This window comes from Halichoerus grypus, chromosome 6 (genome assembly GCF_964656455.1).
Source record: "Halichoerus grypus chromosome 6, mHalGry1.hap1.1, whole genome shotgun sequence".
NCBI classification, from domain to species: domain Eukaryota; kingdom Metazoa; phylum Chordata; class Mammalia; order Carnivora; family Phocidae; genus Halichoerus; species Halichoerus grypus.
Window position 1 is genome coordinate 132,411,412 of NC_135717.1, and position 267,535 is coordinate 132,678,946.

The following is a 267,535-nucleotide window of genomic DNA, read 5'->3' on the forward strand; positions in this document are numbered from 1 at the left end:
AAAGAAAGAAAGAAATCTTACCAGCTACTGCCTGCAAGGTAATTTTGACAGCTGGAAATCAAGGAGCTTAGTAGGAGCAGGTTGAGAGCTAGGAGACTGGCTTACTGCAAATTACTGCTCCAGACTTTTACTCAGTTTCCCTCTTTTCATTATGACATTGTACCCCTGCCTTTAGCTGTGTCTTGAGTCTTAAGTCTAGGGTCTCTCTAGCTCATCCTCCAAAAGAGAGTCCTCCCATTCTCTTTTTGGAATTCTAAAAGGACAGTGATCTGATATCCTGGCTTGGGGGAGATCAGGGTGTTTAACACCTCTCTGTATAGACTTCCAACCAGTCTTCCTGTTGATAGCAATGCCTTGCAGTCCTGCCTTCACAGTTACCTAGTCTTTTCCAGGTTCTAGGGCAAGAACCAACTTGCTTTTAAAAAAAAATTTTTTTTTATTTATTTGAGAGAGCAAGAAAGAGAGCACAAGTGGGGTGAGGGTCAGAGGGAGAAGCAAACTCCCTGCTGAGCAAGGAGCCTGCTATGGGATCCTGGGACTCCGGGATCAGGACCTGAGCCAAAGGCAGACACTTAACGACTGAGCCACCCAGGAACTCCCAACTTGCTTTTTATTGATTTCCCCTTCTGCAGGTATTTAGGTGTTAGCTTTTTTCATCATGCTAAATTACTTACCGCTCACCTACTCCCTTCCTGTATTACAAAATTTTGATATTTTCACCTATTGTTATCTAATTTTCTTTTACTTTGCCCTTGTTGGCTTATTTTAAAACTCGTATTGTTGATATTTTAATGGGACTTGGGAAGGGAGCAAAGATCAACGTGTGTGCCCACCCCACCACTTTTAACGGAGGTTGTCTTAAACCCCAGCAAATCTTTTTCTTTTAAGGATAATTTTGGTTTTGGGAAATAATCAAAAAAGTCTGAGATCAAACTGTCAGACACATCATAATTAATTATTTCTTCTTTGTCATGGGAAACAACTGGGAAGAATAAATTATGATTATTGTCCATTATAATCCAACAAAATAATCTGGGATGCATAATACCTTTCCCAAAATGATAAAATGCATATATTGCATCAAACATAACATGTGGTACATACAGAATTTCTGGGGGGAAAATCTCTGCCTCCAAATCATGCTTACTTGCTGTTTTACTTTTAAATAACTTGCTCATTAAACCTACTTCAAATGATATAATAGGATTATGATTAGATGTTATCACTGCCCATAATATCTGCTCCAGGGGAGATCATTAAGGGGATCAAAACACCTCTTTCTTTTTTTTTTTTTTTAAGATTTTATTTATTTATTTGACCGAGAGAGAGAGCGGCAGGCAGAGGGAGAGTGAGAAGCAGGCTCCCCACTGAGCAGGAAGCCCGACATGGGGCTCGATCCCAGGACCCTGAGATCAGGACCTAAGCCGAAGGCAGACGCTTAACGACTGAGCCACCCAGGTGCCCCAAAACACCTCTTTCCTGTGAAGTGGTCACACAATATCATGCTGTTTGGTTCAGGGTGTGGTATAAGCAAATATTTCCATATACAACCCAACCAAATTATAACTGTTCAGATGTGTGAAAAGATAAATTAATCTCATGAGTGGCAGGGTGAAACTAGCATGGCTAATAACTAGATGTTCTTTAGCATTGACTTGGAAAGAATATAAAGAGAACCAAAGATTACCTCTTTTAACTGGTTTCTCTCTCTTTGGGTCCTGAAAATTTGTCTATTTATTATTCGAGAATTAAAATTAGGTTTAGCCTAAAGAAAGGAGGTATTGTTTATTGTTGAACAAATAACAGGAATCAAGTAGTCACTCAGAGTCAAACTAGTTAATAATCTTAGAGGCCAGCAGACAGGAACCACCACTGATGAAAAACAAGGGTAAGTGCAAAATGATGACATTTCGTGTGGCTCAGAACTAGTCTTCATAAGCACATACAGAGAAGCACAATTCCTTCTGAGCTCTGCCAGCATAGTTTTTTCAAATGTGCAGAGCCTCCCAAGATAACTATTTTTAAAGGTAGCACATAGTTGGATATATGTGTTTGGGCAATGTAGGGAAGGAAAAATTATTTTGTTGTTTTTTTTTTTAAATCTTTTGGTTGTTGGTTTTTTTTAATCTTTTGTTTTTGTAAAACATTTCAGTAATGTATTAAACAAAAAGCCATTAGAAAGTTATAAATAACCTCATCAGTTCATTTAGTCCCTAATTCTTGCTCTGCTTGATCTTAGGTTAGCAGTTTCAAAAGTTTTCACAGAAGAATCAGAGTATAGTAATAACTATCTGTGGCTGACAAAGACTTAAAATAGTGTGGTTGGGGGCGTCTGGGTTGCTCAGTCGGTTGAGCATCTGACTCGGTTTCAGCTCAGGTCATGATCTCAGGGTTGTGAGATGGAGACCCGTGTAGGGCTCAGCAGGGAATCTGCTTGAGATTCTCTCTCCCTCTGCCCCTCCCCTGCTCACGCATTCTCTCTCTCTCACTCTCACTCTCTCTAAAAATAAATATATAGATCTTTAAGAAATTTTTTAAAAAAATAGTGTGGCTAAAGATCTGATGAGAGCTCATTTAAATGCGATTAACAAAGATTTGGGGATTTATGTGACATACTACATTTTAATATGATAACTGGAATTCTGACAGATAACATAATACCAGTACATATCAGATTTCTAGGAATTTCTTATAATTTCTGGAAAACTTATATTAATAACATATACTCATACAAATATAACCCAAGGAAAGTTAAACATGCCTTTCATTTGACAATATTTCTCATGTAATTTAACATAGCAGATAAACCTAATTGGTTTAACATTTCTCTATTTATAAGGACAGAGAACAAATCTTTGAGATTTTCCAGGGACCCCTGGGCAAATCTCAGTTAGTTTAAGGTCAAAAAGACTTTATTTAAAATTTGATTTGGGGAAGTTGTAAAAAATGTCAAAAGGTTTGAACACTGATTAAATAAGATGACAGATTACTTGAAATAATATTTAGTCACTTATTTAACCAAACTGACCGTAAAAGATTTCAGAGGCAAATACACCTGAAGGAACAAACCCTTCTCTCTTTTAATATTGAGATGACTCAGTCTTTTTAAGTAATCAAAGACCTGATAAAGAACATGAAGCACAAGCAGTTATCTTAATAAGACACAAAATCCAAAAAAAAAAAAAAAAAAAGTAATAATAATAAGACACAGAATCCTTGTTTTCCAGTCAAGTTATTTATCTGGTAAAGAAAAATCTTTTACAATAATCCAAGAAAACTTTGTTCTTTTAACAGAGAGAGAAAATTAAATTCCAGTTTTGTATAGGCACCCTGATGCTATTAAAGCTCACTTTTAAAATCCTTATAATAAATTCATTCAATTTTCACCAGGTTGACCACACAAGATAACAATCCCTCCCTCCCCCCCCCCCCCCGCTTCCTAGTGCCTCTCTCACTCTCTTTTCCTAACTTTCTATGTACATTTAGGTTTTGTCCTTTCTTTTCTTTCTTTCCTAATCTAAAATAACCTTTAAATAACCTCTAAATTAGGACAAATTACTTCTTTCCCCTTAACCAAAAATGCATTCTCATACCTCATACCTTTCCCTATCAAAAATTTACATTTTACTATCCTTGTATGCTTTGCCTAAAGTTTTTTTTCTTTACCCTTATTATTTCTATATGTAGGTTTCACTTATATTCATTGGAATTCTTAACCTTTAGTAAACTCAATTTCCAATAAAAGCTAAGAAGTAAGCAGTTGTGAACTGTCTGCTACATCCTAACATTGTAAGTAGGTTAGCATATTTATGAATACGCCATTTTGTAATTTCTACACATGCATTTTCATAGCTCAGTTTTTGATGTGGCAAAAAGAACATGTTATTAACAGACCCAAATATCTTTAGTCTCTCAAAGAACCTAAACAGTTACAAAAATTTCACATATGGCTTGTTCTGCCATGTTGACATATATTAAACAAATCATTTTTTTAAAAAAGAATTTATTTATTTATTTGTCAGAGAGGGAGGGAGAGAGCACAAGCAGGGGGAGCGGCAGGCAGAGGGAGAAGCAGGCTCCCCACTGAGCAAGGAGCCCGATGTGGGACGCGATTCCAGGACCCTGGGGTCATGACCTGAGCCAAAGGCAGACGCTTAACCGAGCCACCCAGGCATCCCAGCAAATCATTTTTATTGTACGTTTTGCTCTTAGGTTGAATTTCCAACTTTATAATCTCAAATATCTAGTAGAGATGACGTAAGCTAATTTCACTAGCCTTAATTTATGTAAGTACATATATATATATATTTTTTAGTACTCATATTTTCTTTAAGCCAATTAACAGAACTCTTCCACAAGTTAGTTTTTAGGACTACCATCCAGAGGGAGAAAAATACCGCATATTATGTAACATACATCCATTGCCACACATAAACATCCAGACAGAAGCAAGCAGAGATCTTGTAGCTTTCATTTAAAAATTTTAGCCACGTATCAAGTACAATAATACAAAACTCACTACCTTATAAAAGAATAGTTAGATCTAAATGGTGTTTCTGTAAGGTGGAACAAGTTAAGTTTACCCACTTAGATAGCTAAAGATTTTACCAATATTTGTGGAGAAAGTTTTTAAGATTTTTGTTTGTCTTTTGTAGATAATCTTATGGAGGCTGTGGACTAAATTTCAGGCAAGGAGCCTATAGCAATATCAAGTAGCAGTTTGTTTTTTAAAAACCTATTTTTTTCCAGTCTCAGGAGTTGTCTTAGCCAATTTTCTCCTTGGATACTTACATTTCAAAGACATGGTAAGATTAATATTTCCAAGGGAATGAGAAAGGATATAGGGTTTATCTAAGAAGGAACTCAGGGGCATATTTGCCTACTATCAAAAACCAAAGATCATTACTATGAAATTTTTCTTTTTTTATTAAGGGTAGGACAGTCTGATGAATTTTCTTTTTCCTGCAGTGGAGGCCAGAACTATGGGAAAGGCTAGACCTCGTGGGATCTGCTTACAGAATAAGGGACAATAAATCAAGGCTTGTGCATTTTCTGTGCTTTTGTCAAGGCTATTTCCTGGCTATCAGTATTTTCATGTTTCATATCTGCTTGAGTGCCATTTGGAGTTCTTTGTTCTGAGTCTGGTCTCTACTTCTTAATCTAGTTAAGGAAGTATGTGGGGTTTTCCCCCATCATACTAGCCAAGACTTTCCTCTGTATCTATTTCTTTCTTTCCTTTTCCTTCTTTCCTTCCCTCCTCTTTCTCTCTTCTTTCCTTCCTCTCTTTCTTTCTTTCTCTCTCTCTTTCTTTCTTTCTTTCTTTCATCTCATCTTCCTATAGTTACCAATAGGACCTTTTGTTTGTTTAGGATGAGAGCTCTCTTAAAAATCCTTTTAGATATAAAGTCCAAATCTTCAAAGGTATATCTACTTCAATTGTGACTCCAAACCAATAAGCCTTTTCATGGTTTAAATCGGTAAGCCTTTTATGGCTTAACCCTGGACACAGAGAGAGTGCAAACGGTATAGCCCTCTTGAGATGCAGAGCCACTCCAAAGATAGCTTAAGAAAGCAAAGACCTTCACTCTCACAGGTGGTAAAGAAAGTTCTATGTCCCACAAAGGAGACACTTTAGTTCACAGATCCACTAACCTGTGTTACCAGAAAGTGATACTGGAATAGGAATTTTCCCAGCACAAATGAGGAAAGGAAAATAGAGACAGCAACAGCCCCCTAGCCTGCTGGCCCGCTGCCCCATGCAAGCCTGACAAGGTGCACTCTCCCCACCACGGCCCTACGCAAGCGGCAGAGACCAGAGAGAATATTCTCACTAGTTACAAAGCCAGGTTCTCAGTATCTGAAACAAGACAAATGAAGAGTCTCATCTTATGATTTTCATCCTTATGACAAACAATACAGAAGTCAAACAAAGGAAAACATGACTATTTCTGGGAAGCGAAGAATCAATAATCTGTAGGTACCCAAAACTAAATTCACAAGAGTCATGATTCGAGATCGTTTTTTCAGATGTTATTCTCCTGCCATTATGAATTTGGAAAGGAAGGGAAAGGAAAAGAAAAGTTTTATACTCCTCTCTTGACTGGGCGCTATAGTCAGAGATCTGGGAGACTGACATGGTAAGAACTTTTACCTCTGCTGGTCTGTTGTCAGTTTCCACATACATCAGCTGCAGTCTCTAGGGAGAGAAGAGTTTTCCAGACTTCTACTCTCCCATCCTCATCACCAGAAACTACAGGAGGAGAAAATTCGATTTCCTTCTACTCTTTTAGGGTTTCAGCTGGGGCTCTGTAACAAGAGACAGATGAGCAAGACAAAAATAAGTTTATTAACATGGGTATCTCATATATATTTGAGAGAAATGCAGGGATGAGTAACTCAAAGAGGTGGCCAGAATTTGGGCTTACATACATACCATCTTAACCGAAGAACAGTACATTTTTAGAAGAACAACAAGACAGAGGAAAAGAGTTTTAGGCTTCTAAGGGCAGCAAACTGTGGGAAGATAAATATGTAGTGGCCACTGGAAGATAATAGCTAGTCAGTAAAATTTGTTATGTGAGGTCCTGTGAGGTCTTGGGGCTGATGAGCATGTAGAATTGTTAGTGATTAAGTCCTGTACAAACCTAGGTGGTTCTGTTTTCAGGTATATAGAGGGAGGGCAGAGTGTTTTCTTGGATCTGCTTCTTCTCAGTTGCCTTCAGTTCAAAATAATCCTTATGCCAAAAGGGAAGATCTTCAGGTGGTATATGCTGCTACTCTTCTTTAGGTTTGATTATAAAATTCCCTTGTTTTAAAATGACCCCTTATATTCTAAGATCAAAATGTGAGATAACGCATTGTCAAAAAGTTACAAACATTGTTCACGTGAGGCTTATTTATAATAGTAAAACACTGATTTATAAGCAAAAAATTATAACAGCAACAAAAAATTTAGAGTGGGAATATGGCTGAGCAATATGGTATCATGCTATATACCCATTAAAATGATAAGTAACATGTTATGTGCTTTTGGGGAAAGAGTATAGAAAATAATTTTAAGTGAAAAAGATGAAGACAACATAGTGAATGCAAAATCAAAAATTGGAGCTCTTTTTCTGTTGTGTAAAATGTTCATTCAGGGTGTTTTTTTTTTTTTTCTTTACAGTTGCTCAAATTCATAATAAAATAGGAGACAGTTCCTAGTTTGGAAACAGTCTTACTTCCCAATTCTTCCTGAGCCAGGTCTTTAAACAATGCCATTTCATCATTTTCCTGTAGGTTAATTCTTAGGACATCATAATAGCTCTTTTCAAATATAAAAAAAAAAGAGCTTTCAAAGTTAGTAAACCAATAAAGAGTTCCTGTTTTTCACATCTCTCAAAGGGTGGAACCCGCAGCCACTAGGAGAAGAAGGAAGTGAAAAGATGTTAAATACTGAGCACAGCCCTCCCCGGTCAGCCTAGAGGTCTGGCTTCCCGGTCAACATGAAGGCTCTCCTTCTTCTGGGGCTTCTCCTGCTTTCCGTCACCGTCCAGGGCAAGATCTTTGAAAGGTGTGACCTGGCCAGAACTCTGAAAAGACTTGGGCTGGCTGGCTTTAAAGGTGTCAGCCTGGCAAACTGTAAGTTAACTCTTCTTCATCCTTCCAAATAGTTAGCCTGGTGTGGGACAGATAGAGGATGAATAGTAATAAAGAGGCTTTGAATGAATGGACTTCTTTTATTTCTTTTGAGGGTCAATGGTTCAAAATATCAGCTTGTTTCTTTAGAATCAGATATGCCAGATGAAGGAATGAGGGCATGGGAGGGCAAAATTCTCTGCCATTCTAGGGATACCAGGACCCATTGTGCTCTTCTGGAGCTGCTAAATTTGTTTGTTGCCTCAGACTCGGTGGCACGTGTAGGCTGACTGAAAGGTCTATCTGAGCACCCGGACTATCTGTCAAGTCCTGGGTCTTTGACGCCAGGCATTTTCTGTTTGGAACTTGGTTCCAATGGTAATGAGCCTAGAGCAATGAGGATTTTTCTCTGCCATGACATGGGATTTTTAACAGCAAAGTTTTAAAACCCTATGTTGAACTCTCAGTGCAGGGGCAGTAGGAACCTATTTCCCCTTGATTACTGTTTATATAAGGATCCCTGAAATGCAGCTTGTAATAGTGTTTTATTATTCTTTTTTTTTTTTTTAAGATTTTATTTATTTGTCAGAGAGAGAAAGAGAGAGAGGGCGCACACGCAGGGAGGGAGGCAGGCTCCTCGCTGAGCAGGGAACCCCATGCAGGACTCAATCCCAGGACCCTGGGATCATGACCTGAGCCCCAGGCAGACGCTTAACCTACTGAGCCATTCAGGCGTCCCTATTCTTACTCAGTATAGTTTATTAACTATTTTTCACTTTCTTCCACTTAATTCAAGATATGTCTGAGTAAAAGTTACTTTATATTTTAGTTCACATTTATCAATGTGATCACTGTATTTTTGAGGTTGAATTCAAACATTTCCTCTTGGTAACTGCTTTTGAATGAACGAGTGGATAGATGGATGAAATAGTCTTTCCTGTTTATATCTCTTGTTTTTCAGATTCTGATTTGATAAGTAAATTCACCTTTAGGTATCTTAAGAAAATTTATTTCTCCCAGAAAATTCTTATTTTTCCTAATAAAAAGCATTTTTTCCATCAGCGTATGTATGTATCTGCTATTAATTATAAGATCCACTCAACAACTCTGTTGATTTTTCCATTCTAGGATAAATCTTGCCTGAGGATGGGAGCAGGGGAAGGGTAATGACAATGGAAGAAACAGCTATTTTAGTATTTTAAAAATACGTTATCTAGTTCATTAGTATTACAAAATGATTTGCAAACAAAAGGATTCTCACTAAAGTGTTAAAATATATTTGGGGGCCCCTGGCTGGCTCAGCCAGTGGAGCATGCAACTCTTGATCTCAGGGTTGTAAGTTCAAGCCCCATGTTGGGTGTAGAGATTACTTAAAAAAATAAAATCTTAAATATATATATATATTTATATTTATAAGGAAAAGACACTTTTACACTTATAAAGTAAGTCATTAATAAAATAGAATAGCAAAATAGAACTGATTATGGTATGTGAAATACATCATGTGGTGTTGATGTTTCTTACTAAAAATAAGTTTTTTTCAGGGATGTGTTTGGCCAAATGGGAAAGTAATTATAACACAAAGGCTACAAACTACAATCCCGGAAGCAGAAGCACCGATTATGGGATATTTCAGATCAATAGCCGCTACTGGTGTAATGATGGCAAAACGCCCAGAGCCGTGAACGCCTGTCACATACCGTGCAGCGGTAAGAAAGACGATGTTTAAGCGGCGGCACAGGACTCATCTAGTCATACTTACGAGAGCAGGGGTTCCGTACAAATTAAAGAGTCTTGAAAGGTTCATCAGGGACCTAGAAAAACTCTATTTCAGTGCCTAGAAACTCTTTATGATCATCCTCATAATTCCCTAAGAAATTAAAGAGCTGATGATGACATCATAAAAAGTTCAAGTTTTCTAATGTAATCTAAAATGATCTATTAATTTATCATAAATGAACATATTGATGCTTTGTCGAAAACCATGCCATTTCTCCCACTTTCTTTGGGGAGGCTTAGGGATAATTTGGTTGTGGGGCCCTTTTCTAAAAATTGTTTTTACTTTTTATTTTGAAATGTCCTAAATATATAGAAATTTCGAGACTAAACAGCCATATGCTCATCACATACTTTAATAGTTGTTAACACTTTGTCAGTTTTACTTTTTTTACGTGTATTTTTTTCTTTTTGCTGAGTGATTTTAAAGTGAATTAGAAACATGATGACTTTTCATTTCTCAACTCTTTAGTTTGCCTCCTCAGAAAATACAGTTCTTATATAATTATTGTTATACCTAACAAGTTATTTTATGGATTTGTTTAATTGGGGTGAAACAAATATTCTATTGAACTCATATAAAAGATAGAAATAACATGTGGAATATTCAGTGTATAAAATACTGGAGAAGTATTGTAAAATTGATATTGTTAAATCTTTTAATGTTAAACTTACTAATAGACAAGATTAGTCTTAGAATACATTTTGCATCCAGCTAATTTATTTTTAATTTATTTTTTTAATCTTTTATTATATAATAAAATGTGGCCATTGAATAAAAATCCTTACTCCCCAGAGATTTATGACCACTGGTAACTTTTGGTGTATATTCTTCCACAATATGTATCAATCATGTATATGAATGTAAAGCCATATCATGCACAAATGTACCTACATACAAACATGTAAGCAATGTGCATTAAGAAAAATGATATTGTACTATTTTTACTGCTTTACAGCTTGCTCTTTATCACACAAAATTATTTCTATGTCAACAAATACAGATCTGTATTATTTTTAAAGGATGGAAAGAATTCCACATATAAATGTTCTATAACTTACTAGTCCAACTCTTATTGGTAAGCACTTAGGTTATTCTGCTTTTCCCCCTTTGTGAAATGCTATGAAATATCTTGTGCATATATCTTTAGGTACATTTTTATTATTTCTTTAGGATAGATTTCTGGTGGCAGAACTGCTGATTAAAAAATTGCTAATCTGTGTTTGGTTTTTTTTGTTTGTTTATTTGTTTGTTTTTTACAGTGCCTAGAAAAAAGAGAACCTTCTGTCACATTAGTTAACAATTCCAGAGCTTTCCATGACTTTGGTAAATGAGAAACAGAATGCTTTATCTCATGCCAAATGGGATAGAATGAAGAAAAATTTTCCCCCAACATTCACAGATAAACGGACTCTTAGAAAATAATTTTATGTTCTTTCATCCTCCTAAGAGAATAAAGCTGACTAAATCTAAACTTAAAATGAAATTTCTATGGAAGCTGTTTTCATTCCTCACCACCTCTTTTTCAGATTTGCTGAAAGATGACATCACTCAAGCTGTAGCATGTGCAAAGAGGGTCGTCAGTGATCCAAATGGCATTCGCGCATGGTATGTTTAAGCATTAAGGTGGGGTAGGGGGCGCCTGGGTGGCTCAGTTTGAGCGTCCGACTCTTGATTTCACTCAGGTCATGATCTCGGGGTCCTGGGATGGTGCCCCACGTTGGGCTCTGCACTGGGCATGGAGCCTACTGAAGATTCTCTCTCTCCCTCTGCCCTTCCCCCCAGCCCCCCCCTCCTTCAAAAGATTTAAAAAATAATAATAAATTGAACATAATAATAAAAAAATTAATTTAAAAAAGAATAAATAAATAAAAGGGGACAGCTATTTTGCCCTAGTGTTAAGAGAGAAGTGAAAGAAGATTTTCAAAGACCAAAGTATGCTACTGAGAACTGAATGTTGCAGCTTTAGCCTTACCCTAAACAATGAGTTACATAGAAACAACCTGTTTCATCTGATTTAGAATCTTACTCTTTTCCCCTTCAATTTATTTTAGAGGATTTCTAGAGTTTTTAAGATTCTCAACATTCTACCAGTTCCTTGTCTTATCTTGAAATTGCTTTTGGAGTTAAGTAAATGTGGAAAGCACTTTGCAATTACTATTGTAGAATGCATAGATCAACGTTCACGTTCCTGGGCTTTGGGGGGATCCTGGGCTTTGGGGGGAAGTGACATACTTGGTGTACATATCTCCATTTAATAAATAGCAAATACCTCAATCTATCTGCAGCCTGTCGTCCATTTACCGGTAAAACATTCTGTTCTCCCAGAGGATTTGAAGTGTGTCTATTACAATGAAGCTATATTTTGACCTTATCAGTGTTTGTTTCGCTTTTCTCTACAGGGTGGCATGGAGAGCACACTGTGAAAACCAAGACGTCTCTCAGTATGTTCGGAATTGTGGAGTGTAACTGTGGAGTTTTCCTTCTGCAGCTCATTCTATCTCTTTTTCATATTAAGGGAGTACTGGTTGCGTGAAAGGTCACATTACCATTCTTTCAAATAACACTTTTACACAAGCAGGAACAGAATATGGTCTTTCTTCTAAAAGTCTTCATGTTTACAAAATGTGTTTGATAGCCTGTAACATTTTTCAGTTTGCTAATAGAATAATGCTGGTGAAAACTTATCTAAAGTCTTGCCTATCAAATACATCTCCAATATAGTCAGTTCTTAAAGAAATAACCCCAACTTAATCTTTAGTACTCCCCAATATTTTATAAAAATGTAACAAAATATCTTAAAAACAAACTGATCTTAGGCAAAATCCTAGCTGAATAGGCATCTGTTCAGTCCTCTCCAAAAACAGTAAAAAAAAAAATTAAAAAAAAACACAAACAAAAAAACCCCTACAAAACAAACAAAAAAACCACTCTCTGTTGGGCAATATAAAGTTTAAAAAGTTTAAAAAGGAGCAGAATGCCAAATGGCTAAAAATGACGACAGCCTGAATTAAGAATTTTGCTTTTCTAAACTATGACCTTGGTTTAAATATTTTCTCAGAAATGTTGCTTTCATACTGCTTTAAAAATAAATTGACAGTTTATATGTCAATCTATTTTGGCCCTTTAAAGAACTCTTCTATGCATCTTTCTGATCATGAAGGAATATAAAGAAGGATTGGATGAGCTGTTGTTGTTCTTTGATCTTATTAACTTAGATTCATGCATTATGACTAAATCTTGAGGCAAATGACTTTGCAAGTATTGAAATAATTGCTGATTAACCAAAGGTGTGAAATTATGCATGTTATAAAAATAATACAAACATTATCATTAAAGGCTTTGCAACTCATAACTTGTCTTTCTTTGTTTAGACCCAACTAGTGTCTATGAAGAAAAAAATATGTATATTCAAAAAAGAATTATTTGGGGGCTCAGTCGTTAGGCGTCTGCCTTCGGCTCGGTCCTAATCCCAGGGTCCTGGGATCGGGCCCCACATTGGGCTCCCTGCTCCGCAGGAAGCCTGCTTCTCCCTCTCCCACTCCCCCTGCTTGTGTTCCCTCTCTTGCTGTGTCTCTCTCTGTCAAATAAATAAATAAATAATCTTTAAAAAAATAATTATTTGGTATTCTTAATATATTCTATATCTTTACCTGTACCCAAACAGCTGGATATTGCTGGAGAAAAATCCACAAGCATTCTGACAGATCTCACTTTGATAACCACAGATCTTACATGGGCCCTCAGTCTGCATGGCCATCCGAGTCACTTCTCTGCACTCCTTCTGTGTTAGTGTCCCCACTCTCCAAAATGACTATTACTATTTTAGTTCTCTTCCTCTCTTCAAGGACACACATCCAGCCATGTGTGTGCCCCAGCACACACATCCAACCATTCACTTTTCACCCTCTCTGTTCTCAGTAGATGACCTGACCTCACATTACATTGAGAAAATAGAAGCAAGCTCATACGAAATTCTCCCCTCCTTGCCACTATAACAGCGATCACACCTTCCCCTGGGCCCATCCTCTCTTCCTCCGCTCCTGCCAATGGCAGGGTCTCCACATGCAATCTCGGATTGCATCCGTCTCATGACTCCAAGTTAGCAGAGTGTTTCCTGCATCCTGAGTTACTCTCTCTTTGCTGGATATCCCCTGGCATTGTACAAAATGTCCTGGTAACCTTGCAAAGATTCTTGCAATTCAAAGACTTTGCAATTCGAGTGATCTCTGTTTATCTCACTGGATCTTTCAGTAGCACTTGACCAAGTGAACCACTTCATACTTCTGGAAAGCTTTTTCCCCCTCAGCTTCTCCTCCTTCTCCTCGTTCACATCCCTCCTCATGGATTGCCCCTTCTCAGGCCTTGACCGGCCTTTCCTCTGTTATGTAGTTCCTAACTGAGGGAATGCTCCAGCACTCAAGCCTACAGCCATTTGATAGACTACATATTTTACTTACTTCTTTATTTGTCTCTCCTTGCTGAAATATAACTTCTAAAAATAATAGATTTTTCCCACTTTTTAAAGACATTTAAATAGCTCAATTTTCCCCAGAATTTACATGTACAGTACAAAGGCCTTAATTTTTCTGAACAGTTTGAGAGTAAATTGGTGCCCATGTGGCCCTGAATCCTTCAGTGTGTGATTCCCACATAACCTCAAAACATCACCCAGATCCGGAAGCTAACACTGATACATTATTACCACCTACTCTTTAGAGCCCATTCAATTTCATCAATTGTCCCCGTAAATTCTTCACAATAGAAAGATCTAATTCAGAATTATGTGCTGTATTTTGTTGCCATTTTTTTTTTTTTTTTTTAGTTTTCTTCAATCTGGATCATTTCTTCAGTTTTTTCCTTTGATTTTCACAACTTAACAATTTTGAAGACCACAGACCAGTTATGTTGCAAAATGTCTTAAAGTTGTTTTGCTGTTCTCTTGATTAGATTAGGTTGTGCATCTTTGGCAAAAATACCACAGAAGTGATGCTGTGCTGTTCCCATTGTACCCTCTCGGGTGGCACACAGTTTTGAAATGTTCTGTTACTGATGATGTTTACTTTGGTCATTTGATCAAGTGACCTCTACTGTGAAGTATTTGGGAAGGGATAAGGTGCTTTAAGACTGTTCCTTAGCAAGTTTTCAATTCATGCATTTATTTATTATATCAATATGGACCCATGACTTCCTATTTTATTCAAATTACAATCCATTACTACCATTTATTTTTATGTTCACATTGTCCGTAATTTGGCTAGTAGAGCTTCTCTGTAAGCTAGCTTCTGCATCATTTTGACATGTCCTCATATTTCTTGAGCACTTTTTTGTTTTCTGGCACAGGATGGTCTAAGACTCACCTTGTTCTTCCCCTGCCCCAGCCCTGGAATCAGCCAGTTCTCCAAAGAGCACTGATTCGGCAGAGTGGACAATGGTACATATGCACGTATGTATGTATGTATTTATTTAGATCTATTTATTTTAGAGAGAGAGAGAGAGTGTGCATGGAGGGGCAGAGGGAGAGGGAGAAGAATCTCCAGCAGACTCCCCGCTGAGTGTGGAGCCCAATGCAGGGCTCAATCTCATGACCCTGAGATCATGACCTGAGCTGAAATCAAGAGTCCGATGCTCAACCGACTGAGCCACCCAGGCGCCCCTGGACAATGGTATTTGAAAAACAAGATCTAGGCACTAGAGTGTCACTGATTCCAGGCCCCACCAGTGGACAGAATTAAAGGTTATATGTATTTACACAGTATTTGTCACTGTATCTATTTATATTGAATTCATATCAGTATCTCCAATTCCAATCCCACACCACAGGGTTCATTCTATTTTTCTCTTTTTCCACATTGTTAACTCTCTTCTCTGATAGTGAGAAACTTGGCTTCCATTGTCCTTAATAGCTTTGAAATGTATCCTTAGTGCATGTATGTATTTGATCAATTTGTCTGTATGTAACAAATCTCCCAACACTGCCACACCATGGAATAGACCCTCTCCATTCAGGCTCTAATATCCTTCATTGGCTACCCCTTCCTCCACATCTGCACGCCCTCTTACCTGTGTTACATCTCTGACACCGTACTGGGTCACTGTCCTGATAGGAAGGAGGGCAGAGTTTTTTACACCCATATTCCAAACACCTGGAACATGATACGCACTCAATGAACAGTTGATCGAATGAATCTCTTCCTGATTATTTAGTATATTCCTCCATGTTGACCATTCTAGGATTTTTCTTACTCTTCAGGCCCACGTGATTCCAGTACAACAGCTTCTGGGATTCCAAGGGTCAAGTCTCGACTATGTGACTGTAATGCATAGACCAGCCATGGGAGGGCAGCAGAGGTCCCCAACACGGGTGCAGTCTCAGGCTTCAAGATTCTGGAGCCATTCTAATACGATTAAACCCCCCAAAATATGGGTTTATTCATATCAGGTCACCCAGAGGTGTATAAAGAATGAGTCAAGGTAGGGGATAGAGACTTGAAGAGTGACAGCTCCGATGGAGAAATGAGATATATCCAGAAAGCTCCAGGATAGCTCAACAACACAGGCTGACTGAAGAAACAACCAGAGATTAGCAAAAGTTGGCTGAAGAGGGAAAGCGATGTTTCCTGGAGATTTTGCTTAATGTTTTTGGTAACTGTCATTTCTTATTTATAGCTTTTATTATCATACAATCAAGCTCCCAAACTGAATTTCTATTCTTATTTGGGAATGAAATAAAAATCAATATCAGTGTTTGATCGTTTTTAAGAGAAACTCAATTTGTATGTTGCTTACTTTTACCCCAGGGTATTATTTGAAATGCAGAGTAATATTCCAGATGATAACTTAGCTCTTTATGTGGCACTAATTATAACTAAGCCCTGAACACATCTTTTGCACTTCTATTTAGTGGACTCATTTACCTTTTTTTAAAGATTTATTTATTTATTTTAGAAAGAGAGAGCAGGAGGGGCAGAGGGAGAGGGAGAGAGATTCTCAAGCAGACTCCCCGCTGAATGCAGAGCCTGACTTGGAGCTCAATATGGGGCGCGATCTCACAACCCTGAGATCACGACACCAGCCAAAACCAAGGGTCAGGTGCCCAACTGACTGTGCCACCCAGGCGCCCATAGTGGACTCATTGAAAAAATATTTACTTAGAAGTTGTGAAAGGAGATTAATAAAAATTACGAGGAGTGACTAATGTCATTCATAGATACAATGTTTTCCAATTAAATGCATATCTATTATGCAATTATATTTTTAAATCATTTTTAATTTAATTTAATTTAATTTTTTTAAGATTTTATTTATTTATTTGACAGAGAGAGAAAACACAAGTAGGCAGAGCGGCAGGCAGAGGGAGAGGGAGAAGCAGGCTCCCTGCCGAGCAGGGAGCCTGATGCGGGGCTCCATCAAAGGACCCTGGGATCACGACCTGAGCCGAAGGCAGACGCCCAACCGACTGAGCCACCCGGGCACCCCAATCATTTTTAATTTTAATAAGGTTATAAATTCTCAGTGTTTACAGAGTCAGATAGTTCCACAAAATTTATGAAAGATGTACCTCCTCATTTCTCCACCTTTACATGCAACTGCTTTCTACTCTTTAATGTTTTTTATATTTACCTCCATGCTTTTAAATGTTAGGCTTATATTGCATTTTCTTGATTTTTCCATCATCCTAGGCTATTAGGATATTGACTTTCCACTATGGAAGTTAAGGATTAGGCTCTATTTCCTCCTCCTCAATCTCCATCGCAGATGGCACCCTTCCCCAGTGCCTATCCTTCCAATGTAATTATACATTTTTGTTAGACCAATACTCAGTATTTACATAGCCACAAATACAATTATTTTCTTCTCTAATGGAAGATTGTATTTTCCCTAGAGCTAATAACTGCATGACTCTTAAATTTGCTTAGTTTTCTGTGTATCTTTTGTTTTTACCTCCCAAACTCTAGGTCTAATATTTAAACATTAAATATTAAATATTTAAATAATCTCTCAAGGCTTCAGACGCAGCTAGAATTCTTCAATTTCACCCTTTTTTTTAAGTTTATTTATTTATTTAAGTAATCTCTACACCCAATGTGGCCTTGAACTCATGACCCCAAGATCAAGAGTCACATACTCTTCTGACTGAGCCACCACCAAAGCCTGAGGCTTAACCAACTGTGCCACCCAGGAAACAGACTCTCAACCTGTTTTGTTAGCTTCTCTCTTCCATCTCCCTCCCCTTACGTCCAGAGATTCCCCACAAATACAAATTCTTGAGACTTGGCTGGGGGGGGAGGTGGTGAGGGCGGGATGTGTATTAGTTCTGACTGCTCAGCTCTCAGGACTGCCCTATACCACGATTCCTATTCCAGATTTCAAGGTTCTGGTTTGCCTTCCCTCCCATTCTTCTTATTTTTTTCTCCCCCCCCAACCATTCTTCTTATCCTTATAGGTTTATGCCTTTTTGAAAATCTCTTTACTTGCTTTAAAGGAGTTATGGGAGGAGACAAAAGATGTGTATTCGATCCATTACCTTTCCACAAAAGTTCCCAATATGTTTTATGTATTTGCTTAATTTTATTTTATTAAATGTTATTTTACTTAAAAAATACTTAGGGTAAGATTTTAAACAAAGAATAAAAAATCCTCTGAGAAACAGGAGAAAAGCAGAAAGAGGAAAGCTGAAGAAATAATTATAAAGAGCAAATTTGGGTTCCAGAGGTCACGTTCTGAAAGCTGTAATTTGAAAAAGGTGAAATTTGGGCGAGGGTACAGGGGACAAAAAAAATCCCGTATTGTGATGTGAAGGATTTTGTAGGACAGTGTGCTTTAACAGGTCTCACTGGTCTCATCTACCTTTGGAAAATAGCCTCAAGTCTTCTTGACTTCTCCATTTTTCATTTATTTACTATTCAACAAACATTGATTATTGGGCACAAGAAATGTTGTGGGCCTAAGAATACTAAGGTGAATAAGATACAGTTATTGCCCTCATGGAGTTCACAAATAATTAATATAGAACATGATAAGTGTTACAATCCTTTAGGCACTATGGGAATATAGAGAAGAGAGTGACTAACCACCTGGAAATCAGCTGCCCAAGAATTAACAGAAAAACCAAGAGAATGGGCATCACAAAAGGAGGAAGTCGTTAGCATCGTCAAATCCTGCCAGGAAGTCAAATGAGTTAAGGGAAAGTGGTTAACATATTTACTAATAGAAAAGTCAGTAACTCTGGTCAGAGAGGTTTCAGTGAGGATGAAATTCAGAAGGTGATGGACTGAGGAGCATATGGAAACAAATAGGAAATATTGAGAGCCTTTTTAGGGTCAACTTTTAAGGATAATGCAAAAATAGAGATATGCAGGATTAAAAATGGATGGTTTTTTTTTTTTTTTTAAAGATTTTATTTATTTATTTGACAGAGACACAGCGAGAGGGGGAACACAAGCAGGGGGAGTGGAAGAGGGAGAAGCAGGCCTCCCGCCGAGCAGGGAGCCCGATGCGGGGCTCGATCCCAGGACCCTGGGATCATGACCTGAGCCGAAGGCAGACGCTTAACGACTGAGCCACCCAGGCGCCCCAAAAATGGATGGTTTTTAATAAGAAAGTTTTTTTTCAAGTTTTTATTTAAATTCCAGTTAGTTAATATTAGTGTAATATTAGTTTCAGGTGTAAAATTTAGTGATTCATCATACATACATATATCATACAAACATATATCATACATATAATACCCAGTGTTCATCACAAGTGCCCTCCTTAATACCCATCACCTATTTAACCCATTCCCTGCCCACCTCCCCACCAATAACCTTCAGTTTGTTCTCTAGTTAAGACTCTGTTTCCTGGTTTGCCTCTTTCCCCCCATGCTCATCTGTTTTGTTTCTTATATTTCACCTGAGTGAAATCATATGGTATTTGTCTTTCTCTGACTGACTTATTTCACTTAGCATAATACTCTCTAGCTCCATCGAAGTCATGGCAAACGGCAAGATTTCATTCTTTTTATGGCTAATATTCCATTGTGTGTGTGTGTGTGTGTGTGTGTGTGTACATATACCACATTTTTTAAAAGATTTATTTATTTGAGAGACAGAGAGTGAGTGTGTGTGCACAAGTGGAAGGAAGAGCACAGGGAGAGGGAAAGGGAGAATCCTGAAGCACACTCCCTGCAGAGCGTGGAGCCCAATGAGGGGCTTGATCCCAGGACCCTGAGATCATGACCTGAGCTGAAATCAAGAGTTGGAGGCTTAAAGGACTGAGCCACCCAGGCACCCCTACACCACATCTTCTTTATCCATGTATCAGTTGATGGACATTTGGGCTCTTTCCATAATTTGGCTATTGTTGATAATGCTGCTATACACATCAGGGTGCATGTATCCCTTCACATCCATATTTTTGTATCCTTTGGGTAATACCTAGCAGTGCAATTGCTAGATCTAGAGTATTTCTATTTTTAACTTTTAGAGGAACCTCCACAGTTTTGTTTTGTTTTTTTTAAGATTTATTTATTTTAGAGTGGGGAGGAGAAGGGGAGAGAGAGAATCTTAGTCAGACTCCCAGCTGAGCATGGAGCCCAAGACCGGGCTGGATCCCACAACCCTGAGATCATGACCTGCGTGGAAACCAAGAGCCGCATGCTTAACGACTGAGCCACCCAGCCACCCCCTCCATACTGTTTTTAATGAGAAATATTTAAACTTAACTCTTCTTATGGGAAAAAGCCAAAGTAGAGGAAAAGCTGAAGATACACCATGGAGTGGGTATGATTGATGGCGCAAAATCCTTGAAGAAGCAAAAAAACCTGAAGAACTGATTTTAAACTGGGAGATTCTCTCTTAACAGAAGGGATGGACGATATTGGGCAAACCAAAGCTTGTGTGGGACAGCGAGTAGATTTGATTAACTTGATTAAAAATCGTAACTCTTTAGCGATGACAAGGTATTGGCTCCAAACGCCAACTTCTCGTTTATTCCGTATCCAGGTGATGGGGGTGGGGGGCGTCAGGAAAACCGGACCACCGGGCCTCCAGCGGTTTCCCACCACCAAGGCCCGCCCCGCCGCAGGGGGTCGGCCCGGCGCCTGCGCACTTTGCGCCCCAGCTCCTCGCGCCTGCGCACGGCGCCGCCACCGCTCCTTCCACTGGGCTCTCCACGGCGCGGGACTAAACGCGCTTCCGGGACTCGCCCGCCGCAGGAGTTGGCTGTTGTCAGCGCCGCGAGCTCCGGAGACTCGCCCTCGCTCAGCCAGAAACCATCCGCCTGGGCCCGCGCGGGAGGAGCGGGGCCTCTGAGGGGAGCGGCGACCCCGCCGGCCCCGGTCTCTTTCCCTGGCGGCGGCGGCTTCTTCCGTAGGACAATATGTTCAAGAGAATGGCCGAATTTGGGCCTGACTCCGGCGGGAGAGTGAAGGTCAGTGCCCAGCACGCGCCTCCCCTCCGGGCGTGGCTCTCACGTCCTGGCTCCTCCCTGCGCCACGCTGGGGAGGGCCCGGTTGTTTTCCCTCTCGCGCCTTCTCAGCTCAGGCTTGGGCAGTGGTTTCTAGACGGAGAGCGAGTCAAAGCCGCTGCGGGAAAATCAGTGTTTCTTTTCTTTTGGCCACGATTTGACCGCCTCTCCACCCCCTTCCGTCCCCGCCAAAAAACAACCAGTGGTGGCTTGAGGGAGAACTGGACGTTGTTGCCGAGGAAAATAGCTGCTTTGAGGGCTTGGTGCTCATCTGCCAGCCCGGGTCACCGGTAAACTGGGGGTGCCATCCACCTGATTGTGAGGATAATAAGAGCAGCAGATACTGGGTTCTGCGCTTACCGTGCCAAGCAGAGTAGCTGACCGCTTTACCCGATTCTCTGATTCAGTCCCTACAGCAGCCTTTCAAAGGCTTACCCGCACAGCATGTGCAGGTGCGAGAACTGAAGAGCTTGGGGGGATAGAAAAGTTCGGAAAACTTGCCCGAGTTCATGATGTCCACAAAGCCCCAAAGCTTCGGCCAAGATATTAATCAAGGCATGCAGAGAAGATAACACTGGCCCGCACACAGAGAACGTTCCGTAAATGTTAGTTTTCTTTTGTTTTTAAAGTTGCTGGCGTGGAGCCTAACATAATGTTTGACACTGACCCATTTCCCTCCCACTTTCCTACATCCCCTCGCACATTAGTTTTTAAGGCAGGGCTTTCTGGTTCTTGATATATAACACACAATTTTACCCCTTCTGATTTTAGATTTATTGCAGAAAGGAAATTTTTCTTTAAAAAGAAATCACCCACGGGGCGCCTGGGTGGCTCAGTCGATTAGACAGCTGCCTTCGGCTCAGGTCATGGTCTCAGCGTCCTGGGATCGAGCCCCACCTCGGGCTCCCTGCTCAGCGGGAAGCCTGCTTCTCCCTCCCTCTGCTGCTCCCCCTGCTTGTGCTTGCGCGCTCTCTGTCAAATAAGTAAATAAAATCTTTTTAAAAAAAGAAATATCACCCACGTTAGCACCAGTCTAGTTAGTCTAGCTTTTCATCAAGTCCTGATCCGTGTCATCCATAATTTTTACATAATTTTGACTGTACGTGTATACAACTATTATGCACAGTGCTTTAATATCACGTGCAAAGTAGGAGTTCTTGGAAAATTTCAGAAACTACCAAAATTTAATGGAAAGATGTCAGGTAGAATTCATAGTACCAGAAACTTCATCATAAATATATATTTTGCCCAACCTTTGGGCAAGGTTTGGAACTGATAGGAAAGTACTACCAAAGGGTTAAAACGTTAGCTTTTGGAGAACTTACAGAACTTTCTCTACTTGTAATCATGTAAGGTTCAAAACGTTTTAAGTCCAAAGTGATTTGAGGAGATTAGGCTTGTAGTCCTCAAATGCTTTTCCACCAAACATGCCTGTGAGTTAGTCATGTAAAGCTTTAAAATTAAGGATTTTTTTTTTTTTTTTAAAGATTTTATTTATTTATTTGACAGAGAGAGACACAGCGAGAGAGGGAACACAAGCAGGGGGAGTGGGAGAGGGAGAAGCAGGCTGCCCGCAGAGCAGAGAGCCCGATATGGGACTCGATCCCAGGACCCTGGGACCATGACCCGAGCCGAAGGCAGTTGCTTAACAACTGAGCCACCCAGGCGCCCTAAAATTAAGGATTTATTTCTCATTCCTGATGATTGTTATGTCGTTTTGTAGGCATCTTTTTCCAATTTAGATAAATTTCCTTCAGTTAGAAAGTGTGTTGACAGATGAACCCGCTTTGCATCACCGAGGAAATCTGCAAGTTCTAGCAACACAGTAGTAGCTGCAGGATGTATTACCCATGCCCGGCGCCAGTGCTCCTTCTGCTCATTCATTCAGGCCTTGAGCCTGATGCCTCATCTGCTGTTGCCACAAGTGTCAAATAGCACTTGCTGTGATTATTTAAATTCTCATACAAACTGCTTGCCTTCTTTTAACTAACTTGAGGCTAATAGGGATTGGATTTGTTAATTTTCCAGCCAAAATGAAAAGTTTTTCCATTTGTTCACGGCTTTTCCTTCTTATGAATTGAGTACATTGGCAGAGCACTTTTAATATGTGGTATATCTTGCTTTTTGACCTTCAGATACATTCTTACTGTTGAACAGTTAGTCTCAAATTTCATGTATAACATTCAGCGTTTTCTCCTCCCTTGAAACTTTTTGTCTCTCCTTTTCATGAGAATCCGGCAACAGTCACCACCTCTACACATACCAGATATGATGAGAAACATGTACTTCCATCTCAGAACTTAACACATAAGTAATGAATTGAAAAATGTTTGCCTTAATTCTACCTAAAATCCTCTCCCAGACTGTCTTTAGTGTTTGTACTGTGCTTTGGAAAACACTGCTGTAAACTGATAAATCAAGACATTATTACCCTCAGGTGATGGCAGTCAAAATTGGTGGTATTAATTCCTGAGGCTCGCTTTAAGGTTTGTAAATAAAGAGCCTTTGCCTTTCTTAAAAAAAAATCTCTCAAAGTATTTTACATGATTTAAATAGACATTTTCAAAGTGGGAACATTGTAATTAATCTGGTGTTTAGTTACTTGTGTTAATATGAAGATAATTGTCTGATATTGATTTGATTGAGAGAAATCCAGTTTATAAGCAAACTCTAGGTATTTAGCTTGCCTGCCATTCCTTAAAACAAGTTTTCAGGGCGCCTGGGTGGCTCAGTTGGTTAAGTGACTGCCTTCGGCTCAGGTCATGATCCTGGAGTCCCAGGATTGAGTCCTGCATTGGGCTCCCTGCTCAGCAGGGAGTCTGCTTCTCCCTCTGACCCTTCCCCCTCTCACGCTCTCTCTCTCTCAAATAAATAAATAAAATAAAATAAAAAAACAAACCCAAGTTTTCAGAGCTCTTATTCTGTATATTTGGGTAAATGATGCAATATTAATTGGTGTTGAAATTATTTTTCCTTTAGGGGGTTACTATCGTCAAACCAATAGTTTATGGTAATGTTGCTCGATATTTTGGAAAGAAAAGAGAAGAGGATGGGCACACCCATCAGTGGACAGTGTATGTAAAACCATATAGAAATGAGGTAGGCACTTGTTTCTCCTATAACTTTTTGAAGCCACAGTTTGTTTTTGATTGAAGATAAATTGTAATATAGTAACTTTCTGATTATAAAATTGGCCCATTGTAGAAATGTCACCCCCAAAAAGTTGAAAGAAAAAAGCGAGCGTTGTCATCTCATAACAGTTAGTAGAAATCCAATTTTCCAATAATGGATTTTCCAATAATGTTTTCCATCTAAAGTTATGATAACAAGAACCATGCTATAAACACAGCACATCTTCCAATCATTACGTCTTAAGTTAGCTTCGTATTTAATCAGGTGTTTCAGGAAGAGTAGTTCATACTTTTTAGGAACAATTTGGTAATAAGACCATCAGAGGAGATGAAAGACAAAAAACTACTCTATAGTCTGGATGCTGATAATTTTGTTTTGTTGCTAAATTTCTAATGCCTGGAATACAGTCAGTGCATAGTAGGTATTCAGCAGATACTCAGTGAATGAATATTTGTTGATTTAAAACCCTTTAAAGTTCACAAAAAAACTTGTATATGAATGTTTGTAACAGCATTATTCATAATAGCCAAAGAAATGGAAACAACCTAAGTATCTTTCAGCTGATGAATGGATAAATAAAATGTGGTATATCCATACAATAGAACATTATTAGGCAGTAAAAAGAAATAAAGTACTGATACATGCTACTACCACATGGAATGTTTAGAAACATTATGGTAAGTGAAAGAAGCCAAACCAAAAGCCATATATTGGATGATTCCATTTTTATAACATGTCCAGAATAGGCAAATCCATAGACACAGAAGATAGATTAGTGATTGCCAGTGGATGGGTGGAAGAGGGATTTAGGGGTGAGTGCTAATGGGTATGGGGTTTCTTTGTGTGTGATGAAAATATTTTAGATTTGATTGTGGGAATGGTTGTACAACTCTGTACTAAAAACCATTGAATAGTTACTACAAATGGGTGAATCGTGTGGTATGTGAAAATCTTGATAAAGCTGTTATTTAGAAAAAACAAGAAACCTTCAATGACTGACCTGTTGCCCTCAGGATAAAGTTAAAATTACCATGTTTTAGGGGCGCCTCGGTGGCTCAGTTGGTAGAGCTTGTGACTCGATCTGGGGTTGTGAGTTCGAGCCCCATGTTGGGGATAGAGATTACTTAAAAATAAAATCTTAAAAAAAAAAAACATACACACACAAAAAACGGTTTTAGAAGGCCTGCCATGGTCTTTCCCAATTCTGCCTCTGCAGCTTATCCCGTGCTGTGTTTGCCTCTTCATTTCCTTCTACCCTCCATTCCATCAATACTAGAGTACTCTCAGTTTCCCAAAGGGACACTCTTAAATGTCTTCATTCCTTACTTCTTACCTACTCCATTCTTATTGTTCCCGTAGGTATTAGTTTAAATGTATTTTCTTTCAAACTACTCTCTTAATCTCCAAAAATTAAATTAGGTGCCATTCCTAAAATTTGTACCTGTTGCCCTCCTAACAGATTACATTGAAATGCTGATTTTCTTGTCTCTCCCTGCCATGAGGACAAGAGTTCATTATTTACCATGGTGGCATCTGGTATCCAGTATTGGTCATTTGTAGAAAAAAATGAATGAAAGTATTCCCAAAGAGTCTTCAAATATGCTTATGAAAAGCTGCCTCAAAAAATGTTGACAATATAATGTTAAGTGATGAAAGCAGATGTTAGTATATTGTTATGACCCCGATTAAAAATGTAGATAATCACATAAAAAGATTTCCCGAAAGCAAATAAAAAGATTAACGAATACTACTGTCGAGTGTGACTGATTCAGTTTTACATTTTTCTACAGTGAATTCTTTTTTGAAAAAGCCACTTTCCCTAGGAGAATCCCTTTTATGTGCCAGAACTAATGAATATGCTCCTGTGCTTCAAAATAAGATTAGGAAAAGGAGTTTTGTATCTGATGGTTTTAGGTTGCTTAGTTTAGTTAAACTTAGCTTTATGTAATATAATTTTGTTCTTTAAAGTTCCTTAGTTCTTAGATGTGCTTTAGTTTATGTGCTTATTTCTGTAAAATATATGGGAAATGTACTATTGTTTTTATAGAAAATCAAAATTGATTTAGAGCATTGCCTATAGAGATATATAAAAATAGGATTCGCAAAACAAGTGAATTAGGGACATGTATATTCCTGTATGTTACGAGTTGTGAAAGAATTCAACTCAGGCCTCCTTTGTTTAAAATAAAAACCAAACCTGGGTATAATTCATGTTTTTTAGAAAGTTATAGATTCCACTGGAGATTAAGGAGTACACTTGTCATGATAAGCACTGTGTGATCTGTGGAATTATTGAATCACTATATTGTACACCTGAAACTGTTAACTTGTGTGTTAACTATACTGGAATTAAAATAAAAGAAAATAAAATTAGATTCCATAAAATTTGAGGGAAAGTGTATTTTATAAAATTAGGTACAATGCTCAGTGTATTTTCCTCATAGTTTTTAAATATAGATGGCAGAACTAATTCCTCTGTATTTTAGGATATGTCAGCATACGTGAAGAAAATCCAATTTAAATTACATGAAAGCTATGGCAATCCGTTAAGAGGTAGAGTACAGTTTTTTGATTCATAATATAAAATTTAACATTTAAAAAGATGTAGGAGACTGTATCAGTATTTTTTGTAATTTATAATTGTTTTATTTTTTTCTCTTCAGTTGTTACTAAGCCTCCATATGAAATTACTGAGACAGGATGGGGTGAATTTGAAATAATCATCAAAATATTTTTCATTGATCCTAATGAGAGACCTGTGAGTAATGGTAATCTTTGCAAACATAAAACAGATTTTTGTAATTGTGAAAATGTAATCTACTTAATGAATAGTTTGTTATATGTTGACATTTTTATTCAGATACACTTTATGTAAGCTTATGGCATGGTGTATCTTGCCATGAGTTAAGGTTTTTCATTTTTATGGGAAATGCCTTTCAAAACTTATTTTTCAAGTATAGAAAGAAGCGATATAATGTGAACATTTCTCAGAAAGAAACCATGGAATCATGTGATTACTACAGCAAAAAAAGTTTAAAATTCATTAATATTATTTGGTTATTAGTAATAAACGAGATGAGTCCATCTGCTGTCTAGAATGAGAGTATCCGGTTTTTTATAGTTAGCAACAGTCTTTTTGCTTTTTCAAGTTTGTTTTTTCAAGTTGCTATCAGTACTAGCAGCTTTATTTTATTCCTGAATTTTTATTTATAACCATGGATTTTTTCATCTTTTGTTCTCTTATCAGATTGTTGCTTGATAATGCAAAAAGTCCCTCAAAACTTTCACTTTGATCCCTCAGCAGTTTGGTGAGGTTGATGATACCGTCACGAGATGAGGATACTAAGGTTCAGAGATCAAGTCATATGCTCAAAAACACAGTTAACTGGGGCAGAGCTAGTTTTTGAACCCAGGTTATTTGCATTCAGACCTCACATTCTTTCCATTATCCTTTCTTTTGACTAAAACTACTCAGCTTGTTTTGTTTGTAAACCCATAGAGTTACAACTCAGTTATGGCTCTCTCATTCCACATGTGTGGTTGGTGTTTAACTCGTTTCAGGTCATCACCATTAATTTTCATCTTGAGAGATTCAGTGCATTTCTTTAGCACCAAACATTTACACTTTAATAATCAGATTACATTTTTTAAATTGTATGTGCTTCTAAAGGAGCTGACTATGACCTGGGCCTGTAGTTCAGAGAATTAGTTCCTAGTGGACTGCACCAGAGATATCTGAGTTGTTTTTTACAAATTCAAACTCCTAGGCCCCATGCCCCGGAGAGTCTGATTTAGTAGGTTTGGAGAGGAGCCAGCACCCCTCAGAATCACCCAGGTGATTTTGGTGCTCAGTAAGATTTAGGACCCATAGGGATGAGCCATACTCTTCCTTCGTAGGAATTCCTTTAGGCAGTCTTTTAAATGAGAGCCTTGTTTGGGCTTACTGTCTCCAGTAGAAAGACTATTGACTTTTGTCATTAAGTGAAACTGGGGTTGTTCTAGTGCTAAGAAAGCTCTAGTTTGTGTTAAGCTTCCTTGAACTTTTTACTGATAACTGTTCATACATTCGTTTTCTTTTCTCCTGAATGACATCTATAGCTCATTTAAATGTTTTCCATGTGATAAGGTTTTCAGATCTCCTATTATTCTTTTGTCCTTCTGGAATACTCTCAACAGACAGTATATTCTATCTGGCAAGAAATTATTAAATATCCATTATTTGCCAAGATACTGTTCAAGGGGTAGGATACAAAGATGAGATACTGCTCCAGATGAGATACTGCTCCTGTCCTTAATGGAAATAGTCTATTAGGGAGAATAGAATACAGAAATACAGCAGATGTTGAGAGAGAAGGAAAAGAAATCAGTAATGCTAGTAGGGCAGAAACTCTTTTTAACTTTGTAAGATTGCTTGGAATTCATTTTTACTTTGAGAATGTGCTGCCTTACCTATCTATTCTTCATCTGTCCTGTCCACCACTCCCGGTTGGAAAATAAATCTCTGAGAGAAATTATATCATATAACCTTGTGTGAGACAACTCTCAAAGTCCACTCTTGGAAAGAGTGCTTATTGTACTTCTGCAGTGATTAATTTATTGAATAGGTTTCCGTATAGGTCTACACAGGCCTGGATTTTATTACCCAAAAACTGTTGTCATATTCTTTTAGTATAATGAAACCATTATACTTTTTTAATTGTTGACTCTTTAAAATAAGTCATGAAGTTTTATTTAAAATATAAAAGACACAGGTAATATGTGATTTATTTCTGTTTCCTGGTTATAGATTAAAAATCTATAGATCAAACCATTATAGATTATAGATCAAACCATTATAAAAGGAATGATTGTTCCTAAAAGCAAAATGCTAAAATTGGGTTTTTATTCCTAGAAATATCTTCGTGGCTAGTTAAGGCATTTTCATTGCTCTAAGAATCTTCAAACACCCCTCAAAATTAGGGACATCTGTCTTGACGTTTTTCATTGTCTATATCTGCATGAATGCCTCTGAGTGTCTGAATAGTAAATTCAAGGAAGGACGGTTTTATGATGCAGTTTTAAATTGTTCTTGAATTATAAAAGTAAGGTATGCACATGGTTTAAAAAAAGATTTTAAAAGTAAAAAATATAGGTCTCCCGTATCAGTTTCTTAGGGCTGCCATAACAAAGCACCACAAACTGAGTAGCTAAAAACAACATATTTATTCTCATGGTTCTGGAGGCAAGGTATTGGCCATGCTTTCTCCAAAACCTCTAGGGAAGGATCCTTTCTTGTGTCTTCTGGTTCCTGGTAGCCCCAGGTGTTTCTTGGCTTTGGTGGCATAACTAAAATCTTTGCCTCCATTGTCACCTGGCTCCTCTCCCTCCTTGTCTCTGTGTCTCTTATGAGGACACCAGTCGTATTGGGTTAGGGCCTTACCTAATAACTCCCATCTTAACTTTATTACACCTGCAAAAACTCTATTTCCAAATAAGGGTCACATTTACTAGTACTGAGGGTTAGGACTTTGGCATATCTTTTGGGGGGACACAGTTCAACCCATAACATCTTCTTTCCCCTACCTCTGGCCCTTTCCCTAGGAAAACCACAATGATTCTTTTCTGTTTTTCTAAAATTACTCCCATGCATCTCTGTAGCTGTGTTTTATGTAATTTTTCTACATTGTCACTCTGTAGAGATGTTTTCTAACATCCATACCTACCCTCTTTAAAACATGCATGGTGTTAGTAGATGTGGATAGATAATAATACCTAATAGGAAAATAAAAGTACAGAATTTGAGTGATTTGCCACACAATAACTTGTAGTTGAGATAAGATCCTGAATTTGACATGTTAAGTAATTCTACTTTCTAATTCAGTTACAGAAATCATGATGTCTCACGATGATGAAAACCATTGCACAGATGTGACATCTATTTTTATTTCACAGGTAACCCTCTATCATTTATTAAAGCTGTTTCAGTCAGACACCAATGCAATGCTGGGAAAAAAGACAGTGGTTTCAGAGTTCTATGATGAAATGGTAAGAAGATTTTATAATGAGAATTTTAAAAGCATTTTAAGTTGTAGAACTTTGAAGTTACTGAGCTTTTTTCCATTCTATCCCATTAGATATTTCAAGACCCAACAGCAATGATGCAACAATTATTAACAACATCTCGCCAGCTAACATTAGGAGCCTATAAGCATGAAACAGAATGTAAGTGCCATGAGTTCATAATTAATTCTGAAAAATAATGTATTCTATAATGGTGAAAGGATTATGATTAGTGACTATTAAATTTTTTTCTAAGGATATATAAAGGTAAATTTTTTAAGAGTTAAAAAAAAATATGTATTACTATAGAACCTCTAAGAAGGATGTTTTAAAGATTTTATTTATTTATTTGAGAGAGAGAATGAGATAGAGCATGAGAGTGGGGAGGGTCAGAGGGAGAAGCAGACTCCCCGATGAGCAGGGAGCCTGATGTGGGACTCGATTCCGGGACTCCAGGATCATGACCTGAGCCGAAGGCAGTCACTTAACCAACTGAGCCACCCAGGCGCCCCTAAGAAGGATGTTTTAAATTGTTCACAAAGTAGCCTTTCACATTCTCTGAAATATTGTCTTTTATTCCCTAATTACATTTAAGCATAGCTTTTCACTAATCTTGCTTAACCTGTCACTCAACCATTTTCTGTTTACTAGTCTTTGCTAATAAAATCTGGGAAGAACCTTGCAGAACATAATTACAGTTGACCCTTGAACAACGCTGACCACTGTCCTCTACCCAACCCGCCAACAGTCAGAAATCTGTGTAACTCTTCACTTCCCAAACACTGAATTACTAATAGCCTACTGTTGACTGGAAGCCTTATTCATAAATAGTCAATTAACACATATTTTGTATATTATATATATTTTAGTCTGTAATAAAGTAAGCTAGAGAAAAAATGTTAGTCATAAGGAAGAGAAAATACATTTACAGTACTGCACTGTATTTACTGGGGGAAAAAAAAATCCGTGTATAAGTGGACCCATGCAGTTCAAACCCATGTTGTTCAAGGGTCAACTGTATACTTTTGTACATAGTAGTCCCCCCTTATCCATGATTTCACTTTTCAAGGTTTCAGTTACTTAGGGTCGACAGTGGTCCAGAAGCAGGTGATCCTCTTCCTGGCACATTGTCAGAAGGTCAGTGGTAGCCTAATGCTGTGTCACAGGGCTTGCATCATTCACCTCACTTCATCTCACCACTTAGGCATTTTATTATCTCATATCATCACAAGAAGGGTGAGTACAATACAATCAGATATTTTGAGAGAGAGAGAGAGACCACATTTACATAACTTTTATGACAGTATATTGTTATAATTATTATATTTTACTAGTTATTGTTAATTTCTTACTGTGCCTAATTTATAAATTAGACTTTATCGTAGGTCTGTATGCATAGGAAAACGCATAGTTTGTATGGAGTTCAGTATTATCTGTGGTTTCAGGCATCTACTGGGGGTCTTGGAATGTATCCCCCATGGATAAGGGGGGACTACTGTACTGTGAACTAGCTTATCTCTTTTTGTTTAACCTGTGTCATTTTACATAGTTTCAGATTAATGCTGGGGTGGTGAATACTAGAATGACACACTGATAATCAGTCACATTATATTTTCCCTCTAAGCTAACGTGGCGTCAGAATCCCATACACATCACTCCGTGCAGCTACTGCCAGTCATTTGCAGTTGGTACTCAAGATGATACCTATTTGCCATCCTTGTGTTAACATTTATGTCAGCATTCATTAAGTTGTTCTTTGATCTTCCATTCATTTTCTTATAGTATATATTGAGCACCAGTTATATACCAGGCATTATTCTAGGTTCAGAAGGTAGAGCCGTGTCCAAACCAGACAAAAATCCCTCCTTCATGAAGCTTACACTCTATTGAGAGAAAGGCAGATATTAAATAAATAGAACAGTAAAGTGTAAGTTAGTAATTAGGTGATATGGAGAAAAACAGCAGGGAAGGGAACACCTTTGGTGGGAGGAGATGGTTGGAGTTTTAAATATCAGGTCAGAGAATACATTTGTGAAGCATATTAAAAGTTCATAAAACTATACTAATAATAGTAAATTTGTAGAGATTTGCCCAAGCACAATGATCTAGCTATTAATAATAATAGTTGCTTCTACAAGGAATAATTAAAACAATAGTACACACTTAATGAGAGCTTACTGTGTACTAGATAAGTGCTTTACATTTCTGAACTTACTGAATTATGGGTATAACAACCCTAGGAGGAAGATGCTACTATTAGCCCCATTTTGTGGATAAAGGCCCTAGTGCATAGAGAGATTTGATGACTTGTCTCAAATCACCCAGTAGAGCCAGGATTTAACCTGAATCTGTGCTGTTCTATCTGTTCTATCGATAAGCTGTTTTATCTCTGTAAAAGCCTTATAGTCTGTGCTTCTAACCAGTAAGTTATATTGGCTTGCAAAAATAATAATTTCTCTTTGGATTGATTTACTCTAAATTGAGGCTTAATTTAGAAATTTAAAACAAATTTTTCTTCCTTATATAAGCACTTAATATATAGGAAGCAGAAAACTGAAACAAGCTAAAAGAAATTTTTAAATGTTTTCCCTTATGATTTCATTGCTAATTAGGTCTTCTTCTAAGTACATCATGCCCTTTGCAGTCTTACGATTGGTCAGAAAATAAAGTGTAATGACCAAACCAAACAACAAGAATCTATATCTATAGTGTGTGTTGTCCTTTTGACAAATAAGTTGGATCAGGTCTTCCCGACTCGATTTAAAACTACCTGTTAACCATTGTACCTGACTCCTTGTTGTTTCCCAAATTTGTATGTGCTGTTTCCAGGGCCTGTGATGTCCACTTCATCCATCTAATTCCTTTCTCATTGTTTAAAACTCACCTCAGATTTTATTGCTGCCAAGAAGCCTTCCTTGATACACACACCCTTTCACACTGGTATGAATCCAGTCTGCTCTCATAGCTCCCTATGACACTGTACTGCATTTTTCTTTCTTGTCTATCATCTACCTCACCCCAGCATCTAACAAAGTGCCTTTCACTCAGTATATGTTTTTTCATTGATGTGGAGAGAGAGAGGGAGAAAGGGAATAAAAATTGTTGCATAGTAAAAAAAAAAAAAAAAAAGCACTCTAAACGAAGTCTAAAGACAGACAAGCCATGAAAAAATATTGTACTCCTATCACAAATGACTAGTTTCTTTAAAATATAAAGAGCTCCTGCACATCAGTAAGAAAGGCCAATAACTAAAAAGCTTCTGCACAACTAAGGAAAGTACCAACAAAATGAAAAGACAACATACTGAATGGGAGAAGATATTTACAAATTATATATCTGATAAAGGGTTAATATTCAAAACGTATAAAAGAACTCCTACAACTCAATAGCAAAAAAAAGCAAACAATCCAGTTTAAAAATGAGCAAGATTTGGATATTTTTCCAAAGAAGACATACAGATGGCCAACAGGTACATAAAAATGTGGTCAGTATCACTAATCTTCAGGGAAATGCAACTTAAAAATTACAATGAGATACGACCTCACACCTGTTAGAATGGCTGTTTTCTAAAGGACAAGAAATACAAGTGTTGGCAAGGATGTGAAGAAAAGGGAACCCTGATGCACTGTTGGTGGGCATGTAAATTGGAGGTTCCTCAAAAAATTAAAAATAGAACTACCATATGATCCAGCATTTCCACTTCTGGATATTTATATGAAGAAAATAGAATCACTAGCACTAACTTGAAAATTGAGAAGAGATATACACCTCTGTGTTCATTACAGCATTATTTACAATAGCCAAGATATGAAAACAACCTAAGTGTCTGTTGATGAATGAATAAAGAAAATGTGGTATATATACACAATGGAATATTATTCAGCCATAAAAAAAAAGAAGGAAATCTTGCCATTTATGACAACATGGATGGGCCTTGAGGGTATTATGCTAAGTGAAATAAGTCAGAGAAAGACAAATGCCAAATGATCTTACTTACATATGGAATCCTAAAAAAGAAACAAAAACAAAAAACTGGGGTGCCTGGGTGGCTCAGTCGGTTAAGCGTCTGACTTGGTTTTGGCTCAGGTCATGATCTCAGAGTCTTGAGATTGAGCGCCACATCGAGCTTTGCACTCAGCAGGGAGTCTACTTCTCTCCTTCTCCCTCTCCTCCTGCTCACACACACACATGCTCTCTAAAATAAATAAATCTTAAAAAAAAACAAACTCATAGAACAGATTGGTGGTTGTCCGAGATGAGGGTGGGCGGTTGGTGAAATGGCTGAAAGGGGTCAAAAGGCACAAACTTCCAGTTACAAAATAAATAAGTCATGGGGATGTAATGTACAGCATGGAGACTATAGTTAGCAATACTGTATTGCATATTTGAAAGTTGCTAAGAGATCTTAAAAGTTCTCATCACAGGAAAAAAAATTTGTAACTATGGTGACAGATGTTAGACTTACTATGATGATCATTTTGCAGTGTATACAAATGTGGAATCATCATGTTGTACACCTGAAACTAATATGTCACTTATACCTCAGTTTATTAAAAAGGCCAATAATGCGATAGGAAAATTAGCGAAGGTGGGCACCTGGGTGGCTCAGTTGTTAAGCGTCTGCCTTCGGCTCAGGTCATGATCTCAGGGTCCTGGGATCGAGCCCTACATCGGGCTCCCTGCTCAGTGGTTGGTGTGCTTCTCCCTCTCCCTCTGCCCCTGCTCATGTGCTCTCTCTCTCGCTCATTCTCTCTCTCAAATAAAGTAAATCTTTAAAAAAAAAAAAAAAAGGAAAGACAATCCATAAAAAGGAAGGGAGAAATGTCTCTCCTAAACATAAAAAGATTGGTCAGCCTTAGTAGTAAAAAGAGAAAGGCAAATTAAATTTAGCCTGAAATACCATTTTTAACCTTTCCGGGTAACAGATCAAGAAGTTGATACAGTAGGAAAACAGACATACAATGCTAGTGGGACTGTAAAGTAATAGAACCTTTAAGGGTTACTTGGCATTCCTTCAAAGTTACAAGTACATATATCCCAACAATTGTACTTACAGGAATTTATCCTACAAGTGTACTGATTATCCTACAAATATAGTGAAATAATTACTCACAGCATACACATTATTGCATTGTGTGTAAAAGAAAAAATGGAAATACTCTATATCAGAGGGGACAGATTAATGAGTTATGTATGTCCGTTAGGTGAAGTCATCTGCAGCCATTAAAAGAATGAGACAGCTGTAGGACACAGAATGGGCTTTCAGATGATACTAAGTGAAGCAGCAAGATGCAGAGCAATGTGTAGATAGTATGATACCACTTGTTTTGGGGGTGAGAAGAAATCACACTTAGATGTGTGCTTGTCTATGAACAAAATATTTCTGAAAGATACCAAAGAAACCTAAAACTGATTATCTCTGGGAAGAAACACTGGTTGGTTGGGGGGACAGAGGTGGAAGGAGACATTTTTACATTATCTACATTTTTCAGCCTTTTAGTTTTGTATCATATGTAGGTACTTATATTGTCAAAAATGATTTTCAAAGTTAAAATTAAGCAGTGAAAGAAACTACAAAGAAAAATAAGGATTGTTTTGGCAATATAAAATTTTACATGTATTATAAAATGTATCATAAAAAGAAAGTCACCAGCCATAAAGAAAATAAAGAAATATTATTGCATGTTTTTAATTTGCTAGATGCTTTACATTTATTACTTAATCCTCAGATATTCTCTGAGAAATAACAGTTTTAACTGTACCAAATAGAAACCAGATTGGGGGAGACTTAGGAGATAATCAGCATTTAGCTAATAAGGGGCCAAGGTTGTATTTGAACTGAAGTCTTTCTGATTTCAAAGGGTTCCCCCCCCCACCACACCAAACCATGCTGCTTACAGTTAGTGATCATCTTATCAACAGTAAAGTACAACTGTGCTTTATAGTCATCAGCAGCAATTACCTGAAATGTCCACAAGATGGAACTGCTGGACAAAAGTAGGCATTTTTCTTTGTAAAACAATACTACACTATCCAAGTGGGATATTTAAATAGGTGTGTTCTATTTTGCAGTAATGATACTTTCTTTAGTAATTTGTTATGTAACCGGCTAGAATGTTTTAAATATTTAGTGTTCCTCTGTCATAATGGTAGTTAGGATGGCTTTTTATGTACCTGACAGTATTCTCTTAGATACTTTATGTACATTAATTCATTTAAAATTTTTGAGTAAAGTTTTAGATACGAACTAAAAATAAAAGTTTACAGATCTACTTACTAAGATGCTAGGTCCTCTTTAGTAGCTGGTCATTAATACCAGTAAAAGTCATTCCACGAATACCAAGAAAATAGAAAAGCTCAACTAAGAGCACATTATCTCCCAGAACTTTTGTAAAACCATTAAGACTAGTTTGGGGGAAAGAAATAGGTCACAAAATATGCTAAATGAGACAATTAAAACTAGAAGTTAAAAAAATTAAAAATTTTTTTCAAATATGAGGTGTTCGTTATAGTCTCATTATAATACACATCATTATAATGAGAAATTAGCATAGAAATAATAAATAACTTAGAGTGTCACAGCTAGTAAATGGTACAGCTGGAATTTAGACCTAGGTGGTTATTGCTATCTTTTTTTTTAAAAGATAGGGGTTTGTTTTACCAGCGTGATTTTGTTTATGTAAAATTTTACTTGTACATATGTTTAAGAACACTGTATTTAGTTAGCTCTTCGTATTATCTGGGTGTCTCTTGGATTGTATTCCACCTTATTTCCAAATTAATATGTATGTGGAGAGAAAAACAAGGACATTACGTCTTTTTTTTTTATTTTAAGATTTTATTTATTTATTTGACAGAGACAAAGCGAGAGAGGGAACACAAGCAGGGGGAGTGGGAGAGGGAGAAGGCAGGAAGCCCGATGCAGGACTCGATCCCAGGACCCTGGGACCATGACCTGAGCTGAAAGCAGACACTTAATGACTGAGCCACCCAGGCGCCGCAAGGACATTATGTCTTAACATCTTAATTGTGAATGGCCAGAATTTCATTCTTAGTTGCAGAAAGCATCTTAGATTCTCTTGTGAGAGTTTAGACTTTCTACCCACCTCCGTATGTTTAATGTATCTTTTTTTTTTTTTTTTTTTTTTTTTTTTTTTTTTTTTAAAGATTTTATTTATTTATTTGACAGAGAGAGACACAGTGAGAGCAGGAACACAAGCAGGGGGAGTGGGAGAAGGAGAAGCAGGCTTCCCGCCGAGCAGGGAGCCCGATGTGGGACTCGATCCCAGGACCCTGGGATCATGACCTGAGCCGAAGGCAGACGCTTAACGACTGAGCCACCCAGGCGCCCTGTTTAATGTATCTTAAGTTGTTTACATTTCATCGTGGAAACTGACCTAAGGAAATGCCATATTTATTCCTCTCTGACATACCTTAGACATGGGAGAAAAATGAAATAGTTCAATAAAAATATGTTTTCCTTAGTTGCAGAACTTGAAGTGAAAACCAGAGAAAAATTAGAAGCTGCGAAAAAAAAAACAAGCTTTGAAATTGCAGAGCTTAAGGAGAGATTAAAGGCAAGTCGTGAAACTATAAATTGTTTAAAAAATGAAATCAGGAAACTTGAAGAAGATGATCAGACAAAAGACATATAAACAGTTCTAAGAGAGCTTGTTACTAAGCTAGCTGAAAATAAGGTGGACTTTAAGGGAGAAATGGACCGCAAATGCCATGGTGTTTCTTAGAGAAACGACACGTGTAGGTGTTGACCACAGATTTCCAGCAATGGGGTCAAAGGATTTGTACTTTTCAAGCAATCTTTAAAGTGAATATATGTGTGTAATAAGAATGAATGCTGTATAGGCATTTTATCAACCCATTTTGGGGTAATTCTAATGATGTTAAGCACAATTTAAAAAAATTTTTGGCATTGTATGTATAGCTTATCCTTTTGACAGGCATCACAATTTCATAATAAAGTAAAAGTTGTACAAATTTTGTACTTTCCTGGTAGAATTAGATGGTAAATTAACATGTGTATTTAATTTTTTAAGTTCTTACTGTCCCCATCCTAACTCTTTTGTATCTGTTGTGCCCACTGCCCAGTAAGTACTCAATAAATGTAGTTTACAGATCTTGTGTCTGCCTCTTGATGTGTTTCTTCCTCTTTGATGAAGCACCTTAGCTCTCTCATTACAATTAATGTATCTCCATTGTATTGTGATCACACGTCTCTTATTGGCACTCATTGTGGCAAAAATCGTATTTTAAGTGTTGTTCTGCCTTACTACCACAGTGTCATTCATTTTCACGTAGAAAAATACTTAATCCCTCATACATTTTCCAAAGATACATAGGAAGCTGCTGTGTATCAGCTTCACATATGACCCCTACTTTCTCCACTTTCTCCTTAGCCTCCTGTTCAGATCCACATAGTGAGCCCTATACTTTTGGACTCATCTAATTGGAACATGTAGTAGTACTTAAGGCCACATGGGCTTATCTGTCTGGGCAACCTAGGGACAACAATAGGTAGGAAAGTATTTTGGAAAACATGTAACAATATTAGTTAATGGCAACCATGCCTATACCTAATGTAAGGATTCTGTATTCTCTGTAGTAGAGTATTTAACTATATACTCTAGCACTTGATTCTTTTTATCTGCCCTGTAGGTTAGTTATTTTGAGTAATTGTTGCTTTATTTTTTTAAGTTGTGGCACTTACAAGCATTATGAGGTTGTGCAAAGGTCTCCATAGTCTTAAAATTTCTGCCAGGCCCTATGGGATTGGAAGTAGCACTTCTGATTGTGCCAGGCATCATTCATCTTTCCCCTACCTCCTATCCAATGCCCAGTATAGGGTGGGGACTGGGGATTGACCAGAAAAACTAATGGGGAAAAGTCCCATTCTCCTTGAGGGACCCTGACATGGGAGATTATCCCTCCATTATTCTAGTCAGATTAGCCTCCAAGAATGTGTTGGTTCATGGAGGTAGGTCTGACTTTAGGCATGCAAGAGTACAAGAGTCCAAAATAGGTCATTATGGCTCAATTTTGCCCTCTATCTTTGTTTTGGCTTTAATCTAAGTAGGATCTCTTCAGAGTATGCAGACAGCTCTTATAACTCAAGACCACCCAATTTTAAAATGGACAAAGGATTGGGTAGACATTTCTCCAAGGAGATACAAATAGCCACCAAGCACATGAGGAGATGTGCAAATCAGAACCACAATGACATGCCACTTTTATACCAACCAAGCATCTATAATTGTAAACAAAACAAGACAAAAAAGTTGGTGATGATGTGGAGAAATTGGAACTCTCATATATTGCTGGTGGGAATGCAAAAAAGTGTAGCCACTTAGGAAAATAGTTTGGCAATTCCTCAAAAAGTTAAGCTTGGGGGCGCCTGGGTGGCTCAGTCATTAAGCATCTGCCTTCAGCTCAGGTCATGATCTCAGGGTCCAGGGATCGAGCCCCGCATCGGGCTCCCTGCTCCGCGGGAAGCCTGCTTCTCCCTCTCCACTCCCCCTGCTTGTGTTCCCTCTCTTGCTGTCTCTCTCTTTCAAATAAATAAAATCTTAAAAAAAAAAAAAGTTAAGCTTGATTATGCTAATGATCCAGTAATTCTGCTAGTGTGTACCCAAAAGAAATGTAAACATGTTTGTGTAGAAACTTGTACATGAATGTTCATGGCAGAATTGTGCATAATGGCCAAAAAAGGAAACAACCCAAATATCCATCAACTGATGAATGAATAAATAAAATGTATATCCACACAATGGAATATTATTCAGCCAGAAGGAAATAAGTACTGATTCTGCTGCATCATGAATGAACCTTAAAAACATAATGCTGGGGTGCCTGGGTGGTTCAGTCGTTAAACATCTGCCTTCGGCTCAGGTCATGATCCCAGAGTCCTGGGATCAAGACCTGCATCCAGCTCCCTGCTCTGCAGGAAGCCTGCTTCTCCAACTGTGCCACTCCGCCTGCTTGTGTTCCCTCTCTCGCTGTGTCTCTCTCTCTCAAATAAATAAATAAAATCTTAAATAATAATAAATTAATAATGCTAAGTGATAGAAGTCAGACAAAAGCCACATACTGTATGATTCCATTTGTATGAAATTTCCAGAATACGCAAATCTGTAAAAACAAAGTTGATTAGTTGTTGCCAGGGGATGGGGAGAAGGGGATTTCTATTTGGGATGATAAAATGATCTGGAATTAGTGCTGATGATTGCACAATCTTGTGAATATATAAAAACACTGAATTGTACATTCTAAAAATGGTCTAAATGAACACTATAAGTTTGATCTGAAAAAATTTTAAACATTTAAGTGGCAAATTTTGTCTAGAATTATACAAACTTTAAAAATATTCTACAAGCCCTTGATTTCTATTTCCCCCTTCTTCTACAAGTGGAAGAGAATATTTATTTACCAATGGCAATAGCTAGATGTTGAGTCAACCAACAATGTGACTCAGATTAGTAACAGGCCTTTCTGCCTCTAAGACTTAATTTTTATGTTCAAAGCATTAGCATTTTTAATTATTGTTCATGCATAAATACTTCTCAAATCTCCTTTCTTTGACTAATTGGAGTAATTTAAGACAATCAAATAGGAACATCAGGTAGCAAGATTGCAAAGCATTGAGATAAGAATCTGGCTAGCTATTAGTAACATTTAAGAAAATTCTGGTGTTAAGCACTGTTGGCTGGAATATTAAAGAATAGATATTTGGAATCTCATGTAGAATACATTTCAGGTGCCTGTTCCTTAGCATTATCCCTAGTATCTGCAGGGTTTTTTTTTTTCTTAAATAGTAATAGACTTTAAATTCTTGAGATTGAAACCAAAGAAAATGAGATCATGCAAGTATTAGCTAGAGAGAACATAAGTAAATATTTTTTGGAGTTGGAAAGAATTTTTAAAGTACAATGGGAACCTCAGAAATCATAAAATTCTGGATCTCAAATGGAATGAGTTTGGGAAGCTCTTGGGATTTGCTTTAAAATAATCTGGGGAATGGGAGATGGTAGGGGGAATAGGGCATGTACATGAAACAAGATTGACCATATATTGATAACTTTTGAAGCTGAGCAATAGGAATTATTATTTCTACTTTCGTATATGCTTGAAATTTTCCATAATAAAATTTTTTTAACATCAGATAGAAGAAACCATTAAAATTCTACTTTACTTCTCTGTGAAGTCAAGAACTGATAAAGAATAAGTCATTTTAATCACAATACACACTCAGAAGATGACAGGAGCTTCCAATTGCATAGTTTACATGTTTACTTCTGTATTTTTTATTTTAATAATTCTAGCAAATTCTGCACTCTTGATTGGATATGATAAAAGTTTAGAAGGAAGGGAGTGCCTGGGTGGCTCAGTCAGTTAAGTGTCTGACCCTTGATTTTGTTTCAGGTTGTGATCTCAGGGTTGTGATCTCAGGGTTCTGAGATCAAGCCCCAAGAGGGGCTCCACACTGGGGGAGAGATTCTCTCTCTCTCTCCCTTTCCTCCCCTTAAAAAAAAAAAAAAAGTCTGGTAGGATGGATGGGAGGAAGAGAAGGATAAAAAATAAAAGAGGGATAGGAAAGAAGAAAGGAAGAAAATCCCCTACAGAGATTTTAAAGAGAGAGTTCCAGATTTCACTCTCAGAAATTTGATTTGCTAGGAATTTGCATTTATACAAGGTATCCAGGTGATTTGAGAAACTCATAATGGCACAGCTTAATAAGTTGGAGTACATAAAAGTGCAACACTTCTAAATGGGGGGAATAACAAAAAATTGTCAAAAGGAAAACTAGGTTATGTAACAGGGTCTAATTCCTTAATATAAAAAAATTCTTATAAATCATTAAGGAAGACAAACCATTGAACAGGTAGTTCACTAGAGAGGATATAAAAATGGCAAATATATATGCTTGATCTCACCAAATCTTAAGAATACACAAATTTAAATATTTCTCATCCATTTAGGATAAAATAAATGTTTCAGATAACTATTGACAGAGAAGACATCACTGATGATACCAAAGGATAGACCAGAAACAGGCCATTGGCAGATGGAGTTGGGTAATCTTTATTTTTTTTAATGTGAAATTCGAATTTTACTAGACGTCCTATATTTTTACTTACTAAATCTGACAATTCTGCATGTACCTGAGATAGGAACAATTTTCAAAAAAACAAGCAAACAAAAAAAACAAGACCGCCCAGTGCTAGCAAGAGAGTGGGGAAACAGTTTAGTCTCCTACACTGGTGGGATTGTAAATTGCTTCAACATTTTGGGAGGATAACTTGGCAATATCTACTAAACTACTCTGAGTCAGGGCGCCTGGGTGGCTCAGTTGGTTAAGCGACTGCCTTCGGCTCAGGTCATGATCCTGGAGACCCAGGATCGAGTCCCGCATCGGGCTCCCTGCTCAGCAGGGAGTCTGCTTCTCCCTCTGACCCTCCCCCCTCTCATGTGCTCTCTCTCTCTCAAATAAATAAATAAAAATCTTTAAAAAAAAAAAAAAAAACTACTCTGAGTCAGCAATTTTACTTCTAAAATTTACATTTTAATTTTTTATTGAAGTAAGTGATTGGACCTTTAAGAATAAATATATTGTTTAGGAACATTTATTCATATATACAAGATATATACGGAGATGTTCACTGTAGCATTGTTTGCAGTATCAAAAAATTGTAAACAAGGTAAATGGCATCAAAAGGATGTGCATAAATTATGCTATAGTGATACAATGGATTCCTCTGTGGTTGTCAAAATGAATAAAGCAGATCTAGGGGCGCCTGGCTGGCCCAGTCAGAAGAGCATGTGACTCTTGATCTTTGGGTCATGAGTTTGAGCCCTGTGTTGGGGTAGAGATTACTTAAATAAAAATAAAATTTAAAAAATGAATAAAGCTCTATGCTCTGACATGAAAAAATATCTGGATTATACTTGTTAGTGAGGGGGGAAAATAGTTTGCAAAACTTCATGATTTTATTTTTGTAAATAATATGTTAGAGTATGGAGAGAAAAATTACTTGGAGGAGTTTTTACCAATCTTAACAATAGGAATAAGAATTATAAGGACTGTTGCTATCTATGTTATGTACGTGTATGTTTGAATTTTTGCAATGAGTGCATTTCATTTGAGTGAAAAAGAATAACAAAATAGTTTAAAATTACATGAAAAGGAAAAATAGATGTCTTGATTATCAGAACATTGCCTCCTGTGAGCCAGATCAGACCCACCCCAGTCTGTTTACTTTCCCACTTTCACTGGCTACCCAGCCTGGCTTAACTGCTCACTATCCTATACTAGGCTTCATTGCTCTTCAGTAATTCCTTAGTCTACCCTTAGTGAGTTCATCATTGCTGTTTGAAAATTTCCAGTGAACTGAATCACCACTCCCCTTATTCACTAAACAAGAGTCATAAAACTGGAAGGGAGTTTAGAGAACATCTAATTCAGTTCCCCCATTTGATGAGGGAATACAGTCTTGCAGGAATTAAATGGCTTTCAAAGCCACACAACCTGTTGGGGCCAGAGGTAGAATTTGAATTCAGCATTTTCTGACTGAGCAGTCATAGTACTAGAGCATCAGAGTATGGCTCCATCGAGGCTAGACAAGATTGTATGAATTGGCAGTCACCTTGGAAACTAACTTTCCAAGAATGAAGGAGGGATGTACTGTTACTGATACAGTCAAATCCCTATCATCAAAACTTGGGTTTATTCTCCTTTCAGCTAATCTGGTCAAATCATGATCTCAAAATTAATGAGAATTGTCATCCCTACTTGGTTTAATTACATGCATGAATTGAAACCACAAGTCTATTTACTCTTATTGTGCACATCAGCAGATGACCTCAGTTCTTACACTGAGATCACTGATGCCATTCAAATTGACCCTGTTCACTTCCAGCCAGCCAAAGTTTCTCTTTGTTCTTACCAAATCCTGCTTTCTTTCATCCCCCTAATGTTCTTCCCATCTGTAGTTTTGATTCCAGTCTATACTATCTACTACTGCAAATTTATAATTGGGGGGAAATCGCTTCACTCTCCTGAGCCTCAATTTGTTTTAGTGAATATGAATATACTACCCTCATAGAATTCTGTTTAAGGGAAAATGAAATAGCATCTGTAAAAGCAATTTGAATGGTAGGAATAAAGAGGAATAATTCTAGCTAACTGTTTGTAAAAATTTTCAACAAAATACAAACTGAATCCAGCAACATACAGAAAGGATTAAGTGATCTTATGATCAAGTGGGCTTTATACCAGGAATACAAGGTTGTTTCAACATGTAAAAACCACTTTGTGTTATAGGCTGTTATGGGTTGAGTGGTGTCTCCTCAAAATTCATACGTTGAAGTCCTAACCCCCAGTACTTCAGAATATGACTGTATTTGGAGATAGGGCCTTTAATGGGGTAATGAAGTTGAAATCAGTCATTAGGGTGGGTCTTAATTCAGTATGACTGGGTCCTTGTAAAAATATTAGGAAGACCATATGAAGACACAGGTAGAAGATAGCCATCTACAAGTCACAGAGAGAGGCTTCAGAAGAAACCAACCCTGCTGACACTTTGCAGTCAGACTTGCAGCTTCTAGAATTGTGGGAAAATTGCTGTTGTTTAAGCCACCCAGCCTATGGCACTTTGTTATGGCAGCCCTAGCAAACTAATAAATACACCATATTAAAAGAATAAAGGACAGGGGCGCCTGGGTGGCTCAGTCATTAAGTGTCTGCCTTCGGCTCAGGTCATGATCCCAGAGTCCTGGGATCGAGCCCCGCATCAGGCTCCCTGCTCTGCGGGGAGTCTGCTTCTCCCTCTCCCACTCCCCCTGCTTGTGTTTCCTCTCTCACTGTGTCTCTCTCTGTCAAAAAATAAATAAAAAATCTTTAAAAAAAAAAAAATCTTAAAAAAAAAAAAATAAAAGCTACATGATAATCTCAGCAGATGCAGAAAAAGCATTTGACAAAATCCAACACCCTCTTATGATAGAGATATACTCAACAAACTAGGAATATAAGGGAACTTCCTTAACCTGATAAAGGGCACTTATGTAAATGAACATTATACATAATGGATGCTTTTCCCCTAACATCAGGAATAAGACAAGGATGTTTGCTTTGACCACATCTATTCAACGTCGTGCTGGAGATTCTAGCCAGGGCAACTAGGCAAGAAAAAGAAAGAAAAGGCATCTAGATTAGAAAGGAGGAAGTAAAACTATCTCTATTTGCAGATAACATTGATCTTGTACTTAGAAAAATCCTAAGAAACATACACACACACAAACTACTAGAGCTAATAAATGGGTCTAGTAGGGTTGCAGGATACAGGATCAATATACAAAAGTCAGTTATATTTCTATACACTAGCAATGAACTGAAAAGAAAGTTAAGAAAACAATTTTATTTATAACAGCATCAAAAAGAATAAAATACTTAGGAATATGACACCTAAAGTTCAAGTAACTAAAGAAAAATAGATAAATTGAACTTCATCATTAAAAACTTTTATGCTTCAAAGATCATTATCAAGAAAGTGAAAAGATGATTCACAGAATGGGGGAAAATATTTGCAAACCATACGTCTAAAAAGAGGCTAGTATCCAGAACATATGAAGAACTCTTACAACTCAAAAAGAACCAATTAAAAATTGGGCAAAAGAGGGGCGCCTGGGTGGCTCAGTCGTTAAGCGTCTGCCTTCGGCTCAGGTCATGATCCTAGTGTCCTGGGATCGAGCCCCGCATCGGGCTCCCTGCTCGGCGTGAAGCCTGCTTCTCCCTCTCCCACTCCCCCTGCTTGTGTTCCCTCTCTCGCTGTGTCTCTCTCTCTCAAATAAATAAAATCTTTAAAAAAAAAAAAAAAATTGGGCAAAAGATTTTAATTTCTCCATTTATCCAAAGAAGAATTATAAGTGGACAATAAGCACATGAAAAGATGCTCAACATCATTTGTTATTAGGGAAATCCAAATCAGAACCATCATGAGATACCACCTCATTAGGATGACTATAATAAAAGAGGCAATAACAAATATTTACAAGGATGTGGAGAAATTGAAACTCTCATACATTGCTGGTGAGAATGTAAATCAGCGTGGCTGCTGATGAAAACAGCTTGGGAGTTTCTTAAAAAGTTAAACATAGGGCTGCCCAGCTACCTCAGTTGGTGGAACATGCAGCTTTTGATTTCAGGGTCATGAGTTTGAGCCCCACAGTGGGTGTAGAGATTGCTTAAATAAATTTAAAAAAAAAGTTAAACATGGAGTTACTGCGTGACCCAGCAATTCTACTTCTAGGTATATACCTAAGAGAATTGAAAATATATGTCCAAACAAAAACTTGTACATGAATATTTGTAGCAGCATTATTCATAATAGCCAAAAGTAGAAACATTCCAAATGTCCATCGGCTAATGAATGGATAAATCAGATGTGGTATATCATTACAATGGATTATTCAGCAATAAAAGTGAATGAAGTGCTATAATATGTTACAATATGAATAGACCTCATAAACATGCGAAATGAAAGATTCCAGACACAAAAGGCCATATAGTGTATCATTCCACATATATGAAATGTACAGAATAGGCAAGTCCATAGAGATAGAAAGTGAGGGGCTTAGGGGCGCCTGGCTGGCTCGGTCAGTAGGGCATGTGACTTCATTTCAGGGTCGTGAGTTCAAGCCCCACATTTGGCCTAGAGCTTACTTTAAAAAAAAATTAATGAAATTAAAAAAAAAAGTGATTAGGGCTTGCCAGGGGGTGGGGGTGGGGCAGGGAGTAACTGGGTACAAGATTTCTTTTCGGGGTGATGAAAATGTCCTGGCACTGGATCACGCTGATGGTTGCACAACCTTGTGAATATACTAAAAAGGCACTCGTACACTTTATGGTATGTGAATTACACTTCAATTAAAAAAATAATGCTAAGTGTTACCATTTACTGAATACTTTATGGCCCCAAACTTAGCTAAAGACAACCCAGTGAATATATTATTATCCCCATTTAACGAATAAGAAAACTGAGGTTCAAGGAGATTAAGTGCTTTGTCTAAGGACACATACTAGGAAGCACTTGAGCTGAGCAGACTCAAGTCTAACTCCAAAGCCTCAGTGCTTAATCACTCCCAGCACCAAGCTGTCCTGATCAAAAATCATTAATATTCCCATTACGTATCTGACAATACCCAAATATTTATGTGTGTGCATATAAACAACACTTATATGTGCCATATATATGTAGTAATATGTATGTAGTATGCATATATACCTAACACAGTATTATATACGTAGTATATCATACATATACTATATAGTAATATAGATACAAGGGTTGCCTGGGTGGCTAAGTCGGTTAAATGTCCGACTCTTGATTCCAGCTCAGGGCATGATCTTAGAGTTGTGAGATCGAGCCCCGAGTTGGGCTTCTCGCTGGGTGTGGAGCCTGCTTGATTCTCTCTCCTTCTCCCTTTGCCCCTCCCCACCCTCTCTTAAAAAAAAAAAAAAAAAGATATGGGTGTATTTATAGATATATATATTACCCACAAATCAATAAAAACATCAACTCAATAGAAAAATGGACAAAGAATATGACCAAGTAATTCACAAAAGAAAAAATACAAATAGTGGTCTATAAACATTTGAAAAGATCTGTGAACTCACTAGTTATTGGGGAAATGCAAATTAATAGAAGACCATGTTTCATGCATTGTAGTGACCAAATTTAAAGATTTCTAATAAACAGCGTCACAGAGAGTGAAGGGGAATTGGTACTCACACCTGCTGGTGTGCATTAAAATTAGCAACGATATAATATTATCTATCAGAATTTTATATTTCTCATTTAATCAAATAATTTCACTGCTAGGAAACATGAGGATGTTCATTGCTTGTTTTAATAGTGAAAAATTGGATCTAAATTAAATGCCTACCAGTATGTACACAATTTTATGTAAATTCTTAAAAGTAATTAATAGGAGTTACTTTTGGAAGAAAGCACTGAAATTGGAGCGGGTATGGGCGAGCATGAGTAAAGGGTTAACAAAACCTTTTCCCTTCATGCATGAGAATTTGACCCTTGGTTTCTCAGGCAACTTGATAAAGACAGTGTCTACCCTGCTGCTAGGCAACACTGCACATGGGAAAGATGATCCCTGTTTGGTAAACGACCTCTGGAGTGAGAGAACTATTGGTCCCTGGCAGGAAGTCACAACTTTGGACTTCCTGAGGGCTGTGACTCTAGTAATCGCTGTGTCTCTCACAGAAACCCTAGAAGCTATCCCTGTGGTTACAAGAGATACCGGCTCCTGTGGGGAGTGAGGCCTGTAAGCCAAGGCAGCTTCTGTGCTGGCCTGCTGGGCACCTTGCTTCCTTGGATCTAAGCTGCACGCTCAGCGGACTGCTGCAAGGACTCCTGGGAGGGCTGGCCCACGCCCTGATGGCGATCCGTGGTTCCTGTGCTGTGGGCTTTGGACAGAGTCCCAGTGTGGTCTATAGTAGAGTTGTGAGTCGAGATGTCACTGAAGCTAAGAAGATCTTCCTTGGTAGGCAGAATCAGAAAGGCTTTCACGGCAAATTGAAAATAAAGTTGTAAGTTAAAAAAAATTAGTTTACACACACCCTCCATTTCAGCCAGTAGGATCTTCATGCTATTCCTTAAATATACCCTGCATTCTCCTGCTCATCCACCTTCCGTCTTCTTCCTTTGTTAAAATATTTCCTTTCTTTCAGGTCCAAATTTCCCTTTCCCTACTCCCAAGTAAACTCATTTCCTCTGAACTACCATGATATCTTGCTTCCTCTCTTTCGTGTTGTAGTTCGTCCTGCTGTGAGAAAACTATGATACACTTCTATTACCATCCTTCAGATTTTCTTCACTCTTGGCAAAAGAGGAGGAGTTAGTTTTGTTTATCTTGACAATTGTATGTAAAGCATTTGGCATGCCTAGTACATAGGAAGTGGTCAATAAACAGTCACTGGCATTTTAGTGTTCTCTGTCACTTAGCTTTTAGTATCTGGTCTATTCCACACGGAAGCACAATTCTAGGTGCAAATCTAGGCTTTTCCTTCATGGAGTCTAGCCTGTTCCAGGACTGGGCACACCGTCTTGCCCAGCTGTGTCCCACAATATCCCAAGCACAAATAAGTGAAATTGGCCTGAAATGTGCAATTCATGTGGGTCTAGTTATGACAACATTGTTCATACTTAAGACTCTAGGAAATTTAGGGGCGCCTGGCTGGCTCAGTCCGTGGAGCATGTGACTCTTGATCTTGGGATTGTGAGTTTGAGCCCAATGTTGGGTGTAGAGATTACTACAAAAAAATAAATAAACTTAAAAAAAAATTTAAAAAAAATAATAAAAGGGGCCACCTGGGTGGCTCAGTCGGTTGAGTATCTGGCTCTTGATTTCAGCTCAGGTCATGATCTCAGGGTCGTGAGATCGAGCCCCATGTCAGTCTCCACACTCAGTGGGGAATCTGCTTGAGATTCTTTCCCTCTGCCCCATCCCCAGCTCATGCAGCTCTCAAATAAATAAATAAATCTTTAAAAATAATAATAATAATGATGATAAATGAGAGAAAAAAAAGACTTAAGGAAATTTGACAAATTTATAGTATGTTTTTGTTGAGTTTGGTGACCCGAACAAAGCTATTTTTATATCTCGAAGAGCAACCTAAAGTGCTAGGACTGCCTGTCCAGTCTTTTAGGGTAGGGGTCTGCATACATTTTCCAAAGGGGCCAGAGAGTATTTTAGGCTTTGTGAGGCTAGACATTCTCTGTCACTTCTCGTCACTTCTGCTATTGTAGCGTGAAAGCAGCCGTGCCTACACAAGTGAGCACTGTGTTCGAATGAAAACTGAGATTTGAAGGTCCTATAATTTCCACATTGCACAATATTTTCCTTCATTTGATTTTTTTTTAAAGCATTAAGAATGTAAAGAAACATCCTTAGTTCACAGGCCATGCGAAACGGACTGAGGGCCAGATGCAGCCCCAGAGCCCTAGACGGCTGATTCTTCTGTTTCCAAGACTAGGTAGGAATATACAAGAATCGTCAACCCCAAGAGGGAGCTCTAGGATTTGCTCTGTGAATTCAGAGTAGAAACCTCAGTTTGGGCCTTTGTAAATGTCCCTGAGATGACGAGGATCATCCAAGTTACCCCATACAGAAGAGCTTTGCAGAAGAACCATGAAGCACAAGGACACTGACTTATTTCTTCTATTTAATCACACAGAGGCTTGTCATCTTCCTCTTTAATGAGCGGCTGTGAAAGCATTAAATCATGAGGAATTCCTTTCCTAACCTCCTAAACCTATTGCAGTTTAGTTTCTTCCTTCACTCTGATGTCCACATCATCTGAGACCTTGGGGTCATATCCAACCAGGCATGTTCAGGGTTTATCTTATCTAACTGAATTGATCACTTTCTTTTCCTTGAAACCTCTTCTCTCTTTCTTCTCTGCATTCCTCTCTCCAGGACTTTTTTTTTTCTGGTTGTTTTCTCACCGGTCCTTTTGGCCAATTTTTCTCAGTCTCCTTTAGTGTTCCTTCTTTCCCTCTGTTTATCCTGTAAATATATATATATATTTTATTTTATTTTCTAGGGTTCTATCTTGAACCAGCATTTTTTTTTCTTACTTACCCATGGCTGCAAATACTGTTTTTATGCTACTTGTCCCGGGCCTAGATTTCCAGTCCAAATTCCCATGCTGAGCTCTGGACTGTACATTCATTTACCTCCTAGAGAATATATTTAGATGTTCTGCGGGCATCTCAATTGAACACGTCCAAAACCGAAGTTATTGTCTTCTGTTCCAATCCTTCCCCACCCTGAATCCCCTATCTTGATAGATGGCAGCAGTACCATCCAGTTTGCCATATTGTCAACAGTATACAGGACCTCCCCAACTGAGGCTCCTCAGTTGAGAGAGAGTTGAGAGGGAACTACAATCTCGGTTCACAGAGGTGAATCATGTGGCCCTTTCCCCTGGCCAAAGATGATTGGATTTGGGGTGGATACTTAACCCAATCTGGATCCATCGGATTATCTCCTGGGATTATCCTCAGCCATTAGGGGTGCTTGAACTAGAGCTGTTGCAGCTGTGTGCATGGAGAATAGAAAATTGGTCCACACAGAGAGATTGAATTTGATACACAAAGGGAAGAAGGGAAAGTTGAAGAAATGGATGGAGTAATCTTGACTCTGCCCCCGCCCCCCAACTTCCCAGCTGCCTGCAGGGCTGCCTGTGTCCTCGAGTCACCACCCTCTGATATAACATAGCTTGTCTCTAAACATTCGTAATCAATTACTATATTAAATTTTCTCTATTGAGTTATCTAACATGAATTTTGTGTTCCTGTCTGGACCCTGACTAATGTAAATATCTTTGCAAATGAGCACAGAGGTTGACATCATTTATTTTAAGAGCTGTTTATGTTTCACTGTACAAATTTCCACCATTTATTTCATCATTTGGCTGTTGATGAAAACTTGTTTCCAAGTTTTTTGCTACTGCAATTAGTGCTATAATGGACATCTTTGCATATATATGTATTTCTATAGGACAAAGTAAAATTGCCAGAAGTAATATTGCTAGGTCATAAAGGGAAATATATATTTTTTAATTTTAATGATATTCCCAAATTTCTGCCAAAAGTTTGTACCAATTTATACTATCAACAGTTGTGTATTAGAGTGCCTGTTTACCCCCTGGCCAACTCTTAGCTGATCTCATAGGTGAAAAATATTCCATTGTTTCGATTTGCATTTCTTTGCATTCTGAATGAGAATAAGTATCTTTTCATACATTTACTAGCCATTTGCATTTCTTTTTCTGTGAACTGCCATGTAACTGGTTTATTTTTTGCTTTTTTTTTTCACTAAATGTTACATAACATGAACTTTATCTAGAACAATAATAAAAAGCAACATCATTAATAAAGACTGCATATTATTCCATTCTGACTATACCATAATTTTTCATAACACTTATAAATTCTTAGATAAGGAATTATCAGGACATAAGGGTGTGTGTGTGTGTGTGTGTGTGTGTGTGTGTGTGTGTGTTGTGTTTAAGGCTTTTGATACACACTGCCAGGCTGCCCAATGAAAAGTTCATCCCAGTTTGTGTTCCCACCCGCAGGCTATGAGGGTGCCCATTTCCCCATACAAAAGTATTCAGCCAAGAAGTAACTTCTGGAGTTTGTATCATGAACTGCACGTGCAAGATGATCGATCCGCTGACCTGCAGCCTGAGTAGTCAGTCTCCAGAATTGGATGTTGAGGCTGCTCAGGTCACCAGCAGGAGCAGTTTCCTTTATCCATCACGGTGGAGTTAAATATGTTCTCATTCATTCCACAACTATTTATTGAGCACATATGGTGCTGGAGGCTTTTTCTTGCCCTGCAGGTCTCCCATCAAAAAGGGTGAAAGCCACAGTTACCCATAATTAGAAATACCATGTATTTAGAAAATGCTTGGGTTTTGGAGAAGGCCCAATCATAGACTTGTGTGGATTTGGGCGGGGTGCTTAATTTCTCTGAGCTTCAGTTTTCTCTTGCATACAATTGAGATTATGAAACTGATACCAGAGGACTTGACTTGAAGGGCCTGAGTGCCTGGCACATGTAGGCACATGTAGGTGTTAGCATAGGAATTAAACGTGTGGGCTCTGGAGTCCGGATTCAATCATGGCTCCGTTGCTTATTGGCTTTGTGACCACAGGCAAATTACATAACCTCTCTGTGCCTTCTTTCCTCAATTTAAAGTAGGCATAAACATACTTAACCTCATACCGTTATTGAGAAGATCAAATGAGATGATATATGTAAAGTACTTAGCATTAGTACCTACAACCTAGTAAATGCTCAATTACTAAAAGTTATTTTAAAACAGCTTTATTGAAGTACAATTTACATATAGGCATACTTTTATTGTGCTTCAGTTTATTGCACTTCACAGATACTGCGTTCTTATAAATTGAAAGTTTAAGATTTTCGTGGGAGGAAGTAACCGCAGATGTGGTGGAATTAGCAAGGGAATTAGGATTAGAAGTGGAGCTTGAAGGGGCGCCTGGGTGGCTCAGTGGGTCAAGCATCCACCTCTCAATTTCAGCTCAGGTCATGATCTCAGGGTCGTGAGATGGAGCCCTGCGTCGGGCTCCACACAAAGTAGGGAGTCTGCTTGGGATTCTCGCTCTCCTTCTCCCTCTACCCCTCCCCCCCCAAATAAATAAATCTTTAAAAAAAAAAGAATTGGAGCCTGAAGATGAGACTGAATTGCTGCAAGCTCATGATAGAACTGAACGAATGAGGAGTTGCTTCTTATGGGTGAGCAGAGAAAGTGGTCTCTTGAGGTGGGATCTACTCCTGGTGAAGATGCTGTGAAGATTGTTGAAATGACAACAAAGGATTTAGACGATTAAATAAACTTGTTGATAAAGCAGAAGCAAGTTTTGAGAGGACTGACTCCAATTTGAAAGAACTTCTGTGGGTAAAATGCTGTCAAAGAGTATCACATGCTACAGAGAAATCATTCGTGAAAGGAAAAATCGATTGATGCGGCAGACTTCATTGTGATCTGATTTTAAGAAATTGCCACAGCTGCCCCAAACTTCAGCAACCGCCGCCCTGATCAGTCAGCAGCCATGGACATGGAGGCAAGACCCTGCACAAGCAAATATAACTCACTGGAAGCTCAGATGATGGTTAGCATTTTTTAGCAGTATTTTATTTTTTTTTAATTTTTTTAAATTTTTATTTTTAAAGATTTTATTTATTTGAAAGAGAGAGACACAGTGAGAGAGGGAACACAAGCAGGGGGAGTGGGAAAGGGAGAAGCAGGCTTCCCACTGAGCGGGGAGCCCAATGCGGGGCTCGATCCCAGGACCCTGAGATCATGACCTGAGCCGAAGGCAGACGCTTAACGACTGAGCCACCCAGGCGCCCCTTTAGCAATATTTTAAAAATTAATTGATTTTTTTAGACATAATGCTATTGCACACTTAAGAGTCTACAGTATAGTGTAAACACAACTTTTATATGCACTGGAAAACCAAAAAATTCGTTTGACTTGCTTTATTGTGATACTTGCTTTATTGCGGAGGTCTGCAACCAAACCCACATTATCTCCAAGGTGTGCCTGTAGTGTTAAGGGCTGAATTGTGTACCCTCCTAAATTCCTATGTCAAAGTTCTAACCCCTGGTTTCTCAGAATAGAACTGCATTTACTTGGGGCGCCTGGGTGGCTCAATCGGTTAAGCATCTGCCTTTGGCTCAGGTCATGATCCCAGGGTCCTGGGATCGAGCGGGGAGCCTGCTTCTCCCTCTCCCTCTGCCTGCCACTCCCCTTGCTTGTGTGCACTCTCTCTGTCAGATGAATAAATAAAAAATCTTAAAAAAAAAAAACACAACTGCATTTAGAGATAAGATCTTTCAAGTTTTAATTAAATTAAAAAGAGGCCATTAGGGTAGACACTAATCCAATATGACTGGTGTCCTTACCAGCAGAGGACATTTGGACACACACATGGATGGAGGGAAGATAATGTGAAGATAAAGGGAGAAGATGACCATCTACAGGCCATGGAGAGAGGCCTAGAACACATCCCTCCCTCACAGCCCTCGAGAGGAACCCACCCTGCCCACACCTTGATCTCAGACTTCCAGCGTCCACAACTGGGAGACAATACATTTGTGTTGTTTCAACCACCCAGTCTGTGGTGCTTTGTTACAGCACCCCTAGCAAACTAAAGCACATACCATAAAATTCACCCATTTTCATGTATAATTCAGTGATTTTTAGTAAATTAAGAGTTCTGCAATCTAATCCTAGAATATTTTCTTCACTCCTAGAAGAAACCTTGCCCCCACTTGCATTCACACCCCATTCCCACCTTCAGCCCCAGACGCCGCTAATTTTCTGTCTGTATGATTTGTCTTTTCTGGTCATATAAATCATCTCCTACGATTAGGAAATCTTACATGTCAAGAGCCCTCACCTTCTGTATCCTGATTTTCTATTTGTTCCAACGTCTTATATTGAGTTTACATGTATTGCCCTGTAACTTCTACACAGTCACATGCCTATTATAGTTTATTTGTAGTATAAGTAAGACAAAAAATATTCTATCTACTGCAGAATTGTCGGAATGGGATTGATATATTCAGTCAAAACGACCAGCGTGATCATAAATTCAGAAATTGTTGCTTGTTTTTAGCGGTCAATCAGGAAAAAAAGACTCTGAAGGAGAGTGCTCTCCTGAGGTTCAAGAGGATAGAGAGCCCAAGAAGGGTTGCAGTAGAACCGCTGGTGAGATCCGCTTTCCGTGGCGAGAGCTGAACTGACAAGCTACTCCCCAGAGCTGCTCAGGCCCGTCCGGTAACTAATCGGGACATCCCATCAAGACCACACGTGCAGGGCCGCACCCAGACAGCAGAGCACCCCAACTGCCAAATGCAGTGTCCAGGCTGCACGGAGACGGGGCTTTGTGCAACACCCCTTCTGTTGAAAAGATCCATTTAGATGCAGTCTAGCGAGGGCATTATGTCAGAACTACAAATGGAGAAGTCTTGGCTTTTCTCACCTGGAAGAGTTGGCGCCTCTGTTCACGTTACCAACCCAGAATGACTATAAACTGAAACTATGGGTCGGGGACCGACAAGTACACATGTGACAGTTTATTCAAGAATATTTACCAGGCGCTTCTGTGTGCCAGGTACCTCTCTAAGCTGGGAATCTATCCGGGACTAAACAAAGGTCCCTGTGCTGCTGGCGCCAGCAGTCAAGCGGGAAAGCCAGCAAATAACACTAAACATAGTCGGAATAAAGAAGGTGACTCAAGTGTGAAGTCGGAAGGTGTGAAGTTAAAATTAAAGCGAGGGAAAGGGGTTGGGAGCACTAGGGTTGAGCATGGACAAGGTTGCGACTTTAATCTTTCCTTTTTTTTTTCCCAAGCCACTTCCTGGGAATTTGAGAAACAAGACAGAGGATCATAGGGGAAGGGAGGGAAAAAATGAAACAAGACGAAACCAGACGAAAGATGTGGTTGACATAAAAAAAGCTTTGCGTATTTAAGGTATCAACTTGGTGAGGTTGAAGATACATAGACAGCAGTGAAACCATCACCACTTTGTGTGCCTTAAACAGATCCGTCACCTCCAAAAGTTTCCTCCTACCCTCTTTGTTTATTCTTTTCTTTTGTCACGAGGTTGCAATTTTAAATAGGGTGATCTATGTTGGCCTTACTGAGAAGGTGGCTTTAGAGCAAGATGTAAAGGAGGGGGCGGAGTTAGTTAGCGATTCTCTCTGGAAAACGTGGTGCAGGCAGAAGGAAGAGCCAGCGTGTACTCTAAAGCAAAAGCAATTCCTGGCGTGTTCAAGGAGCACCCACGAGGCCACCGTAGCTGGAACGGAGTGATCAAGGGAAGAGTAGCAGAAGGTGAGGACTTTTTGCAAGGACTTCAGTTGTTATTCCAAGTGAGATGGGAAACCAGAAGAGCAGTGTGATCGGAATTAAGTTTGGAAAGATCCCTGTGGATGGACAGGAGAGGAGCAAAGATAGACACAGGAGTATGGGTTAGGAGCCTATTTCAGAATCCAGATAAGACATGATGGTGGTTAGGGTCAGGAGCAGTGGACATGCTGTATTTGTGCAACTGGAGATTCATTCAGCCAGCAAATAATTCATAGGCACTGTATGTGTGCTGGGATGCTGTGGTGACCAGCCTAGTGCCGGTCCCTTCCACATTACTGTAGGTGACGGTTATAGTTACCACGGATGGAGGGCTTGCTGCCAGTCAGGTTGGCTTTAAGAGGTGCAAAGGTGTTTTCTCAGTGAACCTGGATCTACTGCTAAAACTCAGGTGTCACTCTTGTCCCCATTAAAGGGGAGGAAAGTCAAACCCTGAGAGGGTTAGCGAGTGGCACAACAGGCAAAGGCAGAATTCAAGTGCAGTGGGTTGTGTTCCAGAATGCCTCCCTTAAAGGTGGCAGCCACGGGGGCGCCTGGCTGGCTCAGTCGTGAAGCGTCTGCCTTCGGCTCAGGTCATGATCCCGGGGTCCTGGGATCGAGCCCCACATCGGGCTCCGTGCTCGGCGGGAAGCCTGCTTCTCCCTCTCCTGCTCCCCCTGCTTGTGTTCCTTCTCTTGCTGTCTCTCTCTGTCAAATAAGTAAATAAGTAAATAAATAAATAAATCCTAAAAAGATGGCGGCCATGGCGGGGTTATAATAGGATGATATGGGAGGGAGGGGATGACTTTGAAGCTGAAGTTTTTTTTGTTTTTTAAAGATTTTATTTATTTGAGAGAGCGCAGAGTGAGAGAGAATACAAGGGGGGGGGGCAGAGGGAGGGGGAGAAGCAGACTCCCTGCTGAGCAGGGAGCCCCACACAGGGCTCCATCCCAGGACCCCGGGATCATGACTTGAGCCAAAGGCAGACGCTTAACCAACTGAGCCACCCAGGTGCCCTGAAGCTGAGGTTTAACAGTTTGCTGGGGGAAGGGTGGGTGTAGGGAGAGGAGAAAGCAGGGGTGAGAAGAAGAGTGTCCCCAGGTACAGGGAAGATCATGTACAAAGACAGACCTAGAAGTGAGAAAGCAGGGCCTTAGAAAGACTGAAAAAAAAAACCCCACCATGTTGTTGAATCTCCAAATGTGTGAGGGGTAGTGATACAGAATGAACCAGAAAAACAGACAGGGAATGCAACTTTGGGTTAGTACATCTATGGGTCAATAATCTAATTGCGTATTTGTCTTTAATATTTTCTTCCTGGGAATTTGAAAAACAAGACAGAGGATCATAGGGGAAGGGAGGGAAAAAATGAAACCAGACGAAACCAGAGGGGGAGACAAACCATAAGAGACTCTTAATCTCAGGAAACAAACTGAGGGTTGCTGGAGTGGAGGGGGGTGGGAGGGATGGGGTGGCTGGTAGATGGACCCTGGGGTGGGTTTGTGCTATGGTGAGCGCTGTGAATTGTGTAAGACTGATAAATCACAGACCTGTACCCCTGAAACAAATAATACATTATATGTTAATACAAATAAATAAATAAATAAATATTTTCTCCTGGGATCTCATGTTGCAAATATATCAACTGGAAGAGAGGGGATCTTGGAGTCAGAGAAGCAATGGCAGCCCAAGAAGCAGCTTGCAGCTTGCAGTGGGAAGGCTAAAGGCCCCAAATCTCCATCACCCCCTCCATCTAACCCAAATAAATATACTAAGTAAAGCAAGGAGCTCGCTATGCAAACACAGCTTCAAGAAAAGTCCTCTGCCCGCATTTCAATCTAACCCTTTTGGAGCCTCCATTACAGACAAGACTAACTGAATCCTGCTCTACCATTTATTAGTTTTAACAGGAATTATTTCACATTGATAAGCTTCATTTATCTATTCTATAAAATTGACATTAGATTACCCATTTCAGGATTATCATCACTCTAACTGAGCTCATGCATACAAATTGCATGTTTGACACTTTCTATTCATTTGCAAAGTTCAAATATCTAAATAACAATTCCACATTCAGATAAAGAGTGCATTTTGATTCTCCCACAAATTGGATAAATGGTTTAGTCTTAAGTGATACAGGAATAAATGTTTAAGTTCCACAAACTCCATCCGCTTTAGTCCAGAACTTTCTATTTATTTCAAAATAAGATGGGAATTTCTTGGCATATGATGTCTGGAAGGAGGGGAATGCACTGACTTGTCAAGCAGAGAATCCCCTGGACTTTGAAGGTAAGAGCTGGTCTGGCCCACTGAGAAGTGCCCAGGCTTTGAAACCAGACTAATTTGGGATTAACTGGGGCAGTGTGGGATTTCATCAGTGGCATTGGGAATGAATTTGCACTGCGTTGCACTTACACAGCTTTCTTTCTCAGGAGAAATGTTGCCATAAATTGTTCTGTGAGACATCAACAGCTGGGCAAGGAAGAAAGTCTTCCACAAAATATTGTAGTCATTGGGAGGACAAAACTCTGGGAAATTCACCCAGATTCTTGTGGGCTGCAGACAGACGTCTGCAAAGAACATAAAATGAGCAATTCAAAAGCATAGTATCATGTATAGTGTGAACCCACGTGCATATGGAGCAGTATTTTGTCCTCAAAGCCAAGGATCCTCAAACTTGTTTCTCCCATTGGCTTTTGTACCCCTCTATTAGTATTTTTTTTTAAGATTTATTTATCCATTTGAGGGGGGAGGAGCAGAGGGAGAGGGAGAGAGAAACTTTAGCAGACTCCTCACTGAGCTCGGAGCCTGATGCAGGGCTCAACCCCACGACCCTGAGATCATGCCCTGAGCTAAAACCATGGGTTGGACACTCAACCGACTGCACCACCCCGGGCCCCTCTAGTATTTCTAACTTAAGTTAGGTGGGCAAAAGTCCAGTGTACTCAGTAGTTCCAAATCAATATTTAGTCTCACAAAAGAATTTGGAGTTGGTAATGGACCCAGTGACAGTTTCAAAGCAAGTATGGATCCAAACATGGGAGAGAAATGTCCCTCATGCTGGGTACATCTATAAAAGCCAAGGCTATCTGTGTGTGGGGACAGGTGGGGCAAAAGCATGTGTGCAGGGAGATGACCACATGGGAAATGGACTCTGGGGGAAATCGTGTCTGTGAGGGCAATGCAGGAAGGGAGGGGGTGGGACAAGAACAGAGTAGAGGACTGTCTGCCCGGTCCCAGGCGGAAACAGCCACCCTTCTTTAAATGTCATGTGCATCACTGCCTGAAGGTGGCATCTCTCACTCTGAAGGACTCCTGTGAAGATTAAGAAGCCTTGAAATACATTTGTGGAAGGTCAGTTCACATCTGTTTTCTATTTGTCATGTTCTGTCAGCACTTCTGTGAGAACAGAGCCATCACACCAGCCTTGGAAGCCAGAGGCAGCTGGATCTTCCAGGCCTGGCAACTCCCGGGTCCATGGTCCCACCTCAAGTGGCAGAAGAGCAGAAAACACCGTCACAACCCGTCTCTGTCTATGCCGCCCCCACTAACTCTTAGCTGTACGCTGTGCTTCGAAGGACAAATGGGTACAGAGAATTCAGCCTGGTTAGTCAGCTGTTCTCATGCCCATGAAACAACACAGCGACAAACAACTTAGAGGCTTTTCAATCCTCTGATGTGTTTAATTTGTTATGTAGCAAGCAATAAAAAGAAATTCTCCTGAGTTTTATAATATTTACAGTCCTCTAGCTAGGGAACTGGAGTTTGCCCAGGAGGCATATTGCAAAGTGATTGTCTGGCTCCAGGGAAAGACCCAGAATTCAGTAACACTCTTGTTGGCCTACTGATGTTTATCAGAACAGTGAAGATTTCCAAATGGCGCTTATCAGTGTGTGAAGGCACTTATCACAAGTAAGGAAAGACTTCCATTGATTTGGTTCAAAGGGCAGCCCAAGACACACAGTGGGTCACATTCCCTGCCTAGCTCCCTGCAACCTTCCCACCACCGCTGGATGACCTAGGCTGGCTTCACCAGGGTCTGGGTTTAAAATTACTAGGCATCTGTGACAGTTCACTTTCCTCTCAGGTCGGTGTGTAATGCTTAATTTTGATTTAAGAATGCCATTGGTGGGGGCGCCTGGGTGGCTCAGTTGGTTGGGCAACTGCCTTCAGCTCAGGTCATGATTCTGGAGTCCCAGGATTGAGTCCCGCATCGGGCTCCCTGCTTGGCACGGGGTCTGCTTCTCCCTCTGACCCTTCCCCTCTCATGCTGTCTGTCTCCCATTCTCTCTCTCAGATAAATAAATAAAATCTTTAAAAAAAAAAAAAAAAAAAGAATGCCGTTGGTGGGAGATGGGTGGTCAGTACCCAATTGTGTCAGGGCCAAATTTTCAAGATCTCGGCTGAATGTCTTCGAAGCTTCTAAGCAGATGAGAAAGGATGTCCACTGAATGCCAGTTGGTACAGCCACTTTGGAAAACAGTGTGGAGGTTCCTCAAAAATTTAAAAATAGAGCTACCCTATGACCCAGCAATTGCACTACTGGGCATTTACCCCAAAGACACAGATGTAGTGAAAAGAAGGGCCATATGCACCCCAATGTTCATAGCAGCAATGTCTGCAATAGCCAAACTGTGGAAAGAGCAGAGATGCCCTTCAACAGATGAAGGGATAACGAAGATGTGGTCCATTCAAGATACATCTCCCAAACCTAGTGAAACAAAAGCAAAAATGAACTTTTGGGACTTCATCAAGATAAAAAGCTTCTGCACAGCAAAGGAAACAGTCAACAAAACAAAGAGGCAACCCACAGAATGGGAGAAGATATTTGCAAATGACACCACAGATAAAGGGCTGGTATCCAAGATCTATAAAGAACTTCTCAAACTCAACACCCAAAAAACAAATAATCAAGTCAAAAAATGGGCAGAAGATATGAAAAGACACTTCTCTGAAGAAGACATGCAAATGGGTAACAGACACATGAAAAAATGTTCATCATCATTAGCCATCAGGGAAATCCAAATCAAAACCACATTGAGATACCACCTTACACCAGTTAGAATGGCAAAAATGGACAGGGAAAGAAACAACAAATGTTGGAGAGGTTGTGGAGAAAGGGGAACCCTCTTACACTGTTGGTGGGAATGCAAGTTGGTATAGCCACTTTGGAAAACAGTGTGGAGGTGCCTCAAAAATTTAAAAATAGAGCTACCCTATGACCCAGCAATTGCACTCCTGGGATTTACCCCAAAGACACAGATATAGTGAAAAGAAGGGCCACATGCACCCCAATGTTCATAGCAGCAATGTCCGCAATAGCCAAACTGTGGAAAGAGCTGAGATGCCCTTCAACAGATGAATGGATAAAGAAGATGTGGTCCATATATACAATGGAATATTACTCAGCCATCAGAAAAGATGAATACCCAACTTTTACATCAACATGGATGGGACTGGAGGAGATTATGCTAAGTGAAATAAGTCAAGCAGAGAAAGTCAATTATCATATGGTTTCACTTATTTGTGGAACATAAGGAATAACACGGAGGACATTAGGAGAAGGAAGGGAAAAATGGGGGGTGGGAATTGGAGGGAGAGATGAACCATGAGAGACTATGGACCTGAGAAACAAACAGGGTTTTAGAAGGGTGGGGGCAGGGGGGATTGGTTAGCCCGGTGATGGGTATTAAGGAGGGCATGTACTGCATGGAGCACTGGGTGTTATACGAAAACAATGGATTGTGGATCACCACATCAAAAACTAATGATATATTGTATGGTGACTAACATAACATAATAAAATAAAAATAAATAAATAAAAAGAAGATGTGGTCCATATATACAATGGAATATTACTCAGCCATCAGAAAGGATGAATACCCAGCTTTTACATCAACATGGATGGGACTGGAGGAGATTATGTAAGTGAAATAAGTCAAGCAGAGAAAGTCATCATATGGTTTCACTTATTTGTGGAGTATAAGGAATAGCATGGAGGACATTAGGAGAAGGAAGGGAAAAATGAAGGGGGGGAAATCGGAGGGGGAGAGGAACCATGAGAGACTATGGACTCTGAGAAACAAACTGAGGGTTCTAGAGGGGAGGAGGGTGGGGGATGGGTTAGCCTAGTGATGGGTATTAAGGAGGGCACGTATTGAATGGAGCACTGGGTGTTATATGGAAACAATGAATCATGGAACACTACATCAGAAACTACTGATGTACTGTATGGTGGCTAACATAACATAATAAAATTAAATTAAATTAAAAAAAAGAAGAAGAAGAAATGATGACCACCTCCGAATGCATAAAGGCTGCATGGGCAGGAGGCTCAAACTCCTCTGACTGTAAACCCTTTGCTTTTCAAATCTAATTATCAGTGTTCTCCACTAGTAATCCTGTGATGTTTTAGGACTGGCTTTAAAATGAAGAAATATTTAATGTTATTGATCACTATCCTTGTGCTGTGTTGCTAGGACCGTTTATTTATTGGTGTTTCTGTAAAAAAACAAAACAAAACAGCAGCCATTTGCTATTGTGGAAACAGTCTCAGTGGAAATCAGCAGGACTTAGTCTGATGTGGGCATTTTTGTTGCGTGCCTCCCCAGAAGTGCTTGAGTTAATATTTTTACAATAGGAAAAAAAAGCAGGAAAAGCTTTTGAAGCCAGATGTCTCTTTAAAAAACTGCTGATGGGGAATCTTTTCTCATGGCGAGATTTCGGTTAAGGTGATCAAATAAAATCAGTCATATTTAAAGTTTCCGGCTTTTTTGTTTATCTCAGTCAAATAAAGCTGTGTATTCTAGTGAAGAAACCAAAGGTCAAAGGCCAAAGACAGATTCTGGTGATTGTCTTGTATTAGGGAAACCATTTTCACAGTGACTTGAGCCTTGGCAGGTGGTAATCTGTTCAAGTCATGTTCAGAGGATGGAAGAGCTCCAAAATCTAAGTCTGTTTTGGACTGAAGATACTGTGCTTGCAATTTGTATAAGGCACTTTTTACTAGTTTTCTGATCTGTACCAAATCTTGATTGCCAACTATCTCTCTCTGTTAAATGTCAATAATAAGTAACTGCTAGTCTAAAACATTGACCTGTCAAGAAAGCGATGTAGGTTTTGGAGAGAGTCAACAACCAAGAATTAAAGTGACTTCAGTTGGTTTTCCCCCACTTATTTCCCTTGGTAGAATCCATCCTCCTGTGGTAGTTAACTCTTGTTTATTTGTTTCGTACTAAGCTAAAACCTACGTAATCTAAATACATTTGGAACTAATCCTTCAACCTGGCTACTTGACCACCATCATCCTTGCCAGTAAATTTTAAGTATAGTTGACTTAAGTTTCACTTTAGTCCTTTCTCCTGCTCACCTCTCTGACCTTTCTTCCTTTAGTGCCCGATTCAAGTGTCACATCCTCTGAGCCCTCGCTTTCCTCTTCTCAGTCACTCCTCCATGAATGAAATCCTCCTGTACTTTGCGTATTCCTCTACTGCTCACCATACTTTATAGTCATGTGTTTGTATGTCATTCTCACCTGTTCAAATGAGAACCCCATCAGGGCAGGGGCTGTGCCTCATCCATCTTTGTATGCCAGCACCTGGCTCCATGTCTGCCATTATAGAAGGCTTGTCTAAATACTTATTGATTGAAAGGATGCCATGTGCTGGGCACTCTGCTGGGATAAAAGATGGAGAAGGAGTCAGTCCCTTTTCTCAAGGAACATACAACGTAGTGGGCCAGAGAAGACCTGGCCATAAATACAATATAAGATTGTGTGTGACAGGTGGCATTATCAGTGAAATATTTGAGATGGGACTCAAAGGATGCTGGGAGGACCTTCCAAACAATAGACCTGCGTCAGCGAAGGGAGAAAGCAGGAGGTATCTAAGTTGTCTGGTGAATTTCAGGTTGTCCAGGTGACATTAGGTAGGTGCCAGGAAATGGTGGGAGGATAGGTTGGAAACCTTCAGATGGCTGAAGATCATAAGTTTGGGATTTTTTTCTTCAAATGATAGAGGACTACTAAAAGTCTCTGTTGCACCAAGAATGGTGTGGGAGGGTGGACTGTCATTGCTTTGAGGTTTAAATATGCCTGTGTTGCTGAGAAGAATGTGGACAGGAATCTTGACTAATTATATGCCTCATTCTCTTAGCTACTGAATGTAGAGTAGTAGAAAGACATTATCACAGCAGTGTTTTAGAAGGATGATTTTGCCAGGGTACAAAGAATGAGATCTGGATGAGGGGAAAGAAGTTAGGGAGGCCAGTTGGGAGGCCAAGAGTTTTGAGGGCCTGAAGAAATGCCTGAGAGGTCAAAGGAAAGGAATAAAGTGATTTGCAGACTGGGTCACTGTGTGAACTCCATCAACAGTTAACTAGTCAGGAGGGACATGTTTTGGTCAGGGGGAGGGGGCAAGATGCAAGATGATGAATTACATTTCAGATGTATTAAGCCTTGAGGTGCTGGAAGCACATCCAGGAGGATATTTCTAGCAGATCATTGGAGATATGTGAAAAGAACATGAGGAAGAGAGGAAGAGACATTAGAGGCAGATAAATTTGGAAGCTCTTCACATGAAGGGATGAGTGGCAAAAGCCACATGATTCAGTGAGTCCATGGAGGTGAGTGGGGCCTTAGAAAATTCCATGACTAAATCTTAGGAAATGGTTTCATTTAGGGGGCAGAAGGAAAACAGCAAGCAAAATCCCCCAGTATTAGGGATCTAAGAGAACAGGGAATAGGGGCTAAGGGAGCCAAGCTGGGTGTAGTTTCTAGAGAGGTTTCTATAGATGCAGAGAGTTCAAGGGCAATGAGGATGGAGGAAACACCTGTGTAACATAACTGGAAGATCACTGGCAACTTTGAAGAGGGCACCTCCAGTTGAAAGATAGGAAGAAAACCAAAATTCTAGCAGGGGATTGCAAACTCAAATGCTTATAAGGACCAGAGAGGTAACAGAAGTGAGCAAGGAGACTGTGATGATCTGGTGATCACATGCCCCACCCAAAGGTAGCAGCCTTGTCCAGACCATTGTTGCCACATGGAAAAGTTGATCCAGGACAGCCAGCTATCTGACCTTTACAGGGAAGACTGAAATTCTTATTTTAAGTGAATTTTAAGTGAAATTCTCCAATTTTAAAAATATGTGAGTCAAATGAAACACGCCTATACACTGTATCTGGTATTTGAGTCACCAGTACTAACAACCTATGCTAGGTTTGAAGGCATTGATGAGAGGAAAGGAATATTCTAAGATATAACCAGTCTGCTGGGTGTTTTAGAGACTGGAGTGCTAGCAGGTAACAGAGAGAAGATGGAAGATTCTAGAAAGAGAGGTCCAAGGGAGGAGGTGGAAGTCATGAGATCCATAGGAAGAAGAGATACCTTTTCCTTTCAAATGAGAGGGATGAAGAGAGTAAGAGAGAAGTGTTAAATATTGAGAATGAGACTTGAGGAAAATTAGGGAAGATTAAGGACTTTGAACTTAATTTCATCAGTGAACTCTAAGAAGTAGATGTTGAGATTTCCTGCTGAGGAAGAGGGAGTCGAGGACTGTACTTGTGCCATGGGAGGGTGGGGACTGTAGCAGTAGTCCCCAGGGTTAGGGTTCAACAAGCGACAAATCAAACAGATAAAGATGTGGTTGAGGTTGATAGCATACATCTATAGGGATTTTACATTTAATCAGCACTTTTTAAGTGGCTTCTGCATTCTGGGCACCAGGGGATTTCCAGTCAAGGAGATAGATGAATAAATAAGTAATTATCACAAGGCTGTAAATGTCACAGAGGGGTGCAAACAGGGTGCTTTTGGGACAAGAGGAGAAACATCCTGGAAGGCTTTCTGAGGAGAGAGGATTTAAGTCTATGTTTGAAAAATAAGTTGTAATAGAGAATAAACTGATGGTTACCAGAAGGGAGGTGGGTGTAGGGATGGGGGAAATAGGTGATGGGGACTAAGGAGGGCACTTGTTGTGATGAGCACTAGGTGATGTATGGAAGTGTTGAATCACTGTGTTGGACACCTGAAACTACTATAATACTGTATGTTAACTACACTGGAATTAAAATTAAAACTTAATAAAACAAAAGGAAAAAGAAGTTGTAGTCACTATGAAGGCAATGGTGAAAGTCAGAAGAGACAACATATACAAAGCATTAGAGGTAACAGCAGGCATGGTGCATTCTGGGAATTTCAGCTAATTCCGTGTCTGAAACGGAGTGCCCTTGGCAGAGCCAGAAAGGATGAGATTGAAGAGTAAACACAAAGAAACATGAATGGTCATGGAACTTGGACTTGCCCTATAGACAAGGAAAACCCATAGAAAGATTTCAAGCACAACAGTGACATCATCAGTTTGTTAGAACACATTGACTAGAATCGAGAAGATCAAGAAGGAGGCCAATTTTGATGTGCAATTACGTACTCAGCCACAGAGTTAGGTTAATAGGGTATAAAAAGATGTCCACAAGTAGCCTCTGGGAAAGTAGACTTTTTGATAAGTAGGAAGTACTTGAGAGGAAAGTTTCTGTTGTCCCTGTTCTTCCTCTCTTTCTGGATGTTCTGTGAAGACTAATGTTTGGAGCTGCAGCAATTATTTTGAGATTATGAGGCAATGAGTCTAAGGATGAAAGCAACAAGTTAAGGATGGCAGAACACAAGACAGACCCTGGGCTTTTGGTGTTGGAGGAGGTCATCAAGAGGATGTGACCACTGTTTGACCCACAAACTGGACCCAAGCAATCAAAGGTTCTTCATCTTCTTCCCTGTCCTTGGAGTATACCTTTCTGCCCACCATTTCTATAGCCAGAGCCATTTCAAGGGCACAACTTGAGAAAGTGATGTGTTGTTGAGACTATCTGAACTGTGTATGTGACTGAACCCCATTAAGGCCTCTATATATAAACCTTTAAGATTCTGGTGAGTGGACATACAGATCTACTTGTCTTGTGTGGCTACTCAAGATGAACCTCGTATGTAAGTCCCCTTGCTTATTAAAACTGCCACCTACCAATCTGGAGTGATCCTCCTCTTTCTTTGGTCTCTCCTTGCCCCCATGTATAGGGGCCAGTTTCAGATTTCACTTAGGGAACTCCCAAGGTTGCAAACCAACTATGGTGACACTTTTGTTTCCAAAACCACTCTGGGATGACCTGCCTTGAACTTAACAAGTCAGTAATTGATGCACCCATGGTTTAAATCACGATTAGTTGGATATTTTCTTAATTGCCACATTGCCTTATATGTGGCCATCACAGTAGAAAGTTTAAGAAGCAAGAGATCCTAAACTGCTAGAGGTAATCACTCATATATAGTCCTATTCCTGTGCTCAAGAGATACAATGCATACTGTTGGTTAATCTTCTATATCTATCACCCATTTTTACCCTTCCCTTCCACATGTCACACCCTAATTAGACAAAGCTACCTTATTCATCCATGTTCTCATCCTTGTAGTTTACTTGCTCTCTCCTAAACAGAATTCACTTCTTTCATTTAAAGTCCCAGTGTCACATGATGTAATGAGCACTGGGTGTTATATACAACTGATGAATCACTTGAACTCTACCTCTGAAACTAATAATACACTATATGTTAATTAATTGAATTTAAATTAAAAAAATAAAGTTCTGGTATCGGGGCATCTGGGTGGTGCAGTTGGTTAAACATCTGACTTTTTTTTTTTTTTAATTTTTATTTATTTGACAGAGAGAGACAGCGACAGAGGGAACACAAGCAGGGGGAGTGGGAGAGGGAGAAACAGGCTTCCTGCGGAGCAGGAAGTCTGATGTGGGGCTTAATCCCAGGACCCTGGGATCATGATCTGAGCTGAAGGCAGATGCTTAACGACTGAGCCACCCAGGTGCCCCTAAACATCCGACTCTTGGTTTCAGCTCAGATCTTGATCTCAGGTTTGTGGGATCCATCCCTGCATCGGGCTCTGTGCTCAGCGCAGAGTCTGCTTGAGAGTCTCTTTCTCTTTCCCTCTGCCCTGTGTGCTCTCTCTCTCTCTAAAATAAGTAAGTAAATCTTAAAAAAAAAAAAAAAGTCCTAGTGTTTTGAGACACCTGGCTGGCTCAGTGGGTAGAACATGCGACTCTTGATCTCGGGTCATGAGTTTGAGCCCCATGTTGAGTGTGGAGATTACTTAAATCAATAAATTAATTTAAAAAAAAATAAAGTCCCAGTGTCTTGGTATTATATTAAACTATAGTTAATTATGATACCAGGGGTCTTGTTTTCTTTATCTGTGTGCCCCTGGCACAAAGGCTGGCAATAGTAGATGCTCAAAAAAATGTGTTTTAAATGGAACTTTGATACAGAGGGTTTAAATAACAATAAAGAGAATATGGACCTATTTTATATGTTTCCTCAGATTTGCCTCACTGACCTTCAAGCTGCTCACTGATAGAGAGCACTGATGGTGTTTACCTCCCCTGGTGTGAGGACCATCTCAGGCGTGGCCTCCATCACACCCACACGGTCAGAGCTGCAGTGGAACCATGAGTGTCAAGCCAGCTCAACCTGACTCCTGGAGCCTCTGATTCCTCCCACCACTTCCAGACTCAGAGGCAGCACTGTGCCTCACTCAGGCTGCGGCTTCCCCAGGGGCTGCCTAGAGAGGTCTTGGGTTACACGGCCCAGGAGTGCAAGGGACTTATCACCCTGTGAGGTCTACTTTGCCCAAAGAAAGACAGCAGGTTGAAGAGGAGCTAGTATATTAACTCTTTTCCCTTCCTCCTTGAGGGACCACTCTGGGCACCATGATTCCATATGGTGTGAACAGGCAACTCACTGTGTTTCTCATGAAGCCGTCACCAATCCCCTAATGTGCCACTTTGTATTTACTATTTCTCCATCCCTGATCGACTTCCTTTCTACTCACTCTTGCTGCTCTGGTATTTTATCTCCTTCTTTCTAGTTATATTAGCATATACCCTTGCCTCAATGTTGTTTTTTTAGGCGAAGAGAAAGATTCTATTATTCAGTATCAGTTTTCTTATTGCAACTTTAAAATATATTGTATATTTGTGGATACCACCTCAGTTTATATTCTTTCATACATAGGCAGCCAGGGATGCCAAACAACACAGGATTTTTAAAAACTCTTTTTAAGTAAACCATTATCCATGAGAGGCATTTCTTAAAAATCAGTCTGTCCATTTTTTAAACATACTTTTTTTCAAAAGATTTTATTTATTTATTTGAGAGAGAGAGAGACAGCATGAGCAGGGGAAGGGGCAGAGGCAGAGGGAGAAGCAGACTCCCCACTGAGCCGCGACGTGGGGCTCGATCCCAGGACCCTGGGATCATGATCTGAGCCGAAGGCAGAACTTAACCGCCTGAGCCACCCAGACACCCCCATTTTTTAAACATTGTTAAAGGAGATGAAACAAGGTCTAAAGGGCATCAAATTAATGCCTATAATAAGCAAATATTTAATTGTCCTTGATTTTAAACACTAAGTTGTCTGTTTGAGCTTGATAATGACTCCTTTAAAGTGGCATTATTTCTCAAGGCATCAAGCTTGTGTTGACAAGTTTATTGAAAAAGAGTTGGAAGAATAATTGAAAGATACACCATTAACTTTTGCTTAATGTTTGGTTATCTTAATATCATCTTATATCAATAAAAGCTACAGCAAGTGATGAGTATCTAAGTTATTTTCTTTGACAAATGTGGAATACTAGATTATTTTTTAATCATTATTCTGTTTATCACAGCCATTTTTTTGATTCAGTTAAATTTGTTTTATACTGAATACATGGAGGAGTTATGTATAATTAATGGGAATGTCCTCAGGGGAAAAATGAGGCTTCCATCTCAGTGGCAGCATAATCATCCTGAATTTATGGATGACTCTTAACTGTAGGGGTCTGGAATCATTAGCCAAAGTAAATGAAAAACATAATTTACAATAAAGATATTAACCTACATAATTTTATCTGAGATAACAAAGTCTGAATATTTTAGCATATTGCTAAGCTACCCAGAACAGAAACACATATGCAAAGGAAAAAAGAATAAATATTGGGTCTGCTCTGGCAAGAACAAACAGAGGAATTATACAAGTTGAAAGGGACATATCAAGAAAAAAAAATGGAATACAATAAACCTGGCAAATTTTACATTCTTGATAATTTGAATTTCAAATTATTCAAGCATACATTCTTAAGAATAGAAAAGCCTTCAGAACTCCCCCAATTGAGATGGGAAAATAATAGCTTTAATACTAAAATATGTACATATTAAACACACTCAACTCTCAACCATCTGCTAATGGATGAGGATATAGAGGACCTAAAATCAATCACCAAATGTTTGTTAAATGCTAACTGTGGTGATTTTGTCTAGAGACCACTGCCTGGATACTTGCAACTATGTTCCCTGATCAAACTGGAAATTGCTAGCATCAACTATGACCTGCTTAATAATTGAGCTTGCTTAATCGCCAGGCCCTCTAGAGAAGAGAAGATAATAACAGATAGGGAAGGAATGGTAAGGGAGGTAGGATGGTCTAAGGGAGGAGAATTTTGTGACCCAAATGTGGCCACCAGCACAAGAAGAATAATGAAAAGCTTTGGAATTACTTAGAAGCAATCACTGGTATTCTTCAAAAGAGCAGTTTCAGGCACTCCATCTTCTGGCCATGATCGAATAATTGGGACTGAGATTAACCTTAAACAACTAGGAAACTGGACAAAATATAGGTAGCAACTGTTTTCAGACTTTGGACAACAGGTAGCGTGGGACTGTGTTCCCTTGAAGAGGGTAGCTCTAAGATGGCCATGGCTTTCTGCCTGGAGACACCTGCCTGGCCACAGAGTAGGAAGGTAGATTCCGTGTAAAACACAATAGTTTTATTAAGTTGAAGTGACAAAGATCAGAATTCAGGAGGGCTGAAGCTGCTGGAAGTTTGTAGGGAAGAGTTGCAGAGAGGAGGAAACTACCTAGAAAAAGAGTTCCAGAAGTCTGTATGGCTTTATTTGGAGTCTTTGCTGAGTACAGTGAAATTCCACAGGTTAGGTAGAGAGAGGCTGGGGAGCTGTGAACTGAATAGTTCCTGAGCTTACACAGGGCTGGGATTGCTCAAGTTCTCACTAGGCAGAGAGGAGAGTCCTCATTGATCACTAGGAGTGTTCTACAGGAACCCTTGAAAAACCATGCTTTAGTAATGTTACCAAACTACTCCTAGAATAAAGGCGACTTTACATCCACCTTAAAAAGGCTTAAAAACAAGTCCCCAAAGGATCAAGCACCTTTATTGCCTACCATAACAAAACACAACAATTTTTAAAAGGAAGACAGCAAAACCCAGACACTCAACAATGTAAAACTCACGATGTCCAGCATCCAATAAAAATTTACTAAATGTGCCAAGAAGCAGGAACATGTAACCTATAACCAGAAGAAAAATCACCCCAAAAGGACCCAGGAATGATAAAGATGGATAGAATTAGCAGATAAGATTGTTAAAGCAGCTCTTATAACAACATTTGACTATTTAAGGGAAAACATGAACAAAGTGGGGCACCTGGGTGGCTCAGTAGGTTAAGTGTCTGCCTTCAGCTCAGGTCATGATCTCAGGGTCCTGGGATCCAGCCCTGTGTCAGGCTCCCTGCTCAGTGAGGAGTCTGCTTCTCCCTCTCTCTCTTTCCCTCTGTGTGTGCACGCTCTCTCTCAAATAAATAAATAAATAAATCTTCAAAAAAAAAAAAAAAAGAAGAAAAGAAAACATGAACAAAGTGAGAGAGAAATGGAAGACATTTTCAAAAAGCGCCATTTCAACAGAGTGGTGGAGAGAGACACCAGACTGAAAAAAGGGAAGGAATGGGGAGCACAACATGAAGGTAGTGGGCAGAGACCATTTATTCCAGAGGGATGGCTGCAAAGACAGAAAGGGGCAGCAAGGCCTATCAAAGGTTTGGATTATTGTCGTTTTTCCCTAGGAAGAAAATGAGAACCTAAAAATGAAAGCTAAAGACAATTGTTAGAAAGAAGGAATTATGTGAGGCTGATGGTTCTAGGCAGATTTAGGAGAGAAAACTTTTATCTCTAAAGAGGAGAGGAATGATTTTTCCCTGAGATAATGGAAAGAAGCTGAATATAAAATAGAGACAGAAAGTTCAAGGGAATTAAACAAGGCCTGGGTAATTAATGGAGTTTCAGTAAACAGAAGGCAAAATCATTTACTAAGAGGCCATGAGATTGGGAAATCCAATGAGTAAAACAATGAGAAGAAGGAGCCTGAATCAGAGAAAATGTAAGCAATGAATAAAAGAACTAAAGAGGGGTAGCCCCAAACAGCCCCATTTCCCCAAACACTGTGAATTGAGTGGATGCCAGAATTAGTAAGAAGGAAATAATAAAATGCAAAGGAGGAGGGTTTGAGTTCAAATGTGAAAAGGAAAATGATTTCTGTTTTCATTTTAGTATACTAAATCCCAGTGAAAACTTTCTGGGAGAATAATGTCAAAGGGATTAGAATGGTGAAGAAACTGTGCCCCAGGAAAAAAGAAGGAAAATGAGAGGTGGGAAAAACTGGGTGAGTTGGACAAGAATAGAATGGCTGTAATCTTCAGACCAGGAAATTTTATTTTTGCAAGTGTATTTGTAAGCTTGGATAATAAAACTAGGCGTAAGTGACGTTGGGTTGCAATGCAAACTACGAAGCTATTACATTTCTGTGTTGCGTGTTGAGGTGAAAGAGTCAGGCCAGGAGTCAGAAGACATGATGTTGTGTCTGGCCTCTGACAGTGACCATCTTTATGGGCTAGTTATCTCATCTCTCTGAGTCTGTTTCTACATCTGTAAAATAGGCAAAAGGCCAATTATGCCTACTCTGAATGAATTTGCACAAATCGAATGAGATTATACACAAAAACACTTTGTTCTCTGTGTAGTGCTATAAAACACAAGACATGTGTAGACCTTTTTTGGGTTACCCACCCTGCTCCCGGTGATTCATCTTTCTCTGAGAGTTGCTTTCCCATCCCCCAGTTGGATTTACTACATCACTCCACCCACCTACCCACAATGGATTGGACCAGGATTGAACAATTAATCCTAGATGGGCCAATCAGATTCTCTGGGGAATTTAGAATCGGGACCAAGTCTATCCAGTCTGAACTGATTATTTGAACAGAAATGTAAACTGTGGATAAATGGGTTGGTCATCTGCTGCCTGCTGAGGGCAGGGAGATGTGGAGAAAGCCAGTCTAGAGAGAGAATGAAGCTGATAGGCAGGGGGGAACTGAGATAAGTGTGGGGGCGGGGGGCGTGGAGAGGACTAATACTTTGGATAACTGCACAGTTCTGGGTTCTTCCTCTTGGCCTGACTGCTTTACTTGTCTGGGATTCTGTAAAACACTCCTGTGTCCTAGATAGGACAAATCCTGTCTTTCATTTTTTTTTTCCATAATATGACTCGTGTGTTTTTCTGTACTTTTCAACTAAAGAATCTTAACTAAAGCAATATAGTGGGTTCAATAGTGTCCCTCCACCCCACCCAAAATTCATGTCTACCCAGAACTTCAGAATGTAACCTTATTTGGAAATTGGATCTTTGCAAATATAGTTAAGATGAAGTTATACTGGATTTAAATGGGCTTTAATCCAGTGACTGGTGTTCTTAGAAGAATAGAAGGGGGATATAAGAAATGCACACAGAGAAGGCCTACGAAGATGAATGTAGGCAGAAATTGGAGTTATGCTGACACAGGCAAAGGGAGGCTTGAGGCCACCAGAAGTTTGAAGAGCCAAGGAATAATTCTTCCTTAGATCCTTCAAGGGGAGCATGGCTCTGATAACACCTTGATTTGGGGCTTCTGGCTTCCCGAACAGTGAGAGAATAAAATGCATGTTGTTTTATTTTTTAAAATTTTTTTAAAAAGATTTTATTCATTCATTTGAGACAGAGAGATACAGAGAGAGAGCATGAGAAGGGGGAGAGGCAGAGGGCGAGGGAGAAGCAGACTCCCTGATGAGCCGGGAGCCCAACATGGGGCTTGATCCCAGACGCTTAACCATCTGAGCCACCCAGGCGTCCCAAATTTATGTTGTTTTAAGCCACCCAGTTTGTGGTACTTCATTACAGCAGTCCTAGAAAACTAACACAAGGAGCATTATAGAACAGTTTATCTCAACATTGCTGTTTTCAACCTTTGTTGTCATGGAAAGGGCTGGACTCTATACTAGGGAGACAGCCCTGAAGCTAAGTGTCTTCTAGGCAGCCCTTTCTGAGAAAGGTTTGTTCTGCATAAAGTTGTTATATTTCTTACCATGTGAAACCACTGCTACCACTCCAGCCACACGTGCTTAGAACCAAAGTTTCCTGGGAATGAGCTAGTCAGAAGGAGGCCAAGACGAGTTTGGTGTCAAACTGCTTGATAGGGCTCACTCTGTGTTAGATGGTGACAAACTCAACCAGGAAATACAAATACTAATTAAACAAAGAGTAGGCAATATCCTAATCCATGCTGAGCTTTTGTTTCATTTCTCCATGAGCCTATAGATATCCCTATCTCGGAAGCTCTGTGACTAAGAATGGCTGCCACGAAGTAGAGGACATCCCATGGTGGCCCATGAATCCCAGCAACAAACCTCCATTATCAGGGATCATCTGGGCACTCATCCTGTTTCAACTTGTTTTAGTCTGCTCAGGATACCATAATAAAATACTACAGGCTACAAAAAATTATTTCTAACACTTCTGGAGGCTGGGAAATCTAAGGTCAAGGTGCTGGCCAATTCAGTTCTTGATGAGAGTTCTCTTCCTGGCTTGCAGATGGCTGCCTTCTTGCTGTGTCCTCACATGGTCTTTCCTCAGTGGGTGCACAGAGAGAGAGAGGAAGAGAGATCTCTCTGTCTCTTCCTCTTCTTATAAAGCTATCAATCCTATGAGATTAGGACCCCAATCTTATGACCTCATTTAATATTATTAACTCCTAAAAGCCCTATCTCCAAATATAATCACATTGGGGTTTAAGCTTCAACCCTTCTCCCTAACATCTTGTTAGAATCTTTTCAGCAAACAGCTGGCTCATTCATGATTCTAATGCAGGGGTTACATTGAAGGACAATCTTAGATAATTTCTGTCACCTCACCAAGGTACAAAATGCTTCTAATTACATAAATGAGGACACACATGTATACGTATATACACACATATGAATACATATTTATAGTATATATATTCATAACTTCCTACATGCCAGATGTTGTGCTAAGTGATTTTTATATGTAAATATATATTAATTCACTTCATCCTTACAACAATCCCATGAGGCAGGTAGTGTTATTATGCTCATTTAACAGTCTAGAAAATCAAGGCACGGAAAGGTTAAATAACTTGTCCAAGCTCATACAGCTGGTATGTGCTAATGCTGGGACTCAACCCACACAATATGGCTTCAGAGGTCATGAATTAATAAGCCATAGTCCCAGTTACAAGAGACTGCTAGTGTAGTGGAGCAAGGGACAAGCAAGAGGTATAGATAGGAAGATTGAAATCAGAAAATTATGGGCAACACACTCTTTTGGATGAATCGTCTCTCAGCCTACTAGTCTCTCTGGATTTTGATGGCCATGTACTAACTGACAATCCCGGAGGTAAACACAACTTGTCTTGGAATAAGACTGTATCAGTGTATGGCTCCATGTGTTTACTTTATCTGTCTCTGGACATTGGGCAAGCCATCCAGTATTTGTGGAAAGAGATGCAAAATCTTTCTCATCACATGCTCTATGTACTGAGCAAAGATCTGGTCACTGTAAAGTTTTGTCCCTAGGGCAGAAAAGGAAGAAGATTGTGTTCCTTCCCATTGCTCTTACTAATCAAGTGCTCCTGTGTGCTCCAACAAGAAGTTCTTCTTAGTTGGATGAATGGATGTGTAGAGAGGCAAGAGGCCAGGACTTATGGGCTCAAGAATGTGTAAGATTTATTGGAGCTGCTGGTTAGAACACTGCTGTTTTCGTGAACTGGACCAAAATGCTCTCACACCAAGCTTTCACCAATAAAATAAATAGCCTCAGGTGTCTATCGACCTAAGAGGACCTGCCTGTAGTTGATATAATTGCCAAACCACTCACTGGGAACTTGACAGATGAGTCCTTTAGCTTTCAATTCAGGATGAGAATTTGCACCAAAAAAATAAGACATCCTTTTTAAAGAGAAATATAAATTCCTATTTTCTTAATCTTTCATTTATTCAACAAATATTTATTGAGTGCCTACTATGTGATAGGCACTGTTCTTGGAGATTGAAATAGATCAGTGAGCAAAACAAAGATTCGTGCCCTCATGGAACTTGTATTCTAGTGTGGAGAGATAGATAATTAGCAATAGACATAATGAATAAGTATGTTATATAGTGTATGCTAGGAGTCTATTGGTGTTCTAGAAAAAGAAAGAAGAGCAGAATAAGAGGAATTGAAACTGTTGGGAGCTGGTTGCAATTTTAAATAGAATAGTCATGGGGCGCCTGGGTGGCTCAGTTGTTAAGCGTCTGCCTTCGGCTCAGGTCATGATCCCGGGGTCTTGGGATCGAGCCCCATATCAGGCTCCTGGGATCGAGCCCCGCATCAGGCTCCCTGCTCTACGGGAAGCCTGCTTCTCCCTCTCCCACTCCCCCTGCTTGTGTTCCCTCTCTCGCTGTGTCTCTCCCTGTCAAATAAATAAATAAAATCTTTAAAAAAAAAATTAAATAAATAAATAAATAAATAAATAGAATAGTCAGGGTAGGCCTTATTGAGAAGGTAACATTTGAGCAAAGCTTGAAGGAGTTGAAAGGATTGGCCAAGTGAACGTCTAGGGAAAGAGCACACCAGACAAAGGAAACAGCAACACAGGAGTGTGTTTGGTATGTTTGAAGAATATCAGGAAGCCAGGGTGGCTGGAGCAGTGGGGTGGGGAGGGGATTGTGGAAGATGGGAGAAGGAACAAGGACCTGTAGGCCACTGTAGAGACTTCTACTTTTACACTGTAGGATTTTTATTCTGAATGACATGGGTCTCTGTTAGAGGGTTTTGAGGAAAGGAGTGACATGTTCTCTCATGTTATAACCAGATCACTTTGACTGCTGTGTTGTGAGCTGATTGTATGAAAGCAAGAGTGGAAAGGGGGAAACCAGATAGGACACAATTTCATTTATCAGAAAGAGAGACAATGCTGGCATAGACTAGGTTGTAAGAGTGGAAGTGATGAGAAGTAGTCAGATTTTGGGTAGCATTAGTGGGTAGAGTCCATTGGAGTTGCTATGGATTAGACATGGTGTGTAAGAAAGAAAAAAAAAACAGATGAGTTAGATACCTATGATCATCAAGATGGAGAAGGCTGCAAGTTGTTGGATATACAAATCTGGAGTTCAGGGGAAAAAAGTCTGGGCTGGAGTTATAAATGTGGGAGTTGTTGGCATACAGATGGTATTTAAAGCCAAAGGCTGAATGAGATCACTAAGGAAATGAGTGTGGATAGAGAAGAGGTCTGGGGACCGAGCCTTTGAGCATGCCAACATTAATAAGTTGGGAGAAAAAGTGGTTTCAGCAAAGGACATCAAGATGGAGTAATCGGGAAAGGAGAGAATGCAGGAGTGATGTTCTTGACCAGGCGAGAAGGGGTACAATCTGATATACAAGTAGAGGGGTTGGCTCTGGACCGGAGCACAGGGAATTCTTCTGTACTAACCACACATTTTGGCTAACTGAAGGCACCTACATATCTGGTGCTGTCTTTATATAGTAAAGATCATTCTTGGTTATCAAGGAATTCTTTTATGGTCTTCCCAAAGCAGTTCCCCAACTGGCCCCTTGGTGAATGATAATTTCACTAATAGTCAATGCTTCACAGGTGCTGTCACACAGATCTCATTGTTGAACACAACATATTTCTGTCTTTCTGATGAGATGGCAGCCCAGAGGAGCTAGAGTGATAGCCTAAGGTCCCCATGACCAAGCCAGGAATATAACGAAGGTCTCGGTGTTCGTTTGCAAAGGGCTGCCATAATAAAGCACCACAAACTGAATGGCTTAACAACAGAAATGTATTGTCTTCCAGTTCTGGAAGCTAGAAGAGAGAAATCAAGATGTTGGCAGTGTGGATTCCTCCTAAGGCTGGGAGAGAGGATCTGTCCCGTGCTTCTCTTCTGGCATCTGGTGATTTGTTGGCAGTCTGGGGCATTCTGACCTCATAGATGCATCACCTTAATCTTTTCTTTTTTTTAAAGATTTTATTTATTTATTTGACAGAGAGAGACACAGCAAGAGAGGGAACACAAGCAGGGGGAGTGGGAGAGGGAGAAGCAGGCTTCCCGCTGAGCGGGGAGCCCGACGCGGGGCTCGATCCCAGGACCCTGGGATCATGACCTGAGCCGAAGGCAGACACTTAATGACTGAGCCACCCAGGCGCCCGGCATCACTTTAATCTTAACCTTTATGTTCACATGGTGTTCTCCCTGTGTGCTTATCTCTTTGTGTCTAAATTTTCCCTTTTTATAGACACCAGTCGTCTTGGATTAGAGGCTTGCCCTACTCCAGTATTACCTCATCTTAACTAATTATATCTGTGAAGACCCTATTTCCAAATAAGGTCACATTCTGAGATGCTGGCAGCTAGGGCTTCAGCATGTGAATTTGGGGTGGGGTATGGGGGAGACACACTTCTACCTATGACAGTCGTCCAATGTCACATTTAGTGCCAGCCTTAATGGTATAGATTAGGCAACTGCAGAGCAGGTAGGATTGGAATAAGTGGGATTGAAAAGGCCTTCTCCCTTGTGCATCTCTCTGATGCCAGTCCTATCATTTGAACCTGTCGTCTTTGATGTGACTCTGCTGTGACTGTTTTGACCTGTTTCAGAAAGCAGAACCTTGAAGATGAAGAGCTAATGACTGGGAAGGTAAAGAGTGAAGGGATTTGCAGGGATAGGTGTTCCTTTAAGGCGGTGGCCATGTTTGTTGAATACATGTTTGCCTTTTATTAAAACAACAATAACAACCCAGCTTCCTCAGGCGTCACTCCTGAGACTCTGATTCCACAGGCCTGGAGCCAGGACCCTGCATTTTAGCATGTTTTCAGGTGATTCCGATGCCGCACCTTGACAGAGTTACCTGAAGAGCCAGGGGTTCATGGTGTGAGAATACCGAGGTTGGAGCCAGACCAGGCCTTGCCATCCAGAGAGTGGGCAGAACTACAGAGCCCCCGATCTCAGAGCTCCAACGGCCAGAAGAGACCATCAAGATCACCTCTTCAGATAGAGCACAGAGCCCAGAGGTGGTGAAGCCAGAGCATTTTGAGTGCTTAAGAGCAGAGAGAGAAGCAAAAAACAGGACTTAAATAGAATAAGAGGATTACAATGAATAAAATGAAAAGAGAGAAGAGAAATGTGAGGAGCTGCCCTTAAGCCAGTGTCTAGACTAGATAATGTCTCCTTTCTCTTTATCAGGTCACAGAAGTTGTCATGCTTCAGAGGAGGCCACTTTCCTGCTTCTGAGGTTGGTTTGGGTTCCTGAAACAGGTGCTTACCCACGAGACAAAGGACAGGTCTGTTTTTTAATGGTATTTGTTGGGATCCACTGCTTCTCGTGGCGCTGTATTGTCCTCAGCATACAGAGATAAAATAAGAACCCAAGAAAAACACTTTGAGTGTGTGATCGTGTGATGCAATCCATGGATGATCTGCAGCTAACTATGATTAGACTCTGATAGGTAGACTTCCTGAGAACATTCTGAGTAGAATGATCTATGTCTGCACAATTTCCTTACTCTTCCTTCAACTTCTTGACCTCACTTAGTGTTCATAAGAACCCTGGAATACGTATTACCCTCCCTGGACAGATGTTTTAAAGATGAAAATATGACATGCCCTTTTTCTGCTTGTAATCCTTCAGTGATTCCTCACTGTTTACCCATTGGCTCCTTCCTTGGGGAAATATGTTCCAAGTCAATAACCTAAGAGAAAAAAGGGCAATTTGTACAAGGATGTACATAATAGCTTTATTCACAATATTCAAAACTGAGAACAAACCAAAACGCAATAATAAAGGGCAGGGCTAAGCAAATCCTGCCCTCTCACTAACTGGAATACTCTGTACCTGCTTTAAATGATAAGAATCTGGCCTACCCTGAGGCGCGAGTGTGTGTCTCTGTGTCTGTGTCTAAAGGTGGCAAATGTGAAATCAATTTAATAAACAGGATAATGAACACCCTGATTTCAACTCTCTAAAAATACACGTGTATACTGACAAAGACCGAGCAATAACAAAAAGTAATGAAATGTTTGACGCTGTATGTGAATCAGATCTGCTGTTCAAGTGTGACATAAACATTTCAGTGGGGAAAAATAATGCCTTTGGAATTTTCTTCTGAGGACTCTCACATAGAATTTTATACTGTGAAGAGAAAAACGAGACGTGGAACTCAAAACCTTAAGACTTCAATGCAAGAGGGCGGGCCAAGGACACGGTGACAGTTTTATGTTGGGATGGCCGTGTTTGACTCAATTCAAGTTGGAGCCGGGGCAGGGCGTGGCCGCCCAGGGCGCCTTCACTGAGGGTGCCCAGGTAGGCACATGCACCCTTGGCTTGGGGTTCCATCCGTCCCTGCTGCTACCACAGCAGTTCAAGGCCAGTGGGAAATCACAGAGCAGGGAAAGCACTGCCCTATTAACTGAGAGAAAAACTGGTCAGACTTGATCAAGCAGAACATTAGTGTGTGATGTCAAACTGACCTTCTGTACAGTTTCAAAGAGGCTTCAGGAACAGTTCAGCAAGCTCTCTTCTCTTTATTGGTCTTTGCTGTGGCCGAAAGCATAAAAGCATGGTACCCAGGGCTCGCTGTTGATGCACGCAAATGACTGCAGTACCCCCAATTCTGTATCTATTCAAATATGTTCATTAGGTCTCTGGCTAGCTTTCTTTCAAGGTTCTTACCCCAACCCTAAGTCTTACAGTATTTGCCTTTTGTACCTTTCGGTAAACAATGTTAGCATCCTTGTGTCCTCTAGGTTTGTCATTCACTGTGTACAGAGGGGGAGTGGGGGGTTGGTCAGAAAAGATGTTGCCCTTCTCGATTGTCTGCGTTTTCTGTCCTTGTAAATCTGGGTCACTCAATCTTGGCTTGGTCCTGGCTTGATCAGGCCCTGAGAAGAACTGGCTCTTGCATCCCAAACTCATGTGAGTCTAATTTATATCAGAAAATCAATTTAATCATTGACAATGAGAAATATAGCAGCCAAGTGGGGCAATATTTATGTTGGACAGTTTGCAAGTTCTCTTCCCACAAAGGAAACCAAACAAAGATTAGAAGTCTGTTGCTGTGTGAGCATCAGCTACTGGTACAAGGAAGGGTTCTGAGAAAGTTTTATTCACAAACCAATCTACCTAGAATTCCCTGACTACCTTTCAACGTGTACTCCGCTAAAGGCCCAGGGCACACCTCACCTGTTCTTTGAACCTTCTTTTACCTCTGGGTTCTTGGGAAAAATTAATCACTTCCTCGGTCAGGCTACCATAACTTTCATACCTCTATTATAAGACCAATCAACTTGTATTCCAGTAATTCTTGATACATGTCTCCTCTGCTGTTTCCATCATGGGGACAGGGCCTCTCTCATCCACTTTGTTGCTCAATGCCTAGCACATAATAAGTGCTCAGTTTAGGGTTGTTAAATGAATGAGTTATTTCTCCATCTACCCTAATGGTCTTTCTAAATCAGTTTTTATTAAATAGAGGTAGGTAGATACTAAGAGAGAGAGAGAGACAGAGAGAATCCTATTCCCTAACCATGAGAGACCTGTCCAAACACCATACCGTGGAGAACCCATAAAAGATAGTCTTAGGCAATACTCAGTACATTATGTTTTCACCCAGACTGATCTGCTTATCTGATCCTTCTATTATTATTCCCTGGCCTCCCTGTAGGCCCTAGCTTATATATGCCTTAATCTGCCTCTTTATTTTAGTGAACAGTTTGACCCCTTCCACAAGCATATTGATTCGGATTCTCCTAACTCCTGTTTACCTACCTCAAGCCCCAGAAATGCTGAATCAGAATCTGAATTTTAACATGACCCGCAAGTGATTTGTAGGCATCATGAACATTGGAGAAGCTCTGCTTTAAGTCTTTAGGAGGCCTACTGCTCCTGGCTGCATGGTTTTCCTTTCTAGCTTGTCCTCTGTCCTTCTTCAGACATCAACATCCATTGTATTAGTTATCTATGGTTGCATATAAAATCACCTCAACTTATCACCTTAAAACAATACTTATTATCTTATGGTTTCTGTGCATCAGGAATCTGGGCAAGACTTTTTTTTTTTTTTTTTAAAGAGAGAGCTAGCGAGAGATCAGGGGATGGGGGAGCAGAGGCAGAGGGAGAGAGAGAATCCCAAGCAGGCTTCATGTCCAGCACAGGGCCCGACGTGGGGCTCGATCTTACAACCCTGAGGTCATGACCCAAGTGGAAATCTAGAGTGGGATGCTTAATCAGCTGAGCCACCCAGGTGCCCCTGGGTAAGACTTATCTGGATCCTCTGCTCAGGGACTCTCACAGGGGGCAATGAGGTGTCAACTGGACTTTAGTCATCTAAGGCTTGGCTGGGGAGGAGTCACTCCAAGCTCACTCATGTGGTTGTTGGTAGGACTCATGTCTTCATGGGCCGTTGGATAGAAGGCTTCCTGAGTTCCTTGCCTGGTTGGTCTCTCCACTGGGCGGCTCACAACGTGGCAGCTGGCTTCATATAGAACAAACAGATGAAAAAGCAAGAGAGGGCAGGTGAGATGGAAGCCAGTCTTTTTGTAACCTAACCTCAGAAGTGATAGCCCATTATTCTTTGCCTTATTTTATTTGTTAAAAGTAAGTCAGTAAAGGGGCTCCTGGGTGCCTCAGTCAGTTAAGCGTCTGCCTTCAGCTCGGGTCATGATCTCAGGGTCCTGGGATAGAGCTCAGCGTCAGGCTCCCTGCTTGGTGGGGAGTCGGCTTCTACTTCTCCCTGTACCCTTCGGCCCCGCTGGTGCTCTCTCTCCCTCTTGCTCTGTGCACTCTCTCTCTCTCAAATAAATAAATAAAATCTTAAAAAAAAAAAAAGTAAGTCAGTAGGTCCCGTCTATAATCAAAGGGAGAGAATTAGACCAGGGTGTGAGTAACGGGAGGGGGGATCTTCAGGGGCTGTCTCAGAGGCTGCCTACTACATCCATGTTCATTTTCATCTAATAACTTGGCCGAATAGTTTCTACTTCAGTTACACATCTGGGTGGTCACACATGGGACCTCAACACCACTTGGAATTTTATAATCTCCAAACTCTCACCCTCTGTGTTTCCTGTCTTGACTACAACTTTTCGTTCCCTCTGCTTGTCCCACATCTTCACTCCTATTACACCATCCTTGACAGCAAACATGACTTCCTATCCCTTTCAGCCTTTCTTGTCCTAGTGTGTTAATACTCTTCCAGTCTTACTCAAAGCTCCATACAGGGGGCTTCTTATGAGCAGCTAGTTGGGTATGGCCTTACTAAAAACCTAGAAACACCCACACTCATCTATTTGATTTGTGGGATTGTCCCACTTTCCCTTCCTCCACTTTAGGGCAAATTTAGTATTCTCTGCTCTTTCTTCCATTCCCCGGTTGATGAACATGCCTGAAGGAAATCATAAAATCATCCTGATTTGCTTCACTTATAAATGGATGCTGTCTAACTTCATAAGAGAGGTAACACCTCTCTTCAGGAATGTATCTCTACAGAATTTATCCAATATCATTTCCAGAACTTTCTCATCCTCCTCAAGTACCCACAGCTACCTTCACTATCCTTGGTCTATCCTTGGTCTATCCTTAGCCTTCCTCCAGCAGAAGGCTGTTCCCATTTTGCTGTCTCCACTTTAGAATGCTGTCATCTCTTCACTCATTATTTTTTGTCCTTGTCTCAGAGGAATAGGTGCTGGTCTTCCTTTCTGGGTTCAAACTCTTCACATGTCCTTACAATCTGTTCTGTCCCACCTCTTGACTTCACTCCAGTTCTTCCCTCTCTCTCTGTATTGCCTTCTTCCCTTCAGCTTACAAATATGTCCACAGTAAAAGCAACCTTGACTCAGTTACTGCCTCAAGCTATGAGTTCATCACTTTTATTTATTTCTACCACTAAGTTAATTTTTAGTTTTATTATAATATTCAAATATAAAGGAAAGTAAAGGGGTGCTTGGCTGGCTCAGTCAGTACAGCATGCAACTCTTGATCTCGAGGTTGTAAGTTCAAGCCCCATGTTGGGTGTAGGGATTACTTAAAAATAAAATCTCAAAAAAAAAGAAAAGAAAAAGAAAAGTAGAATACCATAATAGCTACCAATATACTTGCTCCTTGATTGAACAATTGGCCATTTCTTCTTCATCTTTCTTTTCATGAAGTATTTTAAATTAAATTATAGACATCATGACATTTCACTCCTAAATACTTTAAAATGCTTCTCTTAAAAACAATATCATTATCATAATTAAAACTAATAATAATATCTTCATATTATGTAACAGACCATATTCATATTTTCTCAATGGTTTCAAAAAATGTGTTCTACGGTTTTTTTTTTCAAGCCAGGATTCAAATGAAAACCATGTGTTGCTCAGGTTGTTGTGTGGTTTAATTTTCTTTTGATGTCAGCGGTGCTCCCCTCCCTCTTTTTTATGTCATTGAATTGTTGAATTGGGCCCATTGTCCCTAGCTTTGTCCCATCTTCTGGATTGGTCTGATTGTTTCTTTTTTGGTGTCATTTAACATGTTCATTTACCCCTAAATTTCCTGTAAACTGGAGATGAAATATAAAGGCTGATTTCAATTCAAGTTAAACATTTTTGTCAGGAAAATGCATAGCTGGTGTTATGTACTTTATATTACATCACATTTTAGGCACATTACTTCTGATTGTCCACTTTTAGTGATGCTAACATTTATTACTGGGTTAGGGAGGCAGCAGCCAGAGCTCCCCACAGTTAAATTACATTTTTTTTCACTTGCAATCAGCAAATAATCCATGGAGTGATATTTTAGTACCATTTTGGCACCTCTCCAGATTGTAAACATCCTTTATTCCGTAAGAATGAGTATATCAGTCATGGTTCATTAGAGGAAACAGAAGCCAATCTAGATTTTTTTTTTCCATCAGAGAGAGATCTAATTCAACTAATAAGGAGCTTCCAAATTCACTGGAAGAGCTTGGAAAGAAGGTGAGGCTAGGCCTCCAGGGGGTGAAACAGACTGAATTTAGTACCTGTGTCCCAAGGCTCATGAAGCCACCATTGCCATGCTGCAGCTGTCTTTCCACATTCTCAAATCTAGGACCTAGAATTTAGCAGAAAAACTCATTGTCTCCATATCCATGCTGCCCAGAAGCAACGGTCAAAGGAACAAGGAGATGGCCTGCCCCTAATTTCTACCTTCCAGATCTAATACAAGTACATTTCATTTTTGGAACCTAATTCATATCCTGAAAACTAAGATATAAAACAGTCTGCATTTTTTTTTAACTTTCCAACCAGCCTCTGTACACCATAAGCATTAGAGTAGTTGCTGATCAAGATAATCCATACCACAGTAGGGCAAGGGCATTAAAGGGGAATATACCTGAGACTTCTAAGATTCTGTGGCAGGAATAAGAATCTTTCTCCTAGGCTTCCTGCTCTGCAGGCACATTGCAGAATGGAGAAGGTAAAACCCAACAGTTACTACTTCTCCATATGCTTTTCATTTCTGAAGATTATGTTGATATCTCTCATCTACTCTTGCCTCATTTTACATTCTGTTGTACTTGATGGTTGTAATTTTTAAGTTCTCATTTTTATTAGAGTTTTGGGAGAAAAAGAAATAGCAACCTTTTCAGATCTACTAGATGATTGTCAAACTGTTCCACAGACATGTGTGAGTGATAGGATATCCTCCCATGTCCTTGTGTGCAGGATTTGTGAGATATACCAGCATAGCAGAGTGCAGGTATTAATAATTTTAAAAAATTCCCCTAAGTAATTCTATTAAGCCCTACCAATACCACCATTTTTGTATTACTTACTCATTTCTGTATACAGCATTACTCCAAAACTTAATGGCGGATAACAATAAACATTATCTCACAAACAACAAATATTATCTCACAGTTTCTGTGGGTCAGGAATCTAGTCTTTGTGTTCTTGTTTGGCTATAGTTCATTCATTTTCGTTGCTAAAAAATGCTCCATTGTTTGCATGTACCAAATTTATGTATTTATTCTTCTATTAATGGACATTTGAATTTCTAGCTTAGGGCCATTATTAACAATGCTGACATGAAGACTCTCTTACATGTTGCCCATAAAAAAACTTGCTAGCACATACTTCTTGGGTTTATATCTAGAACTGGAATTGCTGGGTATAGGGTATGTGTATTGTCAGTATTTACTAGATATTTCACATCTCCAAAGTTGTACCAGCAGGTGTGTGAGAGTTACTGATGCTCCCTATCCTTGCCAATGCTTGGTATTGTAAGACTTCTAAAATTTTTGGCAATCTGATGGTTACAAAAAGATATCTCACCCTGCTTAATTCACTGATCACTTGAGGTTGAGTCCTGTTTCTTATGTTTACTGATTATGTGTTTCTTCTGTGAGGTCATTATTCGTATCCTCATTTAATGTTTCAGCTGGTTGTTTTTTGTGGGTTGTTGTTTTGTTTTTTGAGAAATAGAGAGAGAGAGAGAATGAGAGCAGGGGGAGAGGCAGAGGGAGAGGGAGAGAGAGAATTCTAAGCAGGCTCCACACCCAGCATGGAGCCCCATGCGGGGCTCGATCTCATGACCCTGAGATCATGACCTGAGCTGAAATCAAGAGCTGGATGCCTAACTGACTGAGCCACCCAGGCACCCCTCAGTTGGTTATTTTTATGTTTCCTTGGACATGTAGGAGTACTTATATATTATGCATATTACCCTTTGTTAGTTACACTGATTCTCTCAACAAATATTTATTGAGCACTTAGTGCACTTAGAGGATACAGCAGTGAACAAGACAGAAAAAAACCCCTCTTAGTGCATGAGGCATACATTCTAGTATAGGGAGAGAAACAATAAACACAATAAATAAGTGAAGTTTATGTATATTGGATTTTACATCCCCTGGGATAAATGCTATAGGCAGAAATAAAGCAGGGAAGGGGGATAGGGAGTTCTGGGGAAGGATTACAACTTAAAATAGGATGGTCAAGGAAAGCTTCACTGAAAGACCAACTTTGAGTCAAACCTGAGGAAGGTAGGGAAACAGGCCCCAGAGATATTTGGTGGAAGAACATCTTAGAACAACAAATGCAAGGGCCCTGGAGTTGGAGCATAAATGATTGGTGCAGGGAACAGCAGGGAGGCCAGTGGGGCCAAAAATGAGTCACAAAGAGATGAGATTGGAGCAGTAAGGTGGGGAAGATGTATGTGCAGCATGTAAAAGATGTTGTGGACCATTACAAGGACTTGACTTTTACTCTCAGTGAGGTGATAAGCCATTTGAGGAAAGGAAAGATTTGAGCAAAAAAGTGACCCAATCTGATTACTGTTTGTTTGTTTGGTTAAAGATTTTATTTCTTTTAAGTACTCTACACCCAATGTGGGGCTCAAACTCACAACCCTGAGATCAAGATTGCATGCTCTACCAACTGAGCCAGCCAGGCACCCTGACTTACTGGTTTAAAAGGTCCACTGTGGGGCACAAGAGCAGAAGAAAAGTGAGTGGCTTTCAAAATAATCCAGGTGGAAGATCATTGACTGAGGTGTTACCGAGGTGGTAAAAAGTGATTAGAAAAAATTAAAAGATAACTTATGAGTAACTGTGACCCAGCTGAGGTTGGGTAGCATTTGTTGGGTAGTTATTGAATAATTTTTGTTTTTCTATTCTAGAAGAACTTTCTCTAGTGATGCTTAGGACCAGAGACTGTGGATGGAGAAAGCAAAGGTAACCAACCCTTCGGTGGGGATTGGTATGACGATAACAGTAAACAGGCAAAAATGGTAATAGCATGGGCTAAGGTGGTACCAGTAAAGGTAGTAAGAAGTTTTCAGAATCTAGATTTATTCTGAAAGTAGAACTAATAGGATTTGTTGATAAATTGGGCATGGAATAAAAGCAAAAGTGAGAAATCAGGGATGACTTTAGGTTTGTTTTGTTTTGTTTTCTTATTTTTTTTATCCTAGAAGGTTAGAGTTTTTATTAGTTAATAATGAAAAAACTTCAAGAAGATCAGATTTGGTAGAGAAGATTAGGAGCTCATTTTTGGACCTCTTGTGGTTGAATTGCCTTATAGACATTCAAGTGGAGGTGCCCAGTTGGCAACTGGACATATGAAACAGGCATTCAGGAGAATTTAAAGGGAGTTTTACTAGTCAACATTGTTGGAGTAACAAACCACCCCCAAATCTCAGTGGATTAGAGTAACATTTATTTCTTGCTCCTGTTACATATGGGTGGCTAATTGATGATGACTCTACTCTGGGCTGTGAGCCAGCTATGTCTGATTCCAGTGTATTCTAATCTGAGCCCTAAGCTGAAGAAACAGCCACTATCTGGCACATGCCACACTCGTGGCAAAGGGCAGAAGCAAGAAAGGCCAACCTAAACAATGCAATCCAATTTAAAGCTTCTCTTTGTACATGGCATACACCACACACTTACATCCTATTCCATTCATTGGCCAAAGAAAGTCACATAGCCCAGCCCTGCAATGAGACAAAGATGTATATTGTGCACTGAAGAGGCAATTCAAGACAAATCCAAAAGTGTGGATGTACAATCTTTATAGAAGGGAGGGAGCAAATTGTTGTAAACCATGGTTCAAACTACCACAAAGTGAGTATAGACATTGAAGAGAAGAAATCCAAAGGCTGAGCTATTTCAATGTTCAGAGGTCATGGAGATAAGGTAAAACCAACAAAAGAGTCTGAGAAGGAGCAAATAGTAAGGTAGGGAGAAAACCATGTTGGAAGTCAAGTAAAGAAAGAGTCTCACAAAGGAAGGAGGAATCATCTTGGTCACACACATTGCTAATAAGTCAAGCAAGATGAGGACTGACATTGACCAATAAATTTAACCACATGGAAATCTTTGGTGATCTTGACATGAGAATTGATGATACAGTATGGGGGCAAAAACCTGATCAGTGTGGATTCAAGAGAGAGTGGGAGGAGAGAAGTTAGAGTAGTGGGTACAGGTGGACTACTCTTTCAAGGATTTTTGCTTAAAGGGGAAAGAAGGAAATGAAGGAGTAACTGGTGGGAAAATTGAGGTCAGTGGGAGTTTTTTTTAAGATGGGATAAATAAAACCATAGTTTTATGATGATAAGAAAGATCCTGTAGAGAGGGAAAAAGTGATAATGCCAGAGAGAAAGTAGACAACTGGTGTACTGAGATCCCTAAATAGGCTGGAGGGGGTGAGGTCTAGTGTAGAGTAGAGGACTGGTCTTCATGAGAACCATAGACACAGTCTGTTCATAGCAACAGGTGACAGGGCAGAGCAAATGGACACAAGTGCAGGTAGGTGAGTAGATGTGATGGTGGGAACAGATGGTAATTCTTTTCTTATTGCTTCTGTTTCTCAGCTAAATAAGATGCAAGTCATCAGCTGAGAGTGAGAATAGGGAGAAGTTGTCAGAGGTTTGAAAATGAGAAGAAAGTGTGAGTAGTCTAAGAGAATGGGAGACTGAATGCACTAGTGAACAATAATGATTGGTAGGTAGCATTAAGGGCCTACTTGAGGTTAGTGATAACTGTGTGGGTTTTGTTTTTTTTTTTCTCCACCCACAGTCAGCAGCAGAGGTGTGGGTGCAGAGTTAAGTAGAGAATTAGATTTATCCAGATAAGAAACAGGCAGAAAGTTAGATTTAACTAGAATTTATCATGTTAAAAAAAAAGTAAGAGGGACAAGGTAGTTTAAGATGTACGCAAGGGGAGGTACATAATGGTTGATCATGGAATTTAAATTGGATAATAATGGAAGTAGAACATGGCACAGGGTAAGGAACAATAAAATGGTGGAAGATTTAATAGATTATAGGTCCAAATATATTTGACAAATTGTTGGAGCCAGAGATAAGCTCAAAGAGTAGAAGGCCTTGGTCAGAGAGTGTGATGCTTGATATTGGCATTATGGAGGAGTTGTAGCTATGGGCGATAAGAAGATCTAGAGAAGAAGATCAGTAGAACTTCCTGTGATGATGGGACTCTTCCATGTCCACCGTCTAATATGGCTGCCACTCATGGCTACTGATCACTGAAAATGGGCCAACCAAGGAAATTAAATTTAAATTGTATTTAAGTTTAATAAGTTTAAAATTAAAAGCAACATGAAGCGAGTAGCTACCAGATTGAGCAGTGCAGTTCTAGAGATTTGACCATGTTAGTGAGTGGCTAAGTTGGAAGGCAGCAGTACTGGAGAAGAGGAGGCCAAATACTTAGGGGCTAGATTATTGAAAGGACCATATCAGGAAATGGATATTGAAATCACCAAGAATTATGACAAGAATAGTGTTGGGATGACAGTGAACTGCCAGCTAAAATCTTCAAGGAACGACAGGTGTCTCAGGATAGGAGGATGAGTATAACAAGGAGCAAAGTGAGTGGTATAGTCACATAACATGTTAATCAAAACAGAGGGTTTTAGGAAGGAAGGAGGGAGGGAGAAAGGTTTAATCAGCAATCAAGGAGGACACTTACCCCTTTGTCGACATCCAATGGTATAATATAGGCTTTGAAAATACGTTCTTTCATTGCAAAGAAAAGTTTGTGGATTGTCTTATCACTTATTTATGGTGTTTTTGGTTGAATAAAGTTTTCCTTCTTAAATTTGGAAAATGTATTCACTTTTTAAATGATTCTCATTTTTAAATCTTAATTAAGAAATCCTCCCCTATCCCAAGGACATAAATATATTACCTAAAATTTTCTTTTAAAAGTGTTATAGAGGGGCGCCTGGGTGGCTCAGTTGTTAAGCGTCTGCCTTCTGCTCAGGTCATGGTCCCAGGATCCTGGGATTGAGCCCCGCATCGGGCTCCCTGCTCAGCGGGAGGCCTGCTTCTCCCTCTCCCACTCCCCCTGCTTGTGTTGTCTCTCTCACTGTGTCTCTCTCTGTCAAATAAATAAAATCTTTAAAAATAAAAAATAAAAGTGTTATAGATTTGCTTTTCACATTTAAGTTTTTAATTCCTCTTAAGTTTATATTTATGTATGGTATGAGATAGAAAACAAATTTAATTTTTTCCATATAATCTATTTTCTGAAGTACAACTTCATGAAGTTCACTCTTTCTTACAGTGTTACCACCATCATATTAATTCTGTAATAGCTCTTGAAATTAGCTCTTTATCCCAGATGATGTTCATTTTAATGTAATGTATTAATTGTAGATGTATGCTGCTTAGTACTCTGTGTGTGTGTGTGTGTGTGTGTGTGTATTTTAATTCTACAATTACTTCGTTATTATTTCTTCAAATATTGTTTTTCCAGCATCCCTCCATTCTTTTGGAACTTGTATTGAATGTAGGCTGGAGCCTCTCAATCTGTTTTTCATGTTTCCTAATTAACTGCTTTTTCTTTAGCTAGCTAGCTAGCTCTTTGGCTGTCTGTGCTGTGTTCTAGGTAAATCTCTCAGCACCGTCTTCCAATTCAGTAAAGTCACTCTTCAAATGTATCTAGTCTAGAGTTTAACTCATCTATTAAGTTTGTAATGGCTATAAAAATATGTAAATTCTAATCATCTTTGGTTGCTCCTTTTTTATACCCAGATGTTTCTTATTTTCTATATACTCACTTTTTACAAATTATTATTAATATTAATAGAAGTTATTCCTTGACTTACATTTTTTAACATCCTAAAAACATTTATTTAAAAATAATTGTCAGGGGTGCCTGGGTGGCTCAGGGGGTTAAGTGTCTGCCTTCGCTCAGGTCATGATGCGGGAGTCCCGGCATCGAGCCCCACATTGGGCTCCCTGCTCAGTGGGGAGTCTGCTTCTCCCTCTGCCACTCCCCCTGCTTGTGCTCCTATTTTGATATGCCCTATTTTGATACAGTTTTGAAGTAGGGCTCTAAGTCTTCCTCCAAATATCTAACCATTTGTCCTCATATCATTTAACAAATTATTTATTGAATTGCCAGTTTCTGCACTTGCTATTTTTTAAATAGTCTCCAAGTCTGTCTTATTCTTTTTTTTTTTTTTTTGTCTTAGTCTTAGTCTTTGTATTCCCATTGTTACTGCCCTAGTTTCAGTCACTGTCATCCTGTCGACTTTTACCTAGATTGCTGTCTAGCCCCCTAACCCTTGTTGGACTTCCATTCCTTAAACATGCTGCGGTCGAAATAACCTTTGTGTGACACAAAATTGATCATGTTACTCCCTGCATGAAACCTTCCACTGACCATCTCACTCCCTCAAGATGTAGTAAAAACCATTTATTGGGGTTTACCCTTATGTCACCTTATTTCTGTAGCTTCATCTCTTGCCATTCATTCTCTTCACCCTCATCTCTACTGTCCACCCCTAAGGCATTTAGCCTCCTGAATATGCCATGGTCTGCCTCCTTTCTAGGCACATGCTATTCTTGGCCTCTGCCCTACCCCACTGTATCTTTGTTGACTAACTCATCTATCCAGCAGGTTTACTACGATGTCACAACCTCCAATAAGCCTTTTGTGATCGGCCTTGAGCCCAGATTAGGGGCCTCTCCCATATGAGACTTTCCCTATTACAGTACTACCCATGCAGAATTGCAATTGCTTATTTGCTTCCCGTCTAGACTGTAAGCCAGTTGGAGAAATTTTGTGTTCTACTTCTGAATCCTTTGCATCTAATACATAGTAAATTTCTACAAGTTGTTTTTGAATTTGATAAAAATTTATCAACTACAGGGGTGCCTGGGTGGCTCAGTCGGTTAAGTGTCTGCCTTTGGCTCAGGTCATGACCCCAGGGTCCTGGGATGAAACCCCACATTGGGCTCCCTGCTCAGCGGGGGGCCTGCTTCTCCCTCTCCTTCCCGCTCATGCTCTCTCTCCCTATCTCTGTCTCTCTCTCAAATAAATAAAATAAAATAAAATAAAATAAAATAAATGTATCAACTACATGGTATTAGCAGACACCATGCTGAGCTATGGGAATGAAAGAGAAAACAGGAACGACAAGATCACTCCCCACATACAGCTTATATTCTAGTGAGAGAGACTGGCCATAAAACAAAAAAAAAATTTTAAAAAATCAATTGCAACTGGTGTTAGGAAGAATATAAACAGTTGGCTGTGATAGGGACTAATAGAGGGTCCTACTTAGATAGGATGGCCAAGAAATTCTGCTTTGAGGAACTGGCACTTAAGCTGAGAACTAAAGAATGAGAAGGGGACAATCATGTGAAAAGCTGAAAGTAGAGCATAGCAAGCAGAAGGAAAGGCAAGTGCAAAAACCTGGAAACAGGTAACAGCTTGGTGTGTTCTAGGAACTCTGACTGCAGAGTTGTAACTGCTGGCATAAAGTGCATGGTATGAAGTCGGAAGCCGTAGGCAGGTAGCCAGATCATGCAGGGTCTTTTTACCATAGCCAGACACTTGGATTTGTTCTAACAGGCCGGAAAATCCTAGAAGGGTTTTAAGGGTTTGAGGAGGAGAAAGGCAAGCTTCAATTACATTTTAAGGGTTCACTCTGGCTGTTTTGATAATGGAACGTAAGGAGATCCCCATGGATATGAGGGATTAGTTAGACAGCTATTGCAGTAATCTAGGAGAGGGGGGTGGTAGCTTAAACTAGCATGGTCACAAGTAGAGATGGAGACAAGTGAATTAACTCAAGGTATATTTTGTAAGTAGAACAATTTGAACTTGCTGGCAGAGAGACTATAAAGGGTAAGAGAAAGGGGGGGGGGTAGGATAACTCCCAGACTTCTGACTTCAGTGACTGAGTGAATGACCTGGGTTGTTATTTATAGAGTTGGAACAATGGGGAGGAACTTGGGAGGCCTGGGGAGAACACAGGGAAATTAAACATTCTATTTTGACTATGTTAAGTTTGAAATGTTTGTGAGACAACCAAGTATAGAAGTCATATTAGCAGTTTGAAAATGTTGAATACATTGAATGTCTGGAGCTTAGGTGAAAGGTCTAATCTTGACGTAGGCTTCAGCATGAAGCCTTAGGAAATGGATGAGCTCCCCAAAGAACAAAGTCCACGTGGAGAAGAGAAGGTACTATTTAGACACCAGATCAGTTACCAGAGTGTCTCTTCTCCCCCACCTTGTCATTGGACTGAGCTAGGAAATAAATCTATGCATATACATATGCACATAAATATGTATTCACATACATACACTTGTATACATATATAAAAACCACCTTCACATCCATATTTATTTCTGTGTCTATCTACCTATATTGAAAACGGTGAGTTCACACTGACATGTTCCATTTCAATCTAGTACTACGGGGCTCATTCTAGCTTTCTCCTATCACTATTTATACCACTCTTCTCTCACAGTGAGAAACTTGCCTATCATTATCCTCAGGATTCTACTGATTTGCTTGACCTCCCCGTGTGTAGCTAATCTCCTGACACCTATAGGCTGCCACCATGCTAGAATACCCTCCCTGAGCAGGCCCTGTCCCTCATGAGGCTCTTCTGCCCAGGAAGAAAGTTCATTTTTTTAAAATTTAGGTTCTGCATGTCTTATTATGTATAGCCTTTGGTACTTTATTTGTTTTTGTTGGTGTTTTGAAAAGGCGTTTTTAAAGAGTTACATTTTCTGATTATTGCTTATATTTGAAAAGGCTACAATATGTGATTTCATTTTTCCTATTTGCCAGTTTGAAATGAAAACATTGTTTTTATTTCATTGCTTTTATTGGTTATTAGTAACACTGAACATTTTTCAAATGTTTATTGGCCATTTAAATTTATGTTTCTGTGAATTGTATGGATCCTTTGTTTACTCTATGGGAATTTTAGCACTTTTTTTTTTTGGTTTAATTTTTCCCAGGTATTTTATTCTTCTTGATGCAAATGCAAATGGGATTGTTTTCTTAATTTCTCTTTCTGTTACTTCATTATGTGTGTATAGAAACCCAACAGATTTCTGTTTATTAATTGTATCCTGCAACTTTACTGAATTCATTTAATTAGTTCTGATAGTTTTTTGGTGGAGTCTTTGGGGTTTTCTATATAGTATCATGTCATATGCAAATAGTGACAGTTTTACTTCTTCCCTACCAATTTGGAAGCCTTTCATTTCTTTTTCTTGTCTGATCACTCTGGCTAGGACTTCCAGTACTATGTTGAATAAAAGTGGTAAGAGTGGACATCCTTGTCTTGGTCTATGATCTTAGAGGAAAAGCTTTCAGGTTTTCCCCATGAAGTGTGATATTAGCTGTGGGAGTGTTTTTCTTTTTTTAAATCAGCTTTCCTGAGTTCTTTGTAAATTCAGGAGAATATTAATCCTTTACCTATCTAAGTTGTCACCGATATTTTCCCCCAGTTTTTTATTTGTCATTTAAATCTATCTTATTTTGATTTTTGACATGTGGAATTTTTCTTTTTTTGTAGTTAAATTTACTGTTCTTTAGTGACTCCTCCTCCCCTTAGTTTTAAGTTTAGAAAGAGACCTCCCCTACCCAGGGATTTAATAAACATACCTCCCCCCACCCTTCTCCTTCTTCCTCCCTCTCCCTCTCCTCTTTTTCTCCTCTGTCTCTTCCTTCTTTTTCATTAAGGTTTGCCTTAAGGCCAGCTTTAAGTTAAACGAGCCACTAAGCCAGCCCCAATCACTTTGGTCTCTTGGGAGGGGGTCTTGTAGACCAAGAAAAACGTGGAACTGGGATGGATTTCTCTACAACACAACCCTCTCCCTTTCCCTCCTACATAAGCAGTTCAGTGTTGAGCTCCCTAATAAGTGTATGTACATCTGACAATTCATAAACTGCTGCAGTGAAAGGTGGCCTTTAAATATTCTGTATATAAATTTAGCCATTTATACAGAGAGAATGAAAAAAAATATGGCCTGATTCTGATCAGATGCTGCTTGTTTCTCCTTACACCATGGGGTTCTGTTCTATGTCATTTCCTTTGAAGTCAGTGGGAGCTCTGTGCAGGACGGCACTGCGAACACCGGGCTCTATACATGAAGGTGAGAACTGCCATTACGATAAACTATTCGGCAGTGTGGTGGAGGGAACATTGGTTCAACACACTTGGTGGCTACCCTGCAGATCCCACTGTCTGTGAGAGCTTTGTTCAACTGGAGCAAACAAGAACTTTTTGAATTTTGACATACAAGGGCTCATTCAGCAGAGCATCCCCTGTTATGAGAGGAAGCACAGTGCTGGGCAGACATTGCAGTTTTTAGCCAGCACACTGAGGGCATTTCTCTCACATTCTCTCCATCTGTAAAGAGACTGTTTTCAAGACCCCAAAATGGTTTTCTATAGATTGGAGAGATGTATAAATATTTTTTACGTTTGTACTCACGTATAATGAGGGGCAGACTACAGTCATATCAAAGTCGCCAGCCTTTTCAATGCGGAAAGAAAGAATTCTTTGCGAATTTTAGCTGAGCGTGTTATTGGCTGAAAAGCAGAGCTTACGATAGAGGCAGTGAGAGAACCTTCGATTTCTGGAGATGATATTGGAAATAAAGAATCATGTACATTTGCTTGCTGTCTCAGGAGCATTATTTTTTTAATTAGCCCACAGAAACTCTCTTTTCTCCCCCGCTTTCACAATGAGTAATGTACCATTTTTTAGGAAGCCAAATCAAATGATAGTTTCAGGTTATTGTTCTATAGACATCTGAATGAATAGATAGCAAAGAACTAATTGCCCAAATCGATGGGTGATTTTTCTCCACCCACCCCATCCCCTGACTTTGAAATAGTGATATCCCCTTACTGATGCCTTCATCATATCATTCTGCTCCTGTCTCCAGGCCCTTGCCTAGGCTCTAGCATACAAGGCCCCTCACTTCCAAGGACCCCTCTCAGAGCAGGACACCAGCATTTTGTATTTGTAACGTCTCTTATTGGATAGCGTCGGAGTGGAGCAGGCATATTTTATTTACAATTTCAAATTCTTTTTCGGAAAACTTGTATCCACCCCTGAATATAGAATACCCTTTCTTTCCACAAGCCATCAGGTGGTTAGCATGTAGACAATATTTAAATCCCTGGGACTGGGTGAGATCGCCAAGGGAGGAAATAAATGTGGATGGGGAAGAAGAGAGAACTGAGTTCTGGGACACTCCAAATTCAGGGGACTGAGAAGAGAAAATATATCTGGGAGACCACTCCATAATAGTACACAAGGAACAACATCATTCTTTGAAACAATAGTTATGCTGTAATATAATAAACTATTCTAGAGAGTGAATATGCCTTAATTTATATAAGCTGTCCTCTACCAATAGGTTCTTAACTGTTCCTCCCATTCTCAGCTTATCCTTTACTCCAATCTTCTCTTCATACTCCTTAGGTTAACCTCGGATGAATTTTAGTTTTTTGTGACCAGATGAAAAAATGGAAAATTGAGTAAGTACAATATATTACATTTATATGATGAAATACAGTGCAGCTGTGATTTTTAATAAGAAAGTACTCACAAAATCATGTTAAGAAAGAATAATCCCAATTTATAAATAAACATGCACACGTACACACACAAATAGAAGACCAGAAAAAAATGCTATATGTGATCCCATCAAAAGTGTAACATATTTCTGGGTGGTGGTTTTCCAGGTGACTTTTATTTCTTAGGCTTTTCTGTGTTTTGCAAATGTCTCTCATTAAAAAATAAAAAAGTTGTTGTTTTTTCTTTTAAGTGTACATCAATTATGTTGCTTCATAGTAGGGAAACCAGCTTTGATTTTTTACTGCCTGAAAAGATAATGCCCACATATCTTAATTTAGTTGTCAGCACCCTTCAGACTACAGGCCCAACCTGCTTACCCAAACTCTTTGTTTCAGTTAAAGGGATCTGCTCAAGGTCTTCTGAATGTGCTCTGTGCTTTTCTACTATTATGCCTTTTTGAAAGCTGGGATCCTTTTTATTTCCCTATAATTTCTACAAATCCTTTAAACACTACTTAAGTCCCACCTCTTACTTGGTCCTAAGACTGTGCATGAAGGAAGAGGTCTCCAAAGATAAGAGGTTCTATTATGCATTTAGCATTTACCATACAGCATGTTTTGCACTGTTGTGGTTCCTCCTCTATGAGTCCATAACTTCTCTCTCCAACTGGCCTTTTGATTCTTAGAGGGCAGATTTTGTGAGTAGAATTCTTAGTGTCCCCATACCCCCTGTGTCTTACTCACAGTATGTGTGTAATAAACATCTGTAGTAGTTTTGAGTCGGGGTTATTTCAAGTATATCTAGATCTATAGATCTATATCTCTATATATTTGATCTATCTCTTTACATATATGTTTGTATCTTCTAAGTACGTTGAGCTTATTGAAGGAATAATAACATTTCAGCAGTTAATTTACTATAAGGGAAATATTTTAAATACATGTAGTTATAAACTACTGCTTAAGCATTCTTTCTTCCTTCACAAAAGGTCATTAATCTTCTCTTCGGGGAGTATTCTCTTCTTACTGTCTTCTGAAGTACAATGTAGCTTTACTTTTCTTCTTTCTTCCCCGGTCCCAAATACAGTCTCCCCATGTGCTCTACCTTTGTGGGTGAAATGCTTCCTGCCTCAGTAAAATCCAGCTTCTAAACGAATTTCTGTTAGTTTAGAGAGCAACTTGAGGATTTTGCACTTGGCACCATTTGATTTCCTTGGCGTCTCTCCATAGTCACCATTTAGAAAGCTCCTGGTCTGCAGGATTTCTCTCCATCATACACTCTGAGGAGATTAAAAAAGGATTGTATTACGTTGGCTTGAAAATGTGATGGAAAATGAAATTTGCTTTACCAAGAAAGAAAGCTTTTGAAACTCAAATTGTCCTAATAAGGCCCTTACACAGGGATAGTTCTTGGTGGAGTATAATGACAGATATGGGGAAAATTCCTTCTTATTTGGGTTGCCAGTAAGTAAATAGCACAATGTTTAAAATTACTCACACAAATAAAGCAAGCTGCAAAACAATATGATTATATTTATGTTTTGTAAAATATAGGTGTTTATATCCTTTATAAAGCAAGCTTGGATTAAGATCTTAAGAAAGGTCCTAAGCACTAAAGAGCTTATGGTACATATGAAATAATATCCCTGTTATTTACTTTAAGATTAAAACAATGCTAAAATTCAATAAGCATAAGGAAGTCCCAACAAATTCTGATTTTTAAAGATCTATGCATTTATAAAAATGTCAAGTTCTTTACAAAAAAAAAATTTTGGGGTCTTGATTTGTTGGTGCCTTAAGTACATACTTTATCTGCCTATTTATTGGGTAATTCTGTTTTGTTTACATGACTGTAAATGCACAGGAAAAGGTCTGGAATGAGAACACCAAATTATTAACAGTGGTTCCACCTGCAGAGAGGAGTGGGCTGGGGAATGGGGAGCATTGTACTTTTCCATTTTACTCTATTTTTTCCCCTCATCATCTATACCCAAAATGTAGTCATTTATTTCATGTACAATTATTAAAACAAACAAACACATTGGGTAAGTAAAATGCCTCACCTTTTCTTTCTTTCTTTTTTTTTTTAATTTGAGTGTAGTTGACACACAGTGTTACATTAGTTTCAGGCGTACAACATAGTGATTTGATAGGTCTATACATTATGCTATGCTCACCACAAATGTAGCGCCCATCTGTCACCATACAATGCTATTCAGTCTGACTTATCTCACTTAGCTTAATACCCTCTAGTTCCATCCATGTTGTTATAAATGACACAATCTCATTCTTTTTTATAGCTGTGTAATATTCCACTATTTAAAAATAAATATATATGTATCTGTTCCACCACGAATCCCTCTCAATCTTTACTTTGCTATCAAATTTTAATATTAACTGCTTATATTTGATAAATGTTCACATCATCTGGAGGGCAGCTCAGATCATCCTCCAAACTGAATGTACTGATTTTTCTTTTTTTCATTCAGTACCATGGTTAGACGGCTACTCAACATTAGTCCTTAGCGCCGTTAGCAGTCAGTGAGCTCTTACGGTCTGCCAGGCACTGTGCACAGCTCTGCATGTACTCACTGGTTGACCTCTCACAACAATCCTGTGAGGTGGGCGTTACTATCACTGTCATTTGACAGTGGAAGGAGTAGAGGCTGGAGAGGTTTCACTGTCTCATGCAAGCTGGATCATACAGCTAGCAGGTGAGGCAACTGAGATAGATCTCTGGCAGACCGACTTCACATTCTGCATAGGGAAGAGGAAGAGGTGGAGCTCGCCTGTAGTTTAAGATTTTTACTTTACTTCATAGGTGGCAGATACACTGTTGCCTAAATGGGAGGTGAATAAGCATCTGGGTCTGGTTGATGTGTTGGTTGAAAATTACTATTATTATGAGGATGATTATTATAGTATTTAGTAATTATGCAGTACTTTATACTTCAAAGAACTATGCTTTATAATCATTTATTAGCTATGTCTCACAACATCTCTGTGGTACAAGATGCACTTATTGCGCATATTTTGCAGAAAGAGAAATTGAGGCAGAGTGAACTGGGCCACAGTTGCATGAGAAACAATGAGGGTGGAATGCAACCTCTTAAGGTCTGGAGACTCACTGAACAGCCCAATCTGGACAACAACAGAAGTTTAATTCTTGAAACCTTTTAAAGGGAGGTGTCAGTTCTAATATTTTTTTTTCTCATGTTTACTTAAAAATTAAATGTAAGATATGCTAAAAATTGATGACCATTCCCTTTTACATCCTCCATTTTTGAAGATTTTATTTTTTATTTATTTGTCAGAGGGAGGGCATGAGGAGGGGGGAAAGGCAGGCAAAGGGAGAAGCAGGCTCCCAGCTGAGCAAGGAGCCCGATGCGGGACTTGATCCCAGGACCCCGGGATCAGAACCTGAGCCAAAGGCAGATGCTTATCTGACTGAGCCACCGAGGCATCCCAGATCCTCCATTTTTGAACTTTTTTTTTTTCATTTTTGAACTTTTACTGCATTTATGTCAATGTGACATTTTTGCTTGAATTCAAACTTGTTATCTCCCATTTCTCCACACAAGCACAATTTAACTACGGATATTGGTTTCCAGTGTCAATATTATATTGCTTCAAATTGCTTCCATTGTTTTAAAAAGATATCTTTTGTTTGTCACATGCATAGGGCTGTTCATGATAACTCGCAAAAAAAACAAACTTTGTGCAAGAATTATATTGGAATTAAAGGAAGTCATAGATTTCTGGCACTCAGTTTTAGATTTACACACTTCAAAACTGAAGATTATAAACATATCAACATGACCTGGGGTGGCAGGGAGAGAGAGAGATGAGAAGGTTCTGTGTAGGTTTATTACAGCACCTATTAAAAACCTGGAAGAGATAGCATGCACTCTTCCATAAATCTGGTAGTCTCAGTTGAGAGGCAGTCATGGCTCTAGCACATGGGAAAGGCTCAATAAATATTAATTTCGTAGTTAAGATCACGTCTGTGGAGACAGATCCCTGGGTTCCAGTCCTGGCTCCATTACTTACTAGAACTAGTGGTGTTTGTGTCTCTCCAGCTGGTGTGAGGGGGTCGGGCAGAGAAAAGGCTCATACTCCATTACATTAGTTATCATGACATTTATTCAAGTATTTGCTATTATTTGTCTTTTCGATTTTCAAGGCTGTTGACAAATAACATTAGCTACAACGCCTTTAAAATGTTGGTGGTAATATTTATCATTTGGTGTCTCCATTTGCCTGGCTTGTTTAGAAATGGTACAACATGGTATCCCACAATTGTCTGCCCCGGAAAAACAATTTAAAATTACCCTAAAATACATTGCAATAATCAGTTATGAGCACCTGTGAAGTCTACACTCTTCTATACTTGTTTCTTCAAAACATCCATATGATCCCGCACACCAGTCAGAGGCTCCAAACTCAGTGCCCACCATGAAGATTGCACATGTGAGTGAGGCTGACTTCTTGCACTACCTGAATAAGGAGCTGCATCTGAGCTAAAGACACTGACGCCGTGGGGGATGCACATCCAGTCTGCCAGAGTGTCTCAGTTTTCAAGAGATGCCAGAAATTGGGATTTTTACTTTACATGATATTTCTCACTTAAAAATTTTTGACTCTGTTTATTTCTTCTCTTTTTTTAATTTTTACCTCTCAATTTGTTTCTTAGTACAAAAGTCTGTGGGTCAAACACCACATTTGAGGGCCATTTAATGTCCAATATCGGCCAGTTACACTAGCACATACATACAAGTACGCTGTGCTGTTAGTCAAATCAGCAAATGCTTTCCAAGCACGTGTGCTAAGGCATGAATAAAAGGTGGGGAAGACAAAATATAACAAAATCTTTACAAAACTCACAAGTCTAATGGGGAAATAGGCAATAATGTCACAGAAGAGAGTGAAAAATGCTATAGCAGAGTGTGGAACCCAGGACTTAAAGCTGGTGAGTTAAGCATTTGATCTGGCCTAGGTTAAAACAGACAAAAAACAAAGAAGCCTATTATTTGAAAGTTTGGCAAACGGTGGACACCCAAGTAGATGGCTCTTTTGTTTCACAAAACACCTTAATGGATTTTTGGGGTGGAAGCTATGCATGGACAGGGCCAAACCTTGCACGGTTCCAGGGGGACCATCCCTATTGTGGCTTGTACAATTGGCACCCCCTTGAGCACCATTCAGGTTGTATTCTTTATGAATGGTACCCCCTGGATTTGTGCAACCTGGCGATTCTGTCAACAAAGATAGGCCTGGAGTCTGGCCTGAGAGGAGGATTGAGCTAAATCCTTCTACATAATAAAGAGGAATTTTAAATCTTTGCCTAGTGGGTGGAGGCAGGAGGGTGGAGGGGTGCCTGTAATGGGGAGAAGAAAAAGGTTTGGAGGAAAGATCTCTAGGATGAGGGTGGGCCAGCAATTTGGCAACAACCTGGAGCCTATGAACCTGGTGAGAGAGTCCCTGTAATTTTTAAAAGAGTTGCATAAAATCCTCTGTCATCTTCCTTAACTTCTAGGAGACACTGACAAATGAAGTCAAACAACTTTTTCTTTGGCTTCAAGTATAGCCTTTGAACCTTTTATGTATGAATCAGCAGATAACCAGGAAAGATTTGATGCTCAGGCTCACATAGCAACACTTGGTTAAATATACAATACTGTAATAACTTGCCTTTTTACTGTTTTTCTTCAAAAAGCTCAAAGTGCTTATACTTTTATTTCCTCATTTGTTCTAACATTCCAGTGTGGGAGGGAAAGATTTATGATAACATTATTTATAGATGGAGAAATTGAAATAGAGATTAAGTCGCTTACTCAATGTTGCATAGTTTGGGTGGTGGAGCCCACACTGGAATTTGGTTCTCCAAGCTCCTGCCACGAAGTGGAGAGATCATGAGTTTTGGAATTAGAGAAATCTTTGTTTGAACAACCCAGAGTTCTGCCCTTTCAATAAGAATGTGGCCTTAAGTCAATTATTTCACCTAGGTCTCACTTTTTCTCTTCTGTAAAATTAAGACCATAAACCTCATACTAGTGTAGTGAAGATTAATTTAGAAAATGCATGTAAAGCCCTGCCACAGAGCAGTTCCCAAATAAGATTAGTTCCACCCCTAACCCAGTATTATCTGGTTAAATTTCAGTACAGATTTAAAGTAATCAAAAAAGAATCCTCCATGAATACTCTTTTTTTTTTTTTTTTTCCTAGCCTCGTCTCCCACTGAGAGCAAAACATGAATAGAAATGCTTCCACACATCATTTAATTCAACGGGAGAACTTTTGCTTCGGTGGAGTTATTCCTGTTGGGGATAATTAGAAAAAAGAGTTATGTGGAAGACAAGATAGTAGAGTGCAGTGTTTCTAAAACTTGAGAATCTATCCGAGTCACCTGCAAGGCCTGTTTAAACACAGATTGCTAGGCCCCACCCTGGAGTTTCTGATTCATGAGGTCTGGAGTGGGGCCTAATCATTTGCATTTTTAACAAGTTTACAGACGATGTTGATGTTGCTAGTCCAGGGAGGACAGCTCAGAGAAGCACTAGCATGGTTAAGTGAAATTCGGGGGGTGGGGCCCAGCAATCTGTGTTTTAACAAGACCTCTGGGTAATTCTGATGCACTTACCAGTTTGAAAACCACTGGCATAGTGATGAAAAGCATCTGAGGAGACAGACACACGTTCAAATCCTGACTGTGCCATTTACTAGTTAGATAACTAGTTCGGTGATAGACCTCTAGCATATTTGAGTCCTCCGGGAGGCTGACAAGGTCAGGATTCCTTCTCACTATCCTTCTAAGCTTCTCTGTGGAAAGAGAAGTTCGTGAGTCCTGCCAATCCAGGCTGTTTTTCACTTCTTCACACTGTGAGGCACGAAAGGCTGCTTAAATTTGGGTATTAGGGAAGTATTTACAAACACTTCTGCAAACACAAAAATAAAATAAACAAGACAGCCCTGTAAATAAAGCCAATGGCAAAGGCATTGTTTACATCTTAAATTCATAATAATGGGTTTTGAACCATTTCCATTTTCCTGCCTTTCTTGCTAGAAAATTTTTGAAAACCTTCCTCCCCCACAGTTTTAAGAGCTGCTTGTAAATTTGTTTTGCAGACAGTATGCATGTTAAGAGGATCCCCCCCCATCCTCCCTCCCATATCTGGCCTCAGATACAGAATCTGCCTCAGATGTTCGGTGCTTTCCTGATTTTGTGGCTGAGGAATTCCTTCCTCATCCCCCCCCCCGCCTTCTTTTCCTGCTTGGCATATGACCCTGTGGGTCCTCAGACTGTCCTAACTCCCAGTATCACAAGTATCCAGGCTGGCCCCAGGACATTCTTTGGCTTACCTACCTTCATTTTTCCTATTGCAAAACCCTCTACTCTTTATTTCCTTAACCTTTTCTATCGCCTATTGCTAACCCACAGTTTTCCAAACTGCCCCCTACTAGAGTGATCCACAGGAGGAGAAATTGTTCCTATTGATGGTGATGGAGGAGAATTGTTGACTTTTATCCAGTCCTACTTGGTACTAAGTACACTGAAGGGGTTTATCATGCATGTTCATTTTGAATTCCTACACAATCCAGAGATGATTATCCGTATATGTATACGCACACACGCAAATGAGGAAACCGAGGCTTAAAGAAGTCAAGCAACTTGCTCAAGGTGAAAAAGTAAAAGTACATAACAGGATGCAGGCAATAGGATTCCAGAATCTCCTGCCTCTTGGCTTCTGTTCAAATTCCAAGTATAGGAATATAATTTGCCTCCTGCCCTTAAAGAGCTTAAAAATCTTGTTAGGGGTAGATGAGATTTATACACACAAGTTAAAATCGAGAGCCACTGTTTGTGGTATTGGGTTTGGTATCTTTGACCGGCTTCCTTCTCTGCAAGATACAGATAAGAATAACAACCTCAAGGGGTATGGGGATGATTGACCGAGTTAAGCATCCGAAGCGCGTAATACAGTGCCTGTCGCGCAGTAAGCGTTCAGTAAATGTCAACTGTCTCTATTTTTAAAGGAGGTGGTCTGGAGTGGAGAGCATACTGGAGAATCGGGAGGCCGGCTGTATACGCCGGACCCTTGCACCCAAATTCTCCGATCCTCGGTTTCCTGCTCCGTAAAATTAGGTGGCTGGAGTGGACTAACTGGAAGAGCAGTAAGGGACGCAGCCGTTGCCTGGAGATCCGAGAGGCCTCGGGGCAGAAAGGGTTAGTGACGAGTCTGGGGGCGGCTTTACGGCGCTCAGCGGGAGAGGCCCCGCCCCGCCCCGCCCCGCCCCGCCTGGGAGGCCCTGGCAGCTCCAGCCCGCGAGCAGTTCCGGTGCCAAAACGCTTCCCTCCCCCGCTTCCCCGGAAGTGCTTTTCCAAGGTTCGGGCCGGAGAGAGGCCTTGTAGGCACAGCTGCTGAGCCTCGATCGGCTCCGAGTAGGGGCTACTGCCCGGGTTGGAGCCCGGGGGTCCGCGGCCGCCGACCCGCGCCTGCCTCCTCCCAGCGCCCAGGCCGACGGTGAGTGGCCGGAGGAGCACACCCGGACGGCCGCGGGCCGCGTCAGGGCTTGTGCTCTCGGGCCCCCGCTGCCCGCTCTACGCTGCGGGCTCGGCTGTCGGGGTGCGGGGAAGGGGCTTGTCCACCGCCGACGTCCTCGCCGAGTCCGCCGGGCGGGAAGGAGCGGGCGGCGGGGCCTTGGGGTGGGCGGGGCGGAGCCGGGGAGGGGGTTCCTGGAGCTGTTGTAGCCGTTGGGACTTGAGAGTGGGGATGGGCTGGGCCTCGGTCCGTCCGACCTCCTCATTTCTGCTCCCCCAAATCTTCGCGTTGCCTCCCGGATTTGGTTTTCTCTGTCGACCTGGGGTTGGGAACCTGGACACCAGACTCAATCTTGGGCTCCAGTTCCCGACTTTCGCGTCCTCCGGGTCTGTCCTCGGGTCAGTAATTAGCCCGGGTCCCAGGGGTGTCGTCTTCTCAGTCCCAGGGCTGGGCGATGCATGTGTAGATGCCGGGGATCTTTTGCAAAGCTTTTCATCCAGACCCGCCTAGGGGTTGCCCGGGGATCGATTTGGACTGCGCTCAGGACCGGTTCTGGATACGTAGATCAGTGTGGCACCGGCGTGCCTCCCATGATCTTTACTCACTGGAAAGCTTGCTCAAGCTGTTGCTGAAGTCATTTAGAAAAACAGCTTGCTTGAGGAAAATCAGTAGTTAAGTTCCCTTATTTTCTTGCAGACCTAAAAAAAGGATGCCATTCTGTAATATGCACTCCTAATTCTGGTGGCCATCTGAAGTCACAGTTGAATGGCGAGTTCATTCTGCGGTTATTGCACGAATTGATTACAGAGGGTTGGAGAATTATTTGTACCCCCTCTTCTCCGAAGTTTGTATACCTTCATATTTGGACCTGTCATTTTCCTTAACTTTTAAAGAAAAATTTTTCACAGTAACTCCTTAGAGGTTCCCTATACTGTTAGAGTTGCGCTGCAATGCAGAGGTTCACACAGGTGGACAGAGGTGGTGTGTGTGTGTGTGTGTGTGTGTGTGTGTGTGTGTGTGTGAACCTATATTTTGAAGTGTTTACCTCGGATAAATTGAGAATTTCCTAGAGGAGAAAGTGATGTAGGTAGTTTTTTTTAGTGAACGGATTTCAGGTAGTACACTGCTGGAAGGTTTGTAGGCGATAAGGGTTTTCCACATTTAATAGTGATTTTTAAATTATGATCACAAGAGAATGCGGTTACTGCAGGTTGTGACTGTCGTATATACAAACCACCTTTGTGAAACCAGTGGCACGTAACTGCATTTCTCATCTTGTGCTTATATTAGGACTTATACTGTAGTTTTTTGGGTACTTACCTCATTCTATCTCCTCCCACTACTGGAAGGGGAGGTAATGTCATGCATTAGGGAAAATAGACTGAAGTGGTAAGTTCAGTGGTAAGTGAACTCTCCTATGCAAAAGAAAATTTATTTCAGTGTTGTTGATTTTCAGCAGGCAAAGGGTGGATGACTTCTTAAAAATTCTGTTTCTTTTATTCCTTTACTGACTGTGGTCAAAGGGTGGTTGATTTTTAAAGTCTCTGGAAAAAATTGTGGAGGGAAGATTAGTTGCCCAACTTTTAGATTTAGATGGAAACTGTAGATTGTTAGCTGTTTGAAGTACTTAATTGTTTAGAGCTTATGATTGGAATTTTGAATCGAGACAATCTGCAAAAGGAGTCCAGTTAGATATGATTATGGATCCATACATAGTGAGAGTATGATAGCTAATGTGTTTTGAAGGGAAATATTTCAAGAATTTTAAGAGCAGAAAAAGGTAATCGGGGAATTTCAGGTACCCTTAGGCACTGTAAATTTTATTATGTTCAAGTCCATTCAATAGATACTGAATATTTGCATTGTAAATTTTATTGTATTATTCAAGTCAATGGGTACTGAATTTTTGCTGTGTTAGGCATCAAGCTATGTTGGGCAACCGTGTAGGAACAAATATACAGCCATAACGTTAAAGTTCATGTTTTGGCAATAATTTTCTAAGGTGTATCAGAAATCATGAAGAGGTAAATTGTATTGCTTAGGCATATTACAAAGTTTTTTCATTGTAGGTGGGCGTTGTGTGTTTCATGAAAAGCACTGTTAGGCAGTATACGGTACAAAGATTAAGTATTTGGTCTTTAGGAATTTGAAATCTAGAAGGGGATGTAAGATATTTACATAAAAATATGTAAATACTTACTGTGTGAGTGGTTTGACCTAAAGTTTGGAGTTATGTGAAAGGAAAATGGGTTCATTTTTAACTGGAGTAATCAGCTAAAAAGTGGAAGGTGGTGGAGGTAAAAAATACTCTGAAGCTATTGAGCACTTAGCATCACGCTGTGTGCTAGTTGCTTTCCATACATTTTCTAAGCTTCACAACAACATATAAGCATCTTTCTTAATAAATAAGGAGGGCAATGCTCAAGTATATTAAGTAGCTGAGCCTCAGTCTGAATCCAGGTCCACCTGGTGCCAAAGCCTGTGCATTTCCACGATATCATGCTACCTCTCAATAAACTGGTAGCCTGAGTTTCACATTGCAGAGGGTAAGACTTTTCTAAAACAAGAATTTAGGGGTCGGGAGTAGGTGGATGAAGGCTTTTCAAGTAAAGGGAGTGATGTGAGCACAAGGGTGGAGGTGGGAAAGTTCACTGTATACACAGAAAAGTTAGTGGACAGGTTTCTTAGAATATAGGGTTCATTTTTGGAAATAAGAGATGAGGTTTGAAATTTTAAGTGGGTCTGGATTGAGGAGCATGTTTAAATGCTGTATTTAGAAGTTCAACATTTAGGAGGTATTGAGAAACTACTAGGTCTAATAGTGTAGTATGTGAAATGATTTGTTGTAGAAAGCCAGCTTTCAGTATAGTATCCACACAGGGCAAGGGCAGTGGCATTGAGATAGAGTGGGTGGAGGAGGGATTGTTGGGAAAGGTTTGGAGAAACTGGAAGTTGAAAATTACATTCATTTTAAGTGTAGGTGATGGTGATGGTAGTACTATTACTAGAAATATAGGCAAGGAGGTGCATAATATCAGTTTTGAATATGTTGAGTTTTTTATATACTTGCAAAACACTGGAATTGCCCAGAGGCTTTTGGAAATATGGGTTTGTAGTCCACGAGAGAGGTCAGTACTAGGCATATATTAAACATGGGTGTAGAGAGTGATACAAATGGATGTACTGGTTGAATCTGTATAAAGAGATGAAAGAGCTGAGAAGGAGTTTACAAGAAAAGAGAAAAATGAACCTTTATTTTAGATGGCATCTGTTTAAAACAGAAGGAAGAGATAGTGTGTACTGTATTCTGCTCCCTCCCATCGCAGATTCAGATGGAGTACAAAGAATCTGATCATTGAAAATCCAGTTGGGAAATAAAATTTTCTTGCCTTTGCAAGCAAGGATATTATGCTATCATTACCCCATTTCATGGAGGATGAACTATTTCAGACTCACTGGTTCCAGAGTGTTAGGCTTTAGTTACTTAAGAGCTGTTTAGTCGTTTCTTTTGGGCATTTGTTGGCAAGTGATATGTGAGGATTTGGAAGCAGATCTCTGATAGGTATTCTATTTATTCATATTTATGACTTTCAATTTTGGTTTTAATATCAAAAGCCTTTGAATATTCAAATATAATTTTTGTCTCCTATTCCTACTGGCTGCTTATAGTGCCTTTCATGGAAAATGGTATTTAATTACATACTTTTCTTCCAACTCTCTTTTATAAGTACTTTTGTTTAACACAGGTAGTTTTGTCTTTAATGTTCTGATTATCCTAGAGGGATGGAATGATAAGCTACTTTTTTCCATCATGTAATGATACATATATAAAAACTACGTATTTTTATTTGGAAACTAAGGACTATAGACTTATGGAATTTCATGTAGTTTTCTGTTTGATATTCAAATATGGGGAACCTGTGTATTAACGTGTAATAGTTTGCAGAATGAGGCTTAGAGTTGTAACTTTTTGAGGGCAGGTTTATTATTTTTAGACTGAGTTACCAGGGAAGTGTTTATTTCCTTCTTGAGAATTAATACATTCCTTTTGTTTCTGAGAAATATGTTTTTTACTATATCACAGGCTCTTGGGAATGTCCTGAGAGTCCTGCGTCAGTCTTGTTGGAGGCAGGGGGTTTTGTGTGTGCTTTGTCTGGGCTGGTTGGCTTAGTTGCAGTGAGCCTGGTATTAATGAGGCAAAGGTCAGGAGTTCCATTTAGCTTCGGTCTGAGTGATGGCCAGGGAAGTACACCTCTAGCCAGCTGTCTTGGAAATTCCTCAGTTGTCATTGGTCACAAAGGTGACTGGATTAGGATGGATCTTTATACCACTGAAAGAATATTAGAGGAAACTTAGCATAATGGTTAGTAATTCTGACTCTGGCATTAGACAGACCTGTGTCAAAATTCTTTGTCCGCGATGTTGGGAGAGTCCCTAAACCTCTTCAAGCCTCTACTTCCTCATTATTGAATAGGTTAATATTTGGTTTGGGCATGTCCTACTGTTGTTTTCTTTTTCCAAGTGGGAGTTAGCTGCTTAGACCTGTGGTTCCCCAATGCTGGACTATGGAGAGGTGTCAGTCCATGACAGAGTTTTCACTTGTCTGAAATGAGAATGAGTTAGCTTTTCATAAGGCTAACTAACTCTGTTGAATTTAAAAGATAATATTTTTTTCTAAAATTGTCTTTTACCATTTTTGATGTAAGCATATTAGTTATTTTATGAAATAATGGTGGTGGTAATTGGTAGTTGTTTTCTTTTTAAATGTTCTTGGCAAAATAAAAGTTGGCAACTCTATGCTGGTCCCCCAGTTTTGTTTTTAAGATTATGGTTCTGTGAAATCTGAAAATCTTGGCTTAAACAGAACCAGGGAATTGGGGGAGATTACTCATCTAATATGTTATACATAGTCAAGTTAGGTTTGAGGGTACATTCTACCGTTCTGTTACCCTATAGGAACTGTATTTTGATTCTCACCACCACTGAATTAATTTAATGTTGTCATGTTTTACATTAAGACTTTCAAGGAGCAGTTCAGATTATTTTCAGTACAAACAAGTTGCTTCAAATTATTTAAGGCTGTATTTCTCAACCAGAGTCCCAAGAGGAAACTGGTGAACTGGGGGGGGGGGGAGACTGCCTGGGGGTGCTGCTGTAAGTCATTACTCTGTTGATTAGCCAACAAGATAAATAACTGGCCTTTGACATAGTGAAGTAGTAGAAATTGGCTTTCCTTTTCACCTTTTCTGCAGGGAAGATCTTTGAAGCTAGAGCAAGAAAAGCTTTTTTATTTAATAAAGCAAGTAAACCTTGTACAAATATCAGTATTCAAAATGCTTTCTAGAGAAAGAATAGTTCAGCACTTTGCATAATGGGTTATGTAAGTGGAGCCACAGAAGTCCTCCTGGGGACATAAACCAATTATTAGCATAAGCGCTATTGAAATTGCATTCAGTTGTCTAGATGAGAAGCATTTTGACTCCCTCGTTCACTTAGCAGCGTTGGGGGGGTGGTGCAGAAAATTTAAGGTGCAGACCTAGCCTAAATGACTGTTAAAGTAAGGCTTAACATTTGTTTCCTTTTAGTGTTTTTGGTTAGGTAATTTTAAAAATTGGGAGTGCTATAGAAATACTGAATATGTGTTAGAATGCCTAAAGCAAAATTTCAGATTAGGCTGAAGTAGTTTAGGCCCTCTGTCTTTTAATTTTAAAGGCGACTGGAGGTTTGCTGCTTTAGATATTAAGGATGTTATTGTTTTACAGAGTTTTGTTGTATATCATTGTTTCTGGTAAATAAAAGAATCATATAGAATTCATTTATTTTAACAATGCTTACATTTTTCCTCCAAAATACTCCTGTTGGCAGAAATGAATGGTATGCTCGTAAGTCTGGAGAGGTAGCCCAAAGTGTCCTGCTATAAGTAGAAAATTTTATGATTACTATAGGGTTTTATTTTTAAAAATCACATGAATTTCATGTTTTGCTATTTTGTGTAGAGGTAAAACAGTGTTTTAAAGTCAACTAAAATTGGTGCCCCCAAGAAGGGGCAATACGTTCATCCTGTGGATTTTCATATCTCTATGACATGGCTTGTATTACAGTTCAGTGGCACTGTGCTTAACTGTTTAATTTTGGCTCATTTAAAAAAAATGCTGTGTTCTGATGGTTTTTGGTGGGACACAGGATGGTGGACAATTATTGACACTTTTATATGTTTTTAACAAACAGCAAACTGTTTTGAATACCACCAAGGAGCTGCAGTTTCATAGAAATAAAATGCCTTTAAAAGGAGATTTAATCAATTTTAAGGTATTCTTTTGTATTTAAGATTATTCAATTATCAATATATTTCTAGTGTTATAAAAAATACAGCAGCAGTGTCTAATTGAACTTTCTGTAATAATGGAAATGTTCTATATTTGTGCTATTCAATCTAGTGGCCCTCATATGGCTACTGAGCACTTAAAATGTGTCTGGTGTTACAGAGGAACTAAATTTGAAATTTTACTTGGTTTTAGTTAATTTAAATATGAATAGTCCCACTTATGGCCGGTGAGTACTGTACTGTACTAGACGGTGCTGCTCTCAAGGGTTAGGAAGACGCGGAGAAGGGAGATTAGAAATCTTCATGCCACCCCCAGCTCAGTTATAGGCAAAATTAGGCCCTCGGTAAGTATTTCTTAAATGAAATAATATTTTTATTGTTTCAATTTTTTAAAAATATTTACTTATTTGAGAGAGAGAGCACGTGCGCGCTGGTGTACACATGTTGGGGGGAGGGGGGCAAAGGGAGAGGGAGAGAGAAACTCTAAACAGACTCCATGCTTGTGCAGCCCCACGCGAGGCTTGATCTCACCACCCTGAGCCAAAACCAAGAGTCAGAGGTTTAACCGACCACTCCACCTAGGCGCCCCTGTTGTTTCAATTTTTAAGACCAAAGTTTGTGAAGTATTCTAGATTTTTAGAGAGTGATCACTATTTGATTTTTTTCTTGTGTTGATTTTAAAATTTTACTTTTATTACAAAAGCATACAGTATACTGAATGTACAATTTAAACAATTGTAAAATGAATTACCACCAACTAGCTTGAAATCTAGAACATTGCCAGTATTTTTGAAGTCAGTTTATGCTCCTTACCACTTGTGTTCGTTCTCTGACACGCTTCCTTCTAAGAAACCACCATCTAAATTTTGTTGTTAATCATTCCCTTTTCCTTTTAATTTTCACGAATTAAAGAAAATTTCATTTCCTTCTCTCTTCCAGTTTGGAAGTTAAACTTTATGTAGTTTTCCTTTATTTTTGTTTTCCCTCAATCCCAACAAATTAGATATTATTACCGTTTTAAACACTGCTGCTTTAATTTGCCTCTGCATTTACAAGTGTCTTTGCTCATCATTTTCATTTGCATCTCAGACCTCTTGTTTGGGATCTAAGATCATTTTCTCTCTGCCTGAAATATATCCTTTAGAATTTTCTTTAGTGAGGGTCTTTTGTTGGAAAACTTTTCATTTGTTTGAAAATATCTAAGTCTCATTCCTTAAGATAGGTTTTTCTGAGTATGCATTCTATGTTAGCAGTTATTTTTGTCCTTTGTTCCTTATAGATCTTATTCCATTCTCTTCTGGCTTCTATTGCTGTTGAAAACTCTGTGATCCATCTAATTGTCATTCTTTTATTATATAAATATTTAGAATATTTAGAATCTGTTTTCCACACTTTCATTTTGATATGTCTAGAAGTTGATTTCTTTTTATTTTATTTTTTATTTTTTTTAAAGATTTTATTTATTTATTTGACAGAAACACAGCGAGAGAGGGAACACAAGCGGGGGGGGAGTGGGAGAGGGAGAAGCAGGCCTCCCGCTGAGCAGGGAGCCCGATGTGGGACTCCATCCCAGGACCCTGGGATCATGACCTGTCCATCCCAGGACCCTGGGATCATGACCTGAGCCGAAGGCAGACGCCCAACGACTGAGCCACCCAGGTGCCCCTAGAAGTTGATTTCTTTTTATCATGCTTGGAATTCAGTAGGCCATGGAATCTGACGATTGGTGTCTTTCAGCAGTTTTGGAGAACTTTTGGCCATTTTCTCCTCAAATTTTACCTTCTGTATTTTTTATCTGAACTTGTATTTGAAGTAGGTCTTCTTACTCTACCCTCCATGCCTCTTAACCTGTCTTCATATTTTCCATTTTTTTTATCTTTCTGTGTTGTGTTCTGGATAATTAGATCCTTTCCTCCAGTTAGCTAATTCTCTCTTTTTTTTTTAAGGTTTTATTTATTTATTTGACAGAGAGAGACACAGCTAGAGAGGGAACACAAGCAGGGGGAGTGGGAGAGGGAGAAGCACGCTTCCCGCTGAGCAGGGAGCCTGACGCGGGGCTCCATTCCAGGACCCCGGGATCATGACCTGAGCTAAAGGCAGACACTTAACCGACTGAGCCACCCAGGTGCCCCTCGGTTAACTAATTCTTTTTTTTTAAAGATTTATTTATTTATTTATTTGAGAGAGAATGAGGACAGAGAGCATGAGAGGGAGGAGGGTCAGAGGGAGAAGCAGGCTCCCCGCTGAGCAGGGAGCCCGATGCGGGACTCGATCCCGGGACTCCAGGATGATGACCTGAGCCGAAGGCAGCCGCTCAACCAACTGAGCCACCCAGGCGCCCATCGGTTAACTAATTCTTGCTTGAGCTGTGTTCAATTAGTTTATTGAATTTAAAAAAATTTTTCCACTTTGTTGTAACTATTATATTCATTTTTATAGTAAAATATACATAAGTAGAATTTACCACTTTAAACCACTTGAAAGTGTTCAGTTCAGTGACGTTAAGTACATTTACTATCACCGCTCTCCATCCCCACAACTTTTTTTTATCATCACGAACTGAAATCTGTGCCCATTAAACAATAATTTCCCATTGTCCCCTCCACCCAGCCCCTGGCAAGAACTATGTTTTACGTTCTTTTTCTATGAATTTGACTGTTCTAGGTACCTCATGTAAGTGGATTATATACTATTTGTCCTTCTGTGTCTGGCTTATTTCACTTAGCATAATGTCTTCAGGGTTCATCCATGTTGTAGCATGTTCATTGAGTTTTTAAAAATTTTATTTACTATTTTCATTTTTAGAAGTTTCATTTAGTTCCTTTTTAAGACTGCTTTATTCTTATTATTTTTTGGTAGTCTTACACTTTTTTCTTGGTCGTCTTCTCAAGCTATCTTTTATTTCTTAAAAACCTATTAAATGTACTTATTTTATACTTTGTCTCTGATAATTCCAATATCTGAAGTCTTTGCAGATATGATTCTGCTGTTTGTTTTGCTGTATTAATTTTGCAGAGTGATTTTTAATAGTACTTTAAAATTGTATAGGTTAGAGCTTATAAATAAACCCCTGGAGGTTAGTATCCTGTTTTCTTAAACTTTGCTCAAGGTGTTAATCTGGTTTATTTACTGTATAGTTACTTTTTTTCCCCTTACAACTAATAAATAACCTGTAGGGAGGTATCCTAGTGTTTTATTTTTTCTTGATGAAAAACTAAGTACAGTACTATACCTTACATTTGTATGGGGCCTTCTAGTTTGCCAAGCATTTTTATATTTTATGATTTTATTTTAAAGTTCTGGAAATAAAGACTCAAGAGACATAGCTAATAAGAGGTGGCATTGGAATTCAAACCCTGGTTTTCTTATGATTCTTTTTACTAGCTGTGCTTGCCTTTTAGGTTACTAGATAGACTGTAATCTAAGGGCATGGTCTGTACACTGTCAGTACCTTGGACTTTTGAATGAATAAATGTAACATAGGGGTGCCCGGGTGGCTCAGTCGGTTAAGCATCTGCCTTAGGCTCAGGTCATGACTCCAGGGTCCTGGGATCAAGCCCCATGTCAGGCTCCCTGCTCAGTGGGGAGCCTGCTTCTCCCTCTGCCTCTGTCTGCCACTCCCCCCTGCTTGTGCTCTCTCTCTCTCTGTCAAATAAATAAATAAAATCTTTAAAAAAACCCAACAACATAGACATGAGTTGCTGTCTGACAGGTGTTTTATAAGGTAGTAGTTCTATTGTAATTGTGTTATTTATGTATTTTATGTTTATATATACATATAGGTATATATATATAATGTATAATTATGTACATATAATCATGGAGAGCTTAGAGCTTGTGTGGAAGGGGTTTTTGATGCTTTGCATAACTCTAGCTAAGATTTTTCAGATAAAAAATTGATGTATTTGCCTATAGCAAAGAAAATTTGGTTTCCTTGAAAACATTAGGTGATAAAGATTAGTGAGGTGGATTTTCTGATATTAGTTCAATTCTTTTTCTAATTATTAAACAATTCTTTTAAGACTTAGGTGAACAGAGGAAATGATTCAAGGTTTTCCTAAGGTCACTTTTTGTATTGATAAAAGTAGGATGAAGTGTTGGTTAATGTAATCTTTTGACCTGGTGAATGGGTAGAAGCTGGGCCCTAGCCAAATTCATGCCTATTTTCCTCTTACTTTTTTTTTTTTTTTTAAGATTTTATTTATTTATTTGACAGAGAGAGACACAGCTAGAGAGGGAACACAAGCAGGGGGAGTGGGAGAGGGAGAAGCAGGCTTCCCGCCGAGCAGGGAGCCCGATGCGGGGCTCGATCCCAGGACCCTGGGATCATGACCTGAGCCGAAGGCAGATGCTTAACGACTGAGCCACCCAGGCGCCCCTTTCCTCTTAATTTTTATCTCCCGTTCTTGGTTAAAGCTGGAGGGACTTGCGCACTGAATCTTGGCTAGAACATGAATTCATTCACTGACTGACTGAGTCAGTAAATAGTTCTTGGGAACCCAGTAGGTATCAAGAACCATGCTAGGCATTGAGGTTAAAATGGAGGATTAAGATGGATGTGGTTGCTGTCATGTAGCACAAACTAGAGGTCATGAACTATTATATCCTTTGTCTGTATTAGTCATTTATATATTTAAATTGAATATATGTAAGAAAATCATATTTATATCTGTTCAGACTTTTCTGGCAAGAGAGAGGATTCTGAGGGCTCTTGCTTAATGGAATATGTAAGTATAAAGTTTGAGATTCAGAGCTATTCAGTTAAGCATATTCTGAAAATTGACTGATACTTCCATTTAAATTGAAGCCTTTTATTAAAGCCTGACCTAAGTAAGTTATGGTTCAATCTAAAGACTGCTATTTGCCTCATATGTGGTTTTGTGCATAGTTAATATGTAGTCGTGTCTTGGAAGTTCTATATCTCATGGCTCATTTTACATTCCTCCATCTCCCACCCCCTCAAAAAAAGCATAATATATTTGCAAGCATATGTATTTTTTTAAAAAAACTTTTATTTTGAGGTAGAGACTCATAGGAAGTTGCAAAAATAGTAGTGTCCTATATATTCCTCACTCAGTTTCCCCAATGGTGACATCTTATGTAGCTGTCATACAGTATGAAAACCAGAAGTTGAAATTGGTACATTACTGTTAACTAGACTACAGACTAGACTACAGACCATATACAGATCTCACCATTTTTTTAAAAATCTGCATTTCTGTGTATGTGTATAGTTCTGTACAGTTTTAGCCCATGTATAGTTTTGTGTAACTACCATAATCAAGATTCAGAACTGTTCCATTACCACAGAATTCCCTAGTGCTACCTCTATGTGTTCACAACCCTACCCAACACTAGTTTTGCCATTATGAGAATCATGTGTGAATGAAATAATACAGTATGTAATCTTTTGAGGTACATATTTTAAAAATATAATTTGTTTTAATTCTAAAAGTAAAATAACATTTCAGGAATGTTAGACAGTGGAAGAAGACATATTTTGAAACCACCATTCTAATAGTCATCAGTTTGGAGTTTTTTTCAGCCTTTTTCATATGATGTTCTATGTCATATTTTTAGTATATGCTCAATTTTAATTTTTAACAATGTTATATTAAATATTTTCTGTTATCATCATACTTAATTTTCACTATTATAAGAAATGTTGCAGAAAACACCTTTGAGCGTATAGATTTCTTCATATTTTTAGTTATTTCCTTAGGGCAGATTCCCGGATGTGTGATATTGGGCCAAAGGATATGAAGGTTTATTAGTCTTGAAACATTTGGTCAAATTACTTCTCAAGAGGATAGTATTACTAGTACTGTTTCACTGTATCCTTCTTAGATTGAATATTAGTGTTACTTCCCTGACCCTCCCCCCCAACTGAATAAGGTAAAAAAGGTACTTCATTGTTCTAATTTTAGAGTGCTGTTCTTTATGTAACATTTTTTTTCCTTGAAGAGGAAAATTGATTGTAATGTCAGAATGACATGAACTTTTAAAAATGTGATTTTGCTTTTAAGTAATTTAGAAAAGCATTTTAATATCTCTCTGTTAGTGTTCAACAGTTCTGAGCAAGAGGTTGAATCACCAGATCTTTCTCTTTACCTTAACTGTAGCCTCCTTAGTTGGCAGGTTTGTTACCTGCCAAATGATTGCCAGTTTCTGCATGCTTCTCTTTGGTCTCTGCCATTATCTCTTAGTTACTGTCCTTGGTCTGGATCCTTGACCTTTCCCCCATCTGTTCCCTCATCAGAGAATGGCTGCCCCCTCCAATGGTACCACACTGGCACCTCAATCATTTTTCCTATGTTCTTGTCAGCTTTAAGTGCACGGTCATGCAGACATGTTAATGCATTATTGTGATGTTATCCTTGTGGTTAAGTATAATCCTGGGGACTCTGTACAGTCTCCTGGGGCATTCATTAGTATTAAATGTCTTCACTTTTTTGATGGCCACCACAGAAGTTAATATGACTAATAATGTATGGGGTATATATAATGTGCATGAACATAAAAAAATCATGATACAAGGAAGTTGTACACCTTTTACTTTTCTGGATGTTTTAGAAGACAGCAATATTATATTCTTAGAGCAGTAGATCATCAGGGTAATAACAAAACCCTTAAAGTAAAGCAGAAGTTTTTAGTTGAATGTTACTAAGTGCCATGCACTGTGCAAGTACTTTATTTAGTCTTCACAATTTTCCCATAAATTTTTTTGGGGGTAGCTAGATATGAAGATCTCATATGTGATGTGGAGTAGATAATTGAGAAAATTGGTTAGCAGGGAATCATAAAAAAATGATACATTATTTGTAGTATTACCTTGAATATACACTACATTCCTTCACCGTTTTTTTTTTTTTTCCTCTACAGCGTCAGTGTTTTTCTTTGTGGATGCATCCTTTGATTAGAAATCTGGATTGTCTAGGAGTACCTGGGTGGCGTAGTTGGTTGAGCGTCTGACTGTTGGATTTGACTCAGGTCATGATCTCGGGGTCCTGAGATCAAGCCCCATGTTGTGCTCTGCACTCAGTGTGGAGTCTGCTTAAGTTTCCCTCTCTCCCTCTCCCCCTTACCCCCTTACCCCCACTTGCTCTCTCTCTTTCTCTAAAATACATAAATAAATCTTTAAAAAAATATCTGGATTGTCTTTTTAGCATAATCTGCACCCAGGAGGCATTATCTATTGGATATCCTAACAGTATTCCTTTCCTACAGAAGAGAGAATTTAAGGTATTTTTCAGTGTGTTCTATAAAATCTTTCTATGGTTTTATGCCTTTTTCCTTATTCTTCTAAAGCTGTTTTACATACACCTAATTCCATAATAACTTTTTAAAAAATAATTAGCCTTTGAATCTTTTTGAGCTTCTCAACATAATTTTCAGAGAAAACAACCCCTTTCACACCAATAACCTGTCAGAAACAGCTGGCTCTTGTTAAGTGTCCAGCTCATTGGGTGAGAGTGGAAGGGTGGGGACATACTAAGAAAGTGGTCTACTTAGAAGATTCTACAGGTGCAAGTGGTCAGCCTGTGGTGGGCATCAGGGAGTGATTTATGGAGGGATTGGAGAGCTTTATTTCTGTAAGTTACGATGAAATAGAGGCCTGTTAAAAGAGTTTCTAGTGAATTATTATTCTTACTTCCATTTTATTTTATTTTATTTTTTTAAAAAATATTTTGTTTATTTAGTTATTTTGGGAGGGGTAGAGAGAACATGAGCGGAGGGGCAGAGGCAGAGGGAGAAGCAGGCTTCCCGCCGAGCAGGGAGCCTGACGCGGGGCTCGATCCCAGGACCCTGGGATCATGACCTGAGCCGAAGGCAGACGCTTAACCAACTGCGCCACCCAGGTGCCCCTTACTTCCATTTTATAGATGAGAAAGCTGAGGCCTCAGAGAGTTGAGTAACATTCCCGAGGTCAGACAGATAATAAGTGATAGAGTCCAGGATTTGTACCTGACCCATGTATAGGTTCAAACATAGCACGTCCTCATACCTGCTGTGCAGGTGCCCAGTGCCTTTCAGGTCATCTGATTTAGCCAGTTCAGTGAGTACACTTGAGTGGTCTTCAGGTCATGCTTGGGGATAGTGTTTTTGTAGTTACTCCACATCGCGGGTCCTAGTTTTATTTTGCACTTTAGTATTTGTTTTGTACTAACTCTGTAAAAATAAATGAGAGCGCATACCCAGGTGAAAATTAGGCTTATAATCATTTGTTTTATTTTATATTGGTTGTGTATATGTGAGAAGTATGGCTAAAATCTTGCAGTGTTGTAACTGCTGAGGAAATTGTGAAATAAAAAACTTAAAGGGGAAAAATGGAGTGGAGAACACAGACATAAACTTTGCTTTTCCTCCTATTAAATTTCCTTCATAGTTTGGGATCAGACCAGTCATCTTTATCCATGTCATTACTTGTTATTTCCTGAAGCATCAGTTGAGCCATTAGGATTTAAAGAAAAGGATATTTTCTTATAATTCATAGGTGTCTTTCTGTGCTCACCCAGAACACATAAACCTTTTCCCGATAAATGTTTTGTCACTTTTTAGAGTCTGGTATGTATTTTTAGTTTGCATTTTGCTTTTTTAGAACAGTAAAAAAAAAAAAAAAAAGAAAAAAAAGAAAAACCTAAAATACTCTATGTCCATTAATTTCCAGATGTTAGAATCCAAAAAAGTTTGCCACAAAATAAAATACATGTATTACACAATAATTCATTGGGTTTTCTATTTTTATCACTACAACCAGGGCTTCTGATCACTATGAGATAATTGGTGTTACCACATTGAGTTTTAATTCCAGCCCTCCAAAAAGAAATTTAATTGTTTTAGTTAGCATAGGAAGCTGTATTTCAGATAGTATATGAGACTATTAGGCTATTTTTAAATCTTGAAAATAGCTTAAGGAACTCTCAGTTTTATGTTAGGTGGTCCTTGACTCAGGATTGGAACCACTGATATGAATTTAAATATTCATTTGTGTAGTTGTTAATCCCTGACTTTGATTTGATTATAATTAATATTACGATTAGCAGTACTTTTTTTTTTAAGCAGTACTCTTTAATTGAGTGTATCAAGTATCTCAGACACTCTTGAACATAATGAATAGTTTAGTAATAAATATAGAATAAAAATGAAAATCGTCAATTGATAACATTCTTGTCCTTTTTCTTTGTAAATGTCAAGATACGTAAACTCCACATAATAATGCTGAGGCACTTTTTACCTCCTGTTTTCTTAAGTATATCTTTATTTCATGAGTTTGTTTGTTGTTTGCATTAGTCTGAATATTTGAATCTGGCCAAGGAATGTGTGGATTTTTTAATATGCCAGCTAGCACCTTTCATTTACTAGATATATTCTAGACCTTATTAGACTAATTGGTTATGACAACAAACCTTTGTGCTATTCAGTTTGATTTTCTGTTTTGTTTTGTTTTGTTTTAAACAGATCATTAAGTTTGTAAATTTAGAATGGTTCATAGCAATATAGCTGTGTGCTTAGATGCAAGTCAGTGTTGTTAACAAGAGACCCAATAAAAGGATTTCTTATTTTACAAAAAATAAATGTGATCCTCTCCCTAAATATTACCATGTTATATACTCCACCCCCCTTCAAGAATTTTTTCCCTAGTTTTCTGGTTTTATAATTGAACAGTCAGATTGTAATAAACTTTTGAAGCATAGGAGGAAGGAGGGCATTAGATTAGTATTAGCAGCTCTATTATCTGTTCTTTTCATCTAGTAGCAAAACCAAAAATCATATTAAATAGCAACATTTAAAAATTAGCTTTAGAGTTTGAACTGCTTCTTTTAATTTCTTGAGTTTTAGTTTAGGGACTACTGTGTTCAATGTTACTTGGAATTTAAGAGATAAAGAGAAAAATTCCGTTAGAAAAATGGTATCTCCAAAGTTTGTTATTTTGCCATTTGAAACTTATTGTCCATGACGTTGTCCTTCCCCTTCCCCCCGTTTTTTAACTGCCTTTTGGATTCAATGATTTTGGCACTTAGATTCTTTACTAAATATTTCTGGTGCATGTAGCCATTTGAGATTTAGACCCTAACCGGGAATTCCAGCAGGATAGTTTTTTTTTTCTCCTTTTGGTAAAGCACAGTTTTTAAGAGTGCTGACAGGATTATATTGCATCCAGTTTTATTTCTGTAATCAAGGTTGCTTTGAGTGAGATAAATTCTTCACCTATTTCTTCATCTATTATACTTTGTTTTGAGTGATGCAGAGTTGCCATAGTTATACATCTTCTCTCTAAGGAGGAGATGAGCCCTCTACTCTGGTACGTTGGTGGTTGGGTAACCTCAAGTAGCGTAGATTATCAGTCCTAGTTAACATTGCCTGCAGATGAGGAAGTAGAACTATTATGCATCAGAAGATCAGGGAGAATTGTCTAAATTCCTTAACAGATTTTTAACTTATTCGTTATTTAAAAAGACTTATTTATTTATTTTAGAGACAGAGAGTGGAGAGAGAGAGAGCAGAGAGAGAGAGAGAGAAAGCGAGAGAGAGAGAGAGCAGGAAAGGGTCAGAGGAAGAGGGAGAGAGAGAATCTCAAGTACTCTTCCCACAGAGTGTGGAGCCCATCACAAGGCTCCATCTCATGACCCTGAGATCATGACCTGAGCTGAAATCAAGAGTCGGACAGGGGCACCTGGGTGGCTCAGTCGTCAAGCGTCTGCCTTCGGCTCAGGTCATGATCCCAGGGTCCTGGGATCGGGCCTTACATCGGGCTCCCTGCTCGGCGGGAAGCCTGCTTCTCCCTCTCCCACTCCCCCTGCTTGTGTTCCCTCTCTCGCTGTGTCTCTCTCTGTCAAATAAATAAATAAAAAAAATCTTTAAAAAAAAAAAAGTCAAACACTCAACCATCTGAGTCACCCAGGTGCCTGTTAACTTATTCATTTTTAACAAAAAGGGCAGTATATGTACATGGTCCAAAATTTAAAGGTACAAAAAGGGTTTATTGTGAAAAGCAAGTCTCCTACTTCCCTGTTTGTAGGTCCTCTCCCTTGAGACAGTTGCTGTTTGTAGCAAGTTTTCTACATTTAAACCATATCCACTATTAGCTGTGTTGTATCTGTTGTGTTGAATATACTATAAATTCCCTTTTTGGTGGACATTAAGCTTGTTTCCTATCTCTTATAAATAATGTGGTAGTGAGTATTTGTATGCATTTCACTCCTGTGCAAATATATCAGTACTTTAAATTTTAGAAGTGTAATTTCTTTGCCAATACTATACATATGCATTAAAATTTTTGATAGATAATGACAAATTGTTCTTGGTGTATTCATTTCTAAAGTTAGAATATTAGTTTTATAAGGCAGTGTTTGCAAAAGTATGATCACTAATTGGTTATGTGTTTATAGCTAGATTTATTTTCCTTATTTTTATTAATAAGGTAGTTGCAAATGGATTGTTCACATTGCACAAGCTACTGACATTCGCTTGTTTACTTTGTCAAAATGTATTGTTTTAATTACTAGCAGTCATTATAATTTTACTCTTTTACATAGGTAGCTTCTATCTTGTAAACGAATTGTTTAAAAAGGATTTTGGCTAGGGGCTGGATGTAGGGGAAATGGGGAGTTGAGAAAAAGGAATTTGGAATTAGGAGCCTATTTTTCTAATTAGTCATATAAAAATGGTGTTTAGCTTACTAGGTCAGGCCATAAAAAATGATGTAACCCATTATATCACAATATTCAAAATACCCTTTATAACACTGGTGGAAATTCATTCATCCTGCTGCATCCCTACCTTAGGGAGCTGGGTTGTGATTTCCATTACCTGGGGCTGGAGACTAGGGGTTAGATAGGGTGATGCCTGAGAAGCAGAATGCCTGGAGGGGGCAGTGAATGAGTTGGAGGTAAAAGAGTGAACTTAAGGTGGTTTATTCCTTCCTTTTGTTGCTACCTGGCTGTGCTGAGACAGGGTAAGGGAGGGAGCAGGGAAGTGGGAAAGATAGGATTTTCCTTCCTTTTCCTTCTTAGTAACTTTCCCCTTTTATTAGTCCCATTCAGGAGATCCTGATATCTGGGATTCAGGTGAGTTGAGATGAATTAAGGCTTGACAGAGGTGAGGGAGAGGGATGAAGAGTGGAAATGTCTGTAAATGTCAGAAGGTTTGTAGAGGCTGAGGATAGGGAAGTAGAATAGAAAAGATTTCTAGTGATAAGACAAAGAACCATCTGTAAAGCATTTAAAGCTCTCTCTCTTTTTTAATCTTTTATATTTTTTTGGAGGCAAGTGGGTGAGTAGTGTTGAGGGCATTTTAAGCATTGTTTGGGGGGGGTGGGGGAGAGGACAGTGATATCTTGGCTTCATGTGTTTTTTTTTAAAGGGTACTCTAACCTTTCTTCCTTGAAGAGGAGACATACACAAAGGCTCTGACTTAAAGAGAGTGTTCTATTATATCCCAGTTGGTTTAAAGGTATCTGGGCTGGTCTCACTTGAAGTGGTAGCAATAATTCTCTTTCTATTTGGTTCCATGGTGGAGCAAAACAGAGTTGACTTCAGCCGCTGTCCTTCAGACATGTCTAAATTTCTCAGCCTATTTATGAGCATCAACAAACACTTTGTGCATACTTCTGCCATGGCTTGAATGCGTCTATTTTCCTTTAATTTAGCTTAAAACTAGTAATGGAATTCCTGAGGTTTTGAGAGGAATAGTGTTGGCAAGCTTAGTTTTGAAACTAAAGGCAAATTAAGATACCACGCAAAACAGGAGACTATTACTTTAGAAAGGGATCTTAAAACTCTGCTGACATTTGCAAACCCAATGTCTTATATTTATATAAGCTTTAGATAGGAACTGCTATTTTTCTAAAATTGTTGGTTTAAAAATAATTGTTACATTTGTGCATTTTAAAAGTTGCTTTTAACACACTTTGGGTATGCTGGAGCTCAGCCTTTTCAGCAAAGTACTCAGACATTTGGGCATCAGCCCTTTTGGTCTTACTCTGTCTCAGACCATTTAAGATAATTAAGATGGATTGTGGATGTTAGGAATTTGATAAAGCTTCCATTAAAATCTAATGTGGTTTAAAAAATTGCTTAAAGTGGCCTTTGAATATGTTAAAATATGCTGCCATCATATGAATTATGAAATTTAGCTGAGTATTGCTAAAATGACAAATGCTAGCACTTGTTTGTTCTTTAAGTGTAATGTTTCATTGCCTTTGGAAGAGGTTAGCTGCAGGTACCCTGAAGGATTATACTAATTAAAAATAGGCCTTTCCCTGATTAAATCTCTTTAATTCTAACTTTTATGTGCATGCCACTAGTATTCATTTGTGGCCTCAGTATTTACGTAAATTTTGCCCACCAATCCATGAGCTTTTTTTGAGTGCTTATTCTGTGTTAAATCTATCTGTATATTTTATTTTGTTAGGTATCTCTTACTATTTTTAAATTTCTCCAGTATAAGAATTATGTTTTCATATATTCTTTGGTAGTTCCCACAATGCAGTGCAATGAATGCCTTGTTGTGGGTAGATGCTTAGAACTTATTTGCCTTTTTGGCCATTTAATAGATATTTACCCAAAGCTTACTTTGTTCTAGAGGCTCAGGATACAAAGGTAAGGACTCTGCCTTCAAGTTGCGTAGACTTTGATAAGAAATTCAGAAAATAAATCAATTATAGTTCCATGTGTCATTCATATTTTGAAATTATATTTGAGAGGGCCAGAGCTCTACCTCTGAGAAAAGTTTTTGTACTCTCTGAAGAATGGAAGCTAACATTTTTAGGTGTCTAAAGGGTTCTGTGTCAGTTTATCCTCCTAAATCCTTTGGCATAAGGATGATATCCATTTTAAACATGAGGAAACTGTTTTAGAGAGGTTATATAATTTGCTGAAGGTCACTTAGCTAATAAGTTGTAGAGTTGGGAATCTAACAATGTTTTTTCATTTATACCAGGATTTCTTAACTCTAACGCTATGGACATTTGGGCAGTAATTCTTTGTTGTGAAAGATTGTCCTGTGCATTGAAGGATGTTTAGCAGTACCCCTGGCTCTGCCCTGGGCCAGGACTAGGGTGAAGCAAGGAGGCCCCTAGGCCCTTAAGGCACAAAATTTAAGGATTTTCAAAGTGCTTACCTGGCATTTAATTCTCACATCTGAGAAAGTTCTCCCACACCAGCCCTTTGGCTTCTAGATTTTGATTCAATATTATCTGGTAATGATATGAGAACTAAAAAACCCCTAAGCATTTAGATGTTCCTTGGGAGCTGAAGAATAGTATGAGAGGAGCTTTTTGCATCTTTTGTCTCCCATCCTAGAACACATATTCTTGGGCAAAAGTGACTAATAAGAAATGATGAGCATGGTGTTATACAGAACTAATGAATCGTTGAACAAATCAAAAACTAATGATGTACTATATGTTCGCTAACTGAACATAATAATAAAAAAAAGAAATGGCATAAAAAAGCGCTAAGTAAATACCTTCTAAATATTACAGAGTTTATAACCCCTAGGTGATACCAATTGCTTCAAATAAATGAAGAGCAAATGAATATAAATATAAATATATTTTTATATATTTATATTAAATATATATATTTATATCACATATATAAATATATAAATATAGAGCAAAAACAATATATTGAATATATTGAGCTTAATTTGTGCTTGGTGGCCTAGCACTTTCTTGCTAGTGTTGATTTTATTTTATTTTATTTTAATTTATTTTAGTTTTTTTTTAAAGATACACAGCGAGAGAGGGAACACAAGCAGGGGGAATGGGAGAGGGAGAAGCAGGCTTCCCACTGAGCAGGGAGCCCGCCGATGCGGGGCTCGATCCCAGGACCCCGGGATCATGACCTGAGCAGAAGGCAGCCGCTTAAGGACTGAGCCACCCAGGCGCCCCTACTGGTGTTGATTTTATACCATTAGAAATTCCATTAATTATTTTCTCATATCTCTGCGTCAATATAAGTATATCCTTGTTGTATGGATACACCCATTAATACCTTTTGATTAACTGGACTGTAGTTTGCATGCTAAACTCAATTGCGGTTGTTGGTGTAGTTTTCTAAAATGGATTCTTTCAAAAATTGAGTATATAATAAAGACCTGAATTTTAGGAATATTGAGAAAATAGTACCTACAGAATTATTAATACCATGCCAGATTTGGAATCTTAAATAGTTTTAACTTAAATTTAACTGTTTGATAAAGCATTAATATTTGACTTGTGATAATACTGTTTTTTCCTTTATTTTATATTGGCATGATTGGGGCTAGATTGTAGTAGCTAACCCGAAAAGTTAGTAGAGCAGACAACTCTTTATTATTACCAGCAATAGAGAGCCATTAAAGGTTGTTGAATAAAAGAGTAATTTAGTAAAGATAACTTTTCAGGAATATTATTCTCATAACTGTATGTATAACGTAGTGGGCAGCAACCTTCACAAAGGTCAGTTTAGAGACTAGGCAAGAGGACGTAATGTGAGTCTGAACTAGGATGCTTGAATAGGAATGGAGAAATGAGTCTGGATGGGAACATTTTGTAGAATATATTTTTTCTTGATTATAAAAATACAGTAAATGTATAGAATGCAGAAAAATGTGGAGAAGATGGTACCTATTTTTATTTCTATCATTTAGAAATATAACCACTTTAATATTCTCAGGCATTCCTTTTTAGTTCTCTTTCATCTTATGTCCTCCTGAGTGCACCCCCACCCCAAGTTTTGGAGAAAGAGTCTACAAGGCCAGACTCTCTTTTCATAGATTATGAAGTTTTTATTTTTTTTTTATTTTTTTTTTATTTTTTTATTTTTTTTTTTTTTTTTTTTAAGATTTTATTTATTTGCGAGAGAGACAATGAGAGACAGAGAGCATGAGAGGGAGGAGGGTCAGAGGGAGAAGCAGACTCCCTGCTGAGCAGGGAGCCCGATGTGGGACTCGATCCCGGGACTCCAGGATCATGACCTGAGCCGAAGGCAGTCGCTTAACCAACTGAGCCACCCAGGCGCCCGATTATGAAGTTTTTAAAGAAAATGGTTTTCTAAGATGACATAATTTTATTCATATGTAACAGGAACCCAACACATGTTTGTGGAATGAATGAATTTAGTAACTGCTGGAATTCAGTGAAAAGACGAAGATAATGCCTCTGTTTTGAGAGTATGTGAGTAGTGGTAAAGGGGAATTTGGCTAGCTTTTGATGGTGAAGTTGAAAGTGTTGGTAGTGATAGAGTGATCCAGAAGAGAATGGGTTTTATTTGAAGGTATTGAATCAGATGTGCTGGCACAATATCTGAAATTGAAATCTGGTGCTTAGCTGAGTGTTTGAGGTGATCACAGTGAGAAAATGTGGAGGAAGAATTGAGTTTAGAAATAGCCACAGTTCTGGTCAGAACAGTGTTTCTGACGCACCAGTGTTTTGAGGACCACTCCAAAATGCAGTTGTTTCCTTACTATTGTTCTTTAAGTGACTCTTTTACTTAAATACATTTATTTTGAAGAGAAACATTATATTGGTACTAAAAATGGCAAACAGATGTAACTTGCTTTGAACAGTTGGCAATGGAAAAATGAAAGTGGTGACACCAAATATAATGGTATTAAATTTTAGCTAGATACCATTACCTGTTAAATCCTCTGAGTTTAAGTCTACTCAATAAAAAACCAAATGAAATGAAAAAACAGTCAGACTTTGTAATTAGAAGGCCCAAGGGCTTGACAAGCTAATAACTTTCTCATGAAATGATTTATTATTACGTATGTGCCACCTACTGTGGTATATATCCCACGCTTTGGGAAATGCTGAGCTGTGGTAGAGGGCAAGGAATCTGCTGCGGAAACAGAGGCAGCTAGTGGTCAGACAAATGAGAACCAGGAGAGAGCGATGATGTCCTAGAAGTCTTAGGGAGTTTCAAAAAGGTATGTGTGATGCTGTTGAAAAATCAAGGAAAGGTTTTTGATAACTTGCGTATCAAGATGTGGTGTTGTCTATTTAATGCACACCAAGAAGTTTCTGCATTCTGGTTATTCTCATATATTTGGATTCAGCCAATTCCCATCGGCAAACATGTAGAGATTGATAAAATACTTTTTTGGTGTGTTAGCAAGTTTTATCTGGGGTATATATAAATAGTGAAGAAAAATGTGGAGAAAGAACAAGACAATTATGAGGAAAATACATTCATGGCTTTCAAATAAGTAACTGTTAGAACATTATTTTGGTTATGTTACGCTTACGACAGAGATCTTAGCAGGACTAGTTACTTCAATAGTAATGATTCAGTAAATGAAATTTGTAGATCCAGGCGTAAACATGAATTAGGTTGCCATATATATGGACAAATACATAACACACACACCTATGCACACACATGTGCATGCACACAGTTACGGTTTCCCTAAAGAAGAAGAATTCTTCCCCCCTTTTTGGATCCTATTTTGAGGAAATTTGATTGTATATCTTCATAGGAATAGTGAAAAATTTTGAGGAATAGTTATTATGCAGAGTTTTTGTCTCTGAGTCATACTCCAGGGCATGAACCAACACTGGTCACAGACAGATGTGAAGTTCTTTTTACTTTTGGTGGGTTGGTGAAATTAGTGTATTAACACTTTAATTTTTGTTGTCCTTAAAATGAAAATTTGTCCTTGAACTCTGAATAAATTTTGGAAGTTCTTTGAGTTTATAATGCTAAAATCATTCTGTGAATTACCCATAATAATACTTTGTTGTTCTCTACATTATAAAATTTATTTTCAAGAATATCTAAGTAGAATATGTGCTTTCCACACCTTTTTTCAAGCTGAATTTAGGTAGTCCTGATTTAAGATTAACCCTTTTAGATGTAAAAAAAAAAAGACTTATATAGGAATTGCAGTACTTGAGAAAATTCATTAAATTGATACATATGATGATTCAGCCTTAGTCCCTTGCCCCCTTTTAAAGAATGAGATGAAATATAAGTAGACAAAATACATAGCGGCAGTTGCCAGGCCCCTAAACCCTATAACCATCCTGAAGTGTAGTACTGCATCACCTAACCACTACTTATAACAGTGATTCTGTGGGGAAAAAGACGGTCATGACTCCCAAGCAACCAACCAAGAAATCATTTTTTGGAATGTACTGTGTTTAAGTTGGGAAGTGCTGTAGAAGTAATTGATTCTGGCAGAAAAGAAATGTGTTAAAAGAGAATTGGGTTATCTCTTTTGCCATTGTATGCTCTGGAAAGTGCCCGAGTCTGAAGTCTGTATCTAGTGGAAGTATGATTATTACGATATTTCTTTTATATTGTATTAGGGCCTTTAAACTTATTTTGAGCAACATTCTATTTGTTACAACAAAGAAACCAGATGGAAATGTGATCCACTATGTAGAAATATGCTCTACTGCTCTTCTGGAGATTTTTCTGGTTCTGAGTTTCTTCAAGCATATTAGGATTCTTCAACTCTGGCTCTGCAGAGTGTGGAAAGAGGCAAGGACTTGAACTGGCCCCATCAACTGAAAGTAAATTCCTCAGTAGTTTTATGTTGGGATTTCATTATCATATTGTTTACTAAAATGCCATTCTATTATTATTGATATGTTTACCAGGCTGCAAACATTCTTTAATGGATTGCATCAGTTTAGGCATCTATAAGAGCATCTGTGAAACAACTATGTATGGAGAAACACGTATCTGTTGTGTATTAAAGGGAAGTTATTTATTAAGATGGACTTTGCTGGGTGCAGCATGTCCAATTGATAATGTAGTTATTTCAGTTTCTTATTCTAAGAAACCTCATATATAGTACAATTTACTGTGAATTTGGTTGTGGACTACTCATTCAGGAAATACTTATTGCCTGCCTATGTGCCAGGCATTTTTTAAGGTGCTGGGTATACAGCAGAGAATAAGAGACGTGTCCCTGTTCTGTGGAGCTTTCATTCCAGTGAATCAAAGAAGCAGCAAACAAATGAATATGTATGGCTTGGTAATGATAAATACGAAGGAAATGAAAGCAGGGCAATTTCCAGTTTCCAAGCGTGTTCTTCATTATGTTGACCCTTCTTTAGTTTTCAGGCAAATTTATGCTCTGTGTCAGGCCTTCCTGTTGTGGTGTTGCTATTGGTAAAAGGAAACCTGCCACAGTAGCAGCCTATACCCTTTCCCTCCTAGGAGTCCTTGTATTCATTTTCTGTTGCTGTGTAACAAATTGCTGCAAACTCAGTGGCTTAAAACAACACACATCTATTAGCTCATGGTTCTGTGTGTCAGAAGTCTGGGTGCAGTGTGGCTGGGTTTTCTACTCAGGGTATCACAAAGCTGAAATCAAATTGTCATATGGGCTGAGTTCTTGTCTAGAGGATCTTCCGAAGCTTACTTCCAAAGCTCAGATTGTTAGCAGGACTCACTTCTTTGCAGTGTGTGACTGAGAGCCCATTTCCTTGCTGGTTGTTAAGTAGGAGCCACGCTTAGCTCATAGATACTGCCTGTGTTGTCTGCCACATGGCCCTTTCCAGCTTCAAAGCCCGCTATGGAGAATATCCCTCATGTCTAATCTGTCTCACCCTCCAATCTCCCTGCTTCTCTGTCTTATTTCTAGACCTAGATTTAAAGGGTTTATGTGGTTAGCTCAGGCCCACCTGGATAATCACTTTTTCTTAAAGCCAACTTTTTAAAAGTCAGCATGATCATGGGAGTGAAATCTATCATATTCACAGTCCCATGGACTGTGCAGGGTATGTAACTGGGAAGCAGAGATCTTGGATCTTACAATTCTGCATACCACAGATGGTCTCCGTTGCATGGCTGCCAATAAGTATTACAGTTGCCACTGCTGTGTGTGAAGAGGACCATCAACAGATCTCCTCAGTACATTTATTAGATATCACAAGCTTCTACAGTGATAGTAATGGATTTCCCTTGGGCTCCTAAGAGGAGTTTCATCAGAAGTTGTTCGTAGTAAGTAGCCAGAGTGGTGGAGCAGTGTTTCTCCATTTTCCTCTTCAGTGCTGGGAATGAGATGGGGAATGGTGGCTCAGGAGAGAAAGCAGAGTAGAAGGGTAGGTTCTCAAGGCCTACTTCACCCCTGGGGCTCAGAGTTTAGCTGTTTCATAGAAATGAGATCATCAAGGGTTTTTTGCCCCCCCCCAAAAAAAGAAAATTGGTATTAGTTAAATATTTTTACAGATTTTTTAAGATTTTATTTATTTATTTGAGAGAGAGTGCGAGCAGGGTAGGTGGGGGGAGTGGGACAGAGGAAGAGGGAAAGAGAATCGCAAGCAGATTCTGTGCTGAGCACTGAGCCTGGCTCAGGGCCCAATCTCATGACCCTGAGATCATGACCTGAGCTGAAATCAGGAGTCAGACACTTAACCTACTGAGCCACCCAGGCGCCCCTTTACAGATTTTTTACTAGACAGAGCTTTTAAAGCAATTTAAAGCATAGATCTGGGAGACTGAAATGAGAGTTTATTTGGGAGACTGAAATGAGAGTTTATTTAGGAAAACTGATGAAACAAAGTATAGTTTATAGAGGAAAATAACTTGTCTACTATATTAGCAATTGCATCCCATTACAAAATATATATTTTCAGGTAGAAAAATTCTTACAATGTAATAATGTCTTTTCTGTTTAATGCATATTAATATAACTTTAAAAACACACACAAAACTTTTCCTTCATCATCAAAGTAGTCAGAGTCTGATGTGAGTAAATGGACAACCAGTTCTAATTCCATGCTTCCTAAGTTGGTCACAATTGTGCATCTGGTTGTAGAAATCTTCTAATTCTTAACACGTTTCCACTTTCCATTCCTAAGGAGTACTGCATGTCATATGGTACCTGATATTACCACTGAGGAAATGGAAGCAAAGGAAATGTCAACCTTCCTTTGTAGTGGATGGTTTCTGGCTTATGTGTTGGGTGTATATTTCTGGGGGAACATGTCTCTGCTTTTTAGTGATGGGAAAGTAGGATTCACTGTGTACTAACCTTGGAAAACTAATTTCATAAAATGAAGGATACACATACTATGAATTAATCTGTTTAACAGTAGGGTTTAATGATAAGTGCTAATAACTAAGATTGTATTCTCATATTAGGGAAAAATTCAGATCTATTGAGTCAGTGAACAGTATGTCCCATAAGTTTTGATTTATATTTTAAAATACACAGGTGGTCTTAGTTACAAATAAACAAGAATACCACTTAAAAGACTTGTAGTGGAGCATAAAAGTTTTATTAGACATGGAGCTATGTTCTGCCAGTAACTCGACATTTTGAGGACAGATAGCATCCCATTTCCAATTTGCGATTAGGTACAAAAATATCCTAGGGCTGAGAATAGGCATAGTAAATTGTACCAACAAAAACCTTTTGTGTATTTGTACGGGAGGGAAAGTCTTCATTGAGTATGCATGGAAAAATGTGATATATGCTCTTTATGCTTTAGATGGGACCTCATATTTTCTGATGATTACTCTGTACCATTAATTTTCAATGCGAATTCCAAAAAAATTCCTGCATATGAATTCCTTGTTTGTTTGTTTGTTTTCTGTTATTTTCATCTTTGGTTAATTAGAACCCCCCCTTCTGTGTCTTTATTTTTTCTCTTCTCTTCACATATTCTTCAATTAATGTTTTTATATTACTTTAACCTAAAATTTTCTCCTAGTGTTCAGTAAAGTTATCTTCAGATGTCTTTTATTTTCACCCTAATACTGTTTGAGTTGGCTTTTAAGACATGCTTATTTTGCATAAATTTCTCCTCATGGAGAAGAGTCACATCTAGCATTAACACTTCTGGGAATTGTTTCAAAATTTAGTTTATTGTCTTAATAAGACTTCCAGAAGTCTGGTTTTTGGTCCTATATTCCAAAGAATATATTTGATTTTGTTTTAATTGGGTTGTATAATATTTGGTTTGATCCTAGATACTTCATAAAATTAAAATTAACTTTTAGTCCTCTTTCTAGTTTATCCAGTATTTTAGAATGGTACTACAAATATAATTGTGCTGATAAATTTGGGAAGTGCCGATATGTATTCTTTCGGGGAAATTATTTGAATAAGATATATTACTATTAATAACAAATATATTTAGTGAGACTTTAATAAATGTTAATACTATACTCAGCTATTAGATAAAACTTTGTCACCACAAAGTTTTATTATACAACAATTAAAAATTATATGATGTAATTTTTAGTAAGATATGGAAGTTTATATAGAGTTTTTTATATATAGTTATCAGTGAAATGTAACTAAAGTGAAATGGTGTCTGTGTCCATTAGGCTATATTTTGTTGGTCAAATATTTAATTAGTCTAATACACGATCATTGAAACAGACTAATAATTTAATACATAATAGTCCATATTCTGTGTGTTTGTGTGCATGGCACACGAACTGATATATTTTCAAAAAATTAAAAATAATAAATTCCTGAAAGACTAATGTAGTACTTTACTGATTTTTACTATTCCTTATTGAGTTTGTGAATGTGATTGAGAAGACACTGATCTCAGTTTCTGGTTTGTTCTTGATACCCACTACAGTTATTTCCTTATTGATAGGATACAGATAATAAAATGTTAAGGTTTTTTTTTTTTTAAGATTTATTTATTTATTTGAGAGCCAGTGTGCATGAGGGCGGGTGGGGGGGTGGGTAGGGCAGAGGGAGAGGGAAAGTCTTAAGCAGACTCCTGGCTGAGCACAGAGCCCCACCTCATGGGCTGATCTCATGACCTTGACATCACAACCGAAGCCCAAACCAAGAGTGGGATGCTTAACCAACTGCGCCACCTGGGCGCCCCTAAAAAGTTAAATGTTAATCTAAGACAGATGTGGTCAGGAAGATGTGTACTAAAAACCACACAATATATCCAAAGGTAAGTAGAAATAATCCATCCACAGCTACAAGGCTGCTTAGTGGAGTAAGCATGGATTTTAGGGTCAGATTACCTGAATTTGAATCCGGGCTCCACCACTTAGCTGGGTGACTTGGGTAAGCGATTTAATATCTCTGTGCTTCAGTTTCTTCATCTGTAAAATGGGGATACTGATACCTATGTCATAAGGTTATTATGAAGACTAAATAAATTGTAAAGTGCTTAGAATAGTGATACACATAATAAGCACTATATAAATGTTGGTTAAATAAGATTTTAAATTACAGTTTACAGGATAATTCTTGCGCTTTTTTAGTCATTTACCAGAATCGTAGGATCCTCCAGTCTCTTCATATTGCAGCCTTCAAATGGTTACCAATTCCTAAGGCTTACTGCTACCACCATCAGCTCCACTTCTCTATTTCTATTTCTGTATTTCTATTTCTTTTACTTCTGCTGCTGCTGCTTCTGCTACATTTCCTTTTTCTGCATCTGCATCATCATCATCATCATCATCATCATCATCATCATCATCAAAGACTCTGCTAAGTTAAGGTAGTTTTCAAGATGTGCCGCTGGAGGCTAAACATGGCAAGTTGAAATGCTAGAAGGAGGTCACTCAACTAAGAAGTAGTAAAGTGGCAGATCTGGGATTAAGACTCTGGTCTTCCACTCCAGGTACGTTGCCTTTGTATTATGCCACAGCTGCTTTAGAGGGCTGAAGGTTGTCCTTGGTTATTTTGTGCTTCTATTCAAGACTTCTTTTCTCTGCTCCTCCCAGTCACACATATACACGCATAAAAATATTGGAAGGAAACTTAATTACACCCTTTGTATACTAAGTAAATGGGATCGATTAATTCAGTGGTGGCTTTCTGTGGAAGGAGGAGGAAGCACCTGGCTATTGCTAAGGGGTGTTTCAGTGGAAGTGTAATGGGGAAGCATGAGAGTCTTCTGCTTTTGCCTATGCGGAAACAGAAGGAAGTGAGAGAGACTATAAGGGACTATGACTCCTACCTGCTAGACCAATGAGTGTTTTTCAGTTTGTGATGAATATATTTTTTTAAGATTTCATTTATTTATTTATTTATTTACTTACTTACTTACTTAAGGCAGAGGGGGAGAGAGCAAGAGAACGTGCACCAGCACAAGCACGGGGAAGAACAGAGAAGGAAAGAGAGGGACAAGCAGACTGTCAGCTCCATGCAGAGCCTGACGTGAGGCTTGATCTCACAACGCTGAGATCATGACCTGAGCCAAAACCAAGAGTCGGGATGATCAGCTGACTGAGCCACCCAGGCGCCCCTTTGATGAACATTAAGCTACTTACACTAGTAAGAATGGATACCATTTGTAGATGTATGCCTTATTAACTTAAAGAAGGGAAAAATTTAGGTGTAACAAGTAATATAATTTCTGAGAAAGCTTGTAATAAGTTTGTGACTGATAACCATATGGCATAATAACTTGTGCATTTCATGAATGTGATTATTTTACAGTGTTTCATTTAGGTATATTAAACATTTTTCTTTTTTAAAGTTTATTTATTTATTTATTTTTTTAGTAATCTCTATACCCAGTGTGGGGCTGGAACTCATGACCCCAAAATTGAGTTGCATGCTCAATGACTGAGCCAGCCACGTGCCCCTTCTTTGATTTTTAATCCCTATTTATGTTGCTGTCAGCTTACAACCAAAATAATTTAGATAAAACATTGAAAAAATTCTGTATATAAATTCTTGAAACAATGACTTTAGTTCTGAAATTTGCTACCTGAGCATCATCCTCCCTTTCTCTGACCATTAGAATGGCCTGTTGTCTAGAGGACACACTGGAATGGTAGCATATTTCAATTTATTGGAAAGACCATGGTTCTGATCATAAAAGTTTGATGTTAAGACCCATTTGGCTAGCGTGTATTATATCATACTTACTCAAAAATGGGTGTTGTTTCTTTTTTACAGTGGCTGTAGCATTCCAATACTTTTGGATGTAGTAGGAGATTGAGGTTGATAATGAAGTCAATCCAGTGTAAAAAACTTAACATGTAAAGTTCTATGCAGTATAATGGATAGATTATAGGACTGGGAATCAGGAAATCTCAGCTGTCCTTAAACAGTTCTGTTGCTAAACAAAACTTCGTTAGTCTCTTTATGGAAGTGTGATTATAACACTCTTATTCATCCTCAAATAATGGAATGAGACTAATTAAAATAATGTGAACATTTATTGATACACAATATATGTGGTTGATTTTTATTTTTTCTTCGTGGGTAATTTTCCTTCTATTTACTGCTTCATTTATTTTCCTTTTTCTGGGTCATTGTCTTTCAGATTACTTTTTAAAAATTTTACATACGTTTGCCTTCAGTATTTCATTGTGAAAAAATTTAAGTATACAGCAAAATCTAGAAAGAGAGGCATTGATCTTTCTCTCCAAGTTTCTTCAAATGCTTTTCTACTTGGGACCAAGTTCAAGGCCCATTTCCATTTTCAGGGCAACTCTTATTTTATTTATTTTATTTTATTTTTTTTTCTGTTTCACTGTGGTACTTATATAGGCCCCTTTCTTTTTTTTTTTTTATTATGTTATGTTAATCACCATACATTACATCATTAGTTTTTGATGTAGTGTTCCATGATTCATTGTTTGCATATAACACCCAGTGCTCCATTCAGTACGTGCCCTCTTCTCTAAATTTATAATTATCATTTATATTTCATAGTTTAATACTCAGCAGTTTCACTCTTTTATATTGTTCACGAATTGTTTTCATGTCTTAGTCTTGGCAAGCCTCACCAGACACACTTCACACCTCTTCTGCATTGCTAAATTTCAAACTCCTTGAGTGCAGGAGTCTTGTCTCATACACATCTTTCCCTTTCATGTTTCCTAACATGTGGGCACTCATTGATAAATACTTAAGGTTTTCTTTGGTTGCTGTATCTCTCACTCTTTCTTGTTTCAGTATGTGGGTGTTGAGTGTAAATAATATAACATAATAGTTCTCCCTCATCGGCAGGGGATACATCCAAGGATGCCTGACACTGCAGATAGTACCAAACCCTATTATGCACTATGTTTTTTCCTATACATACATACCTATGATAAAGTTTAACTTATAAAATAGACACAATAAGAGATTAACAACAATAACTAATAAAATAGAACAACTACAATAATATATTGTAATAAGAGTTATGTGAATGTAGTTTCTTTCAAAATATCTTATTGTACTGTACTCACCCTTCTTGTGATGATGTGAGATGATAAAATGACTACGTGGTGAGATGAAGCAAAGTGAATGACGTAGGCATTGTGACGTAGCATTAGGTGACTACTGATCTTCTGACACTCTGTCAGAAGGAGGATCATCTGCTTCTAGGCTGCAATTGGCTGTGAGTAACTGAAACACACGGACAGGAGGAAGGGGATTACTGTATGTGATTTTAAGGCTCTTAAGCCTTTGTAGAAGTTGTTTATATTTGGAAATATGTTATGGAGTTAGTACGTGAAGTTGAGCAGTTATATGTTGTAAATCAGCATAGTCCATTAGTACTATTGGGAAGGGAAACCAAGTCTCATGGTTTTTATCTTTATATGAAAAGAACTTCATTAATTTAAAAAATTAATAGATTCTGATGTAGTTGTTCATGGTTTTAATCTTGTGCTTTGAAGCGTTTTCTTTTTCTGGAATGAGGTTGTTGGTTTTGACTGTGTAGAAGAAATATGTTAATTAGATTATATTTAGTTGGTGAATTTGTACCCACAAGAATGTGACTTTTAAAAAGTTGCAGGTTGCTACAGTTCTTGCAGATAAGATTGTTTCCTGTTTTCTTTTGCATATTTAGTACTTTGTATATTTTTCCATGAGGTAGCCTTTCAGTTTGTCCACTTGTATTGTTTGACATTCAGACTTAAAGGTAAATTAAACACTGCCATCCCTGGTGCTCACAAATGCTAGCCATTGAAAATGTCAAAATTTGGATTTGACCCAAGAGTTACAAATAATATAAGCTTTTGTATAAATATATCCAAATATATATTCTTAGGGGGAAAGGAATAAATAAAACACTGTGTTTATGGAGTAGTTTTAAACAGTTAGGCTTTAGAATTGCTACATGCCCAAAGTATTTCTCCAGTGAATTGCATACTGTATCAGTTCATGAATTGTGTTATAAGAAAGGTATTTAGTACACTGGCCCTCAATACTACTGAAAATTCAGTAGAATTAACAGAAATCAACATGATAGTTTGAAAAAAATGATGTATACTCAATTGAGACAATTTTAGATCTTTTTAACATGACAGAATCTGCTTTACCTCTTTAAATTTTTATTTAAAAATTAAAGTGATATTTGTATATACGTAGTTTTAAAAGTCGAGTAATATTTCAAAGCTTATAAAACAGCAGTTGTCCTCTTTCCTCTTTTTACCTCTAATTCCCAATCTTTAGAGGCAATTAGTTTCAGTTCTTTTAGCTATTTGTGCTGATACTTGCCTTTATTTTTCTAAGTCAGTTCTGCTTTGTGTTGGCTTTTCATTTTAGACAGTAGTTCATTTTAGTAGTAGTTCATTTTGACTTCCTTCTAAGAAAAATGAGGATTAGTCATCGTAATTAATCCACTGCCTGCAAACATTTACATAAACTTCCTTTTCTGTCATGTTCCTTTTATAGGATATCGGATTTTTTGGGGTAAATTCTTTATTTAGTATTTAAATTATTATGACTATGCAAATATTTTTCTCAGCTGAGTCACAGATTCACTGGGATTGCATTTCCTTTATTGTCCAACTTAATTGTGTTCTCAAATAATTATCTGAGTTTGAAATTTTATGTACTTTGTGCCTATTATTAATCCATTTGCAATTCTGTGACAACTCTAAGATGCTTTCAATATGGCTGGATATATCAGGCAATCTCTCAGCCTCATTTACTTCTTGGAGACTGCCTTTTGTATCCTATGTAGAATGCAGACTTTCACATAATTCTTCCTGGTTTTCAGTAAGGAATTTCGTCTTGCTTTCAGTTGTGGCTTGTGTTCCTGAGATCAGGGTCTCTGCTCCATCCTCCCCAGAGATGCATCTCTAGACTTTCTTTCATCAGGGGTGAGGAGAAGATTGGTTTTTGGGAGGAGGCCACTTAAATGAAGTTTCAATCTGTCATCTCGTTTCTAGCCCCCTGCTGCGTTTTTGTCTTCATCATGCTTCCAATATCTAAATTTCTCCAGCATGAATCCACTTATTTCTCTTTTTTACTGTGGTAATATGATAAAATATACATAACCTAAAATTTTTCATTGTAACCATTTTAAAGTGTACAGTTCAGTGGTATTAAGTACATTCACATTGTTGTATAACAATCACCACTGTCCATAAATCTTCAGAATTTTTACATCAGCCCAAACTGAAACTGTACCTACCAAACTCTAACTCCCTGTGTCTTCACCAGCTTGCTTCTCGATGGCTGCTTCTTGGGTTTAGGTTTCAGCTTTCTTGCTCTTGTTAATTTAGTTACCACTTTTCTCCTTTTCTAGCTTCCAGAATATTGTTAACTTCTTTCATTTGCTGATGTATCTTTCTTCATTTTCTTTATTCTTATGAGTTTTATACTTCTAAAAATTCTAACCTTTTCAGGTGAGGTTTCAGGAAGGAGTCAAAGTCAGTCTTGCTTAACTGAAGGTCTGCTCTCCCCCCTATATTCTTCATTTATCATTTTTAAAATTCAGTTTTTTAAAAAAATATTTATTAGAGAGAGAGAGTGAGAGAGAGCATGAGCAGGGGCAGGGGAGAGGGAGAAGCAGAATCCCTGCTGAACTAGGGAGTCTGATGTGGGGCTTGATCCCAGGACCCTGAGATCATGACCTGAGCCGAAGGCAGATGCTTAACCTACTGAGCCAGCCAGGCGCCCAGTTATTTATTTATTTATTTATTTTTTAAAGCCCAACATGGGGCTTAAACGCATGACCCTGAGTTCAAGACCTGAGCTGAGATCAAGAGTCAGATGCTTAACCACCTGAGCCACCTAGGCACCCCAGTTTGTTTAAATTAGGGATTTAGATACAGGTGTGCCAGACAAATAAAGGCAGTTTTATAGTTACGTTGGCTATCAAATTAGGATTCATAGATGTGCTCATTCTTTATCCCTGGTTCCTGTTGTGTTGGCTGGTTTTGATTCCTCAGACCTATTTACAACCTCCTCTTCTCACCCAAGATGGTGCCACTGTGCTAAGACATATTCTCTGCTGCTGCAGCAGTGAGAGCCTGGCCCTCCTGTGGGGAGGGATTTTGGGAGATAGACTGTTACCTAGAAATTTCTGTAAAAGCCTGTTATTCAGAGTGTAGTTGAGGTATTTCCTCCCCTGTGCCACTTCTCTGAGTGCCCGTGGCAGAATTAATTTCTCCTTTTGGGCCGTGAAACCTGTCAGTTTTATTTTATTCTAACTACATTAGATCTATCTACACTAGATAACTACATTATATGATCTGTCTCCTTTCTTTCTTAGACCTAGTGTTTCACAAGGTGTGGAGAGTACTCCCACATTCTAATACAGCTTTTGGTCCATAATGAGTAATGAATAATTATTTACTAAAGGAAAAAATAATCCACCTGGATTGATTGAATTTCCTGTTTTCTGGCAAGTATATTGTCATCATGCCCTTTCTCACCAGTGTCCACTGAACGCTATGCCAGAAACTGTTAAGTGCTTTTTGCTTGCTACTAGAGGTCAGTTTTGTGTGGAGAATAGAGGTGTGAGAATGCCTGGGTTCAGATAAATAAGCAAGTTTCTTAACCTCTCTGTGCTTTAGGTTTTTTTAACCTGTGAAATAGAGATAATATCTACCGTGTAATGTTGTGAGGATTAAATTAATAACTTCTGCAGTGCTAGATCAATGCCTGGCACATTGTTTTATAGTGAAGCTCTTTTTCATCTTTATGGGGAGATTGCCTCCTATAATATCATTAGAATCTGATGATAATAGATGATGATTTTTGATAGAAAATCAAAGTAAAATGACAAATCTAGCTACTATTAAAATATTTAGTTCTTTGCATTTTGAATATGAACATGTTCTGAAATGGTCTCCATGGACAATAACAGATGCTGGCATCTAGATAATTTTAACTGGGAGAAATAGTGTCCTCCATGTGTTGTGTACTGGTTAAAGTTCTGTATTTTTTAAATACAATCTATTTATAAGATCCCCAAATTCTTTTTTTTTTTTAAGATTTTATTTATTTATTTGGCAGAGAGAGAGGGAACACAAGCAGGGGGAGTGGGAGAGGGAGAAGCAGGCTTCCCGCCGAGCAGGGAGCCTGACGCGGGGCTCGATCCCAGGACTCTGGGATCATGACCTGAGCCGAAGGCAGACGCTTAACGACTGAGCCCCCAGATTCTTTTCAACAGAAATATATTAGATAGCAGTGTCAGTATTCACGCTCTTTTCTTCCTAAGAAGAGCTCATTGATGATTTTGATATTCGGCATGCTTGCTGTCTTCTAACATCTCCCTTCTGAGACTGTATGCTGAGGGAAGAACCCGCCTTCATTCGGTCAGCAGTTATAGAAAACTTGCTTATGCATCTGAGTGTTGTGGATGCAAAGCGAGAAGGAGGCGTAATTGTTTTCCTCAAGGAGCCATCATCCCTTCATCATTTCAGTAATATTAAAATCAGATGTTCTGGCAGAATGTACTCACACTCTTTGACCCAGAATTCCATTTATAATACTTTATAAATGGAATAAAAATGTGCACAGAAATTTATGTACAAGGTGTTCATTAAAATATTAATTATAAAAGCAGAAAAAAAGATATGAATTTTGGTACATCCATTATATTTTCCAGGCTTTCAATTAAAAACATGATTATTAAATAATTAAAATTGTATTAAAAAATTCTGTTCTGGTCAAATTATGTGTGAGGATGGATAGAGGGTTAGGTCAGTTGTTGAATTCCATGATCTGTGTTAAAGTTTGTTGTGAGGATTAAATGAAACACTGTATGTAACCTAAAAAAAAAAACAAAACCTCAGTAGATATTTGGGGCTCTTTGTGTTACTGTTTTTCCTTACCCTCATTCCCTCCTTAATGGTTTTTCTTTTAAAATCTTTCTCCACTCAATCTAAACCAGGAATGGCAGTGTTTGGTTTGGTCTGACAACTCCCATTGCTTTGTAATAACCATCTAGAGGTTTCCAAGGCTTCTGCCAAGCTCCATAGAGCTGTCACCTGTTACCTTTTTCGGCCAGTTTTTTGAAGGAGGGGAAGTAGCAGTACTGTATGTCACCTTGGGTTTGCGATCCTTGCTTTAAACTTTGTCGCTTTATACACATAGTTACTCCCATTTCTCTTTGGGTTTTCAGGTATTTTTTGTTCTTGTACCTTATTTTGATAGGACTTTGTTAGCTCTCATCTGCCTCCTTTTTAAAGTGTTTTGATTGTTACTGTTGTTTGATAGCATAAATTACTCCTCATTATAGAGTAGTAATCCAGAAATAGCCTTAAGTCCTCTTTAGTCTTGTGTCTTCTAGGCCTCTCATGAAACACAAATATAGTTAGCTTGTAAGCCTGGCTTGAACACGCCTCATTTATTTTATTTTTTTTGAACATGTCTCATTTAAAGAAGAGTTAGATTTGTGTGAACTTTTTCTTTTTACTCCCTAAGTAGAAAGCTACGTTTAGCTTTAACCGAATGCAAAGGAACTTTTCTGTAAGGGATTATAGTCTTCTTTTAGGGCAGGTGGATTATAACCAGAAAAATTTTGTTGTCGTCATTGTTAAATACCATAAGTTTGATTTATGTTGTTTAGGTATAATTCATGCAGTAAACTACAACCAATAAATTAAAACTGGTGATTAATGAAATATCCCTTAGCACATAGGCAAAAATGATTTCACTTTATTTTTTTATTTTTTATTTTTTAAGATATTTTATTTATTTATTTGACAGAGAGAGACACAGTGAGAGAGGGAACAGAAGCAGGGGGAGTGGGAGAGGGAGAAGCAGGCTTCCCACAGAGCAGGGAGCCCGAGGCTGGACTCCATCCCAGGACCCTGGGACCACGACCTGAGCTGAAGGCAGACGCTTAATGACTGAGCCACCCAGGCACCCCATGATTTCGCTTTATAACACATCTTGGAAGTTATATAGAAATGAAGTCATGGACACTATAAAAGTCTTTATTTTTCTCGATGACTTTTTTACATTGATAAGTCCAGGGTATGTATAAAGTATCATAAATCAGGCCTTTATTTATATTAAAAAGAATATTAACAGTTGGATTTTGAAATCCCTTGCCTTGGTTTTAATATTTTTTTGTTATTTTAAAATCCAGGAATTAAAACCATATGATGTTAAATTAACTTTATTTTGACTCAATTTAAAGGACAGGCTGAAGATGTTTTAATGATATTACTGAGCTAGAAATCATAAGATAGGTTCCTTGGGTAAGATGTGTTTAACGCTTATGGCCTCAGCTACTTCTGTCCTATAACATAATTTAGGACATCTAATGCATGATTGTCATGAACCCTAAAAATCTGTGGCCTTTTTTCTTCCCCCACAAATCTCTGCCAAAATTCAGTTTTTTAATTCTACCGAATTTTTAATACATTAGGTATATATTAGATGTCAAATGCTTGATTATTTTTCTAAATTTTAATCTGAAAAGAGTATCAGGTTTTTTTTTAAGGCTATATTTGATTTTGTTCAGATTGTTCTTCTAGTCATTAAAGCATAGTTTTAACTCTGTATGGTAACTGGCTCCTGAGATCCAAAACAAAACAAAACACATTTAGTCCCCCAGTTTCACCCTCCCCACAAACCTTGTATCACATTTGTATTGACAAGTAATAAAATTAACATATTTGAGCTGTGGGCGCCTGGGTGGCTCAGTCGTTAAGCGTCTGCCTTCGGCTCAGGTCATGATCCCAGGGTCCTGGGATCGAGTCCCACATTGGGCTCCCTGCTTGGCAGGAAGCCTGCTTCTCCCTCTCCCACTCCCCCTGCTTGTGTTCCTGCTCTCGCTATCTCTCTCTCTGTCAAATAAATAAATAAAAAAAATATTAAAAAAAAACAAACAAACCATATTTGAGCTGTAACATTCTAAACAGTGGAAAAAGCATTACTGAACTGTAAAATAGCCCTGCAGAGAAATCTGGCAGAGGAAGAGGAGTGTGTTTTATATATTGAAAAAATCAACCTGTGGCAATCAGGTACTTACTTGCTCTGGACCGTTTTAACAGAGAATTGAATAGTTTTGTTAAATACATATATTTTACCGAGTTGTTTGTTAAAACAAAAGAGGACTATTTAAGGCTTTTTGATAATAATTTTTAAAAATTTTGACCTTAAGATGACCCTTAAGAGGCAGAGGAGCCCCTTGGTTGTAGAACCTCAAGTAAATAGCTCCTGCCGGGAAGAAAGCTGTTGAGAATAGATACAAGGTGGTTTTAGGCGTGTTAGGGTAATTTCTGTTACCTCAATGATGGTCACTCCTTCCATTTAGTTATTTTCTTGTGTCATTGCTTATTATTGACTGTATTCCTTTGAAATAAATCTAAAATTGATGTTATTTCTCATTCTCATTCAATCATTTTTCTTAGGAAAATGATTATCTAAAATGTGTAAGAATAAGGTTTCTAAGACCTTACAGAATAAAGCAGTTGGTTGAAAGTGAACAATACTTTTGTGTCTCTGGAGAGATTTAAAGTAGAGTCTCTTTTCCCATGTGGGGGTGGGGCAAGTGAAAATGGATGTTACCCTTACCTGATTTGTCAGTAAGAATTCCTGGTGGCAGTAAAAACCAATTCAAGCATATCATGTATTTTAAAGGGATACTGAGTAGAGCTCAGGGGCTCATCAAATTGTTGCTCCAGGGTTAGAGAACCAGTATTCAGGGCTAAGCAGCCAGAAACAATGCCCAAAATCACATTGCACAATGATTCCCATGAGGATGCTGGTAGCATCTAGAGACAGACTGACAGACGCCACAGCCTGCCCCAGTGATACGGCTAGCTCTGGATGACTCTAAATGCTGCCACCTCTGCCCTGAACTTGACCTTGCTGCAATTACTCCACCGTTAATGTGGGAGAGAGTTCCTTTTGGTCTCTATTTTGCCTGCTCACTAGTTGCCCATTCGTAGTCTAGGCTAGGCATGTGTATTTGGCAGAGCCCATGTCCTACATGTATAGGACACGTGAGAAAGTCTTTAATCTTTTGAAACCATAAAATTGGGGGGGTTGGATTCTCAAATTTAAGATGCGGGAAAACTATTTGACCTTCTGAAATCATAAGGTGGGGAAATTCCCAAACTTAAGGGAAAGTTCAGATGCTAAGCAGACCAAAAAAAAAAAAAAAAGATAAACATTGACTGCATCTGATGTTTTATATGTAATATGTGTTGAGTCCTCACTATGTGATAGTCACCATGCTAAAACTGTCTTACAAGCCCTATCGCAGACCATCCTCACAGCATTAGACATGAAATAATTGGCCAAGAGAGTTCATACAGTCAGTTTAGAGCTGAGACACAAACTCAGAGCTATGATTCCAAAGCCTGTGCTTATAACCTCTGTATTAAACTGATTCTTTAAAAAATCCCCCCCGATACATTTACCTCAAAATATTATAAATAAATCTGTTAGCTTGACCACTCAATTTATTAAAATCTTATGTATGGCATATATATGTATTTAGGCATTTTAAAGGAAGTTGAAAATTTGTGGCTTTAATTTTCTCTATTTTCAACTGACTAAATAATTTCTGATTCTTTTTCTCATTTTGTGAATTGTAATTTCGCATTTTGTGACTTTGCCACAGGCTACAGCCTGACACAGTGCTTTCTTTCGGAATATCAGTGCTTGGAAGCCAGTTACTGAGTGTAAGGGGAGACAGATGAACAAGAAGGAGAGGGGACATAGACATGACCAAGACTGAGGCAGGAAGGGAGAAACATCACACACACACACACACACACCCCAGGGAGACACAGACAAATACATATGGAAGGAATGGGGGGGGGGCACGCGACACACATGTTGTCCTACAAGCGGCATCATTCTTTGTGTCCTTTGTTATTTGTAATGGCAGCTTGAAACACAGTGGAACTCCCCCTCCTCTGCTTTAGGAAAGTCATTGAGGCCTTTTTTTTTTTTTTAAGTTGGAATCAATGCTTTCTCTAGAGTAAACAGTAAGTTTTAAGCCTCTGTAACAGTTTGCATTTTAAATTGACTTATGGACTTCTATTTTAAAGCTAAAAAAATGTGATATCTAGGAGTAATAAACAGGAGCTGTTATTTAACTTGGGATGTATCCAACTTGGTTTTGGGGGGAGGAATCATAAAGAGAAACTCCCATAGTTACTGTGATGTCGGCCAAGTTAGAGTATTTCTTCATAAACCACAACTCTTGTTAATTATTGCTTTAGCACAAGTCTGTCTGTCCTGCAGATTTTTCTATGCTACCAAAATAGAGCTTTATAATACTGTTATTTTATTCACTTGTGCCTTTGGGACTAAATGGGCAGCTATAATTTTTGTGAAAGTGAGTAGGTCAAGTGCCCTTCCACACACATACTCTTGTAGGCAATCTAAATGTGGGTTCGGTGCTAGAGAAATACTTGATGTAAGGTAAATGTCCATGAAATTAAAAGTGATTTTTGTTGTCTTTACATATTACATTTTTAATATTGAATATACTATGTTTTTTGTCCTTACCTTTGTCTGATCTTTCTTAGGATGTACATTTTAATTTGAGAACTCTTATTTTTCTATGAATTTCTTGTTTTGTCCAATGCTGGCTGTATACAAAGGAATTTTGTATAAATGCAATTGATGTTATTTACTCGGCTATTCTACTACTTTACTTTGAGATTTATGCCTCTTTTATTAACATTTTAGCGGGCCAGCAATCCTCAAATGGGCATAGTCCTTTTATTAAGCTACCAGGTTGTAAATATGATATTGGCATATAGACAAGTTTCTTCTCTTTATGGACATTAGCTAATGGTGAATTTAATTAGTCATCTTTTAAGAGATGTCCTGCTGGGCCAGAACAGTGATCCATCCAACCCAGACTGTCCTAAAGAGCTCCAGTAAGGAAACATGTTACTTATTGGAATTCTGTCATTCCTAAAGGACACATAGGCCATTTCTAATTTCCCTTAACTTATGTATTGTACTCAGAATTCATGCATTCTTTTAAACTCTTCAGCATGGCACTCCATTCTGATTATGTTATATATGTATTAGGCTAAAATACTTATTATAGATTTGTTGGAATGGGTAGCTCTGGGGGAAAATACCATTTATAATGTGAACTTCAGTTCTTTCTTTGCCCATAAGCTGTTTCAGTTTCTTCACCTGTGAAATATAAAATGATTTCACAGTCTTTTTTTCTCTGCTACTCTCAAAATCTGTTCTGTTATTTCTAATATGGCCAATTCATAAGGCTTGTCTTTCTCACCCTCCTTCCTAGCATTTTTCCCCCCTACATGCCATTTAAAAATAGAATATCATGAAGGAGGGACAAGTTATGTAGGGCCACTGAATTCCTTTGAATTATCTGATGGCTGTACCGAAAAGTTCTGTGGATTTTTAGGAGAAACGGTATTTAATAGCTGTAGTTCAAAGAAAACCAGGTATAGCTTGTATTGAGTGTTTCAGGACATGGATTTATTGAAGGTCTTTTCATGTGACATGAATTCTGCTTTTTAATTCGCTGGAAACTAGTTGAAGACATTGGTCATTCCTTCTTTCTTTTGTCCCTTGTACAGTGCCCATTCTTGAGAAATTATCTTAAAAGAGTTCGGTTGTAGAAAAAAAAGTCTCTAATATATTGCTGAAAAATATTTAGAGCCCACCAGAACTACTAAAGAATGAAGATGGTATTTTCCTCCTAACAGATAAAGGAGGAATGTAGAAAAAAATTATAACTCCTTCTTGGTTGATTTCTATTTTTGAAGTTATGGGTTACCACCTAGAAAAGAAAAGGGCTGAAGTGAGTATTATAAAAGTTGTTTCCACTTTTGAGGACATTCATGGAGTTAGGTGACAGTTCCTGGGACACATACTTATGATGACAGCATCTTCAAGAGGAGGGTATCAAATACTGAGGTCTTTTGGTATTTAAGTAACTCAGCTCCCTGAAAGAAAGGTAAACCTACTTTAATATCAAGCCACTCTCCATAGTGACTATTTTATTGTGTATAGTATTAAAATTCATGAAAAACAATAAAGCCACAAACTCTGATACTTAGATTTGTATAAATCTCCTTGTTATGTATAATGTTGAAGATACAGAAGAAAATTAACTCTGGAAATATTTACCTTGATGTTCTACATAGAATCACATGTTAAGATGGCCTATTGTTTCTTACTAAGAAATACATTTTATATCATGGCCAGCATGTGCCTAGCATGTTTGTATTCAAAACAAAAGTTTTTAAAAATAATAGTTACTCGTGCTGTGTGTATGAGTGCCAGGGGAAGGAAAGGAAGGAGAGAGAGAAAGAGACAAACATTAACTGTAGGAGAGATTGTATGTGTGATAAAGTTCTAAGAAACAATACTCTGTATGCTCTGCACTTCCATTTTGTTAAAATATAAACCAAAATAGCAAATGCTGTAGGTGATGCCCCCAACATTGACTTCAAAACCATGCAGGCTATCCTATTATCTTTATTTAGTCTAAATGATAGGTCTGCACACAAAGTATTTTGTCATTGAGAAAGAAACACTAAAATCCTATTTTTTGTTTTTTGTTTTTGTTTTCAAATAGGTTGTATTATTCATAATTGGTGTTCTGGGGGAGAGTGTGTCCTCCCCTTCATCATTCCTAACCATCAGTGCAATGAATTAAAATTGAGAGATTTTTTTTTAAGTGTTAATTTATGCTGACAATTCCCAGGACACAATCAAGTATTTAGAAGAACAGCATATGTATTTAGGCCTTTGGAAAGTTTAAATCATCAGTCTGTTGAGTCTCTTCTCTGTAAAGGAGTCCATTGTTTAAATGGCGTGTTTTTTAGGCAATGGGGATAATTCGTTCCAAGGAATTTTCACTTTCTTCACATAACTAAGGACATTAGTGAAGCAAGACTACCTTTCCTCAGTGATGTGTCCTTGATTGTAATTACCTTTTTATTTTACAATATGCATGTTACTTTTATTTATTTTATTGTGTCTTAGGCAGTGGGTGCATCTAATAATAATCAAATTTACATTTCTGAAAAAATATTTCTACAAAATATTTTCTGATTGATGACTCATTAGGTTCTGTTGAGTATAAAGAACTGAGGCCAATAAGTGTCATCCCGTGGAGTCAGGAACTAAGGTGCTCCACGTGGGAGAATTTTCTAGAAAAGGGAAATTAGGACTCTTAACTCTACTAATTTTGTTGTAAATTTTAAGAAATTAATGGGATACTTTAATGTATGTATTTGTATATATCTACATATCTATATATCAAGAGTGAAAGAAATATTTCGAACATCTGGAAAAGTACAGAAACTGTTTTGATAAACACCTGTGTACCCCGTCCGTTAAATCTTAATGTTTCTTCCCAGACTTCTCTGAGTGTATGGAATAGCCATCAGTGACTTAGAGGTGATACAGGTTAATCATTGTGAAAGAATACTAGTTAGTGAGCTGTGGTGTGACTCCCTTAGACCTCAATGTTGCATATTTTTCTGATTCATCTCTTAATGCCATAAGTTTCTTATTAATATATAACAGTGAAACTTCCCCTTTGTCCTTTTTTTAAATTTTTATTTATTTTTTTATTATTTATTTATTTGACAGAGACACAGCGAGAGAGGGAACACAAGCAGGGGGAGTGGGAAAGGGAGAAGCAGGCTTCCCGCTGAGCACGGAGTCTGATGTGGGACTCAATCCCAGGACCCTGGGATCATGACCTGAGCAGAAGGCAGATGCTTAACGACTGAGCCACCCAGGCAGCACCCCCCTTGTCCTCTTATCTAAAGCAGCTTTGGAAGAATGGAACATTTCTTATATGAGCCACCTGGATTTACATGTTACTCCTATAGGGCATATGTTGTATTTGTGACTAATAATTTCATTCCAGTTTACTGCAGATTATAATAGTGAAAAGAAAACAGATTTTGCATCCTGGAGCTGTTTCTTTCTGGTTTGGACAAGTTATTTAACCACTCTGTGTGCTTTGTTAATACCTTTTCCATAGAGAAGTTCTGAGAATTAAGTGAGCTAATGTAAATAATTGGCACACAGAAGTTGCTCAAGAAGGGGGCACCTGGGTGTCTCAGTCGGTTGAGCGACTGACTCTTGATTTCTGCTCAGGTCATGATCTCAGGGACATGAGATCAAGCCCTGCTTGGGGCTCTGCGCTGGGCATGGAGCCTCCTTGAAATTCTCTCTCCTTGTCCCTGTCCCTGCCCCCCCCCCCTTCTGTGTGCACATGCCCTCTCTCTCTCTCAAAAAAGAGTTGCTCAAGAAGGGTTACTTTAATATCACAAGCCTTCTTTGACATGGTTGATCTTGCTGAAGTCTGATTTCTAAATGAGTGGGGGTATTTCTGCACAAAAATACTCAAGACTTCTCTTCACCCCCCTCCCCAAACAAAGCAGATTTTAACATTAAACTGCTGATTGTTTTCTTGTGCTCTTGGTTTATTTTTGTACCTAAGGTCTGATAGGCACATAACAAGTGCTTTGTGAACCTTAAACTAAGTGAAAATAGATTGTTCAGATGAAAGGTATGTGGATAAGTCAGTTTTGGGGCTGTTCTAGAGATCTCTTGCCAGAACTGGTATCTTTGTTTTGGTCTTCAGAGACTATTAAATGTGATCACTGAGTCATACTTGCTGTTTTCTCTGTCCCCTGGCTATCTCTCTTAAGATTTTGAAGCTTGCCAGCCACAGGATGTTTAAAAGGCAGAGTAGGCTTTAGCCCAGGGGAGTTTGTTTATTTAAAGAAAAATAAGTTCAAACATCCCTACCATGTCATAGCTAGTCTAGTCATGTTAGAGTTAGTGAGTTCTTTTGATTCTTTCTGGTGGTCATGGTGCCTAAAGGTAACAAATTTGAAAGTTTAAACTTTTCCTGAGATTACTTGGGACTTTATAATGTAATCCCAAAGAGAAGTCCCTAAAGGAGTGGGAGGAAAGGGCCATTTATTTTGCTAGTTGTTGTTTTTTAATGGGACTCATTTATTTATTTATTTATTTTTAAAGATTTTATTTATTTATTTGAGAGAGCGAGAACATGAGCAGGGGGGAGAAGCAGACTCCCCGCTGAGCAGGGAGCCCAATGCAGGGCTTGATCCCAGGACCCTGGGATCATGACCTGAGCTGAAGGCAGATGCTTAACCGACTGAGTCACCCAGGTGCCCCTTTAATGGGACGCATTTAATTCACATCATTTACCATTCCTTCCTAGAGTTAAATACAGATGATTTAAAAATAAAACAACAACCAAAAAAAAAAAACCCCACACTATTGTGCTTCTTTATCGTGCTATATCTTCATTAATTCTTTGAAGTTGGGACCATGAGAATCTTTTAAAAGGGACAGTATAGCTCTCCAGATACTTAGACACAAAGATATGGTAATTGGTGACTTTCATATTTTGGATGATTATCATCTCCAAAATATTTCTCCTTACATATTCTCTGCCAGATAAGAAAATCTGAGGCAGATATTTTGCCTAGGGACCTATCTCTTGATGAGATCACTTGTAAAAACCAAGTCCTAGAGGAAGTGGAGGAGGAATAAGACAGAGAGATACCTGGTGTTCCAGGCAGAGGGAAAGACAAGTCCTGAGGCCCTGAAGTGAGAACGTGCTTGAAGTGTTTAAGGAGAGGCAAGAGGCCAGTGTGGCTGGAATGGAGTGAACAAGGGGGAAAGTGGTAGGAGATGATGTCCGAGAGATGTGGAAGGGAAATATCAGATCATGGTCCTTAAGGCCTTTGTTAGCGATTTTGGCTTTTAGAGTAGTGAGATGGACTCAATTAGAGGGTTTGAGCAGAAGAATGACATGATCTGACTTTCTTTTGAAAAGGACGAATCTGACTGACTTATTGAGGTGAGCAAAGGGAGAGGCTGGGAGATCAGATAGGGAACTATTAGAGTAATGCAGATAGAACTAAGGTGGCGTGGACCATGGTGGTCAAAATGGAAGTGTTAAAGTGGTAACGTTATGGATGTCTTTTGAAACTGGAGCTCCCAGGAGGAACACTTAATGCGTAGCGATGAATATTTCTGCACATAGTGTTTGACCCATTTTTAAATGATGTTATTGCTGGGTTCAAATTTTGTCTACTTGATTTATCCAGTATAAAGTTTCCCATTAGTCTTTTACCTAATGGTTTTAGCAACCATTGGTCATTTTTTAGATCCGTTTTTTCATTAGGTATTAAAAAATGATGATTTTCTAATTTTATCATTCCTTCTACATTTATAATTTGGAATCCTATAAAAAAGAGCTTTCACTTATTGGCTGCTTGGTTACTCTAAGGTATTTTTCATATAAGAAAGCCAGGATAAGTGCTTGATTCTTTCCCTTTATCAACTTTCAGAATAATAAGTTAGTGCTGTAGCAGCCTCTAAAGATGACCATGATTTTTAAAAAATATATTTAATGTTTCGGGGGCACCTGGGTGGCTCAGTCAGTCTAGCGTCTGACTCTTGGTGTTCCGCTCAGGTCCTGATCTCATGAGTCATGGGATGGAGCCCACGTTGGGCTCCACGCTCAGTGGAAGTCTGCTTGGATATTCTCTCCCTCTGCCCCTTCCTCCGCTTGCGTGCACTCTCTTTCTCAAATAAATAAATAAATCTTTAAAAGAAAAAAATATATTTAATGTTTCAATGGTAGTCATTACCGTTTTGATGTTCAAAATGTCATTATCATTTGATGTTCATTTGATCTTAAAATACGTCTCCAATGTAAAAACTGTAAAACAAGGTCTGAGAAGTCTGACTTCCATCCCTGTCCCTTCCAGCCTGCTTTCTCTTTTTTCTGTAGATAATCATTTAAAAATGATTTGGGTTTATCCTTCCAGTGCTTTTTTCCTTTTGAAAGAAAAAAACCCCAAGTCTGTATTAATATTTGTAGTCTTCCCATTTTCTTCTTTTTTCTTTCTTTTTTTTTTTTTTTTTACAAAAAGAATAGCATTGTGTGTAATATTAATTCAGGTATAGCATGGGAAGTAGGGAACTACTGGTCTCCTTGAGGGTTATTCTTGAGACTTGTCAACCTTTTATTCCATGTAAAAGAGTTTCTTATATTCCTAGCTGTCTCCACAACAAGCAGCTAAAGAACATACATGTTAAAAAAAAAAAAGCCTACTTGCAACATTTAGCAATATTTAGCAAAATTATATCTGTAGCAATTCCCCTTTTAGAAGTTTTCCCCAAAGATTGCAATAACAAAATTACAAAATGATATGTGCCTTTGTTCTGGTCCTTGAAGTCTTATACCTTGTCTTGTCTTTTAATTATGGCTTTGTTTACTGAGGAAAAAACAATAACGATGATGTAGTTGACATTGATATCAATGGTGTATGCGTGGAAAAATGGCATTTTGAGAATTTGCCATTTTAAAATAGTACCAGGTTAAATATCTCATCAATTAAAATTACATCAACTCATCAGTTTATTCTTTCAATAAATATTTACTGAGCACTTACTGCGTGGCAGTCATTGTCTTAAGTGCTCAAAAGATATCAGTAAATAAAGCCAATAAAAATCTCCTCTGGAGCTTCCTTTCTATAGGTGTGAGGGGGAAAGAGACAAACACGCATCATCAGCTAATTTATTGTTTTCAAATGTGGAGTTATAGGGCTCCCCTCCTACATCTTCCTTTTTTCTTTTTCTAGTCTGTAAATGACATTCTTAGGAATTACAAGACCCTGGTGGGTGGAAGGCATTGAGGACTGAAGAATTTATAGATCTTTATACTCAGTGTGTGTAACCTAACTGTATAATTCTGGTCCTGTGGGATGATAGCATATATTCCATCTCTCTCACCTCATCCTCAGCCCTGTTAATGTTTCTTATTAGAAGGTTGCTCAAGAAATTTTTTGATAGTTCCTTTTATAGACACGAAAATTTAGAAAATTGTCTTAAAGATTTGATGTTTTTGTTATATTCTTAATTACTATATCTTTATTTCAGAAATGACCATTAAGAAGTAGATGCCCAGATGCAAAAGTGATGAAACAGTCAATTTGTCATAAAGTAAGATGCAGCTGTGGCTTTTCAACCAGATTAGTAAGTGTGGCCAAAATTTTTTAAAACTTTATACTTATTTTATCTACTTTGAAAAGCATTGAATAAAAAGTATAGTGGACTTAAGTGTCAACTTGTATTTCTGTGTTTACTTTGGATTGTATTTCTGTTTTTACTTTGGTTTGTAGTACAAATTAGAGCATGTAGCTCTAGAAAATGTATGTCTGTGTTGTAATAAAACAAATATAGTTGAATATAGGCTTAATTGCTCTTGATTTTTTTAAATCCTTTTCCCTATATTTATTTCATATCTTTTCTTATTACAAGATTATCACAAATTTATTAACTCCTCCTTTACTACCTCAGAATTTGCAAACAAGGTACACCTCATCTTATGTCCCTTTTTAGGAACCATAAAGGTAATATTATAAAATCATAGCTTTAGAAGAAATATATGAAAAAGAGTCACCATAATACCACTATCCAAATACAGCTACTTTTAAAGTGTTTGGATATTTGTTTTCCTTCCCAGCCTCTGTTCTATACATTAAAAAAAAAAAACAAAAACCCATCATTTTGATCAGAGTGTCGTGAAGATTATGCTTCTTTTATATCTTTTAAAATTAAATTTGTTTCAGATGTTTCTCCCTGCAAATAAAAATGTACTCTTCAGTACAGGGTTTCTTATTGGGGTAATGAAAATGTTCTGGAATAATATGGTGGTGATGATTATACAACTTCGTGAATATGGTAAAAAACCACTAAATTTTACACTTTAAAGGGGTGAATTTTACGACATACGGATTATACCTAAAAACTACCCTTCAGGATACTAAATCTTGGTAAGACTAAAACCCAATTGAGTACTGATGTTTTAGAATATGAAAATGTGCCAAGACATTACGATGTACCTAGAAGAAATGATCTGATAGTAGAATAGTGTTTTTTTAATAATAAAAATAATAACTTTTATAAATATTTTAATAAAAATATTAAAATACTTTTATTATTAGAGACTTATTGTCTCTTAAGTTTTGGTAATACCAAATGTCATGATATTCTGAATGTACTCTATCAGCATTTTGCTAACTTTTTATTTTTAAGAGGCTTCCTGTTTTGAAACTAACATTTCAACTTTTCTACCTGAAATTTTTTTAGGAACAGAATTGTATCTGTTTTTCTCAGAAGAGAATTCCACAAGGTAAGAAATTGTTAATATAGTAATAAAACAAATATAGTTGAATATAGGCTTAATTGCTCTTGATTTTTTTAATCCTTTCCCCTATATTTATTTCATATCTTTTCTTGATTATTACAAGATTATCACTATTAGCTCCTCCTTTACTACCTCAGAATTTGCAAACAAGGTGCACCTCATCTTATTTGGAGTTAAGATTAAAAGGGTGTGATAAAAGTAGTCACCTTTGGAACTCAAGTACTGCTTTTCATGGCATCCTTATTCTTAGCATTATTAAGGAACTTATTCTTAGCATCCTTAGGATTGGGTTTGTCCATTTTAGGAAAAAAGTTTTCTTCTTCCCTTGGGGCCCATTCAACTTTTACCTCAGTGGACATTACCTAAATGACTTGGGGTGGTAGAGGAGTCGTGGAAGCTCTTTTAGGGGCTTTAAGTTAAGGGAGATTACTTACCTATGTTTCCACCAATGAAAATTATAGAACTCCTACATTTAGTTTAAAAAGTGGAATGCTTTCTACTAGGTAGGTAATAAAATATTTAGTAACATTTAGTATTAAAAAAATCTAAATGATCATCTTTACAATGAATTTTAAATCAACATTGATTTAGATTGTTATACTTTTTAGACTTCTGAAGGATGAAATGTTCAAATGAGTAGATAGTAAAATCACCTATTGGTATGCTTAAAATCAATTGCTTGGCCTTAAGAAGTTACATTGTTTAAATTTTCTCAGGAACTCTTTGGTATAGGTAGTAGTGATCACTGCGGATGAATTTAATCTGTCAACTGGAAAATGTTTATAAAGTGAATTATTCAGATCAGTAACTCTTCTCATTTATTGTCCTTTGTGCTGAGGGGAACATGCACTCCCAAACACATCTTTCCCACCTATTTTTGGAATTGCCACAGGTTTAATCAGGTCAGTTTTTATCCTGATAACTGAAAACAAAGGGTTAAAATAAAGAGACCCGTTGGCTGCTGAGGAGAGAGTGGGGGAGCAAAGCATCAATAGTTTTCACTTCCAAGTTTCTTGTGAAGCTTTTCCCCTGTATTTTTCTTCTGTCTCTAGAGGGTAAAGGGAGGGAGTCGTGGAACCTGTGTGTAGCACTCTCTGATCCTCCAGGGCACTACTCAAAGGCAGTACTTCAGGAGAAATCCAGATTGTTCTTTTCCTGGACCATTGTGCTTAAAGTGAAAACAGAAATTTCAGAAGATTTAATCTTAGTGAACTTGATCTGTTACATTTTGTCTCTGTTCTTTGGGCAAATGAAGTTTGAATTCTTAAACATTAATACAATCTGTGATACAATGATGATGGATCATACTACTGTTTGGTACCCTTAGGGCTCTCCTGTAAGTGTTGGGTAAATATTTATTTTTATAAAAGCCGATTCTTTCATAGCTTTTTTTTTTCTTTAAGATTTTATTTATTTATTTGTCAGAGAGAAAGAGAGCACAAGCAGGGGGAGCGGCAGGCAGAGGGAGAAGCAGGCTTCCCGCTGAGCAAGGAGCCCGATGTGGGACTTGATCCCAGGACCCTGGGACCATGACCCGAGCCAAAGGCAGAAGCCCAACTGACTGAGCCACCCAGGTGTCCCCATAGCTTTTTTAGAGTAGAAGATAATCAAAACAAGATTATTCATATCTATATAGTATTATCCTCCTACACAGTCAGAGGTATTAAGAGGACAATGACAACTTTAATAAAAATTACTGTTCACTGTACACTAGCAAATGGTTGAAATGATAAATTTTATGTTACATATACTTTACCACAATTTAAAAAATTGTTTAAATTTTTGAGCAACTCTGTTTACTATGAAAGAGGATGGTTATGTTTGAAGTATCAGTTTTTAACCTCAAGTACAGGAGTATTGAGTTAATGATATTCCTCAGTTTGTGTCATACCCATCATCATTGGTTCATTAAAGGACTGTTTTTCTGTTTTCCTTTATAACTAGTCCCCATACAAGTGACCTTTTAGTATATTTGATATGTATCCCTTTATGTCTTATAAAAGGTTTTATTACTTCATGTATTTTAAATTATACATTAGATCTTAGTCAGATTCTTGTAGTCCCCTTCACCCACCTCCCTCTTTATTTCTAAGATTAGGCCATGTTGCAGAGTGTTCCTCTAATTTGTTTTGTCTAACTGGTACATTGTATTTTAGGTTATTTATTAAAATGAAACTGTTAATGTAAAATTCCTTAAGTGTATAAGGAACATTAAATGAGCGTTTAAGAAAAGTCCCAATTTGTGGTCATTTTTTTATATTAGAATTAAATCTGAAGAATGGAATTACATGCTATGGAAGATAAGAGGAAATATAAACATCTGTCTCAAAGGCTAAGAGTCCGTTAGAACAGTCAAAGGAAAGAATTGTGGGGCCTAACAAAAACATGTATTTTTCTTCTAGAAACAGTGTGTTAAAATGCTCGAATCTCCAGTGTTAGCTACAAAAGCTTAATAGTTAAAAGATAGCAGTAATATTTTGGAACTTCTACATTAGCTATTACTTTTTAATTTCTACATTGTATTATATTTGAACATTCATCTTATTTTTTCTTTTATTTCTTTGAGGCATAACCATGTTCTGTGAATTCCCATCACTGAATCTAATACAGAGTAAGGAGTACAAATGCAGGTTTCTAAATTTGGGATGCAGAAACACAGTTTCATCTGTAGTAGCACATTATCAGCAAAAGCAACTTCTCTTGGATCCCCTAACTAGAAACTACCAGAGAGTGGGAACTTTAGAAGCTCCAGGTCCATGGTGATGGTATGCCTTGCAGCAATGAAGAGGAAAGAGAGAGGAACACTCCTATGAGAGGATAGGGTGATCCCTGACTTTAGAAGAAGGATATTGATAGCTGTGATTGGATCAGGGAAGGGCTTCCAACAGATAGAAGAATCTAAAGGTACCTTGTGGGGAGCAGTTTGTGTGGGAGGAGAATCTTAGGGGCACTTAATTCTGGGGGCTAAGAGAAAATGTGTTACTGATTCAGTAATGGAATGGAAAAGGGTAAGAGAATTCATGTTTGCTAAAAGTGAAGCCAATGGTGAGGTTTATTTATTTATTTATATGTCAACACCTAAGTATTTATAAGATCTTTGATGGGAAGACCAGCAACTCTGCAAGTTGTTATTGAGTTAGTATCCCATGCATTGTTGAATACTCCCCACACTCTTTTTAAAAATAACAGTTCAGAGAATTAGACATCAGGTAACATAGTCCCTTTTTCTAGTTTCATTAGTTTCTGAGTATTTTATACGGCATAGTAATTTCATTATTCTCACTTTGTTATCTTAAGAGATGGCATAAATAAAACAGATAGTATTCTCATTTTACAAATGATGAAACTAGGAGTGGAGTGAGCTTTAGGTTCTTTTTACTAATCTACACTGCCACCCTGTTAACTGATATTTTCTCTATATAGAATATTTAATTACTAGTTTTAAAGTAAAAAATGTTTCTAACCTGGAAGAACCTCATAGCCTAAAAAGTTTTAAAAACATACAAACAAAAATCTAGCCAACGAATAATTATTGATAGTCACTTAACCTTAAGGTTCATTAAAATAGCTTTAATAAACTAACTTGAATTTTGTTTGCTACTGTTATATAGAATATTATTTCAAAAATAATTCCAATTTGGGGCACCTGGGTGGCTGAGTCTGTTAAGCGTCTGCCTTCAGCTCAGGTCATGATCTCAGGATCCTGGGATCCAGCCTCACGTGGGCCTCTCCACTCAGCGGGGAATCTGCTTGTCCCTCTCCCTCTGCTACCCCCCCCCCCCCGCCCCGCACTCATGCACTTGAGTGCTCTCTCTCAAATAAATAAAATCTTTAAAAAAATTTCCAATTTATAACAAATGCCATAAATTTAGATTTTTTTAAAGTTTAGAATATGCCTGTTTACTTAAGGATTAGGTGTCTAGTTTTGATGGATAGGAGAATTAGAATCCCCAGTTTGTGGGAATGGAACGAGCAATTTGATCTCACATATTTCAGAATATGGTAATCCCTTCCCCCCAGATCATTTGTTTGTAGTATGAAAATCAGGAAAAGTGTGTTATAAACCTGTATCTTTTCTCCTGAGTGACTTAATTTGGTTCAGGCCCAGCTTTAGTGGTATAAGTACAGATCAAGTTTGGTTTTGAGTAATCCAGTTTTATCCTGGGGCATTCTAGGTCTGGAGTGCCTTTGGATATACTAACCATTTGGTTTCAATACCTCGTTGACATTTGATCCTGTGGAAAGATTGTGAGAGATTTCACATGTAGGTGGTGGGATAAAGGAACACACACTGACTCATAGTCTATTGAGTAGATTGGAGTTATAGGACTTTGAAGTTTAGCAATGTTATTGTTATTCAAAAATAGGCTATGGTGTTAAAAAGACAGGTCTTCTGACTCTGATTTCTTACTGTATATTAAGACTTCAAATGTAATTTAAGTAAATTTGAACTTTAAAAAATGTGGATAACTTTATCTTTTTAGGAAAGAATACAGTTATTTCAGATACCTTTTTTGTTTCACGTTCCAGTCTTCTTTAGAATTCCATATGAGCTGCCCTTTTTTTTTTTTAGCCGCTTGCTTTCAGATTTAAAAAAGAAAAACAAAACCAAAAAACCAAAAACTCAGAATAGGTTGAAACTTGACACAAATTGCTGCCACAGAACAAAAGTGCTGATCAAGTTAAATCAACCCCTGTAATGTGTATTGAAAGGAAAACCTCTCCTCTCTCCCCCAGTTTGAAGAACAAGCATTTTTCCTGCCAAGAAGGGCTGACTTTAAATGGACCAGCTGTCCATATTAGGAGCATTGGGTTGCTAAGGTGACCATGGCTGTTTGGAGAAGAATGCAGCTGAGAGGGCAAGTTCTTGATGTGTGAGCTGAGGGAAGGAATGTGGTGTGATTGTGCATCATTCCTCCTAATCACATGCTCACAAAGTGCTGTGTGGGCAGCGTGTAGAAACTACAAATCTGAGTGCTAGAGCTTGTGTGTGGTTAAAATAGTTTTGTTTTCATGTGAGCCAGAGGCTTACAGTTTAGATTGAAAACATCTACCTTGTATGTATGTGTGTTGTGTGTTTTGGTTGAAGGGGAGGGTGTTTGATGGTAGATATATTGGGAATGAATTTATTTGGTATGATGGACACATACTTTCTATTTGTAAAACCAAAATTATCTTGGGATAAGTGTTGTTTCCAACTCATCCCTTTCAGTCATATATACAATTAGTTCCCCAAGTGAATGATGTGTTCCTTGTAATTATATCCTGGGCACTTTTAGTTTCAAAATTATTTGAAAGTCCTAAGAATATGTTATCTATTTGGTCCATTTCTCCCCCCCCCTTTTTTTTTTGTATAGTTCTTACTCTTCCCAAGGGAGATCTTATCTTAATACATTGTGTTTCTTCCCTGAAGCATCCAAAGATAGGTTTGGCATTTAGTAAAAATGCCAAATTGGAGAAACCAACCAGCCTTTGGATCTCTGGTTCAAGGAACAGTGGGAAGTGTCCAACTAACAAGGCCACTTACCTGAAACACTATTTAGATTTTACCATGGACATCATTGCTAATATTTGAAATGAGATATAGCCACATACATTGATATAGACACTTACTGAATGAAGCATGAGGTTTTTTGTTTTTTATCCTTGCTAACAAATCCTGACAATAACACATTGAACTTAAATGAGAGCATAAATGTGCATTATCTTTAAGATGTGAAGTCATTGGACATTGGCAGCTCTGTATTACATTAGCATCATATTCTTAATTAGATAGTCTACTTGCTTTGACAAAATTGCTGTTTAATTGATTACTTTATAAAATATGGAGGGAAATTAAAAGATTAAAGTAATTTCAATATTGAATTCAGTTGGTTATTCTCATGGTATACCTTGAAAAACTTTTGATGGCGTTCTCTATCAACTAAATGCTTTATGGTTTTGCCTTTCACATTTTCTCAAATCTCCTAGTAGTTGATTTTTGTTACAGGTATGGGATATGAATTCACTCTTTCCATCTGTTTATTAAAATTGTTCTTCATTTCTTCCCTGATATGTGAAATTTCCTATGTCATAAATCAAGTTTTCATATATAGGTAGTTTTATTTCTGTACTCTCTCTTCTGTACCACTGATCTTTTGTCTACCTCTGAATCATTACTGTACTATCTTAGTTATCTCAGATACTCAGTTCTATTTCTTGTCTTGTTCATGACCTCAAAAAAATGCTTTCAAATTTCACCATTTAAAATGATACTTGTCATTTTTTTAAATGATGGTCTTTACCAAATTAAAGAAGTTTCATTCTATTCTTACCTGGCTAGGACTTTTATCTCTTCATTTTAAATCATGAATAGATGTTGAACTATATTGAAAGGCTTTTGTATAACTTCAGCAATGATTAAAATGTTTTCCCCTTAATTTGTTGATGTAGTCAGTTACATTGATTTTCAGATTAGGTTAATTAAGCATTGCTGGGATAAGCCCAATTTAGTCATGTATGGATTATCTTTTTTATAAATTATTGGATCTGGTTTGCTTACATTTTGTTTAGGATTTTTATATTAGAGTTCATGAGTCAGATTGGCTTTTAATTTTCCATTCTCGTATTATCCTGATCAGGTTTTTAACATATCTTTTTAAATTAGTTGTGTTAAAATATACCTATTATAAAGTTTACCATCTTACCTTAAGTGTATGGTTTAGTGTAGTGTTAAGTATATTCACATTGGTTGTGAAGCTAATCTCCAGAACTTTTTCATCTTGCAAAACTGAAACTCTATACCCATTAAACACTCTTCATCTCCTCCTCCCCATCACCCTGGCAACCACCATTCTTTCTATTTTTATGAGTTTGACTACTGTAGATACCTCCTAGGAGTGAAATCGTACCGTATTTATCTCTTTGTGCCTGGCTTTTCACTTAGCATGATGTTGTAGCATGTACCGAAATTTCCTTTTTAAGGCTGAATAATATACCATTGTATGTATAAACATTTTGTTATCTGCTCATCTGTTAGTGGACAAGTATGTTGCTTCCACCTTCTGGCTATTGTGAATAATGCTGCTATGAACATGTATGTACAAATATCTCTTCTACTTGCTTCTTTAAATTCTTTTGGATATAGACCCAGAATTGGTATTGCTGATAATGTGGTAATTCTATTTTTAATTTTTTAAGGAACTGCAATCCTGTTTTTCATAGCAGCTACACCATTTATGTTCCCACCAGCAGTACAGAAGGGTTCCAATTTCTCCATATACTTGCCAACACTTATTTCCGTTTTTTTTTTTAAGATTTATTTATTTGAGGAAAAGAGAGTGTGCGTGTGTGTGCACACAAGCGGGGGAGGGCAGAGGGATAGGGAGAGAAACAGACCCCCTGCTGAGAGCAGAGCCCGCTGTGGGGCTTGGGGCTCCATCTCAGGACCCTGAGATTAGGACCTGAGCCGAAATCATGAGTCAGATGCTGAACCGACTGAAGCCACCCAGGCACCCCTATTTTCTGTTTTGTTTTTTTTTTTTTTGATAGTAGCCATCCTAATGGTTGTGAAGTAATATCTTATTGTAGTTTTGATTTGCATTTCCTTAGTAACTAGTGTTGTTGAGGATCTTTCCATATAATGGTTGGCCATTTGTGTATTTTCTTGGAGAAATGTCTGTTCAAGTCCTTTGCCCATTGATCAGGTTACTTGTGTAGTTGTTACTGTTGTTGCTAAGTTGTAGGAATTCTTTATGTATTCTGGATATCAACACCCTTATCAGATGTATGATTTGTAAATATTTTCTCCTATGTCATAGGTTGCCTTTTCAGGCTGTTAATTATTTCCTTTGGTGCATAGAAGTTTTTAATTTTGATGTAGTTCAATTTATCTGTTTTTACTTTTGTTGCCTGTGGTTTTGGTATCATAGCCAAGAAATTATTGTCAAATCCAGTATCATGAATCTTTACCCCTAGCTTTTTTCTGAGAGTATTATACTTTTAGGTCTTATATTTAGGACTTTATTTTGAGTTAATTTTTGAATAAACTGTAAGGTAAGGGTCCAAGTTCATTCTTTTGCATGTGGATATCTCGTTATCTCAGCACCATTTGTTGAAACCACAGTCCTTTCCTCCATTGAATGGTGTTGGCATCCTTTATCCTGGTTGGATTTTGATATGAATTAGAAAGTGTTTTTCTTTTTTACTATTCTCTAGAAGAATTTGTTTAAAATTGTAATTTTTAAATTTTTTAAAATTTGTTGTTCCTCCACCATTTGGTGGGACTTACCTGTAAAACTGTCTGGGTTTGATGATTTTTTTTTAGTGGAAAGATTTTAAACTGTAACTGTTTGATTTTTTTTTTTTTTAAGATCTATTTATTTGAGAGAGAGCGAGCGAGAGAGAGAGCATGAGCAGGGAAGAGAGGGAGAAAGCGGTTCTCGTTGCAGGGATCATGATCTGAGCCAAAGGCAGACATTTAACCTACTGAGCCACCCAGGCGCCCCACTGTTCGATTTTTTTAATAATTATTTTTCTGTTTAGATTCTCTATTTCTTATTTTTAAATGCTCAGTTGATTTATTTGCCCTTTAAAAACTGATATATAATTCACATATAAAATTCACCCCTTTAAAATGTAAAATTCAGTTTTTTTTTAATATTCCCAAAATTGTATAACCATCTCCAATATCTAATTCTAGAACATTTCATCATCCTCAAAAGAAGCCCTGTACCCATTAGCAATCACTCTCTATTCTCCCTTACCCCATCCCTGACCACCAGTTATCTACTTTCTCTATAGATGTGCCTATTCTGGGCATTTCCTATAAATAGAAATATATAATATGTGGCCTTTTTTGTCTAGGATCTTTCACTTAGTGTAATGTTTTCAAAGTTTGTTCACATTGTAGTCAGTATCAGTACATCTTTCCGTTTTTGTCAGAATATTATTACATTGTGTGGATATACCACATTTTGTTTATGCATTAATCAGGTGACACACATTTGGACCGTTTCTATTTTTTGGCTATTATGAATACTGCTATGAATCTCCAAATACAAGTTTTTGTGTGCACAGATTTTTCACTCATTTTGGTTATGTATCTAGGAATAGAATTGCTGGGCTCATATGGTAACGCTATATTTAACCTTTTTAGGATCTGCCAAACTGTTTTCCGAAGCAGTTGCACCATTTTACAGTCCCACAAACAGTGTGTGAGGGTTCTAGTGTCTCCATATCCTGGCCAACACTTGTTATTGTCTGTCCTTTTGATTATAGCCGTCCTAGTGGGTGTGAAGTGGAATCTGTGGTTTTGATGTGCATTTTCCTAATGACTAGTGATGTTGAGTATCTTTTCCTGTGCTTATTGGCCATTTGTATAACTTCTTTGGAAAAATATATACTTAAAGCTTTTGTCCATTTTAAAATTGAGTTGTCTTTTTATTGTTGAGTTGTAAGAGTTCTGTATATATTCTGGATTCCAGATGCTTTCTCCAGCTCTTTGGATTGTCTTTTCATTTTATTTCACTGTGTCCTTTGAAGCACAAAAGTTTTTTATTTTGATGAAGTCCAGTTTATCTGTTTTTTCTTTTGTTGTTTGTGATTTTGGTATCATATCAAAGAAACTTTTGCCTAAAGGTCATGAAGATTTGTGTGCTAAGAGTTTTATGGTTTTAGCTCTTACATTTAGGTCTTTGATCCATTTTGAGTTAATTTTTATATATAGTATAAGGTAGAGGTCCCAATTTATTATTTTGCAATTGGAAATCCAGTTGTCCCAGCACCATGTGTTGAAGAGACCATTCTCACATCAAATTATCTAGGCTCCCTTTTTGACTATAAATACATGGATTTATTTTTGGTTTCTCAATTCTGTTTCATTTGATCTATATTTCTCTTCTAGCCAGTACCACTCTTGGTGATTTGATGCTTGATGACAGTAGCTTTATGGTGAGTTTTGAAATTGGAAAGTGTGAGTTCTAAATCTTTTTGATTCATTTTTAATAGATTGTATTTTCTAAAAACTTTAAAAAAGTCTTTCCAAACTTTCAAATTTGTTGCCATAAAATTGTCCACAGTATCCTCTTATCAGCTTAATCTCTATAACATCTGTAATCATGTTTCCTTCCTTTTTTTTTTTTAGTTTTTCTTTTTCCCAATTAGTTTTTCCAGAGGTTTATAATTTTAATTACTCTTTCAGAGAATGAACTTCTAGTTTATCATCTTGTAAATATTTTATGTCCTTTTAGGTCCTGCTATTTATTATTTCTTTCTACTTTCTCAGAACTTTTAGGTTTTTGTTTTTTTCTGTCCTTTTACAAGGACTTGAATTTGGATTTTTAGTGTTTAAATTTGCCTCTAAGTGTCATTTGAGCCTCCTTCCTACAAGTTTTGATATACAGTATTTTTGTTTTTTTTCATTAAAAAAATAACTCTTATTTGCCTCATGAATTATTTAAAAGTGTATACTTAATTTGAAAATATTTAACTTATAAATACAATTTTTGTGATAGTGTTCCAAGTTGATTTCATTACAGTCAGAGACCATAATATTGTAATTTGTAGAGACTAACTTTAAGACCTAGCATATGGCTAGTTTTCATGAATGTTCCATATACATTTGGAAAGAATGTGAGATCAGTTTAGTATAGTGCTACATATATGTTCATGAGCTTGTTAACTGTTCTACTCACATCTTTCATGGTTTGCCTAGGTTTTGTTTGGATTTGGGTTTGGTTTTATTTTGGGACTTCCCTATCAGTTTGTCTGCTGAGAAAGGCATACTAATGCCTCTCACCTGATGGTAGGTTTGGCATTTTCTCCTCTAATTTTTGTTTTATGTATTTTGAGTCTGTGCTATTAAGTACTTACATTTTGAATTGTTTTTCTGTTAAGTCAAACTTTTTGTCGGTATGAAAGGCTGTATCCAAAACTTTTTTGCCTTATGGTTTTGTTATTATTGTGGTTGGCTGTTTTCTTGGATTAATGTATCTGTTCTAGCTTTCTTTTGGTTAATAGTATTTTTCATCCTTTAGCTTTTCATTGATCCTATATTTTAGTTTGTGTCTTGTAAAGAGGGTATGGTTAAATTGTGTTTTGTTCTGAATGACAATATTTTTTACTGGAATTTTAGTCAGTTGTGATACTGGTAGATTTAGATTTATTTCTGATGTGGTCTATTTGTCCTACTCCCCTTTTCTTCCTATTCTTCCAATCTTTTGTTTAGAGTTATGTTTGAAGCCTTTATGTAGGCATGTTTTCTCATTTCAATCCCCCTACCTTGCACACATGCACTCTTGTTTGTAAATTAATATGTTATTTATTCTTTCAGTGGTTGCTCTAGCTTTTTTAAGAAGTCCTTTCTAAAAGGAAGAGTTTAAATCAGTATCTTTAATCTATCGTTGAATAATGTAATAACTTAAAATGCTCTGATTGTCCTTCTTCCAGAAATCTATAACACCATTGTCTATTATTTTAGTTTTAACATATTTATCTCTTGCATACATAAAAAATTTTAGACAGATTATTGTTTTAGGTAGTTGATCTTTGTTTACATTTGTTTACTGTTTTCTTGGCTCATTATCTGAGACCTTCCATATGAAATAATTTTTTTCTACCTGAAGTACATCCTTTAGATTTTTTTTTTAATGAAAGTCTTTTGGTGAAGGTGGACGACAGTGGTTTTTTTTTTTAATCTGAAAATGTCTTTATTTCATCTGCATTCTTGAAAGATAATTTCACTGTGTATTGAATTCTAAGTTTTCTCATCACATTTGAAGACATTATTTTAGTGTTTTGACTGCCACTGTTGCTGTTGAGAAATAAAATTGCCCTCCCTTTGTAAATAATCTTTTATTTGACTGTTTTTTAAACCTTTTCCCCTCCTTTGGTGTTCCTAGTTTTATAGAATGTATTGAAGGTTTTTTTTTTTAACTTTATTTTTTATTATTTATGACTCTGCTTGGGATTCTTTGGGCTTCGTGAATCTGAGGATGTCTTTGAATAATTATGTTAAATTCTTGACCATTATTTCTCTGAGTAATGCCCATTATTTTCTTTGTTTTCTCCTTCTGTAACACTTTTTTCCCCTTCAGAGGACAGTTTTCCTTCAGAACTTAAGTACTCAGCTTCTTATGTGGACTTTGGCAAAGGTCCATGGGGCAGCATCTCTAAGTCTAAATTAGGGTGGGGATGTTTGGTCCTTCCATGCATCATGAGAATAATTCTTGATTTTCTTGTTGTGAATGGTACAGTTCACACAGTAATATAGTTCTACGTACAGTTTGGGAACTATATCGGTACTGAAAACACTCACTTTGGAAATGTCTGATGCCTCCACTGTTTCCAATGATGAACTTTTTTTTTTTTTTTAAGATTTTATTCACTTGTTTGTCAGAGAGAGAGAGAGAGCACAAGCAGGGGGAGCGGCAGGCGGAGGGAGAAGCAGGGTCCCTGCTGAGCAAGGAGCCTGATGTGGGACTTGATCCCAGGACTTCGGGATCATGACCTGAGCTTAAGGCAGACGCTTAACCGACTGAATCACCCAGGTGTCCCCAATGATGAACTTCTTAATGACCTTGTCCTTTGCAAGCATTGGGTGCAGTTAATGTAGCAAGTAGGCTGTATATGGCTGCAGCCCTTTTTGACACAACCATTGTACCTTCTTTTCATGGTCATCTTGGAAACAAGGGCTCTATAATTCTGATGACGTATATTAGGCCTTCTTAATCTATTTTCCATGTTTCTTACCCATGTTCATCTTTTTCCTTCTCTACAAATTCATTTAAGAGCTTGCTTGTAGTTATAAATTCTTACAGGAGATATTTTTCTTCCTTCTGCCAGCACCAAGGTCAAGGAGGCAAGTGTGCTTGTTCTCAGCTTCTGCTAAGTAGGTTTACCGTTCATTCAGCTCTACTTTGCAGGTGTAGCCTTTTGGATTTTCAGCTACACACAAAGTTCTTTGATTACATTCCCCATATTGGAGAGTCTCCGGGTATACAGTCTGTCTCCAGCACCAGCACTGTAGTTTTCAAAGTAGTGTTATGAGGTGACCTGAAAGTCAAGAGCCACCTTCCAGAGCTTCTGTGTACATTTGTGCCAAATTAGGAAATTTAAAAATACTAAAGAAATGTTTATACAGCATTCTAGATTTAGGCAATAGATCCAGTCTGGGTATCTAACCTACCATGTGGCCAGAAATGGAAATCCTTGATCCATTTCAAATAAACGTACATTTAGGTAAGATTTATGTAATAAATATGGCACAGAATTCCCACCAGCAGGCATCCATTAAATAAAGTTCCTAACTCTATAAGTTTGGATAATTCATTCCTTTTTTTGTGTGTAAGCTAAAATAAAATGTTTAAGGTACACACACCCCCCCCCCCAACACTTAATTTTCTGATTTAACCAACTTAAGGTCTGTTTTAAATTGGACAAGATGGGTTTTCCTGAACTTGCTTAATATCTGTGGCAGTGGAAAGAGTACTGCTTCCTTTAGGTAGGGAGCCCTTGTGTGAGCAGCAGTAAGATAGGGGAAAAGGGGAGTATACCCAGGTATTCTGAACTAGTGAAAGAACAGTTGTACCATTCATCTCCCCTTCAGTGCAGATGACTCGTAGTAAGTTGGGGGCAGCATTATAGGCCACCTTTGTCTTACAAATTGATTGTTACAAGAAGTTTGTTAGACTGTTGGAACAGATGTGTGAGGGCACACCAAGCATGACCACATTTAATATGAAACATAAAAGAAAATCTTGCTTAGGATTTTGACCCTCATTTTTTTCTTTTAGAAAAAGTGATCCTGGTAGCACCTTATTCTTGCAGAGGCTTCCTCTTTCTGGGCTACTGCAGCTTCATTTTTCCTTGAGGCCAGGAAGCTAGTCCCTTTTCGGCTACTTGGATCTCCCAAAACAGCCTTAAAGCTTACTTTTCTGTTGAGAGAAACCTCTGAAAAGATTTATCTTCTCTGAAACTATTAATATTGATACGTTTTTTTTTCTTCTTTTGTTTATTAACATGGAGAATTATTTTGGTTTTTCTAATGTTAAACCAACCTTTGACGTTGTTTGCTAGTATTTTTGTACCAGTGTTCATGAAGGACGTCAGCCTCTAATTTTCTTTTGTTGTGCTGTGCTTGGAATCAAGGTTATACAAGTCTCAAAATGAGTTAGAGAGGGTATCTTTATTTTCTGGAATATGTTGTGTAAAATTATTTCTTAATTGTGTGTTTGACAGAATTCATCTGTGAAGCCATCTAGGCCTAGAATTTCTTTATGGGAGGATTTTTTGACTCCTGATTGAATATTTTAAGATTTGAAGGCTATTCATATTTTTGCTTCCTCTTAAATTAGATTAGGCAAGTTAGTTTTTTCTAGGAATTTATCTATTTCATCTAAAATCTCTAATTTTTTGGTATGATATTATTGTAATATTATCTTATTCTTGGAATATGTAATTTTGAGCAGTTTTCAAACTGTTCTGTGGACCTATGTGGGTCCCCGAGATCAGGTGGTCTGGGAGGTCAAAACTATTTTCATAATAAAGATTTTTTTTTTTCTTTTCTACTGTGTTGACATTTGCAGTGATGCTCTAAAAGCAATGGTGAATAAAACTGCTACCACCTTAACACAAATTAAGGCAGTGGCACCAAACTGATGTATTATATTTTTCATTGCCATACATTCATAGTTTTGTTTTTTTTTTTAAATCCAGTTTTATTTAAGAATGACCTGATGTGGGGTGCCTGGGTGGCTCAGTCAGTTAAGTGTCTGCCTTCGGCTCAGGTCATGATCCCAGAGCCCTGGGATCGAGTCCTTCATCGGGCTCCCTGCTCAGCCTTTCCCACTGCCCGTCCCCCGCTTTTAAAAAAAAAGAATGTCCTTGATGAAGTAATACAAATATTAATTTCTTTTTTTTAAGATTTTATTTATTTATTTGAGAGAGAGGGAAGGTGAGAGAGAGAGAGAGAAATCACAAGCATGAGGGAGGGCTAAAGGGATAAGCACAGTCCCTGCGGAGCAGGGAGCCCGATGCGGGACTCGATCCCAGGACCCCAGGATCATGACATGAGCCGAAGGCAGACGCTTAGTGGACTGAGCCACCCAGGCGCCCAAAAATATTAATTTCATTAGATCTTGACTTTGAGTACTCGTCCTGTGTACTGAAACATGATCATCATCTTCAGAAAAAGTGCTTGCTCAACCGAGATGTGAGCTGAACTAGCTGCTTTTTTCTGTAACACCTCCTTTTTTCCCCCTTGAATAAACAGGTTAGGCAAACTTCAATTATTTGAACTTATGTATTTGACATTTGTTTTTCTCAAAAATGAACTAAGTGGGACTAACACTTCAAGAAAAACAGTTGTATTTGTAAACGATCTTAAAAAAAAAAATTTCAAGTAAGATTTAGAATTTTGAAAAACTTGAACCTAATACTGTGAGCTTGACAGCTTCGCAGATACTTAAAGGCTTTTCTTGTGAAGTGGGTAATGATATTAAAGAATGTGATTTTCTTTTTCTTCATATTATATTCTGAATTGTGTCAATTTGGAACACCTGCATAACTCAGTGAATTAGTATTTTCCAGATGACCAATGTGTAATGATACTAAATCACATATGGGTAAAAGATCCATTCTAAGTGCAAGATAAATCAATGGATTTTAATGTAATAGAACATGAAAAGTTCATTGGTACAGTTTTAGAATTCATAGTGTAGCCTTCAGGAAACTACCATTTGTTGAGTTCAGGTGTAGTTTCAAGAATATCAGCAGTTATTTGAAATAATTATTAAAATATTATCTTTCCCAACCGTATATCTGTTGTGAGGCTAGATTTTCTTCATACGCTTATATACTTTAACCAAAACAGCATATTGCAGAATCAGTCTTAAGAATCTAGCTGTCCTCTAGAAGGCCAGAAATTACAGATATTTACAGAAATATAGTGTCGCTTGTCTTAATCAAGTTTTTTGGAAAATAAGTTTTTTTTAAACAGTTTTTTTTCCATATAGATGTAATTTATATTAACACATCATAAGCTTATCCTTTTAAATAAACTAATAAATATTTTAAACATTTCTCACATTTAACTTCTAATTTGGTAAATATCAATAGATAATAACTCAGGTAAAAGCTCTCTCAAATAATTTTTAAAAGTGTAAAGGGGTCCTGAGACCGGAAAGTTGCTGAACTGCTTGCTGACCTACAGAAATCATAATGACATTTCATTTGTATTTCTGACATTATGCATTTGTCCCTCTTTCCTTTTTCAAAAAAAAAAAAAAAAGGACATGTCCCAATTTTATATTTTAAAAGATTTAGTCTCCTTTATGGTTTTCAGCTATTTTCAAAATAAATCTCTAAAATGATGTTAAATGCATCTATAATTGCATTAACTGATTTTAAAACTCCGTAGGTCTAGTACAGTCTATGCATGAAAGTATTTCTATATTTTGTTATGCAAGTTATCCCAAAATAACATAAAATTCAGTTAAAAACAGGCCCTCCTGGAAGCAGTGACATCCCAGTAGCAAGAGCACACCTGGTTCCCAGATCTTGGTTTCTAATACAGCTCTCTATGAAAAGAAACGAGGGCTCCTTGGAGAAATGGCTGATTCAAGAACTGGGGCAAGCAATATGTAAGATCAGCATAGAGCATCTTGTAGTGCCAAAAATTAAGAAAGTGCTTAAACTCATAATGATGGGACTATGTTAGAGGGTTATAGGAGCCAACTGAAAGAACTCCTAGTGGTGAAAGATGGACAAATTTGAGCAAGAAAATAAGTGTAAGGTACTATTGGATTATAACCCAAATTATAAAATAAATACCCATGGCTCCATATGGTTTAAATAAGTTGTTGAATAAATAAATGAATGGTGAAGAGACAAATCTCCTGTGCAAAAGAACTCCAAATAATATATGTTGATACTCCATCTTCAACAAGGTAGAGCATAACTCCTCACTCCTTGAGTGTGGGCTGTGCATAGTGACTTCCTGTTAAAGAGTACACTAATGAAAGGAGATTGGGAGGAGTAACTTTACAGTGGAGAAATCTGATAAACACTACCTTAGCCAGGTCAATAGTGATAAGTCCTATTGATAGTTTGTTCCAAAGGATATGCTGTGATGAAAATGGCACTTTACCTCCGTGGTCTTCCTCCCCAAAACCCATGACCCCAATCTAATCATGAGTAAAACACCAGAGAAATCACAGTAGAGGGACATTTTGCAAAATACTTGACCAGTATTCCCCAAAACTGTCAAGGTCATCAGAAACAAGGAAAATCTGAGAAACTGTAGCCAAAAGGAGCCTAAGGGGATATAACTAAATATAATATGATATCCTGAATAGGATCCTGCAACAAAAACATATTATGGGAAAACTAAGGGAATTTGAATAAAGTATGGATTTTAGTTAACAATTATATATCTATATTAGTTTATTAATTGTAGCAAATGTACCATACTAATGTAAGATGTTATTAACATGTAACACCAGCTGTGGAGTCAGTCTATGGGAATTCTGTACTATAGTCTCAATTTTTCTCTAAATCTGAAACTGTTTTAGAAATAAAGTTTATTAAAAAAAACCACTGAGTCCCTTAAGTATGTTTTTAAACCCAGAAATCATGTACTTAACAACTTATACCAGATTTTTGCTCATATTCCACTCTTAAATACATATTACTCCTAGAGCAACCCAAGTTTTTAAAAGTCTAGTAAAAGAGCAATTTGCTTGAGGGTGTTGCATAATTGGTTCTTATAAACAGACCCAACATTTATTATGTTGTATTTGATGCCAGCTTTTGGCCTACTCACAAATGGTAGAAAGTTGTATTTATTGATCTTATGTCCTTTTTAGTATCATTTTAAATTTTTTATCTTCAAATCAACAAAATTTTTATTAAAAAATATTGACCATACCTTTGAATGTATAATTTGTTACTTTTTAAAAGCCCTTTTTTTTTAAGATTTTATTTATTTATTTGAGAGAGAGAGCATGAGAGGGGTTAGGGTCAGAGGGAGAAGCAGACCCCCTGCCGAGCAGGGAGCCCGATGCGGGACTCGATCCAGGGACTCCAGGATCATGACCTGAGCCGAAGGCAGTCGCTTAACCAACTGAGCCACCCAGGCGCCCTTAAAAGCCCTTTCTTATTCTTTGATATAATCTTAACCATATTTTTTAGGTAAAGATTTATTTATTTGAGAGAGAATGTGCCCACGGGCGTGCAGGAGCTGGGGGTGGGGGGCAGAGGTGGAGGGAGAGGGAAAGAATCTCAAGCAGATTTTCTGCTGAGTGCAGAGCCCTCTGCAGGGCTCCATCCTTCAACCCTGAGATCATGACTTGAACCGAAATCAAGAGTCTGTCACTAACCAACTGAGCTGCCCAGGCGTCTCAATCTTACCACATTTTTAATTAATTTTTTTATTTGAGTGTAGTTAACACACAATGTTACATTAGTTTGATCTTAACACATTTTTAATAATTTAAAGAGAGTACTGGTTTCAAACAGTAAGTAATTTATTTCCCTATTTTTCAGAATAAATTTGCCTTAGGCACTTGAATGGTGATTTGGTTATCTTTTTATTACTAAAACAAGTGTCACTGGGGCCATATATTAGGAAAACAGCGTTTATTGCCTCCAACCCACCTATTTTCTTGTTGGGGGGGTGGGGATGGGGACGGTGTACTGGATATTTTCCCCTAGTAGCATACTTAGTTTTGACAAAATAGACATATTAATTTGTAGCATTTTAATTAAAAACTGAAAATGTGCATGCTAACAAACCTAATCTTAAGCAATTGCAACCCTGTCAACAAGAGGAACAAAGCCTTATTTTGTTAACTTTACTTTTGCTTATTTGTAGATGGAAGAAAAAGAGGAGCTCTTTTGTCCTTTGAATTTTTAAGCAGATTTTTGAGTCAGCTAGTATAAAGAAAGAAAATATTTGAAGAAGCTAATATTAATAGCTAAATCATTTCAGTAGCCTGTGATATTCCAAACTTACGCTTTCCACTTACATAATCGTATTCCTCTTTTAGCAGAAATACCTACCAAATAACAAGACCAAAGAAATACCAAATAATTAGACCAAAGATATTGGTATTGAAATTGCATATGGCAGGTAATTCAGGTGTTATTCAAAGAAAATACTAATTTATTAGGCATCTTTTAAGGTTAAAAATTACAAGAGCTTAGGGAAAGGTTTAGGATCAGAAATCCAACATAAATAGTAGTCTCAATCCTCAGAAGTCTATTCATCTTCACCTAGGTCTGTGCCAAGATTGTAGAACTTCAAAGAGTGACATAGCTTGGTGGAAATAGTACAGCTTGGATAATGATTTTTGAGGCAATTGAGTTGCCCAGTTAGACTCTTCAGGTATCACATCTGCTACAGCTGCAATCCAAATGAGTCTTTGAATCTATGTAGTATGAGAAGGAGGATATCTGGTGCCACCTAAGTCTTGTGAGTATACTTGCTCACTTTGACAGCCCAGGGATAACACGGCTTCTGAGAGAAATTTTGTAACACCGTATGCTAAATTTTAAAGCATTTTCCATGAAATAACTGTCAGGGTTCAGACCAATCTAAGTAATAAATTTTGAGCTCCATTTTAAAATGTAATCTTAATAACGATTAAGTAACATGTTAATTAGTAAAAATATATGATTATTTGGTTGTAGTTTTATTGATATGTTTTTATATTGAAGAAATTCAGGGGCAAAATTTATCAGTAAGTATGTTGTGATTGTGAAACATTACCTAGTACCTATTTATTCATTCAACTGAAACTTATTGAGCATTTAGTATGTCAGTCTGGCACTGTTTGGACACTGGGGATATAGCAGTGAAGAAAACAAAGTCTTTGCCCTCCTATGGAGTTTATATTTTGTGGTGTCTATGAAGGATAGCAACAGGGACTCCAAAAACGAGTCAATATGTAGCATGCTAGTTGGTAATAAGAAGTCATTTGAGAATAATATAGCAGTATAAGGGAAAAAAGGGAGTACCATTGTGACACAGGGGTTTACCTATTTCATATAAGGTGCTCAGGAAAGTCCTCTCATAAATTGATCTGTGAGTAAAGACCAGAAACAAGTGAGGGAGCAAAGGTAACTGTAGGAGGACGGTTTCAGATAGGACAGCAGTTGCAAAGGCCTGAAGTAGGAACATGCTTAGTGTCTTTCAGAAACAGCCAAGAGGCCAGTGTGGTTGAACAGATTGGGGTCGGGGGGAGAATTAGTACATGAGATCAGTAGTGGAGCGGGAAGGAAGGGCAGGAAACAATACTAAAATATGTGGGATCTTGTAGTGCAGGCCATTAAAAAGTCTTTAATTTTTTACTTGTAGGGGAATAGAAGGAGACATGCAAGGTTTTGTCGGGAAAAGTTGTGAACAACTTTGAGATGGGCAAAAAATGATGAGCATGTTTTTATGTTGCTCATCCATCGGGTTTATCTCTGTCTCATTTTCTTTGAGTTACTTTACAATTCTGTAATCTGTAGAAAACTGCTAAAAACGTAAACAATTCTCATTCATAGGAGTGCAAATTAATTGTGTCCGGCGGAATACAGTTGATTATTGCCCTGTGAATGTACCCATTTTACATCTATTTGTAAATTCACACCGGAATTCCTTATTCTTTGTGTGTGTGTGGGTCTTGGAATTTTTCTTTGAACCAGTTGTAACATTTTAATGACTCCCTTATTAGTGAATGACTTAAATAATATCTTGGACATATATTTATTTTACTTTGTGTATGAGTCATGATTTTTTATCATTAAAAAAATTCAGTAACACTTTTTGATAGGATTAATCTGGTTGCTCTGTTGAGAAAAGACTGGAGCAGGACAAGAGCAGAGGCAGAGATTAATTAGAAGCCTTTTGCAAAAATTCAGACAAATGATGGTAACTTGAGCCAGAGAATTAGTGGTAGGGATGGTAGGCAGTGGTTGAAATTGGGATATATTTTGAAGATAGATCTGAAAGGATTAATAGATTGGAAAGTGAGAGAGTGAGGTGTCAAGGATGACTACAAGATTTGGGGGTATTAATCATAATAAAATTTAGTGAAGTTAAAGAGATTTTTTCCCTAAAAATTTGTAAAAAATCCTTTTCCCTTTTATTTTTAGTTTGGTAATTTTTAGTTTACTTTCTCAGATTTTTTTTTTTTAAGATTTTATTTATTTATTCATGAGAGACAGAAAGAGAGAGGCAGAGGGAGAAGCAGGCTCCCAAGGAGCAGGAAGCCCGATGCGGGACTCGATCCCAGGACCCTGAGATCATGACCTGAGCCGAAGGCAGACGCTTAACCATCTGAGCCACCCAGGCGCCCTTCTGTTGTTTTGAATAAGAAATGTAAAAGCTGGTGACCATGGCTCTTTTCTCATAAGGTAGTTTTCTCCAGTGGTTAGAGGGCACTATATAATTACTGTATTGAAAACATCAGTAGCAACTTGTATCAATCAGGGTTCTAGCAGGAAACAGGACACTGACAAGTGTAATAGAAAAGAATTCAGTGATGGGATTATTTGCAAAGTTAGACAGGTTAAAGGAAACCAGCAAGGAATGATGACCAGGCTAGTTAGCAATAACAGGAAGCTATTATCTAGATCTAAAAGGGACAGGGGAGCGAATGAGCACCCGAACCAGCAAGAGCCATACTTACAGGAGGGGGGTTGCCTGATAGGAGCCATCAGAAAAGCTTTAGTGGGGAATGGAGCCGCAGCCAACCTGATCTGTTGGCATTCCATGTAGGTCAGGCTTATAGAGAACAGAGCAGAGTGGCTCAGGAGGGTCAAATGGAAAATAGAATTGCAGATAACTTTTAAATTCTGTCATAAAAACAAGTAAGCAAACAAACTGATGGGCTTTAAAAAGAAAAGAAAGAATTACTTTTTTAGTAGTAGAAGTTAGAAAAACTCAGTCGGGTAGGTTTTAATGACATTAAACTAAACAGGATTATTACAACTAAAAATCAACCATAAAATTTGGTTAAGACTTAAAAGTTGTTTTTTTTTTTTTTTAAGATTTTATTTTTAAAAATAATCTCTACACTCAGCATGGGGCTTGAACTCACAGCCTCAAGATCAAGAGTTGCATGCTCCACCGACTGAGCCAGCCAGGTGTGCCCCGAAAGTTTTTTTTTTTTTTTTTTAATTGCGGTAAAATTGGTATAGGATATGTTAGTTTCAGGTATACAGCATAATTTGGTATTTGTATACACCACAAAGTTACCACATGAGTCTAGTTTCCATCTGTCACTGTGTTATCGTGGTATATCGTATTGATTGATTTGCAGATTTTAACCATCGTTGCATCCTTGGAATGAATCCCACTTGATCATGATGCATGATCCTTTTAATGTATTGTTGAATTTGGTTTGCTGATATTTTGTTGAGGATTTTTGCATCTATGTTCCTTATGGATATTGGCCCTTCACTTCCTTTTTTTGTGGTGGTTTTGGTTTTAGTACATCTTAATGCTGGCCTTATAAATGAGTTGGAAGCATTCCCTCCTCTTCAGCTTTTTGGAAGAGTTTGAAAATGAGACATATTAATGTCTTCTTTGAATGTTTGGTAGAATTTACCAATGAAGTCTGGTCCTGTACTTTTGTTTGTTGGGAGGTTTTCCATTACTGACTCAATCTTCTTAGTAGTAATTGGTCTATTCAGATTTCCTATTTCTTTTTGATTTAGTCTTGGAAGTTGTGTTTCTAAAATTATCCATTTCTTCTTTGTCCGATCTGTTGGATTATAATTGTTCATAGTAGTCTCTTATGATCCTTTGTATTTCTGTGGTATCAGTTGTGACTTCTCTTTCATTTTTGATTTTATTGAGTCTTTTTCTTGGTGAGTCTAGGTAAAGGTTTGTTTATATTTTCAAAGAACTAGCTTTTAGTTTCATTGATCTTTTCTATTGTTTTTTTTAGTCTCTCTTTCATTTATTTCCACTCTGATGTTTATTATTTCCTTCCTTCTATTAACTTTGAGCTTTGTTCTTTTTTTTTTTTCCCTAGTTCCTTTAGGTATAAAATTAGATCGAAATTTCTCGTTTCTTCAGGTAGGCCTGTATCATTGTGAACTTGCCTCTTAGAACTGCTTTTGCTGCATCTCAGATTTTGGATGGTTGAATTTCCATTTTCATTTGTCTCAAGATATTTTTTAAATTTTCTCTTTGGTATCTTCATTGACCCTTGGTTGCTCAGTAGCATGTTGTTTAATTTTCACACATTTGCGATTTTTCCAATTTTCTTCTTAACTGATTTCTAGTTTCATACCATTGTGGTTGAAAAAGCTTATTATTTCAGTCCTCTTAAATTTTTTTTAAAGATTTTATTTATTTATTTGATAGAGAGAGGAAAAACATAAGCTGGGGGGAGGAGCAGAGGGAGAGGGAGAAGCAGACTCCCTGCTGAGCAGGGAGGCTCAACAGGACCCTGAGATCATGACCTGAGTGAAGGCAGACACTTAACCCACTGAGCCACCCAGGCTCCCCTCAGTCCTCTTAAATTTGTTAAGATTTGTTTTGTGGCTCAAAATATGATTTATCCTGGAGAATGTTCCCTGTGCACTTGAGAAGAATGTGTATTCTGCTGCTTTTGGGTAGAATGTTCTGTATGTATCTGTTAAGTCCATCTGGTCTAATGTGTCATTTAAATAAATGTTTCCTTTATTTTCTGCCTGGAAGATCTATCCATTGATACAAGTGGGATATTAAAATCCCCTGCTATTGTATTGCTGTCAATTTCTGTTGATATTTTCTGTCTCTATTTAGGTTCTCCTATGCTAGTGCATAAATATCTATAAATGTTATATCTCTTATTGGATTGATCCCTTTATTATTATGTAATAACCTTGTCTTTTATTACACTTTTTAAGGTCTGTTTTGTCTGATAGGAGTATGGCTACACCAGCCTTCTTTCCATTTCCATGTGCATGGAATGTCTTTTTCCGTCCCTTCACTTTTAGTCTGTGTATGTCTTTAGATCTGAAGTGAGTCTCTTGTAGGCAACATATAGATGAGTCTTTAAAAAAAAAAAATCTGTCCAGCCATTCTGTTGTCTTATGATTGGAGAATTTAGTTAACTTATATTTAAAATAATTATTGGTAGATATGTATTTATTGCCATTTTATTAATTGTTTTCTGGCTGTTTTTATAGTTCTTCTCTCATCCTTTCTTCTTCTCTTCCCTTGTGTTTTGATGCATTTTTTTAGTGTTGTGTTTAAATTTTTTTTTTATTATCTTTTGTGGCTTAATATTATAGTTTTTTGATGTCATATTTTACATCTTTTTATTTTGTGTATCCCTTAACAAATTATCATAGTTATAATTAATTTTACTACTTTTGTGTGTTTTCACCTTTACCAGTGAGATTTTTACTTTGTGTTTTCTTATTATTCTTTCCTTATTCTTTTCAGCTTAAATAAGTCCCATTAACATTTCTTGTAAGGTCAGTTTAGCTTTCGCCTGTCTGGAAAACTTGTTATCTCTCCTTCAATTCTGAATGATATCCTTGCCTGGGTAGAATATTCTTTGTTGGAACTTTTTTCCTTTCAGCACTTTGAATATATCATGCCACTTTCTTCTGGCCTGTAGAGTTTCTGCTGAAAATTCAATCTTATTAGGGTTCCCCTTGTATGTAACAAGTTGTTTTTCTCTTACTACTTTTAAGATTCCATATCTTTAACTTTTGACATTTTAATTATAATGTGTCTTGGTGTGGATCCCTTTGGGTTCATCTTATTTGGAACTCTCTGTGCCTCCTATACCTGGATGTCTGTTTCCTTCTCCAGGCTAGAGAAGCTTTCAGCCATTATTTCCTCAAGTAAGTTTTCTGCCCCTTTCTCTTTCTCTCCTCTCCTTCTGGGACCTTTATAATATGAATGTTGGTTTGCTTGGTTTTGTCTTAGTGGTCTCTTAAGCTATCCTCACTTTTAATTGATTGATTGATTGCTGCTCTCTTTGGGTGAGTTCCACTGCTCTGTCTTCCAGGTTACTGATCCTTTCTTCTACTTCATCTCGTCTGCTGGTGAACCCTTCTAGTGTGTTTTTCAGTTCATAGTATATTCTTCAGGTTGGTGACTTCTTTGTGGTACTTTCTTATATTTTCCATCCCTTTGTTGAAGTTCTCTCTGTGTTCATTCATTCTTCTCCTGATTGGTGAGCTTCTTTATGACCATTACTTTGAACTCTTTATCAGGTAAATTATCTTACTTATCTCTGTTTCATTAAGGTCTTTCCTGGGGTTTTATCTTGTTCTTTCATTTGGAACATATTCCTTTGTTTCCTCATTTTGCTTGTCTTTCTGTATTTGTTTCTATGTAGTAGGTAAATCACCTATCTCTCCCAGTCTTGAAGGAGTGGCCTTGTGTAGATGATGAACCTAGGTGAACCTATTGTTCAACCTTGCTCTAGCTCTTGGTTGTTTCTCAAACCTTTGTGATTGTCTGGGTAGCCTGATTTACTCTCAGCAGGTCCTAGTTGATGAGGATGTGCCAAGACCTGCCAGTGTTCCAGAGGGAGTGATCTCAATCAGTACCTGGTTTCAGGCCAATTGGAAGCCAGATCCTCAGGCTTTTAAAGTATGCAAATGTATACAGTACTGAGGGACTGCAGTTCATAAACCCTGCTGACTTCCAGACCAGCAGATCTGGAGGTGTCCCCTGGGCCACAGTTGCAAAAATCCGGGCTTCAGAGGAGTCGGTAAGCTCGTTTCTGGGAAGTACCAGTGATCTGTGGTGCAGCCAAGGGAGGGCACACGGATGGTGCCTCCCTGCTTACGTTCCCTGAGAGCACCTCTGTAACCTCTAGGTGTGTGGCACACCTGAAGCCTGTACCTCCTGGTACTGAGGGTGTGTTTCTGTTTGCTGTTTGTGCAGTGCCTTGGGTGTAATAACCTGCCTAGAACTGTGTTTCTGATATTTATAGTCCTGTGGAGTCCAGAAATGCAAGCCCTTTGGCTTCCAGGGCCAGGTGGTCAAGGGGCATCCCCTGTGTGGACTGTGTTCACCCGTGGGCTTTATGAGACTGCTAGAGAGTGCCAAGGATAGAACAAGCCTGCAGTTTTAGCAAGGCAAGGAAAGAACTTTGGGGTGGGGCATGCCCGTGGCTTTGGCAAGGCCGTGTCCGCATGTGCCTGCCTGCAATGGTAAGGTAGAGGGAGAGTACAAAAATGGCACTTGCTCATACCTCTTCTCCCCAGAGAAAGTCCCAACTGGTTCTTGCTCCTCTAGCAGATACTTTAAGACTAGTAAATACGTCTCCTTCACATATAATTCAGTTACCTGTCAAACTGCTGCTTTTGCACGGGATCCAGGGTTAAGTGAGTCCACCCACAGGCCCCTCAAAAGGAGTATCTCAGGATCCCCACAGCTCCCAGGGCCCCTGGACATAAACCCTATTGGTTTCCAGAGCCAGATGTTTTTGGGGACTTGTCTCTCTGGTATGAATCCCAAGGGTTGGGGTGCCTGAAGTGGTGTACAGACTTTTCACTCCTTGGGGAGAGGCTCCAGACTGTGAGATTACTTCTTACTGTGGGTGGTTGTGGTGGGGGGTGAGGAGGTAGGATAGTTGGTGAGACCATGTCTCTGCCGCACTTACCTAACTTGATGTGGCCCTTTTATCCCTTTTGGAGGGAGCTGTTCAGAGGGCTAGTTTTCAGTTCTTTTTTAATGGGAATTTTTTCATATGTAGCTGTAGATTTGGTGTGTCCACAGGAGGAAGTAAGTTCAGGCTCTTCCTATGCCACCATCTTGGATGACTTTCTACAGGTTTTTATATCATATTAAATGTTTTATTTTGGACTCAGAAGGTTAAAAATGCCTTTCTTGGGGTGCCTGGGTAGCTCAGTTGGGTAAGCGTCTGACTTTTGATTTCGGCTTAGGTCATGATCTCTGGGTTGTGAGATTGAGCGCCATGTCAGGCTCTGTACTCAGTAGAGTGCTTGAGATTCTCTTTCTCCCTCTCCCTCTATCCCTCCTACCTGCTCATGTGCACACACACACACACACACACACACACTCTTTCTCTCTCTAAATTAAATAAATTTAAAAAAAAAGCCTTTCTCTTTTTTCTTAGAATTAATTGAAAATGATTTTTAAAACTTCATAGAGCCATTACTTTATATTTCTAAATATTTAAGAGCTTTTTTGTTGTATCTTTACCTTTGTTCTTTTAATGCAGGTGTTTCAGATGTACTTTAGTCCTTGAAAATTACTTCAGTTGAAAAAAAGGTCAAAGTCATCTCATCAACTTCTTGACCAGTAGTGGAATCTACTGAACCTTGCTAGTGACTGGGAACTCCGTTCTTTTTAGAAGATGAAGTCTGTTTTATTCTCACAGACTTCTGTGCTTTGGTCTAATTTCTGTTTCAGGAGCAAGTGAAGTCTCTTATTCCATGAAGCAGAAAGAAATTTGATGACAGCTGACTGTTTCTGCTTTGCTTTTCTTTACTGCTAAATATTCTTTTGTTCAAATGAACTTTCCATGGTTTCTGCAATCTTACCGATGAGACACTGCTTCTTATCCCATCTCGCCTCAAATCATTCTGTTCCTTAGGCTTTTGTGATAGGACCCTCTTCGAGATTTTCTTTTGCGTTCTTGGACAGTGCGTGTCCAATCTGTTTTGTGGACTTCCCTTCCTCTGCAGTTCCCTTAAATATTGGTGTTTCTGAGTTTCTGTAGGTCTTTTCTTCTCACTGGGCAGTCTCATCTTGTCCCATGCCTTGCATCCATAAGTTGACGACCTAGATTTATATCTCCATCTCAGATCTTTTTTCCCACCTCTGTACCTGTATTTCTGTTTGCCTGTTGCCTGTTCCCACTTAGATGTCTCATGGGCATCGCAATGTGTTCAAAACTGAGCTTACCTGCTTCTCCAAACCTTGTGTCTTTCCTGTATTCCCCAGCCCAGGTCAGTGAATGTACATTCTTTGAGTCTTGCTTTCCTTCCCAGTTTAATCAGTCATCAGGTGTTATTGATGCTGACTTTCATATTTTGCTCTAATCCATCTTTTTCCATTTTCATTGTTCACTACCCTAATTCAGACCCTGCCCCCAATTGTTATTACTGCCACAGCCTCCAAACCTGTAACAACCTTATGAGGTAGGTGGTGGTGGTGTTTTTAACTTACCTATGAGGAAACATAGATTCAGAGAGGTTAGATAAGTATTCAGATTTCTGTTGCCCTAAAGCCCAGGATATTTTCATTCTGTCATGCTGCCTTGCTGGCCTTATCAGAGATTGATACTGCCTTCTGCTGGAGGAATTGAGAATGCTAGAAACAAAGCCTTTTATTTTAGATTCTGATGTGGTATATTAAAATATATTAAGAAAGCAGAGCTGTCTTAGGCCATTTATCAATTATATGAGAATTAAAATCTTGCCTTAGCTGCATTCTGCCTTATTTAGCAGGGCTCTTAGTTTCAGAGAATTCACATTTGCAGTTTGCATGTAGAAAACTTGCAAGGCTTTGACAAGAATGTTACATGTACCTAATTATATGAGACTAATATTCTTTGTAGCTAACCGTTGAATTAATTAAGTTCACAGATTTCTTTTTAAAAAAGGAGTTAAAGTGATAGATTTTCAGCCAGAACTGGTGAAAAAGTATTGGGAAAGTGAGACAGAGTAAAACATCTTAGAAATTCTCACTGTTTTCTGTAGACATTTGTTTCCTCCACATTTGCCTTTAAAAAAGAAAGAAATATTCTCACCATTGCTTTAAAATTATATTTTATCATAAGTTGTGCTCAAAGGGAATATCCCCAGTGATCTTAGCTGTACTTTTGAAGATAGCTCTTCAGAATTACCTTGACCTTGGATGATTGATATCCTGAGTTTAAGATCAAGGTAAAACTGAAGGAGAACAAACCAATGAAACCTTTAGGGAAAGAGTGCATATTGTCTTTGTTAATTAAAGTGGTAGACAGGGAAGCTAAAAATTCTAAATTTGGCTTTTAGTAAAATTTTGATTCATTTTTTCACTTCATTTCCCCATTTGAAGAATGAAGAAAAGAGTACCCAGCAGTCTGCACTGAAAGATTGTAATCTAGACAAATATTTATCTAGGCTTAAAAGAACATTGGGTTTTGGACACTCTGAAATCCTGTCACTTGATTCTAATGATCTTCTAGCATCTGGGAGGGAGCAAAGAAAAGATTTTTAACATACTTCCCTAGTGTCATTTGTAATGAGTTGATAGTTTTCATTGACTGTATCCTATACTTCATTGATTCTTTTTTTTTTTTTTTAAGATTTTATTTATTTATTTGACAGAGAGAGACACAGCGAGAGAGGGAACACAAGCAGGGGCAGTGGGAGAGGGAGAAGCAGGCTTCCCATGGAGCAGGGAGCCCAACGTGGGGCTCGATCCCAGGACTCTGGGATCATGACCTGAGCCGAAGGCACACGCTTTAACGACTGAGCCACCCAGGCACCCCTACTTCTTTGATTCTAAGAGACTTTTTCCAATTTTATTAATAGAAATTTAGGTGTCTCTTACAATCAGTGGCGTGTCATAGTTCAGTTGGCACCTTTTTTTCTTAGTGGTGTATAAAATATCAGCCTTAAACTCAGTTGTGTCTTAGCTTTGATGAAAAACAGTATGTATCTTCATTGGTATTCAAAATAATAACAACAGCAGTAATACATTGTTATTGTGGCCTCCATACCTGAGGATCTTTTTCTGGTCACCTCTATTTTCTTAAACATAACTACGACTAGAAAGTAAGCAAAAAAGGCTTCTAATGCTTAAAATTGTTGTAATAAAGCTCATGAAGTAAATACCATGTATTTTAACATAAAATATTCCTTTGTCTCTGAGTACAGGGCTTTATTTTGCACCTATTCTTAATAGGCTTAGTTATCCGATTATAGAGTCCACAAGGATTCAAGAGTGAAAAAAAATGCACATGCATGATTAAGTGACAGTTCTAGGACCTGCTGTACTATCAGCTGAGAATGAGGGTGACCATAAACAAAGAATTAAAAAACTTTTTAAAAAATGCCACAAAACCCGGAACTGGCCGCATCGTGCTAGTTTAGTAGGGACAGCCAGCCTGCTACAGGTAAATCAGCCTGATTACAGCTTGGAAGAAACTCTATCAAAATGCAGTCTGTTTGATTCTACTGGCACTTCCTCTAAGGGACAAAATGTATTTTATTTTTTCATTTTTGAGTGGGAAACATTTGTTATTGACTTAGTTTCCCCTCTTATTGCTTAATGGAGTTCTAGAACATATTTTGCCCTGAAGGTATCAGAATAATAACTTTTATGATACCTTTCAGACATCTGAAATAGGATTTGATTGTGTAATCCCATGGTCTCTAGATCCTGATCATTCTGGAGTTACATTTGTAGGCCTTAGGGCTAAGGGTTGGGCATAGGTTGTAGGAAGGTGCTAGAGAAGGAAAAAAGTAGAGGAGAAATACCTAAAGAGCACATCATGGTACTGAAGAATGTTTCTAGAAGCTCTCAGTGGGCAGTTGTGCACCAGATGTCCAACTGCATTGTTATTATTTATTTATTTTTTTAAGATTTTATTTATTTGAGAGAGAGAATGAGAGAGAGCATGAGAGGGGGGAGGGTCAGAGGGAGAAGCAGACTCCCTGCTGAGCAGGGAGCCTGATGGGGGACTCGATCCTGGGACTCCAGGATCATGACCTGAGCCGAAGGCAGTCGCTTAACCAACTGAGCCACCCAGGAGCCCTGTTATTATTTATTTTTTTAAGATTTTATTTGTTTAAATAATCTCTGCACCCAATGTGGGGCTGGAACTCACAACCCTGAGATCAAGAGTCACATGCTTCACCAACTGAGCTAGCCCGGCATCCCCAACTGCATTATTTTTGTTTGAAATAAACGCAAGCTATATATCTCCACAAATCCTTAGTATTACGGGAGCCTTTCAGGACATTCCTCTAAGACATGTGAATTCTGAGCACAACTTTGCTGGCTGTGAGCACCTTTAGCCTCAGAGTGGATGTTAAGTTCTGTGTATTGGCAGGTTTCCAGCATTTACTAATTAGGTTATGCCTACTTAAATACTCCTGGCAATTTCCCTTGGCCACTGCATCCTTCACACTCTGCCCTAACCTGTTTTGTATGCAGTCTGCCTTTGGGCTCTGCTTAGACATTTATAACTTTTCTTTCAAAAGAAGTTTTTAATAAAGTATTGATTTGTATATTTTTTAGTTAATAATTTATTGTTGATTATAAAAGCAATTCACTGTAGAAAATATAAAGAGAAAAATTTGCTTTTCATCCTACTGCCAGTGAACAAATGTTAATATTTTAGTGTGTTTTAGTCTAGTCTTTTTTTCTGGGTTTATGTGTTGTGTGTAGGGGTGGGAGAGAAAAAAATAAGTGTGAGTGTTATTTTTTAAAACAAGAAGCCTCTTATATTTGCTGCTGGGCACAAAGAGTAATTTTTAACATAAACTTTATTTTTACAGAACAATTTTAGAATCACAGAAAAGTTGGAAAGATAGTACAGAAATTCTCATATGCCCTTTACCTGGCCTTCCCTAATGTTAATCTTACCAAACTATGGTACATACTTCAAAACTAAGAAATTAACACTGGCTACCATATTGTATTTTAAAAGAACAGTTTTTTTCTTATTTTCTGCTTAACTTTATACCATGAACATTTTTTTTTTTTGTCATTAAGTGTTCTTTAAGCAATGCTTGTTAATGGCCCTATAAGAGCTCATCAAATGGATAGATGTGCTCTGATGTAAATATTTCTGGTTAGCCTTGTGTGTTGGGTGGCATTTTGTGAGGTTGAGGAGTGTTAGAAAACACACACACCAACCATTTTTTTTAGTGGTGTACTTGAATCGGGTAATTTTAATGCTAGATTATAACAGTAATTTTGAATACATTGCTCTAAAAGGAGAAAATAATCAAGCTTATTTTCCTTTGAGAATAAGTTTAAGAGCATTTTAGGTTGAGTTAAATGCAGAAACTGATGAATTATTCATGAAGCAGTTTGTTTTGAAGGTTATTTAGAGTTGCGTGGCATTTGCCTAACCTTACTTTAGGCAGATTGTATGTGTACATTTTATATACACAAACCGATATTTAGCCTTTTAATATGAGTCTAGTACTAGCATGATACCCACCTGTGTTTGGAAATACAGATTTAGGGTATATTCTCCCTATACACTTAAATATTCAGTTTTGAAAATTACCACTTTATTTCCTTTTCTGATATCCTTCATTAATGTTTATTTAGTTCTAGGTTAAGCATATAATAGAAAAAGCGAAGATACCTAGAGATTTTCTTGCATGTCTTGTATTATTTTGTAGATATTTACAACTTGATTGATACTGAGTAAGTTTCATATTTAACACGAGGTTTGAAGGTAGAGTGGCTTGCATTTAGTGTTTTGTTGTTTCACAGAATTAAGCCAGATGCCTTTTAAGAACTGTTTGGTGTACCCTACTAAGCAAAATACTGTAAAATTCATATTTAGGTTTTACCTCTTATTGTTGCTCTGTTTAGTGAAACCTCATAGGTTAAATATTTATTATGCTAGAGTTCAATCTGGGCTAGTAAACTACTCTCTATTGGGAAATTTATAAACTAGAGGTTTATTATGAGGGTTAAGCAATCGTTTGTTAATTTGACACAGTTGTATGAATTAATATATAGAAATGACTGAGTTGAAGAATATGAACATGGAATTCTGATATACAGTACTTAGAGAAAATTGAATGCACTAGCTCTGTAAGATCAAATATATTTATTCCAATTTTCAGAGTTAGTGATAGATCTTTTCTGGAGAATGCCTAGACTTTCTTACTGCTATCTTACAATTATATGTCTTCTTTCTGTGGTGCAGTCTGTGGATTTTTAGTGGAGAGAGCTATGCAATCTGTTATATAGAATGTTCATCACTTTGATGTTACTGGAGGATGGTATTTGATTTCCTTGTACATATTTTTATGTCACAACATAAAGTACTAAACTGAGAATTTTTTGAGAGTTCCCAAGGTTGATGATACTTTTTCCTATGATTGAAGGTGCTGGGATTGTTGCCATTGGTACTGATTACATTATTGAGTTAGCTAAGGCAGAGTGACTCATCTGCTGGGTTTGTACATCTGTAGTTCTGTTTTTATATCTTAGGTCAGGTATTATGGACACTCAGACCTAATTGTATAAATTTCATCACCAGGGTTTCTAGGTATAAGTATATTCCAAGGTTATAGATCACTCCAGGATTGAATTATGAGCAGTATAATTAAAGGCAAAGTGGTGTTTTATATCATCTTCCATTTTAATATTTCACTTGTTTTATTTATTTATTTATTTATTTATTTATTTATTTATTTATTTAAAGATTTTATTTATTTATTTGAGAGAGAATGAGAGACAGAGAGCACGAGCGGGAAGAGGGTCAGAGGGAGAAGCAGACCCCCCGCTGAGCAGGGAGCCCGATGTGGGACTCGATCCCGGGACTCTGGGATCATGACCTGAGCCGAAGGCAGTCGCTTAACCAACTGAGCCACCCAGGCGCCCTCACTTGTTTTATTTTTATCAAGCCATTTTAGTACCATTTTGTGACTCTTTGCTAAGTGCACACATACAATTGTTGATAGATAAATGGTAAAGATACAGCTATAGAGTCTTTCATTTCATTCTTAAAAGTCAGAATGTATGATTGAAAATGACTTTTTCAAATTCAGTGTGAAATATGAGGTTAAAGTGGGTAACTTTTTTAGGGTCTTGAAGGAGTAGCTGAGGTTTAGGTCATCATCCTATAGTGACATTCACTGTAGGCAGGTCTAGATGTTGTTGGGAGAATGCTTATGTTTATAGATGGATGCTGTGATTGATAGGTTAGACTTTGGGCATCATAGACAACAGTAAAACACTATTAATTGTATTCTTAGGAATTAATTCTTAGGAATTAGAAGATCTCCTTGTACAGACTCTAGATTTTCAGCTTCTATAGGACAGTATTTTGGTAAGACATTAGTGGCATCTTCAAGATTATAAAGGAGAATGTGAACTATGGAAGAGCAAACTGGCCCTTCATGAAATGGCACGAGCCTGTCTTCCTACCTATCTCTTAATATTTTCCCATGCATACCCTACATTCCAGCTGTAAGGAATTATTTGCTGTGTCTGGAGCAGGCCATATCCTTTTATGCTTCTGTGCTTTTGCCTGCACTCTTCTTGATCTGGATTCCCCTTGCCCTAGCAAACTCCCCTCAATCTTTTAGTACTTGACTTAGAGGTTACCTTTCTCAGGAGGCCTCTTGTCACTTGTCTTTCCTTCTGCTGTGAGATGTTCTGATGGCACTGGCCTATGGGCTTGTAACTCATTGTTTTCATTTTCTTGTCTGTCTCCCTCACTACACAGTAAACTCCTTGAAATCAGGGAATATGTCTGTATCTTCTTTCTAGCATTTAACTCAGTGCCTGGCAAAGAGAATTGGTGCTCAGGAAATACTTGTTGAATGCTTCAATGTGAAGATGGAAAAATTAATGGGCTCAATTTTTTATTCTTTTATTCTCTCCTTAATATTGATAATTATTTACAAATTATTATTACCTACTAAGTAATTTTTTGCTAGCTTTAGTCAAACAACTATATATGAAATAAGGAAATGTTACTTTGTTAATATTTTAGATTTATCCACAGGAAAATGAATTGCTAACAGTTTAAATATACATAAGTATGTGCTTAAGTTTTCTTGATCATGCTGGTTTTACTTATCTCTTACAGAGAAAACAGAAATGAGAGGAATCTGGTTTAAATTGCAGTACCAGGAATTTAGATTAGACATAAAGAGTTTCCAGAAAATAAAGTACCAGATATTGAAGTGTGTAAGTAATGTAATTGATTTTTTGAAGAATTTAAAAAGGAGGGTGGTGTGGTTAGATCTTTATGAATTGCAAAGTAGTTCACCAACATAGTCCCTAGTAAAATAAAAAACCTAAAGGAAGAAAAATCTCCTTATATGGACTTAGGAATATGCAGATACAACCATATTCATGGATAGATGCTTAAAAAATAGTTGGGTACTTTTTTGGTTTTGTGTGTTTGTGTGTACTTCAGTTTTCAGCTAACAAGGAAACTATGTTGCAGGTGTCCTTACCTTTCTCAGAATGGCTCTGGTTTTGGTGACTAGCAGAATATACTGAGAAATCTCTCCCCTTAGCTTGTTTTTTGTTTGTTTGTTTGTTTGTTTCTTAACTCTTCTTCAGAATAATATAAAGAATAAAAAATCCATAGCAGTGTTAAGAATAAGCAGGAAATGAATACATAACCAATAACCAGTCAGACCACTGACATAAAGAACACGGTTTTTGAATGTCATTCTCTTGATTGTTTTAATGTAATTAAATGTGGCAGTTAGCTGTGCCCCAAATTTAGAGTTATATTGCTATGCTTCTAACTATAGATATTCTATCCTGGCTACATTTGAACAGAACTACTGTAGAATAAGCCAAATTCACCCTTAGTGCTAGTGAACTGAAAGAGCAAATACACCTTCCTAAGCACCAAATTTATAATCACACTCATGAATAGAGTTCAGTGTTCTCTTTGCTTGTCATTCTGCAAGAATCATATTGGAATAATTTAAGACAGCTTTACTAAATTTATTAATGTAACTCTTGTTATGAGGATAGTGCTTAACTTTTAGGCTTCTGTGCTTATAGTGCAAAAGGCTCCTTTGTAATACAAGAGACAGGATTTTACCTGTAGTGGTGATATAATAATTCCTTGTCTTTTTAAACACTATATATTTTTCTAAATGTTTTGATAGCTAGAATTTATTTGGTTTTCACAATAACTCTGTGAAATAGGTATCCTAATCTTATAAATGAGGAAATTTAGGCACAGAAAGGTTGACTGACTGCCATCTAAAACATTGTTTTAAAATAAATTATTGTTATTATTTCAGTGGCTAGCATTTACTAATTGCTTGCTATATACCGTGCACTGGTTTAAGCTTTTTATACATATTAATTAATAAGAGCTTGGGCTTTGGAGTCAGATTTGGATTTAATTTGGCTCTTTCTCTTATCAGCTATTGATACCTTGGGAAAGCTACCTAACTTATTCAAGCCTTGGTTTCCTCATTCGGAACACAAATATAATGATAGTACCTACCTCATAGGGTGGTTGTATAGATTGAGATAATCCAAATGAATCTATGTCTAGTGTACAGTGAAGGCTTTAAAATCAGTTTGCTATAGAAAAATAAGGTGTTAATAGATAATATTTAGTATAATTTTTAGCTTCTTGATAATTTTCGTGTAAAATCATTGTATTCTTCTTGAGTATGGAGTCATAGTTGATCTGATATACCTATTTTACAAAGTAACATCCATGTTACAGCAAGATTATAGCTCCATATAATGTCTATAGCTACCTCTTTCCTCTCACTACCTCCAAATCACCTTTTGGTTCTAAGCCTTTTGCTAGTGGGAGGAAACCAAAGACAGTTAACAAGTCATGGATAGTCTCTAAAGCATTCATGTTTCAGAGTCAAATGCAGGACACCTGTGATCCATTTGGGTTATGTTCATTCCAGGAGTGCTGTGGTATATCAGTTATTTGGAACTCAGAATGTGTTTTGGTATAGAAAGTATCCTTTTGAATGAAGCCCATAAAGTCTTTTAATCCCTGATACAACTGACATGCTGAATATTTGCATTGGAAAAGCAGTAAAAGCAAGTAAAAACTTGACAATACTTTGGCAGTGCTAATAATCAAGGAAATAAAATGATAAAACTAAATATATATTGATACTCAAAAAGTATGGTGGAACAGGAAGCATCAGTAATCTATCTCCCCACCTAGGCAGCAGTTGCACTGGCAGAATCCTTCATAGCTGCTTTGGTACTTCCAAGTTATTGAAGTTATTGAAGACTTGCATGTGCCAGAAGGCTTGGACATAAATTGCGATTAATTTCAGTCAGTTTCAGCTCTTAGCACAGCTACCCATCTTTTCCTCCCAGCCCTGTGCAGCTTATACCCAGCTTGTGAGAGCCAAGATAGGCAGAAAAGATCCTCTTTTCCAAATGTCAGAGATCTGTGCTTGGGTCACTGATTGCTGCTTCTGATCACAGAGGTTCACACAAAGAAGTGGGCAACCAACCATTGTTGTTGCACCTTCCCCCATTGTTGCAAGCCCCTCCCCTCCAGCTAAAGTGACTTCTAGGATTTTAAAGGACTAGCACCTTCTTTTGCCCCATTCATTTTTCTCTTTTTTCCCTTTTGGGAAACAGACATTAAAGACTACAACATTCAAAAACAACTGCATATACAGGGAAAATTTGAAGGTGACCTCACATGTCCAGAAAAAGGCCCAGAAAAGATCTGAGAAGACAAGACCTTAAGTTCACCTGTCAGGCTGACTGTTGGCACAGAGCCAGCCGACAACAATCAATAAAATAAAAACAATCACAAAAAACAGCAAAGGGGAGAATCTGATTTCCAGAATTACCATATTTTTAGATTAAAATGTCCAGTTTTCAGCAAAAAAATCACAAGGCATACAAAGAAATAAGAAAGTATGGTCCATCTAAAGGAAAAAAATAAATCAACAGAAATTGTCCCTGAAAAAGTCCTGATGACAGACATATTACAGAAAGATGAAAACAACAGTCTTAAAGATGCTCGGAGAACTAAAGGAAAATGTAGAAAACAAAAAATACCTTTAAATAAAGAGAAAACAAAAAGAAATCAAATAGAAATTCTAGAGCTGAAAATTACAATAACTAAAATGAAAAATTCAGTAGATTCAAAGGCAGCTGTGAGTAGGCAGAACAAAAAGTCAGCAAACATGAAGATGGGACAATGGAAATTTTATCAAGTCTGAGGAATGGAAAGAAAATGGATTGAAGAAAAATGAACGGAGTCTGAGAGAGCTGTGGGACACAGTCAAGTGGAGCAACATACATATTATGGGAGTGCTAGAGGAGATGAGGGAAAGGGGAGGAGAGAATATTTGAAGAAATAGGGCTGAAAACTTCCCAAATTTGATGAAAGACATGAATATAAATATCCAGGGAGCTCTTTGCACTCTAAAGAAGATTAGCTCAAAGAGACACACACCAAGATGCATTATAATTAAACTTCCTAAAGCCAAAGACAAGGAATCTTTTCTTTTTTAAGATTTCATGTATTTGAGAGAGAGACAGAGACAGAGAGAGCACAAGTGGGGGGGAGGGGCAGAGAGAGAGGGAGAGGCAGGCTCCCAGCTGAGCAGGGAGCTCAACCTGGGGCTCGATCCCAAGACCCCGAGATCATGACCCGAGCTGAAGGCAGACGCTTAACCAACTGAGCCACCCTGGCACACCCCAAAGACAAGGAATCTTGGAAACAGCAAGAGAGAAGCAAATCATCACATACAAGGGATCGTCAATAAGATTATTAGCAAATTGCTCATTGGAAACTTTGGAGGCCAGGTGGCAGTGGGCTTATATATTCAAAGTGCTAAAAGAAAAAAAACTGTCAGCCAAGAATTCTGTATCTGGCAAAACTGTCCTTCAAAAGTGATGGGGGAAATTAAGACATTCCCAGATAAACAAAAGCTGAAGAAGTTCATTACCACTAGACCTGCCCTGTAAGAAATGTGCAAGGGAGTCCTGCAGGGTGAAACAAAAGGACACTAGACAGTAACTTGAAGCCATATGGAGAAATGAAGATCTCACTAAAGATAAATACAGGGGAGTTAGAAAAGCTAGTACTATTGTAACAAAGATTTATAACTGTACTTTTTGTTTTCTACATGATTAAGAAACTAATACATTTTAAAGGGGAGAAAAAGCTAGTATTGTAATTTTGGCTTGTAATTCTTTTGTTTTCTATATAAGAGACTAATACAGTGTCTGCCTTCAGCTCAGGTCATGATCCCAGGATCCTGGGATCGAGTCCCACATCAGGCTCCCTGGTCAGCTAGGAGTCTGCTTCTCTCTCTCCCTCTACCCATCCCCCTCCCCAGCTCGTGCTCTCTTTCTCTCTCTCTCTTCTCTCAAATAAATATATAAAATATTTTTTTAAAAAAGAGACTAATACCTTTAAAAGAATGATTAGTTTATGTATTTGGGCACACAGTGTATATATAAAGGTAGGTTTGGGACATCAATAACTGAAAGGAGTGGGGATGGAGCTGTAAAGGAGCAGAGGTTTTGTATGTTATTGATGTTAAGCTAGGATAAATTCACATTGGACCATTATAACTTTAGGATGTGAAATCTAATCCCCATGGTAACTACAAAGAAAATAGCTATAGAATATACACAGAAAAAATTAGAAAGGAATTTAAACATTTCACTATAAAACAAATCTGCTAAACACCAAAGAAGACAGCAATATAGGAAATGAGGGACAAAAAAAGCTTAAGGCATATAGTAAACAAATAGCAAAATGACGGAAGTCCTTCTTTATCGGTAACTAATTGTAAATGCACTAAGCTCTCCAGTCAAAAGACATACTGGCAGAATGGATAAAAACACATGATCCAACGATATCCTATCTACAAGAGACTCCCTTGAGATCCAAAGACAAATAGATTGGAAGTAAAAAGGTGGAAGAATATATTACATGCAAATAGTAACCAAAAGAAAGCAGGAGTGGCTATACTAATATCAGATAAAATAGACTTTAAATTTAAAAAGGTAATAAGAGGGACGCCTGGGTGGCTCAGTCTGGTTAAGCATCTGCCTTCTCCTCAGGTCATGATCCCAGGGTCCTGGGATTGAGCCCGGCATCAGGCTTCCTGCTCAGGGGGGAGTCTGCTTCTCCCTCTCCCTCTGCCTCCCGCTCCCCCTACATGTGCTTTCTCTGTGTCAAATAATAAAATCTTTAAAAAATAATAAAATTAAAAAGTTATAAGAGACAAAGAAGGGTATTATATATTAATAAAATATTCAATAGAGCAAGAAGGTATAACAATTATAAACACTTATGTACCTAATAGACCATCAAAATACACAAGGTAAAAACTGACAGAATTGAAGGCAGAAATAGTTTTACAATAGTAGTTGGAGACTTCAGTACCCTACTCATAATAATAGATAGACTATAAGTAAGGAAATAGAGGGCATAACCAACTAGAGCTAACAGACATACAAAATATTGAAAGATTCCATGCAAAAAAATTTTAGGACTAATAAACGAATTCGACAAAGTAGTAGCATACAAAGTCCATATGCAAAAATTTGTTATGCTTCTCTATACTAACAATGAACAACCTGAAAGAAAATTACAAAAACAGTTCCATTTACTGGAACAGTGCCGTTAAAAAAAATAAAATACTTAGGAATTAAGTTAACCAAAGGGGTAAAAGACTCGTACAATAAAATCTACAAAACATTGCTGAAAGAAATTAAAGAATACATAACTAAACACACCTCATGTTCATGGATTAGAAGATGTAGTATTGTTAAAATGTCAGTGCTATTCAGAGATCTGCAGATTCAGTGCAACCCCTATCAAAATTCCAATGATTTTTTTCCCCAAAAATAGAAAAACCCATCCTAAAATTTATATAGAATCTCATGGGACCCCAAATAGCCAAAACATTTTTTGAAAAGGAATAGCAAAACTGGATGACTCACACTTCCAGATTTCACTTACTACAGAGCTACAGTAATCAAAACAGTATGGTACTCGCATGAAGATAGACTTACAAGACCAATGGAATAGAATAGAGAACCCAGAAACAAAACCTCACATATATGGTCAACTGAAGTTTCACAAAAGTGCCACTACCATTCAATGGTGAAAGGACAATCTTTTCAACAAATGGTTCTGGGAAAACTGGATTTCCATATGCGAAACAATGAATTTGGACCTTCACCTAATACCACATATAAAAATTAACTCCAAATGGATCAAAGACCTAAATATAACACATAAAACAATACAGTTCTTAGAAGAAAACATTAAACAAAAGCTTCATGACATTGGATTTGGCAATGCTTTCTTGGGTTATGACACCAGAAGCAGAGGCAACAAAAGCAAAAATAGACAAATTGGACTTCACAGTTATTCAACAGACTAAAATGGCAACCCATAGAATGGGAGAAAATATTTGCGAACCCTATACTTGATAAGGGATTAATATCCAGAATATATAGAGAACTTCTTAAAGTCCAAAACAAAAGAACATTCCAACTCAAAAATAGGCCAAGAACTTGAATAGACATTTCTCCAAAGAAGATATATGAATGATTAATAAGCACATGAAAAGATGCCCAAGATCATTAATTATTAAGGAAAGACAAATCAAAACTACATTGAGATACCACCTCACACCCATTATGATGGCTGATACCAACAAGCAAAAACAGAAAACATGTTGCTGAGAATGTGGAGAAATTGGAACTCGTGTGCCCACTGCCATTGGGAAAGTAAATGATGCAGCTGCTGTGGAAAACAGTATGGCAGTTGCTCAAAAAAAAAAAAAAAAATAACCATGTAGTCAGCAATATCACTTCTGGGTCTAAATTAAGAGAATTGAAAGCATGGTCTCAAAGAGATATTTGTACATTCATGTTCACAGCTGCATCATTATTCACAGTAGCCAAAAGGTGGATAAATGTCTATGAGTAGATGAATGGATAAGCAAAATTTGGTGTGTGTGTGTGTGTAAATGGAATATTGTTCAACCTTTAAGAGGAAATTCTGACACCTGTTACCACATGGATGAACTTTAAGGACATTTTGCCTAGGGCGCCTGGGTGGCTCAGTTGGTTAAGTGACTGCCTTTGGCTCAGGTCGTGATCCTGGAGTCCCTGGTTCGAGTTCCGCATCGGGCTCCCTGCTCGGCAGGGAGTCTGCTTCTCCCTCTGACCCTCCCCCCTCTCGTGTGCTCTCTCTCATTCTCTCTCTCTCAAATAAATAAATAAAATCTTAAAAAAAAAAAAAAGGATATTTTGCCTAGTGAAATAAGGCAGGCACAAAAAGGTGAATACTGTATGATCTCATTTATATGAGGTACCTAGAGTAGTCAAACTCATAAAAACAGAAAGTAGAATGGTAGTTGCCAGGATTAGCTGGGAGGGGAAATGAGCTGTTTAATGGGTACAGAGTTTCAATTTTGTAAGAGGAAGAAGTTCTGGATAGTGGTTGCACAACAGTATTGAATATATTTAACATGAGTAAACTGTGCACTTAAAAATAGGGTGGTAAATTTTATGTTATGTGTATTTTACTCAAAGAAAATTAGGGAAAGAAAAAAGTCTAAATGTGGGACAGAATCAGTTTTCAGACATTTTGTTGGATGCTTTTTAATATTTTCAAAAACCAACATGTAGGTTTGGTACACTGATTCTTTAATATGTTTCATTTCAAAACTTAAGACTTTTCCTTGATTTAGGATTATGGAAGGATCACTCTCACTTCTTTTAATAATATTTACTATGATTAAACTTATTTCAGGATGGGAGTTGTGAGATGCTTATAAATGGAATGAATAAAAAGAGGAAGAGAGATTTTTCTGAGTTAATTGGCTGGTTAACATCTCCCAGAAGAGAGAGATGAACAGACAATATGTATTCATATAAGAGAAATGATTTCTGTTGGAATTAGCTAGATAATTTTACAAGCCAAAGACAAAGCATAATATATATTAAGCTTCTGGAGAAAAGAAGGGTGTGTTAAGGCAGAAGCACTGGGTTGCTGCCCACTCTAACAGGTGTGTTGCTGCAGCTTATGAGGGGCACAAGCAAACACCTGGCCAAACTGCTTATTTTGTATATTGGTTTGAAGTCCAGAATTGAAAATTTTGTGTGCATGTGGGTTCATGATTTGAAAATGTTCATTTTGGATATCAATCGTTTGTTAACTCTAGTTAATATATAGATTAAAATGAGACTATTTGCAAAACCCCTAATGCCTGATACAGTGTAGTTATTCAGTAAATGTTAGCACCCATGTTTGAGTTTGATTTTTTCTGTGTTGTAAAAAGGGACTAGATTGACCAGGAATTTCCCAAAAGCACATTGCAATCTCTTGAAACTCTAGATTGTAATTTATTGCTGTAAGGTATATCATGATCCTGTGACTGTGTGGCATGCTTGTTCATATTAGACTGTCTCCTGATGACTGAGTCCTCTGATTGGTTCTGGAGGGCTCTTGTAGATGAAAAAAGTACAGTGGGTGGACTCTAAAGAGTCTGTTCTTAGGAGGAGTGACGGTGAGGTTTAAGAAAAGTGACTGGAAGTGGAGAATTAGCCTGCCACTCGGTGAAATTAGAACTGGAAAGGAACTTCGGAGGTGGTTTATTCTGACCTCTCATTTTATGGCCGAGGAGACTGTAGAGAAGTGGTTTGTCCAGTGTCGTAGCTGTAGTGGAGAATCAGAGTCAGCGACTTCTAAAGCTTCTGATACCCAAACACCCTAGAACTTAGACGATAGCGTTTTTACTTGACTGTGTGAATGATAACCTATACATGTCATTTGCACTTTAAAAATAAATCTTATATTTTTATACTTGAGTTTATTGAAATAGATTAATTGAACAGTGCTACCAGAAGTCTCATAAGGAAAATCATTGTTTTAAAAGAAGTAAGAAATTCCTGACTTTTTTCTGTTTCTAGATTAAGTCAGCAAACAAAGAAAACATGGTATTTTGAAGTATGATTAAACTCCTGATGCTGCAGAAGAGGCTAAGAATATTAATGGCCAGATCTAGGTAAGTTGAGGTTTACCGTAGGAAAAAAAAGAAAAAACTTTAAGTTCACATTATATTCTTTTAAACAAGAGATTTTAGTTATGTTTTCTTGAATGCAGTCATGTTGCCTCCTGACTTGCTGTCACCTCCAACAAATAAGGACAAATGGCTTTAATTAAACTAAGGCAGTGTTTATGAATTTAAAATATTCAGCCAACTTGCTGCAGTATTGATCTTCCCAAACGGTAGCTACCTTTTGTTCTTGAATGTACCCTTGGTTACTTTCCCATGTTGCTTTCTTGAGAGAGCTTAGTTACGTTTTTTTTCCCCCTTGAGGACAGTTTTTATTTTTTTTAATGTTACTTATTTTATTTTATTATGTTATGTTAGTCACCATACATTACATCATTAGTTTTTGATGTAGTGATCCATGATTCATTGTTTGCGTATAACACCCAGTGCTCCATGCAGAACGTGCCCTCTTTAATACCCATCACCAGGCTAACCCATCCCCCCCCCTCCCCTCTAGAACCCTCAGTTTGTTTCTCAGAGTCCATAGCCTCTCATGGTTCGTCTCCCCCTCCAATTTCCCCCCCTTCATTTTTCCCTTCCTGCTAGCTTCTTTTTTTTTTTTTTAACATATAATTCAGAGCATAGTTATGTTTTTGCTGAGTTATGAATTTGGTTGGGTAAGATGGTGAAATCATGTGGTTTTTTATCAAGTGTTTACAGTATTAATGCACATTATTAGGTCTTACACAACTCAGATGTGGTCTCCAAATATTAATCTGGTGGTCATAAATGCAGAATATCTAGGATTTTGCCTTTTCCCTTGCCTTGGAGTTTGTGGTTCAGGAGGAGGACTCAGAGATGTGGATCAGACGCCACCTTAAAAAGTCTCCTTCTGTGTTGGAAGATTGACCACAACTTCCCATTGTTTCAGCTGTTTCAGTCTCCCGCTCCTCCTAAGCCTGTTCTTCAACCTTACTGAGGCCTCCTGTTCCTGTTTGCCTCCATTTTGTCCCCATTTCATCAGGCCTCTTCTTTCTATACTTCTGTCCTGACCAGACCTGGTGATCCATCATTTCAAACCCCCGTTATTGCCAATATCCTTTAATTTCCTTGTCCTCTTAACCCTCTGACCCTGGGTCACCTGAACGGTCTGCCCTCTGAACTGCTGAGCGCTGCTGCAAACACAGCATAATCTTCCTCTCCAGCCTTCGCTGAGCTCTCAGGGCAGCCTGCTTAATCATCCTGCTACCTTTCTGGGGCAGCCCCTCTGTGAATAATCCTGCCTTCTCCTCAAGTCCCTCATCCTGCAGACTTGCCTTCTATTTCACAAAGGACATTCAGGATGATAGGTGTTACCTACTTCAGCTTCTCTACTATGCTCCAGCCATCCTTATTGTCTTCCCTCTCTCCTCAGAGGACAAGGCATTCCTACTTCTAGTGGCAGACTTCTCTGGGTCCTGCAACTCCTCTTCTTCAGTCTCCCCTTTTGTCTTGATCCATCGTGTAGCACATTTTTTTCCTTTGCTTTTTGTCCTAAAAATTTTAACCTTTCTTGACCTACTAATCACAAACCTGCATCAATATGTCATCTGAAAACAAATAACTCAGGCAACATATTTTCTTTTGAAACCATGTCTGTCTGCACTGAAGCACTTTGCCCTTTCCTTTCTGAACCTGTTCTTGAAAGAGCACTTTCCATTCCTGGGGGGCTACTTCCTTATCTTCCATTTGTTCACTTCAGTTTGGTTTCTGCCTCTACCAGTCTACCATGAGTGGAACCCTCCTTCTTGACACTTTCTTTTTTCAGTTGGTACTATTTTGATTTTTTTTTTCTCCTTCACTTCTTCCCTCTCTTTCAATACTTCCACATTTCCCAGAATTAGAATTGAAATTCCCCAGAATTCCAACTGTAGACCCCTCTTTATACTGTCCTTGGGCAGTGTTTTCTGTTTTATGACTTCAAATACCATGTGTGTATCAGTATTTTACCTCCTTCCTCAAATCCGTACTCATGTATTTAACTCTCTGTTGCATATCTCCATTTGGTTGTTCTCTAGAATCTCCACTTAACATGTCTAAAACTGAACTAACCACCATCACTTCCACTTGAAGACCACTGTGGTGTTTTCTGTCTCAGGTAATAGAACCAGCACCCAGCATCTGCCACACTGGAAACCGCCTCTTCCTTCCTGTCTGCCTAGCCAACTGCTCCATGCTGCTGACGGGTCTCCCTGAATAGTTTAAAAATTCCTCTTTTTTTTGTCTTCATTCCTCGTATTGCTGTTCTGGTGTCAGGTCTGTAGCATATTTCATTTTTCGATGTTCTCCAACTGGTTTTTCTTCTCTGAACTGAACTGCCACTTAAATTTATTCTGCAGGTGGATATATTTAAAATGAAGTCCTGAGCACCTCACTTTCCTGCTTCAAATTCTTCGCTGGCTTTCCATCATGTGTAGGATAAAATCCATTCTCCTTAGTATGGCATACAAGGCTTTTGGGTCACATGTTAGGCTTTTCATTAATTGTTGTTGTACTGAATTGACACAGTTCGTGTGGATAGAGTTTTCAAGTAGGTTGTACCCCCACCCACATATCCTTGACAACACAGGAGGTGCTGCCTTTAACAGGTAGCCCGTGAAGGTGGCAGGGAGAAGAATGATTTTCTAGGGGCCCCGGGCCGGCTCAGTCGGTGAAGCATGTGGCTCTTGATCTCGGGGTTGTGAGTTTGAACCCCACGTTGGGTATAGAGATTACCTAAAAAGGTTAAAAAAAAAAACTAAAACAAAAGAAGAATGATTTTCTACTCCTTTTGAGAAATAGTTTAAAAACATTCCTTTGAGGCGCCACCTTTTGAGGCAGAAGCGACACTGTAGTCATCTCTTAGCTCTTTATGTTCAGGAGCAGGTCAGTGGTGAGGATGGGTAAGACTTTGTTTCTATCATTTGTCCCTCTACTGGAAAAAAAAATGTTTTTAGTATTCTTTTGCCTCTTTCTCATCCCATAATTTATTAAGTAGTTTTAGGCATTCCTTGTTTTATTACACTTTGCTTTATTACGCTTTGCAGATACTGTGATTTTTACAAATGGAAGGTTTGTGGCAACCCTGCTTTGAGCAAGTCTGTCAAAGCCATTTTTCCAACAGCATTTGCTCACTTTGTGTCTCTGTGTCATATTTTGGTAATTCTCACAGTATTTCAAACTTTTTCATTATTATTATATTTGTTATGATGATCTGGGATCAGTGATAATGACTCACTGAAAGCTTAGATGATGGTCAGCATTTTTAGCAATGAAGTATTTTTTAATGAAGGTGCATACATTGTTTTGTTAGACATACTGCTATTGCACATGAATAGACTGTGGTATAGTGCAAAACATAACTTTTATATGCACTGGGAAACCCAAAAGTTGATTTGACTCGCTTTATTGTGACATTGCTTTTTTGCCAAGGTCTGGAAGCAAACCTGCAATATCTCCAAGGTATGCCTGTATTAATTTTTTTTTTTTTAAGATTTTATTTATTTATTTGTCAGAGAGAGAGAGTGGAGAGCACAACCAGGGAGGGCGGCAGGCAGAGGGAGAAGCAGGCTCCCCACTGAGCAGGGAGCCCGATGCGGGACTCGATCCCAGGACCCTGAGATCATGACCTGAGCTGAAGGCAGACACTTAACCGGCTGAGCCACCCAGGCGTCCCAAATCTTTTTCTTTTAAATACCTTATTTATTTATTTGTCAGAGAGAGAGAGAGAGCACAAGCAGGGGGAGCGGCAGGCAGAGGAAGAAGCAGGCTCCCCACTGAGCAGGGAGCCCGATGTGGGACTCGATCCCAGGACCCTGGGATCATGACCTGAGCTGAAGGCAGGCACTTAACAGACTGAGCCACCCAGGTGCCCCTAATTTCTTTAAATTAAACACTTACAGACCACGTCAGGACATGGTTATGTCAGCTGATATGCTTAGTGCCCTAGAAAATTAAGAAGAAAAGGTTCCTATCTTCAGGGAAATCACAGTGAAGTGAATGTTGAGACAGATAAACGTTACAGTAGAATGTGATAAATGCCATGATAGAGTCATATCTATTTGACTAGGAAGACACTGGATGCCATCTAGCTTCAAGTTACTTGGAGTCCCAGATCCCTACCTCGTTATTCAGGACCTTTATGTGGTTTGGGCCCTGCTTGTGTTACAGCCGACCCTGTACTCCAGTCGTCTTAGACACCTCACTTTTTTCCTGAATGCAGTACCACCTTTCATGATCTTTCATGACCTTTGTCTTTGTATTCTTTGTACTCTTAACTGTCTCAAGTAACATATTTCTATTTTTTGCCCAGCGCATTGTTTCTGTTCACCCTTTTGAGTACCAGCTCAAATGGTGCTTCCTGCCCTGCTAACCCAGAAAGTTATTTGCTCCCTTTTCTGTGCCCACAGAACTCTTCTCATATTTTCATATAACATTTAATCATAATGCATTATCTGTTTACATCTCTGTCTCTCCCTCTAGACTCATGACTCTTCAGAAGTACATACTGTGACTTAATCATCTTTATGCCATGTTATTTAGCTGGCATATTACTTAGAGCAAACTACCGAATACGAGTCTTAATTAACTTTACTATTTTACTTATCACTTCTTTTGGTTTGTGCACTGGTACACTTTTTCATCTGCTTAATACTTACACCTGCCAGCATTCTTTACCTTTGTTAAGTACATACAGTTCAGTTCATTCAGCTCACAAGAGACAGAGCACTACTGTGGGCTAGGTAATGTGTTAGGCATGGGGAATGCAAATTAGTTCTTGGGAAGGAGCTTACAGTGGAGGGGGAGCGATAGTTAAGTAAACAGATGATCTATCGCAATTTCTGCTAAGTAAGCAATGTGAAGAATGCTATGATACTGGGAAGCCCAGGGTGCCTTGGGGGTGTAACTCTCCCAGTTGCTTGGAATCAGAGAAGGCTCCCTGAAGGAACTGCACAGTAGGATCTTGAAGGGAAGGGAGCAGTGTGGAAGGATGTGGCAGGACAAATTGCTCTGGGGGGACTGCTGAGTATGACTTGGGAGGGCTTGAAGCAGAGACAGGGAGTTTAGACTAGATCTGTAGCCAGGGACGAGATGGTGAAGAACCTCGTGTCATGCTGACAAGCTCCGAATGTTTTTCTAAATGTAGTGTGAAGAGCCCCTGAAGAATTTTAAGCCAGTTTTATCAAATTTATGTTTTTAAATATTAAATAGCTTCTTGTGCTTTCTTCCCTCCCCCTTTTCCAAATATTGTCACGTTCATTCTGATTCTTCCCCTTTTTTTAAGTGATGTTTCGGATTTTTCCTTTGTTCATTTGGAGTTTTCTTGAACACTTAGTGTCACCTATAACCTGTTATCTCTAACCTTGTGTGGGAAAGAAGGATTAGACAGACATGCTCTGTCAGTTTTCCCAGAATTCTCTATGTTGAGTTACTCCTTGATTGTTCGGTTTTCTCTCTTAATGAATATTCCAAATTTGTTTTTGTGTCTTATTTACCAGTCAGCTTTTGCCTGGTGAGGTACATAAAGGATATACTACAGTGAGTAATAAGAATCAAAATACCTTCCAGCCTTAAAGTCCAACATCCCTTTGGCATTTTATTAAAAGAGGGACATGAAATTTCTGATAAACTATTGAGGGTTAATTCCATGAATGACTTTATTTAAATAGTGTTACATATGAGATGAGACCTTAATTGGTTTGTTTGTTTTTTTTTTAAAGATAATTTTAAAATAGGCAGACCTTTGCAAATTAAACTGGAAATTTGAGATTTCTATGAAGTCTACCTCACAAAATTATTTTCCTTGTCACTGAGCAAAATTTACCAGCTGAATGTTTGAAATCTAGCTCAGCCCTGTACCTTCTTGGGCTTAAATTTCCTCATCAAAATAATGCAGGACTTGTGATAGATGATTTCTAAAGTCTTTTTCTGTTTTATGAGTTTTGTATCCTACATTTAATAATTTTTTCCAAATTATCTTCCATGTAGTGCTCACATGGTCTTCTGAAGAAGCCATGGGTAGCTGTTGTAGCTGTCCAGATAAAGACACTGTCCCAGATAACCATCGGAACAAATTTAAGGTTAGTAAAACTGGTTGAGTTATCTCTCTCTGCCTACTCGGATGTTCTTCTTTTTCTTCACATTATATATCATACTTCCTCATTTTTATCTCTAGACTCTTCTATTTCTCTTTGTGTCTATTCTGCCTTTTCTTGTTTTAACAAATGATGACAATATGTTCTTACTGACAGTGTGGAATCCTCTTTTACTTTCCATTTGGTCCTCTATATCCAATTAGAGCCATACAGTTCTAGTAAAAAAAAAATTTTTAATGCCATTTTATAGGTGCCTCTTCAGTCTGGTCACCACCTCCCAGTCATTGCTTCATGTCTGGATAATTTCTTAGCAGAACTCTGCCTTGAGTCAGTCACCTTTGTGATCCGTCCTGCAGTTGACATCATATTAATCTTCCTCTTTCATCATTCTAAAACTTCTGGTGTTCTGTTACCTAGAGCACAGATGCTCCATTTCTTACCTCTCCACAGCCATTTAGTGTCTCCCGTAGCCTGACCTCAGGTTGTCATACATCATGGCCTCTGGATCACACAGACCCAGGTGTAAGTCGAAACCGTGTTACTTTGTAGCTTTGTGACCTTGGGCAGGTTACATTATCACTGTGTGTTTGTCCCAGTTTTGTACAGTACAGTGGAAAAGATAGCATTACCTGCAGTTTAGGATTGTTATAGGGATTAAATGGAAAAAATATGTGGAAAGCGCTCTGCCAGTCCCAGGAATATAGACAGTTTTCTCCAAGTGTTACCTACTACTCATAGTCTCTGGCCATTTTCAGAAACGCAGCAGTGTAAGGCCTCCCCTTCCGTGAACTCTGTGCCAGTCTTGTCTTGGTCTCTCTGAAACATACCTTCTTCGTCTCTGCTATAGCACTGCATCTTCAGGATATGCCCCACAACCGCTGACCCACTGGTTCTCTCCTGAGGCCCAGCCGAAGTCCCTCCTCTTCTCATGTGAAGGCTTCCCCAGCCACCCTAGGCCACAGTTACTGCCTTTTGCAGCCTCTGTTGCACCCATTTGTCCATTGCTCATATACAGCTTTGTGTTGACTTCATGTTTGTGTATCTTCTATGCTCACTGGGCATGTGAGCTTCTTGTGGATAGAACCAGATATTTCACTGCTACATAGTCCATGCCCTGCACACACGTTGGTTGATGAATGAACTAACAAATGAGCGAATAAGTGAACCAATCAGCAACAGTGCCTTTTACTGATAGACTGGTGAAATACGTGTGTGACCGTCAAGTGACAACATTAGGTGGGCACTAATTAAACGTTCTTTTTTAGGTCATTAATGTGGATGATGATGGGAATGAGTTAGGTTCTGGCATAATGGAACTTACAGACACAGAACTGATTTTATACACTCGCAAACGTGACTCGGTAAAATGGCACTACCTCTGCCTGCGGCGCTATGGCTATGATTCAAATCTCTTTTCTTTTGAAAGTGGCCGAAGGTGTCAAACTGGACAAGGTAGGTAGATCCTTTAGTTTTTTTTGTTCCCCAAACAGTAACACATTTGAAAATTGTTCTTTCAGTTATTCTATTTACAATGTTTAAATGAATACTTTTTTCCTGATAGAAAAAACATTCCCCAACTAAGTGGATTGTTAAGAAAAGAGATAGAGTAAACTGTGTCTTCATTTATCAGGAATTTATTAAGCACATTCTCTTTGTACAGAATTTTGACTCATATTATTTAAGATTTTCAGTAGATGATTAGTTGCAGTAAATTGACTGTGTATCTTTACTGTTACAACTTTTTGGGGAAAGAACCTAAACTTTAGAGTCAAAGAGAACACGGTTTGATTTTTTTGCTACCTACTGCTTGAAAGGTCTTGGGCAAGTTACATGATCTCTGTGGAACATCAGGTTTCTTCTCTATCGGAGAGGAATGCTAATCCCTACTTTATAGAACTGTTGTAATAATTAAACAAGGTAAGGATTCTAAGTAAACCATCCAGCAAGGGACTGTCAAATGGTAAAGGATCACCTTGGTAATGGTGACTTGGGTGCCCCCTGCTGTTAAAAAGCAGACCAAAGCAAGTGTTCAAATCTTGTTTTTGTCTGCCTTGTTTTGGGCTCTCTCACTTAGACATAGGAAAATTAGTCTGTGAATTTCCTTTTGGGTTTATGTTTTGAAACAGAGAATATCATTAATTTATCAGACATCTATTTAAAGGGCCTTTCTTCCTGTCAGTGCATAGAATGCTTACTTTACAGTTTTGTTCTTTGACAGGTGTTCCTGTATCTTTTTTAAAGCTATAGCTACCATTTTCCCCTTCTCTTTTATATTTGTAGGAATCTTTGCCTTTAAGTGTGCCCGTGCAGAAGAATTATTTAACATGTTGCAAGAGATTATGCAAAATAATAGTATAAATGTGGTGGAAGAGCCAGTGGTAGAAAGGAATAATCATCAGACAGAATTGGAAGTCCCCAGAACACCTCGAACACCTACAAGTAAGTACCAATTTTCCCTCTTGTATTTTGGGAAGTTTTCAATTAGCAAGAATCACGCCTCAGATAAACCTCATTGGCTACGATACTGCCACTGCGCAAAGCTCCCTCTTGTATTTTGAATAATAGACATTTATAAACTTTGGATTATGGATATTTAATCTGTAACGCCTTAGAAATCACCATTGGCTAATGTAAGTGTAATGGTTGTCAGTTTTTTTTTTAAACTGTTAGAGCTATAATTATAAACATTTTTAATATTTTAAGTAAGAAAATGTTAAAAGTTCTATGTTACCTATAATGTGAATGTGAAGTTGGAGTGGAAGGAGGGTGTTGTTTGTGCTCTGGTTTCTGTTGTGTCTTGCCAGAAACACCTTGCTTAATTTTCTCAGTGCAGATTCCATTTTCATTCACTTTTATCTCTCTGTCCTGCCCCGATATCCTGCTTTTCTTCTTAAACCACTAAACAAAAACTCAGCTCCAGGGTTTGCTGCTCAGAATTTACCTAATGGATATCCCCGATATCCCTCATTTGGAGATGCCTCATCCCACCCCTCAAGCAGACATCCTTCTGTGGGAAGTGCACGCCTGCCTTCAGTAGGTGAAGAATCTACACATCCTTTGCTTGTGGCCGAGGAACAAGTAAGCATGTACTACTGTCTAACGGGATAATGGATTAAAGTGTGGAGTGAAAGCATTACTGCGCTGATAGGTGGAAATTTTAGTCTGAATTTTAGCTTTCACTGTTTGTTTATGACTTTTGTAGTGAAGAATCCGAGGAAACAGCTTATATTTTCTAACATATGCCAAATACGTAAAGGTGTGGAGGGAAACGTAGCATTACAGTAGCCTGTGGGCTCACAGGAGAGGTGCATCTATAGATAAAAACAGATATAACTAATGGTCAGTTCTTGCTATAATAACCGCTGATGGATTTGGAATTTATACTGCTCTTTATATCAGTGGACTACTAGCAGGAAGGTAGATTTTGTTGTCAATGTTTTTATGAAGCTATTTAACGTTTCTAACTATTCTGTTTTTCATTTGAGGAATGAAGTATTTGGTTGAACATTGTCTATATATTAATTAGTTATTCTTATCTTTTGTAAACCAAATGGTCACATATCATTAAGAAATTTTTACTGTTTTAAAATCTGTTTCTCTGTGTTCTTTACATAGTAAATGAGTTCTTATTTACTATAATTACACTTCCCTCAGTTTTTACATTTTATTTTTGAATTTTTTCAAATTTTTTGTATAGTCTTCCAAACTTTTTTTAAAGATTTATTTATTTTAGAGAGAGAGACCTCGCTCGCTTGTGGGGGGGGAGGGGCAGAGGGAGAAGGAGGGAATCCTAAGCAGACGCCGCCCCCTGCACCTCCCCTCCCCCAGCGCGAAGCCTGATGCAGGGCTCAGTCCCATCACCCTGAGATCATGACCTGAGCCAAAATCAAGAGTTGATACTTAATTGACTGAGCCACCCAGGTGCCCCTAGTCTTCCAAACATTTTTATAGTGTTCCCTCAAAATACTATTGACCTTTTCTTTAAATAGTGATGATTTCTTAGTAGGTGGTATTTATTTTATATCAGTGCATTTTGTAGAACTCTTATTAAATCTAGTAGGGTTTATCTCTTTATTTGGTCACATTATCTGCAAATCATGATAAATTTGTCTTTTTTTTTTAATACTTGTTATTCCTTATTTCTGAATCATGTTTTAATGCATTGATGAGCTTTTCTAAAAACAACATCAAAATGGTAATCCCAATTTGTTCCTGAATTTTTTTTAACAGAATGCTTTTCATTACCAAGTACAATGTTATGTGCTATTTTAGAGTAGTTATTCTGTTTTTTGGTTTTTTTTTAAGATTTTTATTTATTTATTTGAGACAGAGAGGGAGAAGCAGACTCCCCGCTGAGCAGCGAGCCCGACATGGGGCTCAGTCCCAGGACCCTGAGATCCTGACCTGAGCCGAAGGCAGGCCGTTAACTGACTGAACCACCCAGGTGCCCCTAGAGTAGTTATTCTTCTATCAAGTAAAGAATGTATTTCCACAATCCTCTCCTCTGTCCACCTTTTTATTAGTGAAAAACAAGGACAGAAGCTTTGAAGGAAGAGTATAGGGAGAAAGCTAATCGATTAAAATTTAACTGATACGGTCAGCCTTTTTTTGTTTTTGTTTTAAGCAAGTTATTGATCCACTCTTCTGTTTTAGGTACATACCTATGTCAACACTACAGGAGTGCAAGAAGAGCGGAAGAACCGCACAAGTGTGCATGTCCCATTGGAGGCGAGGATTTCGAATGCTGAAAGCAACACACCAAAAGAAGAACCAAGTAGTATTGAGGACAGGGACCCTCAGATTCTTCTTGAACCCGAAGGAGTGAAATTTGTCTTAGGACCAACCCCTGTTCAAAAGCAGTTAATGGAAAAAGAGAAACTGGAGCAACTTGGAAGAGACCAAGTCAGCGGAAGTGGTGCCAATAGCACAGAATGGGACACTGGATATGACAGTGACGAGCGAAGAGATGCACCCTCTGTTAACAAACTGGTGTATGAAAATATAAATGGGTTATCTATCCCTAGTGCCTCAGGGGTCAGGAGAGGTCGTCTGACATCTAGCAGTACCTCAGATACCCAGAATATCAACAACTCAGCTCAGAGAAGAACTGCATTATTAAACTATGAAAATTTACCAGCTTTGCCTCCTGTTTGGGAAGCCCGCAAGCTAAGTAGGGATGAAGATGACAATTTAGGACCAAAGACCCCATCTCTAAATGGCTACCATAATAATCTAGATCCAATGCATAACTATGTAAATACAGAGAATGTAACAGTGCCAGCAAGTGCTCACAAGATAGACTATTCGAGGCGTCGGGACTGTACTCCGACAGTCTTTAACTTTGATATCAGACGCCCAAGTTTAGAACACAGGCAGCTCAATTACATACAGGTTGACTTGGAAGGCGGCAGTGACTCTGACAACCCTCAGACTCCGAAAACGCCTACCACTCCCCTTCCGCAAACGCCTACGAGGCGCACAGAGCTGTATGCTGTGATAGACATCGAGAGAACTGCTGCTATGTCCAATTTGCAGAAAGCACTGCCCCGAGATGACGGCACCTCTAGGAAGACCAGACATAATAGTACTGACCTGCCCATGTGAGCCTGGAAAGCGGTACATCGTTTGCACCTTTGTGAAGTTTTCAAAAATGAAGATGCAAGTGCTTCATTTTCATTTCTAAACACTAACTCCTTTTATAGACTGATAAGATTTTTTTCTGAATATTTCCTGTGCTTCTTTAACTAAAGGGAATTAAAGTAGAGCAGGTACTCATTAAAGAACACTAATTTCAGTATATACTACTCATTACTGTACAGCAGCATTCCCATTTTCACAGTGCCTATTTAAAATGAGAGTTGAAGTGAGTGACATGCTGGTTGATTTTTATCAATATTCTGGACTGACGCATATCATTCATGTCTAAGTCATGGTTGGCATTTAAAACATTTTATAAAGCCTCTTGATAATGTGCATTGCTAACAGATAACTCTAGGCTTTGAAAGTACTCTTTGTAGATTCACTATTCATGGTATATGGCCTCCAGCATGTAACATGAGGAATCCTTTATTTCTTAATTGTAGGCTTTTTGACTTGAGCCAAAACATATGTAAAGGAAATAGAAGTACCACACCTCCTTATATACCAGTCAGTTCCTTTGCCTTCTGCGTTACTAGAAAGAGTCCTGTGCCCGTGAATGTGGTTCGCTCTTGGTGTGTTGAAAGGCAGGAAGGAGACAAGATTTTCTGTTTACTCATCTCATGTCATTTGAAGGGCATGCCCACATATCTTCATCAGAATTACACTAGACGCAAGAAATCAGTCTCAGGTCACTTTACCCAAAAACATTTGGAAATCTGAACCACGGTCTCTTGGAAGTTTCTCTCCTGTAGATTAGTAACAGTGACATTGTTTTCTGGAGGCGTTTGTGCCATTGGGTTGCCGTTTACCTTCAGTTTTTTCCTTTGGCGTTTGGGATGGCTTATTTTGTTGCTTCATGTCTTTTTTCCATTTAAAATGTTTGAGTCTGTATATAGTTTTGAAATTGGATTATGTGTTCGTTGTTGTTTAGTTTGCATTTTTGTCAAATTGTGGTTTTGAAGGTTCATTTGGAACTTACTGTTATTCTATAACAGGGTTGCCCTTGTCCAGTATTTATTTATATGCTGTTTACTGTTCAAGCTGATAAAAATATTCGCTCAATTTGAAACTTCACTTATGTCCATAGGTGATCTCTTTAACAGCCGAGAAAAAAGGAAGCTACTTTTTAACATGCAAAGTTCCCTAAAGGTACTGTGTTTTCTCTGTGGGCACTCTCCCCAGCACTTTAGCAGTGATTCCCTCGTCCCACGGCTGCAATTGTACTTTGCCCACAGTAGTGCTCCTCAGCTCTGCTGTCCTTTCACTCATAGCTGGAGCTTTGATTAACCCTTGATTTCGTTAGAACGTTAGGATTGTTGCCAGCATAGCAGGTACAGAGGAAGTCTTAGAGCAATGAGATTGTGTCATAATTTAAGATTTAAAATGAATTGAAGTTTATATAAACTGAAGAGATTCCATATGTCTAACTCTTGGAAAATCAAGAATGTTCCAGTTTCTCAAACACTAGGAAGACAAGAGATGGTAGAGTGGAAAGGTTAGGTTACTGTTTTCTCTAAATATGAGGAAGTTTGAGATCATGATTTGGATCTATCTACCAGATGTAACTAAGGTTAATTTAGCATGGAAAGGTTTCAGTAATATAGCACCCAACCTGATCAGTAAATAACTTAATTATAGGACAGTGGATGGATTAGCAGAATAATAGAGTGGGACCATTATAAAGAAAATAAATTATTAAAGGTGTCTTTATTATTTTCAGTGCCATTGGTTTATGTGCATAGCAGAATTTTCTTTCTTCTTTTCTTTTTTTTCTGTGAACTTGGTGCTTACTAAAGTGTTCACTGTTCTCTAAAAAGAGAACAGTGGTATAGGTGTGCAGTTTCCATTTTTAATATATTGTCCCATTTATGCTTTCTTCTGAGTAGATTGCTAATCGTGCCAAATTTATGTGATGGTTTTGTAACGTGGAATAAGAATTATAATGGAACCAGTACACGTGGTTTTCTCCAAAACAAGCAGTCAAGACAGAACCTCCAAATGAAAGGGCTGACCTATTGATTCATTTTGGAGGTTGGATACTTTATTTTCTTTCTTTTCCTCATCATTTTCATTTTCCTTCCAGGTTCTACTTAGTTTTTATATATTTTAGGTAGCTCCAATATAATCATTGCAGTTTATGCTTTAAATACTGTGTGCTTTAAAAATGAAAATGGGACCAATTTGTCTGCTACGAATTTGATTTTAGGTACTCTGAGTATTAGGAAGATGTATACAACTGGTGTTTATTTCTAGATGTCTCTGGAAATCACCTGTGTTCCTATTTAATAAAAAGTAATGTAGAACACTACTTGTCCTTTGCAGTAGTCTAGTCGTGGGCATTAAGCTCTGTCCTGGAAGAATGTACCTGTTACTAGGTGCATTTTAGAATGAGATATTTTATTGGGATATAATTGTGGCCATATGTTTCAGATTTTCTGAGACGGACCTAATTTTAGATATTCTGTTCTGTTGATAGACCACGGGATCCCACTTTTTGGTTTTGGAAATATAATCATCGTTCATATGCTTTCCCCCCAATAGAGTCCTCTTTTATCCATACAGGTGATAACAGCTTTTTATCCCAGACCAGGGGTTGGAAACTGATATGGGTATTACCTGTGTTTTTTCTTCATGTGTTTTCTTTCCCAGTTTCATCTTCCTTTAAAAATGAAAATATGGTGCCTTCCCTCCCTCCAGGAAGATTGGCAAATCGTTCCTTTTATTTACTGCTGCTGTGGAGTGATGAGATATGCACTTTACTCTTGAAGACTCAGCAAAAAGCTTTTCACTTCCCAGTATATCCAGAATAGATCACATTTGGGACTTATGAAAATTTGCCAAGCAATCTTTGTTTTTATAGATATTAATGTTGACCCCACAGTTCAATGTTACAAGTCAAGCTAGTGTTTGTTTATTCCCCCCCCCTCAAAAAAATCTGTGGCACAACATATAAAAATGTACCTCAGTAATGTTCTATTAAAAATGGGACAGGGGCCTTATGTTTTCATAATTTCCCAGTAATGTGCCACCATATTTTTGCCTCAAGGTAAAGGTTTTAACAAGCTAAAAAGTACTTCCCACTTCCCCCTGTGCTGTTCCTAACCCATAATGCCCAAGTGTTTTGTGCAATGTGTAGTGTGTGTGTGTAAATATATATATATGTATATGTGTATATACATATATATATAAAAATATCTCCTTGAAATAGACATACCATCAGAGACAACATTCAGAAGTAACTGATGTATTGGCATCGCATTCATATTTCTGATATGTGAGGTATATGGTACTAATTACCTTTTCCCTGATGTTTGCCAAATTTGAATAAAGGCATTGGTACGAAATTATAGAATGTATAGAAAATGTTTTTGGCTTGAAAAACTAACAGATATTTTATGACATACCACAATATACTCTGCCCAAACCAGCACCCTATCTATCCTGTTCTTTACATCCCTATTCCCCATTCCTACTTCCTCATTTTTTGGGGGTATAACATGATTCTTTTGTAGCATCAATACAATTGCAATTCTATGACAATTGGACAATAATAGCATGGAAACGGACTGGTATTAATAGTACAGTAGTCACCGGTGTGCCACATTTGCATTAGTAAATGCAAAATATACATTTTATAAAGGAAAAACTTTGTGTTATGTTTTTATTTTCATTACATTGTATAATACTGTAATATTATTGTATGTCCTAATTTGCATTATAAATGTTTTTTTCCTACATAAAGGCATAAATATAGCAACTTTGTATAAAGGTAGCGTGTTAGATTTTTAATTTTTTCTTTTATAAAAAATTGTCTAACAGTGGGACTACCATTGCCAAATTGTATATGAAATAGGAATTTTATCCCCTATGGTTAATTTCTTTTATAAACATTCCACATTTCTCTAATAAAAGACATAAGTGATACTGTACTATGCATAAATTGTATATTAATGCTGTTTCATATCAGCATTTTAAATTTTGGTTTGCATTTTTAATATTGGCAAAATTTACCACTGTTGATTAAAACCTTGTTGTATATGTAACAACATCTTTTGCCCTCTATCCCTTCCCACCCTTTGTTCTCTGTTTCTCCCTATCAGTGCCAACTTCATACATTTTGTAGCATGGCAATAAAATATAACTTTTACACTGAGGCCAAGTGTGGCTTTTTGGAGGACGTGGAGCTGGGAGGATTGCCCTCTAGTCGTTCTTTGCTTATGACTTTTTGCCATATAAACCGTATCACCAGGCATGAGAAGTTATCTCATATATGATGTAAACATGCTTTTAAGGACAAGTGTGAATGTGCTTTTAAGCTTAATTTCTGTCATAGCAAATAAGAACTAATTTTTTTATCTTTGGAAAAGTCAGAGTTCTTGGAGTACAATCAAACCTTTATTAACTGGAGTACTTAAAGAATAAGCTAATAATTGAATTTAGTTCAACAAGGGCTAAGCAACACATTTTTAAAATCCTTATTTATTGTAGAGTATTAGTATACTGTCCTAAAAATTACATGTAAAATATGGTTTAATCTTAGATGATTTAGGATCTTGCAATGCCTTACTGTTGTCATTCTGGCATAAATTTCCATAATGAGGTACTCAAGTTGATACTGGAAGCTGAGCTGACTATACACTGACCTTAAGCATTCATGAAAAACTGCTTTGTTGAATAAAATCTGATCGGAGTTCTTATGGTTACTTTCCCCTTATTGCCGAAAGTAGATTGCAATAAAACCCCAATAAAAGTTTGGTTGGATACCTATATAAAGTTTTCCTGTATTTATATTTCATACATTTCTTAAAACTTTATGATAAGAGGTTTTATTTCTTAGTCTCATATCATTGCCTCCATTTTCAAAGTGATCATATAATGAATGGGTTAAAGATCATGTTTCATCAAAGCGAAATGAAGTTATAAATATTTGATAGACTCTCTCACAGTTTTATCTATGTGGTCATTCAAACTAGTAGTTCTCAGCTTTGGGACTCCAAACCTATTTTTAAGTCACAGTGTGACACTGCAAAGCCTATTTGGGTACAGCTCAAGATGGAGATCATTTAAACAATGAAGGGGTAGACAAGTCTACACATGATTGGCTGCTTACTGTGTGCCAGACACCATGGAACCCATAGATTGGTTACGATGTGGCAGAGACCGCATCTTGGGAAATGTGGGCATTTGTTCTCAGAAATTAAAAACTTTTTTGGATTAATTTCTGTATTTTTCTTTTGAGGTCCTTTGAAGACAGTAGCTATTCACATGTTATTCTTATTTAATGGATGAACATGAACTAGGTCCTGTGCTACTAATAAAGATAGCAGTCCTTGTGCTCAAAAGGATTTGTAGTTTTCTAATGGGGGCAATGCCCTTCTTCCCCGCCCTGCCCCCTCCCCAGAGAACTAAGCCCTGAGACAAATTGTATATAATAAATTCTTCTGATACCTCTAGAATGGTACTAGCTGTATACCTTAGGAGAATTGAAAAAATTGTTACTCCAATTCTTAATATAAGTGGTATGATATAGACACAGACAAAGGAAGGGCATCCAAACTCAGTCTAAGAATGGAGATTTTGGAGAAAAACCTAGAGGAGGTAATCCCTAAGGTGTTTCGATGAGAGTCTTCATAGATTTAGAGGAGGGGAGGAAAGATTGTCTTAGGGAGAAGGAATACGGTACAAAGGCACAGTTGTATATAACTATACAAAAATCATGATTGTTCAATGGCAAGGGGTTCCGTATGACTGGAGCATAGATTGCAGGGTAGGGGATAGGGGATAGAGAAGGAGGAAGAAATGAGAGCACATAGGTGTAGAACACGAAGGAATTTCTGTTTTAATCTAAATGAGGTGAGAATTTGGAGGATTCTAAACACTGGAGAAACAATAGATACTCTGACATCAACATGGAGGAACACTGGAGGATGTGACATTTTAATGAAGCAGGGAGACTGATTTAGGCTCTTATGAAAATGGAAGTTAAACTGGATAAATGCCACTTCAAAGGCATTGTTGAAAGAGTATTTAGGTTAGTTACTGCTGTGCAACAAACCACCCTAAAACGTAGTGGCTTAAAGCACCAAATCCTGTTATTTCTCCCATTGCTGTAGATCAGGGTGGGCAGACCTATGGAACCCATCCAAAGTTATAAAGCTAGTAAATAGAAGAGCTGAAATCCAAACCCATGCAGCCTGGTTCCAGAAGTTGAGTGTTTAACCCCTCGGGTACAAGGGTGACCCCAAAGGAAGGAGGAAGAGTCAAAAACACATGTAAAGGGGAAAGGACAAATTGCCTGGAGTCCCCAAATAGGGGATCTCCTGGTTGTTTCTGGCCTAGCTCCACACATGGCAAGGCCTGCCTCCCAGTCCCCATCCAAATGCCCCTGGCTATCCCCCCAACTTCTCTAAGCGGTTTTTCCATCACCCACAGTCTCAGGCTTAGGTAAGCCTCAGGCCTGCCAGAGGAGATAATGTTTCCAGGGAAGTGATTTGGCCCACAATGGAAACAGCCCTTTTTAATATCGTGCAGGCATCTCAGCTTCTCATTGTGACTTTTCTAGTGTGTGATTGGGGAATCTGCCCATTAAAGTGCATTTCCTGCAAGAAGAGCCAAGTTTTCAAAATCTTGGTAGATTTAAAATAATTTGTCGAATCTGAACACCCCTTTTCATGATGGACCTTGAGAATAGTGTAAACCAGGGTCAGCAATTTTTTTCTGTAAAGGATCAGATAATAACTATTTTAAGCTTTATGGGCTAGACAGTCTGTCACAACCACTCTGCTACTGTATAATTCTGTATCACTGCACGGTATAAAAATGAATGGGTAGGGGCAGCTGGCTGGCTCAGTTGGAAGAGCATGTGACTCCTGATCTCAGGATCATGAGTTCGAGCCCCACACTGGGTGTAGAGAGTACTGAAAACAAAACAAAACAACAAAAAAAAAACCCTTAAAATATACATATATTAAACAAAATGGGTATGCTTGTGTTCCAACTAAGCTTTATGGACACCAAAATACAAGTTTCATATAATCTTAATGTATCACGAAATAGTCGTCTTTTTTCTTGCCTCAATCATTTAAAAATGTAAAACACATTCTTAACTCTCTAGCCATAAAAAAATAGGTGGGAGGTTGGATTTGGTTCCCTCCCCATAGTTTGTCAACCCCTGACGTAAACTAACCCTCTTAAAGTATATCTGAAGGGTAAAAACAGTTAAAAATTGAAAACATCTACCAATTTAATAACGATTGCCAGTAAGTCCAAGCACTTGCTAAGTGATCAATTACTCAGAGGAAGAAAAGGGTATCAGTAGATGATAGAAAACTAATAGACATTTTAAAAGCACATTTTACTGTAACCGTCCTAGGCGGTCAACTTAGAGTTAAGTAGAAAATTTTGTTTTTATAAACAAATATTTGTAATCAATCTTGGTCTCTACCAACACATTATGTAAAAGTATATTAGTCATCTCTACTAGTGGAGGGGAAAAGAACGAGTGAAATGTGAGACATGAAAATGAGCAAGCAGGGCAAAGATAAAGTAAATGTCTCCATCAGAGTTCACAAGACTTTGTCCTAGACAGTCAACGTCCAATTAAAAACAGCTTTTTTAAAATGCAATGAAAGGGGACGCCTGGGTGGCTCAGTCGGTTGGGCGTCTGCCTTCCGCTCAGATCATGATTCCAGGGTCCTGGGATCGAGCCCCGCGTTGGGCTCCCTGCTCGGGGGGGAGCCTGCTTTTCCCTCTCCCACTCCCCCTGCTTGTGTTCCCTCCCTCGTTGTGTCTCTGTCAAATGAATAAATAAAATCTTTTAAAAAAATAAAATTCAATGAAAGGAATGTAAGTGTTCCTCGTAACTCAATAAATAACGTTTAAAATTAAAATAGCAATAAAAATATTTAGTAAGATAATGATATCCCCAAAAGCTCCACAAACTGAAAAAGCTGAATGTGCTTGCTTCTGGGGAAAGAAGTGGTGAGGTTGGTGAATCGTATCGTTATTAGTATAGTTTAAGGCAAATTTTTTTAAAGATTAAACTTAAGGAAATTTATGGAAAATTAAACACGCGAGCAGGAACTCCGTTGCTATGGCAACCCCGCGTGGCGGCGTCTCTTTTGTTCTTCGGGGGTTCTACTCCCAGTCTGCCCGGCTCCACCCAATACGTCAGATCCTCCCCTCCCCGGTCCCGAGCGGGTGGTGCCGCAGGGGGCGGAGCGCGAGTCAAAGCCCCGCCCCCCGCTGCTTTTCTGACCGCGGTCCTTCACTCAAAACCGGCACACCCTCCCTTCCCCCAGAGGGCGGTGCCAGGCCGGAGCGGCGAGCCCGCCGGGGCTCCGCCCCCTGCAGGAGAGCGTGTGCCGTCATTTCCGGCTTCTCTTCCCTCTGGTACCGGGCGTGAGCTGAGGGATTAGCGTGTGTGCCGAACTCCTCGGAACCATGGTGAGCTTGGCCCCACTGGCCCTGCCCAAACCCTGCCGCGTCCCGCCGCGCCCCGCCGCGCCCCCCGCCCGCTGCCCCTTCTGCTCTTCCGTGGCCGGGGGCTTCTCATGTCTGTCCCCGGAGACCGCCGCACGTGGCGCGGGCCTCGGCGTGTGGCTTGCGCCGGGCCCGCCGGCGAAGCCCTCCATACCTAAGGGGGAGGTGTGGGCCTCCATGCCAGCGTTTTTTGCTGACTCGGCCTCTCCATAGTCGCGGAACCCGAGGCCTGGGGATCAACCCGAGCGAAGAAATTTCTAGTGCCCCAGCGGGTTGGCGCTACAGGCCCCGCCCTCCCTCTCGGGGCGGAGCCTGGAGCAGCCGGGCTGGAAGGGCTGGAGGGTGAAGATGGAGGCGAATCGGCCGCGTTGCCTCGTCCGCCTGGCGGTTGTTGCGCGAGTGGCCTCCACGAGTGGCCTGCAACCCCTGCCTGCTTTATCCTTAAAGTCATCTTAAGTCTTGCCATATTTAGCAGTCATTTTTGGTGTATAATTTTTACTCGTAGAGCACTTGTAGACCCCACAGGCAAACTCCTTGCTTATACAGGTTGTATATGTCCCTCACTCCCCCTAAGTAAATGACCGCCCCAATGACGGAGATCGTCGTTTGTTTGAAAAAGTACGCTATGCTGTAAATTAATTTTCTCTTAAATATATACATGTATTTCTGGCGGAACGCATCCATGTATACGTGTTAATATTGGTATTCAAACTGATTGTTGATTTTCCCTTTTAGGCGTCCCTTTCCCTCGCACCTGTTAACATCTTCAAGGCTGGAGCTGATGAAGAGAGAGCAGAGACTGCTCGGCTGGTGAGCCTTGTTCTCCCATACTTTTAAAGATCCAGTTGTACTTTAGGAATTTTAAGACTGTAGAATTGATTTTTACTTTGAATCTTTGATTTTTTACTCCAGTCTTCTTTTATTGGTGCCATCGCTATTGGAGACTTGGTAAAGAGCACATTAGGACCTAAGGGCATGGTAAGAAAAACAAGGAATCGTTATATTTTGATTCTGCTTTAGAGCCATATTTGGAAATCTAGTTAATAGCTCACTTTTTTGGGGATGCTTTTTAAACTTTGAAAGTTAACTCTTGTATATGTAAGACATGGGTATGTTCTCCTTCCTAAAAATCAAAACAGTACTCCTACAGCAAAAGTCCTCTGTGACAACCATAGTTCTATTTGGGTGTAAGTTTTCCTGATACTTGTTTTTATGTAGATTTATGTGCATATTATGTATTATGTGTTATATATATATTTTTTTATCAGAGGTATCTGTGTGTACTTTTTCTGTAGGTTGCTTTTTAAAATCCCTTTCGGTGTAGATCTTTATATTTTATTCATTGTTTTCGCTATTACAGTGCTGAAACAACCTTGTTAATGTCTCCCTGTTCTAGTGTTTTTAGGGACAGACACCAAGGTTTGCTTATGGAGTGTATGCATTTAAAAAAAATCTGAATGGATACTACCAAATTGCCATCCAGAGTATTTACACATTAGCAGTAAATGAGAGTACAGATTGACCCATGCATTCTTCAGATGTATTTATATCTTAACTTGAATCAAGTATGTTCCTTTTAGGATAAAATTCTGTTAAGCAGTGGACGAGATGCCTCTCTTATGGTAACCAATGATGGTGCAACTATTCTAAAAAACATCGGTGTGGACAATCCAGCAGCTAAAGTTTTAGTTGGTGAGTCTGAAAATGATAAGGTTTCATTAATATTTTGAAACACATTTTTAAATAGGCTTTGTTGACTAACTACTTTCAATTAATTGATGTCCCCTTTTTAATTATTATCATTATTAAAATATAAGCTTCTGGAGTGCCATGTAGTTATTAATAATAAAACGTTTCAGACTGAGAAGTTCCAAAGAGTTTGTCAGGTGGGGAGACCTAGATAAGTGAGATTCAGGTTGGTTGTGGGTATGTTTGGAGAATTACGTAAGCTACGGAGAAGTAATTTAGAATGCATTTATATCAAATACAAATGAGTTACTAACTAGCTTCTTATTTCTAGATATGTCAAGGGTTCAAGATGATGAAGTTGGTGATGGCACTACCTCTGTTACTGTCTTAGCAGCAGAATTACTAAGGGTGAGAGTATCTGAGCAACTTTAACCTCATTTTATTGGTTTTTTTTTTTTGCTCTTGTATCAGAAGTAGTCAGGTCCTTTCTGTGTGTTTTCTATTGAAGAATGTTTTCCATTATTTACTAATAGGAAGCAGAATCTTTGATTGCAAGAAAGATTCACCCACAGACCATCATTGCGGGTTGGAGAGAAGCCACAAAGGCGGCAAGACAGGCTCTGTTGAATTCTGCAGTTGATCATGGGTTGGTATACCAAAATAATACTGTTTGAAACATTTAACATTCTTTTCAAAATAGGCTCAATGCAGGAAGTCTGGAAAACAGTGAAAAGTATACACAAACATGACCCTATTGCCTCATCCTGCCCCGATAACAAAACAGAACCCCACATTACACTCGAGATATAGTTTGGGTTTCCAGTTTTTTGCATGTAAAAATCAAGAAAAACAAAACAAATAGAATCATTGTGTAATCATTCTAACTTAGTTGATTAAAAAGCATATTTTTGGGTGTCTATATTTTCTGCAATAGTGTAATATTTTTAGTGTAATTTTCTGCAATCAGTTTTCTGCAGTAATTTATTAGTAGTGTGATTTATCTATCTATAGTAGGAGATCTGTTTTGGTAAGTTTTAGATTTATAATAGTAGTTGTGACAAACCCAAAAAAATGTTTGAAGAGGGATAATTGCTGGGTCCAAATGTATATGTGTATTTTAAGGCATTTTTATTTACAAGTAATCCTCTAGAAAACGTGTATTAATTTTCACTCTTAATATCTGTATAGCAATACCTATTTATCCATGTTCTTGAAGCATTTGGTATTCAGTTTGCTTGTGTTTCTTTTGGTATTTTACCAGATGGTGGGGAAAATAGTATCCTTTAATATTGCATTTCTTGGTTACTGTGAACTTTCTTCTGCTATGGCTTAGAGCCCTGACTGGGGTGAAATTATCTATTGACAAGTATTTGGATAAATTTTGAAAAGAAAAATAGGATTGATACCTTTGAAGAAGCATTTTAAAAACAGGCGTGAGTCTTTTTTTTTTTTTTTTTTTTTTTTAGTTCTGACGAAGTTAAATTCCGTGAAGATTTAATGAACATTGCGGGAACAACATTATCCTCAAAACTTCTTACTCATCACAAAGACCATTTTACTCAGTTAGCTGTAGAAGCTGTTCTCAGACTGAAAGGCTCTGGTAATCTGGAGGCAATTCACGTCATCAAGAAGCTAGGAGGAAGTCTGGCAGATTCCTATTTAGACGAAGGTATGAATATGTTGAATGTGGGAAAACAAGCTTTGATCAGACGTTGAGGGCTACATAGTGAATCCTGATTTTAGCTAGTCAGGACTGGTAACACTTTACAAAGCCAGAAAATTTGTATTTAAGAATAGAAATCATTGCAACCATTTTTGTCTTTTTGATCCATTTATTATACTTACTGTGTGCTTCATTTCACACCGTCCCAGCGTTTCTTTGATAACCTCTAGGTTTTACTCTATACCTTGAAGTTCTTGCAGTCTCTAATAAAGAGAAATTGTAGTTTTAGTAAAAGTCAGCTATTCTCAAATGGCATTTTTTTCCAGGAAGAGTTTGTGTATCATTTAATTGGTGGGTATTAAGGTTATAGTTCTTGGTGTTCTTAAAAAGTAGTAAATAAGTCTTAGCAACTGCTCTTTCCTTAGTAATAATGTATTTTGTTCTTAGAGTATGAATTTTTCAAAACATCTTTATATTGTATTTACAAAATGGCTTATGGAGTGGAATGTGTAAACGTTCTCTTACAGAGGAGAAACAGGAACAAGTTGTGTTTTACCATTGATTCGTACTCCAGGTTTTGCTGTATGTCATTTCTCTCTATTTATTTCTTTTTTAAGGATTTTATTTATTTGAGAGAAAAGAGAGAAGAGAGAGCACAAGCAGGAGGGAGGGGCAGAGGGAGAAGGAGAAGCAGACTCCCTGCTGAGCAGGGAGCCCAATGCAGGGCTCCATCCCAGGACCCTGGGATCATGACCTGAGCCAGAGGCAGACGCTTAACCGACTGAGCCACACAGGCGCCTCATTTGTCTCTATTTCAAAGGAGTAACAATTCTAAAAATATTCTTTGTTGATTTTGTATGCAAGGGCTGTGTAGCATTTCTAATAGGGCCTAGTGGTAGGGAAAGATAATGAAAACAAGGATAGCTACCATTCTTGAATGTTTTGTGCAAGCATCGTAATAGGAATTTTACTTAAAATCTCATTTATTCCTCATGATGTTGAACTAGTGATTGAGAATTAGGTTCATCTGAATAGAGCAGAAAACCCAAGATGATAATGTCTTAAAAAGGTAAAAATTATGCATGCATCTAAAAGAAGCTTGGAGAGAGAGTTCCAAATTACAGGCCCATAGGCTAGAAACTAGCATTGTGGTAAACTCTTGTTTTACAGAAGAATAGCTAAGGTTAATTTGTCCAAGGTTGTACACATAGCCTGTAAGCAGCATGAGCATGGTTGGGGTTAGGTTTGTTTGACTCCATTGTACATGGTTTTTTGTTTTTTTGTTTTTCATTTTATCACCAGCCTCAGTTCTTTAAAAAGTTCAGTAATCTCCAGCAATACCTCGTTTTCCTGAATCTTCATAGTTTTTCTGTTGCATTGGTTTTAAGCTAATGAAAGTGGACTTAACTAGCTTTATATTACAATCCACACCTGCATATTTTGTATATATGTGAAACAGAAGTTTCAAAATACTGTGTTTATTCTTTTTTTTTTTTTTTTTTTTAAAGATTTTATTTATTTATTTGAGAAAGAGAATGAGATACAGAGAGCATGAGAGGGGGGAGGGTCAGAGGGAGAAGCAGACTCCCTGCTGAGCAGGGAGCCCGATGTGGGACTTGATCCCGGGACTCCAGGATCATGACCTGAGCCGAAGGCAGTCGCTTAACCAACTGAGCCACCCAGGCGCCCCAAAATACTGTGTTTATTCTTAAGGTTTGTGCTGTGTCTTTAGATTTCCACCTGCTAAATTGATTTTATGATCACTTGCTTTAGTAAATGCTTTACAGGTTCTAGGAACTTGGTGAGTTGGACTTAAATGCATGTTTGAAAAAGTAATTTGATAAAGCAGACATAAAGATTTATCAATATAGCTTTGAACTATTTACTAAAATACTCAATGTGTTGTAGGCTTTCTGTTGGATAAAAAAATTGGAGTAAATCAACCGAAGAGAATTGAAAATGCTAAAATTCTCATTGCAAATACTGGTATGGATACAGACAAAATAAAGGTATGTTAACTACATTTCTTAGAATTCTAATTGTTAGCTGCTTTATAAATTCAGGCTGGGAATCGCACTAAAAAAACCTAGAATACATATGAATGTATTCAAATATGTAATTTTAGTGTATTTACATAAAAATTAAGCTGTGCGACTCAGGAGTAATGAAAGTGATACTGTTTTTATGCTTTCCTTTGTCTTAGATATTTGGTTCCAGGGTAAGAGTTGATTCTACAGCAAAGGTTGCCGAAATAGAACATGCCGAAAAGGAAAAAATGAAGGAGAAAGTTGAACGTATTCTTAAGCATGGGATAAATTGCTTTATTAACAGGTCTGTATGTGCTTTTGCTAACAATATTTGTAGTAATCTAATGATTTATGTCTACAAAGATGTATGAAAATACTTCATACTGAATTAGTGACTTGTTATTTAGGAACTGGTGTTTTTTCCAAATAGAATTTTACAGCAAAGCATTTGTGTCACCATTTTGGTGATGTTTTATGTTAATATACTTGACTAATAAACCTTTTCATATTAACAGTAATAGTTTTCTGATCTGGCAGTTGCATCTTAATTTTGGGCTATCATATACATATATTTGGTGGAGAGCTTCAGTTTCATATTAAATGATGGGACTTTGAAGTAGTAGAAAGCTAATAGCAAAGGAATAAAATAAGAAATGAAAAGTAATAGAGTTTTAGGGCTTTAATCTGTATGAAGTATATGTAAACTTTTCCCATGTTTTCTTTCTTAATTTTTAGTATCTAAGGTGTTTATGGATTTTTTTCCAAAGGCAATGGAGAATTTTTTTCAGTAAAACTAGAAAAGGCTCTATAAAAAGTCATGACTACATCCAATCCAGTGGCCTGAGGCAGCATAACATGGAATCAGTGGCAGGTGGCAGGCACTCTGGGCTCACAGCTTTCTTCCATGGCTCTCTGGCCAGCTTCTACCCTGATATTACAGGGTCAAGTATCTAGGATCCAGTGGTAGTGTGTGCCACCTGATAGCAGCGTCTAGAGTGGGCAGTGGAGGAGTCTTATACTCACCATGTCCCCCTTTGCCCCAGAAACCCAGGCTAGAGTTTTGGCAAGAAGTCCTCTATTCCCCTCCAGGATCAGGGGGCTTGAACCCACTGCTTTGAACTGTTTGCTCATTCCCACCTCAGGGCCTTTGTGTCTAATTTTACCTCTGCTTAGATCTCTTGGATTTTTTTAAATGGTGAAAATACGAAGAGGAACAGCACATTTCTAGCAATGAAATGGCAGTGGTTAACTTTGACAGTTAATATTTGATGAAAAATCAAATATTTGCGGGAAGGGGCAAAGAGAGAATCCTAAGCAGGCTGCATGCCCAGCGCAGAGCCTGACGTGGGGCTCAATCCCACGACCCTGAGATCATGACCTGACCCAAAATCAAGAGTTGGAAACTAAACTGACTGAGCCCACGCAGGGGTCCCTTACACCTAATTAAAAAAATTTTTTGGCCTTTTTTTAAGTTCCAAACTTAAACCTGTCCTTTTGTACTCCTATTAAAAAATAACATCTGCTCATTTTGGAAAACAGAAAAGTATAAAGAAGGAACAGAATCTGAGGTCTAACCTTCCTGAAATTCATTCTTTTATTAAGCCGACTTGTGTATGTATGTGTGTGGTGTTCAAGTTTCAGTTTTTCACTTAGCTGTGAACACATGCTATAAACTTTTGTAACTTGCCTTTTTTTTAACCTAACAATGTAAATTTTTACTTAACATTACAGTTTTTGTAATTGGTAAATTGTGATGTACACAAACACACTCGTAGTGGACATTGAAGATATTGGCAGGTTTTGCTGTTCTCTGTAAAAATTTTTATACATACCTTCATTAAAGATTTTTAATATCTGAATTCATTTTCTTGATGTAGAGCCTCAGGAGTGGAATTAAAGCATTTGAACATTGATACGGTTTTTGATGCATTTCTGCTACGTTGCTTTTCAGAGTTAAGGTCCAGTTTATCCTGTCAGTAGCAACATAAAAAACAACTTGTTTGCAGTGCTAGCATGGATGCACTAAGTTGTGTGATTTATGAATTCTTGTATATGGTATTTCTAATTTGTATTTCTTTATTGGTAAGGTAAAAATGGTTTAATGTTTTTTAGTCTAATGTATTTTAGATTTGTGAAATAGCAATTTTTAACATTTTTATTTTATTTACAGGCAGTTAATTTATAATTACCCTGAACAGCTCTTTGGTGCTGCTGGTGTTATGGCGATTGAACATGCAGATTTTGCAGGTGTGGAACGCCTAGCTCTTGTCACAGGTATGAGAAAAAAGGCATTAATTTCTAACACTAATCACTCTTGGATTTATTGAGTGTTAGTAAATGTAACTTTTGAGAGTACAAAAATACTGTAAAGGGCTTAGAGTATAAATATTCTGAAATCTGATTTACAGTTTTTTGACATCCTTAGATACTGAATTTTCTGCCATGTTTGCCATAGGTTATAGATACCTTTGTTACATTGTTTTGTTTTTTTAAAGATTTTATTTATTTATTTGACAGAGCGAGAGCAGGAACACAAGCAGGGTGAGTGGGAGAGGGAGAAGCAGGCTTCCCACCAAGCAGGGAGCCCAATGCGGGGCTTGATCCCAGGACCCTGGGATCATGACCTGAGCCCAAGGCAGATGCTCAAGTACTGAGCCACCCAGGAGCCCCATCTTTGTTACATTGTTTTAAAGGTACTAGATCTTTTCTCACAAACCCACAGGACCAGTGATCTACCCCTCCTCTAAAGAAACTAAAGCTTAAAAAAAGACTAAGTTTTATCTAGTTTATTCATTTGTTTATTTCTAGTGCTGAGTAGTCCAATGCTTTGCGTCCTTTGTAATAATAAGTTATAAGAGTAACCTTTAGTGAACATTTAACTATATGTCAGAGAGTGGGTCAAGTGCTTTTAAACATTGTGTTTGTTAATTTTTTTTAATTTGTGTAAGTAATGGGTCACCTGGGTGGCTCAGTCGGTTAAGCGTCTGCCTTCGGCTCAGGTCAGGATCCCAGGGTCCTGGGATTGAGCCCCGCATCGGGCTCCCTGCTCAGCGGGAGGCCTGCTGCTCCCTCTGCCTGCCCCCTCTGCCTGCTGCTCCTCCTTGTGTGCTTGCACTCCCCCCCCACTGTGAAATAAATATCTTTTTTAAAAAATTGTGGAAGTAATGTTGAAATAAGTGTGAAACAATCCAGCAATGAATAATGAAAAGTTAGTATACTGTAATACCCGTCAACAGAGGTATGAGTTTCATACTCCCAGTTGTGTGGAATAGAAATGTTTATAAGTAAGATAATGTGTCTGTCAAAATGACATAGCGTTGCAACTTGTTGACTTTGTTGTAGCAATAGTTTTTAAAGTAACTGTTAAGTAGCCCTTGAAAAACTAAGTTTTGCAGCCCTTACTCTCTAATTTTCAGGCCCTTGAAAATGAATGAATGGGTTGGAAAGTTGGTTTGAGATCTTGAAATGAGAATTACGGAGAGGGATTTGAGATATAAAACCACTAGGAATGTTGAATTCAGTTTTCAAGTGCCATGAGTATTAAAAATAAAGTATACTAATTATTGTAAAGGGTAGAATTGGTTTCATCTCAGAATAACTTCTTAATCCATTTTTAATATTTTGAGAAGCGTGGTCTTCTGACCTAAAAAGAGAGATTTTTCTTTCATTAATTAGTTTGAAGTGGGTTTACTTGCTTTAATTAAAGTTCTTTAAGAGCCATACGTACTTGATGCTTAAGGTGATAACATTTATGGTGTAATTCCTCCTTTAAGGCAACAAAATTAAAAATAATGACATAAGAAATAAATGTGGATGATAGCACATTCATGGGATAAGTTGATATCTTAAGGACTTGATACATGAAATTGCCACATATACTCAGAAGAATATTGACTGCACCAAGCACAACCCACTGCAGAGTTGGCCCTGTGGTGCCTCCCATCCTTAGCTTATGTGGTGTCAGGGTGCATGAAATTGGTACTTGTAAATGTCTCTAGAAATAATTTTATTAGCAAATGTAGGTAAGTGAGTGAATTTAGGATAAATGAAAATTCTCATAAGCCAAATTAGTCTCATTTTGGGGATATGGGGTGTCCCAAATATCTGTTGTGTCTCACACCTAGAACACACAGCAGTCTCAGGCTCAGGCCAATCAGAAGTCAAAAAGTCAGCTAAATAGATCATCATAAAACAGTAGAGTTGGAAAGACCAGAGTTCTTTCTAATAAATTTTTTGTAAAATAGATATAAAGTATCAATTATTCAGACTTAAACGTAAGGAGTAGGAAAAGAGGGGCTGGTTGATGATGGTAGAAGGAATCTACTTTATTAAAAGAGTGAAGAACTAGAAAAAAGGATTTTAAAATGGAAACCGAAGTTTTGCAATTAAGAACCAGGGAAGGAAATGGCTGAATCTTTCAGCTTAAACCATGGGAGATGTCGGGAAAATAGGAATAGAAATAAGATATAAAAATAAATTTGCTTTTCGTTTTAAACTATTTTATTTGTTTGAGAGAGTGCATGGGAGGGGAGCAGCAGAGGGGGAGGGAGAGGGACAAGCTGACTCCACGCCGAGTGCGAGGCTGCACCACTGGATCTCATGACCCTGAGATCATGACCCTGAGTGAAAACCAAGAGTTGGATGCTTAACCGACTGAGCCACCCAGGCGCCCCAGAATAATTTACTTTTTTGATACCTCATTCGGTTTGCTCTGGGAAATTCTCAGTATACATTTCCCCTTTTTCTGGGCCTTATAGGGGCATTCTGAGATTTCAGTTATCATGATAATTAGCAGATATCGGGTGTCCTGTAAGCAGTTTCTAGTGTCATCTTGTAGACATAATAGAACTAGTCAAATACTTTCATGTTTTGGGAAGTTGGATCATAAGGCTACTGGTCTTGTAGACTAGATTCAAAAGAGAATCGGAGTTTAAATTCAGACTTAAAAGTAAATGTTAAAGTCCCAATTTAACCTTTGGGGGAAAAAAAATAACCTTTGGGAAATAGTATTATACAGTGTGTGCATATAAGTCTAAAGACAGATTACGTGGATTTGAATCCCAGCTTCACTGTATTATTTGTTGGAGCTATGTAACCTTGGAAGAAACTCTTAAGTATCTCTTTACCTCAGTTTTATTAGTTTTATGTCATAATAACAGAGCATCTCTCATGAGGGTTATTGTAAAGATTAGTTTAAATGAAGTGCTTCTTAAAACGAACTTAAAAGTGAACTTAAAAAATGTTCATTAGTTCTCGTTAGGAAACAAATTTTAAACATGTTGTGCATTTAATTAACATATGTTTATGTTCATAGGTGGTGAAATTGCCTCTACCTTTGACCACCCAGAACTAGTGAAGCTCGGAAGTTGCAAGCTTATTGAGGAAGTCATGATTGGAGAAGATAAACTCATCCACTTTTCTGGGGTGGCCCTTGGTGAGTGATTATGTAGATCCTGATTTAGGTTCCTAAATCTTTGATAGGCTCTGTTGAAGTTAAAAGAAATACTCTGTTTACTAGAGTATGATGTGTCTTAATTAGTGAGAAGCATAGGATGCATGTTTATTTCAGTCTCTTGAGGTCTAAACTCACGTTAACCTTGCCTATGTGAACAGTGTATATTCAACATGATTGTTTCTTAGATAACTTAGAACTATTGTGAACGTGGATAATTATCAAAAAGAATGTATAACAGCAGAGGACATGTTAGCTTTTAAAACCAAATAATAATCATAACCAATATCTGCATAAATAATAGAAGGCAAACTCTTATTTTTTGTATTCACTGTGACCTAAGAATATTATTTTTTAACCTTAGGTGAAGCTTGTACCATTGTTCTTCGTGGTGCCACTCAACAAATTATAGATGAAGCAGAAAGATCTTTGCATGATGCTCTTTGTGTTCTTGCCCAAACTGTGAAGGATTCTAGAACAGTTTATGGAGGAGGTAAGCGTTTTAAAAATATTAAACATGTTTTATTAAAGTATAGTAATGGTTTTGGCTTTAATGATTTTTAGAAAGTTTGTATATAATGCGTTTGCACTTAATTTTAAAATGCTTGTGTCTTAAGGGAAATCAGTAAGTCAGTGTGTTGGAGATAACTAAACATCATAATTTATTGGAATTTCATTTTCATCTGCAGGTTGTTCTGAGATGCTGATGGCTCATGCTGTGACACAGCTTGCCAGTAGAACACCAGGCAAAGAAGCTGTTGCAATGGAGTCTTATGCTAAAGCCCTGAGAATGGTAAGTTGATAAAGACATCTGAACTTACACATTTTGTGAGTATTGATGGTTTTTTAAATGAATACATTTTTCTCTCTTGGACATGTTTGCTAATTTTTGGCTTTAAGAAAAAGAACTGGTTCACACCACTTAAATTCGGTTCTGGAGCTTATCTTTTTTATGAGCAGTAATTAAAAGGAACAATACTACATTGTTTCTAAATGTGTAATTTTAAAAAGCTGTCCTAGTTAGGACTAAGTCAGCTTTCTTATTGTAGAATAGTTACCATTTGGTTTTTTCACTTTATAGTTGCCAACTATCATAGCTGATAATGCAGGCTATGACAGTGCGGATCTGGTGGCACAGCTCCGAGCTGCCCATAGTGAAGGCAATACAACTGCTGGACTGGGTAAGAAACGACTGTAGTAATTAAGAAATAACTCTTTACCAAATTCTCTCTCTTTTTTTAAGATGAATTCTTAGGATAACCATAGAGAAGATTTCTATGGTGCTTGCCTCCGTAACCATTATATGTCCTAGGAGAATGTTTAACTTTGTATTCTCAACACTGTCAGACCTGTTCTTCCGTAAGGGGTATAAAACTAGTTAGAAGACTTGTAATTAGTTTATTATGTGTTGACTGTAGGATTTAAATACATAAATAGTATTAATATTCTGAAATAAGTATAAACCTTATTAAATTTCTTATAATAAATATTAAATCCTACTCTCACAGGAAACTTATTATGAGGCATTCTTGAGTGCAGGTCTTTACATAGATAAAAGTGGCCAAAAGGGCAAATTTAATTCAAATTGAAAAATTTCGCAGTGAACTGTCCCAAGACATTACAGGAATAGTCATAGAGGGTAGATAATCCCATCGCTGGAGAAGAGAGAGCTAATGAATAAAGATCTGTCAGGAGGTGAAGTATGATTCTCACAAGAGGAAAAGTAGATGAGTTTTGAATTCTTTCAGTTCTTAAAGAATCCATGGTAATTAGTGATGAGCACATTTTCTGCAGTAATTTTACATATATATATATGTACACATATATACATACACATTTATGTATGTAATAAAGATAGGTGATTGAGTGTTCTATGTAAATTTTCTGTTACCTGAGCTAGTTGCCCATTAGTACAGATGATCAGTAGTTGACCTTTTAATTTTCTAAAAGTCTTCCCTTGAGTTTTAGGCTGATGAGAATGCTCTAAATAAATTGAGTAGTTGAGTCTTGTAATCTCATTTTTTATAACAGGATTAATTTTATTTGTTGTAAGTCATTAGAGATATTTTGATAATTTAGTTGTTAAAACTAATGTTGTTTATTTAGTAAATGCTCTCTCTTTTTAGATATGAAGGAAGGTACCATCGGAGATATGGCAGTACTGGGTATAACAGAAAGTTTCCAAGTAAAGCGACAAGTTCTTTTGAGTGCAGCTGAAGCAGCAGAGGTGATTCTTCGTGTGGACAACATTATCAAAGCAGCACCAAGGTATCGTAGCCCTTAAACATTTTTTAGAAAGCACCAAATAGGTAAATGTGTGTATTTGGTAATTGTAGTTGAAAGAAAAAGGCATTTCTGCCTAGCTAAAGGTATTATGCACATTATTTAAAATATGTAGTCACAACTCTTTAAGTCAGAAAAGCTTAGAGGGAGAGAGGTATGGGTGACACAGCGGAGCTCTCAGGATTGAAAGGTCCATGAAGAGCCAGGCTCGGAAAGATCAAGAACCAGATTACATGGGGGCAAGGGCTGTAGTGTTAAGAACGAATGTCTTTTCACTAGGCTGAGTTTGCTCCAGTCATTTTCTGTCCTGTACAGTTTTTCATATAGATTATCTTAAGCTCGTAATGTGTAGAGTTCCTTACATGTTCCTATTTCAGCAGTTTTTGTTTTGTTTTAAAGATTTATATATTTTAGAGAGCACACGAGCGCAGGGAGAGGCAGAGGGAGAGGGAAAGAGAAACTAGCAGACTCCTCGCTGAGCTCGGACTCCTATGCGGGGCTCGATCTCACAACCCTGAGATCATGACCTGAGCTGAAACCAGGAGTCAGACGCTTATCCAGCTTTGCCACCCAGGGGCCCCTCATCAGTTTTTCTAAGATGTCAAATTCTTACAGAAACTCATTCACACAAAAAATAGTTAAGTAGCCAGAAAATCTTAACTTTTGAAGATTCAGTTTAACAATTTTAATTGTTCTTACTAGTAGTTACTAAAACGTTAATTTTGCCTGTTACGGTGGTGGTTCAGGTAGATGGGAGACAATGATTGCTTGCACCAGAAAATAGAGGTAAGGGTGGTGAGAAGGGGTTGATAAAAGGTTTTGAAGGTAGAGCCAGCAGAATTTGATTATGGTTTGGATATAAGGTGTGAGAGGAAAGGGAATGAAGGATAAGCCAAGGTTTTTGTTGGGATAAATGAGTTTTTCTTATCTCAGAAGCAGAAGACTTTGGGTAAGGAGGGTGGGGTTGTCAGACTTGGACATTTGAGCTTTCCACTGAGGAAGCAGTTGGGTAATTGAAGCTGAAGTAGAGAAGCTTGAGCTGTAATTGTAAGTTTAGGAGTTGTTAGCCTACATGTGGTATTTAAAGCCATGAGACCGGTTGTGTCCCCAAGAGAGGGAATGTAGCTAAAGGAAGGAAGGGGTTTTAGGCACTGGATACTTGAGAATTCCAGTAATAAGTTTGGAAAGATTCAGAGCAACTGGCAGAGGACACTAAAAAGGAACATGAAGTATAGGTAAAGGATAATTATTAGCTGGGTGATGGATACGTGGGGCTTCTTCATATTAATCTCTGCTTTTCTGTACATTTGAAATTTTCCATAATACAAAATTTTAAAGGTTGGGGGCCTGGGTGCCACTGAGGTAGGAGGAAAACCAGGGATGGGGTTTTCCTCAGAAGCTAAACAAAGGAAGTGTTTAGGGTTGGGGAATGATCAACTGCTGCAGTGATAAAATATATTGGTCCAGTAAGATAAAAACTGAAAATTGACCTTAAAGATTAGATTTAGCAACAGAGGTCATTGGTATTCTTGACAAGCAGTTTTGTGGAGTAGAGGGGACAAAAATCTGAAGTAGGTTTGACAGAGCCAGGAAAGGAAGAATCGGCGGAAGTGTATATAGACTGCTTTCAGGGAGTCTCTTATGAATGGAAGCAGGGAAGTGGGATGGGAGCCTAGAGGACGTGGGCCTCTACTGTGAGCAGTCAGTGCTGTACGTGGGGGTGATCTGCTAGCGGGGTGATGGATGCAGTAGAGGAAGCAGCCCACTGAGTAGCTGTGAGGAGGAATGAGAGAATGAGAGAAGGGCTTGGTTTTAGATGGAGCACGGGGACCACAGGGGAGTTCGTCCCTGGGAATAGGAGGGAAGGAGGAGCACTATCAGGAGATTGCACCTCAAGTGGACTCTGTTATGAGGAATCTCTGTGTGGAACCCAGTAGCACCCCTTCAGTGGCTTGCTTCTGTAAATGGCAGCTGTCATCCTCTTATTATTGGAAGAAGGAAAGAGGAGAAAATAGTGATTTGGATGTGGAGAGAAAAGGGGAGTGGTATTTAAATCTACTGTGGTGTAGTGGAAGGAGGACTGGGCTGAAAAATCTGCAGATTCTCTTTCTCTGGTACTGGTTAGGGTAGGGTAATGAGGAATGGTCCTATTTTGGAATGGAGCATTGGTGAGGGAAGGAGTTGAGAAAGTTTCTTGGAAGCTGTGTCAGCAAAGATGGTTGAGTGTGGTTCTGTTTTCTCTTGTCTTTTTAAGCAGAATGATAGCAAAAGGAAACAGGTCTATAAAGTTTTCTGGCTTGACGGCAAGGTCACATAACCACACCCACCCTCAGAAATCTTTGCAATGACTTGGCACCCTCAACCACATTTGAAATACACTAAAATAGCTCATTTGATCTGATACCACTGTTTTAGTGGTTTAAGTGTCTATTAAATTTAGTAGACATATTCAGTAATTTGTAGTAAAGAAACATGAGTAATTAATTGTGTTTACCTCAACCTTGGAACTTTTTTATACTTAACCTCCAGGGGACTCGTTTTCCAGATTAGTTGCCCCGTGACAGCTGCTGGAGAAATTTTTCTGTATTGATATCTTTCAGCATCCTTAATCATATTCCCATAAGCTTCCAGGGTTGGAAGATCTTTCTTTATATTGCCCCAGTATGCTGTACTCTTTGGATCTGTTTTTATACTTTCTCTGCTTCTCTAGAATGATTGCTATACTTGACTCTGGAAGCAGTGCTTAAGTAAAGTAAAAAAGTAAAGTAAAAAAAGCAGTGCTTAAGTAAAAAAATTCTCTAGTACCCTGCCATGCCTCCTCCTTGAGAGATTCATTATTTTCTCACCAGAGAATAAAAGTTTAACACCTAAGATGTATTGAAAGGCACTGTTTACATACTTTGGTGAGTTACCTGACCCTGTCACTAGCGTATCTACTAGCATTCATTTTCATTATTTAGAATAATGATCCAGAGATTTTCATCTAGAGGCCCCAAAGCCTTGCCATTTTACAACTTCTGGTTAAGAGTAAACTGTCTTTGTCTTTGATTTGGTAAAATGCCCTCACACATTAGTTGAAAACATGAATTAACCTTTTTTTTGGAGAATATGTATTTGTTAAATAGGTTGTTTGGATGAGAAGTTGAGAATTGCTAAATACCTATGGGTCTTCACATTCCACAGATTTTGTACTGTTTTCTTACTAATACAATAATAATTGAGGTATGTTAGTAATGAGGTAGAAACATCCTTGTTATAAGGAATTGGTTATAATGGTTTTGATAAAATTAGGATTTCAGCTGTGTTTGTATTTAATATAAACCCTTGGTTACAGTCATGCTTTTCAATTTTACCATTGCGTTTTCTTAAGTGTTTGTTTTGTAATGCTTGCAGGAAACGTGTCCCTGATCACCACCCCTGTTAAACATTCCCATGTGCTGTTGAGCTCTGGACCAGTTAGTTCATAGCAAAGTTGTATTTGAAAGACTTCGACCTTTTAAAGAAGACTGTGGAATCGAAGTTTATCTGTGGCTCTTATATCCTTAAGTTTGGACATTTAACTGACCTTCTATTTTAACATGGGTCTAATTTATTTGCTGTTTCATTATCCATAAAATTTAGTTGATTTAAAAGTTCATTTCTCATACTGTGCATCAAAATAAAAATTTGAACAATTAATTTTTCTTATCTGTCTTAGTGGTGGTTTGTACTTTTTTTTTTTATTTAATGGGAGCAAATGATTATGCTGTCAGTATGGAGTTGTTCGGCTTAACTGATGATTGACTGTACACGTTTATGAAATAATGATCTTGTCAAGTCAAAGTCAGATGTGATAAACATAGGTTAATCTCTTGGTTTGTAATCATATGTAACCTTTATTAGCTGTTTAATTTTATTTAGTGAAAGTATCTTAAAGTTTAGTACTCAGTTTAATTTTGTGTTGTCTGTCTCTTACAAAGGGCAAAATGATCGTGGTTTCTGTTACTTCAAGTTTGAAAGAGTCCTGTTTTAAAAGTCATTTGTTACAAGCTGTTTCTCAAGCACCTTTGATGCTTTAATGGGTAATATCTTAAAAAAGATGGATGTGGTTAGATTTAGGCATTGTTGATCAGTTAGGATTTTTTGTTTTTGGCAAATGGATTCGAGAAAGAGAGGGAATAGGGATAGGTATGTACTGAGTTAATGGTTTAAAGGTGAATTTAGATTTGGAGGTTATTAATGCCTCGATGTATAGCAGAAATGAAAGCCTAGCAGTAGGTTGAATTTTTACAGGGTATCTTTGCTACCTTAATGGAGAGACATTTTATTCCCATAGAGGAGCAAAAGGGTTTTCAAAGAAATGCTGATAAAACAACCTGTTTTATTGTGTTTGTTTTTCTAAAGTAGGCTCCACGTGGGGCTTGAGCCCATGACCCTGAGATCAAGAGTCACATGCTCTACCGACTGAGCTGGCCAAGTGCCCCCAGTCTGTTTTGGTTTTGTCTAAAAAGTTTGTCTCAACATTTTAATATTACTTTTGTAGAGGCAATTAAAACTGGGAAAACTGGTGTTTTTCTTTGTGGTCCTAGTGTGTGTCCTCCAACATTCACATAAAGGAGAAGCTTTTCCTGAGATTATCAAGGAGAATTGCACTGATTTTTTTTTTTTTTTAAGTACTTTATCACATCATAACATCTGTTTTCACCTCCATACCTCGGGTGCAACAGGTGAGCATATCATGACCAAGAAAACCTACAGAGGTTTCAGTAGAAGTGGGTTTAAACATCTGTCTGAGAGTACTAGATAGCCTGGAGTAAGATCTTAAAAGGATACTTGGGCATGTTTTCTCCAGAGGTCTTAAAAAGAATACACCTGTTAAGTATTAATCTAAAAAGAGGTAGAAACATGGGAGCTTCATTGTTACATCCAAAAATACACCCATGCCTCTTTTCCTCTTTGAATTCATATCCTTTGAAGACCTTACATTGTTGTCATAGACCTAGACTATCTCAGGTTCACAAATTTTAATGTCTTTTCAGTCAGAACTTAAATACCAACCTAGGCCCCACTATTCCTATAACAGTTTTAGGATGGAGTTTCTTGTGACTCAGAAACAGTAAATACGGAAGCAATTTTTCACAAAACTTTTGTGACATGGAAATAGAGATTTGGAATGTATGTTAATAGTAAGCACATGAAAAATTGTCTTAAGTGCTTAGGATTTTTAAATCTATTCTAAGTAGCTTTCAGTTTTTCTTAGAAGGGTAATATGTATACTCTTTATTCTCCTTTCACTGTCTTCAAGCCAGGATCCATTCTTTGCCTGCTTGGAGGCCACGGGCCCACCCACTGTTCCTTGCTGACTAGTCGCCTCACCACTTCCTGTGCTTTAACTCAGGAGGCGCTGGCAAGATATGGGGATAGCGAATTGATATTTTCTTCCGGCTCTTGCTCTTTGTCTCTGGAAATGGCTGCATCCCTGTGAGACCTGTCGACTATAGTTTCACTGGTAGCCCCTTTCTTCATGCCTTTTAGCTCTTACTTGATTAGGGTAACATTGCTGTTCACTGTTCATCTAGCCTCATGGGTGGTGACACTCCTATCTGGTTGTTTCAGTACTATATTGATCCCCCACACCCTGAATCTTGCCTAGTAATAGGTCCTTAGGATTTGCTCTCCTTCTGCCCCTCCTACCCCATGTGTGCACTCGCATGCTCTTGCTCAAATAAATAAATCTTTTTTAAAAAAAGATTTTTCTCTGATGCATAACATTTTGGGTTTCAGGGCTTTTAAAATTATGAGTAAAAAGTTACATTTGGTGCTTCATTTTCCCCTTTTTAACTTTTTAATTATGTCAGAATTTCAAGAAAACAGAGGGTTACAGAAATGTTAATATGCATTTACATGGTTACTTTATAAAATTGAAATCCTGTAGTGAAAACATTTTTGGGTAGCAAAAGCAGTGGTGAACCCTTAACCATATTGTTTGAGAAATGTTTGTTGTATGTTATTTTAGAAGAAAACCACTGGACTACATGCCAGATGTTTATAATTTGACATTTGATTCAGACCAGTTAGCTCTTTAGACAAGAACTCTGTACAGGTCAGTTGGCATCACTGTTTTATGGCTGTAGCCTACAGCTGTGGAAAAGGTGGGCCCATTAATCTTAGGAGGAGGAAGCCAGGGTCAAAAGAAATCAGAGCCATCTATAAGGCTGGCTGTAGATACAGCTCAGAAGGCAGTTCTGTTGGCATAACGTTTCTAGCATCAACTGAGTATAGTTTCGTTTCAGTCAGTCAGACACGAGAAAAACTGTAAATCCTAGTTGCCTAATGGAAATCTTGACTGGTTACTAAAGGAGTTAAATATTTGACAGCCTATTATATTGAATGATTAAAGGGATCTGTTGGCAGTCTAATCAGTGGGTTGCAAATATTCTACAGATTGGGGGGTAGCAATAGGAAGAGATTGTGATATGAAACGTTTTCTTCCTCTGGTTTAGCAAGAAATATTTATAGTAGGAAAACACTTGAAAATAGTCTGTGCAGTGTCATTTTAGAACCAAACATTGCTGGGTAAAGTTGCTTTTATGGCAAAAGTAACTTTTCAAAAGCTAAACACATGAAAGTTTTAGTAAAGAGGACATGTTTTGTGTCCGTGCTGGAAGGGTTCAAAAACATAAAGGACTATATTATATTAAATCACCCACTGACAGCAGTATCTTTAAGGTTGATGTATTTGTGGGAAGAAGAAAAGGTCACAATTTACATTTTAAAAAACAGCCAAAATATCTAAGCTATACACTGACCATCAAAAGACCATATCTACAAAAATCAACAGAAATCAGAGCAAAGGCTGAGAAGCTGCAGCTAGAGGCAGAAGCGTCCTATGTGTACCACAACCTGCAACTCAGATTTCCAGATGCTTGTTTCAAGTAAACATTTTTCACCTACTGCCTTTATCCTAATATGGCTCTGGAAATGTTTCCCTTGACGGAAGGGGATTCAGTTCAGCTCTGCTTCGTTAATGTGAATAAACAGGGACTCTGCCCTACAGAGGCAGGCAGGATTACAACTACTTGATTTTAAAAAGACCACATGGCCAACAAGAGGTTCTACTTTCTAGATGACTTCTAGCATTGTGGTAACAGGAAGCAGTTGAGAGCAGATCTTGGGTCATACCCTTTAGGGAAAACCAGCTAAGTCAGCATGAACCTCTGTCAAGTGTAAAATGGCAGCCGGACTCCACCAGGAGGCATTTTCCATCGGGTCTTCTCACAGCATGCACTGAGCTGCAGGGAAGAAGCTTCATCTTGAGCCTTTGCAACAGCACAGAGTCTGTGAGTCTGACTGAGTAGGTAAAAATGTCTTTTACAAGCAGCCCGAATTAGTAGTGTTTTCATATCACTTATGGTCATTCATGGTAACATAATATATCCTGTAAAGGGCTGGAGCCAGGCGAATTCTTTAATAAATACCTTATTTGAGGAGTTCATGAGCATCGTGAACAGCCACTTCTGGAGAGTGGAGGACAAAATGTCCTGGCCCTTCTTACTCTTCAGTATTTCAAAATAGCTGTTTGGAGAAGGTGATTTTCTTGCAAAGAAGTCCTCATGCTACCCAGAGCACACAGCTTTGCTTTGGGAGAGATGTTGGCCAGAAATTTTTTCTTCCTGGTGTGATTGAGGCATTTCTTCTCACTTGATCAGCCCCCACTGGCAGAGGCACTCCACATATCCCAGAGCAATCCTTTGCACTCTAAAGGAGAGGTGTCCAGAAGACACTGGGGTTGTGTCCTTGGCCTTGACTGACAGCTGAAGCTTTTCAGGAGTTGGGAGGAAGAAGTAGAGAAGGCAGGGCAGGTGCCTCTCCGTCCTGGCTTTCCTCCTGGGTCAAGGCATAGCGTCTGGCTTTCCTGGGGTCGGGCTCTGGCGTCTCCTCTGCCCATCTTCCCACACGGCGCACACCTTTGGCCACCTTGGGTGCATTCCTGCAAGGATTATGGTCATAGATGACCAGCTTCAGACTTGACAGGTGCGCCAGGCTGGGGAAGTAACGGATGCTGTTCCTGTCCACATCGATCACCTCCAGGAAGGGCATGTGCAGCAGCACAGCGGGGAAGTCAGTCAGCAGGTTGCCTGAGAGCCAGATGGTCCGCAGCTCCCGGAGGCGCTGGAGCTGGCCTGGCAGCAGACGCAGGGCGTTGGAGCCGGCGTGCAGCGTCTTAAGGAGCCTCAGCTCACAGACCACATCTGGCAGCCGGGTGAGGCAGTTGGCCTCCACCCACAGGGTCCGGAGATTCTGGAGCAGGCTCAGCTCACTGGGGAGGTCGCAAAGTTTGTTGTTACCCAGGTAGAGGATGCAGAGCTGTTTCAAAGTACACACCACCTGAGGCAGAGCCTTGAAGTTGTTGAAATCCAGGGCCAAGATCTGCAGATTCTGGAGCTGCCCCAGCTCAGGAGGCAGGCTGTTGAGGTGGTTGTCACTCAGGTAGAGCTTGACCAGCTCCTGGAAGGAGCACACGTGCGCGGGGAAGTGGCGGAGCTGCTTCCCACTCAGGTCCACCATCTTGTCCGTCGGCATCTCCCAGAGGTCTTTGACCACGTAGCTCTGGCAGCAGTCGGTGGGGACGAAGGCCACCAGGGCCCTGATGGCGTTCCCCATGCCGAGGCCGGAGGCACAGTGAGCCCCGGCCCACTGAGTCGCCGACGGGGCGCCCCGGGGGCGGGGGCTGCTGCGGACTGCCCGGAGGCCCATTCTCTCCCGTCATAACCTGCGATCGGCCTGACAAAAGCCAGTCACTTCAACAGAGAAAAGTGCTCACGATAGCCACTTGAGTGTCGGGTGACAGGGTCTGGGAGGCCAGGTCTGATTCACAGACTTGCTTTCAGTCACCTAAGCTCCCGTTGCCTTTATCTACATTTTTGTTTGTTTGTTTCAAGCTCAGAATAGCTTCACTGTTTTTTCTAATGATAAAACATTCAGACATTATATAAATGTGTAACAAGAAAATAGCCCTCTTACCAGGGATAAATACTGTAAACATTTTAATGTATGTCCTCTAGCCTTTTTGCCACAAGTAACCAATTTATTTTTAAAAATTTACTTAACACTGTTTAGGAGTCTTTTGTCATAACGTGTGGACATATTTTTGTGTTTGTAGGTATCTACACAATTATTTTAACCAACTGTATTCCATTATACAGAGGCATCGTAAGTGCATACAGGTCTCTAATGTCGGGCACCTAGCTGGCTTACAATCATCCTCATACATGCAGTGTGAGCAGTCATCCACTAATTAATTTCCTTAGGACAGGTCCTTTAGATGTGTTCTTGGGTCAAAGATAAGCATCTTTTAAAGGCTTTTCCTTGATAGTGTTCCTCCCTACCCCCACCACATCTGAACCAGTGTACCTACACTTCCCAGGTAATAGTTTTCCATAGTTTACAATTTGCCTTTGACAAAAGACAAGTAGAAAAGCAGAAGAGAGAGAAGAGGAAAGCCGGCCTCCTGAAGCTTAAATAAATGAGGATGCGTCTGTGGCAGAGAACAGTTAATTGCCAACCTAAGGTTTGTGCTTTTCCTCCACAGTGTCCAGCTGTAGGAAGCAGCTGTCCAGCCAGGACAGGGCCTTGTAGTGGGCTTGGGCAGAGAGTCTAATTCTGGGCAGTGGAATGTGGGCAGAAGTGATACATGTCTCTTCTAGGCCTGGCTCATATAAAACCTTGCCTTCCTGCACACTCTTTTTCCCTATCTGCTTGCTGGATATCAACACCAAGGGTGACCTTAGAAGCCACCGTGTAGAAGTCACATGTTGAAGTTGGCAGGGTCTTGGTCATCCTGGATCCCTGAATAAGTGCTTCCCCGCCTCCCTACACACACATTCCCTACCACCAGTTGGATTTAGATAAATGAGAAATAAACCTCACTTTTGTTAAGCCATCCAGATCTGGGAGTGTATCTATTGCATTATCTTAGTGAATAGAGCATTTGATAAAAATAAGGAGGTAAGTCTATGTATACTGATACGCAAAGATATTCAGGATAAATGAAGTGGGGGGAGGCACGTTTCAGAAGTTTTTTATGAGCCCATCTGTGAAAAAATATGCATATATTCTTGTGTATGCATAAAAAGATTGCTGAGACATAACAGTGATTATCTCTGGGGAATCTGCCTGAAGGTTTGGGGGTGATAGGAATCCTGACCTTTCCATCTTTCTGCAAGTACCCTCTTGTGCTGTCTGTTTTTTCTTTTTTAAACTATAGACCTATATTTTATTTTATTATTTTTTTTTAAAGATTTTATTTATTTATTTGACAGAGACAGACACAGTGAGAGAGGGAACACAAGCAATGGGAGTGAGAGAGGGAGAAGCAGGCTTCCTGCGGAGCATGGAGCCCGATGTGGGGCTCGATCCCAGGACCCTGGGATCATGACCTGAGCCGAAGGCAGACGCTTAACGACTGAGCCACCCAGGCGCCCCTATAGACCTATATTTTAAACCTATTCCAAAAGAGACAATCCATCAGCCTGCCTGCTATATGGATAGAGTGCCGGGGTTTGGGAGGAGGCTTGGCATACTCTTCACCTTCCTCCAGTGCCTTTACTGTTCAGTTGCTCCTAACAGCCTGAGCAGCAGGAGAAGAGCGTTCCACGAGATGGCTATTCCAGAGCTCTCCAGTGAGGTAGCACCACTACCCACCTTTCTCAGTTACAGCTGAAGACTGAACGTCCTTGGACTTTCTACGCATTGACTGTCAGAGGCTGTTATCTTGAGCCTTCTCCTTGCTTTGTTGATTTGTACTATAATAACTAGCCTCTCAACAAGTACTATACTTTGCCTCTATATTTAGCCTGGCTACTGGTGACCACAGATGGTCATGAAGCCGCTGCCCTGTTGCCCTTAGAAATAACGAGAACTATGATTGCTACCTGTTATTATTTGTAACCAGTCTGCTGAATACTAAGCACTGTGCCAGGTGCTTTCCATCTACCATCTCTTCTCAGAACACCTGCCAGAAATACATTTTTTCAAGATTTATTTATTTGAGAGAATGACCAGCGGGGAGGGGCAGAGGGACAGAGAGAGAAACAGACTCGCCACTGAGTGTGGAGCCCGACACAGGGCTTCGATCCCAGGACTCTGAGATCATGCCCTGAGCTGAAATGAAGAGTTGGACGCTCAACTGACTGAGCCACCCAGGTGCTCCTCAGATAAATATTTTTTATCCCCAATTTTCAGATGAGAAAACCGAGGCTCCAAGAGGTTTTGTAATAACATCAAATATTTATCAAGCACCCACAATGTTCTAGATGCAGGGAATCTTGTGGCTAACAAGAAAGCTAGGACTCTATCTCATGAAGTGTACAATTCCACCAGAGCGAGGATGGTGGGTTCTCTTCCTGGAGTGAAGGTCCCATCAGCTGACAAACTCTGCCGTCACAGAACTTCCACTTGGCACTTTTTATTTTTTAAGATTTTATTTATTTGGCAGAGCACAAGCAGGGGGAGCGGCAGGCAGAGGGAGAGGGAGAAGCAGACTCCCCGCTGAGCAGGGAGCCTGATGCGGGACTTGATCCCAGAACCCTGGCTGGGATCATGACCTAAGCAGAAGGCAGACGCTTAACTGACTGAGTCACCCAGGCGCCCCTTCACTCGGTACTTAAATACCAGCCCCTAAATATGAGCAGGTAGCTGAGGATAACCATACAGTTGAGAAGGGCCTTTTGTATGAAAGATGGAGATGGAAATAAGCAGAATAAAAGAAATTTAAAAAATAAAAATAATGGAGAGAACAGAAGATTATAACTACAGTATTTTCAGAGTTTATCCTGCCCTCACTTTTCATGCCTTTGTATTGGGTTTAAAGTGAATAAAATGTCCCTTGGGAAGCACGGAGGGTTATGGATTAACCATTACCATGATTAGTGTATTGACCCACCCCGGTGATTGTCCCTGGCAAAGGGACAGCCTGCAGATTCGATGGCATTTCCTAGGTCCACGTGACCGTCTTCACAAAGCCGCTGGAAAGACCACATCTTCATCAGACCACAGATGTCTGTGAATATATAAAATGCATCACATGATCCCTGTGACCCCGGAGGGCTCTGTACTGGTCGATCTAAGGGACAGGTAGGAGATGTTCAAGGCTCAGTTCAGCCAAGAACTGAAGGTGGTGAGAAGTCTCGGAAAAGGAGAACAGTGTAAGAAGGCAGCGGTTTAAAGCAAGAGATGGGGGAGGCAGGCCTGCTGCTGACAGTGACTGGTTCCTGGGAGGTTTCCCAAGGGCTCCGTGCTCACAGCCCCCCATTGCTCAAGGCACAGAGGGTTGTGATCTTGAGGCTTCAGAAGGGCACTGACCACTTCGTCTCTGCTTCATCAGCTTTGCTATCCACTGTGCCCTTACCAGCCCTCAGCTACCCATTTCCCACCTGTTGGCCACAATGCCTCCTTGTGGCATCAAAGCCTCCCCTTAAGTCTGGGCAGGGGCTTCTGATTCCCGCAGAACGAAGCCCAGACTCCTCAGCGAGGCTTACAGGACCCTACCAGATCCGCCTCTGCCCATCTCTCCAGCCCGTTGGGAGCTACCTTCCTCCCCTGCTGCCGCCTGTGGCTCATCGAATGTGCCACCTGTCCCCTGCATCAGGAGGGACGTCCCCCGTGCAGCCCCCTCCGCCTGGGATGCCCTCCCCCACCCCACCCCTCTCAGGACCTGACATGCTCGGTACACCCCATGTACCGAGCATGTCATGTCCTGACCTCTCAGACTGGGTTTCACGCCGTCTAGTGATTTTACACTGTGTGACAGTACTTCCCTGTAAAAACTTACTGATTGCCCGGCTCCAGGACGGGACTATAATCTCCCCGAGGGCAGATCTGCTGGGATTGGCTTCCTGTTGCATCTGTCTGTCTCCACCTCAGTGCCTGGCACCCGGTGGGTCCTCAGCAAGCAGCAATAAACAAGCTGATGTTAATTGGCCGGTGAAGTAGGGCTTGATTTGCATACAGAAAATTATTTTTAAATACTAAAGACAGCACTAAATACAGGTAAGAACACAGATGTGATTTATTATGCCCATCAGTACTGCTATAGATAGTACCTTGTATAAAAAACCTTGAGTTTAACACACACACCTGATTGTGCTTATAATGTATTTATAATGTGATATATAAATACAAAGTTTCACATTATAAAAGTAATTGTTGGGGCGCCTGCATGGTGCAGTTAAGGATCTGACTCTTGGTTTCGGCTCAGATGGTAGTCTCAGGGTCGTGAGATCGAGCCCTTGCTTAAGACTTTCTCCCTTTCCCTCTGTCCACCCCCAAACTAAATAAATAAAATCTTCCAAAAAAAAGATTGTTTTATTGGGAAAGGGGGAGTTGGGGTGGATAGTTTCACATATAGAATGATAAACAATAATAGAGTTACTTTTCTGACTGGTGTTTTAATCAAAGTTTTTTTCTTCCTAAATAAAAACTACTTCTAAACCCATAGTCTGGGGCACCTGAGTGGCTCAGTCAGTTAAGCGTCTGCCTTCGGCTCAGGTCGTAATCTCTGGGTCCTGGGATCGAGCCCCAAGTTGCGGGCTCCCTGCTCAGCAGGGAGTCTGCTTCTCTCTCTCTCTCTCTCTCTCTCTCCCCTTCCCTCCCTCATAAGTAAGTAGAATCTTAAGCCCATAGTCCTAAAATCTATATAATTTGGGGGTCTGAGTGGCTCAGTTGGCTAAGCGTCCGACTTTTGACTTTGGCTCAGGTCATGATCTCAGGGTCATGAGATTGAGCCCTGGGTTGGGCTCCACGCTCAGCATGTAGTCTGCTTGAGATTCTCTCTTCCTCTCCCCCTGCTCACACTCTCTAAACAAGTAAATAAGTAAATCTTTTAAAAATAAAATCTATATATCTTGGAGTAAGTCCAGGGTTAGGCCTAGGAATAAAGGCTTCTCTTTTCCTATCACCCCCAGCACCACTAAGTCAAGGTCTTCATATATATATATATATATATATATATACATAATCACCCCATGTTGTGGTAATTGTTATGGAAAACAGAGTGTCTTCTATCCTTTTTACTAAGTAATGCAGAGAACTAAGCCTCAGGGTCTTTGTACTATAGTCTTTTCCCTCAGCCCTGAAATGTTCCCTTGAGGCGAAGGGTGTGTGTGTGTGTGTGTGTGTGTGTGTGCGCGCGCGCACATGCGCACATGTGTGTACATCTGTGTGTGCATGCGTATTTATGTGTTTATGTATGTGGCGTTCCTGCGTGGTGTGTGCACACGTGTACACATGTATTAGTGTTTCTGCATGTGTGCATGCATATACATATGGCGGGCCTGTGTATTGTGCACATGTATGTGCACGCATATTTATGTGTGCATGCATGTGTGTGGTGTGCACGCATATCTGCATGTGTGCATGCGTATCTGTGCGTATGTATGTGGTGTGTGCATTCACGTGTGTGTGTGTGTGACTGCACGTATGCACGTGTATTTATGCGTGCATGTGTGTGGGTGCAGATGCACATGTGTGCATGTGTATATGTGTGTGGTCCCTTGAAAATGCTTTCAGGCCAGTTCCTCATCTTCCTGTCTCAGCTTAACGAGCATTTCCTCAAAGAAGCTCTCCTGACCTGACCACCCTATTATTACTGAGGCTGTTTCCGCCCTCCAGTTTCCCTCCCTCTTAGCTCTTACCACAGTTTGGGTTTGTTCTATTTCTTAGTTCTCTTGCTGTCCTGGAGGACTGTGAAGTCCCTGAGGCCAGGCATGTGCCAGTTCTGTTCACTGCTGCATTCTTAGCACAAAGACAGCAACTCGGACAAAGTGGGCATTAATTTATTCCACAAATAAGTGATGAACCACAGACAGAATTCCCTGCCTTCCTGGAGCATCTGAAGGAAGGAAAGAAGGATGCAGTACTCTCAGTTTGATAACGGAAACTCAAATCACTAGTAGCCAGTAACTTCACAAGATATGTTGAGTGAATAGATTTTTTCCTACCATGGATTATCCCTGAGGTAAAAGAGAGGGGGTTCCGGGAAAGACTCGGGATTTACCCAGACTAGCTGACAAGATTACACGGCGTTGGAAGAACCCAGAAAGGAACGCACAGTGGCTGGGTAACCTGTACGATAAGCGACCGTCTCGGACCCTCCCAGTGCAGTGCTGGGGCGGAAGCTGAGGGTCTCCCCTGAGATTTCGGCGCACGACCCCCGAACGGGCCCAGCCCGCTCGGTGCCCAGGTCCGCACGGTGGATTCCCACGTGGCGCCCAAGATACTCTGTCAAGTTCACTAGATTCTCTCTCAGTGCTGAGCTGCTGGAATCGGTTCAGTAGCAACTGCTGAGCCGAGACAATTATTCTGAGGAAAGGGAGCTTCCAGAGCGAGCCGCGCGATGAACACGAGCCCTGAAGGAGTTCCACCGCCTCACCGCCTCACCCTAACCCTCACCGCCTCACCCTAACCCTCACCGCCTCACCCTAACCCTCACCGCCTCACCCTAACCCTCACCGCCTCACCCTAACCCTCACCGCCTCACCGCCTCACCCTAACCCTCACCGCCTCACCCTAACCCTCACCGCCTCACCCTAACCCTCACCGCCTCACCGCCTCACCCTAACCCTCACCGCCTCACCCTAACCCTCACCGCCTCACCGCCTCACCCTAACTAACCCTCACCGCCTCACCGCCTCACCCTAACTAACCCTCACCGCCTCACCGCCTCACCCTAACCCTCACCGCCTCACCGCCTCACCCTAACCCTCACCTCCTCACCGCCTCACCCTAACTAACCCTCACCGCCTCACCGCCTCACCCTAACTAACCCTCACCGCCTCACCGCCTCACCGCCTCACCCTAACTAACCCTCACCGCCTCACCGCCTCACCCTAACCCTCACCGCCTCACCCTAACTAACCCTCACCGCCTCACCGCCTCACCCTAACTAACCCTCACCGCCTCACCGCCTCACCCTAACTAACCCTCACCACCTCACCGCCTCACCCTAACCCTCACCTCCTCACCGCCTCACCCTAACTAACCCTCACCGCCTCACCGCCTCACCGCCTCACCCTAACCCTCACTGCCTCACCGCCTCACCGCCTCACCCTAACTAACCCTCACCGCCTCACCGCCTCACCCTAACCCTCACCGCCTCACCCTAACCCTCACCGCCTCACCGCCTCACCCTAACCCTCACCTCCTCACCGCCTCACCCTAACTAACCCTCACCGCCTCACCGCTTCACCCTAACTAACCCTCACCGCCTCACCGCCTCACCGCCTCACCCTAACTAACCCTCACCGCCTCACCGCCTCACCCTAACCCTCACCGCCTCACCGCCTCACCCTAACCCTCACCGCCTCACCCTAACTAATCCTCACCGCCTCACCGCCTCACCGCCTCACCCTAACCCTCACCGCCTCACCGCCTCACCCTAACTAACCCTCACCGCCTCCCCGCCTCCCGGGGTGGAGAGCCAGGGCAGGAGTGACCGGAAGTGGGCACGGCAGCCGCTTTACAGGCTGCAGGTGAGTGAAAGGACCCAGGTCGGGAAAACGGGCCTGGAGGGGACTCTGCCCGGCAACCCTTAGGAGGCAGCAGTGAGGGGACACCTCTTCTGAGGCGGGCTTTCTTGAAGGCCGTTTCAGTGACCCTCCGCGCCCTACTCTATGGAGGGGGGATTTGCCACCAGAACACAGATCGGGACTTTCTACCTCACTGGAGTGTCTCGTGGCTCTGTCAGGTTTAGTGCAGCCCTGCGAGTCAATAGGTCCTCCCAACTTGTCAGCCTTTGCCTGTGGTTCTTCTCTAGGGGTGGCCTTGCCCTTCAAGAGACAGTTGGCAATGTCTGAAGACGTTTTTGTTTGTCACAACTCAGAGTGCTCCTGGATCTAGTGGATGGAGGCCAGGGAGGCCGCTAAACATCCTAGGGCGCACAGGAGAGCCCCCACAACAAAGAATTGGCTGGCGCCTGCTGGCCCCGGGAGGCTGAGACGCCGTGGGCTATATCCTAATGCCAGCAGCCCTCTCCAGGAAAAGCAGCACCGTATTTGTAAAATGCATACAATAGCTAGTATTTTTTTTTTCTTCTTGCCTAGAATATCTTTTTTTTTTTTTTTCCCAGCCACGGGAAAGATTTTCTTTCAATTTAATAAGGTGGAGTAGGATGGTCTAGAAAGACCCATTGTATAGCTATACTTTCAAGAAATTCTTTGGCATTCTTGATATTCTTAGATCTTTCTGACAAGTAAAGGGTTGATAATGTGAAAGTAGCTTTGGAAATTGGAATTGCTTATAAACTTTATAAAGGACTCATGAAGTCTCATAAGTTGCTGAGATTTTTTTTTTCTTTGTTTTGTTTTTTTGCAGAGTAGGTAGGGGTCAAGAAGTGGGTGAATCTTTAATGCATTTTCCCGTAGAAACAATGCTATAAATGGTGGCATCCCAGGTTAATCTACAAGAATTGGCTTCATCCATAGAACAACAGAAGTACAGGGATGATACAGTGGTTGCATTCTTACTGACTTCCGTGTATAAGATGGTTTTCATGAGGAAATGGATTCTAAGCTGCAGCGCAAGCATCAGGCCCAGTAGCCAGAGGGGCTTTCAGAGAATGGTTGATGCTACTGAATTCTGGGGCCACCTGGAGCTGGGCACATCGCTGCCTCATACGAGCAGGGTTCCATTAGCAAGGAAGAAAGGAGAGGTTAGGTGGGAAACCAGCAGTGCCTCAGGGACGCGTCTAGCGTGTGTGGGTTGGTAGTTGGTGGATCTGGGGTGGAATTGTAGTTCTAGCATTTCCTGCCTGGATGGCCTTGGAGAGGTTGCTGGATCTCTTTGAAGGTCTTTCTACATTTGTAAAATAGAGATGATAAGAATGTCATGGTGAGGATTGAATGACAGTAAATGCCTGGAACGTAGTAGAAGCTTAATACAATGTCGGCTTTCCCCCTTCCCGCTGCATACTTTCTCTCTTATCAATCAATACTTGCTTGGTACGACGTCACGTCTTTAAGGAATGTCAATATTTGCCCAAGGTCCAGCTACATCCTTAAAATTGCTGCTAACTTCGAACCTCCTGGGATGGATGGAGCAACCTCACAACTTTTGCAACCAGCGAGCTATCGAAAAGCCTGGTGAGTAGTGGGCAGCCACTGAACAAGGACAGTGAAGCTGATCTTGGGAGGCTCTGCCGTGCCTTCAGCTCATCATGGTGTGGAGAGGTAAGGGAACATTGGCACAGCCAGAGGCTGTGACATCATCTCTCCTGGGCTGTCACCTGCTGTCCCCTGCACACTGCTGAGCTAACACTGGGATGGGACAAATTGAAACTGGGGATGTGCCTGGCCGTGCAAGCTCACTCATCCCTCTTTACCTTGTCAGGATTTCTTTGATCCGAGTGAATCCAACAGGCATCATCTTGGAGAAGCAGGGACTCTGGGGGAGTTTGGGAAAGACCACCTGCCACAAGTTTCTGCTGGTAGCTTTCTGTGACCCTTCCCTTACGAAGTGTATTTACATGAGAGAATGACAGAAGAGCAGTTAATGTGATTTACGGGAGTAGATTCCGTGAGTAGATTGGAGGTCTGGGGACATGAGCTCTGAAAGGCCACAAACTAACCTGAACTCCCCAGAGGCCTAGGACAAGCTGTGTTTTTCTCTTTTTCTCTTGTTGGAGAGTTTCTTCCATCTACTTTTTTTTTTTTTTTAAGATTTATTTATTTAATTTTAGAGAGAGAGCATAAGCAGGAGGGGCAGAGGGAGAGGGAGAGAATCTGAAATAGACTTTGCACTGAGCGTGAGGCCCAGTGCCGGGCTCGTTCTCACAACCCTGAGATCACGACCTGAGCCAAAACCAAGAGGCGCACGCCTAACCGACTGCACCACCCAGGTGCCCCTCTCCCATCTACTTTTGGAGGGAGGAGTAGCATTGGTTCAATATTGCCCCATCAAAGGTGTCGTTCAGATTGTGGGGCTCCGTTTGAATCCTGCCCAGTTAGAGTCACACTGATGGGAGGGGATGGTGCTGTAGGAAAGGCCCCTATTTGGACTCCAGGCATCTGGGTTGGAATTTCTCTAATTGCTGTGTGCCTGGGGGCAAGTTGTTTAACTTCTCACCCTCTCCTTTCCCTCATCTGGAGATGAGAGGGTTGGACCAGGTGGGCCGTAAGGTCCCATCAAGCTCGGCTGCAGAGACTCCCCACGGCGTGACTTCAGTGTCCCCACACGCTGTATCATTCAGCGGGGCAAACGGAGGATCGTTAGGGTGGGTAAGTGGGGGTGGGGACTGTGCTTGAGAAAAACATTGTTATTTTTGTTTTAGTTTAAATTCTGGGATACTAAGTTAAAATGGCAAAGACCTTGACCCAGCCTTCCTTTTTTATTTTCCTTTCGCATCTCTCTGCCATTCCCTTCGCTGAGCCTCAGTTCACTTACCTGTACAATTGGAGTAGTCACACCCACCGCATGGGGTTGTCACGAGATAATGTGTTTAAAGTATCTTGCACATTAGAAGGCACTTGAAAAATGGTTGATATTAGTATCCTTTTATTATTAGTGTTATGATTAGCTATTGGGCTGGGATTATTGCACGGAGTCCTAATGGTCAGCCCTGGGGCTGTTTCTCTCAGTTCCTGGGCCCCAGCTGGCTTCCTGATTCGGTGTTGGGAAGACCCAAAGCCCATTGAGCCAATTCTATATCCTTTTGGTCCACTATGCAGCACCCCCAACTCCTCCCCCCACCATGGAATATTAAAACAAATTAATCCTATGGTCTCCCATACAGATATTTTGTTTCCGTACAGCAAGAAAAGCTTTGTATTGACTTTGAATGGTATTCTTTGATATGTTGGCAAGATGCCGTTGTTTGAATAGTATCTTACAATGGCTTCTGTCCCCCTTCCGGGGGAGAAAGCAGTATACACCAGGTTCCCTCAGCTGGAGGAGGAGCGAGCATTTGATAAATCCTTTCGTTAAATGCTTTGGATGGCGGTCCACAAACTTGCAGGAAATGAGCCCTAAGTCAGGCAAACCAGTGGAAGTGATTTGATGGTCTCTGGCTGTACCTTGGGCAGAGGTGCCCTGCTCCTTTGTCAGAAGCGTGGCCCTGGAAGGAGTGTCTTTCTCTAAAAATAGAGCAGTTGGAGGTGTGGCTACCGCAGCAGATAGTCTTCCCGGCAGCTTCGCAAAAGGCCAGCTGATAAAACTTTCACTCCTCATGCCCCACATGACTCACAGCTGTTCTCCAGACCAAAGGGCCCTGGGGATGCTGGCCTCGAGCCACATGTCCGGTGCTTTTCATCAAACACGATGTGGGCGGCGGGAGTCGGCGTAATCAGCTGGGAAGTCTTGCCAGTCCTCTAGAAAGGATTAAGAAGGGTTGGCAGCCTGAGCTGGAAGCACATTCCAAAGCCCGGTGATCTCGTTTCACTTTACATGGACAATTTTTTTTTTCTTTTTTACTTCTACCAAAAATTGGATTTTTCTACCGTCTGAAGTTGGGGGATAGTATAGTATAGTGGTTAAAGAGGTGCACTCTGGAGCCAAACTTCCTGGGTTTGAAGCCTGGTTTCTTTTTTTTTTTTTTTCATTCATAAACTTTATTTTTTTTGGAGCAGTTTTATGGTCATAGAAAAATTGAACAGAAAGTACAGAGAGTTTCTACATAGCCCTGTCCCCACACAGGCACAACCTCGCCCACTATGGACATCCCACACGTGGTGGTAACATTTGTTAAAATCAGTGAGCTCACACTGACACGTCATTGGTACCCAAAGTCCAGAGTCTGACTGGGATTCACTCCAGGAGTTGTACATTCTGTGGGTTTGGACAAATATATAATGATGCATCCACTATTGTATCATACAGAATAGTTTCACTGCCCTAAAAATGCTCTGTGCTCTGCCTACTCATCGCTCCCTCTCCCCTAACAGGGGACCACTAATCTTTTTTTATTCCTTTAATATTTATTTATTTATTTAAGAGAGAGCGCGTGTGTGAGCAGAGGGAGGGGAGAGAAAGAATCTCAAGCAGACTCCCCACTGAGCATGGAGCCCCACTCGATGCTCGATCCTAGGACCCTGAGATCATGACCTGAGCTGAAATCAAGAGTTGGACTCTTAACTGACTGAGCCCCCCAGGCACTCCAGGCAGCCACTAGTCTTTTTACTGTTTCCATAGTTTTGCCTTTTCCAGAGTGTCATATAGTTGGAATCATGGTCTGTTCAGATTGGCTTCTTTCACCTAGTAATATGCCTTTAAATTTCCTCTATGCCTTTTCATGGCTTGATTGCTTATTTCTCTGTAGTACCAACTAATATTCTAGTTTATTCATTCACCAATTGAAGGACATCTTGGTTCCTTCCAAGTTTTTGTGTTTATTTTTGTTTTTGGCAATTATGAATAAAGTTTTCAACTTCTTTGTGTAAATGCCAAGGAGCATGATTGCTGGGTCATATGGGAAGAGAATGCTTAGTTTCGTCAAAAACTGCCCACTGCCCAACGGTCTTCCAAAGTGGCTGTACCATTTTGCACTCGCACCAGCTATGAATGAGAGCGCCTGTTGCTCCACATCCTTGCCAGCATTTGTATTGTCAGTGTTCTAGATTTTTGAAACTTTTGATCACCTGAGGCAAGTCACTAAGCCTTGGTTTCCTAGTTTGTGAAATCTGGAAAACAGCACCTTTATTATTGGGTTGTCGTGAGGATGAAATAAAGCCACCCACATAAGGTGTGGAGGACAGGGCTGGGGTATGTACACTCTCAATAAATATTAGCTGTGACATCTGGATTAGGTCAGATTTCTGTTCTCAAAAGCCTTGAGATTCTTGGGCACAAAATGATGTTTATGTTGGGGGTGGATTGCACATAACAAGAGTCAGCCCTGTGCTGTTTCCCACACTGAGGACTTCATGTTGGGTCTCATTTGAATACTACTACACAGTACATACCCGCCTTGTTCTCCATTTTCAGGTGAGGAAGTTACAGCTCAGAGAGGTTGAGCTGACTCAGCTAAAGTCACCCAGCTAAGAAGTAGAGTCGGGTGAGACTTCAACATGAGTTCATGGGACACCAAAGTCCAACAGTAAGCCCCTTGCGACACTGCCTCCCTCCCAACCTGGTCTCCCTGCCAACCTGCCCACACCTTTGGCTTGGAAATTTAGATTTACAGGGTCATAGTCTTTCCAGACCATTCTTTGGTTAAGTCAGAAGTCAGGTTCCCATGTGAGTATTAATTGCACCCCAAAGTTGACACATCAAAATGATGATGTTGAAGTTCAGGTTGACTGTTCTGCTCTTCTGAGGGCTTGGCCAGTCTCTAGTGTTCGTCCATGTTGCTGCATGCTTCCCCCACCTCTTCATGTGGCCAGCTCCCACTCGCCCTCAGGGCTTGGCTACCGCATTATTTAATGCAGTGAGACTTCTGGGTCAGGGGCCCTTTTTTGCTCTTTTAGTGCCTTGTCTTTTCCCCCATTGTAGCTCTTGTCACTCTGTATTACACTTTCATGTCTGGCTCCCCTACTAGGCTGAGCACCACGAGTGCAGAGACTCTAGTGGTCTTGCTCGCTGTTGTATGCCCAGCCCTCAGGACCGCACCAGGCACCCAAGGTGGGGTTAACAGGTATTAGTGCAATGAATGACTGAATGACTGGGCATAAGGGGTTGGTGCTGGACTGCAGCACTGGGTTTGGTGGTTTCTTTTTCCAGGCCCAGTCTGGGACATTGGCATTGACATCCCTCCTCAGACATTCATCATGGTGTTTGACTTGGGATCATCCAACTTCTGGATCTCTTCTTCCTATTGCAACAGCAAGGCTTGCAGTGAGGAATGACGTGGATAGGGGTGTTTTAACACTTAGGTAGACTCTTGAGCAGTACAGCTCTTCTCCCCAACTCACTCTGTGAGCAGGGCATGAACCCCAAATGGGCTTAATCCATTCTGTGGCCCCTTATATTCTTGGGAGGGGTGCCAGAATGACTTTCCTGGGGTTTCAACTGGAGATAAATCAGTCGGTACGTGGTGGTTTGGCCATATTTGTTGTTAAATGTAAACATATTGCTATATCGGTTGGTAAAGAACCATTGCCCAGAGCCTGCTGAGGATTCTCCCCAATGCACCAGCTTCTCTGGCCCCTCTCCTGAGACCCCTTACCTCCCCACAATCCAGGAAATAGAGTGGTGTAACAAGAGGCTCTCAAGACCCCGTTTCAGCTCCATGGCTGGTGTCATACTTCTTCAGTCTGAGTTTTTACATAATTTGAGTATTACTCCTGGTAGAGTCCTTCCTGTGTTCTTAGGAAATGGTCCAGGGAGGAGGGGAGGAAGGGGCGGAAGAGCAGGAGAGGATTCAGGCAGTAGGTCTGTTTCCCTGGCATTTGCATAGAACTTAGGATGTGGGAATTTGGACATTCCACGTGAATGATGAGTGGTCTCCTGCTGCCCTCTGTACGGACATCTGCTCTCCACGTGCCTTCAGGAGCCACCTATCTGGAGAAGGTTTCTAGAACAATAGCCACCATTTATTGAGCTTTTACTATGTGCTTGGTACTCAGATGAACGTCCACTGACCTCTCCTCACAACTCTGTGGGGAATCTGAACAGTGACCCTGATCTTCCAGATGAGGAAACAGGTCTGAGAAGTTCAGCAGTGCTCAGGTCATTGAGCTGGTCAGGAGCAGAGTTGGGAGTCTGGCCGAAGATGCCACAGCTCCACAGGGACTGCCCTGGAGGGGAATAGCTTCGTTCTAAGGTAGAGAGAGGCACAGAGGCTTCTGGCAAGGAAGAGCCACTTTCCAGGAAACTGCAGAAAAGTGAAACAGGTTGACGGAAGAGGGCTGCCACACGGCCACGTCCCTATGGCGGCCAGAGGGAAACTCGCCAAGAATCCCAGGCCCTGAGATGGCTGCCTGGGGGATCCCCCTGCTCAGAGCCTCCGTGCTAACCTCTGCTGGAAGTGAGCCAGGCACCAGTCCCCAAAGTTCACCCTCGACACCTGCCCTGAGGTCAGTGCACTTGGCTGACTGGCCGTGTGACCTGTCCTGAGGTTTCCCACGCTCATTCTCCATAGCAACCCTGGCTCTCTGGGAAGCGCACTCGGGCAGGCCAGGATATTATAGAACTCCTGGCCAGGAACTCTAGGTCAGATTCTTCCTGGAGGTCCAAGTACATACCTGTTGCTTTGACTAAGAAATGTGAAAATTTCATCTGAGAACAGAAAATTCTTGAAGAAAACAAATCTTTAAGAATCCTCTTCAGCGAAGAATTTACACTACACCTTGATTTCAGTTATTAAAAAAAAAAAGATGGAAAGGAGAAAAAAAAAGGAAGCATGTTAAAATGCTAACAGTTGTTCTGATGTGGGGGATGTATTTGTCTTTCCAATTTTTCCAAAATAATGTGTTTACTTTTACAAGGAAAAACATACGTGCTTAAATTCCCCCTTTCTTTCTGCGGTGGCTTATGTCTATCTTGAGGCATTTGAAGGGGATGATCAAGAGTAGAGCAGCCAACCAGCCAAACTTCCTCTTCGTGACTTTGAGAAAATCATCAATTTCCTCATTTGGAAAATGGGAAAACAGTAGAATAGTGGGCTTGGTAAGATTAGGATGAGCATTAAATGGGATTATCTGGGTAAAATTTTTATTACAAGTCTGGCTCATGGTAAATGCTCATGATAAGTGGTAGTCATTATGCTCACTAATTGACTCCTGATGTTATTAGTTACTCTCAGGAGCATCAGTGTTATTGTGACCAGCAGAGGGCACTCCTGGCCCCGGGAGTCCTCCGGACCGTGGGGACAACAGGATTCCATTATCATGAGCCTGTCTTAGGTAGACGAATGTGAGGAGACAGCACACAAATGCCCCTGCCTTGCTCTCTGGTCTCGAAGTTCCCAGCCATGTGCTGAGATAGAAAATTGTGTTAGAGTTGGAAGTGGCTGACCTTCTCTAGCTGTAATAGAAACTGACCATGCTGCTCACAGAAATGCATATGCGATGGATTCCAATCTTTCCTGTGGAGTTCCCTTTGGCAAAGAGGGCAAGCATTCCCCCTTCAGGACTGGAATCTCCCGGGGATAGTGGGGGTAGAGAGGGGCAGATGAGTGAGTTTGGGGGTTCTACTACTTGGGTTGAGTGGGGAGCAGAGGAGAGGCTGATGTTCTACTGGTCACTGGCTCCAGGAGGCCATGTAGAAAGAGGGCCACACTCTCTGTGAGTTGGAGACTCCACTATCTCTCTCCAGCCCTGACCTCTCCTCTAATCTCCAGACTTGTCTGATATCCAGTTGTCCACTTGATGTGTCTACTTAGATGGGGTTAAATATTCCCAAAATAGAACCGTTCTTCCTGACTACTAACAATCACCACCACCAACGACTACTACAACAAAAACAAAAGTGAGCCCATACTCTCAAACTGTCATTCATTTACTACACAAACATGTCTTGAGTGTCCGCCCAGTGCCAGACTATGGTCTAACCTCTGGGGGAGGGGTTACAGCAGTGAACAGAACAGGCATGACCTCCCCCCTGCCCCATTATGGGGCTATATGGATAGAAGCCAAATGTCTGTAACAAGGAAGCGGATTGTGCTGCTCTTCTGTGTCCTGGTGGGAAAAAAATGCAAAATATTATGAGTATTATGCTTGCTTTTGGGTACACATTTGAGTAGGGCTACTGTGAAATTATGACACTTCAGTGGAGAGAAAGAGAAGGATGGTGAAGGGATCGTAAAACATAAAGATTATTTGGCAAGATTTGGTTTCAAGAAAAGATGTGTGTGTGTGTGTGTGTGTCTGCGAGTGTGTGTGCGCGTTCATGTGCACAATAGCACGAGTGCGTGTGGGAGGCTTCTATAGATGCAGCATAATGGCATTCTTCAAATGTCTGCAGGTGGTCCTCAGTGTGGAGAAGGATGGACAGATTAGGTATGAACCCAGAGGGGGTACGAGAATGAGTGGGATCCTGTTGTCAGGAGGCAGCTTTTGGTTCAGTGTGGAGAGAGCCATCTACTGAGTGTGACGTTCCAGCATCCAGTGGGTCACCTTGGGAGGGGCGAGTTGTCTTTCACCGGAGGGTTCCAGCTGGAAGGATCTTGGCAATGATACTGTAAAGAGGATTCTGTCACACAATGGGGTGCTGAACTAGGCGACACCAAAATTTCCTTCCCACCCCAAGTTTCTAGGAACTGGCAGATCTGTGATTTGGAGACCCAGTGTGGATGCATTTCTGTAACCAGCCTGGTGCCAGTGGGGTATCAGCAGCCTCGGAGGTCTGTTCCTTGGTGTCCTGCAGATGAAGAGACTCTCTATTCCATAATGTCCCATCCATTCAAGAAGAGAGGAGCAGTTGGATCTGAGGGGCCCGCAAGATGTGGTGAAGGCTGAAGCTCCCTAGCTCTGCTCAGGACAGTGTGTCAGACTTTTTTACTGGGGCAGCCTTGCCTTCTCTGTCCCTATCCTGATCTACCTCCTCACCCTGACTAACGTCCCCTGGCACCGAGCACACACACCTGTGGAACTACCTCCTTGATCTCAGACAACACACTCATCTTTATTACATTGTTTTCCCTCCTGATAAGACTCTTAGCTGCCAATTTCTTAGATTTTTCTCTTTGGTAAGCAACCCATTTGAAGAAATTTGAAATGTGAACCAAAGTTTTAAGAAACAAATTATGTGTGACTAGGCTGTCCTTAGTTCCAATCTGGTAATGCCCTTGGATTACAGGAGGGGGGTGTTTGGTCTGCTATTCAGAATAAGGAGGAGGCAGACCACATAAGGCACCGGGGTTACTGAGTGGGCCTGGGAGGTTATGTGGGATACCCCTCTTCGTTTTTCCTTTTCCCCCACACCACCCCATACTTCCTTTATAAATCTCCTTTATCATCTTAGACCAGCAACCCCGGCCCCTAGTAAGCCTCCTTCCCACCCGAAGCCCTTCCATGCTTTGGAATGCCTTCCTCTGGTCTCTCATGTTCAAGGCCCTCCCTGGTGGCAGGACTGGGGTGAGGGTGGGGCTGGCAGTGCCATTGGGCAGGTGTCCTGAGGCTGATGGGGGTGTCCCGTGCCCTGTGACCAGGACCTGGTTTCAGGAAGGAACTGCCTGGCCAGTGGTCACTCTTGGGGTGAGTGTAATTTTCTTCTTCTTCTTCTTTTTGGCATAAGATTGGGCCTCCAGAAAGGGGCACACTGATCTGGGGTGACTCAAATTGTTTAAACAGAGAGGGGCCCTGCACATCCTAGTTGTGGCCCTGTTTGGCCCTGTGTCCCAAACTTCCTCTCCCAGAGGCAATTTCTAGTGCGCCTGAGAAACTTCAGCAGCCCTCACAGATAAACATCACGATGAGCCTTGGTTTAGGTGGATGAAACTGGAGGGTCCGACCTGGGGCTTCCCGAAGTTCAACATGCTAAAATGCTGCCACCTGGAGGCAGGTCCAGGCTGCACTGTTGGAGAAACACCCCCCTTTTGTCCCCATCTTGGACCTTTGCCTCTGCAAGTGGAGTTTGCTATATGCTTTTGTCAACTCAGTTTAAGGCAGGACATTGAAGAAATTTTGTACCTCTATTTTTGATTCAGGAAAGGAGTCCTTTTTCTACCTTCGGGGAAAAAAACATTAAACATTCTCACATCTTACTTTTGCTCTAAAGTCAGGCCCACTTCATTAAATAATAATACAGTTAACAATTATGGAGCCATAACTTTGCATCAGGCCCCTTGTTAATTGCTTTACATCCACTATTTCATCTGATTTTTAAAACAACCCAGTGAAGAAGATACGGGCATCAATGCCATTTTATAGTTGTTGAAATAGAGGCTAGGGCAGGTCAGGTAACTTGACCTAGGTCACACAGCTAGGAAGTGTCTGGGCCTGCCTAGAACCTGTCCCCCAGCTCTTATTCACCATCCTATTTAGTACTATGGATATAATAATGGCAGCAAACATTTGTTACGTGCTTACTATATGACACACAATATACAACTCATTTAATACTAACAATAACAGGCATTACAATGATCCCCATTTTATCTCCGAGGAAACCAAGTCACAGAAAGGTTAAGTAACTTTGCACGAGCAGCGGTGGATCCAGAATTCGAACCCACACAATCTGCATCCAAAATTTCACATTCATCCCCTTTATGTTCTCTTCTTGACAAAAGGTGATTAGGCCACATTTGAAGTTGAGTTTTCTGAGTGGAACATGTAGTAAAAGCAAGAGCTCCCTTTGCCCCCTGCACCCCTGGGGAAGACCACTGATTTGTCTCCCGTCACCTTCCCCGGGGACCAGCAGAAACATGCGTGTCCACTGACACAGACACGGGAAAGGTGTGAGCCCTGGTTGTGGGGGCTGGGCAGCTGGGGTGCCCACGTGACTCCTGTCCGCTCGCTGGGATCCCTGGAGGCCCTGAGGGATGGGATTGGATACCAGCGGCTTGCAAGTTCTCCATGTCGCCGCCAACTCTGGACAGCTCTGGATCTTAGCAGCGTTGTTTATAGCAGAATTGCACCGCCTGTGTGTGTGTGGGGGGGTAACAACAGAGTGGGGTTTGCAAAAGCCATGCGTGGGGGTGGCCTCAGGTAACAGAGGTGAGGCAGCTCAGAAAACCACCCTGGTGGCTGGGGGGGCTGGACCCGACCCCAAATGTTGATGGGAAACAGGGAGAGGCTCCTTTCTAATCTGATGTTGGTCTTCTTACTCTTTGTTCTCCATCTCCTCAGGGCCTCCCACAGGCCCTCTGAGTGTCCCCTGAAGTATATTCTGAGGAAAGTGACTCTGGACTTGGTGTTAGCTGAACACAAAGCCAGTTCCTTATGGCTTTTAGAGGTTTCTTCTCGGCCATCCCTTCCCCACACCAACAGGGTTTACCAACTAGGGCTTAGCTGTTTATTCTTCTACAAGTAGGTAGACCTGCCCTTTTCCTTACAGGGGTGAATCTAGCTTTTAAAAATTACATATCCTTGGGGCGCCTGGGTGGCTCAATCGTTAAGCGTCTGCCTTTGGCTTGGGTCATGATCCCAGTGTCCTGGGATCGAGTCCCACATCGGGCTCCCTGCTCAGCAGGGAGTCTGCTTCTCCCTCTCCCACTCCCCCTGCTTGTGTTCCTGCTCTTGCTGTCTCTCTCTCTGTATAATAAATAAATAAAATCTTTAAAAATTACATATCCTGAGGCACCTGAGTGGCTCAGTCAGTTAAGCATCTGCCTTCGGCTCAGGTCATGATCCCAGAGTCCTGGGATCCAGCCCCGCATGGGGCTCCCTGCTCAGCAGCTTATCCCTCTCCCTTCTCCTTCTCCCTCTCCCTCTGCCTGCTGCTCGGCCTGCTTGTGCGCGCGCTCTCTTTGTCAAATATATAAATAAATAAATAAATCTTCAAAAATTACATATCCTTTTATCTGCCCTCTCTGTGGAGCTGCCCCCTGTTATTCTGTGTTCCATGCAGGTTGCTGGGGAGCTGACCTCAGACTGAGGTCAATGGCTGGAAATAGCAGGAGGGCTCCAGGCTGCCCCCACCCATGGCAAGAGACAGCCAGCCGGCTGGCTACTATGAACAGCAGCTAGAGTTTCTCCAGTGGGAACGACACACAAATGACATGCTATTCCTGGGTTGTCTGGATCTGACATCCATGCAAGGCCTGCTGCCAACGGGGCCTGGTCAAGCGCAGCCAGCTAGTGCCGGAATCCCTGCGGCTCAAATGATTTGCCCTGTCAGTGAGCCAGGGAGAACACCAAGACCGTACAGCTCCCCTGGAGAAGCAGGTCAGAAAGAGGACGGAGTACAGGTTTACCATGTGCGGGTGGCAGGTTGGGGCTGCTGGAGTTTACAGTAATACGTCGGACAATGACGTGCTACCGTTGGCTTTGCATCTTCCTATTCTTTCCCTCTTTGCACAGATTAGGGAACTCACGTGGTTGAGGTCTCCGTGGAGCTGCGGATGCTTTAGTAAAAGAACTGCCAACCCAGGACACCCCCCAGGGCCAAATAGGCCACAACCAAGTGAAGCAGGCCCAGGGTGGGGCAGTCGGCAGTGGTGGAGACTGTGGTCAGTTGGAGAATCCTGGACAAGAAGGAGCTGTAAGGAGCTCAGATTCAGGCCACCGGCCACCAGTTTTCCGCTGCAGACCAAAGTCATATATCCAACTCTGGCTCAGACAATCACATTGTATTTTAAGTGCTTCTGCCCTTGCACTTTCCCTTCATTGGGCTTCTGGGATGCCCCTGCCTCTATCCTTGTGATGAACGTCTCCCAGCGAGCGTATGCAGAGGTGAGGCCCTAAATTCAGCACGTAATTCTCTTAGGGAGGGACCACGTTGGGCACTTTATTAGGTTCTTTGTCGGGAAGCCCATGTGCCCGGATGCTAAAAGTCAGCGGAACTGTTTCAGTGGAAGAGCAGATGATACTTGGTTGTGTTTAGGAGCCAAACTGAGGAATTCTAGTGTTGTGGCTTTACACGGGGACTCAGGACAGGGCTGAGGGTGGCCGTGAACACCCAGGATCCACCCATCTTTGAGCAAAGCCTGTTCCAGGAGGGTGAAGACAACGGTGGAAAGCCCTGGAGGGCCCCCTGGGGGGGTGGACTTCCTGCTGCCTCCAGGGACGGTGGCCTCCCACTGTAACACCTCCTCCTCCGCGGATCCCGCAGCTGGAACCTGGATCACAGTTTGTGGACTCCGCCTCTCTGATTCCATCCTGCCTTCCTTTGAGCGTTGCGGGAGCCTGAGCTATCCTTACAACACAGTCGCTGTATCTTCTTCAGCGAGAGCTCCTCACGTATCAGGCTTGGCTCTTATAGTTCAGTCTCAGCCTGTTGGAAGAGCTGGCTTATTTCTAGTGGATTTTTATGCAGTCTAGTGTAACAGGAGTTTACACCCTTCAGGCATTCAAACGGGCAAATCACTAGTTAAAAGACAACAGGAGGGGATGCATTTTGGAAACAGTTTGTATTTAGTGGGGAGGAGTTAGAGTTTTATGGAGTTATGACTCAGCTTTCTCTTTTCCCGTTCATACCCTATCTTTCTCCTCTCTCAGATGCTACTTTTCTTCATACTAGTGTATCTGCTTTTCAAGAAATACATGGAACCGATAGACTGCTTGCTTAGCAGGAGGCAATGGGGGGAACCTGCCTCAGTCTATGGAGGAAAATAAAACTGGATACCTATGTACCACTGTAAAGATCATAGGAAAACCTAGGAGAGTAGGAGAGCATCATGACAGGGGTGCGGAAGGATTTCTTATCCAAAACTGCAAAAGCATAAAACAAAAAACCTTGATGAACTTGATTATGTTAAAATTAAGGATTTCTAGTCAACAAATAATACCACGGGCTTCTCCCTCTCCCTCTCCCTCTGTCTCTCCCCCTGCTTGTGTTCAGTCTCTCTCTCTCTGACAAGTAAATAAATAAAAAATCTTAAAAAAAAAAAAAAAGAGGGTGTGTGAGTCTTTAAATGAATGGACAATTTTACATTTCTCCATTCCATTTAAAATGTGTTTTCCATGGCTTAGTTGAACCCAGCTGAAAGTGGATGGCTGGAGTGGCAGAGGCGGTGAGCCATGAAGTACACGAGACAATTAAAGAGGGGAGAGAACAGCCTTCTTTGTTTTGTGGGGGGCCGGTCATCCCTGAATTCTTGAACGACAGAGAAAAAGTTCACGGGCCTTTACCTTCCCTGACTTGTGGAAGGCGTGAGGGCACAGCTAGCTCCAGAGGGCAGAGAGAGAAGGCCGCAGGGTGGGCTTGGCCTTGTCGCACTCTCTGGCTTTAAGGATTGCATCTGATGCACAGCGGAGCCTGTTCTGGGAATGGACAAGCCAAAAAGACTAAGCCACCAGGCCAGGTGGCCATTTAGGGGGTAGAAGTTTCCAGAGCTCAGGGAAAAATGGGCTAGGCAGGCAATGAAATCAGGCACCAGAGAAATCTTTTTTTTTTTTTTTTTTTTTCCGCAGCTTTGGTCTTTGTGGGTAAAAACTCATTTCAGAATGAATAGAGAATTTCTTCATATGATGTGGGCAATTGCTAGCTTGAATTTATAGCTGAATTCAACCACATGGGCTCATTGAATGAGTCATTATTCAGCTTCCAGTGCAAGGAGGAAATGGGAGGCCACCTCAGAGTCTGATGAAATCTTAAGGAAATTAAATAGTTTTCTAAACAAAGGTGCATAAGGGGTAGATGGAAGCAGAGATGAATGAATACTCTCCTAGTCTAGGAGAGTAGACTCCTAGAATCATACATTCTGTTTGTGTATAATTTATCACCTTGGATTTATGAACAAAAATTGCTTATATTTTGAAAGCAGCTAAGTAGAAACTTGTTTGAATTTGAGCAATAGTTAAAGCCAAAGAGAAGAGAATAGAGGGACTTAAGTTGAAACAGCCAAAAGAATAGCATTAAGAGGCTGGGGGAGGGTTAGGGTTCCTGGCTGTCAGCTGCATTACATCATATTATATGATATATGCTTGATTGCATAGTCCGTACAAATGCTTTGGGAATATCGGTCCTTTCCCAGGGGCTAACACTCTTGACCCACATAGAGAACCATCAATGTATAGTATTTCTTCCAATGTTATTTCCTTTTAGTCTTTTGAGAAAACCCAGTTAAAGTAAATGTCACTGCTGTCATGCAGCTTGGGTGGCCCAGTTAGATGCAGTGTCTTATAAAAATGTGCTAATTATAACATTGCATGCTGGGAGAAGTTGGGGAGGAGGGTTCTGCCACCTTTGTTCTTTCAGAAAAATGAAGAGGACCATGGCTGGGCTCAAGGGGGGAGCAATGCCCTCCCTGTATGCATGCATGAAAGACCGGGTAGGGGCGCCCGGGTGGCTCAGTCAGTTGAGCGTCTCGTGAGCCTCATGAGTGGCTCAGGTCATGGTCTCGGGGTCATGGGATTGAGCCCCGCATTGGGCTCCATGCTGAGTTCGAAGTCTGCTTGAGATTCTCTCCCTCTGCCCTCCTCCACTCTCTCTCTCTCAAATAAATAAATAAATAAATAAATAAATAAATAAATAAAATCAATCTTAAAAAAAGAAAAGACCAGGTAGACTCAGGCAGGGAGGACCCAGAGGGCCTACCAAGGCTGGAGAAGTTCAGGCATGGCTTCCTTGGGGCATCCTCCAAAACTGTGGGCCAACTGCTGGCCGATTCAGGGCCTTACACGTGGCACGACACAGTGAGGGAGCACACAGCTTAAGAGGTTGGACTCTTGGGTAAACCTGGGTTTTAATCCGAGCTCTACCGCTTTCTGGCTGTGTGATTTAGTCACACTATTTTGCTTTTCCAAAGGCTCTGTTTTCTTCATCTTTAAAATGGAGAGAATAGTATATTGACCCATAGCAT

General features: G+C 39.2%; 5 protein-coding genes and 1 pseudogene across 14 annotated transcripts; 4 read left to right on the forward strand and 2 right to left on the reverse strand.

Annotated features, from left to right (window-relative positions):
* The first annotated feature begins 7,438 nt into the window (after window positions 1–7,438).
* On the forward strand, window positions 7,439–13,012 carry LYZ (lysozyme). The gene is made up of 4 exons (XM_036110399.2): window positions 7,439–7,620; window positions 9,162–9,326; window positions 10,924–11,002; window positions 11,797–13,012. The coding sequence occupies exons 1-4, from the start codon at window positions 7,485–7,487 to the stop codon at window positions 11,861–11,863; spliced, it is 447 nt and encodes a 148-aa protein (XP_035966292.1). The 5' UTR covers window positions 7,439–7,484; the 3' UTR covers window positions 11,864–13,012.
* Window positions 13,013–20,543: 7,531 nt separating this feature from the next.
* Window positions 20,544–38,152, forward strand: YEATS4 (YEATS domain containing 4). 2 transcript variants are annotated; one of them, XM_036110395.2, is made up of 7 exons: window positions 20,544–20,806; window positions 23,822–23,941; window positions 26,461–26,527; window positions 26,638–26,732; window positions 29,906–29,998; window positions 30,088–30,175; window positions 37,499–38,152. In XM_036110395.2, the coding sequence occupies exons 1-7, from the start codon at window positions 20,756–20,758 to the stop codon at window positions 37,666–37,668; spliced, it is 684 nt and encodes a 227-aa protein (XP_035966288.1). In that variant the 5' UTR covers window positions 20,544–20,755; the 3' UTR covers window positions 37,669–38,152. The 2 variants fall into 2 exon arrangements, with proteins under 2 accessions (XP_035966288.1, XP_077932395.1); XM_078076269.1 differs by lacking the exon at window positions 37,499–38,152 and adding an exon at window positions 37,181–37,473.
* A 68,263-nt stretch (window positions 38,153–106,415) lies between these two features.
* On the forward strand, window positions 106,416–216,784 carry FRS2 (fibroblast growth factor receptor substrate 2). Of its 7 annotated transcripts, none has more exons than XM_036110387.2 (9): window positions 155,958–156,053; window positions 157,170–157,212; window positions 191,958–192,058; window positions 200,792–200,886; window positions 206,884–206,975; window positions 208,256–208,442; window positions 209,271–209,429; window positions 209,905–210,068; window positions 211,644–216,784. In XM_036110387.2, the coding sequence occupies exons 5-9, from the start codon at window positions 206,910–206,912 to the stop codon at window positions 212,592–212,594; spliced, it is 1,527 nt and encodes a 508-aa protein (XP_035966280.1). In that variant the 5' UTR covers window positions 155,958–156,053; window positions 157,170–157,212; window positions 191,958–192,058; window positions 200,792–200,886; window positions 206,884–206,909; the 3' UTR covers window positions 212,595–216,784. The 7 variants fall into 7 exon arrangements, with proteins under 7 accessions (XP_035966279.1, XP_077932399.1, XP_077932396.1 ...); XM_078076271.1 differs by lacking the exon at window positions 155,958–156,053 and adding an exon at window positions 167,111–167,157; XM_036110386.2 differs by lacking the exons at window positions 191,958–192,058; window positions 200,792–200,886 and adding an exon at window positions 106,416–106,591.
* LOC118547155 (U4 spliceosomal RNA) lies at window positions 209,421–209,532 on the reverse strand (annotated as a pseudogene).
* Window positions 216,785–220,930: 4,146 nt separating the features above from the next.
* CCT2 (chaperonin containing TCP1 subunit 2) lies at window positions 220,931–237,908 on the forward strand. 3 transcript variants are annotated; one of them, XM_036110392.2, is made up of 16 exons: window positions 220,931–221,075; window positions 221,847–221,921; window positions 222,024–222,089; window positions 222,692–222,803; window positions 223,132–223,208; window positions 223,334–223,446; window positions 224,267–224,469; window positions 226,372–226,472; window positions 226,667–226,794; window positions 228,661–228,764; window positions 231,805–231,924; window positions 232,307–232,435; window positions 232,632–232,735; window positions 233,024–233,123; window positions 234,069–234,210; window positions 237,619–237,908. In XM_036110392.2, the coding sequence occupies exons 1-16, from the start codon at window positions 221,073–221,075 to the stop codon at window positions 237,647–237,649; spliced, it is 1,608 nt and encodes a 535-aa protein (XP_035966285.2). In that variant the 5' UTR covers window positions 220,931–221,072; the 3' UTR covers window positions 237,650–237,908. The 3 variants fall into 3 exon arrangements, with proteins under 3 accessions (XP_035966285.2, XP_077932400.1, XP_077932401.1); XM_078076275.1 differs by lacking the exon at window positions 220,931–221,075 and adding an exon at window positions 221,455–221,729; XM_078076274.1 differs by lacking the exon at window positions 222,024–222,089.
* Window positions 237,909–242,028: 4,120 nt separating this feature from the next.
* LRRC10 (leucine rich repeat containing 10) lies at window positions 242,029–242,868 on the reverse strand. The gene has a single exon (XM_078074120.1). The coding sequence runs from the start codon at window positions 242,866–242,868 to the stop codon at window positions 242,029–242,031; it is 840 nt and encodes a 279-aa protein (XP_077930246.1).
* Between the last annotated feature and the right edge of the window lie 24,667 nt (window positions 242,869–267,535).

Coding starts and splice junctions, on each gene's coding strand:
- CCT2 (XM_036110392.2), top strand. Junction 222,090..222,691: donor CATTAGGACCTAAGGGCATG/GTAAGAAAAACA, acceptor TGTTCCTTTTAG/GATAAAATTCTGTTAAGCAG. Junction 223,209..223,333: donor TAGCAGCAGAATTACTAAGG/GTGAGAGTATCT, acceptor ATTTACTAATAG/GAAGCAGAATCTTTGATTGC.
- LRRC10 (XM_078074120.1), bottom strand. CDS start 242,868: ATGGGGAACGCCATCAGGGCCCTGGTGGCCTTCGTCCCCACCGACTGC.
- YEATS4 (XM_036110395.2), top strand. CDS start 20,756: ATGTTCAAGAGAATGGCCGAATTTGGGCCTGACTCCGGCGGGAGAGTG. Junction 23,942..26,460: donor TAAAACCATATAGAAATGAG/GTAGGCACTTGT, acceptor TCTGTATTTTAG/GATATGTCAGCATACGTGAA. Junction 26,528..26,637: donor CTATGGCAATCCGTTAAGAG/GTAGAGTACAGT, acceptor TTTTCTCTTCAG/TTGTTACTAAGCCTCCATAT.
- FRS2 (XM_036110386.2), top strand. CDS start 155,997: ATGAAACAGTCAATTTGTCATAAAGTAAGATGCAGCTGTGGCTTTTCA. Junction 206,976..208,255: donor ACCATCGGAACAAATTTAAG/GTTAGTAAAACT, acceptor GTTCTTTTTTAG/GTCATTAATGTGGATGATGA. Junction 209,430..209,904: donor AACACCTCGAACACCTACAA/GTAAGTACCAAT, acceptor ACAAAAACTCAG/CTCCAGGGTTTGCTGCTCAG.
- LYZ (XM_036110399.2), top strand. CDS start 7,485: ATGAAGGCTCTCCTTCTTCTGGGGCTTCTCCTGCTTTCCGTCACCGTC. Junction 7,621..9,161: donor AGGTGTCAGCCTGGCAAACT/GTAAGTTAACTC, acceptor AGTTTTTTTCAG/GGATGTGTTTGGCCAAATGG. Junction 9,327..10,923: donor CTGTCACATACCGTGCAGCG/GTAAGAAAGACG, acceptor CCTCTTTTTCAG/ATTTGCTGAAAGATGACATC.